General features: G+C 31.6%; 6 protein-coding genes and 2 long non-coding RNA genes across 14 annotated transcripts in view; 1 reads left to right on the top strand and 7 right to left on the bottom strand.

Moving 5' to 3' along the window:
- Positions 1–12008: 12008 nt before the first annotated feature.
- LOC145330687 (uncharacterized) lies at positions 12009–20158 on the bottom strand. Its single transcript, XM_080175345.1, has 16 exons — positions 20109–20158; positions 19680–19731; positions 19519–19568; positions 19050–19090; positions 18421–18516; positions 17802–17910; positions 17207–17313; positions 16465–16538; positions 15522–15614; positions 14918–15001; positions 14360–14487; positions 13568–13644; positions 13020–13076; positions 12671–12782; positions 12410–12438; positions 12009–12116 (listed from the first exon to the last, which is right to left on the bottom strand). The coding sequence occupies exons 3-16, from the start codon at positions 19552–19554 to the stop codon at positions 12023–12025; spliced, it is 1137 nt and encodes a 378-aa protein (XP_080031471.1). The 5' UTR covers positions 19555–19568; positions 19680–19731; positions 20109–20158; the 3' UTR covers positions 12009–12022.
- Positions 20159–20336: 178 nt separating this feature from the next.
- On the bottom strand, positions 20337–24860 carry wfs1 (wolframin ER transmembrane glycoprotein wfs1). The gene is made up of 8 exons (XM_080175423.1): positions 24673–24860; positions 24049–24207; positions 23339–23517; positions 22868–22915; positions 22584–22625; positions 22063–22111; positions 21555–21652; positions 20337–20498 (listed from the first exon to the last, which is right to left on the bottom strand). The coding sequence occupies exons 1-8, from the start codon at positions 24782–24784 to the stop codon at positions 20337–20339; spliced, it is 849 nt and encodes a 282-aa protein (XP_080031549.1). The 5' UTR covers positions 24785–24860.
- A 2139-nt stretch (positions 24861–26999) lies between these two features.
- LOC145329622 (uncharacterized) lies at positions 27000–29823 on the bottom strand. Its single transcript, XR_013882991.1, has 4 exons — positions 29736–29823; positions 29409–29438; positions 27997–28102; positions 27000–27072 (listed from the first exon to the last, which is right to left on the bottom strand). It is a non-coding gene; the product is annotated as an uncharacterized LOC145329622 (long non-coding RNA).
- Positions 29824–38024: 8201 nt separating this feature from the next.
- Positions 38025–38835, bottom strand: LOC145329844 (uncharacterized). The gene is made up of 2 exons (XR_013883141.1): positions 38387–38835; positions 38025–38156 (listed from the first exon to the last, which is right to left on the bottom strand). It is a non-coding gene; the product is annotated as an uncharacterized LOC145329844 (long non-coding RNA).
- A 3712-nt stretch (positions 38836–42547) lies between these two features.
- Positions 42548–181795, bottom strand: unk (RING finger protein unk). 2 transcript variants are annotated; one of them, XM_080174271.1, is made up of 20 exons: positions 181625–181795; positions 148214–148312; positions 135892–135954; positions 135503–135649; positions 88071–88166; positions 78060–78140; positions 68259–68426; positions 67539–67610; positions 60678–60770; positions 57129–57238; positions 52111–52217; positions 50770–50838; positions 50059–50194; positions 46898–47013; positions 46223–46293; positions 45880–46021; positions 44014–44211; positions 43743–43817; positions 43427–43527; positions 42548–42760 (listed from the first exon to the last, which is right to left on the bottom strand). In XM_080174271.1, exons 1-20 carry the CDS (start codon positions 181651–181653, stop codon positions 42682–42684), a joined length of 2052 nt encoding a protein of 683 aa, XP_080030397.1. In that variant the 5' UTR covers positions 181654–181795; the 3' UTR covers positions 42548–42681. The 2 variants fall into 2 exon arrangements, with proteins under 2 accessions (XP_080030397.1, XP_080030398.1); XM_080174272.1 differs by lacking the exon at positions 148214–148312 and having other exon boundaries at positions 181625–181793.
- A 20636-nt stretch (positions 181796–202431) lies between these two features.
- LOC145329842 (uncharacterized) lies at positions 202432–204117 on the bottom strand. Its single transcript, XM_080174270.1, has 2 exons — positions 203577–204117; positions 202432–203528 (listed from the first exon to the last, which is right to left on the bottom strand). The coding sequence occupies exons 1-2, from the start codon at positions 203923–203925 to the stop codon at positions 202483–202485; spliced, it is 1395 nt and encodes a 464-aa protein (XP_080030396.1). The 5' UTR covers positions 203926–204117; the 3' UTR covers positions 202432–202482.
- Positions 204118–209580: 5463 nt separating this feature from the next.
- On the top strand, positions 209581–211919 carry LOC145329841 (uncharacterized). Its single transcript, XM_080174269.1, has 4 exons — positions 209581–209622; positions 210060–210100; positions 210492–210629; positions 211056–211919. The coding sequence occupies exons 1-4, from the start codon at positions 209595–209597 to the stop codon at positions 211080–211082; spliced, it is 234 nt and encodes a 77-aa protein (XP_080030395.1). The 5' UTR covers positions 209581–209594; the 3' UTR covers positions 211083–211919.
- An 18720-nt stretch (positions 211920–230639) lies between these two features.
- The window catches only part of LOC145329839 (serine/threonine-protein kinase/endoribonuclease IRE1-like), a 60428-nt gene continuing 43829 nt past the window's right edge, over positions 230640–247238 (bottom strand). For 4 of the 6 annotated variants that reach the window (XM_080174263.1, XM_080174266.1, XM_080174262.1 and 1 more), the window contains exons 34-35: positions 232047–232716; positions 230640–231250 (exon numbers count right to left, since the gene is read on the bottom strand). In XM_080174263.1, coding sequence (XP_080030389.1) covers positions 231036–231250; positions 232047–232716 — 885 coding nt within the window. In that variant the 3' untranslated portion in view covers positions 230640–231035. The remainder of the gene's footprint in view (positions 231251–232046; positions 232717–247238) is intronic. The other 2 variants (XM_080174264.1, XM_080174265.1) reach the window with 2 other exon arrangements.

Raw genomic sequence — 247238 nt, 5'->3', positions numbered from 1 at the left:
TCCATGCAACTACTCTTAGGATTATCTATGAAATACTAAGTTTTTTTTGTCTCTAGCTTAATTTTCCTACAACTACCAAACCGATTGAATTTCTTATTTCAAGAAAGTTTAACATTGGACCTGGGATGGATTTAGGCTAGTTTATTTTATACAGTATGTTTTTTGTTATGAGAACATTTTAGAAAGCATTTGTAACCCTCTTATAGTTATCAGAATTTAATGAATAATAGCTTATTTTCTTCGTTTTTTTATGACAGTTAATAGAACAGCAAAACATATTTCAGTTTGTATTTAAAAAGTACAGTAAAATGAAAAACTGAAAACCTAGCTGTCAATGTCAATGGTTTTAGTGCATTTTTCTTATGCTCAAATCTTCTACCCGTTGCAAGAATGGCTGTAAAACGCTTCAAAGTTGAGATATAGAGCTAAACATTGATACAGATAATATTGGGGACATGTAAGAGGACATTTAAAGTTTAAAGGCATTATCTCCACCAGGGAGGGAGTAGTGGCCCCCCAAAGACGAGTACCATTTTAGCAAAACCTCGAAAATGGCTATTTTTTCAAATTTCTTGCTGATCTTATTCTTAGAAAACGCAGGTTGGGGTAGGTAACGTTTGTGTTTGTCACAACATAATTAAAAGATTTGGGTATAGTCCCTTTTGTAACATCACACCTTATGGGGCGATTCTTCGTATTTTTCACAGTAGCTTTTCTCCTATTTCTAGCCCCTGCGGGGGGCTCTAACCCAGCGGGGCCAATTACCTAACCCCGTGGGGCAATAACCTAACCCAATATAACCAGCGTGGCCACATTTTTTTAGTATACTGAAAATGTTCAGTATTGTTCAGTATTTGGAAATTTGGGATTGAGTATTTTCAGTAAATACTGAACGTTCAGTATTTTGAAATTTTGTTCAGTTTTTGGAAATTTGCATGATTCAGTATATTCAGTATTTCTTAAATTTTGCATAAATAAGATGTTTTTTCAAGTAGTAGTTGATGTCAGAGTTTTTTCAGCGCTTCGCGCCTTACTTTACTTTCCTTTATGTTATACAGTATTTTTTTCAGATATTTTGTCTTTGGAGTGAGAGGTTAGGTTATTTCATTAAAAAGTTTCCTTTTGGGATGTAGCTTTCAAAATTTGATTTAACAAAAGTTACTACTTTATGGATGGTATGAACTGCTCAGCCGTTTAGCCATTTTTTGGCATTTTTCAAGGTAAATCATCACGAAACCAATCTCCACATAATACTTGTTGCTGCTCCAAAACGTTTTCAAACGGTTCTAGCCGGTAGTTGCTGGACCTGGTACTAGAAATCTAAAAAAAAAAATTTGTATCTTTTCACGTGATTTTAAGCAAAACTATGTTTCAAAAGTTGATTCCTATGTAATTTATGACAGATTTGCTGAGCTGTTAGCCATTACTTTTTCAACTTTTTGTTCGATTTAGGGAAAATAGACCTAGCAAGAAATACTCATGCAAAATTTCAGATAAAAATTCGAATTCTAAATGCCATTTATACATTGATTACAAGTTTGTTTAAATTGTCATGAAAAATTTCTCTTTATTAACAAAGGAGTAGTTTTTTTCAATAAATATAGTTCTAAGGAAAATATTTTCAATTTTACTTGTCCAGAAATAACCTAGAGGCCTGCAGTACCAGAATGTGGAGCATGATTTCATAATTTTCTTAAAATTAGGTACCTAATGCTAGCTAAAAAGTAGCAACTTTAGTTAAATAAGTTGAATGACCAACGCCTACAAGAAATTTTTCCCCACCCTTCCATGGTTGCTTACCGACAGCCAAGATCTGCTAGCTTCAAGAAGGTAAAAAAGTTGTTAGCTCAAATAACAAGAAAATTTACATCAACCTACAAGAGAGTGTTACCTGTGAAAGTAAAAATGTGGTTTACTGCATTTCCTGTGACAAAGCTGCATGTAATTTTGTTCAATACATCGGTGAAACACAAGCTAAACTAAAAGTTAGGTTTGGCCAACACCTTGGTTATGTCAGAAGCACAGATCATGACAAATACCCAACAGGAAAACATTTTAATCTACCTGGACACAGCATGACCAACATGAAGCTTTCAGTCTTAGAAAAATGCAAACTGGACTCATCAGACTACAGAAAAATTCGGGAAGCTGAATACATCAATAAATTTGACACACTAAGAAATGGATTAAATAAAAAATTGTAATTTTACTTGTTTTTTTATCTAAATATAAATTTACATTTGTTGCTTTGTTGTTAATCATTACTAAAAAATCTTTTAATACTTTATTGTTTGATTTATGACATTTTTTCATACACTTTCATGTAAAATTAAAATCTTTTCAACACATTCACGTATTTCTGTTTTGCTAATTACAATATTTTTTTAAAAAAACAAAAGTTATACAGTACAAAACTTTCATTCTTTTGAACTTTGATTATTTTAAACCCCCATCCCTTCTACCCCTTCCCTTTACACCAAAACCAGCGGTTAAATTGCTCAGTTTCAACAAACCTTTGTACAGTAAAGAATAATAGAAGGGATAACCATATTCATCATAATACATTCAACTTTTTCTTTGTATTTTCGAGCACTTTTTCATTATTTTGTTGTTTCTTTACTTTAAAATAACCTAATTTTTTTCAAAATATATATCTGATTTTACTATAAATATACGAAATATGGTTAATTTTGTGCAGGTTGACAAGGTTTAGATGTGATTTAATCGAAATATATTCCTACAAATTGAGCTGTGTGTTTTTCCTTGGATAGTCTCTTTTCAACATTGCTGCCGTGTATTATTCCATAAATAAGTTTTGTTCTAACTTAAATAGTAAAAATTTTCAGTTTTACCTGTCCAGGATCCACCTGGAGACCTGCAGTATCTGGACCTGGAGCCTGATTTAAAAATTTTCTTCAAATTAGTTCATACCATCCATAAAGTAGCAACTTTTGTTAAATAAGTTTTGTTATAACTTGAATTTTTTTGCCTGTCCAGAATCCACCTGGTGGTCTGCAGCACCTTAACCTGGAGGCCAAATCCAATTTTTTTTTAAAACAGGAAAACTACATCCCAAAAGGAAACAAAGAACCTATCATCTCACTCCAAAGACAAAGCCTATAATCATTGTTTATGCAAAAGTGTCAGAACTTACCCCCCCCCCCCCTTTAAGGTGAGTAAAAACTTATCAGTCATTTTCTGCTTAATTGGCACAAGAAAATCTAAGAGTCAAAACTAAAAGATCTTTAAAATATCCCCCTAGTTATAAAGCTATGATAGATTTAGAATTTTGAAATGAGGAATCATATTTAAACAAGGATGACAACATCCATTAAAGCGAAGCTCTGAAATGGAAGGACAAACGGACATTACCACTTGTATAATGTCAGAACTGAATAATCAGAATGCAAATGTATAAGAGTCAAAGCAAAATTGTAAGTAAATTTGTTGAAAAACTGCTTGATACAGGATAATGATTATGGACATACTTACATTTTTAGGACTTAATTATAGAGTTGCTTCGCTTATAATATTGTACTTTGTTGTCCTAGGAATCAGTAGTATACCAAAAATCAGACCAATCGGATAATTAGGTCACATACAAATTTGTTGTTAAAAATGTAAAAAAATCAACATGTTTAAAATGGACGTATGGACATTTTGGTAATGATTATAGAGTTTCTACGCTTTCTAACTCGTACCTAACTATTACAGGAATCACCATGCAAAATTTGAAATCGATAGGACAATTCTAACATGCCTAAATTAACGAAAAAAGCTATTTTAAAAAGTAAAAAAATCAACATGTTTAAAATGGACGTACGGACATTTTGGTAATGATTAAAGAGTTGCTACGCTTTCTAAATCGTACCTAACTATTACAGGAATCACCATGCAAAATTTTAAATCGATAGGACAATTCTAACATGCCTAAATTAACGAAAAAAGCTATTTAAAAAAGTAAAAAAATCAACATGTTTAAAATGGACGTACGGACATTTTGGTAATGATTATAGAGTTGCTACGCTTTCTAAATCGTACCTAACTACTAAAGGAATCACCATGCAAAATTTGAAATCGATAGGACAATTCTAACATGTCTAAATTAACGAAAAAAGCTATCCGTTACGGACGGACGGACGGACCGACCCTAATTATAGAAAAGCTTCGCTTTTAATAATTATAGAAAAGCTTCGCTTTTAAAAATATTTAGTATTTGTATTTTTTTGTTCAGTATTTCAGTATTTTTTCTTATTTTAGGATTCAGTATTTTCAGTATTTCATGTTTTTTGTTCAGTATCAGTATTTTTTTGGTTGTGGCCACGTTGCTATAACCTAACCTTACCTAAAATAACCTATAAAAGCCATTTTAAAAATACGACGAATCGCCCCTTATGGGGCGATGTTACGAAAGGGACTATTCCCAAAGATTTTTAAATTTTTTCTTTGGGAATTTAAAACTGTCTTGAATAACGAAGAAAATAAGCTATTAATCATTAAGTTCTGATAACTATAAGTGGGGTAAAATTGCTTTTTAAAAAGTTCTCACAAAAAAAAACATACTGTATTAAGTCTTGTGTGTGTGTGTGTGTAGCCATAGTTTCTTAGTGTTTGGACCTAAGTAGTCATGGAGTAGGACGAGACACTTTTGTATGCTAGCACCAGGGCCAGCTCAAGGTCCACGCTCAAGTACAAGTACTTGACCCGCTGTCTCAAGGGACCTACTCATTATTACCTCACCCTCGCCGAGTATGGCAGGTGTCCCAAATTAAGTCACCGTAATGAATGACGCTCTCCGCAGAGGAGCTTGAGATAAGGGTAGTACTGATATTATGTACTTGACTATTAAGTATCCAAACTTACTCAATAATCCCCTTCTTACACAACCAGGGGAAGTTGCGTGAATGTATTCAACTGAGAAATTCGAGTTGCCACATGGGGACTAGAACTCGAACTCTCATCACCGTAACTCAGTGCGTTACCACTGAGCTACGACGCCCCTTTTGTATTAAGTCTTAAAATGGTTTTATGCTATTTTCCTTCCCTCCCTACCCCTTCGTACACAAAGCTTGAGGCTAGGTGCGCAGTCACTAGTTATCTATGATTGAAAACTGACTTATATTTTAAGGCAGACCAGTGATTCTGTAGGCAGATAATGTGATGGGGGCAATTACTGATACTGTTTAGAATAAGTCTTAGCTCCACACCACATGGACAGGGTAATACTCTCTGTTCAATATTTGATTAATGGTGCTTTCCCTAGATGTGCCTATAAACACAGAACCCGCTTCCTTATTCATTTGTTTTATAAGTTAAAATTGAAGGGAGGTTAATTTTTTCACTATGCCTAATTCCTGTGTGGGCCTAAGCCAAGTGGGGATATCCCTTACACAAAATAACCTAACCTAACCTGACCTTCAGTAATGAACAAAGAAATTTAAAACTTAATTTAATTGTTTTCATTAAACAACCTTATTATAAACCTATTGAGTTTAATTAATTTTTTTTAAGGATTATTTTGAATGCCTGGTAAAGTTCAACTTTGAACTGAAGAAAAAGAGTTTAATTCAACCACAATACCTACAATGAAGTATGAGAAGGTAGATCTAATAACTATAGTTACACTAGGGACAGATTCTTATATAGATTAATAGTTTGCTTGATGTGTCGGCTCTTAATCCTTCAATTTTTTCAATCAAGTACTTTTTAAAATTTTGTAAAGCCGCCACTAACTCCTCACCCAACACTGATGTTCAGTGGGGGTGGGTTGTAGAACTTGTCGGTAAGACCGTTTTTGATGCCATCATTTAAAAGTAGACTACCGCTCCTCCCCTATATTTAGGTTAACTGCTTTATCCTTACGGGATATTACCCATGCAGGGCCCGTTTAACTTAACCTAAAGTAAGACATATTTGTTTTGCGAAAATATTCGTTTTTGGTCTATTTTGGTTGGGAAGGAAAACTACCCCCCCCCCCCTCAGAATTTTTTGATATATCTAAACATAAAGCCGAATTTCTATGCAATTCCTTGGGAGTGGTAGCTTTTAGCGTAATTTCCAAAATATTTTAAATATTAAGCATAAGGAAAAAGGATAAGAGGATGAATACTCACCCCTTTTTCATGGTAAAATACTACTTCCCCATCCCTAAATTTAGAAGCAGACGAAAATCAAAAACCGCCCAGGGCTTTTGGTAAGTCAATCATAAATAATAATGTGAATAAAAAGAAAAGCGATATTTAGCAAACAGCCGTGGGCGGTCAGAATCAGCTGAATGTTCATTATGAAAAAAATTTCCCCCTTTTTAGAAATAGAAGGATTCATCTTTCATGAACAAATTTTTTAAAATAAAAATAAAATTCTATGTAATTTTTAATTAAAACATTGAAACGAAAATATCTAATCTTATATTCTTGCCCTAAATATGGAAATAGTAAAAAGTAAAAAAATATTTTTTAAAATAATTTTTAATCCTCCCATTTGAAAAGTAGTGGAATAGCAATAAATTTTAGCCCACTGCCTATTTTCGTCTTCTAGTTGCTTCGATTCCTCTCTTTTATTTTTTTCTCTATGATATTAAGTATCTATTAAAACATCTAAAGATACTGGCAACAAAAAGTCGTCAAATTAAAAGTATTGTGTGACACAACTTCCTATCCTGTAAAGATAGGTATTTTGAAAAGTATTTTTGTTTGTCCATTAAGAATTCGCTAACCACTTAACTGATTGTATTCTCTATTTTAGGGAAAGCTTAACAAAAGAACCGGGATGTTGAAAGGCTATTTTATTGTCTAGTCTGGTTCGGTTTTACTGTGTGAAACCGCTAGTTTCTTTAATACTAAAAAGATTTTCCATATCATACTGTTAATATTGGAATTCTTTGATAAAAAAGTAAAGAGCTTTAAGTATTTCTGATATCATGTTTTCAAATTATCTTTTGATTGTCCTTTTATCCTAATAAATAATAATGTATTACATGTAGCATATATTATACATACATATATGTCTAAAGCTTTGATTATTTTTTTACAAACGTATTTTAATTTCAGGTGGATAGTGGTGTTTTATTCGAGATTATTCTGGATTATTCTGTATTTCTCGTTGGACACTAGGCATACTTGAAAAGTCTAGATGCAAGAAAATACCTAATGGATAAAGAATGCGTGGATGGATATAGTGACAGGGAAATTTTTGTCGTCAATTTAGGTTACCAATATAGCTCTCTGTCGGAGTTCAATAAAAGGGGGGAGGGGCTCAGTTTAGCTTATGAGCCCTGAATAAAACTGTAGATATCTGGAAAACTTTGTTATTCCTATGTTTTGACATAAAAATGTTTTTTTCATTAAAATATTAATTACGTAGGTAATTGTTTTTACCCCTCTATTAAAAAAATTATATTGTATTATTTAACTTACAAATAATGTGTTCTTTATAACATTTACCATACTTAAATTATGAAATTAATGTTTTAAAGTGTTAAAAAACATATTTTTTAATTAGTTATATATAAAGCAAGGACAGTTATATCCATAAGTTGCGCAGCATGTGAAGTAAACTGATTTTTGGCGGAAGATAAGAAGTTGAAAGTTAAGGTTATAAATTTTAGGAGTCGTCAAGTAATGTATTAAAGAAAAAATATTATTGATGTGTATCAACAATATATAATATTTCTTCTGCTGAAACCCAACTTGTGACTTGTCTTTTGCGGAGTGATGGACGGACAGTTGGACATATTGACATGCCCTAAATAGAGAGTAGCTGAACTTAAAAAATATAAATAAAATTAAGAGATAAAATTTTTTTTTAATTTTGCATACAGTAATCGTCAGACTTTGTTGTGCAAAAATGTCAAAACAATTGGCCATTTTGTGTTTGATAAGGGGGGGGTTTTTAATGCAACCATCTCGTAATCAGTGATTAAATGGCACTTAGAATTCGAATTTCTATCTAAAATTTTTCATGAGTAATCCTTCGTAGGTCTATTTTCCCTAAATCGAACAAAAAGTTGGAAAAGTAATGGCTGGCGGCTAAGCCGTTTAGCCGTTTTTTGCCTATTTTCAGGGCAAATTCATCATTAATTACGTAGGAATCAACTTTTTAAAACATATTTTTGGTTTAATTCATGTTAAATGATAGCAATAACTAATTTTTAAATTTCTATTACCAACAGCTACCGGCTAGAACCGTTTGATAAGGTTTTTGAGTGAGAAAAGTATTATGTGAAGATAGGTTTCGTGACTTTTTTGCTCTTAAGATGGTAATAAAATGGCAAAACAGCTGAGCCGCCAGCCGTTAGCCGTTACTTTTCCAACTTTTTGTTCGATTTAGGGAAAATAGACCTACCAAGGATTATTCATGCAAAATTACTGATCGAAATTCGAATCCTAAGTGCCATTTAATCACTGATTACGAGATGGTTGCATTAAAAATCCCGCCCTTAATGCTGGGTTAACAGGAGTGAAAGGAAAATGTGAGACAGAAGTTGAGGAGGCCACATGGGCATTTGTACCTGGCAGAGATTCTTCTCACTTTGGAATTCTTACTGTAGAAGAATGTTTTTCAATTTGTTCCTCTCACTCCGAGTGTCTTGGCTACACCTGGAGGTTTGATGATGTGGTTGGCTGGTGCTTTGAATATGCTCTTTTAGAGGATCTTCATGCTTGTGCTGGATGCTTTAGTGGAACAGTTCCATCTCCAGTTGAGGGAGCCTGTGCTCCAAGTCCTGAAAATGTTATTGGTGTCATTTCTACCGACTCTTCTAATGCTTGTAGCAGTGCCTGTGCAGACACTGATGGCTGTTTGGTATATACCTGGTATGATTCATCATCTGCGTTTCTTAATTTCTGTTTCCAGTACAGTGATTGCTCTCAAGTTACTCCTTGTGAAGGCTGTTCCAGTGGAATATTAAATTGCTTTGCCCCAGAATCTTCAACCACCATTTCACCAACGACTATTTCTTCAGCAGTGCCAACAACATTAACAACGTCACAAACCACATCAACTACAACAACGGCTTCAGCACCACCTCCTCCAGAATGTACTAACTATCGTGTCATCGATGAAAGTGACCGCAATGAAAAATTTTGCATCGGAGAGTTAGTATGTGATCAAGACATTCACAATCACAGATCTCCCAACTGGGAGGGTGACGGCTATTACAGAATGAGTGAACCAGCTGGAGTGAGGATACCTACACAATCACCTGGAGAAGACCACTGTGGATTGAACCTGGGCCACTGGATGGATCAGGGACAATGGAGGAGCTATTGATAACATGCAAGTTGGGGATAAAGTAAATGTGGAGGCATGCTTTCATGGAGATTCTAATCCTTGTGATTTTAAGAATGACATAACAGTGACCAAGTGCCCTGGGGATTATTTTGTTTATTATCTTGTGGAAACACCTTATTGTAGGGCAAGATATTGTGCCACTATGGATCCGTAATTTTTAAGTTGTACAACTACAGTTACAGCCCTGTATTACAGTCAACTGTCTTGTTTCAATCAAAAGCAATATCAAAAACTGTTGATGTTGCTTTATTTTCATTCTTGTTGATTTTTGGAAATAGTTTTGTTAAATTTTGCATCCTTGAATGTAACTTTTAATCGTATTTTTTAACCATGCTATTATTTTATAAATATACCCATAATTTCATACTATTAAGTTTTCTTATTTATTTGTTTAGTTTATTAGCAAATATTGTTCGTAGGGAAAACAGTTAAGATAATGTTTATTTGTACAATTATTTTTAGAAGCTAACCTTTTCTATAATTCTATGAGGTCGGTCCGTCTGAAATGGTTAGCTCTTTTTGTTAATTTAGGCAGGTTAGAATTGTCCTATTGATTCCAATCCTCACATGATGATTCCTATAACAGTTAGGTATGAATTAGAAGGCGTAGCAACTCTATAATCAATAACTGAAAGTCTAAACGTTCATTTAAAACATTCTTATTTTATCTTTTTTGACAACATTTTATTGTACCTATTATTTAATTATTACAATAGACATGTTAGAATTATGTTATCTATTTCAATCTTTGAATGATGATTCCTTTGGCATTTAGGTACAAATTATAAATTGTACCAACTCTGTAATCGTTACCAGAAAGTCCGTACGTCCATGTAAAACATGCTGATTTATTAAAATTTTTATAACATTTTTTGTATGATATAATTATTTTTTTATTCTTTTCATCTGAATTTTAGAAAGATTCTTAGGACAACAAGGCAGAAAATTATAAGTGAGGCAACAATACAATCAATAAATCATTTCCTAAAAATAAAAGAATGTCCTTTTACTATTTCCTATATTTACGCAATTTTGCAAACAAACTTATTTACCATTTCGGTTAGACTTAAAAATCAATGTTCTGACACTCTACAAAAAAATTTTTCGTGTGTCCTTCTGATTTTAGAGGTTCGCTTTTATGGATGTAGGCATCCTTCGTTAAAACAAGGATAAAATTTATTTATTTGACTACAGACACATTTCCACATGATGATTGAGGAGTTTTAAGTAATGTAATCCAACAGAAATAAATCAGATTCTGAGCAGGGACCTAAAGGGATAACACAATGGCCGATAAATTTATGTTAATCCCCAATGATTATACACAGAATTATCTCTTCTGTAGAATAAATTTAGTGGTTGAAACGTTTTAGCACTTAACCATTTAAAATTCACTTAAGTCCCCAAAGTTGATAAGCCAACGAATAATAAAACGTTATTACAAAACTTTGGGGACTAGTGTAATTAAAAGCACATTGTCTCCTCTCTTTCTAGATTCTTGAAATCTAATTTCTTGAATTAAAAGCATAGCTGCGCAGCTTAAACCACCATCGAAATTAATTCGGAAAAAAAACCAAGACATCAATACGTGATTTTTAGCTGTCGATGAGGGGCAACACTTGACAACCTCTTTATTCGCCCCCCCCCCCCCCCAAATATTATTTAAGATTTATCTATCTTGGTGTATATACCTTATTCATGTAGCTGCCAGCCACTCGTTTTGTGTTATATAGATACATTGTTGAACTTTACTTCTAAGGATGTTGTTTTCTCCAAAATATGGATAAAAAAGTACGCATAAAAATATTAGTTGTTTATTGACTACAAAATAATAAAATTATCAATTTGAACACAATGTTTGTTTTTAGTTTCATAACTTAATTTATCATCACAATAAGTTGTCAAAATTCCGTTAAAATTAATTTTATTTCCAGGTTCTAGTTTTCTAACCATCTTTTCATGATTTTCTGATAAAATTCCCTGCAAAAAAAACATGATTTAAAAATTAAAATAGTATAATTATTTAAAGAAATAGTGTTAAATACAGCTGAGTGCACAGTGATTCACTAGGGCGGGTGGAGGAAAAGGGGATGATTGTACGTTTATCCTCCTTATAATTTAATTGAGGGGGTTGACTTCTGCCTTCATAATAGTCTTACAAATTCAATAATTCCAGGGTTATAAGCATTTGTAATACAAAAAAATATCTCACTTCTCGTATGTAAAAATACACTCACCAATATATCTGTGTAAAGATGCATTTTACTAAAAATTAAAATATACCTTGATGGAACGCGAACTTTTGAAGAAGTTTTCTTCCATCTTAAGTTCAATTATGAATTCATGTCTAAATAAATAATGATAATTTGTAAAAAAAAAATTTTGTCCTAATATTATTAAACTTTAATTTTCCTGTAGTAGGCAATTTTTGGTATGCTATTTCTCTAGGGAGGGTGGTATCATAAAACCCCAAAATAGCTATAAACATTCCCAAGACCCGTTAGAAGCTACTCCATAAAGGAGAGTCATATCTGTTCAGCGGGTAGCAAGATCCTTTAGTGCACACAGACAAACATCCTGTTACTTTATCATAAGGATTGAAAAAAAATATAAAATTACGCGAAATGAGTACTGGCCTATAGCTAAATATATATATAGTATATGCAAGAAATGTTAATCGGGATATAGGATGAAATTTGCATATCCTTTCACTCTCTTTCAGTATATTCTTTCATGTCATTTTAACAATAATAATTTTATGATGGATTAATGCAGAATAAAATAACCTGTTACAGTTATATCCTTGTAGAAGTTCTTCACCAAAGCTGAAAAATTGTTGTTTAGCTTTAAATCAAATTTGGATTGTAAGGGAGACAATAAAAATAGAGGTATATACTAAAAATTAATTCAAATGAAGAGTTTTGAAAGTGTTTAGTATCAGCAATAAGGTATAAGCAACATGCGTAATAAATTGGAAAGATCGTCAATTCTACTATATACTGCCCCCCAATGACATCTGAAAACACGTAAAGTTTTATTTTTTTCCGAATTAATTTCTTTGTTGGTAAAAGCCTTTCTATCTATGAATTCTTCAAATATCTATTTAGTTAAAAATTACCTAAATTTTCTAATTCTTGAAAAAGCTTTCTGAAATACAAAAGCAATTAATACTAAAACAAAGATTTCTAAACGGGAAAAACAAGAGTAAGTGCTTTTAAGAACCCTCCTGGCGTGATGTCAACCTTCATAAGTTGAATAAATTATGTTTCTGGATACAAATTATTTGTTTCATGATTAAAGAATATTTTTTTTTTAAATGAGGAAATGCCTTTCCAATATTGCCGTTTAGTAGATAATAATGATCATCAATAATATTTACCTGGCAAATATAGGTCCCGATGCCAGCTGGAAGCAGCTGTACATGGACAGACTGTACAACTCCTGACCACTCCACAGAATAGCCAATTTTATCCAGGCATTCTAGTTCTGCACTAAAAATAAAATAAAAATTTGCGTAAGAATTTCTATTTTTTGAACAGTGGGCAAGCCTCCCAAGAAAAATCGCATTTTTCGAAAGGTCAAAAAGTTTAAGCCTTTTTTCTTTTACACACAGAAAATAAGATAGAAAAAAATGGAGGGGAGACATTGAACACTTCCCCCCTCCAACCGTTAAGAGTTAATTGGTTTATTCTTTCTATATTTATTCTTTAAAAGTTATTAAAACTTACTCGATTGAATTGTCTTCTATTTTACATATGTCATCGTATTCCTTCCATGTCAGTGATCTAAAAAGTTAAAGAAGCGGTTAATTGTAACACTTTCAAGTGATATGGGATACGAACCTGTAACCATTAACACATACAAATATAGTTTTAATCTCAAGGGCTAAAACATCGTTCAATAGGCAATACAAAACTACACCTTCTGTAGGCAGAATAAAACTATTAGCTGAAAATAAGACTGCTAGCTTGAATCAATGAATATATAATAAAAGTTCCCAAAGTTTTTGATTCATCTAAAAAGGAAATGTATACTTTTAGTATCAGTATAATTTTAAGTCCAATGTACGCTTCCTCCCTGGTTAAATCATAAGATTATGTTATGTACCCTATTCAAATCTAAAGAGAACTAATGATTCTATTCTCCTTTTCAGCCTTTGAAGCATTCACAACTTTAAACCCTTGACAACAATTTTAAAGCTGCCAACAGCTTTAATTAAGCAGTTTGATTCCAGCTGCCGAGAAATGTTTTTTTTTTTGGTTAAATTCCTGCTTACCTCTGCTTTTCAGGTAGGCAATAGATAAGTATTAAAATGCGGGTGATCAGTAATACCAAAAGGAATATTCTTCTTTCCTGAATAAACAGTAGCTTTTTAGAAGCTGCGCCATAACAAATAAAATTCTTTGTCAAGATTTCCCTATTACATATGTATATGTAGTATTTTAGCGAATTTTTTTGTCTGAAGTTTAACATAGTAATAACTAATGAGCCTATTGAGTTCTCTGTTTTAGAAAGCTTCTCAAATATCCTAAGATGGTTAAAGGCTATTTTATTTATCAGGTTTTTGGTCATAAAATGATTTTCACTGATAAACCTAACTTAGTTTAACATATTAATAACCACTGAGCCAATTGCGTTTTCCGTTTTAGAAAGCTTTTCAAATATCCTAAGATGGTTAAAGGCTATATGGTTATTTTTCTGCTCATTCCTTCGAATGGATAGCCCCGAAAGTTAATTAGCGATTCAAATATAGATGACATAAAATGATTTACAATGATAAACTTAACTTAGTGCAAATTTCTTTATCAGCACCTTTTGTAGCAGAAAAAAAATTAAAAAGCAAATGAAAGACATCAATCTTGATCAAGAAATGACACTTTATATAAGAATTAAAAAGCGAAAAATATGGCCCTCTGTACCTTGTCTTATGTTCTGTGTCGATCATATTTTGAGGAATATTAATTAATACTATAGAGAACCGAAAAGAAAGCAGCATTACAAACATAAGTACTGAAAGTAAGACAGACAGACATGAATATTTTTTAAAAAGCTTCTTTGCTAATAGTACCTTTATTACAAAGCTTTGTTGTATCAATTTGATAGAAGTCAATATGATCATGGTGTAGAATAGTTTTTCATCAAAATTCAGAACTGGTGATATGTCAGCAGAGCTTAGAAGAAGCAATCCCAGCATCCCTAAAAAGCATAAATCAGCTAAATTCTTTTGTTCGCTCGCATATCCAAATATTTCTAATTGTTCTAGTTCTATGATTGTGTTTGCACCCTCATCAAGATTGAAATTTGTTAGACCTCCCTCTTTTTTACATCCCTTACTATAAACAACCCCCTGTTAAAACCCTGTGCACGCCTCTTAGTTTATTTACTCTGGGACCTAAAGGGATAAAACAAATAAATAGGGATAAATTAATGCATATCCACATTTATGATACACAAAATTACCCCTTCTGTAGATTACAGTTAGTGGTTGAAAGTTTGTGACACTCAAATAAAACTAAACAACCAATCACAACTCAATCAAAGTCCCTAAAGTAGCTAAGCCAAAGAATAAGAAAACTTTGGGGACTAGTGAAATAAGTCCAATGTCCTCTCCCTCCATGTTAATTACCTAAGTTTGAAGAAATTTTGAGAACTATTGAGGTCACTATAATTATTGCAGCTAATTTCAAATATTCTTCTTCGCCAAAATAATCTAAATGAGTACAATCTGTCGTATATATAACAATGATGACCAAACCCATAAAGGAAAGCTCTGAAAATCATACGAACAGACATAAAAACATTAACTAATATATAATGTAGTAGAGTAAAACTGCAATTAAAATTGAACATTATTAGAAGTCTAAACAAAAATTTTCATGTAAATCAATCCCAAACTTATAAATATATAGGATGCTTACTATGGATACACGGCATTTTAAGATGCTTTTCTTATAACATTAAGCCTTAAGGAATCCATTTTTCAAAAATTCAGTGTATAGAAGGACAAGTTATTATTTAAGATGGACTTTTTGGTGATCATTATAGAGTTGCTACGCGTTCTGAAATCATCATGAAAATTTTGAAATCGATGGGACAATTCTATTATGCCTAAATCAACACTATGAGATCTATCCGGTATGAATGGACCGAGCCTAAATGTAGAAAAGCTTTACTTTAATATTTATCAATTAAAATTGATTAAATTTTAACCCCCAAAAAGTATATTTTACCTTGTAACAATATAAAGAGTTGTTCTTTATAAAATAGGAATGGAATGTAGAGCAAAAATGCCATGGAATTTATTTCTATTTCATCCCAAAGTCCTAAAACATAACAAAATATAAGAATTAAGTTAAAATTGTATATAAAAATGTATAAAGGGATTAATCCAGTGGCGGTCACAGCCACTTCGTAATAACTATAGACGTTTAAAATTGTTCCTACTTTTGCTATGTTAGGTGCATGATATTAATGGTTAAAGCAGTCTGGATGCCTTGGCCAAAACAGGCACAACTAGTAACCATTCAAATTTTTAACTTCAATATAAAGGTCGTGCAATCAAAGAGTTGGTTGAAATGGAGAGATTTGGCTCCACTTAGTTATCCTTGGTTGTTAGCCTAGACGTTAGTGTCATGGGCAGCAGCCTCGCCCGTATGAGATAATTGGTGCGTGGGGTAGATCTAAGCATACATCTTGAAACAATAGGCCAAATCCTATGAAATTTTCTAGGCTAGTCTAGAAGTTTCTTTAGCCTTACATACAGCTTATACCAACAATGAAATTAATTCAGAAAAAAATCAAGAAACCTATATGTGTTTTTTAGCTGTCGTTGGGGGGCAACACATTGTAAAATTGACGACCTCTCCATTTGCCCCCCAAATATTATTTTATATTTATTTCGCTTGATTGTTATACCTTATACCTGCCTTACATTGGTATACAGGAATATGGAAGGCTTAGGATCTCTAACTCTTCAGCTAACAACAGTAACAAATTTCATATGATTTGATTTAAAAGTATTGTTGAGTATGGCAAAGATCCAATCCCGCATGGCTTATTTTTGGGTTAATTCAAAAATCTTAAGGGATAAGACAATGGACGATAAATTGACCAAAAAAAGTAAACAATTTTAAGCTAATACATGCAAGATCGTGAGCAAAAATATAATATTACCCAAAAATAAAGCATAGCCAAGCGCCACATATTTCAACCACAAAATCGGCCCATCCAAAGAATTTGACTGAAAGCTATTAAATAAGGTTAGTTATTTTTATATTTATACAGATCACTGTTGCGTGGCCAGATGAAAAAAGTTAATTTTAGTGTTAGGCAAAAATGTCTTTGCAACAGGATGTAGGTCTAATAACACCCTTTGCTAATTTTAAAATCCTTGCTTTTATAAAGTTCTTCATAAAACCACTCATGAAGGGAGTTAATCAATGGCCATTTTTATCAGTTGCTTTGCTAAGGTCACTGAAATTCAGCTTTAAATAAATCTTATATAGAGTGGTTTTATGAAAGACTTCATAAAAGCAAAGTTGTAAAAAATTGAAAAGTATGAATATTTGCTTTTCTTGTCATGATTGTTCGGTAACTCCTAAGGGATGAAAATTTAACTTAAAATTTTCAAATCTAATTTTCTCAAAAATTAGATTTAGTTGGATTTTAAAATTAGCAAAGGGTGTTATTAGACCTACTTACTGATACAATTGCAAAGTCATTTTTGCCCAACACTAAAATAAACTTTTTTCATCTGGCCACGCAACAGTGAGATATATTAATACATATAAATTTTGAAGATGAGGAGAAAAAAAGCAATTATAGTTTTAATCTTCCCAAAAATATTTCATTAAGACCCGGGTTTAACAAAACTGGTTTTTATTACAATATTCGTGGAAAACTGTGTGTAAATTACCTGAAGACGAACAGAAACCAACTTATTGGAAGTAATGTTTGTTTTATAGATAAATGGTAGAGTCCTTTTCCAATTAATTCTCCAAAAGGAACGTTGGAAGTAAATTTCTATAAAAAAAAACAACGATTTCCATATACAAGAATACAAAATTTCATTATATTTGTATTACAAATTATAGGGTAAGATTAATTTACCTTCCATTTGCTTGGATAAAGTTTTTTAAAAAACATTTTTAGGCTAAACAAAAAATATGAAATGTAGATATTTCTATGTTTAAATTCACAACCATAGGCGCGCAGAAGGGAGGTGTAGAGGGTGTATCTATTAGATTAAGGGAGTTTGATAGAGGTTCCCTCCCCTCCCCAAATCTAAACCCTTCCTTTGACGGGGGTCTACACCCATTGATACATCCCCAAAATGCAGCAAAGATGGGTGTCAATTTAAAATGTCACACCCTCTTGAAATTAAGGATGGTTAATAAAACAAATTTGCTTGCTTCGCATGCCTATTTACCAACACATTTTCAAAAGCAAAACCCTCTGCCGCTTCAGTTTACCACTATACTAACTTCTTTCTAACTATAAATAAAACCTACTTGAAGAAAATTATTCCATAGAAGAAATGTCTGCCAACCTCCAAAATAACTTCCATTTGTCCAAATTAAGGCAATGATAATCAAAATTTGCTGTACACTTGTCCAATTTCTAAAATCAAGGAAAACAATTTTAAATGTAAGAAGAAACGATGTTTACAGATTAGCCCAGTAGGGTTAGGGCACCGCAAGTACAGGCCCCTCAGTGGTTGTAAGGTTTGTGTGCTCGCAAGGCACTTAAAGAGAACGCAAATATGACATATCAATTGCTGAATTACTTTGACTGACCATAGCAAAGCATTTGATAAAAAAAAATTGAAACCTCATATAAGACGTTTTCTTTCTAAAATATGAAATTAAAAACTGTATCTAGTCCGCAAAAAATATTATTATTTGTTAAATCGAAGCAGTCAATGACAGTTATTACAGCATGATTTAATCACTATGAGTTTCAAACATTTTATATTTGGATAACTCGAGCACAACCATAGACGTGTATTTCCTATGTAGGTCTGAAAAGGATCTTGAAGTAATGGGGCAGGGCATTTTGTAAATATTAATATTGGAAGATTCTGTGTTGTAAAAGTTATCGCAAATATAGGTATTAATTAAAATTACTTACAAAGTGAATAGAGAATGGCAAACAGCTGTGCCTATAGCGCCCAGGAAAAGGACAGCTAACATTGTCAACAACACAGGTACAACTTGGCTCAAACTCCTGAAAATTCATAACAATTGAGCTACGCCTTGGCCATGTATTATAATTTAGACAGTATTAAGGTTTTTCAGGTCGCCTCGCGATTTCAGCAAATTTTTACATAATTTTTCCAGTTGTAAAATAGAAGAATTGTAAATTTTATCTGTCTGCAGCTAAATCATTATGAAGTTATAATAATTACTTGAATTTTTCAAAAAAAAAAAGCTTCTCCAGAAATTCATATAGATGTTGGTTGTCCTGTATTTTTAGGTTAGAACCTTTGGTCTTTTTTATGCCTTAGTCATTATATTCAGAAATTACTTGAAAATTCTGTGTATAGTTAATGTTTATCCTTTAAGATCTTGCTAACAGCTTAGCCTTTTTTATGGTTTCAAGTTTCAGGCTATTTCTGCCCTATCATGCACTCTTCAAATAAAGAACCCCTAGATGTAAGGGATTTTACAGCTTGTAATTATAGAAAACAATTAAGTCTTCAATAAAAAAATACGCATAGCCGTTTTATAGATCACATTGAGCATAAAATTGATAAATACCTGAATTCTTTTAATTTTTGCTCACATCTTGGAATATTACCCTGAAGTAATTGAAATAAAATATTAATTTACCATTAAAAAAAAGGGTAACATAAAAGCAAAGTAGGACAAACGAACATTAACACGTATAGAGTTTTATAACTAAATATGAAAAATAGAAAATTATTAAATTTGTTGCAAAATTTCTTTTATCAAGAATACTGCTCCAATAGAAAACGTGTATTTTTACGGATGGACGAAAAAGCAACTCATAATAAAGCTTCTAAAAAAATTATTTTAAAAAAATCAAATGCTAACAAAAAACGTAGCGGGACAAAATGTCTCAGAAATCAGCCATATGACGTCATAAAAATGGTGGAGAGGAGAAGTGGGGAAAGAAAACCCTTTAAAAAAGATATGGATAATCCCTCATTTTTATGATGTCACATGTCTGATTTTGGAGACACTTTGTCCCGCTACATAAAAAAACCTGTAAAAATTGATTAATTTCTTCCGCTAACTCCATCTCATTTATTTCACCTAAATTTATAATGATAAATAATATAATTTTGTTTTTATAATATGATTATTTATATTTTTTTTTGTATTTTCAACTAATTTTAGTCCTATTTTAACCAAGAAAAATATTACCTTGTGGACCAAAATAGTTTGGCCTTTTCTTACTGTTAAATTTTACATCTGGCTACAAATAATGAAAAATGATAAAAAAATTTATATAATTGAAATTTTGTAGTATAACAGTATGGTTTCCTATGTCATTGTTGAATAGGCTTTGTAATCATGGTGATTAACTGACACTGATGATTATAGACATAATTGTCCTTGTTTCAAATAAATGATGAGTCATGGAAAGAAAACGACGTTGCGGGTTTCATTGTATTTTCACATTAGCTTTTGAAAGGTTATTTTAGGTTAGGTTATGTTAATGTTAATGATTAGAAAATATGCCTCGCAGGGCTAGAGCTGGAAATAGGAGAAAAGCTATTGTGAAATTACGACGAAATCCGCAACTTCGTTTTCTTTCCATGATCCTAAATGATTCTAATTTAAATATTTTACCTGAAATGCAGTAGCTAACCGCCCAAAGGTAACTGAAGTTTTTCCTAAACATTTATGATTTTACTTAATTTCATCACATTCGATTTCAATATGAGAGAGTAAATTTATAAATAAATGGTATTCCTAACTAAAATAAGTTGAAGATAAATGGAGGGGGGGTGTCTTGTATTTGTTTTTATTTTATCAGGTTAGGTTAGGTTGCGTAAGGAACAGGATAACCCCACCGGATTAGGGCCTCCGCAGGGATAAGGCATTGAGGTTTTCTGTGCTCGTTAGTGACTGCGACGGAAAGCACCAAACAGACTTCCCATTTAAAGTAGAGTAATAAAAATTAATTATACCTTGAAAATTCTTAAACACATCCCTTGCTATTCTCTTACTTAAATATTCCTTAAATATTATAAATAAAAATAAATATAATCCAAAGGATTAGACATGTAGTGTCCAGACACGAATCTAGGCTAGCTACGCTTGCTGTAGCTGCATCATTCTTGTTAAAAGTTTTTTTTTGTATAAATGTTTACTTATTTTATGTGTAATTTAAATGCGAGATAGGATTCTTTTCTTAAATACAAAGCGAAATAAATCCGCCAAAAATAGCCTGCTTAACCCATCCTATTCTGTAATTAGTGGGTTAAGCAGGACCGTAGAACCCCCCTCAACCATGGCTGGGGGCGGAGCTACTCACGTATCTAGAATATTTTTAACTGCATATTAGACTATATAAGTTTGAAGGAATTTTAATTAATATAATAGATTTGAAATCTGCATAAATTTTAAGGGTTTTTTATTAAATTCGTTTTTTATTTAATTCTTTATTTAACGGCGCAAATACGATTTAAGTTAATTTATTTTGACCAATAGGAAAGCTAGATTGAAACCTACCCGCGCTCTAATTGGTTGAATGATGTACGACACTTAAGCTTCTCCAATCAGAGCGCAGATAGTTTTCAATCCACCAATCACAGATGTCAAAATTAATTAACTTAAATCGTATTTGCGCCTTTAAATAAAGAATTATATAAAAAACGAATTTTATAAAAAAAACTTAAAATTTTATGCAGATTTCAAATCTATTATATTAATTAAAATTCCTTCAAACTTATATAGTCTACTGCATATTGTTATATTTTTTCAATTTTTTGTGTTGCTTTTGATTAAGAAACTTGTGCATAAACATTAAACTTAGTCTGCTTTGGTCTTTAGGAGCATAGCAGCTATATAAGCTGCTATCTGTAATTACACTCGTTTTGCCGCAGGATTAACACCCGCTACGCTACAGAGTGGCCATCCACTTTTAATTTAAAAGAAAAGTTAAAATATTCACTAGCTATTTCTCCCCAAAAATAGTTATAAACCTTCCCTTGACGTATCTAGGAAACTTCACTGTAAATGTTCAGCGGTTATCGAGATCTTTCGCTACACACAGACATAAAAAAGAATTACCTTTTTATCCATGTTAGTTATCTGCAATACAGTAGTATAATTATCAATAGTTATGCCTTCTCCTTCTTCTAACATATTTTCTAAAATCTCTCTGCATTCTAAAAACAGGTATAGGCTAATAAAAGATATTTAGATTAATACTTCTTCTTTTCAAAATTGGGTGGAAATATATATTTAGACAAGTCGAGCAATTGGTTTATCAGATATTTATCGCATCGCATTATAGACAGCTCTTCGCGGATAGTGAAATGAAAATTAATTCCATTCGAAGACTCAGGCCTTCGTCCCCTTTGAATAACAAAACTGGTATTAAATTTATGATTTTTTCTTTATTATTCGTAGAAAATTGTCCGTAATACGATAAGATACATGATTTTCCAGTGTGATTGGAAATCAAATTTTATGTCTAGCTTCTAGATAAAAAAAAATCAGCAACCCCCAGAAGACTTCATAAGGACAGGCAGACATAAACACTCATAGAGTAGCTTCGCTACTACAAACACATTACCTAAATGTCCATTTTGAAATGCCTTGATACACCAAAACACCGCTCTTTCCTTTAGTAAAACAAGGATAATCATGTACCATTACATTACAAGCTAACAACAATTTTGATGAAAAATAATGAAGTATCATACATTATACAGAAGTATAAAGAGAAAATGTATAGATATTTAGCAGACATCCTCAATAAATATTACAATTTCCTAATGACAACTTACAGAACGACACAGGGAGGTACAGATATACAATAGTTACAGAGTAAAAGATTAAAACAGTTAAAAACAGCGAGAGAATGGAAATTGTACTACAAATTATGCTATTACCCAAAGCCTTTGAATATTATTCTCCCACTCGTTAGTTTAAAAACTTTGGAAACTTTCAGCAAACCTTGATTGGTAGGTTCAAACTAGGTTCAATTTATCGTTATTTTGGATGTAAATCAATTTATCATTAATTGTCTTATCTTTTAAGATTCCTGGTAATTACCTAACATTTTTGATGTTTAGAATTATAAAGTAAACTTACTTTTAGGTCTTTCTTTATTTCAGGATCATTAGTTTTAGATGCCTAAAATAAAATTTCTAATAAAAAAAAACTAAAAATTGTTAGGCTTTAAAATGAAATCATATTTAAGATCAAAATTGAATGTCGACAAAGGGGTTCCATTATTTATATAAAAAAGGAAACAAAATAAAGAAAATGCAGGGCTACGAACCTCGAATTTTCGTTCAAACATATTCACCAATCGGATCATAAACGTCAAATATTTATATGTTAAAGTATTAGTAAAACAATTATGAAAGTTTTACCTTAAAAATTAGCTCATTTGCAAGTGCTATCTGGTTTTCACAACAACCCTAAATTAAAACAGACAATTTTATGGTATTAAAACATAAAATTTGACAAGGATGACAACATACTAAAGTAGCAAAGCACAGAAAAACATGGACTAATGTCCATTAGTCAGCAGTATGATCACAAAAAATGGCGTGTATCTTAGATAACAGCTGAGTAAATTGAATATTTCCCTAAAAAAATGAGAGTTCATAATTGCAATACCAACAGATCTACGGCCAAGTAAGAAAAGATGCTCATTTGTCAGAGGAATCTTCACTAAAAAAATCAGGCGTCTATCCTAAATAGGAGCCAAGACAATCACATTTTAGACGGACATTTGGAGAGTAGCTTTGCTTTCAAAAAAAGGATTAAACCGTATAATTGCGTAATATAAACATTAAATATATAATTTAGTGTGTGATTGCGTTTTATAAATTTTTAACCTGTTCAGCTAAAAGGGTTCTAAGAGCAGGTACTGGTAATTCTTCTGAATTAAATATATCATTATTGATACTAGGTATTTGTAACTCTTCTGTATTGAAAGTATCATCATCAACACGAGGTACTGGTAACTCATCTGTATTGATAGTATCATTGTTTGAACAAAATACTAAGTCATCTTCTAAATTTTCATACAGATAAAAAGTTAACAAGGATAACAACATCCAAAATTAGCATAGAAATTTTTTTTTAGAAATGATAATCGATGCATATCTAAAAAAAAAAATGCCGTCTTTTATCCGAGATTGCCTGGGAGGAAGGGAACATTGAGCTGTTTATTACACTAATCCCCAATGTTTTAAAGCAACGTTTTCTTATTCGTTGGCTTAAAATCTTTAAAGACTTCAAGTGAATTTTGTTTGGTTGGTTCATTAAGTTAAGTGTCCAATCGTTTCAGCCACTAATTGTTATCTATAGAAGGGGTATTCAGTGTGTCATGATTGGGGATGTACATTACTTTATCGGTCATTGTCTTATATTCCTTTAAAACCATGGAAATTGCAGCCTTGAAAACCAAGTTTTAACACATAGCCCTCTAGCTTCTATTTAATTTTTAAAGGCCACCCAACTAATTTTAAGTTCCAGAACGGGTCAAGAGGAGGCCGGGAGGGTTTAGAGGTTGCTAAAGCTGTTTTTTTACTGTAGGAAAAACCTTCAAAACTACTTTTCATTTTTTCACAATTTTCTTGAATTTCTTTTTCTATTTTATTTTTGTGATTGTTATTCGTTTCTTCTTCTAAATTATTTTCTTGTTTGTTTGTACTTCGGCTTTCCAGCTTATGGATGGTTTGTGCTGTATTAATTCTTGATTCTAAAATATATCTATCTATAATAATACAAAGTAGAACGATGTCTATCTGTCTGTTTGTATGTAGCGAAGGATCTCGCTAATCGCTGAACCGATCGGGTTCTCCTTTACAGGAGGATATACGCACTGGTCCTGTGTTGTTTTTTTATGAAGGGGAGGGGTTGACACCTCACTCCCGGAAAGAACCCCCACCACCCTCCAATTTGACCTACTGTTAGATGCACATTAGAATAGTTACTTATACAATGTATTATAAACAGTTTTCAGCGGATAATAAAATATTGTATTATAGGATTCATTTTTGCTTTGTTGACCCCCAGAGAGGCTGCCTACCATGCTTGGGCCAACAAAAACTGTCGGAAATTATCTATATTAATATGCGATACATACGTTTTCAGTATGGCTCAGATCTAGTTCGAATCCACCAGAAAATAATCGAATTCGGAGCTATACTAGAATAACTATTACCTTTATTATAATTCATATCACCAGATCTAGTCAATGGTTTTATTGGCGTCATTTTCTTTGTTTCAGCTCCGCTCCTTTGATTTGATTCTGTCCGTTTTCTTTCTCCGTTCATACGTTTAATTGTGTGCGATATTTCTCTGTACAAATTATAGCAGATCAAAATTTATTTTTAGCAGCGCAGCTACTTAATTACTATGGTATATCCGTCTGTATGTTAGTTTCTAAATTATTTAACTTTAACCCTTAACGGTCGGGGGGGGGGGGCGTTGAACTTTTAAACATAAGCTTTTCTTACATGTCTACATAACGTATTAAAATTTCATGAAGATCCGCCGCCGTTTTCCCGCCGACCGCCGACTGCGGCGGCTGGCAGCTGCCAAGTACATCTGCGGCCGCTGAAATTTATATTTTGATATTTCTAATGTAAAATTTACATAAAGATAAACATTTTCTGGAAAAAAAAATTTTCTTCTAGCTTCAAAAATAAGAAAATTACAGCCGTTTGAGATTTTTAAGTAAAAAAAACCTAAAAACAAAGGTTGTTAAATAAAAGGGTGAAGGAAGCGAAAATTGACTTAGACTTATAAAAGGTCGGAAATTCATTATCAAACAGGGGACTTGCACAAACTTCGCGCCCCCCCCCCCCCCCCGACCGATTAAGGTGCGGCAAGGGGCCCAACTGTAAAGGGTTAAATACCTTTTTTTTCTACAGAAACTATGCAGCAAGTTTAAACATTATATGCTGAACTTAACAATTTCAAAATGGAAAAAAAATTCTAAGAGGATAAAAGTGCCCAAAAGTAGATGTGCTGAAAATGGATTGCCTATTTCTTTACTAATTTCCAAAGTTGTACAGCAGATAACCCAATTATTGCAAACGCTATTTTCAGCTACTCCGGTAAAAGGGAAAAGCGATATAATGTATAAACAATTTATACATTATATATTCAAAATTTTAATTTTTTTAAATTTTGATTTTTTTTTGGAAGCTTTTTTTTAGCTAGTAGCAAATATTGAGATAGGACGCGGAAGCTAGGTACACTTTTGGAAACTAAATTTCAGTACATCCAAAATTATGTATATGAATTACTGACAGACAAACTAACACATTATACTTGGCGGTTAAAAAAATTTAACTGCTATCCTGTTTTGCGCCATGGATATCCTTGTTTTACTGATGTTTGGTGAAATATTTGTGGATTGTACGGTGTCTCCATTGTATTGTATAATTACAGGCCTGACGTACATGGGCTTCTTATAGTGTTGCTTCGCTCCAAGCTTAACAAATATTTATCTTTTGTTTGGGTTATGAGAATATAATATACTAGCGTCTGCGACCCTAGTATCTAGGGATATTCGAAAGGATAAGAAAGGGCAGAAAAATAGCTTAAAACTATACAAGGACTTTTTTAATATAAATGAAATAGCCTAAAACCGTCACATGACCTACAAGAAGCTTCAATCTAACGGGGAACCTGATCGCTCAGTGGTTAGCGAGATCGTTCGCTACAGACAAAAAAGCTTGCTACTTTATAAAATAGGATATATTAGTGGCTGCACCTCTGTGTTTAATGAGAACAAAATCCAAGACCATCCTGCGACTTAAATTTTACAGTAAAATGGCCTTAAACCACCCTGGCACCTATTTAAAGCTAAGAAAATTTGGAAACTTAATCAGTTCGGTGGTTAGAGATATCTTAACGGATAAATAAAAATACCTACATTCTACAGGAAATAGTGGATGCGCTCCTATCATCCAGGGACTCTGTATTCAAGTTTAATCTATTTCTACTTCATTTTTTTGTGTGGATTCGTTTGAACACCTTTTATTAAACGTATTGCTTCAAGTAAAATTATATTATTAAATGTAAATAAAACTTGTAGGATAAAATTACAATCAAAGAATTTTAAATTAATCTGATAATTCAGTGAATAATAAATAATATTAGGGGGAGGGGGGAGGGGGAGTGCAACTTTAAGAAAATTCGAAGGAGTAAGGAGGGGAAGAAAATGGCCTAAAATTTGTCAGTCGAGTGGAAATAGAGATCTTAACGGACAGAAAAAAAAAACTTTTATTTTGAAGTTTAACTAGCAGATGCGCTCCTAGCATCTTGGAGAAAAAGGACAGTAATATGGCCTAAAACCATCCTAAGATTTATATTTCTTAAATAGCCTATAAATATATAAAGCTTCCCTTAAATTGAAAGCATTATATATTTTCATAAATTTTGAGATCTTAACGAATAAACAAACAAAAACCTTAATACTTAAAATAAAAGGATTTGTGTTTTTTAAAACTTTTATAGATGTTATCATCCTTGTTTACTCTTTATTATTATTAAAAGCCTTCCTATTGATGACAGAATAATATCTTCCACCAGTATCTTCCTCTTCTCTCTTCTACATTCAACAATTTATTCAACCCCCCCCCCCCCCCAGTCATCCTTCAAATTCATTAAAAAAAAGAAACAGAAACAGCGTATAGTGTCCTATAAAAATGACGTCATACTATACAAATGACCAATTATATGCCAGTATTCACTTTACCATTGGTAAATTACAATGTATATTGGCCTATCATTGGTCATTTGTATTGTATGACGTCATTTCTTATTGGACACTATACGCAATTTCAAAGAAACCTCATGCTGTATAAATTTAATCTAAAACTATATGTGTTATGCCATTCGTTGTGAGGAAGGTGATAGGTTTGAGTATTACTTTGCACAGTCAAGACATCCAGAAAGAGGTCGTGAAATCAAAGGGTTGCATTGTCTTTTGGGTTATGATTGAGTTACACTGGAGTATTTTTTAGATGACGTGGAGAGGACCAGTTCCCGAAGCATCACCTCAACCTCGAAGGTAATTTTTAAAAGCGAAGCTTTTCTATAATTAGGATCGGTCCGCGTAGCAACTCTATAATCATTAACAGAATGTCCGTACGTCCATTTTAAACATGTTGATTTTTTACATTTTTAACAACTAATTTTTATGTGATCTAATTATCCGATTGTTCTGATTTTTGGTATACTGATTCCTAGGACAACAAAGTACAATATTATAAGCAAATCAACTCTATAATCAACTCCTAAAAATGTAAGTATGTCCATAAACATTGTCCTGTATCCAGAAGTTTTTCAACAAATTTACTCACAATTTTGCTTTGACTCTTATTCATTTACATTCTGATTATTCAGTTCTGACACTATACAAGTGTTAATGTCCGTTTGTCCTACCGTTTCAGAGCTTCGCTTTTATGGATGTTGTCATCTTTGTTTAAGATAATACTTAATGCTTTGGGGAAGAGAAGCTTGAATAAAATGCCTTGTTATTTGTAATATCACTGAACCTCAATCCCTCGCTGTTAGTAAACACTTTATTTTCGTTTCTCAGGCTGGGTGACCGCTCAAATTTAGTAAAGGTCAAACTCCTAAAAATGCAAGAATGACAAAATATATAAGCAGCGAAGCACAAAAAATAATATATGGTCGAACGAACAAAGTGAATTAATTAGCAGATGTTCATTTATCTATTATGTGTTTTTCTGGCTCTATCAAAGGATCTAGCTAAAGGCTACACCGATATGGTTCTCCTTTACAGTTAAGCTTTTTATAGGCCAAAGGAAAGGTTGATAATTTTACAACCCCCCAAAAAAATTTCCCTTAATAAAAAATGACCCCCAAACAAATTTTTTTTCTTTTTCTTTATAAAACTTAAATTAACAAGGATGACAACATCCATAAGTAGCGAAGCATAAACAATTAAATAAGAATTTAGATATTAGTTGACAAAAGCATGTATATTAGGAAAAAATCACGAAACCTTTTCAACATTTGTTTTTATATTCCAGTACTATGACTAACAGACTGACGGTCAAAGTAAATTACATACTGGATGCTCAGAACAACGGGAAATTTAATTTTGATATTTTTAACTACAAAAATTAAAAAAAAACGGACCATAAACACCAAAGATATGGAGAAAAATGTGAAAAATACAAAAATAGCCTAAAACCTGCTAAAATTGATGTTTTATAGTTAATTGTGCTCCTTGATAATGGGAATGTTGTCAAAAAATTTCAGCCTTTTAACTTTTATAGGAGCCGAGAAAATCACGTTTCCCCCAAACTAAGACGGACATACGGACAGACGGAATTTTCAAATTATAGAGTAGCTTCGCTACTAAAAATAGGGTGTATTGACTTCCCCCAACCACCCACTTAAGAAACCCTAGAGGCTTCTAGGGGCGTAGCCACTAGTACAATATATAAAGAAGTAGAAACTCAAAAAATCAAGTTCTAATCTAAGCCGTCTATCTTGAATAGTAGCAAAAAATATTATTTTACCCCGTGATTTTCTAACGGAAAGAAATACAAGCGGACAGATGGGACATTTCGAATTATGGAGTAGCTGTGAAACTATCATGGGACCCAACATAGGCAAAAGGATAGTCTTGGAAAAATTTAGAATTTGGCCTATAAAAATTATTGACAAAAATGGATGCCAACATCAATGAAGAGGGAAGCAAAAAAAAACATGGATTTAAAATGAGAATCTCTTTGAAGCATGACCGAAAGACTGACGGACCAAGTAAATTGTATACTGGATGCTCAATATCATACAGAATCATCACCAAAAATTTCAGCTGTGTATTTTCAAACGGACTGAAAAAGTAAGTTGTAGAATAGCTTCACTACAAAAAAATATAAGAATACCATTCACAAATTTTGATGTTACCTTTCATTTGAAAAACTATTCCATTGGCGCCTAAAAACGAGAAAAAAAACAATAAAAATAAAAATTTAAAATAAGGACAATTACGTCTATTGGTTGCGCAGCATTGCAAGTTAATATGGCTTTAAAAGAGGTAAGTTCCAAAAAATATGAGAATAAAGTAAAATTAAATAAATTGATATAAAAATATCTAAAAAATACGAAAATGTGTAGGTTCCATTACTTTTACATTCAAACGTAAAGGATTAATATTTTATTCATACAACAAAGCTAGGAATAGAGGCCTCTAGGGACGTAGCCGCTAGTAGTATATAATTCAAGTTCTTTTACCTTTTAGGTTTAGCAGTATCGTCTAAATTGTCCATAGCGCGTTTTAATACTTTGGTTCAGATAATTTCAAACATTGTAATCTTAAATTTGTTTGTTTTAAAAAGCATTGCTTCAAAAATCAAAAGATAAAAATTTAATGACCTCTTTTACATTTAAGGAAAACATTTGACAACTTTGGCATTACTAGCTCCATATTTGGATATCGCAAATGCTAAAAATATTTTTGTAGCAAAGCATCTCTACTGGTTTTAGTGTTGGTTGGTAAATAGAAAGAGAAAGAGAGAGAGAGAGAGAGAGAGAGAGAGAGAGAGAAAGAGAGAGAGAGAAGAAAGAAAGAGAGAGACAGAGAGAGAGAGAGAGAGACAGAGAGAGAGAGAGAGAGACAGAGAGAGAGAAAGAGAGACAGAGAGAGAGAGAGACAGAGAGAGAGAGAGAGAGAAAGAGAGAGAGAAAGAGAGAGAGAGAGACAGAGAGAGAGACAGAGAGAGAGACAGAGAGAGAGAGAGACAGAGAGAGAGAGAGAAGACAGAGTGAGAGAGAGAGAACTTGATGATATTAGAAAGAAAATCAGGAATCTTTTGTGAATGCCCGACAGACTAACGGACCATATAAATAAATTATATACTGGATGCTTATTTTAATATGAAATGCTCACAAAAGCTACCCCGAAGTAAGTTATTACCAGGAATAAGGTATAACCAACAAGCAAAATAAATCTAAAATAATATTTGGGGGGCAAATGGAGAGGTCGTCAATTTTACGATATGTTGCCCCCCAACGACAGCTTTAAAACACGTATAGGTTTCGTGATTTTCTTCCAAATTAATTTTGTTATTGGTATGAGCTGAGTTATTACAAGTAGATGTTTATAATTCAGAGAAACTTAGCCACCCATCTATCTTTATTAGCACCTCTGATAATAATATTTCCAATTAGGACGGACAGAAGGGTGTTTTATTTCAATATTTAGAATGTTGTTAGTAATTTTAATGGATATTGTATTCCTTGTTATTTCATTTATTTACTTGATAGCTATGCAATAATTAATTCATGTTTTTAGTATTATTATTATTGTTTTTATGTGTATTTATAATATATATTTAAACTAATATCTTAGAAAATCATTCATTAATATGTTAATATATTTATAAATTCTAACATAACATTGTGTAACACAACTTCTAAAAGTCACAACTGAACTAAAATTTATAAAAAGATGTTCACCGCCCCATACCTGACTAACACTACATAGCCCAATATGGACAGTGCAACTACAATCACGCTTACTTTAGTTTTGACTTCAGAATATATATAATTAAATGGAAAGAACAACTACATTTCTGCTAACATAATTTTTAATTATGTTTAATATGTACCCAAATCTGACTAACACTTCATAGCCCAATAGGGACAGAGCAACTACAACCATGCCTATTCTAGTTTTGACTACAGTATATATATATTTAAATGGAAAGAGCATCTACATTGTTGCTAACATAATTAATGAGCGATTATGTTTCATATGTTCCCATATCTAACTAACACTTCACTAAAAGTCTGCTCTCATAATTTTTGTACAAATATGTTATCTTCCCTCTATAAGACTATCAGTTTAAAGACCAATATGGTAACCAAAAATCATGCTTAATTTATATTAATAAACATGATTATAAAGTAGAGTAACTATGTTTCTACTAACATAATTTATGAACAAATGTGATTAATATGTACCCGTCCCATATCTGACTAACATTTCCTAGCCCAATATGGAAGAGCAACAACAATTTGTATTATTATTTATTTCTTTTTCCTTTTCAAACAATAGTTTTGCCTTTAAAGTTTCACTTATCTTTTTATATAAAGTTAAATTAATATGATTTATGTCATTTAGACTGAAGAGGGTGCCATGTTCACCGAAATAGAATTTAAAAAAATTAACTAAGAAGAAACAGACTTTTACAATTAATTAACAATATGTATTTGGTATGCAATTTTATGGATCTATCTAAAAAACATAAGCTGCTTCTTTAGTCTTAGGTCACATTTAAGTTCCATTTAGCGCCATTCTTGATCTAATTACTACCTCTATCAATACTGTGGTTTGTATGGTGTATAGAAGAAATTTGTTTAAGTGTCATTTATAAATTTGCTTGCCTATAGTTGCTCTTAATACCTGCAACTCTACGTAGAACCGGTGTTTGTATATGCTGTGTGTGTAAGGGGTAAAAGCGTAAAGTTTACATACACTCTCTAGCAACACAACAGAGAGAGAGAGAGCGTGCACGCAAACATATGTTTCTTCATTTTAGTATAATTTAATGTAGTTAAATAGAGAACCAATTCATGTATAGTAAATACATTTCTATTTACAATATATGATAACAAGCGGCTTCGCCCCCTGTGGGAGTTAATTCCCAAAACCCATTTAGATTTTTTTTTTATTTTTCGAGTGGGTGGGGGAAATTATGTTCTCTTTATTTATCTTGGGAGGGTGGTTGTACCCTCCCCTTAAACATTTAAAAACCTTCAAGGGACATATAAGAAGGAACCCTGTTAAGGAGAACCCGATCGGTTCAGCGGTTAGCGAGCATTTGGCGCAAACAAACATTCAAACAAACAAAAAGACAGAGAGACAGACAGACATCGCTCTACTTTGTACTACAAATAACGAAACTTAGCTGTTCTATAATTGGGAAATTCCATATGCTCGCCGACTGTCTTAGTTTTTCTACGCGGATTCTCGTAAATTACGCCAAGTAATACTTTACAGGCCAGTGCAAATACACAAACGCTTACTGTAGAGCTAATTTAAATATTAATTTTGTATTAGAGTTGATTGCTTTACAGTCAACCGACTTTTAATTGTACGACCTTTATCCCATTATCTAACTATTAAAGTCGCGCATCTGACATTGCAGCAGCATATGACTCTTCTTTAACGATTTAACGACTTAACATTGGGCAGAGTTTCAAACCCACCGACATACAGCAAGCGGACCAACAGACAGGGTTAGTTAAAGAGTAGCCTTTCTTCAAAACTAGCGGTCCAATTATTCCATCTTGGCTACTCACTTTTTGATTGGTTTTGCAAAGTTTGAGATAAAATATAACCACCTGTTTTATCATAAAAGCACAACATTTTTAATCATCATTTTAATTTTTAAAAGATTTTATTCTATAAGATATTTTTTGTTTGATGCAAAAGATCTTGCAAATATTCTGGTCCGAATTGGTTGTAAAATTATATTTCATAGAAGCTTCATAAATGTCCTAAGATGGTTTTAGGCTATTTTCCTGACCTCTATCGCCCTGCAATATGGGCTAGGGGCGAAGCAACTAGTTAATTGAAAAGAAGTACAATCAAAGCACAACGCTTCCACTATTCTAATTTTCTTTAATTCTAAATAGAAAAAAAATATTCCATGTGGCAGTGATTTTGTTCTATTGGGGGAGGGGGGGGGGGTGGTAAATTGAGGGACCTCTCGTAGGGGGATATCAAATATCTTTTCACCCTCCAAATAGCCTAAAACTTCCCTGAAAATTTGGAACGATCAGAACAGCCGTTTTCGCGATCTCAGCGTACATACATACGGACACACATTCATCCAGTTACTATAGTATATAGGATGGTTTAATTTAGATGGTTTAAAAATGTTGTGCTTGAAATATGCGTGGGTGTAATTTTGAGCTACGGCTGTATAAAGGACAGTAACATATATTAGGACATTTTATTTTTAAAAATCATGTTATTTATACACGTCTTTTTAGGGGTGTTTACTGTTTATCTCAGTTGGTATGCACGCACAGGGTCAGTAGGGGGTAAAAAAATCTGCCTGCCAAATTTAGCAGCGTTCTAACTTTACCACCAATAGTTTTAAGCTACAGAATTGGGGTCATTTTATGTGGATTTATTGTTTATCTAAGAGGGATAGGACATTGGGCTATTTGTCACACTAGTCCCCAAAGTTTATAATAACGTTTTCTTATTCGCTGGCTTAACAATTTTGAGGACTTTCATTAAATTTTGATTGATTGGTTCATTGAGTTGAGTGTCCAGATGTTTCAACCACTAATTGTAATCTACAGAAGAGATAATTTTGTATATCATCATTTGGGTTGTACATCAATTTATCTATCATTTTCCTATCGTTCCAGATTGTAATTAATCTATTGTAAAATGACTTAAAATTATTGAATACTTGTGCTACATCCCTGCCTGTAATTGGGAGTAGTTAGACTTATCTGACATGTCACCGTTCATGCAAAGTAAACAAAATATTGGAAAGCAAAATCATAATCCTATCATATAAAACAGTAAGCTGTGGCGAAAGATATCGCTAACTGCTGAACCGATATGGTTCTTCTTTACAGTAAGGCTTCTTAAAGATCCCGGGATGGTTTTAGTCTATTCCATTTTCATAAAGTCTGGGTTTGGTTTTGGGCTATTTTTCTGCCCTTCCATATTTCTTCCCTAGAAGCTTAACCTTCGACGCCATTTACACAGCTCCCAGCCGCGGCCAACCAACTTAACCCTCTATATCCTCCATCACCACACACGGACATCCTGCTATCTATCTATTCTATGTATATTTGTTGTATTATTTTTGTATATAAATGCTCATTAGAATGTATTAGAGTCAGTAATAAAATGTTAACCACCACCCAAACAAAACACCGACTCTGTCATTGATAGGCCGCCAAAATCTGTTTTTTGATCTACCGCCGCGGCAACGCCATCGCCGAACTCAGCGCCAGTATGCAGTTCCTCCGTTTTATAGCTGCATACTTTATCAATACTGAAAATAAATGGACTTGCAGACCTTAAAACTATTATTTATTTTAGAGAAGTTTTGCTTCAATTATTACTAACAAGTATCATATATATATAGAGTTCAAAAGTTGTCATATTAGAAAGAATTTTATTTTGGGGTAAGAAACATTGGATTGGAAATTATACTGGTCCCCATCGTTTAATAAAAAAAACAATATCTAATTCCTTAGCTCAGTAACTGTTGTGGGTAAAGCTTACTGTAAGAAGATAGAGATCTTTTGAGACAAGACAATTGACGATTAGTTTATATGTATTAACTTAAACTATTGGTTGAAAAGTTTGGACATTGCCACTTATAACCAACCAATCAAGGAACCAAATGTTTCGAGTAAGAAAAAGAGGGCATGTTTATAATAAAACCAGTATAATTGAGTTATGTTCCCTTCCTCCATGGATTTTCTGCAATCATTTATTTAATAGAAGGACTGACAGTTAACTAAATATTTCCAAAATGTACTAAAACCGGACCAAAATGAACCCAAGCGTCCCTGTTTTCCATCCGTCTACGAGATTACAGCTTATACGGCTCAATACCAGCTGAGTATCCACAAATTCCCCAATAGTAGCTGAGTATCCACGCATATTTCCCAAGAGTAGTTGAATATCCACACTTTTCCCCTATGGTAGTTGAATATCCACAATAGTTTCCTATTGGTATTTTCATTATATCTTTTCATACTGCTGATTCCCATGACAATAAAGCACATTAATGCAAGCAATTCACAACTATCATTTAACTTTAATACAGATTAAGAAACTAAATATTGAAAATCCTTAAAAGCAAAGCTCTGAATGAAAGGACAAACTAACATTAACAGGATAATAATGCATAAGTCTGTATAAAATTATTGTAACTATAGTAAATTTGTTGCAAAACTGCTTAAGTATATGCTACTGTTTAAGGACATACTGACATTTTTAGGACTTGATTTTTGAGATGCTTCGCTTATAATATTGTACCTTATCGTAATAAGCATCAGTATTCCATAAAATAGATATCCTCAAACTCATAAATAATATATACCATTTAGATAAAGATCATTCCACGTATGTTCTTGTCTTAAATTTAAGTTGTTCAAAGAAGCTGAAAAATCTCCACTCACTTAAAGCACCTTGCACTTTAAAACAAGGATGAAAAAATCATTAAAAGCGTAGTTGGGCATACAATAATCAATTTGATTTGTTGGTAATTACGTTCTTTATAATGTGCTTCACAAGAATCATAACGCCAATTTTGAAATTGACGGACGGACAGAAGCATAGTTCTTATTATAAAAAAAATTCGCTTTTTAAAATGAATAATCTACATGGCTAATAATCCAATAGTTTTTTAAAGCCACGATATTATTATATAATAGTTGCTACGCTTCCCAAATTAAAATCGATAGGGCTATTCTAACATGCATAAATCAACAAAAAAGTAAACAAAAAAAACTTTTTTCCCCCAATGGTAGTTTAATATCCACACATTTTCCCAATGGTAGCTGAGTAACCAAAAATGACCCCAATAGTAGCTGAATATCCACATGGATACTCAGCTGGTATTGAGCCGCTTATACCAATAACGAAATTAATTCGAAAAAATTCGCAAAACCTATACTTGGTTTTCAGCTACACATAGTAAAATGGACGACCATTCCATTTGCCCCCCAAATATTATTTTAGATTTAATTTACTTGTTGGTTATACCTTATACCTGACGAGATCATCCTATAATATAAAGAAGCAAGGCTTTTTTGTCTGACGCTAAAGATCTAGAAAATTGCTGGTCCGAATAAGTTGTACTTTTTGTGGATGCTTTTAAAAAGTCTTTGTGTGGTTTTAAGCTATTTAAGCTGACACCCCCCGCCTTTCCCTAGAGGCTAGGGGCAAATCAACTAGTACTTTATATACTAGTAACAAACAGTAAATCTACTAAAGTATTTGTCGAGGTTTCGTGGTTTTACCTTTTTTTTTACAGGTTTGTCTTAAGATAATATAGTTACCTGATGTTCGACATTTTATTACAAACTCAAATATTTTTTTTTCTAATATTAGTCTTTAGTTAAAGTCATGTTAGAATTGTCCTATTGATTCCAAACTCTACATGATGATTTCTATAACAGCGTAGAAACTCTCTCATTGTTAACAGAAAGCCTATTTAAAGTTCATTTAAAACATAACCATTTTTTACTTTTCCTATTTATTTGATTTTTTAAATAACGATTTTTTGGACAAGAAGGTACGAGCGAGGCATCTCTATAATCAAATCCAAAAGTGAAATTAAGTCTTTTTACTGCATCTACGCGATTTTGCGGCTAATGTGTGTACAATTTTGGGGTATAGTCCTTTCCACGACATCCCTCCATAAGGAGCGATTCTTCGTATTTTTTAAATGGCTTTTTATAGGTTATTTTAGGTTAGGTTAGGTTATATTGTGTTAGGTGATTGCCCCACGGGGTTAGGTAATTGGCCCCGCAGGGTTAGAGCCCCCCGCAGGGGCTAGAAATAGGAGAAAAGCTACTGTGAAAAATACGAAGAATCGCTCCTTATGGAGGGATGTCGTGGAAAGGACTATACCCCAATTTTGTTTAGAATTATGTTTTAATTTTCAGTTTTCTTGTTCGTTTGTCCAACCGTTTAAGAGCTTCGCTTTTATGGATTAGGGTGGGTTCATATCGGAATTAGACAAAAGAGGGGATGTGCAACAGATGAAACTAACTTAAATAAAATTTCTGAGCGAAAATGACTTTTAAAAAATTGAGATTTAGAATGCGACCACTTAAACATGTATTTGATTGATAAAAAATATGCAAAGACGACATTCAAGTCCTTTCCACTTTTATCTCAGTTGCTATTAGTGCTAGATGGCTAAAATTTTTTGTGCATTTTCCCAGTTTAATAATGTATTTCCGACTATAAGTCAGTCAAAGTCATATTTCGCTTCCTTACCCTTTATTTACCAACGACCAGACATACAATTGTACAGCTAAAGAGTAAAAAATTTATTGAATCAGAACTATGGCTTCATGGTGCTCCCGGGAAAGTCCTTGAGTAGTATAATCAGGAACTTTTGTCCGTTTCAAAATATCTCGTTCCTAGCCTTAGAAATGACTAAAAAAACATAATTTTTTAAGGTTTATTGAGAATTGTCCAATTTGTAGAGGTTTTTTTGAGGTTTTCTAAGGCTAGGAAAGAGATTTTTTGAAACGGTCAAAAGTTCCTGATTCTACTCCTTAATGCCTTTCCTGGGAGCACCAAAAAGACTTAGGATAAATTTTTAATCATCCAGAGGTGTATTATACTCATAAAAATCATTTGCAGTTCCCCTCTTTGGTCTCAGAAAAAGATTTCCAAATCGACCCACCCTATTATGGATGTGTAATCCTTGTTTTCATTTGGTAATACCTATTCTTAGGTATTATCTTTTCCTTGTACATAGAAACTCCATCAAAACAACAAAGAAAAATAAAAACATGTCAATTTCTGAAAATTTATTTCGGAAAAAGTTACTGTAATAATAATTATAATAATGTGGTGACTAATAATAATGATAATAATAATGTAATTAATAATTTTTTAAACCTTTTTTATTATGTTTCTTTAAACACCTAGATTTTAAATATTATATTTATTATCTTAATGATTTTAAAACGTGAATTTGTAGCTAAATTTTCCCAAAATCATTAAGTATTAATTTTTTTCTAAATAATTTTAATTTATTCTAAAAATCACCGGAAAAATGGAATAAAAATGTCTTGATATTGGGGAAAAAAAACACTTAATTGGATGGAAAAGTTTTAAAATCATTAAGATAATAGTTAAGCAAAATATGTACTACTTTAATATAATTTTGTTTTAAACACCAGAGTAAATATATTTCTTATAGGACATGAAACTTTATATATTTGAGACATTTATAATAATAATAATGAAAGAAACACATTTTTAAAGCCAATTTTTGTTGTCCAAATGATATTTTTTAAATGTTAAACAAAAATACTGAGAATTTTACATGATTTCAAAAACTAAATAAAAACAAGTGAAAGAAAAAAACCTAAACAAAAAATACAATGTACATATAAAAAAAGACTTTGAATTTGAAAATCTATTGATTGTTATAAAAGGAAAGATACCTACAACATTATTGTACCACCAATAAAAACATGTATTTTAACCATAAAAATTCAAAGCCAATAATTAAAAAAAAATATTATATGTAAGAAAAAAAAACAAGAACATGATTAATAATTATAATAATAACCAGAGTAACAATTATTTAAATTTTTTTAATTGAAAATTTTGAGGTAGTGTAATTCTATTGGGTCGGTTTGCAGATTATTATCTTCTTTTTTTTTGAGGAAATTAAAAACAAAAATAATTTTTATTTGTCTTGTTTTAATTTTAGTAAGAATGGGGTTCTATTCTAGTATAGCAAAGTTTAAATACATTTTTATTAATAATTCTATTTATATTAAACATTAAGGAACCCTAAATTTTAAAGAAGCTATTTTTAAAAGCGAAGCTTTTCTATAATTAGGGTCGGTCCGTCCGTCCGTCCGTCCGTCCGTCCGTACGTCCGTCCGTCCGTCCGAGATAGTTAGCTTTTATTCAGTAATTTAAGCATGTTAGAATTGTCCTATCGATTTCAAACTTTGCATGGTGATTTCTGTAGTAGTTAGGTACGATTTAGAAAGCGTAGCAACTCTATAATCATTACCAAAATGTCCGTACGTCCATTTTAAACATGTTGATTTTTTTACTTTTTTAAATAGCTTTTTTCGTTAATTTAGGCATGTTAGAATTGTCCTATCGATTTCAAATTTTGCATGGTAATTCCTGTAATAGTTAGGTACGATTTAGAAAGCGTAGCAACTCTATAATCATTTCCAGAATGTCCGTACGTCCATTTTAAACATGTTGATTTTTCTACTTTTTTAACAACAAATTTTTATATGATTTAATTATCCGTTTGATCTGATATTTGGTATATTGATTCCTGGGACAACAAAGAACAATATTTTAAGCGAAGCAACTCTATAATCAAGCCCTAAAGATGTAAGTATGTCCATAAACATTATCCTGTATCAAGCAGTTTTTCAACAAATTTACTTACAATTTTGCTTCAAATCTTATACTTTTATATTCTGATTATTCAGTTCAGACACTATACAAGTATTAATGTCCGTTTGTCCTACCGTTTCAGTGCTTCGCTTTTATGGATGTTGTCATCCTTGTTATATTATTATATAAAAAGCAAGGTTGTGCTTTACAGAAGAAAAATCTCTATTTAAGCTTGGCTAAGATTTAATTTTTTTTAATGAAAGAGGAGAGATAATTGTTTAGATCTCGTAATCCAAGTATCTACTATATTAAATATTTATAAAATTATAATCCATTTGTGACCATCAAAAGTGTAAGAGGATTTTATTTTTAAGAAGAAAAAGCTTTAAAAGTGCAATAGGTTCTTGAACTATGATCCCACACTGAAAAATCTCCACCCACTTCATCAACTATAAAGCATTTAACATGAAAAAAAAATGGAAACAACCTTGTCAAATTTCTACTCTACATCTTGAGAACATGTATGTATATTTTAATATTATTAAGTATATAATAAATTCATTTCAACTACCTAATGAAAAAGCAAAGGAGATAGGGATACAAATACTTAAATTATATTTAAGGTGGAATTAAAAAAGGAATATTTAAGTTTAATTTAGGGGGAAAGGCGGGGGAAGCTCATATTGATAAAACAGTTTGAACTATTTTAAGAAATTTAGAAGAAAAAAAAACTATTCTTTCAAACGATCATAATATTGCTCTTTAAGCCAGCTTTAATTGATTTGTTTAAGCAGCTAAAAAAATTCCATTTCTAATGAATTTTATCACTTGTTGACTATTTTTAAGACTATGCAATTAAAAATTAATTTCTTATTAAAGCTGACTTCATTTAAAAACTGACTCACTCTTAGATTGAAAAAAAAACGCTTGCTTTACATTCAAATACTATGAAGCATGTCTTTCATTTTAAAAACTATGAAAATTAAGCTACAATTTTAAGGTTTTAACAAGTAATATTACAGTAGAGACATTGATAGTTATTTTGCAAGATACTTAATAAAACCTTAAACTGTAGTCTATCTATCAAAACATTTAACAGAAAAAGGCCAAATACTGAAAAATGTTATCAGTCATAACAAATGGCCAAAAATATATTAATATCAATACTTTAAACACTATTTAAATTGAACAGGGCAGAATATAAATGACCTCACTTTTACACAAACACACAAATTACCAAAAATATAGATTATAAGCAACTTTTTTAGAAAAAAATTATAATTGCCAAATATTTTCTAGCTCTATATTATTTTTTATTTACAGTACACATTTATATAACTTAATATAATGAAAGATTATTGTATGTGTGTGCTAGAGAGAAAAATTAATGAGAAACAGAGAGTACATAATGTACATTCAGTACACAGTGTACATTAAGGTGTACTACTTTTGAAAGACTTGATAACTCAGTTAATAAGAATTCAAGATGAAGGATCCATATTCTAAAAGAACACAAGGTTTAGAATAAATACCCTGAATCTCAATTAAAATAATAAACAGTATTATTTTAAAATAAAAGAATTAAAGATTTTATTGATTTAAATTGTCATGGATAATAAAGAAATCTAAAGTATTATCAGTAAAAATAAAATCTTTAATTTTAATTATTAACAAAAAAAAATAGTTTCCCTTTTTCTCTCACTATTTAATGTATATTTTAATAATTGGTAAATTCAATAAATCAAAGAGAGCTATAATAACTAAAAAAAAACTTATCATTAAATCTACACTAAAATAATATTTTATGTATAATGGCGTGAACAAAGCGTCTTACAGTAATTTAATAACATGTGTTAAGTGTTATTTTTAATATTATAATGATGAAAGTAAGATTATAATTGTAAGCTGGTGTGTGTGTGTGTGTGTATTTTAAAAACTAAGCAGAACTACTCGCTAATATATGCAAAAAAAATCTAAAAAAACTAATAAAAAATATTTGATTTTAACAAGAACAACATTTTTGTTGTCTGTAACCACAAAAGTCACTGTTGCACGTTCAAACAATGCAAGTTTTATTTTTGGCGCGAAAACTAAAGTTTTGCGCAAAATTTGTTGCGCGGCAAACCCGCTCATTTCACTTTTGGCGCGAAAAAGTTGTTGGTTACACATATTGTGATGTTAATGAATATTACAGAGTACATACACAAGAACAAAGCACAATACAATTGTTTACATATAGTTTGTGTATGTACTGCCCATACACAGGCACTGTCAGTTGAAAGAGTACACATTGTGTACTATTTAAGTATATAATAATATACTATTAAAAATATTTTTTAAGGGAGACATGGTAATTAAGAGATCTTTGACTTGTACATTTGAAAAACAAGTATTTTTATAATGCTAGCTTTAATTAAACATTGAGAATTTAGTGTCTCCCTGAATAATTGAATAAAAAAACTTTTTTTTGGCATTTTCAGCATTAAATGTTAAATTATTTCTCCACATTAATATTTATACTAAACATTATGAAATATTAAAAAAGCAAGGTTTCTTTGAAATATCTAATTTTCTAAATATTGATGAAACTTTTCTAATTTCTATGTAAAGATACAATAATAATAATAATTGTAATTAAGCTTGATTATTACTTGTGGTAGTGTGGCGTACTTTATCATTAATATAATTCTACACATTTATTAATAAAATGTTCAAAATTGCAACTAACTAGGTATAATTATTAATATTTGAAAAATCTAGAGTAAAGGAGGAGTCAAGGGTGAAGGACAAAGGCTGGCTTGGGGTGCGGTCATGAGGAGCAGGGGAAAATATAAATTCAAGTAAAATTGCTGGGTTTTTTTTTCTTGCAAACAAAATTTTGATTATTTGCTCGCAGAAAACCATTCATGTTGAAAAAATTTCCGTCTTCTTTTCAGTGTTTTCTTAGCTGCATTCTAAATAAATACATGTCCTTTTCACCTCTGCAATAATTTGAAGTGGCTAACTGATGATAAAATGCCTTTTCTCCTCCATGTTGATTATAGTTGAAATTTAGTCCAACAGATGGTGGTTTTACTGTTGTCCCATTGTTGTATAGAGAGGCTGCAGGTTCAGTCCCATGCTCCAGTCAGGCATTACATTCTCCATTACCCTGAAAAGAAGAGTGATATTACTTATTATATTCATTGCAAATGTTTAATAATCAACCCTTTATCTTCTTAACCCTTAATGTGTTTCATTTAACAGAACTTGAAAATCTAGCTGCAATGAAAGATAACCAAAAGTAATAGCAATAAAAAATAACTGCATTTATGGGCTATCAGCAATAAGATAATCACAAACTTACCCTAAAAAATATAACTTTTAAGTGTTCTTGACTTGCAAATCATACCTATATCAATTTCTTTAACGTCTTTACTCTTTACCCATGTCATTAGAAACAACGACTTTTTAAGATTTAAGGTAACTTTTATATCAAACTTTTGTTTTATGGGTGCGGGGGTCAATACAAAAAATTCATATTTAAGCCATCTAATCTAAAAACTGATGTATTTGTCAATCAAAAGATAGAATAATAAACTTTTTATTGCCCCAATGATTGCGTTTTTATACAACAGAAAGTAAATCTTATTCTTATGAATGTATGTATTTTTTACTACGCAGTGTTTATTACAATATTATTTTATTTTCAATTCCAATATCTTTTCTTTTTTGTGTATATTTTTTTGATTGGCCTTTATCTCTTTCTATCTATCTAGCTTACTACCTTTCTCTCCATGGCTTGTATTTATTATACTATCCAGGTACATATTATTACCTGTTATTAGCCATCCATATTTGTTGGTCCTGCTGTTGCCTGGCGACCCTTTCCACTTCTCCAATGTCCTTACGCAGCTGCCATTCCAGAGTCTTTAGGACCTAAACAAGAAGTTTATTTAAAAAAGACTATTAAGTTTCCTTTGAATTATAATGGTTAAAACAACAAATAGCTTTTTTTTCAAGACATGATATGACATATTTTTTAAGTGTTTTTAAATTAATAGCTGTTTATATTGATTCCCTTAGCGCCAATAAAAACGCTCCAAAACCCAACACCAGCACTAACTGATACAATGTTTTATGAATATTATTACCTGTGGGGGTAGGCTAGGTAGGTCAGAAACCCGTCTAATTCCATGTAACAACGGCCCTCCGCTCAGCTGCTCATTCTGAAATGCAGGTCCTTGTTAGACTTTCTTTAAAGATGGAAGGGATTTGTCTAATAAAAATGTTAAGGCCTATAAAGGCCAAGTTCCATCGGTCTCAAAGGTTTAAGACAACTTTGCCCCCTCCCCCCCCCCCCCTTTAGGGTGGATAAAAAAGAAATTAGCTTTTACAACGAATTTTATTCAAAATAACAAATACCTCTTTCTGCAGTGCATTAAGTTTGGTGAGTGCCGCATCTTTCTCCTTGATAGCCATATCCGCCTTCTGCTTGGCCATAGCCGCCTCCTTTTTCCAGGCCTCGCAGGCCTGCCTCGCCTGGATCATGCTCTCCTCCCAGCTTGACAACTTCGCCCTCGCCGCGCCGAGCTCCTCGCGGAGACGAGAAATTTCAGCGTCCTAAAAACAGTTAAGATCAAAATCATATTGTATTAAAGGATAAACAATAAACATGGCCCATAATATTGTTGTTAGGTTCTCTGTAAAATCTTCCCAGCATTGGCTGTTTTTTTACGCATTAATACTACTTAACTAGTCATACAAAATGATCAATACATCTTGAGAAATCGGTTCTCATATATGAATTGTCAAGATATCATAAAAGCCAGTTTGTGGATGAAAAACAATGCAATTAAAAAGACTTTTAAAGACTTTTGAAGGTGTAATTATCCCATTAATAAGTTTTTATGTCTGCTTTTAATAAAATAATTTATTTTCTTTTAGGAAAAATCAAACTGTATGTGGGATATAAACTTGTTAAAACAGCTGCCAATTTCAAAGAATGGATTATAGAATAAGTGGATAAAAAAATATCCACTAATATGGACAAAATTTATTGGTCAATTCGTTCTTCCAGTTAAGATGGGAGGGGATGGAGTAAAGGGGTGGATTGGGGGAATCGTTATTTTAGTCATTTGCGAGTATCAATTTAATAAAGAACAACATCCAGGTAATAATATATCGATTTTCAAAGAGAAATCAAGCTAAAAGATAGACATAGCAACCCTTTTCTTATCTTATTTACATTTAAAATCTAAAAATGTTTAGGATAAATGGAAAAATAAGTGGACTATTTTTATGATTCCAAGGAAAAGGGACCAGCATTCTGTCCAAGTCTGATTTCTTTATTTTTTCCCATTTCCCATTAATTTCATCCCAAAAACTGTCAAACACTATTTTAATAAAGTCTCTTATTTATTGAAAAATTCAATTTCCGCCCTTTGAGTTTCTTCTTTCCGTTTAAAATGACAATTTATAGAAAGATATGAATCTTTTTATAAGAGTGCGATTTCTTTTACTTATATAGCACACTTACTTCTCCCTAAATCTATGAAGAAAAGGGAATTTAACCCATTAACCCCATTAAACTCAATGTACAAGTCTCATAAATTAGTTAAACTAAAATTGGCCAAGAATTGATAAAAATCAGAAAGTTAAATTTGAGATTTAAAACGCACAAATTACGTATATTTTACATTTTGATTTTTAATTTTCTACTTATTTTTAACAAAATAAAACTATTTTAATGACCAAAGAAAATTTTCAAGCAAAAAGTATAAAAGATGTTTTTCTCCCTATTTGCTGAAAAAATTGCTAGCGAATTTTCCTTAGAGGCATAAAATATTTTTTTTGGACTACTATTTTAGTAAACGGTTTAAACAATTTGCTAAAAATACAATAAAAATTACAGTTCTAAATCTAAACGGCTTAAGTAAATTATCTTAATTTTGTAAGGCAACGTCTTAAAATTTTTAACCTAATTTTTAGATTTTAAACAATTCCATTCCAAAATATTTGATTTTAGTTTAGATTATCTTATTTTTGTTTAGTCTTCAACAAAGGATAAATATGAACTCTTTTCAAAACATCTTCAGTTTTCTTGGAAATTGTAAAACTACATTTAATTTAAATTCTATACATACATTATTTTTATGTTAGTTCAATAATGTATCGAAAACAGCTGGACCGACGTATTTCTGCTGGTTTTAGGCCATATTTATTACAACCTAAAAAAAATCTAAATACTTTTAAATGGCCAAAATGAAGATTGCCTAAAAAATAATTTACCTTTATAGAATTTTGTTGAGGTCCAAAGTCGAAGAGACCTCCCTGGAATCCAAGAGTGTTGTTAAGGCCGGACAGGTAGCCGCCAGCCGCAGCGGAATCCCCAAGATCGGACGTCCGGCCGCCAAGGAGTAGACTTTCATTCCTAGAATGATAAATATTTGCAAAAGTTGAAAGATGTAGCAAAAAATAATATTTTACTGCACGCTAAAAGTTGTAAAAGCCCATTAACAACCAAAATTTATATTTTTTTAATCAGCCTTCTAGCATTATAAAATATTAACTTTTAAATTTTTGTTTTGTTTCTTAAGATTCCTGGGAAAATTAAGCGTTTAATTGGCTATACCTGTCGATAAAAGAATCTTGTCCAGGAATATTCACGGGGTTAGAACTCAGTATACCAGAACTCATCAGTCCCTAAAAATTAAACATTCTCCAATATTTTTAAATCAAGGCATATTTCATAAAAATCGGTTTGTCAAAATATTGGAGGATTAATCTGAATTTTCACGGATTTCAGATTTAAATTTTATAATGTATTCATTATTCATATCTCTAAAAACTTTAGTAATAAGTTTTTTTAAAAAGATTTTAAAGATTAAGTTATAAAAAAAGAAAATAAACATTACTAATGAGCTTATTCTACTGATTTTGCGTCAGCAAAGAATATATTTAGAGAAAAAAAATACTTTTCAAAAATAAGAATTGAAATAAATTAGGATAAAAAAGTTTTATGAGAGGACTTTTAGAGTCGTGTGCTTTCCAGTTTAAACGCTGAATCCACATATTTTAATAAGAGCGAAGCTTTTCTACATTCAAGGTCCAAACGGTATTACGCAGGGAGGAGGTGGACATTACACTGGTACTCAATGTTTTATAACTACGTTTTCTTATATGTTGACACATAAACTTTTGGTACTAATATTGAATTGTGAATTTTTGTTTCCAAATTAGTAGTGTTCTAACTTTTCAACCAATAATTTTAACTAATGACGGGGTTATTTTGTTTATCATCATTTACCTGAGATATTGAGTTGCCAGAGCAATTTCTGGACTTTTCACCGTCAGAGAAACCACTCGACTTCCTGGATTTACTCTCATACAAGTCATTAATAGACAGGTCATCCATAGTATTTCCTAAAAAAAGATAGAATTTATAAGTACATATTAGGGGTTTTGACACTAGCCTCTAAGGGCCTTGCTCCAAGAGATGATAAATTTTTTTAATTGGCGAAATACGTAAAAGGACCAAGGAAATCTTCTACAAAAAAATGGGGGGGGGGGATTTTTTGTTTTTGGGGGTGTCCCACCCCCCCAAGAAAATAGCCTATAACCACCACAGGACCAGTAGGTATATTCCCTGAAGAGTAGAATCCGATTGGTTCAGTGGTTACCGAGATCATAACGGACGGACGGACGGACGGACAGACATCGTTCTACTTTGTATTATAGATAATAGTGGTTTCGACACTTGCATATAAGGGCTTTGTATTCGACGGCAAAGAGAGAACAATCCCAAGACCATAATTTAGAAATAAAATAAAATAGTATTAAACCATATCAAGACTTAAGTGGAGCTTCTCTAAAATGGAGAACTCAATTGGTTCAGTGGTTATCGGGATCTTAACGTAACTTCTAAGATGTAAAATATATTGTTTCATTCAACTTAATGATCTTTGGAAATCTATCGTATAAAGTAGTAATTTTTTTATGTTTGTCCGCTCGGAACTAACAATCCAATAACACGATTGAATTCTCTATTTGGAAAAAAGGTACTTGAGCCTGTATTTTTTTTATTTTGGTTGAAATGAACAAACACCCAGCTATCCATTTAAGATCGGATTCGGCTGTAAAGCAGTCCCATAAAATATCGACAAATACGGCGCAAAATTACGACATGTTTCAATCCCAATACCCATTAACGAACGAAGGGTGTTCCGTCGAAATCGCCAAAATAAAGCTATCAAGCACGTAGACGTATTTTTTTAGGAACAAAAGGGTGATTGTTTGCTAGATAAATTAATTAAATCTAAACTTTATATAATATGTTACTATTTATAGGAACAAGCAAATCCGCCTCTATAATATAGGGGGCTCTGTTTTAAAGGGGCAGAAATCAGCTAGAAAAAATAGCTTAAATCCATCCTATGAATATAGCCTAAAACCATCAAGGGACCTATATGATGTTATGCTTTCTTAAAATAGAGAACCCAGTAATTATTATTACTTTGTATTATTTACATCATTTTGCTAACATGAAAACTTTGCAGTTAAGGAGAAACATTAAAACTAAAATAGAGAGTCCAATAATTCTTTCAATATTTTGATGTTTTTATTAGGTAAAAGTTGAAAATTTTAAGGCAATGATTTTAGAAAATCTATAAAAGACAAATCTTTTTGGTAGGGTATATTTTTTGCAGCTTCGCCATTTCTGTGATTAAGGGGGTTTTGGGGGAATACAGTTTAGATCTCGTATGAAGACTTTAATGAAAGATTACGCAAGAATATTGAACTTTTAGAATAATTCATCTTGCATGGTTGCATCCCTGTTGTAATACTGGTTGTAACATAATAAGGTATAATATTTACAACTATTGTAAACCATGTTTATGTCAGTACAAGCAGGGACAACAGTTCAACATAAATAATCAAATATTTAATTATATTTTCCACTAAAAATTAACAACATTTTATTGTTTTAATAAAATCAAAATTTAGAGGCTAATAGTTGTGAAAATTATTATCAATTTCATTTTAAGGAATAATCCTTAATAATCAAAATAGTCCTAAGTCCAGCGGTTACTGAGATCTTAAGCTTAATAAGAAGGGAGAGACATAATTCCATTTAATTCATAAATTTTAATACACTCCCCATGATTTTTAATGCACCTAACTTAAGTTTCTTTACTCTTTAAAAATGTTTTTTTTTCTAAATACAATTTAAGGATAATTTGTTAAAATACATTTGCCAAAAAAATTGTGTAACTTCAATCAAGACTAAAAATAGTATTTCGTAAAAATAAAAATTGCAAAAATAATGTCTCTTTTATATTTTTTTCTAATAAATCTAATGTTTGTAATCGAGAAGTTCTCAAAAATCAAAAGACAGACAAGTCAATAAAAAAAATATTTGCACTAATCCTGTAAGGTTTTGGGCTATTTTCTGCGTAGAATTTCATGAAATTTAATTGTTATACATCGTATCATTTCATACAAAAAAGTGTTAAAAATGGACTCGCTAGGTATCATTTAAAAATTATCGATATTGTGAAAACACTAGAAACAAAGGAAGGGAAACAATTTTTACCCCAAACATTTGGTGGTGTAAAAAAATTACAACATTTTAACGAGTTTAGTTTGTTAGTATTAGCACCAGGAATAAAGGGAAAATTCTTTTTGAGTCCTAATTTTCATTTTTTTTTTGGGGGGGGGGGGTATCAACAAGTTTGAAGTTTGTAAGACAAAATATCTTCCAAATGAATAATGATTTATCTTCTATTGTAAAACCCTATCCCTATAACCCTGACTAACAGGAAGAAGTTCTAAAAGTATGTTGAAATATATTTATGCTTCTACAAATCACAAAAATTGTTAGATAAAAATTCCCCAATATAGCAAAAACCTGCGACCATTCCTATAAATGTTTTAATACAAATTAGCAAAATAACTAAGATATTATCCCTTAATTAATACAGCTTAAAACCTAATGCAAACTAAGAAAAGAACAAATAATTGAACCTTTTAATCGTGGAGGTTCGTAGAAGCACACTAAGAATGATTAATGAAAGATATAAGAAATTAATTTTAATCTGAGATTATAATTTATTATCCGTGGAAAGCGAAAACTAAAACATGTAGCTCCTAAAGGAACTTAATAGATGGAAGAAGAGACAGACAGACAGACAGACATCTACAATCCTAATATATAAAGTAGTAAGCGTTTTTTGTCTGTCCCGAAGGATCTCGCTAACCGCTGAACCGATATTGTTCTCTTTTACAGTGAAGCTTTTTATAGGTCCTGGGAAGGTTTTAAACTATTTTTGGGGAGGGTGTCTTCACCCCCCCCCCATTTTTTACTCATTTGATACTCAAATTTAAAATGGGATGAGGTCGACTTTTCCCCCTCCTACCTTAATTGCCCCTAGAGGCTTCTAGTAACAACAGATTAAAACAAGACCCTACCTATGGCCATAAGTTTATTTTTCAATGGTATGCTGTCACCAGATGGGGTTCTCAGTTTGTAAGTGGGGGAGGCGGGGATTGAAGAACAACCAGTGATGGAATTCTTCAAGGGGGTTGTGTTCAAAGGTTCCATACCCTGCAAAAAAATAATTTTTAAATTGAAAGTTTTGGCGGTAGATCCCGTGAGCCTACCCCTCACAGTATCAAAAGGATAAGATTTAAATTCTCTCTAGGCCTCACTAGTAGATTCTTCTAATAAGAATTTATGGATTATAGAAAGAAAGAGAAGAAGTAGGTTTCGTCGTATTTTTATAGTAGCTTTTCTTCTTTTTCTAGCCTATGCGGGGCGAATTCCCTAACCCTGCGGGGAAATCACTTATTTATCAAAAGCTACTATGAAAATACGACGGAACCCACTACTTCGATTTCTTTCCATGATCCGAATATATTTATATTTATGTATGACACCTGCCGTTCACAAGCATAGGTCAGGTAATAAAGAACAAGCTTCAGTAAGAAATGCGAGCCTCAGGGAGGGACAGGTTATTAGACTGTAAATTACACTGGTACCGAAAGTTTTATAACCACGGTATCTTATTCGTTTGGCTGAATACTAAGGTAAGTAGGATTGAATTTTGATTAATTGGTTCAAAAATAGCAGTGCCTAAACTTTTCAACCACTAAATTAAATCTACAAAGAATATAACTCACGTTAGTTTGATTATTCTTAAGTTGTGACCCCGGGGCTTTAGATTTCTCAGGCCAGCCTAAGTCTATCATCTGAAATAAAAAAAATAGTTATGTTTATTTCAATAATAAGGGATACTTTCATTAGATAGTTTTTAATAATTTTCAGGTTTATTTCTATCCAAAGAGGTATTTACCATGTAGATCATTTGATAATATGCTAGTATATTCTAAATTCTTTAGGTTCATTTTCATCAAAAGTGGTAATTCCATGTAAATGATTTGTTAGTGTAACCAATATTCTTCAAGTTTATTGTTATCAAAAGCGGTATTTCAATGCAATTCTCTCATGTCCATTATAATATTAATTCTAATTAAAATCTTACTCCACAATTCTTAAATGGAAACTTCTTAAATTAAAATACAATGTATTCTTTATTTTGAAACTTAAGCCTTAATTTCTACAGGGCTAAATATTTTTTTATTAAATATCTTTCATAAACTTGTCCCTTTCTCCTAATAAAAATAAGATAATTTTTCATATTAGGTAAAAACTATTTTTGTATAATAGATGTATTTTATAATATTGTCAGAAACCTAACAAGTTATTATCACAAGGACAAATATGAAAATAATCTATGAAATTTTTTTTTGAAAATTAATAAGATCCTTCGATTATTTCCTTAAGAATAAGCATACGAAATGGCAATCAACAATTTCATTACTCTACCCTAGTCCTAAGGTACCTTACGGGCATTATTTTTTGTTGAACGCCTGTTTAGGCACCAAGACATTCCTTATGCCCTCTCACACATATGGTATAAGTAGGTATTATTAAGAAAGTCATAAATATGACGACGCTTATGAAAAATCGGACCAGAACTTCCCTGACCGCTAGCGAAAGACTTGTACAACAAGGGAGAATGAAAATTAAAGAACAGCTTCGCATCTGATAAAAAACTTAATCTTTATCTTTAGAAGGAAACCTAATTCCGACTTTGTATAATATAAGAGAAGAAAATTATACAATATTTTAGCCTATCTAAAGTTATTAAATTATAGTAGACAAAGAATTATTAAAAAGTCACGAAACCTTTTATTACATAAACACTGCATTAAAATGTAAAAATCCTCTTTTATAATCAGGAAAAATGAGAAGCTTCCCTGAAAATTAAAAAAATCATACGGTCCAGTGGTTTCTGAGATATTACTGAACACATTCTCATTCATTCAATCAAAGCTACTTTTGAAATAAGTAAACAAAATATGATAATAGGTTGAATGAAAAGGTAACGTTTGGAATTACGGACGTACAACCATTCTCCTTATATTAGGTAGCTTCGCTACTGAAAAACTCAAATTTACCTCTCCACTGTTGGAACTCCTGTCTGACTGAGAATCAGATTGTGAATCTGTGTGCGGATTCATCATGTCTCCAATACCTAGGTCACCTCCGTTTTCCAAGCCGTCTTCTGAAAATAAAAATAAAAGGTTATACTAGGTCAGTTTTGAGTCCCGCAAGGGTTGGGGAATTGAAAAACTTTACCTGGAATCGCATTATTTATTTTTGCATTTTTCGCGGATTTAGGTCTCCCAAAGGTGGACTTCATATTTTTTTTGCAATTTATAATTGCAATAATTTAGGTTTTTTATGTTTAGCACATTAAACTATATTAAAATGTCCCAATAAAAAAAATCCTAGGTCCCAATTTTTATATTTTTTAACAAAAATTAAAATATTTTCATTCTAAGAGCATGCTTAATAAAGTTATTTAAAAAAACATGTTAGTCGGGCAAATTTTAGATGTGTTTTGACTACGATGGAAAAAACTGAGATATTTATGTTTCAGTGTTTCTGTAAAATAGGTAACATGATTTTTCAGATATTTCAGCTTTTAGTAAAAAATTCTTGGTAGAAAATTAAAAACTAATAATATCCCAAAGATTATTCATTATTATCTTATTATTGCTGTTTTTCAAATTATATTATATTTTATTGTAAATTTTGTAAAAACGTATTGTTTTCATATTGTTTTGATTAGAATCAAAACATTTTAATATGTTTAAGTATACTTATAACATCGTAGATTTGCAAATAAAAATCTCACAAACGGCTAGACGACTAGGTTCTTCTTGCCTTGCTATATCTAGGGTCTATAGGGGAAGGCCAAGTTAACTTGTAGAAAACATAGCTTAAAACCATCCCGATATAAATAGAAAGCTTTCTTAAAATGGAGAACTAAATCAGTTCAGTGGTTTACAAGATATAAATGGACAGACAAAAAATAATAAGATATAAACCCAATAAAGAACCAAAGCGAACTCTATAAAATTCTGAGATAAAGAAAAAAGTCATTATCTGCTTCAGATTTAAAGAACGAATGAAAACAAGTACAATTTCATCTATAAGTTTAGGACAAGTAAATTTCCAAAATGTATAGGCATTTCTAGCATAGTTTTACCCAGGGTGTCGGAGCCGTATGATTTTGATGCGGCTCCGGCTCCGGCTCCAGCTCCGGCTCCTACCTTAAAATTAATATATCTATTTTTTTTCATTATTGAATTTGATAAAATAAAATAAATAATATAAAATATTTTTCTTTTATTTGATTAAAGCTATATAAAAGTAGAAGGATGTGTGTATTTGTTAAGTAACAATAGTTTTTCAGTTTATTATATGGAAATAGATCGTTGCCAAATTATAATATTACTTTAAAAAATCATTTTTAGCTAGTCCGGAGACGGAGCCGTTTTTAACGAAAAATACGGCTCCGGATCCGGCTCCACCAAAAATGTTGCTGCTCCCGGCCCCGGAACCCTGGTTTTACCGTTTGTATAAAAATGAAATAATATAAAATTGGTTTTAATTTTTCAAAAAAGTTTGAGCACAAACTGATTACCTATGTTGTTATTAAACTATGCAATTGCTCCAAAATAAAATGTGAAACAGATTAAAAAGTTTCTCAGGAGCTGTGCTCCAAGAAGGGTAAAAAGAGTGACCTTTTAATTCAAGACCTATAGAGTTTCTCAGTAGTTTAATCAACTGTTACATAGAGTGATCAACAACCCCTTACAAACCTTCTAAATAACTTATGGAAGAATCAACTGAGCAAGTTAAAACCTTGATGATTCCTGTAACAATAAGGATTATTTTAAAAGGGAACAATATATCATAAAGTTGGAACATCCATTGATACATTGGTAAATATAGACCCTTTAAACCATATATAAGCATTCTATCTTATTATCATCTATTATGTAATCTTAAATTTAAACTTTTTGTAAAAATCTTTTTCTTCACAAAAACTACAATTACTGTTTTTTAAACTTTGAATTTAAGTATTTCATTTACTACATCTGAACAGATTTTTGGTGAAGATTCTCCTAAAGATGATGATTTTTCAATCATTTTATGGTTAGGTTGCATTTTGTGGCTATTTTGACTGTTTTTACTCTATGGCGCTTTAATACTATTTCTAAGCTCTAATGTCGTATTTTCGTTATTTTTTTTAATAGTAGCCCATAAAATATATCAATTATTACGATCATTTATTCATATTATTAACCTTTTTATTTCTCAGAATATATATATAAGTTAAGTGTACTTTTAAAAGATAATTAAAATCGGTTTTTACTAGTATTTAATTTTATGCTATGTATTAGATCATTTGTTTTAAAAAACTGGATAAAACCATACTTCATTTTATAAAAATAATGTTTTTTTTACAAATAAAAGGTTAGACTCTTATAGCGTAGCTACTTTTAAACATACTTTTAGGAAGAAGTAAGACTTAAAGACTGTACAAAAATGCTTAAAAAATGTACTTTGGCCCTAAGGTTTTATTTTACACGAAGAAAAATTTGAGTAATGTAATACGAGCCACCCTAATAGTGTAATACAAAACGGTACAACTGTGAAAATAGCCATAGATTTATAACAAAAAGTTTTTAGAATGGGACAAATAAATGTATATCTAATAGAAAGGAAAGGAAGAAATCAATATGCCTTTAACAAAGGCTTCTAAACAAAGGCTCAAGAAGATTCAAAACAATTTTGCTCTTTACTAATTAATGAATATTCGTTATTTTACAAGGACATATAAAAACACAGACGAATTTTGACCTTTATAGCTTCTATGCTTTTGAATTTTTATTTGTTTTCAACAATAAAAAAGGGTAAGGTACGCAGGAAGGAAGAGGACAATGGACTAAAAAAAGATACTTACCCCAAAGTTAGAAACCCGGTGTTTTATTCGTTAGCTTAATAATATTGGGGTGAATCTTTAGCTTTTCATCCATAATTTCTATATTTACTTCGTTAGTCATAAATGATGGGAATAAAGGGTGGGGGGGAAGGGTCATTTACTTATTATCTCTTTATTCCTGATTTTACGGGATTTATAACCTGAAATGTTAGAAATAACTACTCGTCTTCGCCATTAAGGCTCAAAAAAATATTCAAAGAACAAAAACATAATTTAAGCATTAAGTCGTATAAGTTGATCATTCCAAATAAGATTAGGCATACTATTAAACGCTTAGCAGCTCTATGCTCATTACTTAACTTTATAGTCCAGAGGTGAATTCTTAATAAAGATTTGCCTCAATAAAATCAGTTTGCCCCACTAAAATCAGTGGGCTAGCTAAAAATTTAGAGGGTATAATTTTGCCTCACTTAAATTTTAGTAAGGCAAAATTTTTTAAAAAAGAATTAACCTCTGATAGTTGTTAATTCTTTTTATTTATGTTCGTTTGTTATTTTGTCCTATTTGTAGCTTTGTTTTAATGTCTGTTGTAATCAATGGGTAAATTTTAATTAAGAATAAATAAATATTTAATACTTAATTCAATATATTCAATGTTTATGTATCTAGGATATATAAATGTAAAAAAAATTTAAAAGTACAAAATAAAGTTTTTATTAAAAAGTAGGCTCCATTAATCATTATTGCGACAAAATGTTTTGGGTATCAAGTCATGTTATTTTGAATTGTAGAAAAAATGGATGTAATTTAACTTTCAGTGATGTATCACTTCCACAGAAACTTAATATTAGCTTTTCCCATGTCATATTTATTTGATTTAAATTAATATTAAATTCTCACGATTTATAAAAAGTAACAGGTTGTCTCTGTCTGTCTGCTGCTTAAAATCTCGCTAACCGGTCGACCAACATGGTACTTCTTTACTGATAAGCATCTTTAAGGTCAATTTTTACTGTTTTACTCCACCATCCCACTATAAAGGATCAGAGGGATTATTAAACAAAAATACTAATTAGAACACAAGCCAGTAACATTTTCATCGCCCAAATCTTAATACTTTCGGTGCCATATATTTTATGGGCATTATATACCCCCCCCCCCCCCTTGTACAAATCCTATCTTGTACCAATACTTAAGATCCCCTGAAAATCTCGGTCGTTAGCGAGATCGTAATGAATATAAAAATGTATCTTAATTATATATTTGTTTAATGTTTAATTTAATCAAGTAAATTGCCTGAATATTTCTCGTTAATTGAGGTATGATACCTTAAAACTAAAATACACTTATTCCGCACTTTTGAACACGTTGAGGTTCTTTTTGTGCTGTCCACGAAAATACCGCCAAAAAAGCTTATAAAGACACTTTTTATCTTTGTTTACCTTCGTAATTTTTCATAATAATTGATGTTCAAATTATTAACAGATAATTAAACATAAAGTAAACAAACACGACAAAATATAAATGGAGTTATTAGAATAGAGGCTTAATAGAGCAACAGTGAAGCAAAATGTAAGAATACTGCTTTAAAATTCTTATGTATTCATAAATATCTATTTTAAAATCAATCAATAAGTCAGGAACATTTAAAGATAAAATTAACTATCTTATTGGTAAGACCGTCAAGAACTAACTGATTCTACAAATTTTTTACCACTTCGCGCCGAATCAAATATATGTCATTTAAATCTCTATTTCTAATATTCCATTGTCTGAAGAGCGCAAAAATGTCATATCATGTCGTTTTGTTTGTCATTTTATAAACGTTTTTTTTTGTGGTCATTTGATTATTGTTTAAAACGAATATATGAATGCCATTAGACAAATTACTGTTAATATTTCAAGTTTCAATTTTATCTTTATATTATATCAAACGCGTGATAATGAGAAAAAAGGGAATTTTTTGGCCATTAGGAAGGTAGAATCCTATTATAAAGAGGGTGGTTTTAGGCTATTATATTCCTAAATTTAACTCTCAGATTCTAATCTGGTTTAGCTTCATCCCTCCTTCGAATACAATGTCCCTTCGTCTAACATACTTTGAACAAGAACGGATTAACGTACGGACACAAAAACTTAAAATAGCGTAGCTGCTCTAATAAAATAAATAGTACTTACGTTCTATATGTGCGAAGGCGCAGAATGCTCCGCGAGGACAATAACTTGTGTTCTGTATGTCATTGCATTTCGTTGACTTGTAGATTTCTGGATGAAACTGCTGTTCTGTCCTGCAAGGGAAAAATAAAGGTTAATAGATATTGAAAAATATTAAAATCTAGTAAACTATTTGATTTTCTTTGTGCCAGGGATTTAAATGGATAAGACAATTGAAGCTTTAATATGATAAACAAAATACCCCTTCTCTACATTAAAATTATTGGTTCAAATATTTGAACAAAACTTTGGGTACCAGTGTAATTTCCCCCCTACTTATACTTATACTTATATGTATGTTTATCCTTATCAATTTCGTAAAACTTTTATAGCTAACCATTTTAAAAATTGATTATATTTCTCCAAATATAAACCCCTTTATCTATCTATAATTATTTTAAGTAAACCTTCTATTAAATAGTTTATTTATAAAAAGAGATTAAATAGTTTTGGGTATTAGAAAGCAAAATGGAGAAAGAAATAAGATTAAAATTCCTTTAAGTTGATATGTAGAATGTTATTTTGAGAAGGTAAGAATCATAAATATTTGTTATTAATCAACTAACGGCTGCAACCCTAGCTTGGGCTTGGAATGCAAAGGGGTAGTGAAGTGCAGAAGAATAGCATAAAAGCATCCAAATACTTCAATTAAAAATAGTATAGCCTGAATCCATCCCGGGACCTATATGATGCTTACCTAAAATGGAAAACTCAATCAGTACAGTAATACCGAAATATTAAGATACAGACAAAAAAATCTTACTACTTTATATAATAGAAGAAAATAATCACCATGTACAAAGAGCTTCTAAAATATCTCAATATTTGAGGACCGATTTGATTCTCCTTTACAAATAAGATTCATATTGTTCATGATCAGTTTTTTTTTATCTAGTTTATGGGAGGTATGATAACCTCCCCGGCCAAACCCCCGTTTATTTCACTTTATTTTGTGGGGATCAAATGTAAATATGTAAATATTCCCTCCTTATTTAGGATGTCCTTAAATCTAGGGGCACAGCTGCAACTTATTGTTGAAGAAAGAAAATTAGATTAAAGCATACATGTATGTTTAAAGCCAAGAGAAAATGTTTGTGTGTTCCTTTTTATTTTAATACTTCGAGGCATTCTTACAAAACAGAAAATATCATTATTTTTTTCCAATGATCTGTGCTAGTTGAAATCTGAGTAATCATCCAACTTTACCTCCTATTGTATCATTCTTTTTTTTCTGTTTAAATTGAAACATATTTAAGTTATAGAATCGGTTTACTTCCGGTTTAAAAGAGAAGCAAAGGAAAATCAGATGTATCGTACAAACACCAGGCTTAACTTTAGGGCCTATTATTCTAAATTGCTGCAGACACGAAATCTTAAAATAAGGAAACACAGAACAAAAGATTGGGACATTCACACTTTGGTAATATAAACAAGGATGACAACATCCATAAGAGAAGTACAAAAAAATAAATGGATGGGAAAAATCAGCCGTCTATCTTGAATAGAAGCTGAGAAAATTATTGCAAATAAAAAAAGGAATAAATACACACAAAAATCTTGCAATCTATTTCTGATAGCATCTAAGTAGAAAAAATTTTCCATTAAGAGCGTATTAAGATATAGAGTAGCAGAATTTGTATTCTAAAACTATTCCTGGATAACTTTCGATTGTAATAAACTGCATTTTTAAAATGGTACATTTCATTCTATTCTTTCTGTGTTAATATTACAAAAAGGAAAAGAAATAGATTAAAGAATTGTACCCAAAGAAAGAAGGGAGATGACAATGGCATGTAAAATAATTCTACATCCAAATCTTATAGCTATCAAATACAGAATTAAAGATATAATCACTGGAAAACTATTTTCCATCGTCTTTATCCCCATATCCCTATCATATGTCTGTATTTATGTTATTACTCTTTGTAAAATTGTGTTCGAAATAGCCTAAAACCTAACCAGGACCATTACAAAGCTTCTGTGAAAATTGTAGATTTAGATTTTTTTGTGGGGGGGGGATTATTGGGATGTTAACTCTTTTAAAAAATCCTCCAAAAGCAAAAATGCTCAAAAAATGAATGAGTATACAAACAAATGTAAAAAATAATTTAAAATGACATAAAAAGATAGTTTCAGAAACGGCAGTGGGCTTTTATTTTAGGGATGTTCAACAAAACTGTTAAGAAAAAAAGACAGAAATTTTCGCTAACAAAGTGGCTTTTTTTATTTCAGTATTAATGCAAACAAAACAATACTAAAATTGTCAGCCCAATTCTGCTAATCGTATATTTATTACTTTTTGCCTTTTTTTTATTTTGATTTCATTGTATGATCATTTTATTTCATCTTTTAGTATCATGATTCATGAAGAAAGAGAAAGAAAGGAATAAGACAGAAAGAGAGAGATATGAGCAGACAAAATTCTTCCTTTTGTAGATTAAAACCATTTTCCCCCAAACAAATATAAGCAAATAAAGGTAGAAACAAGTAATATTTTGGGGGAAAGAATTATTTATCTTCATTTGTCCTTTCGCTCCCTGATAAAGGGGCTTTTTTAGATGCTCTTTCATACAATAACAAAAAAACAGCTCCACTTAGGAACATAAAATAATCAGTTACCAAGTTTAATAATTTTGGGTTGGCTATAAGTGACTCCCGCCCGCATGGGTTAGTTTATGCAGGGATAAGACACCATTGCTACAGTATTTCTATGGGGGGGTTTGTATTAACTCATTGTTAGAATTATGTTGGTTTTACTACTTCACGGTGGCTGAACTACAGCCAGGGCTTGAGGGAATAAGTAATATTACAATGAAAATTATTAAAACTATATACAAATTATATTTTGCTCTAAACTAACAAAAATTTAAAGGATTAACACTAGGTATACTAGGCTTACTTCGAAGAGCCCTGCATTTATTTTACTTTTGCCTTTATCTACAATTTACTTAAATATTCCTTTATCCCTGGGTAGATTTAATATAAGCAAACATCATTCAATATGACACAAGAATGTTCCAAGAAAATAGGCACATTTACAATTTAATATATTGTATTTTGTCTGTCTGTATGCCTTGTATGGCAGTATTGACAATTATCTCAACTATTACATCTGACAGTATCTGTCTATATATCTGTCTGTCTGTCTGTATACCTTGTATGGCAGTATTGACAATTATCTCCACTATCACAGCTGACAGTATCTGTCTATATATCTGTCTGTCTGTCCAACTATCTGTCTTTATACCTTGTATGGCAGTATTGACAATTATCTCCACTATCACAGCTGACAGTATCTGTCAATATATCTGTCTGTCTAACTATCTGTTGTATACCTTGTATGGCAGTATTGACAATTATCTCCACTATCACAGCTGACAGTATCTGTCTATATATCTGTCTAACTATCTGTCTGTATACCTTGTATGGCAGTATTGACAATTATCTCCACTATCACAGCTGACAGTATCTGTCTATATATCTGTCTGTCTGTCTAACTATCTGTCTGTATACCTTGTATGACAGTATTGACAATTATCTCCACTATCACAGCTGACAGGATCTCCCCACTCATCTGCTGTCTTAACATTGGGGCAAGGTGTTGACCTAAAGAAAGAAATATTAATAATCACAATGGGGCTTTACATTAAAAAAGTACAGAAATTAATTATACAGTATTGCAAGGTATTGATAATTCTATCGATGTTAAAGTATAAAACTTCATAATTCATGTACAAAAATAAATTATAAATTATTAAATGTCTACATAGTTTAAAATTAACTTTTGTAAATAATCTTAATTGTAAAAGTTTCATAAATTACAAAATTGATTCATTTGATTGATATTGTTTTAATTTTAATTAGAACACAATATTAATTTAAATGTTTTTAAACATTAATGTTATTGTACACTTTTTTGTAGAAAAATAAATATACCTAGCAGCTTTAATTAAGTCAAGAAATATAAAAAATTTAGAACATAAGTTAGTGAAAGAAAAGCTTGGCAAATCCAAAAAAAATTTCGCAATCCATTTCTTGAAACTGGTTGCCCATTGTTCCAACTAAAGGCGTTACTGGCCGAGGGAAAAAAAGTTGGCCCGCACAATTTTTTAGAATATAACCTTAGCTCTGCCCTCTGTCTTTGAGAGTTCTAATAGTATTGATAAAATATTATAATAGCAAATTTTATAATCAAACAAAAAAAGTAGAATTTGGCAGTCATTATACATGTAAATAATTGGAACAAATGGGGCGAGGTGGTTACAAAAAAAAACAATCAACCCCTTAAAAAATTTCAACTACAATTTCTTGGAAAAACTTTTAAAAAAACCTGTTTATACTATACTCATAATTAGATAACATTTAAATTGCTACCTTTTTGTGCTATTTTTCATGGGTATTTATATATGAGTGTGTGTATGTGTGTGTGTGTGTGTGTAAGTATATGGTAACAAGATGGCCCAATTGCCATATGTTAATTCTTAAAAGCGAAGCTTTCCTATAATTAGGGTCTGTATGTCAAAATGGCTCTTTTAGTTAATTTACGCGTGTTAGAAATGTCCTATCAATTTCAAACTTTGCCTAATGGTTTTCTCTAAAGATAGGCAAGATATAGAAAGCGTTTAATCTAAACAAGAAAGTCCATACGTCCATTTAAAACCAACTGATGTTTAACTTTTTTTGACAACAAATAAATACCAATCTAATGCTTAAGCTTCGATTCTATGGATAGTATCATCTTTGTTTTTAAAAAGCACATACATTATTAAATATACAATTAAGGAAAAATATTATCCAAAGAAGCTGAATACTAGTTAATTTATCTGACAACCCCCTTATTCCTGAAAATTATAATTTTTGAAGAGTAAAAACATAGAAAATTGGACAATAAATTTTCTTTATTTCCTTACTTTTATAAATGAAACGTTAGCAGGAGCCAAAAATGAAAGAATTAAGTAATTCTAGCTTGAAATGATTGTTTATATGACAATAACTTCAATCCATAATAATGATAAAATAACAATTATAAATGTATAACAATAAAGTATCATACAGCAAATTGATATTTTGATTAAATAAAATTAAATGTGATCTATTTTCAAAGTTTCAGAAGTCCATAAGATAGAAAAATTTAAATATAATTAAATTATTTTTATTGCATTATCATGATTTAAGCATTTAAATCATGTCAAGCAAGTTTATTCAAAAAAGATAATTTTTAGTACATTATTACCGAAAAAAAATATAGTAATATACTACATACCTTTAGGGATAAGATAATGGACTATATACAAACTAAATACAAGTAAAAAACAATGAACACATTAAAAAAAAATTTTGGGTGCCAGTAAAATTTACAGTCTAAGGCTAAGACTGGTACAATCAATTTTCTCCTAATATTTACTTTTCTGAATACACCGTAAGCCTATCAAATCACTTATTAGAATTTAATCTATTTGTCTATATAAACTGTATTAAAATATTTACTGAATCTAATGCACATAAGTGTAGTTTGAATTTAATTATTTTCTGTATATTAAGTTTAATTATGTAATTTAAGTGCTTGTCTAGAAATAAACATTTAAATTTTTACAGCATAGCTATTCTTTAAATATAAATACTTCAGTACGTTTGTCTGTACGTAAAAGTCGAAATAGTACTGCTAGCTCAATACTACCTACAATGGATTTACACAAAATTTGTTCTCTTATGTCTAAAATTTTGAGTAACTGCGTTTTTTAAAGCGAAGCTTTTCTATAATTAGGGTAGGTCCGTCCGTCCGAGATAGATAGCTTTTATTGGTTAATTTAGGCATGTTAGAAATGTCCTATCGATTTCAAACTTTGCATGATGATTCCTGCAGTAGTTAGGTACGATTTAGAAAGCGTAGCAGCTCTATAATCATTACCAGAATGTCCGTATGTCCATTTTAAACATGTTGGATTTTTCTACTTTTTTAACAACAAATTTTTATGTGATCTAATTATCCGTTTGATCTAAATTTTTGGTATATTGATTCCTGGGACAACAAAGAACAATATTATAAGCGTAGCAACTCTATAATCAAGTTCTAAAAATGTAAGTATGTCCATAAACATTATCCTGTATCAAGCAGTTTTTCAACAAATTTACTTACAATTTTGCTTTAACTCTTACACTTTTATATTCTGATTATTCAGTTCTGACACTATACAAATGTTAATGTCTGTTTGTCCTACCGTTTCAGTGCTTCGCTTTTATGGATGTTGTCATCCTTGTTTAAATAGAAATTCAAAATTTGATTTTTTAAATTTCAGCTCAAATTTTGAGACAATAAACTTTTTTTTCTCCAGAAAATGGCTGGATTTATATTTGCATAAAAGGCAAAAATTAACATATTTAAAAGAGTGCAAATTTTAGTAATGAATTTTTATGTGCTTAAATCTTAAACCTTTAGATGAGAAAGTACTGTATGACACAATTTTTTAAAGGCTTTTTTTGTCAAGGAATAATTCAATAAATAAGAAAATAACAGACAGAATTAATGAGTACATTTCAGACAAGCTGCGTTACTAAAGCAAAATATTTTTTGGCTGTTTTTTTTCAGCTATTTTTGGCTGTTTTTCTTCTGCAATTTTTTTGTATCACCTTTGCCAGACAAACAGCACAAGAAGTACAAATATATAAAATATACATTTATATTTTTTTATACACAAAAGGAGAGAAACAAGGACGTTGTTCTCCATAAGTAGCGCAGAAATAACAAGTAGATAACATTCTTATTAGAAAGTTAGAAAGTACAGAAGAAATGATATAGATAGAAAAAATTTTAGCACGTGTTCTTTTTAAAACTTTACTAATGCAATTTTTAAAAGCGAAGCTTTTCTATAATTAGGATCGGTCCGTCCGTACGTCCGAGATAGATAGCTTTTATTCGTTAATTTAGGCATGTTAGAATTGTCCTATCGATTTCAAACTTTGCATGATGATTCCTGTTGTATTTAGGTACGATTTAGAAAGCGTAGCAACTCTATAATCATAACCAGAATGTCCGTATGTCCATTTTAAACATGTTGATTTTTTTACTTTTTTAACAACAAATTTTTATGTGATCTAATTATCCGTTTGATCTGATATTTGGTATATTGATTCCTGGGACAACAAAGATCAATATTATAAGCGAAGCAACTCTATAATCAAGCCCTTAAGACGTAAGTATGTCCATAAACATTATCCTGTATCAAGCAGTTTTTCAACAAATTTACTTAAATTTTGCTTATATTTTGACTCTTATACTTTTATATTCTGATGATTCAGTTTAGACACTATACAAGTGTTAATGTCCGCTTGTCCTACTAATTTCAGTGCTTCGCTTTTATGGATGTTGCCATCCTTGTTGTTTTATAGTTTGATTAAGGGATATGTGTTAAAAATTATATCGATATCCGTTATTAAACAAAGTGCAGCATAACCTTTTCAATCTTTTTATGGATCATTCAGCATAAATCCAAGTTTTAAAAAACTATTTTGCTCCCAGTTTTTTTATCTACAAGTTATTAAGAATTATTGGCAAAACATTTAAGTAAAGGAATAGAGAGGACTTAATATCAGCCAATTCCGTAGGAAATATTAAGTCGCTACAAAGGAGTAGAAATAAAGGGGGGAGGCGGATGTGCCACTTTTTGAAACCAAAACTAAAAGTCAAAGGAACTCAACTAAAAAAAAAGAGTTACAGGTCTGACATTTTGCATGGCATTTGCTTTATAGGGGTACAATATGGAACTGTGAAGAAACGGTGGCACAACCGCCGAAAACCGCCGAGAAAAGGCAAAAAAAAAATCGGCGGAAAACGGCGGTTGCGCCGCCGTTTCTTCACAGTTCCATATTGTTCCCCTATAAAGCAACTGTCATGCAAAATCTCAGACCTTTAACTCTTATTTTAGTTGAGTTCCTTTGTTGACTTTTACTTTTGGTTTCAAAAAGTGGCACATCCGCCTCCCCCCTTTGTTGGCAGAAGAAAAAGGTCCTCAGCACTGGAACCAGGTAGCTGTCTTGGTTATACATCTATACCTATACATTTATTGGCAAAACAAAATAAGCTGCATTTGACATATCCCCTAGAATAAGATTGAGTAGACTTATAAAACATTTAGTAAAAACTAAAACTTTTGCACTACTGCTTGGTCTTACCAGTCTGCTTTACTAAAATATAATTTCCGTGGACAATGTATAGAAATCAAACTATGATTATTTCAAATATCAGGACCGGTTTTTTTCCCCACGGAAATTAATCAAAGCCTAGGCCACGAAAAAAATGTTTTTTTAATCGCCAATTTATCAGTTCAGACAAACAAACATTTTGATAAATGACCTTTTTCTGGAAGTCCTAACTGTGCATAAAACACGGACCAATCACCTCTCCACAAGCAAACCTCGGATGGTTTCAGTAAAATCTCAGTATTAAATCCATTTGAACACATTTAGTGGAAAGGAATTCCTTTTTTTCTGACCTTGTAACCGATTATTTATTTCAAGTGCAGCTACTCTATAATTTCACTGTAAAAAAACAAAGATACCCAATGTTTTAAAGAGTTATATTATCTTCTTCGATGGTTTTCTAAAGCAGTAAACTCACACCGTTTATGAGATTAAAGATTTTATAAACATACCATACACCTACTTAACAAGCACACACTCACACACACAGGCTAATACTTAAATCCAAAAAACAGAAGGCATGGCGAAGGATTCCTTATTTAGAAATGACAAATGACATTTTCTCATTGAATTTAAAAAGACCACTTTCAATAAAAAGCGCAGCAATGGCAAATATCTTAAGGAGCAAAGAACAGTAAATGCACCTAACAATTGTTTTTTGGTGGGGGTAGGGCGGGGGGTGCAAATGAAAACACAAACAGAAAGGAAAATTGCTAAAAAATAAGATGATATCAGGATGTACTTTAAATATGTTTTCTAAAAACGACAGATTTTTTTTAAATTTCTATTTTTAAGTTTGTGGCAATAGAAAAAAATTAAGCCAGGACAACATCAAACTATCTCTAAATATGACATACCTAATCTTAATATGAAAGGTTAGAATTTAAAAAAAAAGTGTTTTTTGTTCAAATAAATAATTTTGCTCAATAACAGATACACATTTTCTTTGATCAACCAAAGGTTAAATGAAATTTAGCAAAGATACAAAATAAGTTTTGTTATTATGCTTTTAGTCAATGGGATTTTGAACCTTCTATCTCGAACAAAACCCAAGTAAAGCCTATTATCTATGTAAGAAAGCTTATTAAGTGAATTTCACATACAGATTGAACAGCCTTTCTCAAATAGCAGCCGATTAAATCACCATTTCAATAGTTGCACAAGAGAAGCTACGATAGGAGTTTTTTATTGTAAAACCATGAAAAACAACCATTTTAAGATTATGAAAGGTTAAAAAAATGGTGTATATATGACACCTGTTAGCATCCCTATAAAGGGGTATATATATATCTTGATTTGTGTGTGTGCTAAGTCACGTATCTATGTGACACACAAGGGGGGCTTATTCTCCCCTCAGTTTTTACGGGGCTTGATAATAGCTATTTTTAGTATGTGCGTTTAAATGTTAGGGAATATATTTAGCCCTATTAGGATAACTATCAATCAATAATAGGAGGCGCAAATCTTGTATCTCATGCCGCGTTTCTTTTAACATTATTATAGACAATTTCAATAAAAGACTAAACTTATCATTATAATTCATGAGGAATAAACATGTCTAGCATGTAAAAGAAATATTCAATTCCAATTTTTTGTTTAAAATCAAAGCAACAAAAAAAAGTAACTTAATTTCAAATCAATATTTTTTATTAAGCAAAAGAGTTGCAAGGAAAATAAAGGGAGAAGGGGGGATGAAATTATCTGATTTAACTCTGATGGATTAAAATTAAAACGACAACACATGGTAGGCGACCATTTCAAATTTAGGATTTGGGGTACACAAAAAGTATCATCATTTTTTAAAGCGAATCTTTTCGACACTTAGAGTCGCTCCATCCGTCTGTAATGGATAGCTCTGATTTTTTTCTTAATTTTTAAATCTTTATGATGAAATTTCTTAAATAAACCCTTAAGGTGTTGATATTAAATACATTTAAGCTTTTTAACGCTAGGTTCAAATCAAATATGGAAGGAAGAAAATATTTTGTGTCTTGTGCTCATTTTATGTTTGGCATTGTTTATCTGTCTGATTTGTGAAGCTTCGCTTTCATCAATATTCTTCTACTTAGCCACAAAAGTGCCAAGTTTTAATTTTTAATTTTAGGTTTAAAATACCTATTTTAGAAACTGTCATAGGTAACCATTTAACTAGAAAAAAAATTGTGAATATTTTCTGACCTGTATTTAAATTTCTTTGGACTTCTTCTTCTATCCTTGTTGTTGTGGTATTGTGGACACGCATATCCTTGTCTAGAAATAAACAAGAACAAAATTATTCAAAAATCTCAACGGCCGTCCTTTAAACAAGTCAACACGATCTGTGTCTGTCTGTCTGTACCAAAGAGTCTCACTAACCACTGAAAGGATATTGACAGCTCTACAGTGTAGCATCTCATAGATCCTGAGAAGGTTTAAAACTATTTTGGGGGATGAGGGTACCATCACACTCCCAAGATAAGTCACCCCCTAATAAAATTTACTCCCTTATTAATTACTAGCGGCTACGCCCCTAGAGGCCTCTAGTGGCACTTTAAATGTTTTTGTTTGTTAAAGTCTACGATAATTCTTTATGTTACGGATACCTCTTAATGATATGTTGAAGTCTCCCAGATTTTAAGAATATTTTCAATTTTTTTGTCATTTCTTTTGGGAGGGTGGTAGTACCCTCCCCCAAAATAGTTAAAAACCTTCCCAGGATATATGAGAATCTACCCTGTTAAGGAGAACCCGATCGGTTCAGCGGTTGGCGAGATCCTTCGGTACCGACACACAGACAGACACATAGACAGACAAACATCCTGTTACTTTAGTATAAGGATGTGGATTTTTTGTTTGTTTTCCATCTATTGACCTCATCGACCGTGCCACCTAAACAATGTCAAGACATTCCCGACTTACCTACAAAGTCTGGGGGGTTTCTTGCAGGGCTCTGTTTTGTAATTGGCCAACACATACGGGGTCTTCAACCACTGGGGGTCATCATTCAGCAGCGACCTCTCTTTGTCGAGTGAGTTGGGACCCGTCCTGTTGTCCTCCACCTCTCCGTTCTCTATGGCCTGCATCTCCCTGCAAAAAAAATATGCTAGGTTAAAAAGTATATACATGTAGTATGGCTCTTGCTAGAAGCTCTTAACTTTCAGACTAAGCTATTTTTACAAAACCTCATACACAACAAAACCCCATCCCCCCAAAAATGGTTAGATTAGGATAAGCTGGGGTCAAATATTATCTTGTCAGAAAATTACGAGCCCTAACTTATAGATTACGCGATATTTACAAACCTTTACGCCTCCCCTTTAACTTATAGCAAAGAAATAACGGTTACTAGTTAGGTTAGGTTAAAATAATTTGCAAGATATGGCTCTTTTTTACTTGATTTGGCTTCCTGATTACGCGATATTTACACCCCCCCCCCTCTTTAATTAAAACAATTCACGCTCCATCAAAAAAGGTACTTATAAAGTACATGATATTTAATACTAACATTTTATGGATGCACGACAATTTTTATAAACTCTAACCTTTCAGGGTGTTCAAGGGGTTGTTATTTTTTTTTTATTCTTACTACATAATATTCTAGTTTTTAAAATCATCAATATTGGTGTTACTTGTTATTGCTGAGCTTCTTATAAAAATTATATCATTATTTGTTATAAAATCAAACTATTCCTACGTGTAAAACCCTTTAATCCTGAGTAGGCACTAACCCCCCTGGCCCTTGTCATAGCCTAGACAACCAGACAGACTTGTCATGTATGTAAAAATTTGTCTGTTAGGAAATATCATGCACTGCAGAAAGGGGGAGAGTGAGAAAGAGATAAGGAAAGAGATAGAGAGAGAAAGAAAGAATATGAGAGTAATTAGCAAAAAAAAAGATTGAATAAGTTGCTGCGCTATTTATTTTTAAATTAAGGTAGCAGGATGTCGGTCTATCTGCGTGTTCCGCTGAACCGATAAGGTTCTCAATAACAGTAAATCTTCGCATACGTCCAGGGAAGGTTTTTAACTCTTTTGGGGATAGCACCACCCTCCTAAGCTAAATAGACATACCAAAAAAGGACCCCCCCCAACAAAAAAATATTATATGTTTGATTAAGTTGATTATAATGTTTGAATAAGTTTTACAAGTTGAAGAGACATGGTTCAATGTTTATATTTCGTGCTAGATAATATTATTTGGAGGGTTTTTTACTTTACAGCGATCAAAGTAGAATTATGTCCCTTTTTATCTCCTTTTCTCTCTCTCTCTTTCTCTAATTAAGTCTATAATTTGTATCGAAGATACTCCATAAGTCAATAAGCTATCAATACAAACTAATATGAAGCATTTAAACCCGTACATGGGGGTAACATACGGGATAAGACAATGGACGATGTATTAAAGTAAACTCCCCAAATTATGAGAAACAAAAATACCCCTTGTTATCAAAATTATCGGTGAATAACAAATTTGTACCAATCAATCAAACTTTAAATGCAATAAATAAGAAAAATTAATGTATAAAAGTATAATTTACAGTACTATGTACCCTACTGCTCTGCTACATTGGTTGCGCCTCAGTACAAGTATGAAAATATTCATACTTGTTTTTTTCTAGCCTAATCTTAACTTTGCATGTAATGATTGTTTTCAAGCAAACCAATAGGCTTTAGCAGATCTTTTCTAATTAAAATCATCCTAAAAATTATCATAAATTTTCCTGTTCAATTTAAGCAATAGAAAACAATAATCTTGTCATATTTTTTGGCTGTAAAAGTCTAGTGTTTCTCTGGTTGCAATATCCCCTCCTATAATGATATGCATTGCATGAAACGCGCAGAAATTGTGGACCAAATATGACAAAAATCATGACATAAAATGCTACCGAAGCAAAAATGACTAATTCAACATAAATTGCAATAACTGAAAGTATGATGGAGTTATTTGTTTTGTTTCAACATATTCATTATGTTAATGAAAATGCGTTTTTTTATGTTTCTTCTTCAAATATTAACAAAATTTAAAGTTAGTTCCTTATATTTTTTCCAGTATGACTTCGAAACCGATTAATATTCGCTGGATTAGATCCGGTTCTCAGCCATACTGAAAAATCATATAAAGTGGTATTTTACAGACAATTTTTACACAAATATCGAAATGAAAAGTATTGTGCTAGCCTAAGCATTTGCCCAGCGGGGCTAACAATACTGGTTTTAATCTTGTAATTTTTCATTTTAATATGCGCGGAAATCTGTCAATAGTACTATGCAATAAATAACTATTATTATATTTAAACGTAACAAAATTTTTCTATCTCACAATATTCAAAGAAAAGTCATAGAGATGCTTCAAATCTAAATTTATGACATAAATTGATTAAATCATGTTCTTTATATTTCATTATAAAATCCATTAACTTAACAATGAAAGAAAATGAAATAATTAGTAATGATTAAACATCTATTAACTTGACCAGAAAGACAATTACCATTTAAGGAAATAAAAAATGTCGTTCTTGGAATGAAAAATGTTTTAAATGAAGATATTATATTTTCTTAAAAGTTTAATTAATACCCAAAAGTAAAAAAAGGTGACAAAAGCCCACATTTAAAATTTCTGAACTTTATTTTAATTTAAAACTTTGTACAATTCCATTAATTATTTGTTTGGTATAAACTCTTTTTAACAGCTTAAGAATGAACTGATCTAACTGATAAGAAATGCAGTTGTATAATGTTATGATTGTTAACATTTATGACAGACAATATATTTACACCCTTAAACTCACAATCTTTTATTAAGAGTAAAGCTTCTCAATAATGTACATCAATAAAGGCAATTATGTATACAAATAGGGCAGCGATAACATCATAAATATGTAAAAGCAAAACTTTGAAAAAGTAAAAAAGAAGAAGTTATTAACTTGGGGGAGGGGAAATTATCACCCCCCAAAAATTAATTTTTCATTGTAAACAAAAACAAACAAGGGGGCTTCACCTATAAAGGGTAGGGACGAAGCACCTACTAATAAATAATACTGATAAATTTTTTTATTGGCAGGTTAAGACTATAAATCACTGACTAAATACAGTTGATATTCAACAACAAAATTCCACATGCCATTTACATGGCAGCGTGCTAAAAATGATTGCAGAATTTTAGGCACATAAATATAATGATCAAAAAGATTGTAGGTTCTGATTTTTAAATTTGTTAAAAAATTAAGGTGGAAAGAAAAAACTACCATAATTTTGCCACTGTGGGGTGAAATGCAAAAAATGAAATTGCCAAGCATGAAATTGGGCACAACATTATGCTCAGAGGCGATCAAGTGTGCAGGGGAGAGAGAGAGGGAGAGGGAGGGAGGGAGAGAGAGAGGAGAGAAAGAGATAAAAGATGAATAAAGAGAAGATAGAAGAAATAGAAAAATGGATAAATGGAAAAAGAGACAATTTTTAAAAATTGACATTGAGACAAATTCTAGTAATTAAAACGCCGATTTAAAAAAAAAAACGAGGAAAACTAACTAACTAATGTTTAAATTAACTTTTTTTATAATTAGAATCATATGGCACAAACACAGACCAATAGTTTAAACCAAAGATTGTAATTTCTAAAATTAAGTTTTCATTTAACAAATCATTTTGTCAAGTGTACCATATCTAATGATCATTTTACATCATTTGGTCCAAATATAAAAAGTTCATTATGGATAAACTTTTTATCAAATATTTGTAAATCAATGATGTCACAGACATAATAAGTCATTTGAATTTGACAGTATGTGTGATTTAAATATGCAATTTAAAATATTGTATGGCAATTTTGTTGGCAAAGACCAAAAACAAATTATCATAAAGGCCTTCATTTAAATTGCTGGAAAAAAACAACAACTCTAGATCAACATGTTTATTTTAAAATATTGCATAACTCAAGCATCTCAAAAACAACAAAAATAGCTAAAAAAAAAATATAAAAATGTAAAGAGAAGCAAAAATGCTGCTGCATCCTTTTTTTCATTCTTTTTTTTTCTTGCTCGCCAATCATCCTGGGGCATTGAACTTGGTGCGTGTGCAGATTTTAGGAGTGGTCATACAATTAAGTAAATGTCCTTTATTCACTAATTATGAAAATTTTTCAAAAAAATTTTAATAAGGTCAAACTTATGTCACTTTTTTTTGTAAAAAATGCAAAATTTGCTTATCTTTTAATATAAATATTGGCATAAGATTAGCAGAATCCAGTTTTAACTCTGTTTCTGTCTCATGCCCCATAAAGTTCTCTTCCTATTTCTCCCATTTCCCTTTATTCTCTTTCTATTCATATAAATGCATTTTCCTCCCTTTATATTGTCCCTTCCCAATTATCTTCTACCCCTTTCAGAAAATGCAATTTTGCATCAGCCTCCTCCTCCTGACTCCACAGTTTTCTTTCCATTCTCTCTCTCTGTTTCTCTTTGTGTAATAAATGGTATTGTTACAAATCCAGCAATAAAAAAACTGATAGCAACAGCAGAATTATTTGACAGATAAAAGGTAACTGGGATGGTACTATGAGGCACTAAAAGCCAAATCTTGATTCATTATTTGGATTTGGATTACCCAATTTTTTTAAGAAGTTAAAAAAAATAGACAAATATATTGATTTAATTGGTTGGGTGTTTAGAAAATCATAATTTTGTCTAATTGTGTATGAACACCTGCTATGAAAATGCAATTTCTTGGATCCAGTGGTCATTGAACTGGGATGTGTAATTCGCAAAGTTGGTAAATGCATTAGGATATGAATATAACTTGGCATTAAGAATTTCAGGACATTTTCCTACATTTATAGTCTCATCATTTATTCTATATTTGCTGCATTATGTAGTGCCAAATATCTTTAAACAAAGTATTTCATTTTATCTCATTATGATAGCATTTTTATAAAAATATTTTAATATTAAAAAGATGAGAAGTAACTCATAAAATATTTATTTAAAGCTATTTAAAAAATAAAATTTATTTTATTTTAATTGGTCTAAAACAAGTTATTCTAATGATGTATTGTGCTACTTAAAAATGTATCACAAATAAATTAGTTTGATAATTAGATGGATTTAAAAGTTAATGCATGAAAGTGAGAGATTGGGATGGGGAAAAAGATAAAAAGTAAAGATTGATGTTAATATACAAGACAACTAATTTTCTTTTTTAAAGAGGCCTTTCCAAATTTTTTTAGTGAGTGTACACTCAGGTAAAATAAATTTATGTACATCCCCAATGAAAATTAGTGGTTGAAAAGTTTGAACATTCAAATAAATGAAATAACCATTCAAAATTCACTGAAGTCAACGAATAAGAAAACGTAATTATAAAACTTTGGGGACTAGTGTTAAAAACAGTCCATTGTCCTCTCTCTCTCTGGGTAAAAAACTTGATGGAGGGTTGAAGATCTACACTTTTAAGAAACACCAAATTATATTTAGATAATTGCATTGATATGAACTTTCACATCGTCAAATATTTTTTATTCTCTCACATTCTAAACTTTTTTTCTTCTTGTATGTGTTAAACAAATGCATTTTCTTTACACATGTTATACTTCATAATAAAATTTTAATTGTATGCAAATTTAGCAACAAGCAGTAAAATGATCATAGCTTTCCTGTTTATGTTAAAATCATTTTATACATGTCCCACTACTTATAAACCGGCTTATTCAATGTTCTTTAATATTAGTAAATAGCATTGAAAATAATTTTAAGATTACCTTTAAAACTTAAAGTATAATTAGAACAAGGCGCCAAAATGGCTTTGGCCTCTAAACAATCAATCATTTTTGTTAAAAAGATCTTATCTTTAAAAAAATCCCTAGTAATTATTTCATCCTATCGCAAAATAATCTGTATATCTATGATTTAATCTCATAAAATTGAGTTGGGCAAAAAGATTTTATTATGATTTATGCTTTTAATATTTTTTACAATAAAAGAATAAAACTAATTTATCTATAATCTTTTTTTTAATAGACAAAAAGATAGACAAGAGTAATTTAATAGAAGATTAGAAGAAAACTAAATTTTCTCATTTTGTCTATAATATTTCATACATTGAGGAAGATTAGGAACTTTTTCAACATAAAAAAATAAATTTAGACATTTGAATATTAAGAAATTATCAATATTAAACTAAATGATTTTATTTTGTTTAATAGCTTCTTTGTTGGCTATTCAATATTTTTTTTTAATTGTAGCATTTGTAAAACTCCTGTCTAAATGTTCATTCAATTTATTTTCATCTTTTTTTTCTTGATCTTTTCTGTTTATCTTTTTGTCTATAATATAGCAGAGCATAATTACTCTATAAGTTTGTTTTGTTTAAAGATTTTGGTCGCATTAAATACAGTATTTAGATTTTCTAAAGAAAGCAATGAGAAGAATCAGAAAATGTAATAGTTGAAGAAAAAGTACTGTGATTCTTTGATCATACTCATTCTTATTAATTCTGTTGGGTTCAGACATTTCTTTTCTTTCAACTTTTTATATGAATTCATTTATGTGTGTATTATAATAAATGCCTTCATATGATAAAACCAAATTTCATTACTAACATAGCAAACTATCTTTTTTTAAATCTGATGTTCAATTTTATAATATATGTCTTTGATGTAGTTTTATTAAGAGGTAAATCTAGCTGTTGATATTATTTGTATGTAGTATAGAAGAAATACTTTTATGAAACATAGGTCTGTTTTGAACGGCTTCATTCACAAGGATATTTAAAATCAGTGGGTTAATTACCTAACCTGTTTGATTGTTTTTTAAACAAACATATTTTCCTTTTAATAATCCGCCTAAAAATAGGAATTTAGTTATTTTATTTAATGTTGCATAATACTTGAATAACATACATAAGTATATTCATTAGCATGACTTTATTATCATCTTATTTTGTAACCCTGGGTATACTCTCCCTGACTTATCCAGACGTAATAAATACACATTAGTAGAGAAAAAGTGGACACAGATAATCTACAAGCAAACAGTTACATTTTATTTATTAACATAAGGTAGAAACCACAAAATATAAAGAAACCAAAAAAATCAAAATTAGTTGAGATGATTTTTAAGGGTCCATTAGGAGCATAAAACAAATTTTAAATTGATAAGACAATTTTATCATCTTTTAATCCAAGTAATTAGTCCTGAGTTTAACAAAATAAGCATTTTTGGAAAATATACCTTAAAAAAATCCTTTTTCTAAAGTTTGGCTTAAAATAAACACACCCTATCATAGAATTCAGACATAGGATTAAATAATATAATAGATACTATAATTAATAATTATATAAATATATACAAAAGTTACAGATGTTTTTTTTTACATTAATTAAGTAGCTTTTGAATATTACAATTGCTTTTTATAATTAATCATTATATGACCTTAAGTTTTTAGAAGTATAAAATAATCAACACCTTTCATGAAAAAAAAGGAAAAGCTAAAATTATTTTTTTGGGGAATAAATATGTACAGAAACAAGGATGACAACATCCATAAAAGCGAAGCTCTGAAACGGTAGGACAAACAGAAATTAACACTTGTATAATGTCAGAACTGAATAATCAGAATGCGAATGTTTAAGAGTCATAGCAAAATTGTAAGTAAATTTGTTAAAAAACTGCTTGATACAGGATAATGATTATGGATATACTTACATTTTTAGGACTTGATTATAGAGTTGCTTCGCTTATAATATTGTACTTTGTTGTCTCAGGAATCAGTATACCAAAAATCAGACCAATCGGATAATTAGGTCACATACAAATTTGTTGTTAAAAATGTAAAAAAAATCAACATGTTTAAAATGGACGTACGGACATTCTGGTAATGATTATAATACCTAGTTAGGTATTATAATAGTACCTAACTACTAAAGGAATCACCATGCAAAATTTGAAATCGATAGGACAATTCTAACATGCCTAAATTAACGAAAAAAAACTATTTAAAAAAGTGAAAAAAATCAACATATTTAAAATGGACGTACGGACATTTTGGTAATGATTATAGAGTTGCTATGCTTTCTAAATCGTACCTAACTACTAAAGGAATCACCATGCAAAATTTGAAATCGATAGGACAATTCTAACATGTCTAAATTAACGAAAAAAGCTATCCGTTACGGACGGACGGACGTACGTACGGACGGACCGACCCTAATTATAGAAAAGGTTCGCTTTTAAAATTTTTTTAAAAATCAACATGTTTAAAATGGACGTACGGACATTTTGGTAATGATTATAGAGTTGCTACGATTTCTAAATCGTACCTAACTACTAAAGGAATCACCATGCAAAATTTGAAATCGATAGGACAATTCTAACATGTCTAAATTAACGAAAAAAGCTATCCGTTACGGACGGACGGACGTACGTACGGACGGACCGACCCTAATTATAGAAAAGCTTCGCTTTTAAAAAGGCCTCTTTAAATTATTTTTGTTCTTTTAGCAGAACATTCATTGGCATTTGAGTGAGAAAAAGGAGTGGTTTTGAACCACATTATTATGGACAAAAGGGATAGGTAGGCATATAAAAGAAAATTTTGGTATTTTTAAATTTTGTAAAATATCTTCTTTAGTTTAAAGTATTATCATACAGAAATAAGTTTTATTAAGTTAGGTAATTATCAGAAACAGATCTTTTAAGACATAATCTACCTATTACTTTCCTCCTAGACCTAACACAGTGGTCTAGACTGAGTAATAAAGTGCATTAATTGCTTTTTAGCATACACAGAGGTCATGGTATGTGACCCTAGCAAATTTTAATCTAAAATAAAGGTTGCAAAATACGAATAAAAATTGCCTCATACATTTTTCTCGCATATCCTACATTATATTTCTTCATATTTACTTCATTTTTTTCTTATTGACACTTTTTTCTTATCTGTTAATATACTAGTATTAATACCAACATAAAGTAAATATTTAAATAAGATAAGATATTAAAAGCGTAAGGATATTATTAGAAATCACGTTGTAGACAAAATGATGTTGTTATCGAGTAATGAAAAACTGGACATTTGAATGAAGGAAAGGTTAAGTGAAAAGCTGTTGAAGCAGTTGAAATGTATTGGAAGGGACAGAAGGGCTAGAAAAGTAGCTTAAAACCATCCCAAGACTTTTAGAAAAAAGTGATAATAGCCTAAAACTAACACGAACCATGTAAAGTTGGCTTAAGATATAAATACCTAATCGGTTCAGTAGTAATTGAGATCGTAAATTGTAGACGAAAAACTCTTACAATAGGAAAACAAAACTAGGAAAAAACTTTGAATGGCAGTTGCTATATTCTGGTAAAGGATGGCAAAAAAGTACTACAGGCAATTGCTACATAAGGTGGTTCGCCTGCTGTAATCTTTATGTTTGTGGGACTTCCCCCTCAAAAGGGAGGGGACATTGGGCTGTTTGTTTATTACAATAGTTCCCAAAGTTTTATAATAAAGTTTTCTTATTCGTTGGAATAACAACTTTGTGGACTTTTATTGAATTTTAATTGGTTGGTTCATTAAGTTGAATGTCCAAATGTTTCAACAATTAATTGTAATTACAGAAAGGGTAATTTTGTTTATTGTCATTTGGGATGTGCCTTAATTTATCGGCCATTGTCTAATCCCTTTAGATCCCAGGAATAAAAGCTAGTAGAATAGGGAAGGTAAAGATTTACTAAAACTTACTTGATATCATAAACTGGTGGTCTGAGATCAGTTGTGCCGTGGGCGAAGGCACAGTGTGGCCCGTTCTTTACACAATAGCCCCTGAAAAAAATATAAAACAATTATAAAGTTGCTCCGCTACTTGGTCTATTTTAACAAGGATGACAACATTTATGATAGCGCCTCTACATTGAAAAAGTGAAAAAATACAATTATTAAAGTTTGGTTATTTTTTAATTAATGTTGTAATAATAAACATACAATTAAACATCGTTTTAAAAATTAAACTTGTATTTTAAAATCTGGATAAAATAAATCGTTTTAACACTGATGTTATTTCTTTAATTCAGACAACAACAAAAAAAACCTCCGTTTCTATTTAATGATTAAGTATCTTAGAATAAAAAATATATCTGTATACATCTCTAAACTGAAAATTAATGATAAATCAAAAAGAAGTTTTTAAAGATAAAATCTTTTTTAGTCAAAAAAAATGCATTAAGACGATGAAATTTCGAGATTTATTCATGAGTTTTTTAATATTATTTTTTTCATTGCATCGTATTACAGAATACTGACATCTTTCCGCGGATAATAAAGTTGAAATTATAAGATTAATTCCACGAAGGCCCGGGCTAACAAAACTGTTGCTTAGTTTATGCTTTTTATTTTACTACTTTAAACCGGTTCTAATTCATCGGATATTAATCAGCTTTGAAGCCATAACGAAAAATAATTTTCCATCCAAAACTAGTAAAGCTACATTTAAAATATAAATCTCAATTAAATACCTACTAGGTTTTTTGTTTCTTCCTATTTTTTAACTAAAATACATTTTGGCCCAGATTACAACTTATAGATTGAAAATTTCAAAAATCCTTGTCTTAAAGAACTTTTTTTTATTTTTTTTTTCATCGCTGTTGGAGAAAAAATACTTAATCTTCGCTTTCTCTCAGAAAAACTCATTAAAATTCAATGAAAACATTTTTTGTACATATATGCGTAGCCGCTCTATAAGTGTATTTTAATTTTTAGACAGAATGAAAAATAACATAATTTTGCAGGTAGGTAGGCAGTTTATTACAATAGTTTTAAAATAATATTTTCTTATTCGTTGGCTTAGTTACTTTAGAAACTACATTGAATTTTGATAGGCTGGTTCATTTAGTTGAGTTTCCAACCATTTCAACCAATAATTGTAATACACAGAAGGGCAATATTGTATATCTTCATTGGGGTTGTGAATAAATCTGTCTGTCATTGTCTTAACTTTTTAGATCCCTGGTTTTATGAGATATTTATTTATATAAAAATTGATTATTTGTCTGTGTTTAACAATGCAACCATAAATAAAATTCGTTTATATCTTTATCCAAATATTTCATTTTGACTTTTTGTTAACGTTTTACCCCTTGTATATTTTTGATCAACCAAAAAAATTATTAGTTTTGTAGTAGGTAATCAATAACTGTATTTAGGCTACGCTAAAATGGAATTTTTATCCTGTTATCTTAGGTAAAATGGGAATTAATGAGATGGAGAAAAAAGGGCGTTTTGGATGGGGAGGGGGGGGAAAACCGATGACTTTGGCTTTTTTTATAACAAAAGTTAGTGTTAAATTCAAAGACTATAAAATTTCTTTTGAAATTAGAAATTTAAAAGACTAGGGGGTTTATATTTATCAAGGCCCGTGTAACTAAAGTTACTAAATTAGCGTTAGAAACCTAGAACTAATAATCTAAATCTCACAAAATTGTTTTATAATGGCTTTAATTTTACGCGCAAAGCCCTAAATATTCTACCTTTTATATATACCCCTGATAAAATAGTTAACCCAGTAGGCTATTTTGGTAAACATTAATTCTACTTTTATTTTAGATACCTAATGATTTTTTAAAACAAATTTTTCTAGAAGTAAATCTAAGAGCTGAAATTTTTTTGTTTTTGAGTTCTAGAATAACGTAGTTTGCACAGATAGGACAATGTAGACCATTTTTGAAAGAGAAGCATTATATGTTTATTTGATATAAGTCTAAACCTTGGGGATGTATTTTTATAACCAATGCCATTGGGACAACCCACTAGTTTGAAAATATAGCAATAAAACTTTATCTCTTTTTTTGACACATAATAAAAATATAAATTTTTAACAATAAGAGTTAATAAACTTTTATCTCTCTATCCTAGATGTTTTTTTTTATCTACTATAATTGTACACTTTGAAAATAAATGAAGAAGTTGAAAATGGCTTAAAACCAACCAAAGACGCATTAAAAGCTTCCCAAAAAGTATTACTTTATGAAATTTGTACAATTATTAAAATTAACAGTACAAATTTAACAGGAATAAGCTAAAGCCAACAAGCAAAATAAATTTTAAATAATATTTGAGGGGCAGATAAAAATGTCGTCAAATCTACTATGTATTGCCCCCTAACGACAGCTGAAAATCTCGTATAAGTTTCGTAACAGTACGAATAGTGTAGCATACATTTGTCAATATGAGTTAGGATCCTTTATAAATATTGACTCTTATATATTTGGGTTAACCTACAATAACACAAAAATACATTTCAGCTTTAAATTACTGTTACTATCGGGTTGAAATGTATCATTTTCATAGTCTTAGACAACTAACACTTTGATCGCACAACCTTAGTCTTGAAGTCCTTAAAGGTAATTCTTCTGTTTAATCGCCAAGGCACCTCCCCTCCTACCTAATTGTTATAAATAAAGCTAGCAAATTTATATTTTTGCTAATATGTTGTATTATCTGTTTCAAAGAAACGTCTCCTCTCGACATTATTTGTTTTAGGTAAAAAGCTTACTTATATATGTATGTACATAACTTATACAGGGAAAAAAACATATTTAAAAAGATTAGCGTAGACATAAATTGCAGTTGGTTTTAGGCTATTTTTCCTAACTGTACCCAATTTAATTTGCTTAACAATTTTGGGTACTTCTATTAAATTTTGATTTATGAGTCCATTAAGTTGAGTGTCCAAATATTTCAACCAATAGTTGTAATCTACAGAAGTGGTAATTTTGTGTATAATCATTGGGGATGTACATCAATTTATCGGCCATTGTCTTATCCTTTTAGATCCCTGAATTATATTAGTACTCTAATTTAAACATGTGAGACATTTATTTTACACAATTTTTCGATTAATTTACTTATTCCTTGTCCTCAATTAAGCAGAACTTGATTTTAGGCGGGAATCAAAAAGATAAACATTTTTTACAAACTTTAATATGTCAATCATTGTGTAATTACAAGTTTTTAAAAATGTCTCGATTCTAATCTATTTTAAAATTAATTGTTTTTTTTCATTGCATTTAAAAAAAAATTCTACTCTAGCTTGTAGAAGCAAACCTTCATGTCTATATCTTAAACCAAAATTAAGCTAAGACTGTTTGTTCGAAATCAGAATTTATTCTTCAGCAATATATAAGGATAATAATAGAATTGTACTTTTATTTTTAAACCTCAAAGGTAAAAGGAATAGTTAACTGTACAATTAATTAAGATCTTGTCAACGATCTTCAGTACACGGTTTTATGCAGGTTTTAGGCTATTTAGATGAAGAAAGTCATTTCCCCTAAAAGATTTAGCCCAAGGAAAAATATACCACCTCCCATATTAATTTACCTGCTATTGACATATCCATATGTCCCTGAAAAGCCCAATAAAACGTGCACAGACAAAATTCCATTAAAACATTAATTGCCCAGACGAAAGGTGAAGGTAATCACAAGTTGAAAAATTGACGGATTTATAATAATGCCTGCATTTTAAATTACATATTGGGATTTAATTTTAATGTGGAAAGAGCAGATTTTATCTATTTAGCTATACTTGTAGATTATTACAATATTTAAAATTTTTTTAACCGATTTTTATACAGTTCTGCATATGATCATAAAAGTAAAAAATATATCAAAATAAAGTACAAATTTTTTATAGACTAGAAGCTAATTCATCCATAACACTAGAAAAAGAGAGGAAGGGGGGAAAGAGGATTATAATTAATGGTTGAAAAGTATTAACATTGCCTCTTTCAACCAACTAAATTTTTAAGCCAACGTATGAGCGAGCTTGCTTTTATAATTTTATTTAACAATATAATTTTCAGTCCAATGTCCCCTCCCTCCCTCCGTGACTGTAGGTAGACAATATAAAGAAGAAAGAATAGGAAAAGTGTCATCAAAACGATCAAAATGAAGTTTTTTATTGGGTCTATAAAAACAGGAAAACTGAAAATGTATTGACGACAATTTTTCTGTCTTTTCTTCTCTTGCATGTAGTTGGGATTACTTATGAGGAAAAAATGGCTTTAAACCATCCATTTGGGCTATGTAACCCTTCCCTGCAATGTAAATAGATTTAGTTCTTTAGAACAATTTTTTCAGTTTGACGGTAAAGATCACTAAAAACCAAGTAACCAATTGTATTTTAGTTAAATGTAATAAAAAAAACATTAAGAAGGGAAATACTTTTTACAGTGTAGGGAAGTGTGTCATTTCACCTTAATTATTTCAAATTCGTGTTTTACAAATTAAACCATACATTTAACTTTATTTAGTATTATTTTACAAACATTCTCATTTGGTTTTTAGAAATTAGACTTTATTAACGGAAGTAAATTTGTTCAGAGTACAGGCTCTTTGATGGCACAAACTTTGTCTGGAAATCTGGTAATGATTAGCCCTTGTTTATAAGCAAAGACCTTTCTCTTAATTTAAGTATAGAGTAACATTTTTATCAAAAATATAAAAAGTATATTTAACAAAATACTTTAGTGAAAAACTATACTTCTATTAATTTTCTCTCTGAGAGTGGAGCTCAGGAAGGGAGGAGACATTGGACTGTTCATTACACTAGTCCCTAAAGTTTTATAATATCGTTTTCTTATTTATTGGTTTAACAACTTAGGAGACTTTCTGTTAAATTTTAATTGGTTGGGTTATTCAGGTGAGTGTCCAAACATTTCAACCACTATTTGTAATCTACCAAAGGGATAATTTTGTGCATCATCATTGGGGATCATCAATTTATCGATCATCCCTTATCCCTTTAGATCCCTGGTAAAACTAATGTAGTAGAAAATAACATTTATAGTATAATATTAATAACCAATTCTTTTTATCAGAATTGAGCTACTAGAGGGCCGTTCCCACAAAATATAAGTCTAGATTTCTAATACCTAAAATATACCTAAAATAAAGACCTTGAAATGTAAGTTATTATAGAATTTACTAGCGGCTTCGCTTTGCCCCAAGAGGTTTGATCAAATCAATTTTTCGTATTTTAGATTTAAAAGAAAATTTTTTTTTTAATTTTCTTTGGGGGGGGGGATTTTTTTTTTGACCCCACTATTTTAATTTAAGTTAAAAATTTTTTTTTTTTTTTGGGGGGGGGATGTCCCACCCCCCAGGAAACTAGTTATCAACCTTCCCGGGATCTATGAGAAGCTACCCTGTAAAGGAGAACCCGATCGGTTCAGCGGTTAGCGAGATCCTTCTCTATAAACAAACAGACAGATTGACAGACAAACATCGTTCTACTTTGTATTATAGATATACAATGAAAAAAATGAAACGTTGATCTAGTATATTTTGAAAGATATATAAAATGAGTCAGGGCCTTATTCTTGGCTTTAATGGTCTTTACTTTTCATAGATTAATATTTTTTACAGATTGGAAGCTACTTCAAAATTTTCATGCATTAAACTATTATCCTGATGTAAAAGAAACAGGATCGGTGTCTGTATAGTGTACCGAAGGATCTCGCTATCCGCTGAACCGATATGGTCCTCCTTTACAGTGAAGATACTCATAGATCATACGAAGGTTTTCAACTTTTTTAGGGAGGGCAACTTAACTCCCCCCTCCCCTCTTTAAGTGAATTCACCCCTGGAAAAATATATAGATCTATTTTTAAAATTTTTTTTTCTTAATACCAAATTGCAAAGTGGAGGTTCGCCTTCAACCTCGTCCATCAAGTGCCTCTAGGGACGCAGTCGTTAGTGAGGTATTTAAATAGCATAATTTTTATTGAATATAGAACATTGAAGTGTTATTGAGTAAATATAACAAAAAAAAACTATTTTTCAATCGCCAATCTAAATATAAATTGATCCATGTCAGCAACAGGTTTTAGTGTAAAAGGGTTTAGATTTTTTAAAAGATAAAAACATTTCAGGCCTTTATATGGATAGACAGATAGATGGGCTGTTTAATCATCTTTTCCGCATAAATTTCAACAAAATAATGGAAAATAAAAACAATTCTGAAAAGTATATCATTAGATCATTAAATCGACAATTAAATACCAAAGTATTAATTTGTGAATTACACTGGTACCCAAAGTTTTACACACAAATTCTCTCATTCCCTGGCAAATTGGGGGACTATTAAATATATTTTATGGGTTGATATAAACTAAATATATAAATAAGTGTTTCAATTTTTCCATCAATAATTATAATCTATGCGAATAATAATTTTGCTATTCATATTTGGAGGTGTAAATCAATGTAAAGTGAAGGTTGGCGATTCTGAAAAATAGCATTCTAGATTTTGTGGGAAAGGGATGGGACACCAGTTGGGGTATTCAACCAAAAATAATGACCATTTTCAAATCTCATTTTTGGTAACCAAAAAGACAAGTATTTTGAAAAACAAGCGCAACACCATCCATAGCTTCATTTCGACTGTTTGTGAACCGGTTCTGAACCGTGAAGAATAATAATTTATTTCATATCGACAAATAGATATATTTTTAGAAAATATAAAATAAAAAATAAAAAATTACCAATCATCAAAAGTAATTTTTTAATTTAATTTATTATGCTTTTTCAAAATAGTGCCGATAAGCTAAATTGTATTTTTCGTTACTACTAAACGAATAAAAAATGGGTTGATTAATTTACAAGAAAAATATGTTTATAAGTAGCGCAGAAATATTAAGATTACTATCCTTTTAATGAGAAAAGAATGTAGTTAAAGGCTAAGATATTGTCAGATTAAATGAATAAATATTTTCATGTAATTGGCTTTTTATATACTTTTCGTGATATAGATTATTTATATTAAGTAATTTCTGAATAATTTTTTTAAATCCGCCAATAAAATAATAATTAAGTTTATTTGTTTTACAAATTGTTTATGATGGAATAACGGAGACGTACAGACTTACCTCACTCCCAAATATAGAGAAGCTGCGCTACCAAAAAGGATAGAATAAAGTCCTAATTAAAGGTGTTTTATATATGGCCGTAAGTGCTTAATTAAAATTAAATCCTTAAATGTTTTTTATTGCTCCTACCAAACAATGTTTTTTTAATGATTATTTTATTTTTATAACACTTTCTACCGTTTTATTTTACATTGTTTTTTTAGAATGGGGGCTGCTACTCTACATATATGAAAAGTATGTTCGCCCGACTGTCTGCATACTCATCTGTTATGCAGGGATCCTAAGGGATAAGACAATAGATGATATCCCCAATTATGAAAACAAAATACTCCTCCAATTGAAAAAATTGAACGCTAGTTCGAAACTAACCAATCAAAATTCAATAAAAGGTTTAAAACTTTAGGTACCAGTGTAATTTACAGTCTAATGACCCCTCTTTTCCTATAATATGTTATGTAAAGCGCGTGATATTATGGGGGAGGGAGGGGAGATAAGTGATAGAAGTTTGGCATTTAATATAAAAAAATTGGTAATCAAACTCTGCATGTTTAATATTAAAATTCGGAGATCTTCATACAAATATTTCAAAAGCTTTTAGAAAATATCATGGCCTAAAAGTAGGCTTAGACGTCTCAATAAATACAAAAAGAAGTCATTAAAACTTTCTTTAAATTTTGGGGGGCGCGAAGCGTTCACAAAATACTGCAGACTAAAAGTCTAAGTGTCTGAAATTAAACCAACTCATTATAAATGCATATGTATTATGTATGTTAGGTTGGGTTTCATAAGGGTCATAAGAGTCCCGCGGAGATATAACTCATCAGGGTCACATCTTACAACTTGCTTTATTCTAATAATAAAAACTATTGGTTTAATTTTTTGCTGCTTAATATTAACACTTAACTAAGGGTGAAACACAGTTAAGCTTAAATAAAAACTTAAATGGTCAAAAAAAACGAGGGACATTTTTTTAGATTTTTAAATAAGGACTAATAGAGCCATTTTAAGGAATAATGCCCATTTTTTGTTCTTATAGAAATTACCGTAAAAGGTATTTTAGAAGATAGATTGTTCTTTTTTCAACCTTTAGAAGATTTTGGGGACATGACTAAAATTAGCCTTAAATGGGCAAAAATGTGAACTCTTCATTTTGAGGAAAATTCTTATTCCTTGGTTACTGGGAAAGTCATAGACATATAAATGAATGCATGGTGTTCAAACAAGACTGCATAAAAAACCTGTATTATAAAATAACATAAAACGACACCAAAATTATTAGGAATTTAATCTTATTATGTTATCAATATTAACATAGCTACTACTTAACTTATCTTTGACTGTCATAAAAACATAATTATAATTATTTGGTGATAAAACTACACTGTGATACTTGCATAAGCATATATTTGCTATTCTGAAAACTTTGTGCAAATGATGGAACACCCTGAATGTCACTATGATACATTTATTTTCTTTCTCTGTGTCTAAAAGAGAATAGGTAACTAATAGATTTATTACAATAGATAGTCAATCAAACACAATTATCCGTCCAACTCATTTCTGGCCATCATAGATTAATGGTACAATCCCATAATATAAGATATCAAAAGACATTTAACTTTTCATAGAATGCATAAAATGAAAAAAAACTGTCCTCTGTGATAAACTGTGTATCTATTGCTCCAATATATTGGATATCTAGACGTTCTATATGTATTAAGTAAATAATATTCAGGGCTGCTCAATAAATATAAAAAGACAATTCTGTCCACAAGAAGAGGGATCTTAAGGGATAAGACAATGGACATGAAAATTGATGATTAACAAAATTACCCCTTTTGTTAGACAACCGTAGATAAAGAGTAGCCGCGCTTCAAAAAAAGAATCAACCCTGCAGTCTAGAAGGTAGATAGCCAGAAAACATCAATTTATAATAAAAAAGTATACATTTGATTGATATTTTTTCTGCGTCTGGAATAAAGGGTTGGGTTATTAGATGTTTACAGTTTTAATTATCATTATTGGGACAAAATGTAATATTTATCTGCAAAATTACTATTAAAATATTCATCTTATATTGAAATAAATATTAGGCTACCTGTCTTTGTATCTATAGTAATAATAATAAAATATTTATGAAGATTAATTTTGAAAGCAATCATGTTATCTGATTTTACTTTATTATCAAAGATAATCTGATATCATACAAGTTTTCTGTCAGTTTAAAAGATAACATTCACATTTAGGAGTTAAGCTTTTATATATTTTTAAGTAATACTTTTCTGTATAGGGTCTGTCCATAAAAAACTGATCTTTCACTTGGGCATGTTAAAATTGTCCTATTGATTTGATACTTTGTATGATATGATGAGTCTTTATGTTCGTTATTTTGTCCTAATAAGATTGAAACCTGTGTTGTTAAAAGGCCCAGTCTAACAAAAATGTTATTGATTTTATGACTATCTTTTAATATTCGCGGAAAATTGTCTATAATACAATGTTATACATGATTTTATACTATGACTGAGAACTGGTTCTAATCAAGCGGATATTTATCGGTTTCTCAGCCGTACTATAATAGTTATTTCTTTCATAGTATTATAAACGGCTTTCCGCGGACATAGAATGTACAAGTATAAGATTAAAACCAATTTTTTAGCCACGAGGTGCCGAAGGCACGGGCTAAAAAACTGGTTTTAATCTTATGATTGTACATTTTTATATTCGTAGAAAGCTGGATATAATACGATGCTAGACATAGTATTTTCGTATGGATGAGAACCGGTTCCTATCCACCGGATTCGAATGAATACGAGAAATAATCTTACCTATTATCCGTATCATGAACACACATTCCTGTCTTATAATATCTCAAGTGGTATCTCCTCTCTGTGTCTCCAGCTGTACGATGCAATAAACTACACCTGAAAAACAAGAAAACTATATTAAATAACATCCAAGAAATACAATTTAAAACAGTACATTACATTAAACAATTGCAGAGATAGTTTTTTAAGTTTTTAAAACAAGGGCAATAAAAAGAAAACTACATCAAATAACGCCCAAGAAATTGCGTTTTTGTACTTTAAAACAAGGACAATTTAATCATTGGCAATTAACTAAACTTTAAAACGGTAAATTACTTCAAATACCATCCAAGATATAGTTAAGAGAAAAATACGATTCGCATTAAGTTAAACTGACACTTACAGAATGCTACGCAACCTAATATTTGAAATTGAACCCATTACGTATAAGGAAAAAATAAGTATTATTTTGTAAAATACAGTGCAGTTTAAATAACAAAATTGTACCGTACCAAATTTTTAACATTTGAAAATAAAAGTAATATATGTCCGATTTTTTAAGTATGTACAAATATATATTCCATTTAATTTCTTTATTTGCTAGCTGCTCAATCGATTCAGTGGTTAGCAAGATCTTAGACAAAAAATTTTACTACTTTAAATCAGAGAATATTAGGTAGAAAAATGATTTATGTTTTATTTACCTACCCCTACTTTTTACCAGCCCAATATGGGTGACTGATAGATTAAAAGTTAAGATTGGTTGGGTCATTAAAATGATAGAGAAAGAAATAATTAAAGCAGACTAGATCCAATTATGTATATATAAAACTTGTGTCAAGGACTTAAGGACAAAGGTTCAGGAAATAAAGGCATACATTCACGTTCAATTGTTCGCTGGCCTAAAATCTTTGTTGGCTTTGATAAAATCCTTATTGGATTATACAATGTCCAAATTTTTACACCAATGATTTTAAACTAAAGAAAGGAAAATTTTGTTTAATTTGGGGTCTAGGCCTTTTTCTGTCTGTAGCAAAGTAACTCGCTAACCGCTGAACCACTATTGTTCTCCTTTACAATGAAGCTCTTTATAGGGCCTGAGATGGTTTTAGGCTATTTATTTTTTTATAAATGCCAGGATATGGTTTTTGGCTTTTTTCTGCCCTTCAATATCACAACGAATATAGAGCCAATAGATGGTAGGGGCGCAGTCGCTAGAAAAATATAATTTTCTAACTTTTAGAAAATAAATATTGAAACTAATTAAATGACAAATAGATAAGAAAACTAATAAATTTCTTTTCACCCTTTTTTAGAAAACAAACTTTTTTAATTATCTTTAATTTTTAAGTATATTAAAATTTAATTTTTTAAATGGCGTAAATAATGTATAAATAATCCCGTAAGTCTGTCAATCACATTCTTAAAAGTGAGTTTAGTAAAAATACCTTTTTCATTCATAGATTTTAAATATAAGTTTAGCTTTTTTGGTTTGATAATTAATGAAGACACAATCATACTTTGCTTTTCTTCCCTCAAATGGTAAATATTCTGTCCATGACTAAAGAATCCTTTACAGTTAGGAACCCCATCGATCCAGTGGTTAACGAGATCTTTTGAGACAGATGGGCATACATAGACATCCTGTCTCTTTTATATTATAATCAAACTTGTTAAATTAAAGTTTAAAAGTTTTTAATACAAATTATCTAGTTAACAATCTAATAACGCCCTTTACCAAAACTTATTTTTATTAATTTCTACCTTTTAAGTTAATGGATAAGTATTTAGAAAAACAAATAATTATCGCCTCTAAACCACTTAATAATCGGTGGATTAGAAACGGTTCTCAGCCAAACTGAAAAATTATGTCTTGCATTGAATTCTACGAATATAAAAATGTACAATTTTAAGAATATAACCAGTTTTAATCTTATAATTGTAAATTTTATATCCACGAAAAGCTGTTTTTGATCCGATGCGAGAAATAACTATTCTATAATTATGGTGTGAATGATCGTACGTCTTGCACTCCATCAAAGATAAAGCTAAGTCTCGGCATCCGCAAGGCCAGTGAGTAAGGCTTGAATTCAGCTGCTGATCGCAGCTGAAAAATTTAGACATTTATTAACAAGCAGCCTTCAAAATATGCATTTTTTTATCATTTTAAGTCTCTGGTTCTATTTATAACTAACTAGCGGCTTCGCCCCTAGCCTCTAGGGGCTTTGCCCCAAGAGGTGATAAAAAAAAATTATGGCGAAAATCGTAAAGGACCATGGAAAGCTCCTTCAAAAAAAAAAAAAAAATGTGGGGGGGGGATTATTTGGTTTTTGGGGGGGTTGGGGGTGTCCCACCCCCCAAGAAAATAGGTTAAAACCACCACAGGACCAATAGGTAGATACCCTGAAGAGTAGAATCCGATCGGTTCAGTGGTTACCGAGATCTTAAGGGACAGACAGACAGACGGACAGACAGACATCGTTCTACTTTGTATTATAGATAACAAAAGCAATCTAGACAATGGCTAGACAATTTAAAATTAAAATGCTTTGTTTCAAAAATAATCATATTACTTAAACTCTGTCTACAAACTTAATTTCATAAAATATTATCAAAAATGGCAACAAATAAATTACTATTTACTTCAACCCGCGACTGTATCGTAATTGTTCAACTTTGGGGGGAGGGGGGGGGTAATGGGTTCGAATCCCGACAAACACATTGTCGAAATTATACCTACTACTGCTATGTCAGAGGCGTGAAAACAATAGGTATAGGATTAGATAATGGAGAATGCCTTGGATCCATATATAAATATTGTAAATCATTAGAACATAAAGACTAAGGTCGTGTGATGAAAAAACGTTGTTATTTACTAAGCTACTTGTGGCCATAATTGTCCCTGGTTTTTTATTCCTGAGAATAATCTTCACTGAGAAAAAAAACTTAGGTCAATTAAAAGTTTTGTATTAAGTTTGTGGTGTGCACTAGATTCCGCATGTATGAGTTAATTAATGCGTCGTATTATAGATAGCTTTCTGTGGATATTAAAATGAAAAAAAAAACAATTTGTAAGCTCTGAGGGACTGAAGGCCCCATGCAAATAAAACTGACATTAAATCTATACTACTATGACTGAAAACCGGTTCTAATCCAGCAGGAGATATTAATCGGCTTCAAAGCCATACTGTAAAACATATTTACTTTGGGCTTTCATATTTTCAACACAACAAACTATTTTCCTATACTAAACATGAGAGAGATGTTTTTATTTTATGACTGAGGTTAAGCACAAAGTGAAGACATTTTGTGCTGTTGTGCGATTCTGAGTATTAAATATTTTTGCGGGATTGATTGCCCCCAAAGTTTGTACAAACACAAAACTTTACCAAAATCTTGCCAACTAAATGTTTTAGCATTACAAACAAACTCGAATCTCCAGGGATCTAAAGGGATAAGACGATAGCCGATAAATTTATGTAATCTCTAATGATGGTATACAAAATTACCCCTTCAGCAGATTAAAGTTATTGGGTGAACACTCAATGATCCTTCCAATCAAAAATCACAAGAGTCTTTAAAGTTTTTAAGCCAACGAAAAAGAAAACGTTATCATAACACTTTAGGGACTTGTGTAATAAACAGTCCATTGTCTCTTCTCTGTAAATATCATACATTCTTGCTAAATTAGGATGTTGTTTCTTTGTATGTACAGGTTACTTAAAAGATCAGAAAAAATTTGAAAGCAGCCTTTCCTTATTACTCTGTTTAAATAGAAGGGATAAGGCACTTAAAATTAATACACCATTAGCCACCCGAAAATTAAATGCTACACCATTCTGTTAGACTTAGAGGGGAAGGAAAAATTAACTTCCATTTTCCAATCCTTGACCAAAATTAGAATTAATGATGAAAACAAATTAAAACTCTTCAGTCTCAACATGTAGCAATGAACATTATAATCTATAGGAGGATAAACAATCATCTATCCTTGTGTTTGTTTGTCTGTCTGTTTGTCAATCTGTTTGTTTGTTTATCAGTCTATCTATAAAATCTATAGATTAAAAGTATTTTAAAAGAGTTTAAAGAATGGAAAAATAGTTTCCAACCGATTGATTTTAAAATGGGTAAAGATCCGACAAAACAATTTAAAAATCCTATGTTTTAGAAATCTTAATAATTTTACATATTTTTTAAACGTTGTGTCTCTATCCTTTGAGGGCTTTTCAATTTTAACAAATTTCTAAGATTGATACACCCTCCAGAAAATAGCCTAAAACCACCAGAATGCCATTAAGTTAAACATGAAGAGCAGCGCCAGGTCAGTCCTGCATTTTCCAAGATCTTAAACATCAGACAGTATACAGACAGACACTTTTTTGTAATTTAGATGAAAAAAAGTGAGAGATTCCTTTTTATGCCAAAAATCCTTATAAAGTATGGGTGGGGGTGGGGAGGGGGGATTCTGGAATCAAACGGCCATTACACTTTTCTTTGTTTCAAGAAAATGAATATATATCCTAGTACAAAATTTGGATGGGAGTACTGTACAATATATATACACACAAATATAGGCCCATAGAGCCCCATACACACACACACACACACACACACACACACACACACACACATACACACACACACACATACACACACACACACAGACACACACACATAGACTTAGAGGATATCAACCCCTATGCCTAGGGAAATGTGAAGATAAAGAACTACCCCGTATGCTCAAATAGATAGATAGAAGGATAGATAGCAAATAGATAGATAGATAGCAAATAGATAGGACAGATAGCCAATAGATATCCATTTGACATTTGAAAGATTGGCTTGTAGGAAAAAAACATATTTTTATTTCTAACATCAAAAAATACTTTAAATCTAGAATGTGTAGGTATAAATATTAAAAGAGAAAATACAGACCCCAAGTTAAATTTCAAATAAGATTATTTAAAGGGCGGCAAAGATAGAGAGTGGGAAGGGGGGAGAGAAAAGGCTGCTGGGCCGAAATTTCAGACAGACCGTCTGAAATTGTGTGTGCGTATGTGTGAAATTTTGTGTGTTTGAGTCTGTGTGTGTGCTTGAAGGGAGGCCCATATTACATGTGTGTATGTGTGTGTGTAAATGCCCAGCGGAAAGTAAACACTCACCTCCCTACTCCCATACACTAGACCTCAACCTAGAAATATCCTCCATTACCAACACCCCTCCCCCCCCCCCCCCAATTCTCACTAAATTAATCCCCCAAAATGATCACCCCTCTTTGGTGAAAAAGCAACGTTTCCCCCCCTTTCCTTGACAACAAGCCTCTATTTGAGAGTCCCTACCTCTCTAATTCCGTTCCTACAGTAATATATTCCACTATCCTTTGCTAGTCCCTACAACTGAAGCTGCTGGCCCAACCCCGTAAGGTTGTGAGCAGGTCTATTATTTGTATTACACGGATTATGTTCTGTCTCGCACCCCATTAGGAATGCAACCCCCATAACCCCACCGCTACCCCTCTTCCTAAAACCACCCACCCCTAAAATTTCACCCTCAAGAGCAAGATGCACTTTTTGATACCTTCCCCCATTTTACAGACACTAAGGCTGAAAATATATCCCTTGGAAACTGTAAAGTGCATCTGGGATGAATAACCTCAACCCCCCCCCCCCTACTCGCCTCTTGCCCCCTCCAAAACAAAACTCACCCTAGGGAGTAATAAAAGGGAGGGGGTGTAGACAGACATTAACCCCTATAAGAATTTTTAAAAGCCTCCCCGGTATAATTCATCCCCCTTCCCAGAAATCAGACATATTGATCTGAAGCTGTCTGGGTTTTAAAAACACGCACCCCTCAACCCCCCCCCCCCCCTAACAACAAAATATGCACGCACACGCAACTATGTGTGTGTGTGAAATTAAATTAAGTAGGTACAATAATAAGAGGGGAAATAAAAAAAAATATTTTGGTCTTTTTTTGAGGGTGCTAAAAATGTAGGTACTTTTAGATGCTAAAAACTAGAAAGTATTTCTTATTCTAAAGCTGTAAATTGCTATATTACAAAGCAGTAAGGTTTTTTTTTGTCTGAATCTAAAGATCTCAGAAAAAGATGATCCTACTTGGCTATACTTTTTACGGAAGCTTTGTAGATAACTTGACGTGGTTTTAGGCTTTTTTCTAAACTCTAAAGACTAGAAGAAAAATAACTAGTATTAAATAAAGATTTAAAGAATACAGAGACAATGAACGATAAAAATCTTCTTTCAAATTAACAGAAGCAAATTTTTAATTTACAAAGAAAAAATAATAGAAGGAAAAAATGTGAGATCGGAATTTAATTTCTATTTTATAAACCATTTAAATTTTCTTGAAACTTATCATACTGCAATTAAACTGTAGCTGCGCTACTTAAAGAGATTTTACTAGACAATAGTTGGTTAGTAACAATTGAAGCTGATTTAAATTATTTTATGGTTTGATCCAGCATTAAATTACCACCCCTTGTATTAAGTCAGAGGAAATTTTAATCATGTTATGTTTGTGTGCTCATAAATGTACAAATATAAAGTGTGGCAAACTCGTACTTAGTAATATTATGATAGACGGTCGTTCCGTTCATAGTTGTTTTCGAGTACACAAGACGGTATCTTTTTATCGAAGTTGTCAAATAGAAAAAAAAATTAATATAATTTTAGTGAAACCAATGGATTTTAAGGGATCAGACAATAGACGATCACATGCACATCTTCAGTACAGATAATAATAACCCCTTCTTTAGATTGAAACTGCTATTTAACCAAAAAAGGAGAAAACTTCAAAACTTTGGGTACCAGAAAATTCCTCCTAGTCCCATGTTCCTCTCCCTCCTTGATGAAACTTGATTTTCTTGTGTAAAATATAAATCAATTTGACAAGACTTTTTAGTTGAACAAAAAAGGGTTGGGATTAAATCAGATTAGCCATAAAATTGCAACCCGCTTGACGCCGAGAAAAAAGGGCTTTAGATAATATTAACATTGAATAAAAAAAGCTATTGTCGTCTTAGGAATCGCCATGTAAATAGGAAAATGAAAGTAATGTCATTCTTTAAATAAAATGTTTAAGACGTACGTCAGTTTAATTAAAATGATTATAGTTTTGCTACACTTTAGAAATTAGACCTTATAGTTGCAGGAGTATCCCGGCTGGTTTTGAAACTACTAATACATTTTTGACAATTCAAGAATATGACTTTTTATAAAATTGTTAGGATGTTTATAGAATTGTGCCTCTAGTCTGAAAAGTTATCATGAATAGACCGGCTATCCATCAAAAAAGCAGCCAAATTCAGTCATCAAAAGATATATAAAATAGTAAAAAAAACATTTAGATTAAAAATGTAATCGGAATAGGTAGTTAGTTATTGCATCGTATTAAAAAAAGCTTTCCGCGAATATAAAATCTGGTTTTAATCATTTTGGTTTTATACATTTTTATATTCGTAGAAAACTGTATATAATACTATGATATACATAATTTTTCAGTATGGCTAAAAGGCGGTTGCAATCCACCCAGTATTAATCTGTTTCGAAGAGAAACTGGAAAATAAATTTCTTTAATCTAATGGAGGTTAACGAGAACTTAAGCTTCAGATAGACAGACACATTTTTTAAAAAATTGGCGTTGGAATAAATAGCCTAAAACATGCCCAATGCTAGTAATAGCTACACTGAAAAGTACGACAATGTAGCCGGTTTCAAGATCTTAAATTTAATGGATACAAACATGACTGAAATATTCTTTAATAATAAAACAGTATTTTCAAAATATTTAGCATATTGACCTATCCATTAAATGCCTGTTAAAACCACAGAAAGTTAAAAAGTAACTATTTTTGCAATTAGCAAAACTAAATACTTAAATGGGTCTGTTAAATAAGTCTGTTTCAAACTTAGAAATCGGTCTAGGAAAAAGAAGAGATTTTCGCCAATTCAAATTATGTAATGTTTTGATGTATTGCAGGTTTTCTCCCATTTATTTTTTTCCCTAATAACCTTTATCACATAATTTATCAAACAATACACGATTTAAATTAATCAAAACATCAGAATATTAATCCTTATTTATGAAACTTTGTCTGTTTTTTGGGTAACCTTGATTAAGTTAAAAAGGTACTTTTGTTTCTAGGCTGATATTTATTCGTAACAATGATAGATTTATCCATAAATAGCGTGGCAAGAATAAATAATTTAAATAAGAATTTTACGTATAGTCATAATTTAAAATATCTTTTTGCGTCTCTTACGAAGTTCAAAAAAAAATCAATAAGAGGTTAACATGGTTCGAGTAAGTGAGCAAAAGAATAGTTAATTATCGCATCATATTATAGATAGCTTTCTGCGGATAATAAGATGTAAAAAATGACTAATACGATGCTATACATGATTTTTTCAGTATGGTTGAGAACCGGTTCTAATCCAACGGATATTAATCGGTTCTCAGCTATTCTAATAAACTATGTATAGCATCATATTATATACAGTTTTCTACGAAAAAAAAACAATGTAAAATCACAAGATTAAAATCTAATTGTACATTTTTTGCTGTTTATAATAGGATGCGATAAATAACAATTATTGTAACTTATCAAAATAATAATCCACCACCCAACTGTAGAATGTGTAAGATGTTGATTCTATCATTAACCTAAATTGGAAATTCAACAGAAAAACGTTCGCTCAAAAATACTAAAATAAAGAGAAAAAAATAAGGATACTTTTTATTAGAAAGCAAGCCGCTATTTTTTAATTTCTTTGACATTATGAGCAGCAATAATTTAATTTTAAGTTATTTTGCTAAAATCAATTATTGGTTGTTTTGTATTGAATTTCTTTATAAAATGTAAATGCTGATGAAACGGCCTTAAATTTCATATTAGCAACCAAGTAAAATGGGTGGGGGGGAGGGGGCGCAGGCAATGACAACATAGAATTAAATTTTGTTGTTGTATTAATAAATTAAGATTTTTTTCTAGCAACTTAGTATTTGAAGGGTGAAAAATAGCCTAAAACCACCCCTGGACCTATGTCAAGCTTCCATATAATGGAGAACCAAATCAGTTCAGTAGTTTTTAAAATCTTAAGCTTAAAAAAACTCTCTATAGAAGCTTATTGAAGATCTTATTTTCCTTGGTTAATTTTTTTTAGAATTCCTTAAAACCTCAAATTTAAAAAAAATTCTGTGGTGTACTTTTGCGTGTGGTTAATGTGTATCAAAAAGGCATTAAAATATTTTATTTAGGATTTGAGATGTTTTTGCCACCCAGAAAGCATTTTTGCCCCACCCTCCCCAATTTTTCCTCCCTTTTTAAAAAAAAATACCCAAATCACCCTCAAAATGATCTAAATTTTTCCTGGGTCCCCTTGTTAATAATATGTACTTAAAATATTAGACGCAATAGTTTAGACAAATCAAGACTAATAAATATGGTGCATGTCGCGCAAAACTAAAATGAAAGTAACAATACTGTATTATCCAGTGAATTAAAAGTTTGACACAAGATCTATTAAACTATTTTTTTCAGTAGCTTATGATTATGAGTAAAAAACGAATGTTGCTTACTCTAAGAAACCTTCCTTCTTCCAAAATTTCCTTTTTTTAGGGATTGAGGGAAATATTAATGGAAGTTATGTTATGTCCCATTTCATACTATTTTAAGGCAATGCTGAGCAGTATTCATTCTTTTTTTCTCGGAGAGAATAGTTTATCTTCCATAGATCATTCCCTGGATCCCTGGCTATAATTTGATGATGAGATAAATAAAAGATTTCAATATTTTAGGAATTTTTAAAAATTTCTCAAAATTTTGTCACAAAAGACGAAGATTAGGGGGCACTTAATAGTTCATAGTTTTTAAATTAAAGTTATTTTTATGGTTAGGCAAGCATTGTAGATATCTCGTTGACCGGAGTAAGAAAGACTTTAATCTGGTTTAATACTAGTCCTCTGACCATGATATTATCGCTTAAATAGTTTTAAATAATGTAAAAGCTTCCTTTAAAATTGAGGAAAAGACTCTTCTTAAGATTATTGGTTCAAAAATTTGGAACCAACTCAAGATTTAATAAAAAAAATTTGACTCAACGAATAAAAGAATATGTTATTACGATAATTTGCAATAAAATGTAAGTCCCCTCTCTCAAAGGAGAAAAACACAAAAATCTTTCATCAAAAAATTGTATTTCATGCTTTAATTTTATAAATATCTCTTAATAACATCTTTTACTATAAAACAATTTTCCCAAACAATAATGTCATTTAACGTAAATGAAGCTATTTGAAACATGTTAAGTTTGTTATAAATTAATCTTTGATACATTTGATGTATTTTTATCAATGATGTTAAATAAAAGCGTTTTGGTCAAATAACAAAACACACAAACATTCTATCATTAAAATTCTAAACAATTTTTCCAATACCTACTCTTAATACCTAATCAAAAGCTATTGTCAGCAAAAATCTAAATTATAAAAATTGTAGACAAAATTTGGGATCAAAGCTTCTCTAAAGAATGCTTTACTGTTCTTTTAAAAAATTTTATCTGCGTAATATTGCTCAGTTACATAAGGTCATATTTGTCCTTGGTAGTATAAAAAAATCGCTTGCTGCTTTGTCAGGCTTGTGATTAAAATAGTTTTCAAGAATATTTATCTATACTCTTATCAAGGGCAGGAATTAAACTTTTTAAGAAAAACTGTTTTCCCTCGTAATTCATATCTTACTATATTCATTACAATTTTAAACACGTTGTTATAAAAAAATCCTAGACCAAACATTCATCCAAATAATGGCCACCTAAAAATGGACTTTATAAGCAATAATTCATTTTCAGGATCTAATTCCCTACCCAAGGTTTTTAGGCCTATTTTTATTTTTATACCACTTTCACGATTTTAAAATAAACAAATATTAAAAGTCACAAGATCAATGGATTATATTCAAAAGGTTGGAAAATAAAAAAGTATGAATGGTTCCCCAAAAATTTTTCTGATTGTTTATATTTAATTGATATATCCTTCATCATCACTTAAAAAAATCTTCTAAAAAATTTTTAAAAAAAACTAACCAATATTTTGAACCGTTGAGTAAAAAATCGACGAAAAAAAGATTATCTCATACGGTAACAACAAGTTGAAATTTTCCAACATAGCACAACTTAAAATTATTTGATACATAAATGCCTATTTCAGGCAATGGAAAGTCATTATAACCAATTGATTGCAGGACATTTGTGTTGAAGTCCTAACACGCATGGTAATAAGTCTTAAGTTGTGAGATTCAAACCTATCACCCCGCCGACAAATAGCGTATTTAATGGCATGTAGGCAAAGAATTTATTGTTGAGATGCAACGCATTTCAAAAAGCTCATCTCATATTTTCCGATGTAAACTGGGAGTGTGCATTAACATCCGTATTACATCACATCATATAAAAAAAATCCTTTACTTACAGATCTCAATAACCAATAAACCGATATGGTTCTCCTTTACAGAAATGTTAAGATGTTAAATATCGAAAAAAAGACCAGTTATCGCTACTGTTATAAGATGCAATTTTAAATATTTAATAATGTGACACATGAGCGGATGTTAAGGCACAGTACAACCAGTCATGAGGTGGGGTGAACTAGGGTTGGACGGGTTAAACTTTTCTTTAACCCTGCATTGAAGCCATTTTTAAGCAATATATTGTTTATTGATTTTAGCCTGCAAAAGAGAATTATTTGAGAATATTAACCCCGTCCCGAAAGGGTTTTAAAAAAGGTTAATAAAATTGATATATGTTACATGAAATAGATTTTCGTCTATTCTCTTTAAACAATGCGCGTTTAAAAAGACTTTAGTAGCGTATCTACCTAAAAATTAAGACTGTACATCCGTCTATACTTCATTAATTTGGTTTGAGACATTCCCATTTTCATCAATATGTTTAATTATAGATTTTTAGGTTATTTTGATTTTAATTTATCATTGTTTGTTTATGGAATGTGTATAAAGAAGATTTATTGAATAGATCCACTACTAATAAGAATGAAAAAATCCACAAATAACGAAATATGTGCAAGAAAAATCTTCTAACAGTAATAAAACACTTACCTAAAAATCAAACAAATCATTAATATAAATTAAATACTATAAAATAATTGGATGTAAACGTTGATGCCTGCTTTCTGATATTAATTAATTTTCCATTGTCTTTTCCCTGAATTTTAAAGCTTCGTTATTAACAATATTTTGAAAATTAGTTCACAATGACCATAACTTTTACAGGAATTTTATAAAAGCCATAGGGGATGGGTTTATATAAAATGATTCTCCAAAAATACAAATATTCTTATTTAGCACGCAAAAATAATCTACAAAGCTCCACTTTCATCGCTCTGTAATTTACTAAAATGTATGTAAGTAAAGACGTTTTCTAATATATTAATTAATAAAATATTTTAATAAATATAGTTCGATTTGATTTTCAGAATTTTTAATGATGCTTTAAAAAAAATTTCTCGATGATAACGCTCTAATGACCGTTTTCCCGTATTTTGATTTCACATATAGCTAATAATATGTAACATTTTCTGTAATGCGAAAACATATAATGTCAATTAGCAAAATCAGAAATTTAGGAATCCTTAAAGGATATGTATAAACCCATATTTACAATTACTGCCAAAAATTCTTTAAGCTTTCAACATTTATAATTTACACGTTCTCTCATTCATAGGCTCACACGAATAAGTTTAATCTACAAAAGTTTTTTTTTGGTTTATCATAATTGTAGGTGTACATCAAATAATTGTCTTATCCCTTAAGATCCCTAAACTTTTAGTTTAGCTAATCTGCCCCTTCCTATAGCTGTGAAAATAGTTAAGGGACATTATAAGACTCGGTGTAAGATTAATTAAGCCAGGATTACAACAATTGCTTCCTGTTTATGAAGGTTGCTTAATTATTTATCAATACACACACACACAATCACACACACACACACACATACACACACACACACACACATACATACACACACACATACACACACACAATCACATTAAACATTACACCGAAGAAATCTTAACTATACACAAAAATAGAAAATTGAATGTAAAAGAATTTCAAGCTTCCCAAGAAATCAAAGCAAAATATTTAACAAGGATAATTGTTTTAGATAAGCACAGCCATTTTTGATGAATAATTTTAAAAAAAATGTTATTAAATCCAGTTATATAAAGTAGTGAGGTTTTTTATGGGAGAAGTTAAAGATTTCTACAACTCCTGAACCAATAGAGTTCTCCGTTATAGGAAAGCTTTAGATAGGTCCCAGGATGGTTTTAGGCTATTTAATTGTTTAGATTCAAGTCTTTGGAGGGTTTTCTGCTATTTTTCTGCCGATCCCTTCAACTTCGAATATTAAGCTTCTAGTAATCTTAGAAATAACTTCAGTAAATGTAAAGTTATAACCAGCAATTCATCATTAATTACTGCAGAAGTGAGCATACGACTTGTAGACTTACATACATACTTATATACCCTAGCTATCGAGTAGCTTTGCTACTTAATATACATATAGAGAGAGAAAAGTTTTAAAAGTCTTAATTTTGTTGAAAGGTTGGGATAAAGACTTATTTGGAGTTGAGGTGTGAATGTAAAACAAGAAAATAAATGAATTCAAAATAGCAATGTAGGCATACAATTTATTTGTTTACGAACGGATTTTAACAATCGGTATGTATTATATGCTTGGGATTAAACAGGTCTTTTGCTTGTACTTCATTAAAATGAACACCCTGTACACAAAAACCCTTCTATTTCACAATCTTCGTCTAAAAGTACTAACTTTTTGGTTATTATATCTAAAAATCTAGTACTTAAAGTAAGCATACTGTCTGACCTTTGATTCAGATTGAAAGGCCTTTTTCCAAATATTTTATTAATTAAACCATTTGTGGAGTCAAGACATTCTCCACTCTAAAACAATGATTCTCAAGTGGTGCCTAGCCACTGATAAGCAGGTGCAAGATTAGAAAATTTTGCCATTGTCATATACATTCTAGAAAGTAAAAACACTTTTAGTTGTTTAAGATAGAGAATAAGGTAAGAAAGTCTGCCTATATCTTTACACCCAATCTTAATTGTCTTTCAATTTTTCACTATGACTTAAAAATGGACATAATTTCAAATGTCTTAAAGTATTTCTATTATATTTCCCATTTCTTAATCCCTAATAAACATACCCCACCCCCTCATGATCAAAAAAGGGGTTAGTTATTTTCCCCCACCCTTACTTTTGTTCTCGATATTATCACAATTGAGACAAAACGTCCTGTTTTATCCCATTGTGTAAGGACAGAGTTGCAGGTGGCTGAATATCCAAAAATTCAGTTGACAATAAAGTTCTTTTCTTACTTAGGGCGCTAGCCAATTTTAAGTAGCGCAGCTACTCCATAATTAATATGTGTACGTAAGTTCAAACAAACCATCTGATAATATATTAAACCAAAATATGCTACAATTTTCTAATACTTGACTGCTTTCATCTTTAAATTATTTTTACTAAACATATAACAAACTTGAATATCTACGTGTAATAGTTAACATTACACCCCTAGAGGTCTCTAGGAGCCCTTTCAATTACAGTTTTAAGAAGAAAGAAATGAGAAAAACTTTTTTTATTACAGGGGGGGAGGGGTGGCATTTATTTCTAGAATCTATGAGAAGCTACACTGTAAAGGAGAATCATATCAGTTACAGAGATTCTTCGATAGAGACACACAGATCCTGTTACTTTTAATTAAATCATCAGCTGGCTGTTGCTTTTGAACACAAGTGTCCTTGTTTTACTGTGTATTAACTTATTCTTTTCTTATATTTTTAGCTTAGGGACATTAGTTTTAGGGTCTTAGAGAATTAATACATGGACAAGTAAGTCCATATGAAGCGCAGCATCAGGTTAGATAGTCCATTCAATTTTAAACCTTGTATGACGATTCCTGGTAGAATAAGGAATAATTTAAAAGCTTCATAAATCTATAAATATTAAGAAATTCTGGATGTATTTCTTTTTCTTATTGTGCTTCGCTTTTATGGATGTTGCCATCCGTGTTTAACATATAGATAATCATAATTCTTAATCTAATATTAATCACCATTTGTTTAGGTAAGTTTTTTTCCAGAAAATCTGAAGTGTAATTAGGGATGTATTTAACTTTAGTAGTAATTATAAATGATAATTATATCCATAAGAGCGCAGCAATAAAAAGCTATCAACACTTAAGGCTGAAAAACGGTTAGCAAATTTTTTTACTATATAATATTTTTGTCAATTATTGTAAATAAATCACAGAGTATGACTTTAGTTGTACCTGTATTCGTAAAAATCACTGCAACAGGGTAATTATAGAGAAGCTGTGTATTAAAAAATTAAAAATTAGTTGAAAGTTATAAAATTCCTTTCGTAAGTTCATATCAAGTTTATCAAAAAAAAAGGATAGGTAAGCAAAAGTTTCTTTCAAATTACATAATTAACTATCATTTATGTCGACTAGGTAACTTTAAATAAGTGGCAGTGGCTGACTATTATCGACATTATGGTGTAAATAACAATGAATTTATGTACACTCCCAATACTGACCAAAAATTCAACAAAAGTGTCAAAAGTTTATGATCAAACGAGTTTATATAACATTGGATACGATTCCAGGACAAACGCAGGAGTCCCAAACGTCGGAGTGGACAAACGCAGGAGTGTTGAAATATTAATTTAAGTAAATATTTTTATAGAGGTTGGGCTAGGTTAAGATATGAATATACAATAAGCCCCCCGCAGGGGTTAGGCATTTAAAAAAACCTAAAATATGTTTTAAAATAGGTTAGGTGTCCACTCCGACGTTTGTGACTCCTGCGTTTGTCCTAGGACCTTGGATACTAATATCTCCTACCCTGTATTTTCTTCAATATTGACCTATCCCTTTATCCATGGCATGTTTCACCAATTTGTGACGGTAATTGTCCTTGTTATTGAACAATTAAAACGTCACCCGCCATTTGTCAAATTATTTTAGTAATCAACCTATTTCTCATTTCAGGAGAGCGAAGCTTCTACATAATCTTAACTAGTACGTCGATAATGTGAGGAAGGGGAACCTTTTAGAAATTACAGGTCTATATATGTAATATCCTTTAAAAATTTTCTAGATAGGTATACCTACTATGTTTAAGAAATTTAATTTCCAAATTATTTACTTCAAAACTTTTAATAAGACAATTTCATAATTTTAAGATTATCTTCGAAATGTTAATTTATATTTTTGAATAATTTCTCCCTTTCCCCTCTTTTTTTATCAGTGGGAAAAAGACTTAAGATTTGCTTCGTTGCTTAATTTAACTATTCTAAGTACTATACAAAATAGCAAACAAATACAGTTTGGTTTATTTTATCTCTAAACTTCTAGTCAAGTAGGTATAATAACAATGTTTAAGGAAGCAGTATAATGCTTCTAGAAAGGTTTTATGCTATTTTATGAGAGAAAAAAATGTGGACAACAATCCAATCATTAAAAAAAATTCTGTCAGATTATTCTTACAATAAAAATCGAACGGTAAAATAACTTAACACCATTCTATCAATTTTAAAAGTTTTATAATATTAATTATATTTGCGGAAATGTTGTACAACCCATGTCTTTATATCCGGCTAATTGTAAAGAATTATTAATAATCTTCTTAGGACAATTTTAATGACATAGTGTTTTATTGAATTAACAAAAAAATGCTTTTGGGATACTTCTAGTTTTAAAAGTGCAGCTTTTCTATATTTAAGGTATGTCCGTACGTCTATCCAACTATCTCAACACTACTTCCTGTTATCTGTTCAAAAAGCTTATGTAGTTTTCTTATTTAATTTTTCTATTATGTAATATTTTCTGTAATGTATAAACATTTCTTATTGTTAGTTGTTGTTTTTTTATGAGAAAGACAGTTTTAAGAAAAAAGTGTACTTAAAGGATTAAGATATATAATTCTATTCAATTATTAATTACCAAAAAGACGTACCAACGTTCTGCTGCTACGAGCATACTTTTTAAAATCTTGTAAACAAAAAAAAGAGACAAAAATGGAAAATTGTTCTTAAATTTAAGTATTAATTGATATATGGCAGTGCATCAATATATAAACTAACATACCAAGTTTCATTGCTATCATACGATTCTTTTACCCAAAAAACTACAAACAACTCTGCTTCAAAATTATAGTAAGTCGTCTATAAAGGGTTAAAATTAACAAAAGAAAAGGGTTAAATTGTATTAAATCGAAGAGGCATAAAATTTCCCACTATTTTCACGACCCGCTGCACTCTACAAGTGTTGGAGGGGAAATAATGAATTTACATTTTCCAAGAAATTATCTAATTGGGAGAAGAAAGAGTGGGGTGGGATGCGAGGGGTTAAAAATTTTTTTTAATGTTGTTTTAATTGTTATATTTCTGTGTATTTTTATGTATCAGGATGAAATACAAACAAAATTGTGTATCTTATAAAGAGATATATTTATATCAGTGCATTTGAATCATTACATGAGAGTCAATTATCATTATTATGTATGGATAGAGATATTAGTTAGGTTGTTGATTAAATGATAGCCAGTTTTTTTGTGTTTGGATCTAAGTCGTCTTGAAGTAGGTTGAGACACTTTTGTCTAGCCAGCTTAAGCTCACGATAATTGGTTGGTTTTTTATGTATAGGGAAGGGAAAGAACTATATTGTTTGTCATATTAAATTATACTGTTATATCCAACATGTAAAGGAATGATATACACCTATAATAGTAAAAGGTTGAGATATAATCAGACAATGCAGATTAAATTACATGTAAAATGCATCCCAACAAGATTGGCTCAAGTAAATATCCAATGTAAAGATATCATCTAGTGGCATTGTCCCATAAACGTAAAGTGGACCACTACTCCCCCCCCCCTTCCGCTTTTTACATTTTAATCAAACAACACAATCAAATTATAGAACAATATAGTGCATATTTGGGCATGTTAATAGGATAATTATATAATTTACAAATTGAAGTTAGAATAGCTAAAAATCAAATAATATTTAAAGGACTTTCAGTTAATGATTTTCTTGTAAAATTATATCAAATTAGGAGGAATGGGGTACGATATGGTCCACTAGAACATAAAAGGGAAAATAACCGATCTCTCCTTAATGCAAAATTTAATCAACAGCTTATCAAATTGAATCCTTAACTCGAAATTCCCACCAATTCCAAGAAACACAGGGAAACACAAATTGAGGAGAAAAACACTTCAACGAATTTATGATACTTATTAGAAAATTGTAGGTTTGTTTTAAATTTTATAATTATTAGCTAGTTAAGAAGACAATAAACAGAAATATGAACATTTGGCAGTTTACGAATAGTAAAATTTAAGAAAGATGTCTTAGAATAAATTACAAGAATACATTATTTTTCTGCTATTGAACTATCCCTTACATCCTTTGACATATGCATAACACCTTCTGTAAAATATATCTAAAAGACAACTATTTCATTTTAATCTATTTGTATTTTAAAGGGCAAAAATCTTTTATAATTTTAGATTTGTAAATATTACGCTATTTAGTATATTGTCATCCTAGGTTTTCAAATAAAATTTGAATCTACATTCAATAAAATTTTCCAAAGTCACACTTGGAATTTTAGGAATTTTTCAAAGGTTAAAATTAACTTTTCTTTTATCTTTTTAAAAGGTAGTCTTTAAAATGACAAAAAAATTAGCTACCAGGTCCATCACACAAAAAAGAAATTTGAAAGAACCAATATTTTGACTTTCCCTTTAGGCCTTTAAAAAACAATTGCAGCCTAATATGCTAAAAAAATTACCTAAGATTTTTTTCTTCAAGAACCACAAATTAAGTTCAAATGATGCCTTTCCCATATTTTAGGAAGATAAATTATGAATTAAAAAAAAGATTAACATTCCAAAATTCTGAATATTTTTAGGGATTTAATAATAAAATATTAACCTTATATGGATTAGGATAGAAAGAGTTAAGTCATTTCTTTTAAAAAAAAATAAAAATATACATTAGTAGCGCAGCTACTCTGTTATTATGAATTCTAAACGTCCTTCTTTGACTTATTTTCTATTGAAAGGTAATATCTATATATTGCTTTACATTCAATTTTTTTTTAACAATGTATCTTTAAAAATATGAATTTTAGTTAGGCTTCGAATCCTGTACATTTCCGCTGTGTTTAAAACAGATCATTAACAAAATGAAATAAATCATAAATGGTAAAAATTAAAAATGATATATATGGTTTCCATACACCTAGACACCAGTTTAATCAGAGAAAAAGGGATAGTGGAAAGTGTTTAAATTTTTATTTAAAATTAACAAAAGTTTAACATTTGAATTAAGTTTTTGTTTGTTTTTTTGAGTGTGGGCATTGGAGTTTTAATTTTAGAGAAAAAAAAAGATTTAAGGCAAAAAAATATATTTAAGTTATTCATGATATTTACTTCACAATACAAATACAAAAAGTACAAAAAAAATATGTTAAAGAGTATATGTACATATTAAAATAATAATAATAGGATTATATTAATCTAATATATTTTTTATAACTAACGGCTTCACCCCTTACATTTAGCTGCAACAACATTATTTCTTATACAAAAAGAATATCTAAGTATTATACAGTAAAAGAATGAAGCACTTACCTAAAAAACAAATAAAATTTAGGATATTTAACAACATTTTTTATTTCTGTTATAGAAGAAACCTTAATGAAAATTAATAAAAAATATTGTTAAAACCGTCGTATTTTAAGTTTAATAAAACTAATGGAACAGTTGCATATTTGTTTACAGTCAAACAGTCCGATATAGTCTAATTATAGAATAGAGACGCTGCTTAATAACAGATAAAACAAACTACTGATTCTATTAAATTCTGCATTTCAGGAAATTCACCTAGTGGTCATAAAATGGTTTAAAGCTAATATTCTAAGAAAAATCAACCCCCCAAAAAATACATGTGCAAGAGAAAATTACTCAAGACCCATCTTTTATGTCTTGAATTCATATTGTACACACTTTCAGATACACACACATACAAATACACACACACACACACACACACATAAAGTAAGACACCTGAGTTAAATAATAATTCCCCAAACACACCACACACACAAATCCACTTGCTACCCTATTTAAATGCACTGTATGTATATATATAATATATATAAGTAAAATCCACCCCTCCCCCGTCTGAAAGTTGTATGTCTGGAAATAATTCTGTCTAAGCTGGTTTTATAAACGACTTATTAATTATAATCACAATAGCTTTCCAACTTTGTCAAGTCTGTAACTTAGCTGTAATTTAAGATCTAAAGAACCGACGTCTGTCTCAATATTTTCACCCTCTCTTGCTTATTCTTGTTGTTAAGTGTTCATAAAATAACACAAAAACAAGTAAAGCTTCATACAGATCCAGGAATGTTTTAGGCTATTTTTCTGCCCCCTTACTCTCCCTTAAACCATAGAACCCCTAGATGCTAGAAGCTTAGCCAAATATGGTAATAATAGACTACAAAATGTCTCTTAGTTTTGATAATAATTGAGAAAAAAAAAACTACTTTTTTCATAAATTTTTTAAGGACACCCAACAGCCCTCTCTCCAGAGGTTTTCCTGGATGCCAGCAGCAGCAGAGCCAAAGCAAGTGTAAAACCAGAAATAAAGAAACTCAAAAAAAATATTGATTTTTAAATTTTGAAACAAGTTGTAGATCTTGAAAACTTTTTAAGGGCTCTAAGTGCAGCAAATCTAAAATTCATGAAAGATGAAGAAACTCTTGTGACATTAAGTAGTGAATATCTACTGCGAGTGTATGTGCCTGTGTATTAAATTTAATCGTAGTAAACAGACAGTTGAACAAACGGACAGACATGCAATGTTTATAATGTAGTTGCTCTACTAAAAGTAATAAATAAATTTTTAGTCTTTTTTTTCTTATCCCTTTATTTTATGAAAAATCCAGACACATTTTCCCTTTCATTCAAGTGCTACAAAACTCTCCCTATCTTTCATCCCTTTAATCTACTCAGTCCAGGGATCTTAAGGGTAAAGACAATAGACGATAAATTGATGCATTATATGTGGATAAAAATCATTGGTTGAAAAGTTTCGACACAGCTAGATAAACAAGTAAATAATAAAAAATTCCCAAAATTTTGAGCCAACAAACGTGAAAACATGTTTCTAAAACTGTAGGTTTAAGTTACCAGTATAGTTTACAGTCTAATGTCCCCTCTCCCTGAAAGGGTTCGGCATGGTTTTACTTCAAAGAATTAAAACTATAGATAGCGCAGCAACATCAGGCTAATTCATAAAAAAAGCAAGCAACTTTAATACCATAAAAATGTAGAAAAGGCTTGAGATGTGTGTACAGTAATGTTCAATAGATCAAAAATTGAACCCATCAAAGAAAAAAAACATCTACTAGAAGAATATCACACAAAATACATTGAGGGGAATGATTATTTACCTCCATTGTCCTATCTATCCCTCAATACATGCACTTTTCTGTCTCTATAAAGAAATTATAATAACATAAAAATAAGGTAAAGCAGTGTCTCATGTATGAAAAGCTCATTAAGTCCGTCCATATGTTTTTATATGTTTTCTTCCACAGGGATAAGACAATGAAAAAGTTAATATACACCCCATATATAAACAAACTCTTCTGCAGATTGTTTGAAAAGTATGGTCACTGCTAGTTTATACCAATCAATCATGATTTGTTAAAATTCATTTCTAACTCAATGAATGAACGAATGTGTTATAAAACTTTGGGTATCAATACAAATTGAAGTAAATTGTCCCTTCCCTCCCTGTCATAATCCAGACTCTTTTTCTACGTCTAGAAACTTGCATACAAGGTGTAACTGACAAAAAAACTACCCCATTTTTTTCCTGTCGTTTTTTGGGGGGAGGGAAGGGAGGTTGATTCAATTAACCCCCCATATAGGTACAATATACATCTTTACTTTCTCTCTTTCCAAAAAAGTATATATGAATTGTAAGTAAATATTCTTTTTTTTAAACTAAAAATTAAATAGTGCTTCTTTTGGGTTATTTTGAAATAAATTATGTTTTAGATTGTACATATATGGTCATTTAAAAGGACCTACTCTCATTTTTAACTTAATTCATGAATGTACATCTATGAACATTTTTTAATTCAACCCCCCCAACAAACAACCTTCCAAAAAAACCTCTTGTCCTTCTGTCAATTTAAAAATCTACCTCTTATTTTATTTTTGTTTACATTCAAAATACTTAATGATATAGTTTTGTCATACAAAATAAAATTTCCTCAGTTGCTATTCAAGATGGGCGTCTATTTATTTGTATTCTTTTGACATAACATAATTCAGCATATAACAACATAGACATTCAGATTATTTTGCTAACGGTTGAACCCCAAGCATCTAGGCGGGAAAAAATGCAGTAAAATATCCCTAAACCATCCCAGGACTAATCTAAAACTATAAAAGCCTATGTGAAGCTTGTCAAAACTATAAAAGCCTGTGTGAAGCTTGTCAAAAATGGATAACTCAATCGAAGTTAAACAAGAGCTTAAATAAAACTTGACAAAAACAAAACTTGCTACTTTAATGGATACTGCGTATGGACATCAGTGTCCTTGCGTCTATTTAAATCCTTTAAAGGAGAATTAAGTTAAGGTGGAATGGAAGATAACAGAAAAGTTAAACAACAAAAACAGGAATAAAGCAAAAAAACAAAAACTGGCGATTACTAAAAAAGAAATAAGACCAATTATGCCCTTAATTAAGTAACACAGAAATATCAAGCTAGAACAATATTGTGTTTTCATTCCCTTTATCCCTGAAGATCAAGCGAGAAAGAGGGGAGAGAAATTGTTTTTCCTTTCATTAGCAATAACTTTCAATTGTTTACAGAGTATTTAGATCAATATTACTAAGAGGGGAGAATAAAGGTCTTACAGCCGCAGATTTTCAAGAAAGCTTAAGGCAGCTGTTGAAAAAAGTTTATAAATGCATTTGCAGCTGATAATACGTTTTGATTAGCCAAAAAAATTGCTGCGAATATCTAAAACTTTAAGAAGCAGATTTTAAAGATTTGGACAGCGGATAATGGGACGGCTGCCAAGCCCTTGAAAAAAGCACTTAGGAATTTTCTAAATTCATTACCAAATACTTACTTTTGTGCATTATAAAAGTCTTTCTGTCTGTTATTTAAAATCTTTTTTTAAAAGTTAATTTAGCTTTTTACATAGGTACCTATCGAACAATTTCAGAAAAAGAATTTCCCCCCTTAATTTAAAAATTCTTTACTGGTTAACTCTGGAGAATTATTCATTGAATATGGTTCTACAAGAAAATATTTCAAAGAGATCTCTTATAAGGCCAAAAAGTAATGTTTTTTTTTACATTCAAACAAAGACTTTTTCTCTATGTAACTAAAAAACTTTAAAATATGTATGTAGTCTAAAATTTGAAATGACCCTTTTCTCAAAACTAGATTACCCGTGAAGTCTAACTTTACAACTTAAATATTTTAAGGTTGAAAAATTGTCAGGTTTAGAGATACTACCTGCTAAAAGTTAGCTTTGTGCCTAGCCCTGTATGGATCATATTAACTCCAATTAACCTAACCTAACCTAACCAAACTAAGGGATCTACTGCGGTTCACGGTCAAATATTGCTGGTAACGAATATTGCCAAAAATCTATGAATTTTAAAGGCTGCTAGCTGCCAAACGGCTGAACGTACAGATTATGCCCGCACACTGTTATGCATTATTGATTTATGGCTATTCCAGATTATTTGTAGGCCTTCTTATACCGCTTAAAATGGTGTGCGGGTATGATCTGCCGTTTGGCAGCTAGCAGCCTTCAAAATTCATAGATTTTTGGCAATATTCGTTACCAGCAATATTTTACCGTGAACTGCAGTAGATCCAAACTAAGAAAGTATGTTTATTTAATCTATTTTGATTCCTAAATTCATAACCTTTTATTATATATCCCAAATTTAAAAGTTTACAAGCAATTCATCTTTGAACAAACAAAATACTTAAAATTAACGATAGGAAAAAGACATTACAACAGAACAGACAGATATTTAAATAATAAAGATGAAAAGGTATAAAATTAGAGCGTTATATAATCAACATCCCTTACTTTCTCCGAAACAATTATAATTAAAATTTAGAACATACAGCAAGATTATTTTTGCGTCTATTATCATATCCCTCCCCATACTAAAATTATCTCATTGGCAGGTTTTAATCTATAATACAAAGTAGAACGATGTCTGTCTGTCTGTTTGTTTGTAGCGAAGGATCTCGCTAACCGCTGAACCGATCGGTTTCTCCTTTACAGGGTAGCTTCTCATAGGTCCCGGGAAGGTTTATAACTATTTTCTTGGGGGGTTAACACCCCCAACCCCCTCCAAAAAATGAAAAATATCCCCCCCCCCAAAAAAATACGAAAAATTGGTTTGATTAAACCTCTTGGGGCAAAGCCCCTAGAGGCTAGGGACGAAGCCGCTAGTATAGAAATATAACAGTAAAATATAAAACGTTTTTTAAGAGCAGCATATGCAAAGCTTAACCTGAAGAATTTGATTTTTGATTTGGGCTTTTATACACGGGAAATGGATTAAGGGGTGTGTGAATTAATATTATATCCAGAAACAAATGCCATGTCAATCAATCAATCAACAGAGTAATCCAGGGATCCTAAGGCATAAGACAATGGGCGACAAATTCATGTATATCCCCAATAATGATTAACAAAATTACCCCGCCTTTGGAGGAATACCGATGAACAATACAAAGTTGAACCAGCCAACAAGAAAGTATTATTAAAACTTTGGGTACCGTGTAGTTTACAGTTTAATATACCTTCCTTCCCTGGGGCAACCCCAACAGGTTAAGGGTCACAATTTTAGTACAAGTAAATAAATTTCCAAATGTTACCTATGGTATGGTGTTATTAAAAATGTTGTCAACGGATACGTAGATATAAAAAACATATTTTGTTTGTTCGTATGGGCAATGATTTCAATTTTTACAAAGTCCATGAATTGAGGTAAATTAGACTAGACGATTACCCTTAAACGAGTAAAATCCTGCATTAGGTAACTTAGAAGTAAGAAGAAAGAAAATTTGTAAGTTATTCGACCCTTTTTTTAGACAGACTGCGACATCTAAATATTACTAGGTATATTTTTTTATTCTTACTCTAAATCTAAAAGTCTATATTACCTAGTAAGATTCACAAATATTATTTGGAATGCTATAAAAAAGTTTGGAGGGTAAAAAATCATAATTATAGCGTCAGGAATAAAGGGAACAGAATGTTGGCTAATTCTGAACCGTCTAGCCTTGAAATCCTACATAATAAATATAAAAGTGATATCATTAATTTAGCAATATAATAATGGGATGGAGGACATTTTTCAACTTTTCCCCAAAAATACGAAAAAAAATCTTTTAGTTATGGCAAAATCTTATTTCCTAACATATTTGAAAATAATCTATTCCTATATTCCTGATAATTATGGCTACGAGGCTTTGGTAATGATTAAGCCTAAAAACAAAAAGTAGGAATGGATTTTCAGAAAACAATTTGAAATAAGACTCATTATACAAAGTTTGAAATCGATAGGAAAGACTGACCCTAATTATAGAAAAGCTTCATGAAAATCTAATAATTAAACCCTGTTATATTAGCCAAGTACTTTGAAGCAAACAATACAGAAAATGATCCTAAAATTTTTCATTTAACTGTCTATAATACGATGCGATAAATAAATATTCTTAATAGCCATCCCTGGCAAAGCCTACCTCGTAAGGTTAGGGTTAGGCATAAACCTGGAGTTATGATTTCAATAATGAATTATTTCCGTTTGTGTTTCTTCCTTTCCTTTCTGTTCATAATATTTCGCACATTTTTGAGTACTTTTACAGTGAAATAGTTGGATGATTTTTTGGAAGGTTAATTTTTTTCAAGAAAGTACCTAATACTATTGCTGTATTTGGGTTTATAATGAGTTTTGACATGAAAAAGTAAGTTATAACAGAAGTTGAAAACTAAGTGGTAGAATAGTTATTTCTCGCATCGTATTATAAACAGCTTTCCGCGGATACAGAAAGTACAATTATAAGAATAGAACCAGTTTTTTAGCCCCGAGGTGCCGAAGGCACGGGCTAAAAAAACTGGTTTTAATCTTATGATTGTACACCGGATTCGAATGAATACGAGAAATAATTACATGAACATTTCATTGAGGAAGCACTTGGGTATAACTAAATTATTATAATCTAATGGGTTAAGAATTTACTTAATTGCTTCATTTGAAATATAGGCTACGCTGTTTAAACATTTTATTTTCCTTGTTTTCAACATATAGAGTAATTTTAGACATTAACGTTGTAAAATCCATTACCTCAACTAAATATCTCTCCAAAAATGAAAATGGAAAAATTAGAATAAACCCTGTAATCGACAAGTGGAGCTACCCCCCCCCCCCCTCCACATTTTTTAAAAATAATCTGCGATAAACCTAACCAAACTTTACGAGTTTCTGTAAAATATCAAAACAATGAGTAAAAGGGGGTTTATTAGTGTTCAGTCGTGATTTGAGGAATATTGCCAGAAGAAAAAAATTTTAGAATCCAAGATTAAGATGGAAAATGCACTTCAGCAAAATTCAGGCAAAAGAGGAATTAATCACGAAAAAAAATTCTTTTATTTTCAAACATACTAATTAAAAATACTCATTTAGGTTAGGTTAGGATCATTAAGAACCCCACAAACGAATATTTAAAAAAAAAATTTTTTGTTGAATTTGTCATACCTTAAAATCTGCACAAAAAGAGTAAAAATAATTTTTTTGAACCAAAGTTCAGTAAAGATATATTGCTAACCAAAAAAGGAAACTTTGGGGTGGGATTTTCGTGCGTCAGATTGGGGGGAGGGGAGGGGGTAAGTGCATTAGGCCCATCCCTCTTATTTCGTGTGTATCTATTAGAGGGGTGTATTGATAGAAACAACCATTCAACTTCAAACTTGTCATATTGTATGCTTTTCATAGTATTTTTTTTGTAAGAAAATGAGCACCATTTTTATCCTATTATATGTAAAAAGATGTAAGCTATTTTTGAAGCTAAAGATTTCAATAACTACAGTACTCATTGAGTTCTCCCTTTTAAGAGAGCTTTGCATAGGTGTGTAATCGTTTAAAGCTAATTATAAGTTTAAAATTAAGTTTATAATGATTTAACTCTTTTTTTTCTGTCCTACTCTTACCCCTTTGAAGACATTATTGAGAAAACTCTAATGGCAAATGAGTGTACTACATACATAAAACCCATATTTGGAGAGGATTGCACCACCAAATTATTCTTAAAACTTTTTCAAAGCGAACCTTTTCAGGTATCTACGTCAGAATTGTGTATGACATGTAATAAAAACAATATCACACATAAACAAAAAATATTTTCAACAATAGAGATCTTTTAAGCTATGGCGTTCTTCCAACTTTAATTCACAAAAATATCCAACTAATTAACATAAAGAATATTTCTCTAACTCTTGATACTGCATTAAACTATTTTCAATTACTGATAAAAAACTTACCTAAAAGTATTAAAAAAAAATTAATAATCATCAAAATAAATGAACATTTAATTGAAACTATGAAAGAAAGTAAAAATATAAGATTGGGAGAGCGAGATTCATAAGGATAAGACAATTGTAATACTCAATGCTGATAAACAAAATAACCTTGTAAAGATTAAGATTATTTTTTTGAAAAGTGTAAACCAACCAATCATAATTTGATAATGGTGTTTAAAAGAAAACAAATAAGAAAACTTTTGGTACCAGCATAATTTGCACGTAAGTTTCCCCTCACTACCTGTTCGACTTGGAATCAACCTTGCAGATATTATTTCTTAATCTATCAACAACAGATGTATTACCATAGATGATCAACCAGACAATAAAGAAAAAAAATCTAGCAATCAAAATTTTTTACAAACTCCCCCCGCTCCCCCCCCCCCCGCAGACAAATAGAGAATTAAAAAATAAGAATGATAATTGGATGAATGCGAATAGTCAAAGAAGACTACATGAAAGAAACCGAAATTATTTTTATGTAGTAATTTTAAATAATTTTCTATTTTATATTTAAGTAATATTTTGTGATTTTTTGTTTATAAACTGATTAAAAACCAATAAAATATGCAATAATAAAACTTTATGGATGTTGTCATCTTTAATTTAATTTTTGTTTCAATTTAGTCATATATCGCATATGAGACTTTATTTCCCTAAACTGAAGTTTATACTAAGAAATTCAAAGTAGCTGACCAATCATTTTTAATTAAAATATGTACATTTACAATCAAATTATGTGGTCGGGTTGTTCCTTTACCTGTGTTACCATTGATCAAATAAAAGAAGTGATCATCTAGGTTTTAATATCTAATGTTTCAACCAACAGGAAACTATTATACCTTATCTTTATTAGCGTGGCTACTCTATAACTAGAAAATATCCGTCCGTACTTCAGGCACTACGTCCAAATAAGCTTTTTTTTATAGATTTCAACTAGATTCATATTTATCTATATGCCATAAAGATTAAGTTTTATTCACTTTAAAATATAGAATGTAAACTTCTTATTGCTACGCTTCATACGGACGTAATTATCTTTGTTTTTAACTTATCATAGATAGATAGACAGACAGACAGACAAACACACATAAAAAACTTAGGCCCATTAACTTTGGGGCGTAAAAAGGTTCATTTAAACTCTCATTTAAAAGATTTATTTGTTTTTGCTATTCAAAGATAAAAAAATATATTTTTCCTTAAGCTTATAAGGACTTTAATAAAGAAGCTAAAAAAGATTTAAACCTGTCCAGGATAATTTAATAAGATTCAATAAAAAGCACAGGCTGAACGATAGAGGCATTCTGGAGATTTTAAGTAAATAAACTTCAAATAAGCTTCAACTCTTAAAATAGTAAATTAATTTACTTTATTTTGTGTTAAATTGTTAATTAAAACCTTAAACCATACTTAACAATGGTATTTAGCACTAGATTTAAAATTTAATGTTTTAAATAAATGAAGGGCTAGGTAAATAGACAAAATAGGGATAATTCAAAAAAAATTTTATTAGTCCTTTAATTTTGTTTTATCTTTAAAAAATAAATCTATAATACAAAGTAGAACGATGTCTGTCTGTTTGTCTGTCTGTTTGTTTGTTTGTAGCAAAGGATCTCGATAACCACTGAACCGATCGGGTTCTGCTTTACAGAGTAGCTTCTCATAAGTCCCAGGAAGGTTTATAACTATTTTCTTTGGGGGTGGGACACCCCCAACCCCCCAAAAAATGAAAAATACCCCCCCCCCGAAATTTTTTTTTAAATCTAAGAAAAAACCAAAAAATTGGTTTGATCAAACCTCTTGGGGCAAAGCCCCTAGAGGCTAGGGGCGAAGCCGCTAGTAGGATATAATACAACATATTAGATTAACACATAAACATCCTATTACAAAATGCTTAGACAAACCCTTTAATAAATATCTTATTTTTCATATAAACAATTTATTTAGAGTATTTACTTGTTTCTTAATTATGAAAAAAAAATAAGAAAAAAAGACAATTAAAATGGTTATGATTTAATCTTAAGTAAGACTCTTTGTTTAGTTTAGCCTTGTTAATACCAAGGGTAAAAACGGGGTGCTGCCACTTTTACCACTAGCAAAAGTACAACCACTGTGTTTTTGACAAATATTGGGTGTGTTTTTGTCAATTTCGTTTTTAGCTGTATTTTTGGCAATATTTTTTTACCCACTGTCAAAATTACACCTTTCTGCTGTCATAAACACAGTTTTACTGTCAAGTTCACACCCATGAAATTCAAGTATGCTGTCAAATTCACAGTTTTGATGACAAAAATACACCTACTTTTAAATTAATATTAATTATGAATATTTTGACCAAGTTGTTAAAACTTATAACTATTAATATTAGTTAAATCAATCTACTAATTGTTTAGAACAAAGCCATGTTTAAATGAAAGATTAAATAGGGGAACAACAGGATCTACAGGGTGTCCCTCGTAAACTGTTTTTTTTTTAAACGCTTATTACTCCCTTAATATTTGAGCTATCTTAGTCAAATAAAAAGTATTTGGCAGCCTACTACTGACCATTTTATGGGGTAATGATGAAAAATCCACAAAATAAACAAAAATAGAACAGGCTTGACATGGCATACCAGAAATTTGCAATATTCAAGAATCTGAAGTGTAATACAGTGTGTATTTTTTATGAGAACTTTTTGAAAGCAATTTTACCCCACATATAATTATCAGAATGTAATGATTAATGGCTTATTTTCTTTGTTTTTTAAGGCAATTAATAGAACAACAAAAAAATATTTCAGTTTTTATTTGAAAGGTACAGTAAAATCTAAATTTCAAAACTTAGGTGTTAACATATAAAAATGGTTTTAGCGCATTTTTCTTAAAAGAATGGATTTTCTGTAGTCGACTTTGGGGGGCCAGTATTCCCTCCCTGGTTGAGATATGACCTTCAAACTTTGATATGTTCTAGTACATGTCCCTAATAGTATCTGTATACATTGTTAGCTCTATATCTCAACTTTGAAGTGTTTAGCAGCCATTCTTGCAAAAGGTTGATTATTTGAGCATAAGAAAAACGCACTAAAACCATTTTTAGATGTTGACACCTAAGTTTTGAATTTTAGATTTTACTGTACTTTTTTAATAAAAACTGAAATTCTGATAACTATAAGTGGGGTAAAATTGATTTCAAAAAAGTTCTCATAAACAAAAACACACTGTATAAGTGAACAATATGTATAAATAGGCATAATATTGATCTTCTTTGTTAATTTTTCATGAAAGCTCGCTTCAAATGCACACAAGAACTTGAAATATACTTGATTTTTTAATTATACTACAATGGCAGTTCTTACAATGTCTGGAGTAAGTCTTTGTGATCCACAGTTTGACCACCAGCTGCTTTTAAAGTTTACTAAGGCATATTTTTCTTGTGGATTAGTCTTATATTCACTAAAATCAGCCTGTTATTTATTACCTTGTAGATTTTTTTCTGTTATCTTTGCGGATTTTTCATCACTATATCATTAAATGGTCAGTACTAGGCTGCCAAATACTTTTTATTTTACTAAGCTAGCTCAAATATTAAGGGAGTAATGAGTGTTTAAAAAAAAAAACAGTTTACAAGGGACACCCTGTATAATACTTGGCATAATTTCTTTTAAAAGTTTAGTAGAAATATTGTCAGGTCCACAACTTAGTTTAGGTTTTAGTTTATTGAGAGTAGAAAAAATTATTTGAGGGGTGATTTTTTGAAAGACAAAATTTTCATTGAATGGAACCCCAAGGTAGTCATTAAAATCATTTTCACAAAATGGAATTTCATCTGCTAGACTGGGACCAACATTAATAAAAAAAATTGTTAAAACCTTCACAAATATCTTGAAAGTTTTCATAAGATCTGTTTTCATCAGTATAAAGATTTGGGATAGAATGCATTTGTTTATTCTTGTTAATAAATTGATTAATTGTAGACCAAGTTTTTTTCATGTTAGAGAATGATCTTTAAATTTAGATTCTATTTAATTCTTTTTCACATATTTTGGCTTTGTATCAGATTTAACACCAACATGTTTAGGCAGTTGGCTGTCGATATCACTTATGGTGTAAGTAAACGAATTTTCACTTTTAGGATAATAAGTTAACCACACAGGTTTTTCACCTTCCTTAACGGTCATGTTAATGTCACCATTTTTCTATATGTAATAGATGTATTAAATATTATGGATAAATAAGTAGGTATAAATTTAATAAGATGTATATTTGTCAATATGTAGGTGTATAATTGACAAATTATAAATTTGATAGATGTATTTTTGTCAATATGTAGGTGTATAATTGACAGCAAAACTGTGAATATGCCAGTGCAATAACTGTATTTTTGACATACCCCCTAAAAACGCAGGTGTGAATTTGACAGTAAAACTGTGTTTATGACAGCAAATCACTGTGTTTATGACAGTAATATCACTGTATTTTTGCTAGTGGTAAATCTGCCATGGATGTAGGGATTTATAATTTAATTTTAATCCAAATTTACTATCTTTACTATAATTCTGGTTCATATTATATTTTCCAGTATAGCTTCGATACCGAACAAGTTCTCGTCCATACTGTAAAATCATCAATAGCACAGTATTACAGTCTATTTTCCACGAATATTAAAGTAGCCAAAAATTGTCTATAACACGATGCGATAAAAAACTATTATGAATTTCCCAAATTACAATATCCAGTCATAATTATGCCTTTTAAAGAATTTTTCACAAGCTTTGCAATTGTATGCAAGATGTCATCCTTGTTTAATTAGCACTTCATTATTTTTTCACTTAACCCCCAGACGTAATAATACAACGATAAAGATCACCACCAGTCTACAGAGGGGGGGGGGGGAAGGGGGGAGGGTACATTGTACTGTAAATTATACTGGTACCTTAAGTTTTTTAAGCAAGCATCCTTTTGTTGACTTTAAAACTTTGGGTATTTGATTTGTTGGTTTTAAGCTACAGAAACAAAAACAGGGATAGTATAATGACATTTTCTCGTATATATTCGAATCCGGTGGATAGGAACCGGTTCTCATCCATACGAAAAAACTATGTCTAGCATCGTATTATATACAGCTTTCTACGAATATAAAAATGTACAATCATAAGATTAAAACCGGTCTTTTTAGCCCGTGCCTTCGGCACCTCGGGGCTAAAAAACTGGTTTTAATCTTATAATTGTACATTCTATATCCGCGGAAAGCCGTTTATAATACGATGCGAGAAATAACTATTAAGCAGTATCATTTTTTGAATAGGTAGTGTTGCAACTCCCCGACCCCCCCCCCCGCCCCCACTCTTTCCACCAAAAAAATATAAATGATTCTCTCAAAAGACTTTATGCTCCAGCGGTTAGTGAGACCTTAAAATTTAATCCAAAGGACGAACGGACGGACGGACGAACATTTATACATTATTCTACTTTGAACTATAGATTACTTAATCTAATTTCATATTTTAGTAGGTAAAATGTTGTTTTTTTTATTTTAAAAGACTGGCAAACAGAAATAGAGTAGCTGCACTACTACAAATAACAAAAATTTTCTCTATGAATAAAAACTTTGGAGATTATAGTTTGATGTGTCATAATCGTTTCTTTCTCTCTCCCATCTCTCTTTTCTCTTGCATTATGTTAACACAAAACCAACAAAAATATACAAAACGCCAAATTGAATTAGGTACCTATCATTTATGCAAAATGTGTTTAATAATTAAAATATTTAATCAATTATTTAAAATGAAAACTTACACCTTCTAAAAAATGTAATATATCCCTTCATCTACATATTAAAAATATATATACCCCGAGATATGACATCAAAACTTTAAATCTGCACAAAACTTTTGACTTTTCTAAAAAAATTGTATTTTTGACTGAAACCCGTCTATAAGGCCTAACAACTTAGAAAGAAGTCCGGATTTCAAAGTAGTTCCACAAAAATATATTTTTTTTAGCATACGTTCTTCTACAAGTGTTAATTTGAATCTCAATTTTTAAGCAAATTTTTTAAAATTTTCATGAAAGCATAACAACTCTACAATTATCACCATCTCGGCCATACCTACATTTTCATGTTCATTATTACAGGACAGTAACTATCCCGGGAGGAAGGCATCATTTGGTGGTTTATTAAACTAGTCCCCAAAGTTTTATAATAATGTTTTCTTATTCGTTGGCCTAACAACTTTCAGAACTACTATTGAATTTTGATCAGTTGGCTCATTAAGTTCAGTGTCTAAATTTTTCAACTACTAGTTGTAATCTATAAAAAGGGGTAACTTTGCGTATCATTGGGGATGTACATCAATTTATAGGTCATTGTCTTATTACTTTATATTTCTAGAAACTACCCCTTTGCTTTATTTTTTACTGAGGATTTCTGCGTCAAATAGGCATAATATTACACGCGTAGAATTAGAATGTCTAAAAATATCAAAAAGGCAACATTTTAAGTAATTTTAAAACATAAGCACATTTTTATTTTAACTTTTTGCGGATTTTTTGTGTAAAAAAGTTTGCGGATTTTGTAGGCCGTCCTGAGTCATGCAGTTGGCAACATCAAATCACGCTGAGACAGTAAAAAAGAGGGGCGGGAGGATATAAAAGAGAAAGAGGAATAGGCTCAGGAGCATTTATTTTTTCATTACTTTCTTTTTAATATATATCATAATTTTAAAAAAAAACTAATACATATTAGGATTATAATATAAGATTTTTAAGGAATAAATATTTTTTTAAATTTCAGTCTAGGCCTTAAATTTTGTGCCCCTTTTTGCCAATCCCGTGTCTAGGCCGTGCAAACTAGATATTCAGAGGGGGGAAGGGGGGGGTAGGCCTAGCAGTAAGGAAGTTAAGAGAAGGGAAAGGTTGATAGGCCTATATAAGAGGGAGGGGGGGGGGGGGTATTTGGAGACATAGGCCTACCATAGAGTGGGAGGGGGAGAAAAACTAAAGGGGGTTAGGCCTACCTCGGCTGTGTAATTTTGTTAAAATTCTGCACGAAAATAGCATATCATTACACCGATAGATACAATTTTTTATACATTAGATTTATTTAATAAATATAAACTTTCTTAAATTTAAGCAAAAAGGGTTAAGCATTTAAATAAATAAGCAATCTAAAGAAATAATTTTAAGACAATAACTGTTAAGAAGTTATATTTTTACATTTTACATTTCCATGTTTATTTACAATTAAAAATCTATTATTAGCAAAATGAAAATATTACCGTTGGAATTTTTGTCAATTAATAAATAATAGATAATCTTATGTTTATATATTAAGGAAAGAAAATATTAAATAGAGTTTTAAAATAGATTTTGTTTAAAGAGATTTTAGTAATAACCTTTTTTCACAAAGTAATGCCTTGGCAGCCCAAAAGTTACAACAACTATACATGACACACCAAGACAAGTTTTATGCAATAAAAGAGTCTTTTTTGATGGGTCGATGGAGCCTCATAAAGTAAATCAATACTCTATTTTTCCATCTCTATATAAATATTATGTTATTTTAATCTTGTATAGATCTTAGATAAACAATAACAGATTTGAATAATATATTAATTAAATCTCTATTCTATCTCAAATTACAGTTTTATTATACATCAATTGCTTTTCAAGGAAGATTCTATACATGGCAACGAAAATAATTTAAATAAATTTTAGTATCCAGAGAGTTTTGCCTAATATAGTATAATATCCTTTCTGTTAAAAAAAGTCGCAAGGTTCCTTTTCTAGAAAAACTTCAGCCTTGGAATGGTTTTAGTCTAGATATGTTAGAGACACAGCCGCTAGTATTTTACCGAGATGCTTGGCTCATCTTCAGGTCATAAATTGTCTAAAATGTTGAATTTGCAAGGCAAATCAGACGGCAAAAAAGTGCACACATTCTAACAATATTTTGCTAGATTTAATTTTGTTGTTTTTTAACATTTTTAAAAGCGAAGCTTTTCTAAAATTAGGGTCGGTCCGTCCGTACGTCCGTCCGAGATAGATAGCTTTTATTCGTTAATTTAGGCATGTTAGAATTGTCCTATCGATTTCAAACTTTGCATTATGATTCCTGTAGTAGTTGGGTACGATTTAGAAAGCGTAGCAACTCTATAATCATTACCAGAATGTCCGTAGGTCCATTTTAAAAATGGTGATTTTTCTACTTTTTTAACAACAAATTTTCAAGTGTTTTAATTATCCATTTGATCTGATTTATGGTATTTTGATTCCTGGGACAACAAAGAACAATATTATAAGCGAAGCAGTTCTATAATCAAGTCCAAAAATGTAAGTATATCCATAAACATTATCCTGTTTTTAAGCAGTTTTTCAACAAATTTACCTACAATTTTGATTCGACATTTATACATTTATGTTCCGATTTTTCAGTTCAGATACTATACAAGTGTTAATGTCCGTTTGTCCTACCGTTTCAGTGCTTCGCTTTTATCTTTATGGATGTTGTCATCCTTGTTTTATAAAGTTAGAGGGGGGTTAGAGCTTTAGTTATAACAACGTCATAACCAAAGACATTACAATTAATCATTAATTTGCATGCACTTAAGACTTCGTGACAAAGGTTTCGCAAAATAGTAAAAAGCCAAAAATTTGTCAGGAAAAAATTTGCCAGCCATTCTAGATATTTTAAGTAGCCTATTCTGAAAAAGGGATAAAGGTCTATTTTGTTTCGTCACTACTGTATAAACAATTTTAAAAATCTTGAATTCAAAAAATCTGATTTTTGGAATACTGATTCCTAGGACAACAAAGTACATTGTGATTAGCGAAGTATCTCTATAATCAAGACTTAAAAATGTATGTATATTCTGTATTTAAGCAGTTTTCAACAGATCTACTTACAATTTTGTTCCGTACGACTTTAATACATTTATATTTTGATTATTCAGTTTTGACACTCTACAAGTGTTAATATTCATTTGTCCTATCGTTTCAGAGCTTCGCTTTTATGGATGCTGTCATCCTTGTTTTTCAGTAAACTAGCTAACAAAGTGTCAATCTATTTGTTTATATATCAGGTTGTCTATCTTATGTCTTTTTATTCTTGTATATCTATATTTTCATATTCTCTCTGTACACTAATCTTTCTGTTTATTTATTAATTCCAATTTCAAAGTATTGTGTTAACTTACCTAAAAAAAAAAAATTTTTATTTTAAACAAAAAATTCTTTTTTATCTTTAAAATTTTTTATATTGAAAGTAACGCCAAGAATATTTTTTCTCGTATTCATTCGAATCCGGTGGATAGGAACCGGTTCTCATCCATACGAAAAAACTATGTCTAGCATCGTATTATATCCAGTTTTCTACGAATATAGAAATGTACAATCACAAAATTAAAACTAGTTTTTTTTAGCCGGTGCCTTCGGCACCACGGGGCTAAAAAAACTAGTTTTAATCTTATAATTGTACATTCTATATCCGCGGAAAGCCGTTTATAATACGATACGAGAAATAACTATTACAATATTTGGTCAATAATAATGGGAATGGTGACAAGATAAATCAGAGTTACGGTCGGACGGAAAAACCAAAGTGTATTATAGTGTAGCTTCGCTCCTAAACAAAAAATAATTTTATAGCCATATTTTTTTTTATAATATATCTTCCTAAGTAACAAAGAACACCCCCCCCCTCCCTTTTTTTACACCCACCCCTACCCACGTCCCTGTTAAGGTAAAGGAGAAATTCGCGTCATGACGCTGCGTCGCTTTCCCTTTCTCCCTACGCCCCTCCAACTGATTAGGGAGGGAATGAAGAAAAGGGGAAAGGGAGTAAATAATGCAGCTTAACGATAACAAAGAAAAAACTTAACTAAATGCGTCACACACACACACACACATACACACAAACATATATAAACAGATTTTTTTCCCAAAAAATACACTTTACTAAGTAAAATAAGGGAGGACAGAAAAAAGAGGGGAGGGGTAACTTGTTGTAAAAGATACATATTTTCTAAAAGCGAAGTTTTCTACAATTATCTTATTTAGCTCTGATAATACATTTCAGCCTGTTAAAATTGTTCTACTGATTTAAAATTTTACTAGGTAGAGAGAAATCTATCATTTTGAAATCATTTTATTGTCAACATCACCAGTTCTTTTTACATCTGATATTTTGTAGCATTTAAAATGATTGTTTTTAAATGTCAATTCTTAGGAGTGACTAATAAACGTAGCATACTTTTTAATAAAGTGCTAAATGGTTTCAGAGACGTCCAAGCTTTTTTATTTGAGGTGGGTAAAATGAAAGGTTTTAGAAGAGTAATTTTATGAAATCTTTTTAATTTGGACCTCTATAAATTGTTATTAAGTTCATTTTAAGCATTTGAACAAAAAATGAGCTTAATAGTTTTATAAAAATTAAAAGGGATGATAATCTAAATAATTTATGTTTGATTATTACAATTTAAATTTTTAGCCTAGTTTTTTTTTAATGTTGTTATCCTTGTTAATATATTTTTAAAAAAATATATCTAATATATGTAGGTATATGTATTTACAACACATAAAAGAACAAAGAAATGACCTTATATCATGGAGAAAATAATTGACAATATATTTTTAAACCATCAAATCATTAATGGCCTAAAAACCATAAAAATCAAATTTTAAAAGTTTTATTTCATATTTCTCCTTATCTACATATAATTTTGTTTTGTTATGTTATGTTAAAATTCACTAACAAAATAACAATTTATATTATATAACAAGATATTTACAATTACAATTCTATACTGAATTTATTTATTTTTATTTTTCCATTTATCCATGTAAATATACAGATGATTTAATAAAAAGTTGAAAAAATATACATAAACCAGCATGTTTTGATACTTTTTTTTCTAAAACGCAATATTTGTTTGTCCCTAGACAATGTTTTTGAACAGAATATTTAAATACAAGCTAGGTGCTAAAAACATTTTGTCAAAATATTCAAAATAAAATGTCCAAACGGAAACCGAACATAAAATCTTTTAGAAAAAAATCTTTTTGAAAAATTGCTTTATTTGAATCTAAAATATGGTGTTCGTATGAAGATACCAATTGTAATTAGAATGTTAGCGACTGTTATATTAAGTACTTTGTAATACCTCACAAAAATATAAAGAAATAAATGTTCTCTATTCTTACTATATATCATTGGGTGTTATCTTATTATTGCTGCGCTACTTAAGGAAATTATATTCCTTGTTCGTTTTGTATGGCAAAATCTCAATAATTTTGGCCCATTCAAAAATAAAAATCAGAAATTTTCAGGAATATAGTTAAAAATTCAAAAAGAAAAAAAAATTTCGGTCAATTGAGATATTAAATAATATCATTTATAGTAAAATATTTAAATTTTTTAAGTTTCATTTTAAAAATTAAAGATTAAAATAAAAATATTTTTACGGATCTTTTTATCCTGTAAATTTTTGACCCAGTAAAAAAATTTATCAAATAGTTCTTTTCAGCAATAGCCACCTTTATTTAACAATTTTGAATGTAAAGCAATAAACAGTTTTTTTGCTTTATTTTATAAAAGTGGTGATTCGATACCCATAGAAAAACCCAAATCACCAATTTTCAATTAAAACTTTTGATTATTTAGCTTTATTATAATTTTACAGATTGAAAGTAATTCCAATTGAAAAAAATTTATCTCATGAAAATAACTTAGTAAAATAGATTATTTAGTCATTTCGTACAAAGATGTTTGCACTATTTAACATTTCTGGACTTTTTATAAAAGCTTGCTTTTACACAAAAAAAAGGTTTGAGGATTGCTTGTGCTAGTGTTATAATTGTAAAAAAAGGCACAAAGCATTTTTTTTAGTTCTCAAAACATTTTCAACTTGTAAATGAATTTCTTTTGAAAAGATCCAAACTATAAAGGCCAGTGGCAGGAATAAAGTAATAAGTAATCAAATATTTATATTTTTAGATATGCAGCTACTCAATAAGTATGTGATGTGTTTGTCCATCACTTACCTACTCCTAATAACAAAACCATCATAAAATTTATCTTTATGAATGCACATATTCGCCAGAGAGGAGTATCTTTAAAACTTTGGATTCAAGATTGGTTGGTTAAACTAATCAGTGTCCTAACTTTCAAATCAACATTTTTTTCGTTCATTGTCCAATCCCCTAGGATAACTGCATACAGGCAAATAAGCTTGCAGTAGAGATGCGCCACAAATATACTATTCTATGTATTACTGTATATAAGTTTGCTGTTCGTATTTTTTCACTGTCTATTTATCCCTAAATTTATGGTGCAGTCAAAAATGAACAAAAAATGAAATTAAATGCGAAAGATTAATAAATCTGATATATCCAGGGAGGCAAAGAACAATGGCATATAAAACTATTCTACAGCCCCTTTTTCCCTCCATTCTTTATATATATTCTTTATAGCTATTAAAATGAAGTATTTAAAACATAAATAATCTATCCTATCCCCTGAGATCCCTGGATAGATCTAAATGGGAGGTAAAATGGTAAGTAGGGGAAATAATTACTTTTAATTTGATTTAAAGCATGAAAACCACCCGCAATTAATTTTTTTACTATGGTTAAAATTTAACTGTCCCTCTTAACCACATAAGTTAATTTTGATTCACAATATCTCGAAAACGGTCAGATAAAATATCTATATTATTTCTAGCATTACTTCAGGGCAGGTTTTTAACTATTTTGCGAAGAAAATGGGAGGGGGGAGAACAACATAAGAGATATAATCTAACTATGACCTATACTGAAAACAATGCTTAATAATAAGAGTAGTTTGTCCAAATTAAAAGGAATAGTTATTTCTCGCATCGTATTATAAACGGCTTTCCGCATATATAGAATGTACAATTATGAGATTAAAACCAGTTTTTAGCCCCTAGGTGCCGTAGGCACGGGCTATAAAAACTGGTTTTAATCTTATGATGGTACATTTTTATATTCGTAGAAAGCTGGATATAATACGATGCTAGACATAGTTTTTTCGTATGGATGAGAACCGGTTCCTATCCACCGGATTCGAATGAATACGAGAACATATTATCTGTAACATGTATCTTTCTTTATCTTGTCACTGTATCTTGACACAAATAAAGGAACAGTAAACTATTATGAAGATAATTAAAAAAATAAGCATTTCATGGAGGGAATAGTACATTTAACTACAAATTATACTAGTCCCCAACCTCTATTACAAGCCCCCTTATTGATTTAGCTTTTAAAATTTGGGTCCCTTTATTTATTCTTTATGTGGTAGTTGAATCTTGCAGTATCGAAATATTCCACTAATAATAATTTTTATCTTTGGCATGGGTCATTTTATTCATCATCAAATTATCTTCAATTGTCTTAACCATTAATATCCCTAAAAAATGTCACAAATACTTTATTAAGCAAGCTTAGTTGCCCGTCTCTTTATTCTAAAATGTAGATCATTTTTGGAAGAAAATTTCTGTTACATTTCTTAGATTATTATCGAATATATGTTTATTGTACGTGTTTGTGTTGTTACAAAACAAATTAGAAAATAGATACTTGATAGATACAAAGCTAATCTATTACTCTAGTGTCTGTCCGTAATTTCATCCGAGTTCGAAACATTTCATTTCTGATTTATTGAGCTATCTGATGTCATATTCAGTGATTTATTTACAATACCTATCAAGACCAAATCGACATGATATTGTATGGTTTTTTTTATTCCATCTAAACTTGTTGTTTATGTTTTATTTTCTATTTCTTTAACTTTCTTTTTTAATGACCGTAAGACCGTAACCTTGTTATTAAGAAGCTATGCTACCATACAGAGGCTTCAAATTATAGGAGGAATATTGAAATTTAGTTCATTATTGGACAATAGTAATAAAACTAGAATTACATTTCTATTGATGTATATTAGACTCAAACAGCAGGGAGTTAGTTTCTAAAAATCTTCAATAAATTTGGAATTTAGAAACACTTTGTTATTTCATTAAATTCATTTACTTCTGTATTTTTTTACTGTTAATTTTTGCTGAAAATAAGTTTTTTATAAGTGTTTTGCTGCTACTGCCCTGTCCCTGAATAACGCATAGATACTAGATATGCAAAAATGATTACAAACTCAGAAATACGATGGAATAGTCATATAGATTTAAAACCTTTTCTTTATACTATTTAATGAATATTTATTGTGAGTATGGGTTTATTGATATCTCTAAGATTTAATTTTGAGAAAGTATTTTTTTTGCCTCCCCCCCCCCCCCCCTTATCTCTGATTATTTGTCAGTACATGGCAGTTAATAGACAACAAATGCCAGGGAATAGAGAATAAATTCATAAACTCTATTTTGTACTTTTGTTAAATGGAGAGAAAGAATGGCCCCGAAGGCTAAGGTAGACAGGTCCAGCTTGGAAGTGCCTTTAGATTGGAAGGACTGATCGAGAGAGATCAATTTATCTTCTATTTATCTATCAGAAGGTTCTATTAATTGAGAAAAAGTTAAGTGTATGTCCTGTAAGATCTCGTAAATGGCTCCACAATTTTCAGAATAGCTTAGTTATGGTCCTTGTCAGCTTTTTTTTGTTGGGTAGGTTAACTATTACCGCCTCCCCCCCCCCCAAAAAAAAAAAAATCCAAATTAATAATGAAAAACATCAAAATATAACAAAAATGGATCAAAAAATCAAATTTTAGCTATTTATATAGGTATCTATAAAAATCCGTCAATATTAAAGTAAACAATCTTCTTATATGTTTAAATACTTTTTAATTGCAGAGGATTAAGAAATTAAAAAGTTGTAAAAGTACATTTCTACTTGTAGACTTACCCATGCAGAACTTAGTCAATTTTGTGTGTGTGTGTGTGTAAAAATTTCTCTGTTAAAAACATATTTATGTCTTTTTTCCTTATATTTGATTATAATATAAAAAAGAATTAAGGATTTTTTTGTCTGTAGCTAAAGATTTAGAAAACTTTTCTTTTTTAGAGAAGCATCCAAATGTCAAGGGGTGGTTTTGGGTTATTTTATTTATAAATTTAAATTTTCAGACGGTTTTGGGCTATTTATCTGCTCTTCCCAACCCTTTAACGATACAATACCTAAAAACTAGGGGCGCAACAGCTAGTTTGTTTATAATAATTGTCATAAGAAGCGAAACTAAAAATTTCTTATATAATATATCATGGGATTGCCACCCCTCCCCTCCCCCCTTAAAGCTTTTGTAAACTAGGTAGTAGCTACGCAACTGAACAAAACTTACAATTTCAGACAAATAAATTCACACAATTTATCAAAATTCATTTTCATTTGAGCTTTTTTCTCCCAAAACATAGATTAAGAATCTTATAATCATTGATATAAAACAGGCGCGTATACAAAGATTTGTCAGGGGGGGTATTAGACCTATTTCACGCCCCGGCCCAAGGATCAAAATATTTCTATAAAGGACAACAAAATATATAATTCAATAAGACAAAGGTACTTTTACTCAGTATTCAAAATAAAAAGTTTTTCTGTAATTGAATACAGAATTAACTGTAATATAAAATGTTTTCAGCATTTTTCAGGGTTTAAGGTATAAAGTAATGGATAGAAAAAATGGCAAAACAAAAAAAGTAATGTTAGTGTTTAAGTGGACGTTAAGTTGTAAATTATTTATTTGCTGTATAAGGTGAAGATTAAAAATTCTTTTATTAAAGATGATCCCACTTATTCCTGACATTTTTAACCGGATCAAATGAAAAAAAAGATGTCTATCAAAAGACTGGACAAGTATTCAATTTCTTTCTGTTTTTTTTTAGTAACACAGATACTCTTTAACTTTGTGTTGCTCGTCAGACAGTTCAAATTAATCCTTATGGATCATCCCATTGTATAAAGAAAGGTTTTGTTTGTTTTAAGACCTTCCTGGAAACCGATTGAGTTCTCCATTTGAAGAAAGCTTCGCAAAGGCTATAGTGTTTACCAACTATTTTAAAATTCAAGACTTGCGACATTTTAAAACTTATATACTGTTCTTCCTCCCCTAGATGCTAGCGGCATAGCCACAAATCCAATTATAAAGTATTTTTTGTTTGTCTGTTCAGAAATTATTACTAGAACTCGCCGAATTAGAAAAATTACATCATATTTGTATAGATTTATTCATTCTTGTTTAGTTATTTCATAATGCTAAAACTTAAAAAGTACTTAAACTTTGTGAAATAGAAAAGAAAATAGAGAAAAAATTTTTACATATTCAATAAGAACAAAAGGCTCTCATTAGTTGACAAAAAGAGAAAATACCAAAAAATCCAAAATCCCAATTTTTTTCTTTTTTCAATTTACATGGAAGGGATATAACATCTAAAGGGAAAATATTTTCAAATTTTGCCTTCAACTTTCCCGCTAGTCTAAGAAAGCATAACGGAAACAATATTTAAAAGTTAACTTTCATATGCGAATAATTTGTTACTTCGTTTTTTTCAAATCTTTTTATTAGATATTGAAGAGTAAATAAATCAATTTTAATCAAGAAAAAATGGTTAAAATAGGAGGGGTGTTATGTAACGATATCCTAACTCAAGGTATAATTTCATACCTACTTATCTTTCTAGAAAGTTTCAGCTTTTTGACTCAGGAAAGCATAGAAACTGTGAAAAATATAATACCAGTAAATTAAGATTTTGAAAAAAATGTTTAGAATTAGTTACAGACAATCCTTATAATAAAGTAACAGGATCATGTTTGTCTGTACCAAAGGGTCTCACTAACCACTAAATCGGTATGGTTTTCCTTTACAGGGTAGCTTCTCATAGACCCTGGGTAGGTTTATAACTATTTTTTTTTGGGGGGGGGGGGGGGGCGGCGGTAACGCCACCTTCTCAAGAGAAATCGCCCTTTTTCTTTTTTAAAAGTATCCTTAGGTTTCTCTAGAGCATAGCCGCTAGTTATATATAAAGCAGAAAATATTTTTTTAGCTTTCTAGATTGTTTACGAGTTTTCTTTATATATTGATTACGGAATTTCTATTACATTCACCCCTCCCCTTGTATTTTTAGGTGTTTTTAAATGTTTTCTATAAATCTTTGTGTCAGGCGCAATCAATAAATGATATTATCGTGAAAACATTATCAATTTTAAAAAGTTCTCTATATATCTTACTATTTTACAATCATAGGTTTTATACTTGATATTATTTTTTTATTTTCACAAAAAATAAAACATTTTTTTGTCTTAATATGCAAGTAAAAAAATTGTATGTGTGTGTGTGTGTGTCTGTGTGTGCATTAAGAAACCAGTTTAAAATTGAGGGGCAGAAAGATGGAATGTCGTTTGCACAAAACAACACAGTCCTAATAACATAAATAGCTAAAAATGAAAACATATTTCTGTAGTTAAGAAAGTTCAATAAGATCTTGTAAACATTGGTTTCAAAATATTAAGAACGTTGTTCCGAAACCCGATCTTCCCCCCAAAAAATTATGAGAAAAGTTTCCTCTTTTATATGAACACTTTTTTTGTGGAGAAATGATCACTTTTTTGACATCTTGACATTTACCCACAATGATCTAGAAACATGAAAAATTTGGGCATTTTATTGTGTATTTTCTGCCCGTTTTCACAATGTACAGTAGTAGTTTCTCAAAGGAGGTGGACAATGTTCAGGGAAGGTTCATATTGGTCAAGATATGGTTATTTATGGGCTAACTTAAGCTGAGGTGTTAAATGTATAAATATAGATGTTTAACCCAGAAAACTTTCTGGTTCCTGTGGTGGGGGCCCTTTTCGTCTTTTGGCAAGTTGCTTTCTGCTTTTTAGTAACGTCTTGGCTGTGTTAATATTCCCTACGCAATTGGCTAATATTAAAATAAACAATTGAAAGTCGGCACAGGCCCCCACCCCCTGAATATACATTTATTTAACCCCTCTATTCTTTTACTTGAATGGTGAGATAGGTCTCCCCTCCTCCTCCCGCCCTACTTAAAAAGTACCCAAATAAAATATGTAAATGAAGCAACTTTGAATAATAAATGAAAAGTACAAGAATGAATACGGAACAAGCGGCGGCGGTATCTTTATATTTTCTTAGCTTTTGACATCCATTCCCTACTAAGAGAAAAGGATAGGTAATAAATTGCATCATATAACAATAATTTTCTGTACTTGCTTTACTGTTACCATAGCATTTTTTAAAAGTACAATTTTTTAAAAGTACAGCTTTTCTATGATTATGGCGTTAATAACTCCCTTGTTTGTTAGGGGATTTTAAATATTACTATATATTTTGCATAAAATTGAAAGACTTTAATGTTGTAATCAGTTTTTTATTGACAAAACTAGTAACATATTGTTCATTTTTGTCGATTTAAATTCAGGAATCTAAAGGCATAAGACAATTGCCGATAAATTGATGAACATCCCCAATAATGATACACACATTTACCCCCTCTGCATAATACAATTGATAGTTGGACCAATCATTAAAAGGCCCTTAAGTTGTTAAACCAATAAATATGACCAGGGTATTATAAAACTTTAGGGAATACAGTAATCCACAACTCATTGTCACCTCCCTCCCTTCTTTAAATAAAATTTTCTACGGCTTTTTCCCTATCCATTTGTGCATGTTTCCATCATCCCACCACCACCCAACAAATCTGATGTCAACCATTCCAAAATTTTACAATTTTGATTGAGGTCCGTACAAATTAGATACTATATTTTAGTAGGTAGCACAGCTACTCTTCAGCCGTTTGTCCGTCGGTCGGACGGCCAATAAAAATCGTCCAATTTTTAACATCTAAAAACATTGAAACGTCGTTTTGCTATCAACAGTCGAATCCCAACGTAGAGCAACAATAACAAGCTGGTTTTTCTTTACTTTGAAACCGAATAATATCCGCTGTATTAGAACAGGTTCTCAGTCATACTGAATAATCATGAATAGCATCATATTCAGACAATTTTCCACAAATATGAATAAAAATGAATTAAATAAGTCCCTTTCAATTTTTCAAATTAAATATCTTCGGAAACCTGTATAAAATGCGATAAGATAAATAACTATGCAAAATCTTTTATGTAAAGAAGGATTAATGCATTTGAAATAATGAAATAATGCGTATTAAATGCTTTTTTTTATTAAAGAAAACATAGGAAAACAAGGAAACGTTTTTAAGTAGATCATAGGTGCTCCGTGTAAAAATGGCAATTTTTTCAAAACATCGAGTATTTACATTTTTGTACATAATAATAAAAACAGACAATTTTAAATTATAGAGTAGCTTCACTAAAAAAAAACTGAAATGTCAGTGTTTACGTCAATTGTTAGAGAGAGAAACATTTAAACAGATTTTTATATATCATGAAAATAACATTGTATATGTAATATTATGTATATATAAAAAATTTGAGATAAAAATCTCTAAAATGAATAAAGAGCAATAATGTCAAAAAGTAGCTTAGCATTATTTACGTTTCTATTGGTATGATATTAAAATCTAAATTATAAAAAAAATAGTTATGGATTCTTGACAATCAAGAAATGTACAATTTTAAATTGGTAGCATTTAACAATTGTTATAACATAACCTAACTTTAAAAGCAATTAAACTTAAAAGAAAATAAACAGATAGATTGATGTAAAGAAAATTGGTACTTACTCATCGCCGTTGGGACAGATACCCGTTGTCTCGTCATATTTTTCACAATAATTATCCGCACTATAGTTGAAGGTTCCGTCCCGCCGACGGACGGGGCGCCGCCGTTTCTGGTTCTGAAAGTGCCAGTGGAAACAGGTGAACGGCCTGAATGAGCGGTCAAGAACGTTAAACTTGAGTTTAAAATGGGTTTTTCTAAAAAGAGTATAAAGGGATAAGACAATGTGCGATAAACTAATTGCATTCAATACCTACTGCATCCTAAACATTTCTCTTTTATTCTAAAAAATTGAATTTTACTTGCTTTCTACAATACTAAATTTTCTCAAAGTAATTGAAGGAAATCACTTGCGCGCTTCACGCCCCACAACTTATATTAAAGTTCTTTCCTGTGCTGTTGGCACTTGTGCTGAAGGAACAGAGGACACTGTTCCACTCGGAACTCTTTCAAGTACCTAAAAAAAAACTTTCGTTAGTATAGGTTTGACACTTAGGATATTTTGAAGATTTAGAACTTTTTCTTCCTTGTATTGTATTATAGACTGCTTTTCCTGAATTAAAATGAAAAATTTTAAGATTAAAACCAGTTTTTAAGCCCCTAGAGGCCGAAGGCCCGCGTTAACAAAACTGATATTAATATTATGATTTCATTCTAATATTCGTGGAAAATTGTCTGTAAAACGATGCTACACAAGATGTTTTAGTAAGACTGGGAACTGGTTCTAATCCAGCGGGTATTAATCGGTTTCGAAGACATAATGAATAACTAAATAAGTTTGATTAGAGTAATAACTCATTTTTATAGATGAAAAAACGGGACAAAATGAAAAAAAGTGTTTTATGGCTCTCTCCAACAACCTGTGCTTTAATTGTTTGTAATTTTTCTGTGAAAATTATTTAATTTTGCTCTAAAACTAATAAAAATTAAACAATTTTATTTATCTATTTAAAAATATCTAATTAACCAAATTTTTAATAAATGAATCCAAAATTATGTCAAAATTTTTTGTAGATCCACTTGTCAAAAAGTTTCTCAAGTACAAACTGTAGACGTCTCAAAATAATTAAAAATCAATGACATAGCCCCTAGCCTCTAAGAATATCCGGTAATATAAACTAGTAAGCCTTTTTTGTCTGTAGCGAAGGTTTTAAACGTTTTTGGGCCAGGATATCTCCACACTTTCAGTATGAAATATCCCCCACCCCAAAAAAAATATGCTTTCTCTTTTTAAAACTCAGATTAAAAATGAGGGAAAGCCAACTTTTTCCATTCCTACATTAAGTGCCCCTAGAGGCTACTAGGGGCGAAGCCGATGGTCTTAAAATAAAGGGGTATTAATTTTCATACATATATTTTAGGTAGAGGGGGAGGAAATATTACATTTAAAAGGTTTATTTAATATTATTTACTTTAAAAGCTATTTAAATATAAATCTAAATAAAATGTAACGAAAAGCAATAGTACATTTTATATTACAGCTTAACTTTACCACGGGTTTATCGGTCTAACAAAAACAAAATAAGATTTCTAATGAAAGTCATTATCAGTAATTTATTGATAGTATATTGTTATATTTTTATCTAGGAAAATGTTCTTGATTTCTATTATGCATACAAATATAAACCAGGCCTATAAATGTTGTACAGACAGACGGACGGACGGACGGACGGACACACAGACTCACAAAAATATAAACCATTAATATCATGTAAAACAACACAACAGTAAATAAATATTTTAGTACAAGAACATTCGATAACAGTAGAGCATTATACAGTAAGATCAGAGAAAATCTAGTTATAAATTAATGAATATACTTTTTTACATAATAATAAGTATACAAAGCATAAAAATGTCTATTTTAGTTTTATTAATTTGCTGTTTTAAATGCATAGACATATAAACCACAAACCCTGATAAAAAGGGCCTAGATAAATAAAACAAAATAGCGAGGAATGGTTAGTGGGGATTCAAAAAGTTATACAAAAATTTATCATAACATCCATATTTTTTTTAGAAATAATAAACGGAAATGTCAATATAAATCATATCTAATCCCTCCTAGCTATCTCTTGTCGGTCAATAAAATGATACATTTACATTTCTGAAACAATAGGACAAACGAACATTAACACTTGTAAAGTGTCAGAACTGAATAGGCAGAATATAAATGTAAAAGTCTAAAAAAAGTTGTTGCAAAACTAAGATACCGTTTCAGGACATACTATACCATATCTAAAATTGATGTGGCAATTCTAACATGCCTAAATTAACTGTAACAGCTATACGTTACGAAAAAACCGATCCTTAGTTTCACTTTTAAAAATGCTGCATTTTTTGTAGCACCATTTTAATGTATTTGTGAAACTATTGGAGTGGGCGCAAGACTAGAAACACAGGGATAAAACAATGGAGAATAAATTAATCTTCCACCCAATTTTTGTGTCAAAATCTAACGAGGGTAGGTGTTGAATATTGTTGGAATGAAAGGGATGTTGATTAATCTTATTATCCCTTTATATCTGGCCTAAGATAGAAGATATAAATATTTGGAGCAACAAAAAAACAGCAAAAACATCTTTTGTAGATTAATTTAGCTACTATTGGTATATATTTGGCATAGATATTAACGTATAAATGTAATAGGAAATCTAAACTGTGTCATAACTAAAGTAGTTCAAAATGAGCCTTACTGCTGCTATGTCATATATACCTAGTAAGAGTTTTAGGATTGTCTTAGCCATCTAACATAAACAGGCGCATCTAAAACCAGCAAAGAAATGAATACAAGAAAAAGATCGCACTATAAAAAGGATTAAAATTGGCTGGTTTTCTATTTCTAAAATTGTCTATTTTGAATTAACATACATCTATAAATATCTAAAGCTATGATACCGCCTTTTGCTTTATGCACGGTGTAGACTCACTTCCGCGGATATATTACACATTATCATATCATTAGAATCGGATATTGTTACAACAGCACAAACTATTTCGGCTCTTTAATTCACATTATTAAGCGATAATTCAAAATACAATATTTTGTGTATTTTTTTGCGCAAAAACACAATGCAGAAATGTATGCACACCATCGATATGCCTTAAATTTGAACTAAGGCTGCTTTTTTCATGGCTTTATTTCTCAATGACAATTCTATAAAATACCAGGATAATTTGTTCTTAAATTGCGCAGCAATAAAAGTTTTGAACAAATTAGAAATGGAACCCGTAGCGTGCTGTAAGAGGGTATCAAAGCCCCCCTTTTTTTACCCCCTTGTGGTTGCAACCCATCCTCGTTATAGAGTAGCTTTGCTACGACTATAAAAATTATTTTAAGCCTCACTAAAATTATATCCGCAGAAATAAAATTATATGATAAATATTACTTTTATTGTTTGACTTAAAAAATTATCATTCCATTATAAAAATACTGCATTATATAAATATTTATGGATATTTTGTAGTAAGAATTTTATAGTAAGCTGATCATTATTTTAAAATCTACTGAAGGATTAATATGTTTACCATGATAATGCATATCAATGTAGCATCCATTGTCTTATCCCTTACTAGCGGCTTTGCCCCTAGCCCCTAGGGGCTTTGTCCCAAGATGTTTTATCAAACTAATTTTTCGTGTTTTAGATTTTAAAGAAAATTTTTTTTTAAATATTTTTTCTGAGGGGAAAAGGGGTATTTTTCATCTTTTGGAGGGGTTAGGGGTGTCCCACCCCCCAAGAAAATAGTTCTAAACCTTCCAGGGACCTATAAGAAGCTTCACTGTAAAGGAGAACAATATCGGTTCAGCGGTTAGCGAGATCCTTCGGGACAGACAAAAAACGCTTACTACTTTATATAATAGGATGATCCCTGTAATTAAAAAAAATATATACTACGGTGCTTTTGATAGAATTGTTCTCGTGAAATAAAAATAATGCTATTAAATTATTAGTTTGAACTTGTATAAAAAGCAGAGACATATGTACATATGAATTTTGACTAATAAATCATAAGAACCAGTGATATTATAGTACTTAAAGTTGTTATCTAGTATATAAGACAATACAATTTTCGAGAAAATTTTTTTTTTTTTTTTATCATATTTAGAATAGCCCTATTGATTTCAAACCTTGTATGAAGATTACTGTAATGATTAGGTATAGTCTTGAAAGCACAGTAACCCAATATGAATTATCAGAAGTTCTATGAAACCAAGTTTAGATTTGATATTTAATTATGAGTAGTACTACAAGTAGAGCCTGCAGTCCCAACAGCTAGGGGCTCTGTATTGGAAAGGGGAGGATGTTAAAACCATCCCAAGATACACATATAAAAATTAAATGGACCTATGTGAAGCTTTTCAATTAGTTTCCTTGCAATGACTAATACCTTCCATTCCATCAACTTATTATCATATAAATCTTAAAAACACGAAGGTAATATGAAAAAGTGTTTTTAAAATATTTTCAACAAATTTTTGTTTTTAAATTAAATGTATTTTTTTGGTAAAAATAAAACTCTTTTCTTCCCGATATAGAATTTTAACCAAAATAATTAGGGACGAGGGCAAATTTAACTATTATTCCTGGACATATTAATGTAATCATTCGCTATTTTGTTTTATTAGCTTAAATTTAAAGACACCAAGAAGGTCTAGCTATTAGAGATGTAATTTATGACAAACTTCTCTTATTAAACGGCAAGGATCGAACAATGGATGAAAAATTAAAACTTCTATCAATATTTTTGTCTGTGTTCAGATGCTTACATTAATAGAATGAACATTTTAATTAGGGATGGGAATCCGTCGAATTTTTGGGCCGGATTCGGATTCCGGATTCTGAAGGAATCCGTCAAAAAAAGTGACGGATTCTTGCGGATTCCGGATTCTTATTTTTGGCGGATTCCGGATTCGGATTCCGGATTCTAGCAGTATTTTAAAAGGCCGTCCGTCACAGAGGGATAGCTTTATTCGTTAATTTATCACTATGTTACTTGGTTGAAGCCTTGATTTGTTTAAAGTGTTGACTTCCAGCGTAACTAAAACATTTACATCACATTAGTAAATTTAAAAATTTAAGTGCTACGTATGTCCTAAAAATGTGCTTGGTATTTTCTAACCTATTTAAATTAAATTTAGCCTACCAATTTAGAATCCGGAATCCGCAATAAAAAACGGATTCCGGATCCGGATTCGGATTCCAAAATAGGCCGAAAATTGGGCGGATTCCGGATTCGGATTCCGGATCCGGATTCCCATCACTAATTTTAATATTGTTTTTTTCATAAAAAAATATTTGTTTAGAATTATTGGAAAAACAGTCCAGTTACAAAACTATACACCTAAGTCGCCAATAATAGATATTATTAGACTACTCATTTGAAACTAAGTGGCTTAATATATTAATGTACTTTTACCAAAATTAGTTAAGTGATATTCATTTCAAAAAATATTTTTTTTGGTTGATTAAACCCAGACAAAATTACTAAATACCCACTTCCCTATGTTTTTTCTCTAATTTAAATCAAAAGTAGGTGCGCTACTTAATATATGTATATGAGGTCGTTGCAAGCTCTGAGTAACTCTATTCCTCTCGCAATGATGAAATTTATGATGCCCACCTTTTTTTGCAAATTAAACGTTAAAACAATCCAGACAACGACTTTTTTGTACAGCAAAATTTAAGTTCTTTCATTAAAAGGCCTTATAAAGGGGCTTATATGTCCAAAAGAAGAGCAACAATAACAAAAAAAAACATGATTTAAAAAGAACAGTTAGGTATTATAGAGAAAAAAACATTTATGATTTTTTTATAAATCAACTAGGGTTTTGAAGTTGCTGCGATTGGAAGAATTCCTGAATAGGCCGAGTTAAACTAGTTTGCGATATTCAAAAATGAAAGTTTTTTTTACGTGTATGTGTATGTTTGAGTGTGTGTGTGTGTGTGTATGTGTGTGTTTGGCTGACCGCTTGATATGAGCGCGGCTAGTACAGGCCTAGACAACATCAACAAAAATATATTTTTTTGCATAGCAATAACGACAAGAGTTTAAGGGGCAGTAAATTAGTTAATTGACTTCCTCCCTACCTTCTACTGAATATTTTATCATAGTTTAGAAAACATTTTAGATATAAGACCATGGGTGATAGATTGACGTACTAAAGTTATTAATGGAAAAGTTTGGACATTACTAATTTTCAAAAACAATCACATTTTTAATTCACCCTGGTTATTTCCTTACTGTAATGGCAATTCTTTATTTCGCGTACTTTTTAAGTTTCATCACCTAACTCTTTTTGTGTGTGTGTGTGTGTGTGTGTGTGTGTGTGTGTGTGTATGTGTGTGTCGGCCTTAAAATACAACATGCATAAATCACTAAATTTCATTCACGCTTTTGATCCAAAATTTTCTCTTGATATCTTTCTATCTCACATTTGCAAAAATTACAATTAAGGAGAAAAAGAATTTTTATAAATAGATTTATAAAAGACAGAAAATATGATTAATGTTTTAATAATCTAATTTTAGCTTTTGTATAACTATAGAACTCAAAACAATATTTTTATAAATAGATTTAAAATAAAAATTGTATCTTCTATGTAACTTTTTGTTTGATAATAAAAACGAAGGATTTTTTATACTAAGAATATAAGGCCTATGATGGTTTTAAGCTATTCAGAACTGTGCTATGTGTATTAAGTTGACTTAAATGGTTGGTAACACTCTAAATTATTAACTCTTTTATATAAAGCACTAAAAATAAAATATATATGAATATATATTGTTATATGTATAGGTCTATTTAAAATAATGACTTACTAGCATGCAAACAACTTTAAAATCAAAATCAGAGTAATAATTAAAACATTATTATTTTTATAACTAAGGCTTCTCTTCAACGAGGTCTGTCCGTAAGTATAAGTATATCTATATTGTTTGCTACCCAAACGTAGTAGAGACCAGCACAACACACAATCAAATGCTTATCTAAATTTATCCATTCTACATCACCTATAGGCATAATTGTTGTTATTATTACGTTCAAGCGATTTTCCCTTAAAATCCTTTTAAACGTACTTTAAATGTAGATAATGCTTCCCTAAAAAGAGCTTAAACCCCCACCCCCCCAAAAATAATTTGTACTTTTAAACAAAATTACCATTTTGTTGATTAAACGGCATAAAAAAATACAAATGATTTTTTGGCTAGCTTCCATCAGTCTTTAACTTTTGACAAAATATTATTTTTATGAAAGATCAAGAGATTTATGCATAGAACAATGGACAATAAATAGCCAACCCTCAAAGTTCTATGTACATATTTTATTTATTTTTTTTTTGGGGGGGGGGGGATGGCTTAGAACTATTGTACTTTTTTGTCCATTTCCCTTTTTCGTATAATATTCTTTTTAAAAATCTCTAAATATGATTTAAGACAAACTTTTTATACTAATTTAAAGGACTTAACAATTGTTTATTGTTATAATAAATAAATAAAAAGTCAACTAGAATTATTTCAAATATTCCTATAGTATTCAATATACACTTTTCAAATAGTTATTCAAATAAGAAGTAAAGTAAGAACAGTATAATATTATACAGTAAAAATAAAGAATTTTTTAGACAACTTTTGTTAAATTATTGAAAAGTCAAATCTTAAACTTCTATACAAAAACCATAAATAGAATTTGTCGTCCAAAAAAAGTATATCACCAAACGACCTTCCTTAAAATATATACAATCTCATTATTTAAAACTCTTTAATGTGACAAAAACATTCATGTGAGAAAACACGAAATACGATTTCTATAGTCTCTGTTGATAACAACATCATTACAAATAGTTTAGGGCTGATAAAGACTGTTATCAAACTGTTATGCTCAGCTTTTAAAGACTTGAAGCCCAACCAGAAATGTGTTTAATACAAAAGAGTTTAATTATAAGAAAATGCTTGGAGGATTAAGCATAAAATAAGATGAATATAGCTAAAGACGTCCAGGAAAGTGGGGGGGGGGGGGGGGGGGTGAAAGGAAGTTTACCCCTTCAAGCGTTGAAACCCCTCAATTTTATTACAAAAATACATAAGATCAACCCCCTCAAATCTTTTGAAATCCCTCATTTTACTCCCACAAAATAAAAAGCTTAGATGTCCCTGTATATTACACTGTGTATCAAAAACTTTAAAGGCGGCTAACTTCCCAACGGCTGGCCGCACAGTCTATCACTAGCAGCTCAAAAACTGCAGAGGGAGCGAGCAGCAATAGTACAATATAATGCGCGTTTTCCCTAGCCGCGAGATTTCTCTGCATTTGCCTATGCTTTATTAAGCCAACTGATTGGTATACCCTTTATTTAAGATTATAGAAGAGGTATTCCTCCTATATTAGACGTGATCCAAATGATATGAAGACATAATGAGGGCCTATTATGTACATATTTAACTTTAAATGTATGGATTTAACAAATAATTAAACGTTTCTTTCAGTTTTAAAATATTTAGATGTGTAATTGGAAAAATAAACATTTAAAAAGAGGGGGTAGATACACATTAGTAACCACCGAAAAGAATCTCAATTTTTTAAAATCCGCGAATTGACAAAAAGGACTTAAAATTTACTGTGAGCTCCACAATGCTCCGCAAATTTTGGACAAAATTGTCCTTCTTGTACTTCAACCTAAATTTTGAAAAATATTATTAAAATGTAAAGAAAATGTAATGAAAAAAATATGTTTGTTATTTATCTAAAGCATTCAATCAGCTAAAGAAAGGATAACTAGAACAATGTTATCAAAAAGTAATTCTTAATCTAGTATCATACTTATACATCTTTTAAACAAAATTTATCATCATAGGCAGGTTTAATACTATGGCATTGGAAAAGTAACCCATGATACCTTTCTTAATTTTTTAAGGGAAGTGTTTTATGATAAATTATATAGTGGCTGCGCTACCTGCAAAACTATTTGTATAAGAACAGCCTGGTTTTCCTTGCCGCGTATTTTATGTACTTTTTAGGATGATTTATTGATTAGGGTCATATTTGGTGAAACTTTTACAACACGCTCGCCTTATGTGTGAGTGTATGTGTGTTTGTGAGTATGTATTTTTTTTTTATAAAATTAACAGGATGTTTGTCTTTGTGTCTGCACAGAAAAATCTCGCTAACTGCTGCAGTTTCTTTACAGTGAAAAAAATTTACACCATTATCCAAATTTTTTTCTTTAAAAAAACTTAAATTATGGGTGTTAAATCAACACCCCTCCGCCCCCAAAGCGTTTTATTTTTGCTATTGTGAAATATTCTGTCTATTACATAAATTGCCTAGCAACAAAATATACATACATATTTATATAGAAAATATACAGTCTATACTTTAATGTAAAGATTGATGGATATATTTTGTATTTTTGTTTCAAAACCATTCAATATTTTATTAAACACATTTTTTTCATTTGTTTTATCCTATTGTATAAGAAATAAGGTTTTTTTTGTCTGAAGCTTTAGATTTCAGTAACTGATTAGGTTCTCTATTTCAAATAAGCTCTACATTGGTCCTGTGGTGGTTTTTGTCCATTCTATTTCCAGATTTAAGCATAGGGGATGGTTTGAATTTATTTTCTAACCCCCTACGAATACAGAGCCCCTAGATTCTAGGGCGTAGCCTCTAGTATCATAAAATTACCCGATGATAAATTATTAAAAAGAATAATACTATGAGTAAATTAATATCTAAGGCATGTGCCCAAACATTTGAGTAAGTTTAGGGGAAGATTAATCTATCATCCATTGGTCTATCCCTGGCTCCTTCCTTTTCTATCCATACATCCAACCAATATTCGTAGAAGAAATCAATTTTTCACAAGAAATCAGGCGTAAACGAATGAGTTTTTTTTAATATAGTTTCATTTGCATTTGCTGTTATATAAAGTAGTAATGTTTTTATTGTCTGAAGCTTAAGATGTCGATAACTTTTGGTGGATCAATTTAGTTCTCTATTTTAGGGAAGCTTCAAATAGGTCCTGAAATGGTTTCAGGCTAAAGTGTACTTTAAAAATGAAGACTTGAAATGGTTTTATGCCATTTTCCTTCAAATTCAGAACCCCCTGACGCTAGAGGGGGCAGCAACTAGTAAATTTAAAAGAGATAATATTACATTGTAGCTTAAATTGTGTTTATCTATCTTTAACTTTAAAAACTATGTGGTAAAAGATAATTTTTGATTTAGTAATCTGTATTATTTCATTACAGAACCTTTCTTATATTAATAATCGTGATAAAAACAAATGTCTAGAAATAGAAATTGTCCACGGAAACATTAATAAGTTACTCTGAATCTTGTTGACTAGGGTCCTAAACCTAGTGGGGCCAACAACAAAAAAGGAATATATATTTCTATACATATTTCCATAATTTTATATTGTCTATAAAACTATACAATAAATATATAAATATTATATTCTTTTTATCTCTGGCAGAAACCAATATTACGGGCCGATGCGGCCGGCTTCAGGCGATTTTATTCATAAATACTCGTGCAAAACAACCAAATTACTAAATCTAAGCAAAATTGGCCATAAATTGGTATAATTGTATGTTTAACCATCAAAGATAAGTGGCATAAACAGAACATTTTTCTATCAGATTGCTAAAGAGACCTTTTTTGAATCCAGTAAAAATAGGTTGTAAGACAAAGCTAATGAATATTTGCTATTTGGAAGATTTTGATTCAATTTATACAAACGTTCTTTTTCGAGTCTAGCATAAAAATTGGGGATGTTCATATATGTAAACTAATTTTTTGTACAAAATATCTTTATATTTCTTTTTAATCACGGCATTATCATTTACTATAAATTTCTTGTTAATTAAATTGCTTTATATCAAAAGTACTAACTAACAAAAAAGAAAAACATAATTTAATATAAAACATACATTCTAAAAGTGCCCAACAATGAGCATCAAATTAGGGATGCGAATTTTAACATAATTACATGGCATAAAATCTTAATTATCTGTTAGGCCTTGTAGGGTGGGTATATACCTCACTACCCCCCCCCCCCCCATCCTTTCTTACAACATAAGATCGTGCTTATTTGTTTCTTAGGCATTTTTGGAGGTTAAAACTGAGACAAATATGAATCACAAAAGAAAAAATATTTCTAAGATACACCAAAAGCATTAGAAACTTTTAACAATAATTCTTCTAATAATTAAACTCCATACAAACTCAAAAATTAAAAACCTGCCTTGCAATTAAACTAACTTTGATATCAAATATTATCAGGCTTAGAAACTTATTTCATCGAGGTTAAGGTTTTTTTTAAATTTTAGGCTAATATTTGTGAATTGAGCTATATGGTTCCAAATTCTAAAATCGAGGAAGATCTTCTTTTCTTTCCTCCCCCAAATTATCACAAAGGCTGAGCTTTAAAGAATAAAAGAAGACAAATTTTAATTTATCATCCATTATTCAATCCCTGCTGAAACCAGAAGAGACCCAAATATTTTAAATGGGCGTTGTTAGCAGATTATGCATGGGGTTATTTTGTTGGGTTAACTTCATACAAATAGGAGAAATCATGGTTGTCATTATAATCATAGGCGTGCATATCATTTTAATTGCTATTTTTATAAAATATCAAGAGTCATAAGGTCTAAGAGTTGTTCCAAGAGAGATATGTAAAATTGTTTAGACTTTTCAATCATTTCAAGCAAAAACATTGGAAATCTTACCTTAAAATTTTCTTCAAATACTTATTTATAAATAAAGGGGGGGGGGGGGGGTTGAGTTGTGCCAAAATTTCGTAGAGGTGTGAGTTTTAAGGCTTAAAAACAGTAGTATAACGATAATATTCACTAAATACAAAAAAATTAATTTTTTTTGTCTATGGTTCTATTCAGTAAGGAATACACGTATTTAGTGAATATTATCGTTCTAGTACTGTTCAAAAGCTTAACACTCACACCTTTACGGAATTTTAGCACAACCTACCTCCCCCTTTGTAAAAGTTAATTAATGACTTTTGAATTTTAAATCTTCTTAGTATAAAACTTTTATATTTAATCAAGAAATTACATATTATATTTTAAATACCTTTGTTACTAAAAACATGCTAAATATACCCCTACCCCCTTACTTCTAATATTTCTTTTAAAATCGTTTGAAAAATACGTTTTTTTTATAGTGAAAACGAAAAAATATTTCCACTTATTAGAAAAAAAATTGATTTTTATTCATTTAATTTCAAAACCTATGTAAAATTTTTTTATGAATACTAGCAAATAGTTTTAAAAAGGTTGTCTAGATAGTTGTTAGAGCAAAATAAACTAATTCTTTAAAAATCACGAAATTTGTACCAAATATCACATAATTTTTTGTGATTTACCAATCTAAGACTAAAGTCTTGAGCATTATATAGAAAAATTAATAAATACAAAATGTCACTAAAAAATCATCACAACTGAAAAGCACAGGCTGTTAGAGGGCCTCAAATTGTGTTTTACACTTTTTTTTTCATTTTTTCACACGTGCCTATCTCTGTGCTCTATTCCAAAAAAGAGCTACAGAGAGAGAGAGAGAGAGCACTAATATAACGTAAACAAAGACAGAACCCGGAAAGCGGCGGTTCCGGCGGGTGACAACCGCCGCAACGGGTGCCAGCTGTCGCGGGACACCGACCCAGGCGGTTGTCAACCGCCGCGGCGCGGCCTTACTTGTAATGCATGACTTGTTCGGGCTGCGGCTGCGGCCCACCGTTGAGCGGGTGTGTAGCACTGCTGCTTAATGTGGACGCCGGCATGTTTCTACCAGCACTGAATATTATACAGATACACAAAGTGTGTGTGTGTGTGTGTGTGTGCGTCTGGGAGTCTGTGTAAAAGTGTGTGTGTGTGTGCGTCTGGTAGTCTGTGTAATTGTGTGTGTGTGTGTGTGTGATTCAACAAATGCTGGGTGAGAGAAAGAAATGGAAAGGGGGAGCTAGAAACTAAAGAGAAGTGAAAATCAAAATGGGAGCACTTCAAAAGAGAAGGCAGGAAACCATGGTTGCTAAAGTTTAAAATATTTATCCCCTAAAATCGTTTTTCTTTATAGAGAAAAATATTCTAGAAATATTGCAAAATCTTTTGATCTATATAGAAATATTAAAATGGAATGTCATTAATGTAATAAAATTAATCAAAGAGTTCTAATCTAAGGCGTACTCACGATTTTATAATCGAGAAAGAAGGATGGGGGGGGGGGCAGTTTTTGTATATTTTCTTTTTATTGGTCAATTTTAAGGTAAGAGTATAAAAAGTATTTAACAAAAAAAAATATATAATAAGCAATACATTTGATAGTAAGCTTTTTTAATTTATTTGTAAATAACTATTTTATTTTTGGAGTCCATGTTATTGGAGAAGAAAGGCTAAATGAGTGCTTGAAAGAGAAGGAACAAACCCCACAGACTATAGCAGATTCTTTCAACTTAAATTACAATAGAAAATGGTCTAAAGCAAAGCTATAAATGCGCTGTGTTTCTATATAATATCAAAAGCTTTGAACTCAACTTTTATTTTAATTTTAAAAGAGTGGGAAGGGGGAAGGAAGAGCAGACACTTAACTGTCCCTTTTTCAAGCCAATGCATAAAGTTTTTACGCCCCCCTTTTCATTTTCATCCTCTTATTTGTTCCTTCTAAAATGGGGAAACACCAAAATATTACCCTCCCTATTCTAGCAAGCCTCTCTTTATTTCCCCCTTCATCCCCTCGTTAAAGTCTCAACAAAGTCTGCCCCCTTCCCTCGCAATTCTTCCCCCCATAAGTTACGCTAATTCCCTCTTCTAAAAATAGGGTTCTCAACTCGTTGTTATGATAAATTTCAAATAAATTTTCTAAAATCATTAGAAAAATATGAGAAAATACTAAATCTTACATTTTTATTTCAGAAGTGGAAAAATAATTTCTAAATTTTGGCAACCTTATTTCAAGTTACGCTTTCTGTCTGCCATCTCTCCCTCTAAGCCTTCTCTCTCCCTCTTCTTTCTTTGTGTACGCTTTCCCCCATGCCCCCTTCTCCTTCCTCACTCCCCCGCTTCCAGACATTTTGGACGCACTAAGCAAAACCGGAATTTTTTCGTTTTCAATGTGCAAAATATTTCAAGAAAATTTTTTTTCTCTAATAAATTGCAAACAAAAAGTGTTTCAAGATTAGGTATTTTTTCTTTTATGTTTAAGATTTAAAATATTTAAATTTTATTAGCATGTAAATATTGGTGTTAAAAATGCACAAAATGACACAAAATTAATTTATCAGGGAGTTGCTTTCTTTGATTGTAAAGGTGGTTGACATATGATATTAATATGCGGTAGTCCTGATATACTATGTGTTCAGAATTACATACAAATTGCAAAGAATACTATGGACAAGCGAGAATGAGTTGGGTTAAGTTTAGCAGCTTTCAGCAGTAATTTTTAGCCTAAATAATTAGTTTCTGTCATATATAGATATATAAAAGGGGAGGAAATCAAATGTTTTGTTTAGATCAAGACCCCAAAATACCAAGACATTTGTCTAGCAAGTTCTTAGCTATTTTGGTCCAACGAGAAAATTCTCTCATTCCATACTTTGACTTAAACAACATCAAGCCATTGCCATTTAGTTTTATGTTTACACCAAGTGTGATGGAGAGATTGTTCTGTTTGCTTTTCATGCAACCTCATTAGAGAGATGTTATAAGTGATTCTAGAATGAAGTTTTATACAGTTTAGAGTAAATTCTTCCAACTAGTGAGCTAGGTGTCTCAGACAAAAGTACTTCAGGTGCGTTTAGACCCATTCAGAATTAATTTGTGTAGCAAATAAAGCCAAATTGAGTAACTTTTTATTGAGGGCAAATAATAAAGAAATGTTGATTCTAATCAAACTCCCGTATATTAAACCATTCATATACTAAATATTTGTGTAAAACATAACTATTTTATGTGTATTTTATACAATTTTACCAAAGTTAAATCCAAAGCAAAGTTTGGAGCTTTCAATATTCTTTAGTTTTTAAACCACAGCCAAGTTGCTTCCTTAAAAATAATAATTCATGCATTAAAATATTTTGCTTATGTTTAGCTTTAAATATATCTGATTCTTAAGATCTCATTGAAAAGTCATGGATCTGCTGTGACAACATTGTTAAATGTCATTAAATTCACATTTACTATAAGGATTATGTAACAACATGTTGGATTTATTTATCAAAATAATTAAGATTGACATCACATCTTCTCAGTGCTAAGATTGTATTACAGAAATCATTTAATGTATATCAAACATATTGTTTAACAAAACACACTTCATATTTTTTTAGTACCTTTGTTGGTTTTATAGTGGAGTTAAATTATTAATAAGCAAAAAATATTAGGTATCCTGTTGGCTAAGACAATAAACTATATTGATGTAGACCCTATATAAGTAATATTAAATAACATATCCAGTGCAATAGATAATACTCCTTACTCAAAGCTTATTTAAACCAAAAGTTTTGGTCTAATATGAGATTCTTAAAAATTAGGTACCTCATGGTAAATAGGCATATTACAGATATTGATATAGACAGTTTTTTATAGTTTTTATAGCAAATTGGCAAGGATTCAGTTAGAATCCGAGTTAAGGTGTCTTTTAATATATGTATAAATTACAATCCCTCATAGGTTTGCCAAAAAAGGATAGGATTGAATTAAACATCAGTTTCCAAACTTGATGAGCAATTACTTTAGTCTACAGAAGGGGTAATTTTGTTAGCTGTACTTTGGGTTGTAGTATAAACCAATTCATCCTCCTTAGTCTTTTCCTTTAAAACCTCAAATTTCAAAAATATTCTTAAAGACAAAAATCTCCAAGTATTCCAATAATTTTTCTAAAAGTTGCTAAATAATACGAGAAAATTAACAATTCTGAAACTAACAAACCACTAAAATTGAACGTTTGGAGTTGTGCAAAAACGTGACTGCAGCTCTAAGCAAAAATTCCCAGGCCAGACAGAGGGAATTTGTTTCTAAGGGGCCGGATATACTAGCTCCGGATTGGTGGGAACATTAAAGTTTTACTCGCCTTCTCATTGGTCAGAATTCAAGTCACCCCACCAAGGTCAGAAAGGGACACAAAGGAGGGAAAATTTGGATTTCCCTTAGTTTTACCAAATTAAAGATTATTACCTAAATACACATATCTAATCATAAGACAAAGAAATCTATAAAAATATTCCACCATCCCCAATAAAAAATTAATTTCTTTGTTGTAGAACAAAAAGGAATTTTTGCAAATAAAAATATTGGTTATAATCAAGGAACACCGGGAAAATTGTGTAGTTATAAAGAGTACAAAATTTTGAGCAATATTAGCACAATTTTCTACTAAGCAATTTTTTTCAATACTTGGTGTATATTAGTATTTGAGTGTGTCTGTGTATTAATCTATAATGCAAAGTAGAAAAATGTCTGTCCGTCCGTCCCTTAAGATCTCGGTAACCACTAAACCGATTAGATTCTACTCTTCAGGGAATATGCCTACTGGTCCTGTGGGGGTTTTAGGCTATTTTCTTGGAGGTGGGACACCCCCAACCCGCCAAAACTAAAAATCCCCCCCCTCAATTTTTTTTAAAAAGAATTTTTACAAATTTTGCGAATTCGCCATCTATTCGCGAAAATTTGCGACCAATTTGCAATTTTTTTCGCTGGGTAGGTTATAAAAGATGTAATGATTTCGATACTCACATCTTTTTTGGGGGGGGGCAAGTACCTAATGTTTTTATGTACCTACTGGTGCAAAGCCCCTAGAGGCTAGGGGCGATATAGTAAAAAACTATTTTTAAGGGAGGGGAGGTTATAGTCACTCTATTCTATTATTTGGTTTATCCGTCCATGAAACATAACAAAATAATTCTTTCATTTATTTTTTTTGTGTAGATTCCTCCAACGTTGAGACTTGGATATCTGTGCTTAGCTTTTTTTGATGTTGTCATAATTGTTAAGAACTGCTTCCAAGCTTTCTGAGAAGTTTTTTCTACTTACCTAAAAAAAATTAGGTTACAGTTAATGTTGCTAAAATCAGAAAAAAAATATTAAAATATAGCGAAACAATAAAGCATAACAAATATCTCAGGTAAAAAAAGAACATAAAATATCAAAAAAACTCTTAAAGAAATGCACTTAATATATGTAAATGCAAGAAACTTAAATGGATAGTTTTACATATCAATTTCAGAGAAGCTTTGTCTAGGCCTAGTATATAAAGTAGTAAGCTTTTTTTGTCAGTAGTGAAGGATCTCAGTAACCGCTCAACCAATTTGGTTCTTTTTACAGTGCGGCTTCTTAAAAGTCGTTAAATGGTTTAATGCTATTTAAATTTTATGAGTAAGTCTGGGTCTGGTTTTAGGCTATTTTTCTGCTATTACATATCCCTTCAAATACAGAGCCCCTAGATGCCAAGGGCGCAGCTGCTAGTTTAGTTAAGATAGATATGGAAACGGTTTACCAGTGAAATAAACTGACAGCCAATTAAAAACACAAGAATCTTAAGAAAAAATTAAGCATTCTATTTTCCTGAAATGTACCATAAGGTAGTTCTGGCTCTTTATTTCGCTATCTTTTAATTTTTTAGTCCTTGATAACCTATTTTTTTTTAATTAACCACCGGATGTTTTTACACGTTGCTATAGAAGGTTGGTGATTTCAAGGAAGGATTAATCTTACTATATAGCCTAAAACCTTAAACCTTGAGCGACAGTCTCTAGCCGATTAAGAGATGTTGCTAAACATAAACACAAAAGCAGATGAAACTTTGTAAAATAAACCTATAATTAAACTGTAAGGATTTAGATTTGTGAATTGAGTTTTTTTTTCTAATCCTTATTAACACCAAATGATATTAAACAAGGATGATTACTACATAAAGCGTAGCGTGGATACCCACAAAAAAATGAAAATATAGCACAGAGAAAAACAACCTGGACCGATAAGTTTCTCCTATACAGTAAGCTACTTATAGGTCCAGAGAAGGTTTGTTACTTTAATTTAATCCCCCCTTCCCTCAAGTGTCCCAATAAGCCTCTAGGGGCATGGTCAATTAAACAAAAAAATATCTGCCTAAAAAAAATCAACGAGAATTCTAACTGTTAATGTTTTTTTTAATGCTTAACTAAACAAAAAATCAGACGGCTATCTTGAATAACAGGTGATTAAATACAACTTTAGTAGTCATACTAGTTCGAATGGACGGACGCACGGACGCACGTACGTATCATAGTTATAGAGAAGCTACTTTTTGAAAAAGGATGATTCATACAAAATGTATGAAAAGTATATTTATGATTAGAATTATTTGAAAGGAGCATGTTATTAGGGGCACCTGCGTAAACCTTTAACATTTCCAGGGATGGAGGGAGGGGGCAGTGGACTTTAATTATACTGGTAACAAGTTCTCTCATTTTTTGACTCAATAACTGAGGGGGTTTTTATCACATCTTAATTGGTTGGTTCCAACTTAAAGTATCCAAACTTTAAATAATTTAGAACTACACAAAGGGCAATTTTGTTTATAATCATTTATGATTCACATATTACCGACCAGTCTCTTTTCCCTTTAGATCCCTGATAATCCTTTAGTGTTAGAAGTTATTCCATATTTTGTGTATGCCCGTCCATCATGTATACATGTACATTGCAGGATCTTTATACAAAAAAGTTCCATTTTCCATAAAAAAAACTCCACTATCAATTTTATTTTTAGTAAGTTTTTGTCTATAGTAGTATAGTATGAGAAGTGTTGGGATTATTATGAACTATCACACACATACACACACACACACTTACACGGACAGACCTTTTAAAGGGGGGGGGGGGGGGAAATATATTTAATTAATAATAAAAACACACATTTGCGGTATAATTAAAATAATAATATATTTGAAAATTGTCATAATCACACTTTGTGCTCTTGTGAAATGAAGAATATTGGAAAAGAGAAAGAGGGAGAAAGAAAAAAAGAAAAAGAAAATGTAAAATTAAGGAAATGAGGGAATTTTTAAAATATCAGGATCAGGTTTGTTCACGGTAAAATGTTCATGGAATCTATTATCTCCAAAAATCTATGAACTTTAAAGGCTGCTAACGGCCAAACAGCGGAGCGCACACATTATATTCGCAAAAAAAACAACATAAGAAGTCCTACAAATTCTCTGGCATGGTCTTTAATCAACCATGCACCAATAAAGGTTACCTAAAGAGGGTATTTTGAAAATACCCTAAAAACTTAAAATGTGCGTTGTGCTTATAAAACAAAAACCAAGTATGACCCTAGTAACTCAAGCGCACTTCCCTTAAAAGGTCAGGTGTAGGGTAACAAGGGAATTTTTGTCCATAAGTGGCGTAGCATCAGCAATGAAGGGGAGGATACACTTAAATAAAGATCCAGATTTTTTACTGATTTTTATGGGGAATATTTTTGCAGCGATTTTTAATATTTTTGTGGTTATTATATATAATCATAATTAGATGTTCCGTCCTTCTAAGAAAATTTTGTATTCAAAGATAAAAGGACACGTAGCTTATTTTTTTAAAAATAGTTTTAGTTTCTCTGTTGTTATTGAATATAGATTGCTGATTTTTTTGTGACAAAACAATTTTCCAAAGAGTATCCAGCATACAATTTATGTAATTTCTTCTTTATATCTCTCTTTTTTTATGAACACTGAACATTAACTTGATTCACTTTCTCCATTAGTAAATCCAAATTTTTTTTGTGCCTTTTTACTTATCATCCTTGTTTTTATGAAACCTGTTAAAAGTCTGAAGCTATTTATTTTTTTTACGGCAAATTAAATCATTTTACATTAACAATATAAACCAAAATGATGTAAAATTGTCTGAATTTTTAAGTTTTTTTTTCAGACGAAAAAAGGTACTAAAATGTGTATATAATATTGTAAAATAATATTAATACAGGGTTAAACGTTGAAAATGACCTCACAAGTAAAATAAAATACATTTTATAATGAAATGAATTACATAGACAAGGCTTTTTCTCCTTTCCGCAGGCAAGAAAGTTTTTTTCCCAGTATAACTTCGAAACGGATTATTATCCGCTGAATTAAAAACGGTTTTCAGCCATACTGAAAAATAATGTATAGCATCGTATTACAGACAATTTTCCACGAATATAAAAAAAATAATAAAATTAATACCAGTTTTATTAACTGGGACCTTCGACCCATCGGGGCTAACAAAACTGGTTTAATCTTAATTTGTATATTAATATCCGCGGAAAGCTGAAGTTTGTTTGAATTCAGAAGATATATCTCTTCAACTTTCATATTTAAAAAGAAGTAATTTAATTTGGGTGCGGCTAAATTCACTCTTAGAACACCCTGTAAAATATAAAAGTATGCTTTCATGCAAAATTTAAACCCCAAGGTTTTCTTAAAGCGGGTTTTCTTGTTAATGTTGATTATATTTTGTAATCCCCCAAAACCGACGCCGCGTCTACTGTCTCAAGGTGATAATATGATCTAATGCTTTAAGTCAGAAAGGTCCAAATTTCTACCCGATCCTCGTCATAACTAAAGATGTTAAAAATAAAACCTACAACTGCTATGGCAGTTAGTTCTATGATACATTTGCGAAAACAGTCGACATCGATAAAAATGTTTTGCAATCAAAGGGTTGGTTGTCTGAATTTGAAGGGGTGGGGGGCGGCGGGGGTTTAAACACTCCTCTTACAAGGAAAAATGGTAAAATGGCCAGTAAAAAGTTTAGCACTGATCATAAAAATATTCCATACCCCCAATATCTTATTACCATGTAAAACTTATTTACACGAGATGCTATCAAAGTTACACACGACGAAAATTACATTTGTAGACTTTTGTCAGTTATAAAACAGTAGGCGATTAAAAGTTTTTTTTATAAATATTATTTTTATTATTAAATTATTTCTTTTTTTATGCTAAATTATAATGTTATAATTTACTAAATATTTACTCAAGCATTAAGCTTATTTTATCGCAAGCAAAATATATAAAATGAATGGCAGTTTTTATAGGATTTTATTTTCCGGGGAAGTTTTCAAACCCCATATAGGAGCAAAACTAGAAAAATAACTTCATAACATCAATTTTGGCATATTCCCGACAGTTGTAAATTTGGTGGTTGTCCTCATAGCAAAATTTTATGCACCTTTAAATGGCTAATGCATGCATTATAGTATCTTTTTTGACATATTTCCAACAATTATAAATTTGTTGGTTGTCCACATGGCATAACTCATATTTACAGCACCTCATAATGGTTTATAATGAACTGCATGCACATATGTATGTAGACAGCAATAGTATTCTGAAAAACTAATTAACACCATAGTTAAGTATTTGTATATTTTAATTATGTCTGCCCGTAATGAAATATTGAAAAAAATCAGAAAGTAAGCAATTACATAAAAAAAATGTACCTAATAATTTTATTATTCTTTCAAATTATATACCTACCCAAATTAAAAAATTTCTAGCTTAGGAAAAGATTAGAGCGATTAGTTACGGACAGAACAATCCTAGTTGTAAATAAGATTTTTTGAATATTTCCATCTGTTAAAAAAAAATATTTTATTAGGAGAAAAGTAAAATGGGTGTAGCCAAAAATCCTTATTTTTACAAGACTTTTTTCTGAGGAAACAAAAAATTAATATCCCCCACCCCCCTCCTCCCCACTTCAAATTTCTGTACTTTCAGCAGCAAAACTACTCCAAAATCATACTTCATTTCATTTGTAAGTTTAAACTTCAGATATAAATATCTACCTTATAAAAATAAAGAAATCTTCATTAAAAAATCCATCCCGTTTTCAAAATTTAAAAAAACATATATTTTTATTACAACGCGTATTGGCTTTAATACATAACTGTATTAAGCTTTATATTCCAACGTTAAAGGTACCTAAAACAGACTAAGAAAAAATAAAATGCTTCCCAAATTCTTTTTATAAAAGAGAAAAAAAAACTTTGGATGACATCTTTCTTGTTTTACGGTGAGTAAAAAAATTAGGGACCCTTAAAAAATCTAGTTTAACTTTTAAGACACAAAAATTGTAAAAAAATTCTGATGAATACACATGGATCCTAAAGGATAAGACAAGGAGCGATAAGCAGAATTAAAATTATTAGTAAAAACACTATTAGTTAGTAGTAAATCCTTATACTAAAGTAACAGGATGTCTATTTGTATGTTTGTGTGTCTGTGTGTTTGTACTGAAGGATCTCGCTAACCGCTAAACCGATCGGGTTCTCCTTAACAGGGTAGCTTCTCATAGATCCCGGGAAGGTTTAAAATTATTTTGGGGGAGGGTACTACCGCCCTCCCAAGAGAAATCGCCTCTAGAAAAAATTCCCCCCCCCCAAAAAAAAAAAAATTGGGTTATCAAATTCGACTCTCCCCTATTCAAGTGCCCCTAGAGGCTTCTCGGGGGCGTAGCCGCTAGTAAGCTATATTTAAGTAGCCAAAGTTTTTGGGTCAACGAATAAAGAAAACGTGTTTATGAAACTTTGGGGACCAATATGATTTTCAGTCCAGTGTTACCTCCCTCCCAGTGAAATACAGGATTAGGTCATAGGAAAATAAAAATTCGTCCCTCTCTCTACAAAATTAATAAATTTCAAAGCTTTCAAGTCGAAATTAAAAGATGAAAGATAAAATATGATGGCTATCAGATCCTCAAATTACATTATACTTACCGACGAAGTAAATTGTTAAGAAACCACGCTCATTCAACTAAAAAAAAGGGGCTAAAACATTATATATTGCCTTCAAGTCCAATCTCAGATGGCAACAAATTCATTTTACTAAAAATAAATTAGTATGGTTGAAAGACATTGGACATTTCATTCGAAAACGATATTGACTCAGATAGGACAATAGGCGCTAAACTAGTATTCCCTTTCAATTAGAAATATATATTTCTGACTATACTAGCTCAAAAATAGGTGCACGAGTTCAAGTTCCTCTGTTAGAACAAATCACGTGTATTTTGAACATTTTATACACCACTTTCAACCTCTCATGAAAAAAAAATGAACGTCTTTTAATAAAAGAGTATGAAAAAGTAAATTGTTGTATGTGATGCCCCCCAATGAAAAAGCCTCTATTATTTCCATTTCTACACAAGAGTGACAACCGAACACAAAATGTTAGAAGACAGCACATTTTTGGTTAACATTTAAAACAGCCAAAATAAATTTCATCATATTCTATCAGATGCTTTTCAAATGTCCAAAAATTTCACATATAATTTTAGTCTACAGAAAGGATATTATAATTAGGGGGGATGCAGGGGAGTCGATCAATTAATAGTCCCTTGCCTTATCACTTCTGTAAACCTTACTAAAAATTAACCAGAATTATTTTACCAAACCTTTTTTAAAAGCGAAGCTTTTCTATAATTAGGGTCGGTCCGTCCGTCCGTCCGAGATAGATAGCTTTTATTCGTTAATTTAGGCATGTTAGAATTGTCCTATCGATTTCAAACTTTGCATGATGTTTCCTGTAGTAGTTGGGTACGATTTAGAAAGCGTAGCAACTCTATAATCATTACCAGAATGTCCGTACGTCCATTTTAAACATGTTGATTTTTCTACTTTTTTAAAAACAAATTTTCAAGTGTTTTAATTATCCGTTTGATCTTATTTTTGGTATATTGATTCCTTGGACAACAAAGAACAATATTATAAGCGAAGCAACTCTATAATCAAGTCCAAAAAACGTAAGTATGTCCATAAACATTATCCTGTTTTTAAGCAGTTTTTCAACAAATTTACCTACAATTTTGATTCGACATTTTACATTTATGTTCCGATTTTTCAGTTCAGATACTATACAAGTGTTAATATCCGTTTGTCCTACCGTTTCAGTGCTTCGCTTTTATGGATGTTGTCATCCTTGTTTTATTAATTGCAACTTTATTTTTTTTGTTTCCTTGGGAAAAAATATTATTTCAAATATATCTTTAAAAAGTTGAAGAAAATATATTTGTGCTATTCAAAATATTTTGCTGCAAACGGAAAAATCATCCAAAAATGAAAAAAGAGAGCGACTTAAAAAGGAGGGGAGGGATGGAGGGGTAAAATTATACAATTTTTCAGTTTCGGAAAAAAGACCTTTTCCAAATATAAGAAGTGTTTGTACAAAAAAAACTAAAAACCTAATAATAGAGCAACTAGAAAAATTTAACTTTCACACTACTATTAATTGTCCCATAACAAAAACTTTGATTAAAGAACCTTTATCTTAAGATTTTATCTACGAACTAGTGACTGTGTCTCTACCGTCTAGAGGCTTTGTGTTTTAATTTTAATAGCCCAAAATTATCCTCCAGACCTATGTGAAGCTGCAATCCTAGTCTCTTTAGGGGGGGGGGGCGGGGGCTGTATTCGAAGGGATAGGGACCAGAAAATAGCCTTAAACCAACCCGGGATCTATGGTAGGATAACTACCGTGGTTAACATAAGAACCTGCAGCGCTAATAATCCTGACACATAATTTTGCTGAATCGTTTTCACTCCTAGTATAAAAATATTCTCAAAATAAAAGCTTTTCCAACTTTGGTGGGTGAAATTGTACTTCGACGGGAAGCCAAAAGGTCAGGTGAAAAACGTTGGCCTAGACAAAGCAGGAAAAATAATGTTTGCTCATGAAATCTTTAGCTTAAGATCTCAGAAAAGAAAGAATTAGGCACTGCTACTCTATAACTAAGACTTGTTCTGAAGTTCATCGGTGCTTTCACTTAAAAAATATCTATAGACCATCTAAAACCCCTCTTTCTTTAAAATTTTTTGTCATTGAGGTCCCTTTTCCCTAGAGAGCTCTAGCGTTAATTTTACCTGGCCTAACCTAAAATAAGCATTAATATACATTCTATCAAAAATTTTGCTTGTTGTCCATATGCCATATCAGAGGGAAACCGCCCGATAGTTCATTAGATAACTGAAGCTGTAGTGAAAACTTACCTAAAATTACAATTATAAGTTAGCCAAAGCTTTTTCGTTAAAGCTAAGCAGTTTTTTTGGAATAGTGAAGCTTTTCTATAATTAGGGTCTTTACGTTCATCCGTCACGATTCTATTTAAAACATGCGGATTTTTGTTATTTTTTTCAACAAGTTGCTATAAAACATTTATAATTATCCTATTAATCTGATTTTTGCACAATAATTCCTAGGATAAAAAGGTATAAAATTTTTAGCGAAGCATCCCTATAATCAAGTCGTAAATATGTAAGTATGTCCTAAAAGAGAATCCTGTATTTACGCAATTTTGCAACAAGTTTATACTTTCACAGCTTCGCCTTCATAGATGTTGTTATCCTTGTTACTTCATGTATCGCTCGTAATTTTACATCTTCAGAAAAGCTATGCTATTAAACCAGCTACAGAAAAGCTACGCTTCCATCAAATCGGTTAAATTAAAACAGACATACTGTTTAAAAAATTAAGCTATTGAGAATTTAGAAAGAAATTGAAAACATAAAATACATTTGCTGAACAAAAAGGATGAAAATATTAATATGAAATTTTGCCTAATTTTAAAACAATCAATTTTGCTATTTTAAATATTTTACAATTTTAGTAATATCTATTTTTAAAATCGGACGCCATGACTTTAAAACGCTTTAATTTTAAAGAGGGGTATAGTTTTAGGTCTCAAAGAGCATCAATTTTTACTTCTGTTGCTATGTTACCCCTTTTTTACTCATATTTTTTTTTTTTCGGGGGGGGGGAAGGGTTTTTTAAAAAAAAAAGATAAATATTTAAGTTTAGCAAAATATTCTAATTATGTTACAAAAGAAATATTTATTCGTATAAACTTTTACATATTGCCAACCTATTAAGTCAGCTTTATATTGGTCTTGTAGTAAAAGTTTAGTGAATATTAGCTCATACGCCAAAAAAATTACCAAATCTGACAGTCTATAGTAGCTTAATAAACAACTTCCGATTGTCAAGTAAAATCCCTAAAACGGCTTCAAAGTTTAAAATTTACTGCTTTATAGCAACAATTTTTGTTGCACGCCTAATAAAGAGAAGCGACCCAAGACAGGGAACTATGGATAGCACATAGGAATTACAATGGATATTACAAACAATTTTCCACGAATATAAAAATATAAAGTTAGCGCCAACTTTGTTAGCCCGGGCCTTCGGCCGCTCGAAGCTTACAAAATGGCTTAAATCTGATAACTTTTCATTTTAATATCCGCCGAAAAGTGGTCTATTGTACGATGCGAAAAATAACTATCAAATCCTAAATATCAAGAAATAAATTCGTCTATAAATAGCTTAATTCTGTAAGTGACAGGTTCGAATCACAGCCCAAACTACATCTTAACCAAAGACATTAAAAATTCAGCCTATTGATAAAACATAGCTTACAGATTTAGATATGAAAAGGCACTGATTCAGTTTTAACCCACAACAAAAGGTCGAGCAATCAAAAGGTTGGTTGTCTGCAAAAGTTTGGATGTTAATGCCTTGGGATCTACTACATAGGACCGGCTCTTCAATGATATCCAATAAAAACAGACAGGGATATAAAGGGATAAAACAATGGCCGATAAATGATGATACACAAAATACTCCTTCTGTAGATTACAATTAGTGAATGAAACGTTTGGACACACAACTGAATGAACAAACTAATTAAAATACAATACAATCCAAAGTTTTTAAGCCAACGAATAAGAAAACGTTGTTATAAAACTTTACAGACTAGTGTAATAAACAGCCCAATGTCCCCTCTTTCTCTGAATAACAGAGGTAATTAAATATACATATATCTATCCCAGCATTCCTGAGTCCAAGTATATACCTCTCAAGATTAAAAGGCAGATAAAAAAAAGGGTTAGGATCAGAAAAAATGGAAAAAGTAAAATAAGTCAAAAGTTTAATTTTTCAAGATTTCAAATAACATTTTAAGTCCCGTGTAAAAATAAGTAATTTTCCTCCTTCTAAATATTTATTGAAAAATTAAAGTTTTTTAAATAAATTACATTTAAAAAAACTGTTATAAAATACCCAAAATTAGGACCTAACGAATAAGTTCAGATATTTTTTGTCTCAAATTACTAAATTTTCTTGCTTATCAAATTTAATAATTAACAGGTGAAAATTAGTTTCATAATTTTCTTTTTCAAATACAGAACCAACAGACAAAGGTTGATTAAAGTGGGGATGGAGGTGTAAGCCTCTTAATAACCAATGAACCGAGTTCTTTCATTTAAAGGAAGCTTCACATAGGTTATCAAAGATGGCTTTCTTATACTTCAACATTATTTTTTTCTTCAAAATAATTGTTTGATAATTTTAGGGTTGTTTTATTTTCAAATGAGTTTGTGGGCGGTGTATTTAAAGTTTCCCGAACTTTCTCCAAACCATTATGAAATACATGCATTTACCATGTGCTTTTAAACACACACACACACAAACATATAGACACACCTATACACACACAAAATTACACAGAAAGATACCACATGGATAAAGGTATACCTATTCTTCTAAAAAATATATATATCTTTTGGGATAAGACTATAGACGATAAATTGAAGTTCATCCCAAATTATGAAAAAAAGTAAAATATCCCTTCTGTAGATTTAAAATTATTGGTGGAAAAGTTTAAACACATTGCTTGTCTAAACCAATAAATTATATTTGTATAAATTGCAGCCAACAAAAATATGATAAATAAAAATACTTTAGTTACGAGTATAATCCCTACTCCAATGTTCCCGACCCTTCCTTGTATAATCAAACCTCCCTCTGAAGGCTTTCTTTTCTTAGGGGTGTTAATCTCGTAATAAAGACTTTATTTAGCATGAATTAATTTTCTAATCTAAAAATCCTTTTTATGAAACACCCAATTGTAACGTGCAGTAAATTACTGACCGACCTACCGACCAATAAAAAAACTTTTGTCTTAACATTTCCCTTAATGCCTGCAGCCACAAACAGACACATACACACACTTTTTTTTAAGAAACTGGTTTTGTTATTCAACCATGCAGTCTGGTAGGTGAAAGCAGGCGGTGCTACAAGAAAAACAACATTTTTAATTCAACTTTCAGCAAATTGTCTTTCCCCTATATATCAAAGTAAATGAATATATATATATACATTTGTCTTCATTAAGTCTTGTAAAAGTTGCAATGATTCCATGGTTTTACGGAAAATCTTACATTTGATTCTAAGCAGGGTTTGAGCTATTTCAAAGGCAAGGGTAAAATATAACCCCTCTAACATATATCTTTGTACAAGAATGCCTTTTTTTAACAACAGTTTGTCTATCTTTTTCAGTGCAACTTAACTTGATGTGCAAATTTGCTCTATTTTAATGTAGATTTGTCATTTTTAGGAGAAAAAAAATAATTTTGTAGAACCTCTTTAATTTTAAAAAGCCCCATGCTCTTTACCACGAGGTGTAGATAGGCCATTAGAAATATTTTAGAGATCTCATAAGAGGGTTACAAATTGGCATTAAACAGTAGATACAAAAATATGATATTAAAATTAATAGGTATACATCCTCCATTATTTATTACCTATAGAAAATTAATGCTTCTGAGGATTATAATTTACAATTATTGTTGGAAATGTTTGGACACTGTCAGTTTGTGTCAACCAATCAAGCGACAAGTTGTCAGGCCGACGAATAAGAAATGAATTTATAAAAACTTTAAGTCCTTATATAACTTACAGTCAAAAAACCTCTCCCCCCATTAGTAAACATACAATATAATTAGCCTTTCAGATAAATTATGTGTTGAAATCTGATTTTAATTTTATTGTTTTATGAACAATCTAGTAGTCATGAATCTACTATAGTTGTATCTTCACCATTTACGCTTTAATTTTAAACAAGGAATATAATGTTTGTAGCAGCGCAGTAATAACAAGCTAACAACTTTCTAGTTAGAAGCATTGTCAACAAATCATTAAAAGACAACTTTCATTGTCAAAAAGGAATTTGTTCCTTACCAATTTTTAATCCGTCAAGGAACAAACAATAATCTTAATGATCCTTTCATGACTGTGAAACGTACGTACATACCCTAATTTTGGTTGGCTTCGCTACTACCAACACACAATATGTTACAAAACTAATCAAGGCAAAAATTACTTGAAAAATAAATTCGAATAGAACTATTTTTTAAATTTCTAAATACAAAAAAAAGCCTTCCTAAACAATTTCTAATATTTTAAAGAACAATATGCTGCTAGTAACTACCATACATAGTTAAGACGTCAAGACAAAAGTCGTACAATTAAAAAGTTGGTTGTCTGTCAATAATCTTCTAACTTGGTTAAAAGATTGTGGTGTCTATAATCCTAGACTTTTTGGGATAATAAAAAGTTATTATCCATATATAAAAGTAACACAGGGGTCTATATTCTGCACAAGATTTATTTTTTATTTTTTTCCCCTCTAGATTTTTCTTAAAAAGTAGGGGGGAATTTAAATAGAAAAATATTTAAAGAACTCGATATTTTATTTATTTTATCCCTCCTACCACACATTTTTTTAGTTTTTAACCAAGGAGGGGGGCGAAATGGAAAAAATGTTTTCAGTTTTCTTAATTTTTACATTTTTTTTCCCTCCAACCACTTATTTTTTATTCCCCCCCCCCCTGAGCCGGGGATCCCAACAGAATATACACTACTGAAGTAACAGGATCTCTGTCTGTCTGTTTGTACAAAAGGATTACGCCAACCGCTGAACTGATATGTTTACCTTCTAGAGGCCTCTAGGGATGTAGCTGCTGGTATGAGGATAATTTAATATCCCGGATACAGCCCCTGCAGGGGCTAGGTAGATATATAAAAATTGTAGCAAATAAAATGCAGCAATATGTTATAAAAAACCTGAGAAACTGCCAATAATGTGTGCTGCAACCAACCAAGTTGTGATGCATTGTTTGGAATTTACAGTAAAAAATTTAAATTAGCATTGGTTATATTTTTTCGCTATTCTAAATAATACTTTCAGATATACACAATTTAAATGGTTTACTATTTAGAATTAATGACACCCAATGAAGTTTCGACAGATCTTATTTGCTTGAAATTAGCATTTTATGAATTTTACAAATGATATTATAACTATAATTTATTTTTAGTATTTAGTCTCTCTAAATGCCTATCTGATTTGTAATATGAATTTTTGGGCTCAAAATATCCAACAAACTTTTAAAACTATAGCAAAGCATCTTTTTTAGCTACCCCACAAAAACGATCAACAACCGAAAAATTCGACACCGAAGCCAACTATAATAGCAGTGGGGGGATGGCATTCGTAGTCAAAGAATAGGGGGTTAAAAATGATGGTGGTGGAAGAATAAGAAAAAAAAGGGTCGAAAGCATTTTTTCTCGCAACAACCATTCAGAAGAATTTTACTCTCTATTGCCAACGGCGCGGCAAGCTTTTTAAATTCTGTGTTAATTCAAAACAGATATTTTATCAAAAATAGCAAAAAATGCAGTTTATGTTTAGGAAAATTGTTAAAAAATTATGAAAGACTAAATCTTGGCAGGCATTTCTAATAAATAACAGAACATGTAATTCTATTTGTTTACCTAAACTTAAAAATTGGCAAAAAAAAACATTGTTGGGTTCCTAAAACCATTTTTGTTGCTATTTATTTTTTAGTAAACATGAATAAACAATGGCTTTACAACAACCCCCTTCCCCCCTCCTTGTTACCAAGACAACCCTTTTTCGTGGTAAAAATTTGAAATATTTTAACATCTTCTAGGCAACTCTAGACGCATTTCAGACAGAGAATCATTTATTTTTGGCTTTATATTTTGTTTCATTTTTAAAAGCGAGGCTTTTTGCTTTTTAATAATTCGAGTCGGTCTGTCCGTGAAAGTCAGCACTTTAGCAATTTTAACAGGTTAGAATCGATTTTATACTTTGTATGATGATTCCTATAACCATAAGGCATGATGTTTTAATTATCCGGTTTATCTGATTTTTTAAATACTGATTCCTATTAAAGCAAGGTACAATGGTATAAGCGAAGCATCTCTATAATCAAGTCCCAATTATGTAATTAACATAATAAGTTACGTTTGTCCTAACGTTTCAGAGCTTCGATTTTATGTATGTTGTCATCCTTGTTAGTAGAGCAGCTATTGTTTAAATATGCTGAATTGTACAGCAATATGAATATTTAATTGATTTTTCTCATGTTTTCAATAATATTAACAGATTACATCAATATTTTTTTAATCTTCTAAAACAAGAATAGTGTAACACAAAACTTATATAAGATACTTAAAAATCTAAACATAATGACAAAAATACACCTTACACCATACACAGACAAATACATGAACAATAATATTTGAAATAGTATTTGAAACTACTTCATAATAATATTAAAACTACATCAAAGGGAAACTAGGAATTAGTTTCTATTACTACATTGAGACCTTTGTTTTAGAGACCCTTTGGGACATACAAATGAAGGGAAAGGCAAAAAAACAAGATAGTCGAATTAAACCCTCAAACAGATTTTAGGAGTTCAATATCTAGGCTGTAGTGACAAAATAATGGATAATCTAGCTTTAGGTAAGTTTTAGGCTATTTTCTAATAATGTTCCCTAAACCCCAACTCTTTTTCCTTCAACCTATACAAAACAGAATTGTTTAATTTCAAATAGTTGGAAATTTTTTATCTTCTAATGATCTATTCCTGTAAATTCTTTATTGAAAATTCCTATGAAACGAGTAAAATATTAATTTCACCATTTCCTCCCTGCATTTTTCAAAAACCTTTCTCTTCCCTACCCCTGCCCTCCCCCCTATAAAAACTACGCACATCACGCCCTTGCTACACGTAGGAAGCATGCACATTTATGGTCACACAAAACAAAAATTAAAAATATTAATAATAGCCAAAAGATGATGCAATAAAGAGGATATGAGTGAAGTATCCTAAAGTGGAAGAAATCCTTTCGACCTATTGGCTTTTTCTTTTCTAAATTAGACCTTAGCATACCTAACCTATACACAAGAATGGCAAAGGGGTAGTTTCACGAAGTGCACTTGAACTTAATTTAGTGAACCGCATATTTTTTCCTAGTTAATGGGTTAAACTACATTTATATAGCATATATTTGAAATAAATTCAATTTTCTACCACGTAGTTTTTAAAATATCAAGACTTGAAAATCGTCTTTTTGTGATATATGCAATTTAAAAAGACGATTTTCAAGTCTTGATATTTTCAAAACTACATGGTAGAAAATTGAAATTCTTTCAAATATATGCCATATAAATATAGTTTAACCCACTAACTACCAAAAAATATGCGGTTCAATAAATTAAGTTCAAATACATTTCGTAAAACTACCCCTTTATATTGACTATTAACCACAAAAAAAAGGTCTATTTATTTAAACTCTAAACAAGAATTCTACAATATAATCACAATTAATCCAAATCAATCAAAACCCATATGAAGGAGTTTAGACGATTTCTGCATAATTTTTCCCGCGTTTTTATAGAAACACGTCCACATGCACGTTTGCTTTCATTTCTAGAAGAGAGTGAGTGGGGCCCTTCTAGGGTGAAAATTATTGTTGTTCTTACAATCCATGGATTAGGGATGGATAATAACACCTCCTCCCTCCCTCAATAAAAATGTAATACAGTGAAGAAATTCTTCAAAGATATTAATATTATACATAAATTCAAGTTTACAAGAATATTGCAATTTATGCATGCCCCAAATTTTGAATTAATTTTTTTTATCTATCCCTATACTCTGATTACAAGCAAATTTGGGAATTCAAGGGAAGTATGACTTTAACCCCTCCCCCCACCCCAGCAGATCCCTTATTTTCAACCCTTGTCATTAAGTTTTATACACCTTTTACTTTCCCCTACTTTATATGACAGGCTAATACAGTGTCCGATTTTGTACAGTATACATATTTTCTTTGCTTTTCTTTAGCCTTAAAATATTCTAAAAGTCCAAGACAATAAGATTCTTTAAACCAAATGTCTATTTAACTTTTAGAAACAATATCAGAGTGTTGATTTGCCTTTGTACTTTTTAAAATAACATATCGGACTACTGGGTATCTGTCACTCTAATTTCACCCTAAACTCTCCCTCTCTCTATCTAACTAAAATTTTTTATAATCTAGAAATTACCGGACATAATTCTAGAGAAGCCGTGCTACAAATAACAAAATAATAGGATGCTTGTCTGTCTGTATTCGGTTTCCCCCATATTTAATCTGGACCACAAACGAATTTTTGTAAATAAAAATGTATTTTTTTTAGGTTATGTTAGATTAAGTGAAGGATAAAAGGGATAATACCCCGTAAGGATAGGATTTCGCAGGGTCAGAGGCTACTGCAGGGTCTAGTAATACAAAAATTTTAAAATGAGGGGTGGGGGGGGGGGGGTCAATTAATAGATTTGATTATAAGAAATAAATAATCTAAAATGAATTCTTTAAAAACATTTGCCTCACTAAAATCAGTGAGGCTCACTGAAAATTTAGAGGGGATAATTTTGCCTCACTAAGTTTTAGTGAGGCAAACTTGACTTTAATGAGGAAAAAGTTTTTTTATGAATTCAATCAGCCCGGAAAAAGTTTAAGAAGGACGATTTGGTTCAAAAGACACGTAGCAACAACAATCTACATGATAACTTTAAGAGATCTAAAGGAATAAGACAATGACAAGGATAAATTAATGTATATCCCCAATGAAGACACACAAATTTACCCGTTCTGTAGATTACAATTAGAGGTTGAAACGTTTAGATAATTTAAATATGAATCGTCCAATCAAAATTCAATAAAAGGCTCAAAATTTGTTAAGCAAAGAATAAGAAAACGTTGTCATGAAACTTTTGGGAATAGTGTAATAAACAGCCTAATATACCATCACTCCTTGGATAATTTTGATAATTTGCAGCACCCCTTAGAAGGCCAACCCTTTACCACATAAACAAAACACCTTTACCAAGGGGCCGCTATTCTATACAAAGGTATTTCCATAAAACGGTAAAACAATCAACTCCCCCCCCCCCCCCCATCTATTCCAATGACATTTATAACGCCATGACTGAGGGAGTCACTAAAAATCCCCCCAAAAGATTTTCTTAATATTTTGACAGAAATGTTTCACATGTGTAAATATATATCCGATATAAAGTAACTAAATACTAAATAGTATCATACTTTTATGTTTTCAAGTAAGAGTATTAGTCCGGGGCATGTTTTAGGCTATTATATGCGTCTTCCCATAAGAAATAAGTATAATGCTTAATAAGTCAAAACAGGACATTAAAATTAATGATTTGATATATTTTTTAAAAATTAATACCTAATACTTATATATCAAAATCAAAAAGAAAAGTTAAAGATCTCTAAAATGACTGGACTGATTAGGTTGTGCTTTTCTGGTAACCTACAAATATGCCCTGGGTTGGTTCAAAGCTAGTATTCTTTTAAGCTCCCAATCAAGACTACAAGACAACTATTTAATCTTGTGGATATAATTATCCTTGTCTTATTAAAATTATCTCCCAAAAAATCTTTTCTCTTTTAATCAGAGATTTTAAGGGATAAGACAATAGATGATTAGTTAAGGCATATCATCAATGGTAATAAAAAATACTCCTTTTTTATATACTAGCGGCTTCGCCCCTAGCCTCTAGAGGCTTTGCCCCAAAGGTTTCATCAACCTATTTTTGTGTTATTTAGATTTAAAAAGAAAAGAAAAAAAACATTTTTTTAAGTGGGGTATTTTTCATTTTTTTGGGGGGTTGGGGGTGTCCCACCCCCAATCAAATAGCTTAAAACCATCCCAGGACCAGTAGGTATATTCCCTGAAGAGTAGAGCCCAATCGGTTCAGTGGTTACTGAGATCTTAAACTTCAGACGGACAGACAGACATCGTTCTACTTTGTATTATAGATTAATTTAAAAGTATAATAATCATTTATAGTTTAAAGCAGCCAGTCAAGGTTTAACAAAAGTACCCAAAGATTTCAAGCCAACAAATGAGAGAATCTGTTCACAAAACTTTGGATACCAGAGTCGTCATATAAAGCCCAATGTCCCCCTCTCCCTCCTCCTTGCTTTTAATACTCGTAAAATATCATTCACTCGTTGGAAGAATTTAAACTAACAAATATTGATTTTGTTTGTGTTTAATTCTAGGGATAAATAGATAGGTGGGGTGGGTGATTGTAAATAAAAGTATCAAAAGATGATTTGCTATATGTGCCCAATTTTGTACAGTACATATTTTCTAATAGGGGCGTACCCCGAATTTTTTAAAGGACGCCTGCAAGAAATAACACGCTTTAACTGCTGAAAGACTGCCACAAGAAGACCCAATACCCCAAATTTAAAGCCTTCAGCTTCAATAACAAAAAAGTTCTAGGCATTTCAAAATAGCATTTTATGTACAATGGAATTTTTGAAAGATTTCCAATGCTCATAAAAGAAAAAACAATAAAAAACAGACATAAAATTATAACCTTATCTTTGTCAGAAACTTAGATTGCCTTTAACTGATTACATTTTTACAATAAAAACACCACATTATATACTCAAAATCTATGAAAAAAATTCGATTTAAATTGCATTTTAAACGAAAATCATAGCGGAAATAAAGGGGTAAACTAATACAAGCTTAGCTGTGATTGGTTGTTAAGCTGATTCAGCCTTCTGATTGGCTATAGTACATTCGGTACAACGCAAGTAAAACTTAATTTTTTTTAATGATTTTGACTATAAAAATGGGTATTTTTATTGTAAAAATATAATTAGTTACTGAAAACCTAAATTTATGACAAAAATAATCTTATAATTTTGTTTCTAGGCCACGTAGTTTAATTTCAAAGTTTTTAACATGAGCATTACAATTCTTTCAAAATTTCCATTGTACATAAAATGTCTAGAACTTTTTTGTTATAGAAGCTGAAGGCTTCAAATTTGGGGTATTTGGTATACTTGTGGCAGTCTTTCAGCAGTTAAAGCGTGGTATTTCTTGCAGGCTTCCTTTAAGGTTTATTTAATTGAATATAAGGTGGGGGTGGGGGAATCCATTGTATCTCTGTAATCTTTAAAACATATAGAAATCTAAAACTTTAGAAACAGGATTTATATGCACAATGAAAAACATAAAAAAAATAAACTCATTTTTATCCAAAACTTTGAAATATATATAGTTTATTAATAAAAATGGTTTTATAATCAAGGATTACAATATGCATAAGAAAAGCTGGCTCACATGAAGGAGACTAGCACCGAAATCGAAGAATGAAGAAAGCTAGCACCAAATGTCTTAAAGTGAAGAAAGCTAGCACCTAATGTTTTGACCCTTCTTAATTGTATTATGTGTTAATCCTATTATATAAAGTAGTAAGCGTTTTTTGTCTGTTCCGAAGGATCTCGCTAACCGCTGAACCGATATTGTTCTCCTTTACAGAGAAGCTTCTTATAGGTCCTGGGAAGGTTTTAAACTATTTTTCGAGAGGGTGTCTTAACCCCCCTCTCCCCCCAAAAATAATATTTATAACTCTTTGGAAACTCAAATTTAAAATAGGATGAGGTCAACTTTTCCTTCTCCCACCAGTGCAGTGCCCCTAGAGGCTTCTAGGGGCGTAGCCGCTAGTAATACATAAATTGCTCCTCCCTTTTTCTCACACAAAATATGTCACGGCCCTTTTACACCTAAAATCCCTCCCACTATTAGAAATCTTGTAAATATTAAGGATGAAGAATCCTAGCACCAAATGGTGTAGAATGAAGGAAACTAGCACCGGTGCTAGTCTCCTTCATGTGAGCCGAAAAGCTTATTTATTGCATGGCACAGTCGTAATAATTATGTAGTAGCTGCGCTACTTAAATATAACGTTTATCTTTCCCTTTACCCCTAGCTTTAACCCTTAAAAGGGGGCACTAAAGGGCTATATGTACATCTGTCTTATGTTAGACTTAATATTGCTTGCACTATTTGCAAAAAAAAAAGGGGGTGGGAGGAGTAGTGTTTAGATTAATAGGAAACTCCTAGAATGCAGTGATCTTAAGTTATAAGGCAATGGGCGACAAATTGATATCCATCGCAAATGAGGATAAAAAAAATTACCCCTTCTGTGGAGAAAGAAAATTAGCTGGAAATTTCCGACACTAGTTTAGAACAAACCAATCAGAACTTAAAAGTAGCTAAAGTTTTGAGATAAAGGAAAAAAGGGTTTAAAAAATCTACCTATTTCTTTTTATAGTAGCCTAGAATTTGAAAGTTGGAAAGATCTTTATTCTTTTATGATTGATTTCAATTTGTCCTTAAATTCTAAACTTTTTTGAAAATAAATTGAAAGTATGGACTATCTTTTTAAGGGTATTCATTGGGAGGGGTTGTATAAGGGCATTTCCACTGAAATATCACGTTTCCTTTCATTTCATTGTAGTAATAAAGTTTTTACGGAAATTAACCAAAAATAAATGGTAGCCAAAGCTTTACTGAAAGAACATTTCAAATGAAATAATCAATGTAGATATATAAATAAAATGTTTTAAAGAGTAGGTACTCTATAATTGGGGTAATTCATTTTCATATGTACGACTTATAAATGTATTAAAATTCAGATCGAGTTCATAGATTGTTGAAGCAGCAATAATATTAATTTTTGTTTAACATACCCTTAAACCTTTTCAGGAAAAATACAAAGCTTTAAAGACCCCAAGAATCTTACAGACTGACAGACAGACACATGAACAAACATCCAACTACTTTGGTAAGTGTATAAAATATTCGAGAGGGGACAAGGAGCTGTTTATTACACAAGTCCCCAAAGTTTTATAATAACGTTTTTTTACTCGTTGGCAGAAGGGATAATTTTGTATATTGACATTGGGGATGTACATCCATTAGTCGGCCATTGTCTTATCCCTTTTGATGTCTGGAAATCAGTGTTTCGGAGCCGTTTGATTTTGGTGCGGCTCCAGCTCCGGCTCCGGCTCCAACCTAAAATCAAGAAAAACTCGACATATATTTTCCCCCATAAAAAAAATATTTTTTATTTTTGACTTTTGAAGGTTGTAAAAGTTCAATTTTTGATAAAAAAGGACTTGAAAAACTTAAAAAGGGCATTTGCACATGACAAAACAGAGTTACCAAATTAAAATTTATAAAAAATCTCGTTATTTATCTAGTCCAGAGCCGGAGCCGTTTTTTAACGAAAATAACGGCTCCGGATCCAGCAAAATATAGCGGCTCCACGGCTCCCGGCTGCGAAACACTGCTAGAAATATCAACATAGTAGAAACACTTTAATAAATAAAGACCCCCCCCCCCTCCTTAGTCACCCCCCCCCCCATACTTTTGCTTTCAATTATCTCCCTTTATATCTGCCAATAAAATATTATTACTATAGGACATCTAATAAGTATCATCAGAGTTGTTCTAGATTTGTCAAAAACGGGTTTTTCAACCAGATTAGTTTCCATGAAAACGAATGGCTTTTTTGAAATGAAAAAGCTAACTCCATTAACCGGAATTCAAGCACACAAAATAGAAACTCCCTCTTAAGGCAAGTTATATTAATTGCATGCTGATTTCTGTATCAATGTGGCATAATTTTGTAACCTTGTATCCAAGATTAAGGCAATTTTAAGACGGTTTATGTAGAATATTTTTATCTTTTACTCAAAATTAGTTATTCTCAATAATTTCTTAGCCTTGTTAACTTCGCAATTTTACATTTTGTCTTCCTTGTTAGTAGCGAGGTTAATCTATATTCTATAATTCAGTTTGTCTGTCTGTCCATCAGGAGGTAAAACGATGATAAAAAAGTGATATTCTCGATTGTCACACTAAAGATAGTCTTCTGACATTTTCCTGTATACAACTCACTTTGTCAGTTGGTCTGTCAATCTTGCTAACAAAGATTTTATAAAGGTTTCGTGATTTTCTACTCTATATCATATTCATTCAACTCTATTTCTTTCAATTTTTAATGATCACTGAATTTTTTTTCCGTGCCTCACTTTGTCCATCCATGTGATTTTGTGCTTCGCTATTTAAGGATGTTGTCATCCTTGTTAATTCAATGCTTCGTTAATTATTGTGATCTGGGTTTGGTTTCTTCCAATTACAATTCTCTTATATCATATAAGGACAATCATATCTTTTACTTATATAAAATAGTAATTTTTTTGCCTGCATCTGAAGATCTCGGAAAATGTTAGTTCAAATTGGTTCTACTTCTTCTTGATAAAGCTTAAGATCTAGCTAACCGATCAATCAATACTTTTAAGAAATATCACTTACGGTCATATCAAGGAGAGAGGCCAACAGTCCTTCTATAATACAAGTCAAGTAGCTTGATGTCTGTCTGTCCGTCCGTCCGTCTGAAGCTTAAGATCTCGGTAACCACTGAACCGATTGGATTCTACTCAAAAATGAAAACTTCCCCCCCCCCATTTTTTTTTGCAGAAGATTTCCTTGGTCCTTTTATTTTTTTTGCAGAAGATTTCCTTGGCCTTTTTTTTGCAGAAGATTTCCTTGGTCCTTTTTTTTCTTCTGAAGATTTCCTTGGTCCTTTTACGAATTTCACCTTAATTTTTTTTAACACCTCTTGGGGCAAAGCCCCTAGAGGCTAGGGGCGAAGCCGCTAGTATAAAATAAAGTAACAGGACGTTTATCTTTTTGTTTGTTTGTACCGAAGGATCTTGCTAACCTCTGAACCGATATGGTTCTCCTTTGGAATGTAGCTTCTCACTGGCCTGGGAAGGTTTAAAACTATTTTGGGGAAGGTTACCACCACCCTCCCAAGATAAATCTTAAAAGTTCAAGTGACATACGCTAATTTCTAATCTTTAAATATAAACTGGAAAACATGAATACCCAATATTCTAGGCTGGTTGGTTTAGGTCCACATACAGGGTGCGCCACATAAATCCGGACTTTTTTTAAACGGCCATAGCGCCAAAACTACTTGACCAATCAGGACGTTTGACCCCACTATAAAAAGCTTAGGTAATGACCTTTTTGCCCATGAAAATCTTTGGACGATGGAGGACGTGTACGCCGAGCTGGCCGCGCATATATTCAACAAGGCAGATTCGAATTGCGCAGATAAATTACCGTGGATTTATGACTTGGGCCTACTAAATCTGACCTCAGCCCATCTGTAGGTGAGATGGACTAATGTAACTTGCTGGAGATACTAACAGATACCTAGTGAAAACACTAGAAAAGACTAGAGCTCTCTATCCCAGCTGACTTGGATGTAGTGCTCCGACAAAGTGGATCGTGGTAGATTTTAAGATGTCAAAAACGTCAAAAATCTTGAAAATTTCTCGGTTCTTGACTTTAGGGGCCCATATGGAACCTTGAAACTTGTTTTAGACTATGTATTGCGCTGATAACCCTATCTTAATCTTCATGCCATTTTTAAAAAGATATAAAACGTTGTTCTAGCTTAACTGTGGCCCAAATGAGAGCCGCCGTGTCAAAGAGTAGCTTAAAAGATGGGTTAATTTGGATCCTGCTGTTACTCACTCCTTAAGGATATGTGGCCTCCCAGCAGCCCCGATCTTAATCCAATGGACTTTTGAGCCTGGAGCGCCATTAAAGCATGAACCAATAGACGCGCCCATACCAAGAAGACCTCTCTCACTGCTCCTATCATGGAGAACTTCGCCTGCTTGAACAGGGATATGGTGACCAGGGTCGGCGGGCGGTTCAGGGGGCAGGTAGAGGCGATGATTGAGGCTGGCGGCGATTTTATTGAATATTCTAATAGTCTTATACCTAGTTTGCTTTCCAGTTTTTAAAATTCCATAAAATCTTTAAAATTGACGATTTTATGTTCATTTGTTTAAAAATAAGAAAAAGTCCGGATTTATGTGGCGCACCCTGTACATACATTATTCAACACTTTATATCAAGTCACAAAATTTAGGAAAGTTTGAGAATATCCTGCGCTATAGGTGTATTACAAAAATTCTAAGCCAGACTGAAATAAAGGGGGATGCTGCATGCTAACTTTAATTTTAAGCTTTGGGTCTGTGGGGGGAAGGGGCTTATTCAGAATAAGTGGAGGGTTATTAGAAGCAAACTTCAAACTCAAGCTTTAATAGTTAAAAAGTACTGATGGTCGCCCTTGGCCTTTATATCGCTCTTACAAAATAAAAGATTAATATTAGCTTCCTAAAAAAGCATCTAGCATAAAAAAGCTAATAATGTTTTAGACTGAAACAATAACACTTTTATATCAAATATATGAAAGTGACAGGATGTGTGTGAGTCTATCTGTCTAAACATGGAAGGATCTTAGTATCCCTTGGACGGTTATTGTTCTCCTTTACAGTAAAGCTTTTCATAGGTCATGGAAAGCTTAAAATTATTTTGAGGGAGTGTACCTACACACCCTTCCCAAAAAAAATCGTCCCTCGAAAAAAGTAATTCCCAAAAAATTTTATTATTTAATTTTTAATTTAACCCCTTATTCTTTTCTCAAGGATTTGATTATTTAGTTTATATCAAACTCAAATAACCTGAACTGTCCATAAGTATCTGAAAAGAACTAGTTTTGCTTGGCTCAAATTCGCAGGAATAGCCAAGAATATCAATGTTCTCTTTTCAAATCAAATCCAATAATATTCCCACAATGATGTAAAAAAAAATGAATTATTAGCCATAAAAAGTATTTTAGGATTTAATTTTTTAAAACTTTTGAATCCTATGTTTAGTATGTAGTATTCCTATTATATTAACTAGCGGCTACGCCCCTAGAGGCGATTTCTCTTAGGAGGGTAGTGGTAATCTCTTCTAAAATAGTTATAAACCTTCCATCGCCTATAAGAAGCTATTTTGTAAAGCAGAACCAAATTGATTCAGCGGTTAGCGAGATCCTTCGGTACAAGCAAACAGACATCCTGTCACTTTAAAATAAGGATTTGGTTTCAATTTTAGAGTGTTCCAGGATGGTTTTCGGCCATTTTTCTTCCCTACCCTCTCCGTTCAAAAACAGAGCCCCTAGATTCCCACAACCGCAAAAGTATGCAAATGAATTCTAACTTAATGTATTGTTGACTAAAAACAGGTGTTTGACATCTTGGCAGGGGATAGTTCCAATATCATTAACAAACCTCGTCGTTCTAGAGACATTAAAACCAGTGCCTACTGCTTCTATTAAAGTGTAAGAAGATTGCCTTTTCCAAAATAAGGATAAAGTCTTGAACTCAACATTTCTATAATCTATTTTGTGCAGGGATTTTAAGAGATAAGACAATAAATTAATGTAGAATCTAAATATTGATAAACAATATTAACCCTTCTGTATATTAAAATCATTGGTTGAAAGGTTTAAACACTGAAAGTTTAAACAAACCAATCAAAATAGAGTACCCAAAGTTATTATTACAGCAAATGAAGGAAAGTGTGTTAATACGCTATAAAACAAATCATAATTTTTGTATGAAGCCTAATCAATAATTTCCGTCCAAATTTCTTCAGAGAAATTCCAAGTTTGAATTATTTCATCAGACAAATAATTTCTTTTTTTTAGATTTAAGCAAGGATAACAAAATCCATAATAGTGAAACTCAACAAATCAGATATAAGGACAAATGAATATTCATATATGTATAGACTGTAAATATTGAAGAAACAGAATATATTTTCAAGTATGGCTTCGAAACCGATTAATATCCGATGGATTAAAAACGGTACTAAGCCATACTAAAAAAAATATGTATCGTATCGTTATATGTCTAGTTTTCTGCGGCATCTCGGGGCTAACAAAACTAGTTTTAATCTAATAATTATATTTTTATATCCACGGAAAGTTGTTTATAATACGATGCGATAAATACCTTAATAAAAATAAGGATATAGACGTTTAGAATGTACAAAGCTCTGATTATCTGAAGTAAGGATTCAGATGCACACGGAAATATGAATGTACCCAGAGATTCCTTGATATGATTTTGAAATATTACCTTAATATCCTAAGACTCCCCATTTAAAAAAAGGTAATAGTACAAATACTTCTTTTAAAAAGCTAATATCATAATGGGTAGAAAATCATTGTTTACAATGAAAATCACCTAATAATCATAATTAAACATAATTTCTATGTTCCGCCATTATATAAATTGTACTATAGCTAAATTTGGCTTAGAATTACAAATATCTAAACTTGAACATTTTTGTTTTTGCAAAATTTTCATGAGTAAAAGGAATGTTAAAGTAAGTGTGGAAAAGTAAGGGGATAATGACCTTAAGTATTATTTGGTATGTATGCCAGTTATTATGAATTTTTAACTTCTTATACCTGCCTAATATTTTTACTTTTCAGAAAGAAAGAAATTAAGAAAATCATAAATTTTTAGATAATAGGTGAAAAACAGCTCAATTAAACACTTCCCTGGACCAAAGTAAGCTATATTTTAAAGGAGAACCATCCCTTAGGCATACAAACAGACAGACATCATATTAATTTTACACAAAAATACTACCAAACTTATTTCTTGCAAATGACCATGACTCTGCATCCCTGCTAAATATTACGCAAATTGAACAAGTCTGCAAATGTCTGCAAATTTCTTGGGGATGTGCTCACAAAATAACCCAAAAGTTTTAACATTTAATAAGCAAAATTCATAATATGATAAAAAGATTTTAATTTGAAATTTGAAAAATAGAAATATTTAAACAAATATGCAATATCTATGTAATCAAGAAACTGTAAAATAGTTGATATTTTTTATCTGTAAAACAAGACACTTTACGTCCAGTGCTAACGAATCATTCTACCCTTTAAACAATTAAGTTGTTCTTTTAGCCCTTTCAAAATACAACATTGAACTCAAGATCTATGGACACTAAGCCAACAGGGCTCCATTCCTGTGAGATCCTTACCCTACCAACGCACTACCCAGTAGTTTAATAAAACATACCAACCCTAAAAGTTTCCCAAATATGTATTCCCCCCCCCCCAAAAAAAAAAAAAAAACTTGGCCACGCTACAACTGTGCGCAAACATTTTTGTTTTCTGTGCAATATTGTATGAAAAAGTTTTAAACTTGAGCGAGGCAAGTATTAGATTTCTTATTAAAATTAATTCTCATTTTGAAAGATTTTTAGTTGAATAGCTAATCTATAATTATAATCTTCCCTTCCATTTTCTTTATTGTTTTGAGGAAGGCAATTCAATATCTCATTAACATTCTACTGGACAATTTTTTGGTACGCTACTTGTTGATGTTTTCTTCCTTGCTACCATTTTACACGAATTTTATTGTACAATACATACAACTAAGCATGAATGTAAGAGAACAAAAGTACTTTCAAATAGTTACATCACCTTACATTACCATGTAACCAACTTACAAAAAAAAATTATGGGTAATTGGCAAGGATGAAAACTTGCAAAGCTATAACAACAACTTCAATAAAAAAAATATATTGTGACAAAATATTGTCTCCCTTTGCTATATTTAATATTTCATATCCGTTAGTCGGTCAGACAGGAGATTTATTCTTGTTATAAGGTAGATGGAGGCAAAACTCTATCTTGAAATAAGGTTCTTTGACTGACTGTAAAACTAAAAACAAATAGTTTAAACTGGCAATAAATGAATGTTGTCATCTTTTTTATTTCCAGCATATTATTTTATTATACTAGCGGCTGCCCCCCTAGTATCCAGAGGCTGCCTCTCTAGCATCTAGCGGCACTGTGCCTATGGTGTATAAAAGCATAAAAATAAAGTCAAACCATCTCAAGTCTATAATCTAAAAAATAATACAGCCTAATTCCATTCCAGGGCCTAAGTGAAGCTTCCATAAAATGAAGAACTCAATCCTTACTACTATAACAAGAATTTGTGACATAATATCAATTAAAATGAAGGACATGCCATAACATTTTAAATTGAATACAAAAAATACATTTAGAAGAAAAAAATTAAATAGTGTGTGAAAAACAAGAGGGGGCCCGGGGGGGGGGGGAAGTTTTAACACATTTGCGAAAACAGTGAGTATAGGCTTTATCTTTGCACTGAGAGGATAGGCTATTAGGGATAAAATCATTCATATACGATAAATTTTCCCAAGTTTTAAGATTTTTTGGATAGGCCTCCAGGTGGTCTCTGGAAAGGTAAAAATCAAAATAAATTTTTTGTTGTTGAAAAGTTAGAGGTCATTTTATATAACAAAATATGCATATTTTTAAATGTTATTTACATATTTGAAGTAAAAAGATGCATGTTTTGTTAATAAGTTGACCTCTATCTCTTTTTAAAAAAATAATTTCCCTTTTACCTGTCCAGAGACCTACTGGAGGCATGCAGCTCTTGTACCTTGAGGCCTGCAGTTCCTGAACCTGGAGGCCTATCCAAAAAAGCTCAAAACTTGGGAAAATTCATCATATATGAATGATTTTATCTATAATAACATATCCTCTCAGTCTAAAGATAAAGCCTATACTCACTGTTTACGCAAATGTATCAAAACTTCCCCCCACTCTTGCTCCAGAGAAAATTTGTTACACTATTTAGAACATTAAGAAATCTAGGTATCATTTTAAACGATTTAATTCTTAACTTAGGTAATTCATAACGATATTGTCAAAATAAAAATTAAGAAAAAAAGATTAACGTAAAAGTAGCATTGTTACCAAAATATAATTCTCAAAAGCAATTAAATTCAAAATTGTCGATAATTTACCTACCTCTAACAGAAGGAAAATGGACAAAATTTAAGTTTTTAATTGAGTTAATTACTTTGGCTGTCTCAATTTAAAAATGCTCTAAAATTTCAAATTGGACTATAAATGCTCTTTTTTTATTAGATGCATTAAATTTATTTTAGAGGATTTTGTCTAGAGAATCATTTCAAACTTGTTAATGGGAAAAATTTGAAAATTAAATGAGATGTAGAAACATAATAAGATTTTAAAAAAACAAATTTTATTGTCACAAAAACTTTTCCCTACCGCCCCTATTTTAATCTTTTAAGGAGGGCGCTAGGGAAGGGAAGGGGCTAGAGCAATGGGTGCTTAATAATTTATAATCTTACTTTTGCATAACTTCTTGGGCTGAATCCATTTTGCTAAATCTTGGTTTATTTTTCTCTCTTTAATATTGAACTTTATATTAATATATTTTCACATCAATAGTCTTTCTCACTAATTAAATCACTAAATAATACGCAGAGTTTTTATGCTAACTTTGATAGTTCAAAAATTCTAATTCACATATATCCAATAATCCTTCAAATTATAATATTTTAATAAGCAGAAGCGATAATTTTAACTAACAATCACATATCATCACACATACAATCTGAAAAATATAATGATCGTCATCAAATATAAATAATAACATTAATATCAAATTTTGTTCCAAATTAAGCAGATATTATTTATAAATCAATGCGTGAAAAACAAAACAGAAAAAGAATGGAAAAGGAATTCAAAGTTATTAATATTCACTAAAAACGGAATGGCAAACATACTGATGGAGGTAAGCTTATGTGCGCTCCATCTTACTTATCAGATATTAATATTTTATTTAGTTTTCGGATTAGAATTAAATAACACATTTTATGAGGACGCCGCGTATGAAGGCATGAGTCACAGACTGCATGAATAACTTCAAGCAGAAGATCCATGCAATAGCTACTTGATTCTTCGAGAGGATCGATTGGTCAACTTAGCCTAAAACCTATGATAGGGCCTAGCTATATATGAAGCTGCAAATCCAAGACACATAAACTCTTTTAATGGTACGACAATTAGACATGTAAAATAAATAAAAATTATCTTAATTAAAATCTACTAAATAAACTCATTGAAATACAAAACTAAGCAATTAATTAATTTAAATTAAACTAGGTAGTTCTAAATAAAATTCACGACTATTTAACTTATAAGACCAAGTTTCCTTCATCTAATAAAGCTAGATGTTGTATTTGTGGTAGAATGACTTTAACTAAGTAACATATTATACTTATAGTGTAGTTACATAATCAAAATCTGACAAAACAAAAATACAATATATACGTATATATAAAAGAATAGTACATGAAATCGTCACGTTTTTTGACACAAAATATAAATTTATCACTAAAATCAAAACAAATTTTACTTCTAAGTTGTTTTAAAATACAAATAATCACGAAATTATCAGCTGACAACTGCTGGGTGCAATGGTTCGAGCCTTGGAAAATTGTGGACTAGGAGGAAAACGAATGTGTTTTTGGATCCCATACCAAAACAGAGTGCACACAAAGTTATTTTATCATATTTCTATTTCTTGACAGATATTTCATCTAATTTCTTTGATATAATTAAATCGTTTTGTTATTTCTAATTTTACTTTCATTCATTTTACTACAATTATTTTTAGTTTTAAAGTTATCTTATTAACAAAATATTTCTATACAATAAAAGTTGTATGCTCTGTGGGGCCCAAATATTTTGGTATACGTTGCCTGATTGCCTTCAAAAATAAAATTAAAACTTATGAATATATTTAAACTCTAATCAAAGTTTTAACCATAAAACCTATTTTTTGTCTCTAAATATTTTATGAATAAAAAAACGATAAAGTTTAGACTTTAGTAAAGATGAATAATAAATTATTTTTGGCTATTATGACTAAAATAAATCTGGCAACATAATTGACGCAATGACGGAGTTGAACTTCACGACGTTATTTCTGCTGCAACAAATGCGGGAAGAGTTTATTTATCACGTGACTAAATGAGACATTGTGATTGGTGGATATTTGTAGCAGACAACATCTGGCCATTGCAATACTTGTCTGCATGCAAGAGGGTAAAATCAAAATAGAATTGCGTATTTAGAAATTAGGTATATCTGTTTGAATGTAGCGGAGGGAAATAATTAATGGACTTCCTGAGAAAGTTGTAAATAACGAATATTAATCCTCTTATTTAATCGATGTAAAGCTGCCAGTAGTAAGTAATTCTAAAATGGTGTGTGGATGGATAAAATATTATTTAGTGTTCTTGTATACCTATTATATGAATGAAGAAAACAGACACTATTCACACCTTCATCGGCATTGAAATGTTTGGTTATTGTCGGTTTCGTGACATGGCCTCTTAAGGCGCCGTATTTTCACAGAAGCCTTTCACTGTGGTCGGGCTCTAACCCTTTGGGTCAAATTGCCCAACTCTGCTTTGCTTGGAAATAATTAACCTAACCTAAAACACCTATCTAAAGCTACTTTGAAAATACAACGAAATTCCCATAAGAGGCGATGTCACGAAACTGACAATACCCGAATATTTTTCTTAATAAAACTAAAATTTAGGTTAAATATTTGAGGGTACCAGAACCTCTTGAACCCCACAATCTTAGAGGCACCAACCCGATCTAAACGAGTCTAACTGGCTATCGGCGCATCTATAATTGTATCTAAATAAGAATAACATCACTCAAAGGCAGCGAACTCTTCAATTAAAAAATAGAAAAGCCATGTAAATGGAAGGAAAAAGTGTTCATAACATACAGACAGAATGAAAAATTTCTCTTAAAATTGGAGCATTTCTATTTGACTGATGAACAGAGAGTTTTATAAAGTAGTTGTGTTTGCAATTTTTCACAAAATGTTACACTTTTATCCTAATTAGGTATCAAAAGAGAAAAAGTCATTCCCCTACAGATATTTTATATCCTCCAGGGCATTAATAACAGACTGAATAGATCAAGAGTAGATGCTTGCTGGCCAAGAGAATCTTCATAAAAAAATAGTTGTCTATCCTTAAAAGCAGTTGAGTAATTGAATCATTTACTACAGGAAAGATGGACGTCAAAATATTATTAACGGATTATTTTATATTGAAATTCTGTTGCAAATATTCACAAAAAATCAGCCTTCTATCTTGAAAATCCTCTGAGAAAACAATATTTTTACTATAGCGTCGTGGATTAACATACATTTTAGGTATTTGCTACAAAAGATATTATTTTTCTTAAAAAGGTTTTGTGATTTAAATAGTTTATTTTTTCAAATTTCTATTGAAAGCATTATTAAAAGAAAATAACACCCTAAAACTGCAATAAATACTCCTCTTAATATTAAATATTTAATTCCACTTTCTTAAATTAGGCGAAGGGGACGCCCCATTCAAGAAATCTAATTTTGAAGGGACTGTTTCACGTACAAACCTCCGTGTGGCATGGTGCGAAGCCGCTATTGTATCTATCTAATTGAGTTGAGTAGGTACTTTTCTTTATTTTCTTTGTCACAAAATATTCTTTGTGTCCTTTTATATTCAACCCCCTAACTTCCAACCCCTCTTCTACTCAATATAATTCTTTTTTGATCCATAATGTTTTCTCAAAATAATTTTAAAATGTTTTTTTTTTCATAGCAAAATAATTATAACTGCCCGTCTGAAATGTGTTGTGGGAAAAGTGATTTTTTGGCTATTATATAAGATAGACATTTGATTTGTTTGTTAAGATAACCGTGACTAATAAGCATAATTTCTATATTTTTTTTGTCTGACAATAGTTTATACAGGACATTCTTAAGCAAGAAATGTCATATACTTGGCTGCTATTTGAAATAGACTGCAAATCTTTTTCGGTTAAATATTATATTAGCTTATGAAATTCTTGAAGATAGTTGTATACAAGGGCGTGTACAACACCCCTTCTAATAACAAAATGTGTCATACTTCCTATTCTTTTTTCACGACATCAAGGCTCAACTTCCCTAACAAATATTTATGGCCATCCTTGTTTAAGAAATATGGAAACTTGTTAGTATTGTTTGCTAAATATCAAATTCTTTCCTATTATTCCTAAGACAAACTTGTTCAATTAAAACCTTTTAGGGATTTTTTTGGTTGCAATGAAGAAATATACTTCTAAACTTTTTATGTCTTCAAAATTTCGTTGATATTTTGGGAAATAGACAATAAAATTATCTGTGGAACTTATTAAAAATATTACAGCTGAGATCTTTTTGTTTATATCTATCAAAGATATTTTTAAGAAACTGTACAGATTTATGGTAGCCACGGCTGCCGAGCAATAGCACATAGAAGAACTGGAAAATCTGCATCTTATTTTTTTGCTTTGCTTTTAAGAATATGATCTTCTGAGATCCCTGTATGACCCTACTTTAGTTTTCAAAGTAGTCGACCTTCTATTAGGAGGGGATGGGATAAAGGGAGTGGAAGAGGGGAATTGTTAGTTAAGCACGCTGCGTGATTCACCGTATTAGGGAAGATGAAAATGTGGTGTAAGATCCAAGTAATAATATATCCTATTCTGTGAATGAAAGTAAAATGATTAGTAATATACATATATTTATAAATAGAAGTGTGCCTTCCCGCTCACACAGAAGTATTACATTATCAAATCATCAGAATTGTAAAATATTTTCTAGTATGACATCGAAACCGATTAATGTCCGCTGAATTAGAACAGGTTCTCGGCCATACTGAAAAATCATATGTAGCATCGTATTGCAGAAAATTTTCCACGAATATTAAAATAAAAATTATAAAACTAATAAAAGTTTTGTTAGCCCAGAGGTGGATACTTAAAACATTGTCGACGTCTTGAAGTCTTGTAGTCTTCAAGTATTTTGGCAAAAAGTAATTCTTAAAAACTTTTTCTTGAAGAGCTACTCTTTGAAGACAAGTCTTCAAGTAGGTAGTTGAAGACGTCTTCGAAGTGTTCTCAATTTACATCGAACAGTGTGTGTATGTTAGTCTGTAAAATAGGCACTTTCCTTCAGTAGGAGGTCAAAGGGGGACAAACAAGTATTTTTACAATTTTTTTATTTAAATATTTATTTAATATTTCCACGGATAGTAAAATTAAATATCATAAGTTTATTATCAATTGCTATTTTCCGAGGGACCGAAGCTTTATTTTATTATTCATTGAAAATTGTTTGTTATACAATACAATATCCAATTATAAATGGTTTTATGCTATTTTCTACCCTTCAAATATAGAGTTCCTAAATGCTAGGTGCGAAATCGCTTGTGATTTTCATTTTGAAAAAATGTGAAAAAAACTTAAGAAAAAAAGTTGTTAACTCTTATTAATGACAGGATAAAAGGTGGGAAAGCAGTAGGATTTTTTAACGGAAAATTACGCGAAACTACACAAAACTTGACGTGTCTTCAAACGTGTCTTGAAGTGTTTTTAAGAAGAGGTAAAAATCTAACCTCGAGTCGTGGAAGACTGAGTCGTCGAACGTGTCTTCAAGTGTTTTTGATGTTTTTAAGTATCCACCTCAGGCCATCGGACCCGAACAAAACTTATAATTTTAAATCTTATTATCTGCGGAAAGCTGTTTATAGTACGATGCGATAAATAACCAAATACAAATAAATACATACTTCCCATGTAATAAAAAATATTTTCTATTGTGTTTTTGCTGTGAATATGAAGCAATATTCGGATTTGATAATAGGCGGAAGTGAAAGTACACTGGAAATAACAAAGAAACGCGAAGACAAAGTATATTTTAAACCCAAACCACTTTTCTCACATATGTAAATGTATTTATGTTATTTTTCATTTATTCTTTACTAGCGGCTCCGCCCCTTGAGTCTTTTAGGGGCAATTTAGGAAAGGGGAAGTCGACCCTGCACTTTCAAATTAAAAATGAAAAAGTAAGTTTTTAGGTTTAGCATTTATTTCTAGTAGTGAATTCTCTTGCGAGGGTAGTGGTACACTCCCCTAAAATAGTTCTGAACTGTTCCTGGACCTGCTAAAAGAATTACTTTAAGGAAAACCATATTGGTCCAGCGGTTATCAATACCTTAAGCTGTGCAGGCAGACATATATCCTGTTCCTTTATTCTTTACTAGCGGCTACGACCCTGTTAACCCAATTTTTATTTTAGATTTAAAAAAAAAAAAATATTTTTGGGGGGGAGGAGAATTTTTTTTTTTTTGGGGGGGGGGGCGGTTCCCCATTTTTAATTTTATTTTTTAAAAAATTGAAATTATAAATTTTTTTGGGGTGGGGTGTAATTTTTTTTCTATGGGCAATTTCTCTTTGGAGGGTGGTGGTACCCTCTCCCAAAATAGCTATAAACTTTCCCAGGACCTATGAGAAGCTACCCTATTAAGATGAAACCTATCGGTTCAGCGGTTTGAGAGATCCTTCGGTACAGACAAACAGACACACATTTTTTATTAAAAAACATTTGCTTCCAAAATTTTCCTTTCTATGTGGTTTATTATCCCTTCCAACCATTTCCTTTATAACACATATTTAATTTTTTTCCTAGGAAGAATAAAGAACAAGGGCACCTGTCTTCTACCCCCACTCACACAAACCACCCCTACAATCTTTTTACACCCCTAAGTAAATGTACCAATGAAAAACGCATTTTCTGCGTATTTACTTTGTGCATATAGCGTGCAATACGGTAGGTTTTTTTTAAAGAAGCGTATTTGCTGTATGATAAGGATTTGTATATGTGTCAAAAACCCGCAAGGTAAAATACTACTGAAGGCCTGTTGCCGAGCCTGGATGATGGGTTCAAATCTCGGCCCAACACCTTAAATCTTAACCTTAAAAGTTTTGCCTACTGCTGTTATGTCAGGAGCTCAACTTAAAAAAAGTTGCACCTCAATACCGCACATAGTAAGGACTTTTAACAATTGTCGTGTAACCAAAGAGTTGTTATTAGGTGGTTTTGCCACGTAGTCATGCACTTCATTAGCAAGATTTGGTTAAGAGAAACCATTTTTTATCCTTTCTTCAAGATATTTAATATGTTTGTCTGTCCTTCCGTCATAACGTCATAGATTTATCTTTCTAATATTGAGTGATCTAATTTTGTTATTCTATAATAATTTGTTTATAGAAATAGATGAAATATTACTTTGATCTTAAACCATATTTCCATTTTCTCTAGTAAAGTGAAACATGCAGCTGGCTAAAATAACTAGTTACCGTTTCCTCCTTTACCCCATCCCCTTTTCTCCTACTGGATAACTGAACTGACTAATAAACAAGTTCCATATTAGCAAGCTAAATTGACGACATTTTTTCCCCTGTCATAATATAAACGTATAATTATATATCCATTTCTGTAGGAATGTTTTCAGCTTTGCACTTCTCTCTGACATTATTATCTTTGTTGGTAAAAACAAGGATGACAACATCCATAAAAGCGAAGCTCTGAAACGATATGACAGACGAACATTAGCTTTTGTTGAGTGTCAGAACTGAATATACAAAATATGAAAATATAAGGTTTGACAAAATTATACCAACGTAAATTTGTTGCAAAACTTCTTAAATACAGAATTCTGTTTAAGGGCATACTGACATCAGATCAATCGGATGTTTTTATCACATAAAAAATTCTTATTAAAAAAGTAAAAAAATCAACATGTTTAAATGGACGTACGGACATTCTGGTAATGAGTATAGTGTTGCTACGCTTTCTAAATCGTACCTAACTACTACAGGAATCACCTTGCAAAGTTTGAAATCGATAGGACAATTCTAACATGCATAAATTAACGAATAAAAGCTATCTATCTCGGACGGACGTACGGACGGACCGACCCTAATTATAGAAAAGCTTCGCTTTTAAAAAACATATATTCTACTTAACAAAAACATTTTAGTTATAAAGTAGCGGAGCATGAATTTAAAAAAAAATAATGATTAAACCTTATAAAACTATCTTTATATGAACTGGAATCTTAAGGGGTAAGACAAAAACAAAAAAATTATATAATTTCAAATGAAAATAAACAAAACCACCCGTTCTAATAAACCTACTGGTTAAAAAACAAGCAAATAAAAATTGCAAAAGATGGAAACATTGTATTGACATGGGTTTATATCGACTATTATGACATTAGATAAAGGTGGCCATAGCTGACATTATTTACACACAGTGTATAATATGGAAAAAGGGCGTTAAAATATATATAAAATGAGTTATAGAGTAGGGTTGCTTCTAAAAAAAAGCGTATTCTAGTTAACAAAGGGAAATTGGTTTTATATTTGGTTAAGGAAGGTTGGGAAGGTGATATTTCCTAGTATTAATTAGGGTTGGGCCGGATACTTTTTTGGCCGGATACAGGTATCTGGTTGATTTCTAATGCCGGATATCCGGTTCCGACCGTATATCTGGCCAACGTTCGTTATCCGGCACTTTACCGGATATCCGGCCAGATAACCGGATATCCGGCGTCAAAAATCAGCAGGATATCATGTAACCGGATAGTTTTAGTATCCGGTATCCGGCCGGATATTAAAAATGGCTGGATAACCGGCCAGACCGGATATCCGGCCCAACCCTAGTATAAATGCTTTGTTTAGCAGTATTTTTTATTAGGGAAGCTACTCTATAAGTCATGTAAGCATGACCGTCGCAGGTTCTTAAAGTTTTTCTTTTTTTTACGTTGCCTCCTTATTGTTCTCTTTTTTATCTATTTATCAAATTTACATTATGTCTTTTTACCAATTTTTCAATATTTGATTTTTTTCAATCCCAATAAGATGATATAACGTTTTAATTTAATCCCAAATTGAGGGGAGTGTTTTTATACATCCATTAATATTTCAGGAGAGTGTGAATCTTGAAAAGACACCCACCCCCCTTCTGCACCCCTCTGGATGTAACCATCCTTGTTAATAACATATGAAGAAAAAGAAGTCTGTTTAATATTTTAATTTCAAAGAAAAATTGAAGTGTGTGAAAAGCCTTTATATAGAAATTAAGCTTTTGATTAGATATTTTCCGCACTAGAGGCTTCGGTTTTAGCCTGTAGGCAATTCAATGTATGTAGAGTTTTTTTTGGATTAAATAATCCATTACTGACTCAAGAAGTAAACTAAGCTGCATTGGTTTTTGGTTTTAAAAATACCCTATTTAAAATTGTGTTATTTATTTCGATGATTACCGAGCCGATTGAGTTCTTCCTTTTAGGAAAGCTTTACATTGGTCTTGGAAAGATTTTAGGCTATTTCAATTTAAGATTTAAGTCTTAGGATTTTATGTCCTTCCTTTATTTACGAATATAAATGCTATGAGCGCAGCCGCAAATAAATCTTTAAAGCGGCGGCACCCTTCGAATGCAGACCTAAAAATAGACTTAAACTATACCTGGACCTTTACAAAGTTTCTCTAAAATGGAGAAATCAATCGGATTAGGAGTCAGCGAGATCATAAGGGAAAAACAAATTATATTACGACTTTATATAATAGTATAGAATATTGAAAGCCATTAAAAGATCCTGCTATATATTAAAGTTAGGACAACTGCAGGATGCTCCAGAAAACACAGAATTTTTTTATAAAATTTTATTTATTCGGCTGCTAAAAGAGATAACAGGCTGAAATTTAATCTTCTATATAACTTGACCTTCGGTTATTATAACATATTCTTATTCATTGTCATATAATCGACAAAAACTATTGAAATTACAGAATGCTATCAAATTCTATAGAAACTAGCGGCTACGCCCCCTAGAGGCCTCTAGGGGCACTTGAGGAGGAGAGAGTCAAATTTAATAACCCAATTTCTTATTTAAGATTTAATTTTTTTTTTTTGGGGGGGGGGTGTTGGTGGTGTCCCACTCCCAAGAAAATAGTATTAAACCTTCCTCGAAGCTACCCTGTTAAGGAGAACCCAATTGGTTCATCGGTTAGCGAGATCCTTCAGTACAGACACACAGACATCCTTTTTTTGTGGGGGAGGTGGTTGGGGGTGTCCCACCCCCAAGAAAATAGTATTAAACCTTCCCGGGACCTATGAGATGCTACCCTGTTAAGAAGAACCCGATCGGTTCAGCGGTTAGCGAGATCCTTCGGTACAGACACACAAACACACAGACATCCTGTTACTTTAGTATAAGGATATCGATAAGTCCATCTATCTTATACTAAAGACCGTCATTGCCCACACTCTGTATTAGGTTTCATATTTTTATGTGTTTTTACAGAATATAAAATGATAGTAAAAGTCAGATTCTTCGTACGTACAGATATCTTAAGGGATAAGACATTGAACGATAATTTGATGTACATCCTTAAAGATGATAAGAGTTATTTCTCGCATCGTATTATAAACAGCTTTCCGCGAAGGCACGGGCTAAAAAAACTGGTTTTAATCTTATGATTTTACATTTTTATATTCGTAGAAAGCTGGATATAATACGATGCTAGACATAGCTTTTTTCGTATGGATGAGAACCGGTTCCTATCCACCGGATTCGAATGAATACGAGAAACAAAATTACTCCTTCTGTAGTTTCAAATAAGTAGTTGAAAAGTTTAGACACCGCTAATTTGAATCAACCCCTATTAAGAATGAATAATATTACCTTTCTAGACAACGAATGAGAAAACATGTTTATAAAACTTTGGGCACTCTTATAAGTTAAACTTCAATGTCCCCTTCCTACCTGAATTCTTGGAGGGTAAAGAAAGGGAAAATACGGACAGAATTCAAGGTTTTAAAACAGGTAGACTTTAAAAATACTACATAACATGTTACTTATAAATAGCTTTGCAACCTGCAAATTCTGTGGAGGGTAGAGGTGCCGACTTGTATACTTTACCTTGGTGCCACGTGGTTACGACGCTGTTACTAGCGGCTGTGGGGGATATTTTTATGGAAGGTCATTTTGGACATAACATTTAGAAACTCCCCTTCATCCCTCCCATAAATATGTTATATTTTAGTAGGAAACCAACTCTATATTTAGTATTTGTGAATCCGACGTAGTATTTAGTGGCCCTGTATTAGAAACAAGGATGACAACATCCATATGTAGCGAAGCTCAAAAATTATGAATAGACATCTGGGGAAAATGATCTATAGAGTATGTTATAAAAATCTTCAATAAAAAAAATCACGAAACCTTTTAAAATTCCACCCGTTTATCTTTAACAGGAGTTAAGAAAATCACAAAAACTTTAAAAACTAGGAATCGATCTAGCACCCCAACTAATAAGGGTACCGTAATAAAAATTGATGGAAATATGTAGAGTTTAAACTTATTCAATCCCTAAAATTTTCAGCTGTCTATATTGTATAGGGATCGAAAAAATCAAGAAAACCTAAAAATCTAGGAATTGATCTAGCACCCCAACCAATAAAGGCATTTTAATACAAGTTAATGGAAAATGTAGAATTTAAATTTATTTAATCCCTGAAAATTCCAGCCATTCATCTTGAACAGGAATTGAGAAAATTGCAAAAAAGTAAAAATCTAGGAATCGATCTAGCACCCCAATTATTAGACAGATGGACAAAACAATGTATAGATTAGATGCGCACATGTCATAGTAATCTTCACTAAAAATTTCAGCTGTCAATCTCTAATAGGCGCCGAGAAAATCACGTTTCCCCTATAGCGTTACTGACTGACTGACTGACTGACGGACAGACAAAGTTAATTATAGAGTAGCTTCGCTACTAATAAAGGGCTGCGGTAGGGGGGGCAGCAATAAAGCTTAAACTTACTCTGATACTTAAAATGTAAAAATCCACCATTTACAAATTTACATGCAGAGCATCTCTATAATCATGTAAGTATGTTTATATTAAGGACCCTGTTTTTGATTCTTTTAATTTTTTTCAGATTTTAAAGGAGTACTAGAATTATAAGGCTTTGACTCTCTGTAATAATCAATTTGTCGTTTGTTCTTATTTCTGATTTGTTAAGCTTTTATGGATGTTGTAATCCTTGTTATGTAAGGAAGGGGAAAGTAATAAAGCTGCTGAAGTAAAAATATACTTTATTTATTACAAGGAATGCGTAATATGATACAATCCCCCTTTTAATTTTTCCAAGGTATAGATGGATTGGATAATGGAAAAAAATTTTCTCGTTATAACCCTCTATAATTATATATTTCATTTTGGGAACTGTCAAATTTGTTACTTTGGCGTATGTCTTTTTACATAAGGACTCCAAAATAGGGTTGGGCCGGATACTTTTTTGGCCGGATACCGGATACCGGATATCCGGCTGATTTCAAATGCCGGATATCCGGTAACCGACCGGATATCCGGCCAACGCCGGATATCCGGCAAATATCCGGTTATCCGGCCAAATTACCGGATATCCGGCCGGATAACCGGCCAAATTACCAGATATTAAAGTAGTAAAAAAAAATTTCTTCAAAAATCTTATACAAATTTACATAAAGTTAAACTTATTCAGAAAAAAATGTTCTTCTAGCTTCAATAATAAGAAAATTATAGCCATTTAAGATTTTTAAAAGCAGAGATTTTTGGTGTAAAGTATAAAAAATTATAGAGCCGGATATCCGGCCGGATAGTTTCAATATCCGGTATCCGGCCGGATATTGAAAATGGCCGGATATCCGGCCGGATATCCGGCCACACCGGATATCCGGCCCAACCCTACTCCAAAACAAGGTTGGCAACATCCATAAAACCGAAGCTTTGAAACGGAAGGACAAACGAACATTAACACCAGGGGCGTGCAAGCTTTTTTTTTGGGGGGGGGTAAAAAATTTTAGGGGGGGGGGTAATTCGTGTTTGGGGGGGTAAAATGGCGCGCGAAGAGCGCCGAAATTTTTTTTTACCCCCCCCCCAAAATTTTTACCCCGGGGGTAAAATTTGATTGGGGGGGGTAATTACCCCCCCTAAAGTCTGTTGGGGGGGGGGGTAAATACTCCCCCCAAATCTGTTGGGGGGGGGGGGTAATTACCCCCCCAAACTAATTTACCCCGGGGGTAAGATTTTTTGGGGGGGTAATTTAATTATGTAAAAAAAGCACCTACCTAATCTATTAAGTTGATAAGTACTATCCTATCCTATAACATAAAGTAGTAAGTAAGGTTTATTTGACTATAGCTTCAGATTTCATTACTTTTAATACTGAGTTCTCCTTTTTAGGAAAGCTTCACATAGATCCCATGATGGTTCCACACTATTATAGGTCAATCCTTTGAGTGGTTTTAGGCTATTTTTCTCCTCCCTTTTTACCCTTTAGAAAACACGAGTTCTTAGATGCTAAGGGCGCCACTACTATTCAAATATATAGTAGTATCTCATTCTTTAGAAAATAAAAATACAATAATTAACTCACTAACCAATGAACCAATATGATTATACTTTAAAGTGAAGCGTCTTATAGGTCCTGGTAAGTTTTATAACTAGTTTTGAGACACCCTGACATCCTCCCAAAAGAAATCGCCTATAGAAATTCTTTTTCATTATTTAATGAAATATTTAATTTAGTTAGGTATCTATTTTATGGAATCTTCAGTGCTTTACAATTACATCATAGATCCCCGGGATGGTTTTAGCCCTTATAAAGGCCCAAGCAAATAAAACATGATCAAACTATTAAATTTTTTGTTATCATGGTTAAGAACTGTTTTAACTGGTTGGACTATATTGGGGTATAGTCCCTTTTGTGGCAACGCTCTTTAAGGGGTGTTTCTTCGTTTTTTTCACACAAGCTTCTCTCCTATTTCTAGCCCCTGCGGGGGGCCAATTGCCTAACCATGTGGGGCAATCACCTAAACCAATATAACCTATCCTAAAATAAACTATCAGTAAAATTTTATTTTAAAGAACATTCAATTTGGGGGGGGGTAAAACCCCCCCCAAAAAATTTTTTTTTTTAAAGAACATTTATTTTGGGGGGGGGGTAATTACCCCCCCTAAAATGGTTTGGGGGGGGGTAAATACCCCCCCCAAAATCGTTGGGGGTGCCTACGGCACCCCCAAGGTAGGGGTAATTTTTTTTTGGGGGGGGTATTGTTCAAAAAATTTTGGGGGTGCCAAATGGCCTATTACCCCCCCCCCTTGGACGCCTATGATTAACACTTCATAATGACTCTGAATATAAATATTTCAAAAGTGGAGCTTTTTTACCTGGTATAGAATTAGAAGGAATATTTAGCTAAATAATGTTGAATTTTAAATGTTAAATCCCCTGTTTTTTAATATTTTTATATTAAATCGGTCATTTTGTAATTTTTGCGGAAGCATTTATGGCAATGTGGGGATAGCAATATTTTTGCACATTTCCTGTTTTGTATATATAGAACAAACTCCCTCCCCCCCCCCTCCCTATATCTAAATCTAGCTCATTTTTTACAATTTCCTAAGTTTGTAACAATAGAATGGCCCCCCTCCCTATATCTAAATCTAGCTCATTTTTTTACAATTTCCTAAGTTTGTAACAATAGAATGGCCCCGCTTCTCTCTTCCTTTACATAAATGAATACATCTTTAAGGGGTTGGTCATTTAGGTCATTTTTAAAATCCTGTTAACGGATTCCAAGAAAATAATTACTGAAATCAAACATTTCCAAAAGAAGCAGCTTATGGTGCCTAATAAAAAATGACATCATACAATGCAAATGACCAATGATAGGCCAGTTTCATACATTTTTATTCACCAATGGAAAAATGTATACTGGCCTATTAATGGTTATTGGTATTGTATGACTTCATTTCTTATTAGGCACTATAAGCTGCTTCTTTCCAAAATACTAAGAATTTTAATGCATCTTCTAAACTTCTGTACGTACATGTTATTTTCTACAGACGAACACATCCATACATCCATTTTGTACAGAAGTTTCACTTGAGAAAAAAAAGCTTTGGAAATTTAAAAGGGTTTTTAGGAATACAATTAAACAGTTTTTAACAAATGCTGAACAAGAATAAAAAAGTCCATAGAGCATCAAACTAAATATTTTTATTAGAAATACCTAATATACTTTATACAAGTTTAAAACATCCATTTCGATCGGACTGCTTTTAGGCAGGTTTTTAGCTTATTTTATATTTTTAAAATATTTCCCCATAATTTTGGTGTTTTTGGTTCTATTTTTAAAGGTTTTGTGGAAAAAAGTATCAAAATTATATTTGTTCTGAGCATCCAGAATGTAATTTTCTTTAACCGTCAGTCTGTCAGTTATCATTCAAGATATAAATATTTAAAAATAAAAAATCTTGATTTTAACAAATACTCTTCAAATCTGCTTGTCCATATTCTTATCAAAGATTTTTTTGTGCTTTACTAATTATGAAAGTTATCATCTTTGTTTTCCTAGCATTCATAGTTATAGAGTAGCTCAGAGGTTTTAAAATACCTACAGTAAAAAATGTTTTTACCATAGCGTCACATATTTTCTACCCTAATTATGCTATTTTTACTACAAATACAGGAACAATGGATGGGCAATGAAAAAACAAGGACGATTACGTACACTTGTAGCGAAGCTAAACACATTAAAAGAGAGAGGAAGAGAGAAACGGGGAGAAGGAGACACAGAGAGATAGAGAGAGTTGAGAGAAAGAAGTTTATTTTTAAAGGTAAAATAATCGAAAAGACAGAGAGATAGACAAACAACCAATTACCATAGTTTTTTTAGATTAATCCCAAATCCCTGAAACAACCACCCTATATTTGCTTTAACCTAACCCCTACTTAGAGAGAACCCCTTCTACTATACTGCGTAATAGGCAAGTGTATTTACTTTACAGCAGATATTTAGCAATTACCTCCATAATATGCTGTCCATCACACTCAAATGCCATGGTCCAACAACCCAAGGGGAGCCTAATATCTCCTTTTCTGTCCAAACACCCGGGGTATTAGGTCAAGTGATACCAATCAGACAACCAACACTTTGATTACAGGATTTTTGTCTGAGAAGTCCTAACTGTGCATGGTAATGCGTTGAACCTGTTTTGGGCCAAGGCATTCCCCCTTCTCTAACTATTAATGTCGGGCACCTGACATAGTAGAAGTAGGAACGATTTTTAACGTCTTTAGTTATGACGCAAAACTAGAATAAATTTGTTTGTAAGTATCACAGTAAAAAAAGTTAGAAAATTTGATGCAAAAAAAACATTAAAGTGTTATTCCTCATACTTACTAAAGTAAAGATATTTTTTTTGTCTCGCTAAAAGCTTTTCTTTTTCTTTAAAGGACTAAAGATTGAAGCTAACCCACACCATAGAGCGAAGGACCTAGAGGCTAGGGGCGTATATAAACACTAGTGGTAATAATAGATTTAATTCTTTTTTCAATAAATCAGTGAGTATGATGTAGAATCTATCCTCATAATAAAGTAACAGGATCTTTGTATATCTATCTGTCTGTCTGTCTGTATCGAAGGATTTCGCTAACTGCTGAACCGATATGGTTCTCCTTTACGGGCTCTCATAGTTCCTGAGAAGGTTTATAACTATTTGGGGGAGGTTACCAACACCTAACCAAAAAAATTACCACTAGAAAGGAATTAATCCCCCCCCCCCAAAAAAAAAATCAAAAAAAAATTCAATTCCCTCCTTCTCAAGTGCCCTTAAAGGCCTCTAGGGGTGTAGCCGCTGGAATAAGTTATAGAATAGCAGTGCTTCTAAATCTATATGGGGTATTTTTTGCTGTTTTGATGGATAAAGTTTAGTAAAACTAAAAATATTCCAATCAATATTCATTGGAAAAAAACACGGAAGACAACATCCAAAGTTTAATATGGACATACTCAAACTCTAATTCTTGTCATATTGTACCTAATCGTCCCAAAATTTGGCATACTAAAATCAATGTTCAAAATGTTTTCTAGTATTAAAATAAAGTTATAACGTTTTCTAAACTGTTACAAGTTATAAATCTATAGGACGAAAATAACAAAGTCAAACTTTAATATCTGTTATGAACAAGCTAACAGACAGACATACAAGTGTGTAAAGGCTTTGATTTCTAAAATTCCCTTTCACTTATTTTTTCCTCCTTTTGGAAGTACTTTTTACCAGAAATAAATCGACAATTTTAGGCGGAAAAACTTCTATGAAAGTCTTGTGCTAAAGGTTTGTTAGTCTGTAATGCCTTCTGCAAGAGTTGTCTTGGAGTTATCGGAAAGAGTGAGAGGTTGAGGGGAAAACATATAAAAAATACAGACATAAAGAAAATAATAGAGAAAAAAAGAGATGGAAAGAAAAAGAGGTAAAAAGTGAACGGATCATGGAAAGAAAACGAAGTAGGTGATTTCACGTTATTTTCACAGTAGCTTTTCTTCTATTTCTAGCCCCTGCGAGGTTCTCTAACTCTTAAACATTTACTTCACCTAAGCGAAATAACCTATCAATAGCTACTATAAAAAACGACAAAACTCGCTACTTCGTTTTCTTCCCATAATCCAAGTGACCAACACGTGGTAATTGTAAGCTAGCACACATACCCTCTCCTTTATTCAGGTACTCATATGAAAACGAAAGCGCAATAACAGTAAAAGTTATTCCCTTTTCTCTCTATTTTTCTTTCTCTCTCTCTCTCTCTCTCTCTATATATATATATATATATATATATATATATCTTTATCTATCTATATATGTATTCTCTTATTTTGAAAGTTACATTATCTAAATTAATAAAGGTATTGCTTATAGAGCACTTAGGTTCCAGGAACCCAGATGGCTGGTTGCGGTTATTGTGGCTTAGGCTGCCGAGCCCTGGGTCTGTTTATCTATAATACAAAGTAGAACGATGTCTGTCTGTCCGTCTGTCCGTCCGTCCATCCGTCTGTTCTTTAAGATCTCTCTCTCTCTCTCTATATATATATATATATATCTTTATCTATCTATATATGTATTCTCTTATTTTGAAAGTTACATTATCTAAATTAATAAAGGTATTGCTTATAGAGCACTTAGGTTCCAGGAACCCAGATGGCTGGTTGCGGTTATTGTGGCTTAGGCTGCCGAGCCCTGGGTCTGTTTATCTATAATACAAAGTAGAACGATGTCTGTCTGTCCGTCTGTCCGTCCGTCCATCCGTCTGTTCTTTAAGATCTCTCTCTCTCTCTCTATATATATATATATATATCTTTATCTATCTATATATGTATTCTCTTATTTTGAAAGTTACATTATCTAAATTAATAAAGGTATTGCTTATAGAGCACTTAGGTTCCAGGAACCCAGATGGCTGGTTGCGGTTATTGTGGCTTAGGCTGCCGAGCCCTGGGTCTGTTTATCTATAATACAAAGTAGAGCGATGTCTGTCTGTCCGTCTGTCCGTCCGTCCATCCGTCTGTTCTTTAAGATCTCTCTCTCTCTCTCTATATATATATATATATATCTTTATCTATCTATATATGTATTCTCTTATTTTGAAAGTTACATTATCTAAATTAATAAAGGTATTGCTTATAGAGCACTTAGGTTCCAGGAACCCAGATGGCTGGTTGCGGTTATTGTGGCTTAGGCTGCCGAGCCCTGGGTCTGTTTATCTATAATACAAAGTAGAACGATGTCTGTCTGTCCGTCTGTCCGTCCGTCCATCCGTCTGTTCTTTAAGATCTCTCTCTCTCTCTCTATATATATATATATATATCTTTATCTATCTATATATGTATTCTCTTATTTTGAAAGTTACATTATCTAAATTAATAAAGGTATTGCTTATAGAGCACTTAGGTTCCAGGAACCCAGATGGCTGGTTGCGGTTATTGTGGCTTAGGCTGCCGAGCCCTGGGTCTGTTTATCTATAATACAAAGTAGAACGATGTCTGTCTGTCCGTCTGTCCGTCCGTCCATCCGTCTGTTCTTTAAGATCTCTCTCTCTCTCTCTATATATATATATATATATCTTTATCTATCTATATATGTATTCTCTTATTTTGAAAGTTACATTATCTAAATTAATAAAGGTATTGCTTATAGAGCACTTAGGTTCCAGGAACCCAGATGGCTGGTTGCGGTTATTGTGGCTTAGGCTGCCGAGCCCTGGGTCTGTTTATCTATAATACAAAGTAGAACGATGTCCGTCTGTCCGTCTGTCTGTCTGTCCGTCTGTCTGTCTGTCTGTCTGTCCGTCTGTCTGTCCGTCTGTCTGTCTGTCCCTTAAGATCTCGGTAACCACTGAACCGATCGGATTCTACTCTTCAGGGTATCTACCTATTGGTCCTGTGGTGGTTTTAAGCTATTTTCTTGGGGGGTGGGACACCCCAACCCCCCCCCCAAAAAAAAAACAAAAAATCCCCCCCCCCCATTTTTTTTTTTTTTTTTTGAAGGAGATTTCCATGATCCTTTACGATTTTCGCCATAATTTTTTTTTCTCACCTCTTTGGGCAAAGCCCCTAGAGGCTAGGGGCGAAGCTGCTAGTGGAAAGAATATAATGACTCATTTAACTAATACAAGTTTCTTCATCCGTAGCCTCTAGGGAAGGACCGGGAGGGTCTGGAAAATAGCCAAAAACCATTTCAACATTCCCCTAAAACGTTCAACCAATTCGGACCAGCATTTTTCGAAATTTATCTTCATACTAAAGTAATTTACTTCTTTATATAATAGGACATAAAAATAAATTTTTATTAATAAAATAGATTTAAAAATTATGATGTAACTAGTGATATTTATCCATGAATGTTTAAGTCTAAATATTAAAATTTTTATTTATGCATGCATGTATGCTTCTTTAAAAATAAAAGACTTTAACGTAAAAATCTGAAATATTGGTACACTTTATTCTAACTGGTTTTATTGATTTAAAGAGTTAACAATGCACATTTTACCTCTATTCTAATGGATCTATTTTAACATACATTACTTTTTCTGCTTAGTAACTCAACCCCACAAAAATACTTTTTATGTTAGAAGGAGGGTTGTTGTCCCCACCCCCCCCCCTCTTCCCTCTTCCTTAAGATATAGAGCCAATAAAACAAGCCCTCACTGATTTTCCCCCCTTTTAAATTTATCGAGCGAAAGAAGGTTAATTTTATTTGAAAACAAAGAGAATTATTGTCTACTAGCAGCTGCGCCCCTAGCATATAAGAGCCCCGTATATAAATGGGGAAAAAGGGACAGGAAAATAGTCTAAAACCACCCAAAGGCTGTAATCTTAGAATAAATCTTCCCTAGAAAGGAGAACTTAATCTTTAGCTTCAGAAAAAAAATCTTTCTAAAAGGTTCAAAATGCAAAGATATACTTTTTAATTCTTATTTTAATCTCTTAATTGGAACTGGTGATCTATTAATTAGTAAACAATTGTATTTCAAGAATATATAAGAAAAAATAAGTTGTGTTTCTATTTATAATATACTTTCTATAAATAGGATAATATTTTACACAAAAGAAAGAAAGGAAAAGGGTCTTTTTGAAACTAATTATGTAATAACGCAAAAAGCTTTCTATAAAAACATTGTTTCCCTAACTCTGTGTAAATGTATGATTGTAAGTACCACATATAATACAAAAAAAACTAACGTTATATAGTTTGACTTTAGTATAAGGTCAAAATTTGTTAACTCCGAGGGGCCGTATTGATTTTATGATTTTATTTTATTGTTTGTGGAAGATTGTCTGTTATACGATGTGTGAAATAGACAGACTTACATAAGTTAATGATAGAGTAGACTTAATATTCAATTCAAAATGCAAACAGATTTTTAAGTATTTATTATATTGGATTAAATGCAGTTTTTGAGTAAATAAGATTATATATTGATACTATATTTAGAAATGATTAAATATGTTAATAAGTCAAAACTACTGATTATTCAAAGCTGGAAAGTTCTGAAGTAGCAGGATGTCTGTCTGTATATCAGGACACCAAGCAACAGGATGACTGTCTGTTTAATTAATACAAGGTATTAATTAACTATGCACTTTGAAGGGGTAGAATATCTGCCTATGCAAACTATCTAAAGTAGTAGGATGTCTGTGAATAGCTGTATTGGTCTTAATAAAGACTCGAACCCAAACCAGATAATGTTCTGTGTTAGGACTCTCAATATCAACTGACTTAAATATATATTTCTCTTTATTCTTTCTGAGAGCAATTAAAGAGTAATTAAGAGTAACAACTAAAATATGTCTGCAAACTTAAATATATGACGTCACAACATAAATATATGACATTTACCCCCTTCTGAAACCATCCAGCTAAGCATGGTTTCACCATCCATCAGGCTGATCCAATAAACTGGGATCAATGTCTTCACTGGGTGAACCTACATCGAAATTAACCCCGGCCTCAAGTCCTTCCTCTCCTTCACCCACTGGAGGAGGAGTGTTCAGCGCCCCTCCACCAACCTCAGCCGAGACACCCACTGTTGCCGCCATGACAGCATTACTCGCTGCAGCAGTTACGGGCCCTCCTACAGCAACCATCACAGCATCATTTACCGCTGAGGCGGTATCATTCGCAACAGCCACCTCTGCAGCCACCGCTGGCCCATCTGCCGGCATTGCCACCTCCATCTCAACACCACCAGTGACCTGAACACCTCCCGAAACCATCATCACCCCGTTGTTAGCCTCAGCACCGCCAGAAGTCCCAGCCTGTTGCAACTGCCAATATGCCGCCGCCGGTAAGTCATTGTTTATTCTGCGCCGGATCTCGGACAGCTCGCTAAAAATATTAGACAGGTGCCTTTGCACTTCAGCCTCTTTTTGCGCCATCTCAGAAATAGCCTCTTGAACCTTAGTTCCCTGCCCTGCCAAAACACTTTCCACCTGTTGGCCCACCTGCTGTCCCAACTTGGTTGAACTACTTTCCCAATTATCAGTCATTGCTGTCTGTACCCGCTGTACCAGATAAGAAGCCTTTTGCTGTGCAGTAGTAGCCACCATTTGCTGCACCTCCGTATCTACCTTCCTTATACATTCCATTAGATCCTTCTTATGCGTGGCCAACATATCTTTAATCCGTTTATGACCGTCAGTCTGCCAAAGTTTCTGTGCAGTGTTCAAACTTTTGACTGATTCTTTTACAGCCTCACGAATTTTTTCCTCAACCATAGGCTTTAGAGTCACAGCAACAGAATTACTGATTCTACCTATATCTTCATCACTGAGCGGCGCCAAACCACGTCTGTCATTCTTACGCTCAGCCTTATTTCTCTCGACCTCAGCACGTAAATCTGGTAACTCCCTCTTCTGTTTAGGCCCAAGAGAATCTGCCCCAGCAGGCCGCTTGACCACGCCCCTTCTGGAAGTACCTTCCCCAGCATCATCATAAGCCTTGCTGGCTCCCCTTCTGGAAGTACCTTCCCCAGCATCATCATAAGCCTTGCTGGCTCCCTTAGTCCTGACCGACCCAGCAGCCTGATTTGGCACAAACTTACCAAACCTGCGCCGTCCCTCACCAGAACTAGTATCTGCCACCTTTTGTTCAGGCTTGTCCGTTGGAGGCTCAGCCCAACTGTCTAGCTCCGAACCACTCTGTTCACTAGGCAGACGATCCCTGGAATCAAGCTCAACCTCAAGGCTCACGTTGCCAACATCGTCTTCATCATCATACCCAGGCTCATACCTGGGCGATTCTACATCATACTGCCTCCTATCATCTCTTCTATACACAACATGCCGCCGATTAGCTCTACCAGCATCCAGCATCTCAACAGACGGTTCACGCTCCTCCCGCCGACCAGACGCCCGCTGATACCGCCTCTCGTTTCCATCTCCATTTCCTGATAATAATCAATAATTAAATATTAACATTTTAATATTTTAATATTTTAACATTTTTCATATATAAGACTACATTCAAAACGAAATACTTTACACAAATTATTTTTATCAGGGATGCCAAATTTTAATTACTGTCTTCCCGAAGGATAACGCGAAAATTTAACGCAGTTACACAGTTTGCCCAAACAACCAACACACAGCAATCCAACAACCACCCCCGCAGCACCCATCACAGCCATAACAAAATGCTGCCAACTATTAGTCAACCAATCAATCGAGGTATTATACAAATGTACAAACCAATCTTCTGTAACCTCTACAACAAAAGCATGTGAATTAGCAGCCAATTCCGAAAGTTTAGCCTCTTCCACAGACTCCAACACCTGTCCTTTCTCTCCCTTATCCAACAGATGCTCAAAATTCAACGGTACCTTCAACCAACTATCCTCCAGCCGTTTAGTCTGAACCAGCTGCATTCCTGCCCCCTTGTTGCCTAGATATAATCCAGGTTTAACTCTCACAAATACTGGATTTTTCCTGCACTCGACAACCATCAACAAGGAAACATTTTTAACTAATCTTGTGAACGGTTCTACAGCAACAATTCTACCGTCCATGACCAAAGAAAAATGACCAAGATAACACGGCAAATTCGCTCCTAAAGTCACATTCAACCATCTTTTTTTACACACAGACACAAGTTCCATCTCCCCTAGATGTTGTACCAACAAATTTCCGACTTGTTTGATGTTGGAATGAAACAAATTATTCTCCCAACACCCCTGTTCTGCCTGCAAAATCCTTTCCACCTGATGGTATGAAGAAGTTAGCTGTAGTAATAAAGCACCATCCTCCTCCTTTCTTCGCATCCAAGGAAAAAAATTCTTTTTAGCTGTTGTAATCCACAAAAATACATCCGGAACGTTGGTATGAAAATAATGCAAATCAGTCAGAAAATCAGAAAACTCCACTTTTTTCCCCAGTTTCAATCCCAACGAAAACTGTGGAGAAATCGCCAACCAACTTTGGCCACCCTGATTATTAGCATCATCCGCCATATTAGAAAATGTAAACAAAGTTAAATTTACAATTTCAACAGTCCGAAAATAACTAAAATGACGTCTATCTTCCTGTGATTTATTGTGAACTATCACTCGATCAAGCCCAAGCCGCAGATCAGACTCCAGACAATGTGCACCAATGAACTGATCCTCAAGAAAACAACTGTTATCAGGTAACATTGAAATTTGTATATTTTTCAAATAACTTGTAATTTGAACTTCTTGAAAAGTATTAGGCACAAAGGTATTATTTAAATAAATACCATCCCCTCTGCACTGAGGGTCAATTCCATACGTCATCATATCCTCATACAGAATTGTACCATTTATGAAATAAGTCATTGACCGGTCATAAAACGCTACAGGCAACCGTCGTCCATCTATGTCTAACACTCTCTGTTCCTCCATCCTTTTACAATCTTCACTAGAAATTAACTCATCACTACTAACCACAGCTGGTGCCCCTAAATGTAAGTGGCTATATTTGCCACAATACCAGGTGTGAACCGTTCTGTCGACGTGACATTGTACCGCGGGCAAAAATCTCACTCCTACTTTTTTTAACAGATGACCACTGATTGTTCCATTAAACTCATGCTGTCCAAACACTGTACATTCTGAAGCCCTCAATTCAGGACCGTCGCCAACACACTCCTTTACTAGCACAGGTATCACATCAGCCCCACAGGATATTAAACACAATCCCCAAATTAAAAAATATTTACCTGATTTGAATTTATTATTATGACCAGACATTATTAGCTGATAACTGTTCACCAATTCACCCGCAAATATCAACTGATTTAGCCTTTCATTGTAGAACAACTCTCCACCTACTAGCTTTGTCAGCACATATTTGTTATTAAAATAATCAAATAACAATTCATGAACTCTTATTATAATATATTTTTATAATATTTATATATATTTATATATATTTTCTTTTCAACAATAATTATTATCAGCTCTCCTTTCCCTACTTTCTCCGTCCTTGAGTTCCTATCTGAACATGTACCACAGGACCCCCTACCTGAGATCTTAACCTCCTCCCAGTGTCCCATAAATATTTCGCCACCCGTGATCCACTTTTCTTAATTGTTACTAATCTTTCAGGCGAAGATTGCAGCGGCGCTGAGTCAAAAACGACTGTTCCGATGGAAGCTCAACCTCGTCAAAATTACCCTCAACTACAGGAGCAGGCACCACAGATTCATCTGTCACTCCCACCTCTACTCCTTCCCCTACAGGTATAATTTCTCTATTAATGTTCCACTCATTTCCATCCCCTGAAACTCTGTCATTATCAACCTCAACCTCACTCTCCTTCTCCTGGATCTCGTCACTCTGTCTTTCCTCTGCCAATTCAAAACCATCATTTTCAGATGACAAATACACAACATCTTCACTCTCTCTCTCCTCTACAGTTTCCCTCTCTACAGGCATATTATCAACCTCCAAAAATATCTCATCGGACGGACAAATTTCAGGTAAAGGAAAAACGTTAAAATTAACCTCCTCTCCTAAAACTTCCGTTCGAGCATGAATTTTTCGAATTTTATCTCTAGCCACAACCTGATTTTTCTTGATGGGATTATTCCCAAAAGGTGCCAACTCATACAATGCATCCGAAAATTTCTTAACTACAATAAAAGGCCCTCCATAAAAAGACTGTAATTTCTTGGACACGTCAGTCTTCACAATATTAAAGAAAGCATAACAAACATCTGTCACCCTCAATGCTTCCTTCTGTACTCTGTGTTTATTTTGAACCTCTAAATATAACTTGGATTTTGTAGAAATTCTCTTAATTACATCCTCCATATTTTTCAGAAATTCCAAATACGACCGCGAGGATGAAGATTCAACAGACGGGACTGGTGATAGAAAATCGAGGGGAATACGTGGCTGCCGACCGAAAACCAGAAAAAATGGAGAATAGCCAGTTCTAGAACTCTTGGAGCAGTTAATCACTAACGTAGCCAAAGGTAATTTTTTAGCCCAGTCCTTTGTTCCATGATTTTCATCTACTTTCAAAGCAGCATACAAACTCTGATTTTGCCTCTCTACAGGATTCGAATTTGGATTCCTGGGGGGAATTAGGACAGTATCCACCCCCAATCCTTTCATCACACCTTTAAACACACTGCTTGTAAAATTTGTACCTCTATCCGATCTCAAAGCCCTAAATAAACCATAGGTAGGTACAAAATTTTCCAATATAGCCTTTACAGTTGTTTCAGTTTTAGCATCAACCAACGGACATGTAAAAACATATCTAGAAAATAAGCAAACCATGATTAAGACAAATTTAACCGTCTGTCCCTGATGATAACATGGAGTCCAAGGACCAACTAGATCCACTGACATATTAGCAAAAACTTCACTACTTTGAACAGAATGAGTTATAGGTGAAACATGTTTAGGATTACTTCCAGCCTTTTTCAAACATGTAATACAACTTCGCATTCTCGATTCCACAAACTTGTTCACGCCAGGCATAAAAAATCTCTCATTTATTTTATGTATTGTCTCCTGCACACCTCTATGTCCAGAACCATATCCACCATGAGCTGAATCAAATATATCATTGTATAAAGAAAGAGGCACTACAGGCCTCTCGACAAAACCCCCTTCGGCCAAAGGCTGTCTGAAAATTACAACCCCCTCTAGCACATACATATGGCCAATAAGATTGTACAATAGTTCTTTTCTGCCCGATAACTCCGCCCTCTCATAAGACGACAACTGTCTCCTTTCCAATATCCATAACCTTATTTCATTTAGGATCTCGTCCTGCTGAAGACTACTTTGCCAGACAAACTCAACATCCACCTCATCCTCTGCAGAATGTACCTGCATAATGGAATAGATTTGATCCAGAAATGGTGAATCATCCAGGTAAGGATCCAAAATTTTATTATCTGTCTCTCTACACTCCTGACAATCCTTCAGTCGATGTTCTTTACAATCTAACTCAGTTCTCGACAAATAATCTACATTCACATGCTTAGTCCCCTGTCGATGGATAACTGTAAAGTCAAAACTTTGCAAGAAAGTTATCCATCGATAAGTGACACCGTTTATTGATCCTTTAGCCCAACGTTTATAATGCACTAGTGAAATACTGTCTGTCCGAACTACAAATTCACGAAACCTACAAAAGTGTAAAAAATTCTTTAATGCATATACTAATGCACCTAATTCTCCTTTATAGGAAGGATAATTTTGTTCCGCAGCATTACACTTTTTACTACAGACACCAAACACTCTCTCTACACCATCCTGTTCTTGTGAAATAATCCCTGCAAAATACTGAGAACTATAATCTACATCCACGATAAAAAGATTAGGATTATCCCATTGAGGATAGCCTTTACACATCTCAGTCTTGAACATTTCCATAAATTCAGTCCATACTCTATTCAATTCTTCTGTCCACTTTATTATAGTGTCATTCCTGTGACTATCCAACATGCACGACCTCTTAGCATAATCAGCAAAATATCCTCTGTAATAATTGGTAAATCCCAAAAACTTCTGTAACTCCTTCCCTGTTCTAGGCTTGCCCCAATCCTTAATCCGTTCCAAATATGCAGGATTCATTTTCAATCCATCGGCACTAATAATATGCCCCAAATAATGGCATTCTCTAGTCAATAAATCACACTTATCTAAATTCAATTTCAGGTTGACCTGCCTAAGAACTTGAAACAGTGCCTGCAGATGCTCTACATGTTCCTCTGGACTTGATGAAAACACGATCAGATCGTCCAAGTAACTGATACAGAATCCATACATACCTGGCAGGATAGACAGCACCTTATCCATCAGAGCACAGAACAGGCTGGGTGCATTACACAACCCAAATGGCAACCTGTTAAACAAATACATCCTGTTTGCTGCACTAAAAGATGTCAACGGTTTAGAGTCCTCATCCATAGTCATCGAATGGTAGGCAGCTGTCAAATCAAGAGTACTGAACACCTTGCCAGAACCCAGCTTCGTCAGATTATCAGAAATCAGTGGCAGCGGCCACGCCACCCGCTTAGTCACGTTGTTCAAATTGCGGAAATCGATGACAAACCTCAACTTAGCCTCTGCTCCAGGTGCAGCCTTCTTTTTCACAGCAAAAATAGGACTAGACCAATCCGAGAAACCCTCTTCAATAATGCCGGCGTCCAGCCATTTGGTTAACTGTTCTTTCAACTTAGCATCGTACTCTGGATTCAATGGAATATTTCTGGCCTTCACAGGTTTAGCTCCAGGTAACAATTCTATGTTATATGTCATTAATCGACAATCACCAATATCTGAATCATTCATTGAAAAGATATCAAAATTTTCCAAACAAATTTTAATAATCCTAGGTTTCAATTCTGGATTTTCCTTAATCATCTGGTTTTCATCTAACTTCAATTTTTGAATAATAAACTGTACCCGTTCATGCATTTTTTGCCCCGACAATTTTTCTGGCTTATCCAACTCATTAATTGTTTTATTACAGGTGACACCTTGATTATCCATGACGAAACAATGCCCCATCTTCACATTTCTCAGCAAGGTAATAGGTTTTATTGACGCATTAACTACATTAACCACGCAGGACCCATCTTTCCGTGGCTGATACACTCCCTCAATAATCATAATCCCATTGCCACTTGTCATCTTAGAAGAATTAGGGGACACGTACCAAAGCCCATCATTCTTTAATCCAGCCACATGCACAACAGCTGTAGATCCTCCAGGATAAAAAATAGTTTTGTCCAGCAACTTTACATTATACTTCGTTGAATATAACTCTCCAAACCCACCCCCCTCTTTTATCCCTGGCAAGGTAGGTTTAGATGGAATTTCAGAATTCATTCGTCCGGACAAAATAGGAATTTTCTGTACCTCCGCCACCACCTGTTTCTGTAAACAGGAATTAATAGGAACAGATTCCCCACAAAATTCAAACTTATCCTCATCCAAACAAATGTTAATTTTATTCTTTTTCAGGAAATCAGATCCAAGATTCACCAACCTACTCGTCACCTCAGGTACATAAAATATCTCCGTAAATACAGCTTGAGTTCCAGCAAATCTAAATTTCAACTCGACATATCCAATAATATTAACTTTCTTTAAATCTACTGAATACGCTGATAATTTAGCAGGACAAAACTCAATTCCATGTTTATCAAGAATTTCTCTAGATATTAAAGAATTAAAATTATTCCCTGTATCAATAATTCCTAACTCCTTCACCGTAATATCAGCCCCTGGCACAAAGAAATCTAAATCCGCACAAATAGGCATTTTAGTTATCTTCAAAAACTTCACAATCTCTTGAAAACACTAGTCATTTCTATCCATATATCTTCGAATTAAAGTCTCCATGCAGGATTACAAATAATTAATATATCCATGTCAATTAATTTCAAATTTTAGATATACATCATTCCACTACACAGCAGTCAGCCCTCCATCCGTTACCAGCCGCCAACATACAGTTCGATTTATGAAATCCTGTACACCTTCCAGACTACCAGCAACACACAGCTACACACCAAGCCTTTTGCCATACAAGTAAGTACCTCTCAAAGTTTTTAACATTTACTTCAACTTTGCATAGGTACCTATCAAAATATAATATATAGAATATATATATATATATATATAAATATATATAGATATATTGTTTTCATTAACACGATCACACCTTGACTGAAGAATAAGCAAGACAGTAATACTTTATAAAGTTGAGAGCAATTATCTGAATACAAAACAGCAAAATTAACTAATTACACATAGCAAACGCAGAAAAAATCAATTACAGTACTATAGCCTATATAATGAATACGAATAAAAGAACGATCTATAAATTTCATTCATTTCAAATGAAATTTATATATCGAATCAATCATATCCATTACATAGGATATTGCTGAAAATTGTTCCTAGCTATGTCAGCAATCATAGCCTCATACTGTTTCTCATCTCTGCTCTTTTCAGAATCCACAACAGGCCCCACCTGATTGACCGTCTTCTTCAGAAACTGCTCAGGTATTACCCTATTATTAGGCACTCCAGAACCTTCTTTCTTTTCGCTACCCGCTGAGAAAAACCTAGCTTTGGTCTTTCCTATGCGAGAATCAGGAGCTGGCGGCTTACCGTCTCTCTTCTGCCAGCAACTAGCCACTACATGACCTTTTTTCCCACAATACCAACAAATCATAGTTTTAGCCTTCGAATTCAGAGCCCCAATCACGTTCTCAACCTGATCCCAAGGAATATCATCATCCCCTTCAATCCACGCATTATTATCGCCAATCTCAGTCCTGCCCTCCATATCAGATACATGCACTTCACTGATTACAGGCCTAGCTTTTACCTCCCTAGAATCCTCTAGCTTCAACCCTTCCATAGCCTGAGAATAACAGGATGTTACATTTTCAGGTGAAACGTGTCCAGAACGGGCCCAGCTTATGTAATGCTGACCTCTGCGAATCAAATAAGTCAAGAAAGCACTATAATCTTCCAGGTAATGCATAGATTCAATGAAATTAGCCATATCTCTAGCTAAATCAGAAAACAGCAAATTCTTAGCCACATTATTGTAGAAATCACGCCAAGATTGTCTAGAAATTTGACCAGGATGCATAAGCCTAAACAGCCGTAACTTAGCATTGAAAAACACATCCACATTCTGACCACTCTTTTGTTTCAGGGCGTAGAAGAATTCAGTAGCTGACTCTGTATCCGCAAAGGGTATCACCAACCTTCTTATCAACAGGTAATAACCTAAAGCACTTAGGGAAGCATTAGCCTCCTGCGTAATAAGCCTCCCCATCTTCTTCCCTTTGCACTCAAAAATCCTATTGTACAGGACGTCCTTGAAAAGCATAGGATCCTCCAACTTTGCGAACCGAGCAACCCTCCATAAGGATAAGAAATAATCCTCAAAATCAATGTTTCCATCCCAAAATGGAGCATCCCGCACAAAATCACTATCCCACTTGACTCCTCTTACAAGACAAAACTCCTTAAACTGCTCCTCTACAGTCTGTTGGCTTACACTACCGCCGGCCACCTTTTTATAGGCCTTAAGCACTTCAGCCCTTTCCTCAATTAAAGGAAATATATCCAATAATTGATTCTCATATTCGGTCAGACAACTCTCACGAACATTCATCCAATTTCCATTCCCAACCAGACCCAAAAACTCAATCTGCGAAAACTTCAAATGTCCAGGAGCACTTTTCACCCTTTTAGCCTCAAAATTTGTAGAATCCAATTTAGCCTCCACACTCAAACGATTAATGAAAGATGTATTAAACGAATCATCTCCCATCGATTTGGCTGCAGATACACTAGCCCCCATACTTGTCTCATACAGAAAACCGCTAATATCCCCATCCGCTGGCAATTGCGCCACCTTTTTCTTAATAGTAACCAAATCAACATCATAACCTAACTTCTTATGCTCATCAGAATTCTTGAACTCCTTCACCTTATTCTCCAGCCGTTTATTCGCCGCCGTTAGCTTATCCACCTGACCTTTAACAGTCGTATGCTCCTTTAACATTGCCCTAACATATTTTTTTATGCTTTCAGGCACAACGTCATTCTCCACCTCACCCAACGCCGACTCTACATTCGCATTGGCACCTGCACCAACATCCTCATCCACAGCATCATCCTCCTCCCAATTTTCGGGAGTTCCATCATCATCCTGACTGTCAGTCTCCCGAGGACGCTTAGGCGGCCGTCCACGCTTGCCCTCATTTTTACCCCGCTCTCCTTTTTCTCCATCAGCCATATCCGAGCACTAGAACTAGATTCGCCGTGAAATTTAGATCAGAAGAGTTAAAAAGTGAAATTCCACAGAAACCTAAAATATAAATCAAGTTAGAAATATAAAAAATAAAACAAAACTGTGAAAAATCCGAGATAAAAAAATCTCAAAAAGTGATTGAATTCAAATTAAACACCACTTCCCCCACCCTTAACTCAGTAGCAGGTCTAAATAACACGTAGCACAATAAGACTGCGCCAAATGTGAAATAGACAGACTTACATAAGTTAATGATAGAGTAGACTTAATATTCAATTCAAAATGCAAACAGATTTTTAAGTATTTATTATATTGGATTAAATGCAGTTTTTGAGTAAATAAGATTATATATTGATACTATATTTAGAAATGATTAAATATGTTAATAAGTCAAAACTACTGATTATTCAAAGCTGGAAAGTTCTGAAGTAGCAGGATGTCTGTCTGTATATCAGGACACCAAGCAACAGGATGACTGTCTGTTTAATTAATACAAGGTATTAATTAACTATGCACTTTGAAGGGGTAGAATATCTGCCTATGCAAACTATCTAAAGTAGTAGGATGTCTGTGAATAGCTGTATTGGTCTTAATAAAGACTCGAACCCAAACCAGATAATGTTCTGTGTTAGGACTCTCAATATCAACTGACTTAAATATATATTTCTCTTTATTCTTTCTGAGAGCAATTAAAGAGTAATTAAGAGTAACAACTAAAATATGTCTGCAAACTTAAATATATGACGTCACAACATAAATATATGACAGATGCAATGCATGATTTCCAGTATGGCTGAGAACCGGTTCTAATTCAGCCTTGCTTTTGAAACTGAACTTGATCCTTTTATTGTGATAAGAAGTATTTTTTCCATCCTTTGCAGAATACGCTTAACTTATCTACCTGTAGTAAATATAACCTTTTTTCATTCCCTAACAACAAAAATGGGGGAATTTTGGATTAAAAATATATTTAGGGGTAGTAGGGAGGTGGTGGGGTGGATTGAGGGTTAATGTTTAAATTTACAAAGACCCCATTTTTAGTAGGGGTGTTTAGTCAAAACAACAAGGAAATTTAAGCAAAAGATTTTTGGTTGGTCAGCTGAATTCTAGTTTCCGATTGTGAACATAGCACCCTCGTCCTATCTCAATATTTACTACTGGCCAAAAAAGCTTCAAATTCCAAAAAAAAATAATTTGAAAATTTAATGAATGTAATGTATAAATCGTTTATAAATTATATGGCTTTTCCCTTTGACCAAAGTAGCTGAAAATAGCTTTTGCAATATTTGGGTTATCTGCTGTACAACTTCGCAAATTAGGGAAGAAATAGGCAATCCTTTTTCAGTTGATCATTTGGGAGTTGGGTTTTTATTTACAGATAAAATGTCCAACTGAAAATATTAATATAAAAATGTGTACTTGCAAATACTTTTTGTGGTTGTCATTTTTTATTGGGTGGGTGGAGATACCCTCCCTTAAAATAGTATAAAACCTAGTCTGGACCTATAAGAAGATTTACTGTAAAGGAGAACCTTATCGGTTACGCGATTAGCGAGATCCTTCGCTACAAAAAAAAGCATAATACTTTATTTGGATAGGATTTTCAATAAATAACAAAATATTATTTCTCAATAGATTAAGTAACCAGTCCCGAAACAAACAGACGGAATATCTATAAAGAAGATTGGCAAAATAAAAAACTAGATTTTTTTAAGGGAATACCACTTTCTTTCTTTCTTCTAGGGCGCCACGTGATTTTTTTAGGGAATTTAATAAAAACTTTACTTTTTTATTTTAGATTATTTAAGTTTTTAATAACATAAAGATTAGCTTTTTATCACGCTGTATGTAATTTTGATATTTTTCTAATAACTGTTGTCCATTAAAGCATTTTAATTTTCAATTTTGTATCTTGATGTTTAAGGTTCTAAACCTAGCAAAAGTAACAAAGAGACTAAAAAATGGTACAGAGTAGGAGATGAAAATCTTTTAGAACAGTTTTTGCTAAAAATGAAATATATAGGTACATAATACCAAAGTTCGCCTATATTAACCTTTTGTTATTATTTAAAACCCAATGAGGCGGCTAAGCCGCTATACAAAAGTACACAAAGAAAATGTACCAATTTTTTTTAGCTGTTATTATTCAGATGAAATAGGGAAAATTTCTATAGTACAACAATAATGTTTTTTTTTACAGGTTCAACATTAAATATTTGCTGCCTTCCCCCTTGTAACTCATTGTTTTTTATTATGATTTCTTTCATATAATTTTCATTCTTCAATTGACATTTCCCAAAAATATTTCATGTAAATCATCATCATCATTGTTTTCATTAGAACGTAGGCCACGCACAATGGTTCTCCAATCTTCCTTGGCAACACTGAAACATGAGATTTTGATTTTCTTGTCATTCAGTTCACAATTTCATATAAATAATGAACTGAATTTGGTTTACTTATAGACAAGCCTACTAACCACCAGCAGTACATATAAATGTAGAGTAGCTAAGCTATCAGTAATGCGTAGGGAGGGGTTATTATTATGACGCTATAGATGCGTCATAATGAAAATAAGATTAATAGAGGGGTGGAGGATGGCTTTCTCTTTATAGAGTAAGTGTTGCTCATACAAAGCAAAATTTTTATCACAATATTTTTTAATCACAGCTATTTTATAGTTATGGTCACTTAGTCTGAGCAAAAAAGGGAAATTGACCATATTTTCCTTATTTTCTAACTGGATTTTAAAAATCATTCATTTAATTTTTAATAACTTTACTTGATAAAAAAATTTGATATCTTTTTATTTTTACACTAGCGGCAAAGCCCCTAGTGGCCCTAATTTGGTGGGGTTGAATCCGATATCCCATTTTTATTTCAGTTTCAAAATACTCATTCTCCTATCTAAAAAAAGTTATATGCCTTCCCAGGACCTATGAGAAGCTACATTGTAAATTAGCGGTTGGCGAGATCCTTCGGTTAATAATACTGTGAACCAAAGTTTTAAAATCATGTTATCTCATTCGTTAGGATTAAAATTTTAGATTCTTCTATTAAATCTTAATTGGATGGTTCAAACTAGTATGAGATACCACCATCATATCTATCTATCTATCTATCTATATTGCTATCTATCTATCTTTGTGTGTACTTCCTGTTGAAGTTTAAATTATCTTCTCCCTTGGGAGCAGCTATGATTAGATAGAGGGTGTGGGCTGGCCTTGGGGACACACACCCACACACACACACACACACACATACACACACGTGTTTGTAGTAAAAGTAAAACACAAAGAACAAAAGTACGCAAAGCTCCCCACCCCCCATCTTCTCTCCCCCCCCCCCACCTCCGAATATATTTAAAAAGAAGAAATAATCCCCCCCCCCTTTCACTTATTTTATTCGCAAATAAAGTTTAAAGTTTATTGTAGACCAGGGAGGGGGAATTGGTGAAACATAATTTGTATAAGCGCAGCAACTCTATAATTATGTTATGTCAGTCTGATGCCAGGTAACCACCTTTAGTTTGATAACCTTCCAGGACCTATGAGAAGCTACATTGAAAAGTACGACCATATCGTTTCAGTGGTAAGCAAGATCCTTTGTTACACACAGACAGACAGACATCCTGTTACTTTTATATAAGGATACACCCCTAGAAGCAGCATCCATAGTTTAGTTTAGTTCAAAGAAGAAAAAGTTAAAACTAATTTTTTTGGAAAGGTGAAGATGCCCTCCCCAAAATAGTTAAAGATCTTCCCTGGGTTTATGCTTCACTGTAAGGAAGAACCATATCGGTTCATCTGTTAGCGAGATTCTTCGCAACAGACAAAAAAAAGCTTATCTACTACTTTATATAATAGGATATGAATTTAAATTTTATTTTGTATATAACAAACACGTATTTAACATCCATATAAGCAAAGCTCTGAAATGGTAGGACAAACAAACATTAACAATTGTAGAGTGTCAGAACTAAATAAGCATAAAATAAATGTATGATTCTAAACAAAATTGTAGGTAAAATTGTTGCAAAACTACTTAAATACTGGATGCTGTTTATGGGACATATTTACAGTTTTTAGGACTTGATTATAGAGAATCTTCAGAAGCTTATAACATTGTACCATGATGTCCTAGGAGTTAGTATTGAAAAAATTAGATGAATAGAATAATTATATCACATGATAAATTGTTAATGAAAAATTTAAAAATAAACATGTTTTGTATAGACGTACAGACATTCTAGTAACACTTATAGAATTGTTATGCTTACTAAATCGTAACTATTTCGGACGTATTTACGATCGGACGTACGGACCTACCCTAAAATTTATTGATCAAAACCTTAGGTTTTGCCTCCCTTAACCCTGAGGTAAAACATTGAACGAGGGAAAGTTGTATTTTAAACTGGGATAATAACGTCAACAGTCACCTGACATTAGAAATTCAAAGAATTAACCGGATGTTTATATGTGTGTCTGTCTGTATCGAAGGATCTAGCTAAACTCTAGACCGATATGATTCTCCTTTACAGTGAAGCTTCTTAAAAGTTCTGGGAAGGTTCTTTGACTATTTTAGGGGAGGGTACCTCCACCCTTCCAAAAGAAAACAAGTAAAGACTGACTTGATTTAAGTATTCGCTTTTTTTTGCATTTCATATTCTATTATTCATAGTTAAACTTGATATAATACTAGTGGCTGCGCCCCTAGCATCTAGGAGGGGGCCGGGTAGGGCAAGTAAATAGCCTAAAACCACAACAAGATATTGATAAAGCTTCTCTGTAAAGTACAACCAATTAAAGACCAGTATTTTCCGTGATCTTATGCTTCAGACAAAGAAAAACCTTCCTACTTTTTATAATAAGATTAAACTTTTTAATTTTTATAAAAATTTGTCCCTTACATAAGTATAGATAATTGACAATGCATTAACATAGATTAGGGAAACTTTAACTTTAAATTAACAAATTTTTCAGTTCATTAATTTTTACTACCGTCTTAAATTGGAGAAAATTTCAAGCAGCTTTTAATTTCTAATCAATATACCTAGTTAAATTAATTTCATTGAAATTTTAGGTTAGGTTTGTGATTTCTGTTAATTTTTTCTCTTAATATGACTGTAACTATGTATTGATAATTTCTCTGAAGTTTTTTTTTGGTGAAATTTAAGCAATTTTATATATATCTTCCTAACCCCCTCCCCCCTAAGTTCTGTTAAATGAAGTTTTTCTATGATAAGGGTCGGTCCATAACGGTTAGCTCTTTTCGTCAATTTAACATGTTAGAATTGTCATATAGATTTCAAACCTTGCATGATGATTCCTATAACAGTTAGGTACGGTTTACAAGGCGTAGCAACTCTTTATTAATTACAAGAATATCTTTTTAACCGCTTTAACAACAATTTTTTCTGTGATAATTATCCTATTGATAAGATTTTTGAATTTTGATTCCTCTTCCAACAAGGTGCAATGTTTTACCAGAATCAACTCTATATTAAAGTCCTAAAAATGAAAGTTTGTTTTTAAACAGTATCCTCTATTTAAGCAGTTTGGCATCAAATTTATATTCTGCTTATTCAGTTTTGACGCTCTACTAGTTTTAATGTTCGTTTGTCCTACCATTTCGGAGCTTAGCTTGTATTAGATGTTGTCATCCTTGTTAAAATAATTTTCTAATTGTATCATTTTACTAATTTAATGTGATAGAACAAGAACTAAAAAAATAGTTTATGCCTTTCAGTTTATATTCACGATGGGAGGGAGGGGACATTGGACTGTTAATTACACTAGTACCCAAAATTTTAGTATAACGTTTTTTTATTCGCTGGCCCAAAAACAATTGGGACTTTTGTTGTATTTGTTTCGTTGGTTCAATTAGTTGAGTATTAGTAATAAGGTTCTAACCATTAATTGTAATGTTGGGATAATTTTGTTTATCATCATTGGAGATGTACATCAATTTTTCGGCCATTGTCTTATATCTTCAGTTCCCTGTATTTACGAATTAGCTCTCTGACCTTTTAGTCATTTCATAGGGCAGCTACTTTATAAATGAGGTCAATGCAACTATCCGTCTATCTGATTATGTTTTATCATTTCAATACATTTATTAGTAGCGAAGCTACTCTATAACTCGAAATGTCCGTCCGTCCGTCTGTCCGTCCGTGTGAGACAGAAAAGGGGAAACGTGATTTTCTCGGCTCCTGTTTAAGATAGAAGGCTGAAATTTCTTGTCAACATTCTCATTAACATGGAGCATAATTAAGTATAAAACATGAATGCCAGTCTGACCCCCTTTTAGCAGGTTTTAGGCTATTTTTAGATTTTTCAAATTTTTCTCCATATCTTTGGTGTTTATGGTTCGATTTTCAAATTTTTTTCAGTTATAGAAGCAAAATTAAATTTCCCGTCGATTAAAGAAAACAACCATGATGGTCCGACTGCCTTTTTGCAGGTTTTAGGCTATTTTTATTTTTCACATTTTTCTCCATATCTTTGGTGTTTATGGTCCGATTTTCAAAATTTTTTCAGTTATAGATATCAAAATTAAATTTCCTGTCGTTTTAAGAAAACAAACAAGGCAGTCAGACTGTCTTTTAGCAGGTTTTGGGCTATTTTTATATGTTTTACATATTTCTCCATATCTTTGTTGTTTTTGGTCCAATTTTCAAACTTTTTTGGGATATCAGTATCAAAATAATTTTTCCCATTGTTATGAGCATCTTTTATGTCGTCATCATACAAAATAAAAAAAGGTTTTCTCCGATAAATCTATTCTTGATTTTTAGAAATACACTTTAAATCTACTTGTACACATTCCCATCCACGATTTTTGTGCTTCGCTACTTATGGATGTTGTCATCCTTGTTAAATTTTAAATTTTATCATAAATGCTTAATATTGATTTATCTTACACGTGAGATTATACTTTAGTCCGTCTGTATGTGACGGTTAGCTCTTATCGATTATTTAACCATGTTACAAAGTCCAATTAAAACATGCTGATTTTAAACTTTCTTGACTTATTATAAGCGTAGCATCTCCATAATCATAAAAATGTAAGCCTGTCCTTAAACAGTATACTGTTTTTCAGCATTTTTCCATTTATTGGAACACAATTCGTTTGTCCTCCCTTCTGATTTTAGAGCTTCGCCTTTTTGAATATTGACATCCTTGTTATAACAAGATTAGGTTATTTAATTACTTTAAGCAAAAAATTGAAATGATATAATCTTATTTACTCAAATAGCATGATGTATGTATGTCAGTTAGTCTGTATAAATGCCCAATAAGATATTATAAATGATTCTTTCACATTTTACGGGAGTTTCATACTAGTCCAGAAAGGGTTTTTTATTTGATAGATAAGGCACAGAGAAAAACTATTTCATTTTTAATTAAAGAATGTAGGGTGTATTTTATCCCCTTCTTGGGGCGAATTCTCTGTAATGGTAAGAATTATAAAACTAGTACAATAAATAATTTCCAATTAAAAGCGTATTGAAATAACTTAGCTTTTAATCCAACGAATGGCAGAACGTAGCATAAATTGAAATAATTTATTGTTTGAAATTTACAGACCAATGTTTAATTTATTTTTGTGCAAGAAAAAATAGTTGTTATACCTTTCATATTATTTTCTGGATTAATATTGTGTGCTATAAATCTAAAGTTAAAAAAAGATTATAGCCCAGTGAATATTGTGAATTATGTGCGGACGAACTTAAGTTTCAGAGTAGTTTTGCTACTAAAATAAAAAATATTTAAAAAAAAACAGTTGAAATATAAAACACATGTGGCTACCAGGGAAAAGGATAAGGTATTTGACATTACCCTTCAACTAAAAATGGACCACGAACAATAGAAAAAATAACACATTATTGTTACAATTTATATATGGGTTAGGTTAAATTAGGACTTTTATCTTCAGAGGGTTAGGGCCTTTTTTGGTAATTTTTGATGACATTGGAGAAAAACAAGGGAAAGTAAAAATTGATAAGAAGGGGAGCATCTGCCACCCTTTTTATTGTTATTTGTGTACCCTGTTCAAATATTTACTTTTTAGAATACTTTTCCCTGTCCCCAGTTGGAATGGCGGTCTTTTGGCAGTACAACATTTTTCTGGGGGGTGCTTTTTCATACTTTTTAGTCGCATACTTTTGTTGGGTGCATGTGTGTGTATCTTTGTGCTAAGGCTTGTATGTGTGTGTGTGTTTTAAAAAGAAGAATTCCCCTCCCCTCTATAAATATTCATTATTAGAACTCTTTTAGAGTACTTTCAATAGGCATACAATAAAAATTAAGTTTAACATGAAGTTTTTACTGATTTTTTAATTAAAATTTTAAAATCCAAATCTTTTTATGATTGTTCATTTAAATAATTTTCTTTCAAATTAAAATAGATATTATATAAAGGTTTCAATTAATGCTTAAAGAAAACAGTTTAGGAGCAAGTTAGATCCTTTGAAGGTTGAGTCTAGTAGATGGTTAGTCAATTGTACCTTGCCCTTATTCATAATACATTTGATAGTAGTATGTGTGTGTGTGTGTGTGTGTGTGTGTATTAATGCGTATGTATGTACTCTTAAAATACACGTGTGTGTGACGCATTTTCTGCTCCAAACACAAAGAAATTTTTTCCCGCCATTTTGGACGCAAAATTTGGCGTCAAATTTTTTTTCTCGAATAAAATAAAATAATATAAAATTAAAAATTCTAATAATAAATCACATATATGACGAAAACACTGTTTGCATAATAATAACGTTTATTTTTTATCTCAATTTACTTGTAAACTCCTTCATAATGCTGGCTTGAATAACAATATAATATATGATTTTATTTATTTCATATCAAACTAAGCCTAACATACACATTGTTTCTTTTATTCGTTCTATGTGGATTGATTTATGTCTTAATTTTATCTATTTAATATTATTATTTTTTAACTATGTTTGTATATTATTTCGTATTGGAATAAATATTTAAATGTAAATTTTTGTTTCAAGTGTTTCACCGCAAACCTAAAAATTTTGAAAACTTATTTGTGTTTTTTTTGTTTCCTTTTTTTATATTTTTTTTATTTTTACTAGATTGAAATTTAATCTTTTAAATTTGTATGATATTGATAAGTTTTGTGATTTTAAACCTTATGGAAACTTTTTTGTATAATGTAATTATCCTATTCATATGATATTTGGAACAATTATTCCTAAGACAACATGGTATAATATTATAAGCGAAGCAACTCTATAATAAAATCTTAAAAATGAAATATTGTCCTTTAATGTATCCTTTATTTATACAATTTTGCAACAAATTTATGTACAATTTCGTTTAGACCTTTAAATTAATATTCTGCTCTTTAAGTTCTGAGATTCAGTTATTGGTTGTTCTCCCTTCCTTTTGACTTTAGAGCTTGATCACTTTTATGGATGTTTTCATATTTTATATTTAACCCCAACGGAAGACTCAAAAGACAAAGCTACAAAATGGAAGGGTTTATTTATCATTTTAAATAACCTAACCTATCCTAAAAGTGCAGATGTTACAGGAAGGGGGGAAGGTTATAATTAAAAGAGATTATAACATTGCATTACCCGAGACCATTTTTGTGCGAAACTTCCTGGGAGGGGGAAGGTTTTTTAAAGTTAGAACCAATGGAGTTCTCCTTTTCATGGAAGCGTCACATAAGTCCAGGGATGTTTTAATTATAATCATGTTAGAATTGTCCTATCGATTTCAAACTTTGCATGGTCATTCCTGTAGTAGTTTGGTACGATTTAGAAAGCGTAGCAACTCTATAATCATTACCAGAATGTCCGTACATCCATTTTAAAAATGTTGATTTTTTGGTATATAGATTCCTGGGACAACAAAGTAAAATATTATAAGCGAAGCAACTCTATAATCAATTCCTAAAAATGTCCATAAACATTATCCTGTATCAAGCAGATTTTCAACAAATCTACTTACAATTTTTCTTCGACTCTTATACTTTTATATTCTGATTAGGTACTCAGTTCTGAAACTATACAAGTTTTAATGTCCGTTTGTCCTATCGTTTCAGTGCTTCGCTTTTATGGATGTTGTCATCCTTGTTTATAATACCATTAAGTAAAAAAATATCCTTTGTTTGCTGACAGAATACCTCAGATTTTAAAAAGGGTTAGATTATATGATTTTATCTAATTTGTGACCCAGGCTATTGTTTTTGTCCCCCTAACCTACATTGAAATAGTGTTCCATCTCTTGCGCTAAAATTTTAAATTCAAATGTAGAAAATAAACATAAAAATTTTAGCTGTTAATCTTCAATGGGAGATTTATTCACATTTCTAAATTATATTATTCATGAACAGACGGACAATTTGAATTATAGAGTAGCTTTGCTACTACTGTAGATTACAATTAGTGGTTGAAACGTTTGGACACTTAACTTATTTAAATAACCAATCAAAATGCAATAATAGTACTCAAAGTTTTTGAGTCAACGAAAATACAAAGAAGATAAAGTATAGAATAGAATCCAGGTAGAAGATTCTGCCTAGCTAGCCTGAAGTAAAATTGGAACATTTGAAAGACCAAAACGGCTATAAGGCTGTTAGTAAATAACATGATTTCAGTAATTATTCAGAAAAAATATTCAAAATAAATTCCTTTTGCAATAATTTACTAAAAGCCATGTAGCCAAGCTTCCACCTTTCTCTTCCCTATTCACAATGGATTAAAAATGAATTTGATGTGCATTTTAAGCCTTAAAAAATTTAATTATGTAAAATATTTACAAAAAATATTGGTCTCAGTATTTATATTACAAAACTAGGTTGCGCTCTTATGTATGTTTTTAAACAGCTGATGTTAATTTTGTCCAACTAGTCATTGTGATTTGTACTTTAGCATTATTGTCATTACTGCGCAAGTCAAAGATTCCTTCTAATTTCCCAGAAATTTTTAGGGTTTTCACTTCTATTCCTCCTTATTCTATGCGAAAATAAATCGATATTTTAAAACTTTGGGGACATTAAACAGCCCATTGTCCCCCTCCTCCTTGAAAAATTGCGGTTCTAACAGCTTTGATAATAAAATACTTTGTGTGGAGGGGATATCACACCAGTAAACCTTGGTGTATAATTAAATACTAAAATATAAAAGCGTCTCTTATTGGTTTACACATATTCAGCAACAAAGGAAAAAGTGTGTATGCTAAATGTTATTGGAGGTTGCATCATATTTAAAGTGATGCTCTCAGCTGGCTAATATAACGGTTATACTGGATGAACAAACTGACCCATAAATGAGGTAAATATTAGCAACCTGTCCTACACGTTGGTGACACATTTTCTTTTATCGAAATACATCCACGTATTCTATATCCATTTGATATATCTGTTAAATCCGTTATGAGTTATGTTTTGTTTCTTAAAAAACGTCATTTGGTAGATTAGCTATATTTTTTAAATTATGAATTGGGATGTTTTTAACTGTTTATGACTGAGATTGTTTGCATTTTATGATTAAGTAATAATTTAAGCCATATAAAAGATCAAAGCAATGTACAGAGTATAGAGTTGCCTCTCTAATATAAGATTTACCTCTCCATTAATCCATGAATTTACACCGAAATAAAAAGCAAATTACACGGGTTTCCTGGTTTATACTAAATGCCAATGATAAAAAGTTTACGATTAATTTCCCAAAAAACGCTTTTGCGAAACAAGAAGGGGACCTAGTTTTAACCCTTTTCAAGAAATATTTATTTTTCTATTCAACCACATTTAAAATTGATAGAATTTGTACCAAACGCCGTTAATAAAATATTGAACGTGAAGTCATTAAATTTTTTTTACAAGGATGGCAAACAGACGTACTAAGTCAATTATAGGATTGATTCCTCTTTCTTCAAAAGTTTAGCTATTTATCTTGTATGACAGCCGAGAAAATAACGATTTCCCATAAACGTCACTGACTGACGAATATTTCGAATTATAGAGTAGATTCACTACAAACAATCCAAGTTAATGTACATTTCCAATGATGATCAACAAAATTATTCCCCAATATAGATCAATGTTATTGCTTCAAAGTTTGTTGTTAATATTAAAGCCAATAAAGTTTTTGAGTCAACGAAGCAGAGAACATTTTTATGAAACTTTGGGTACCAGTATAATTTACAGTCCAATGTTCTTTCCTTTCTGGAGATGATTAATAGGGAAGGATTATTGCACTAGTCCCCAAAGTTTTATAATAATGTTTTCCCTGCATAATTGTACATTTTTCAACGTTGAAAAGGGTTAAATTTAAAAGGCGTATAAAATTGACGAGATGATCGCAAAAACTTTGTCTTTGTTCCCAAGGATACCAAAAATAAATGAATTCCAATTATTCCTAACAATTAAGTAATAAAACTTAATGTAAAAACATATTTAAAAAGCGTGTATCTACTTATAGCCACTTTTTGTACGTTTGACATAAAAAAGTATAAGTCTGTAATAAAAATTATACTAGAATAATATTATAATAATGTTTCAATATGACCATTTGTATCTTACGCTCTATAGTCGACATAAAGATTGCATTTGAATGACAGCAATGTCCGTCTGTCCATTTGGATTAAGCTAAAGATCTTGCTAACCGCTGGACATATTGAACACTCCTCCCCCAAAGAAGAAAAGATAAGGGGAACGGGTAGTCAAAAATCAAATACACCCAAAAACTCAGAATCATGAGTATTTTTTTAATGTACTGCGCTACTTATGAAAAAAATAGTCCTTGCTTGCTAATAACATTTAATTGTAATAAGACAAAATATACCTAAACTACGAAACCAATGAAATTAAGGCATAGTAAAATTAGTTAAAAAGGAAATAAAAAAATCCAATAACCAAATATCACAGGGATCTTAAGGGATAAGACAATAGACGCTAAATGATTGGTACCTTTAAGAAAAAATCTACCAACTAAAAACATTGAACTTTGTACAATATTACCCAAAGTTTTTAAATAAACTTATATTAGAGCGTGTTTAAAATTCCAGTATAATTAACAGTCTAATGTCCCCTCCCTCCCTGGGTTTGACAGGGTTGCACTCCCATATCTTATTTGACTAAATTAATTTTCCCTCTATTCCTGACTTTCTATACATAGATTAGGGGGACGTGAGGAGTAAAATTTTACATGGAGAAACGGATAGGACAATTGGCGAAAAATTAACAATTAAAGATTTCTACTTTAGTAGCTTGTAAAAATAGTTGTTTGTTGCTCTCCGCGGATATTAAAATGAAATATTATAGGGTTTTGTTGCCCCCGTGGGCTTAAAAAATGGTATTAAATTTTTGATTTTTTAATAATATTTGGGGGAAATTGTCTTTATATATTACATATTTTTTTCTGTATGGATGAGAACCGGTTCTAATCCAACAGATACTAATCGGTTTCAAGACCATACTGGATAAGTATTTAGATTATTTCTTATAACTGAAATTCTATATTTAGAACTAGCGGCTTCGCCCCTAGCCTCTAGGGGCTTCAAGAGGTTTGATCAACCTAGTTTTGTCTTCTTTAAATTTGAAAAGAAAAATAAAAAATTTTGGGGGGGGATTTTTAATTTTTTTGGTGGGTTGGGGGTGTCCCACCCCCAAGAAAATAGCTTAAAACCATCACAGGACCAGTAGGTATATTCCCTGAAGAGTAGAGCCAAATCGGTTCAGTGCAGTGGTTACTGAGATCTTAAGCTTCAGACAGATAGACGGACAGACAGACAGACAGACATCGTACTACTTTGTATTATAGATATGGATAACATTCAGGGAGGGAAGGGATAATGGAATGTTAATATCAAAGCAACCAAATAGTCAAAAACATGCTCTTAAATTTGTTAAAATTAAAACTTTGTGACTGTGTAGTTTTATTAATTTGTTTAGAAGTATCAAAACTGTTCTAATATAATCTAAAAGAGGAGTATTTTTGTTTAATGCCCCTTGTCTTATCCCTGACTAAGATTAGAAGTATAAAGGGTTGTAGATTAATGTAACCAATTCTCTTCTCCCTGATATTTTTGAGACAGGGCTGTTAAAAAGGGTTGTAAACCATCTTGTTAATGGCGTAGCAAATCTATAATTTAATTGGACTGTCCTCAAGTTTTTTATTTGCGAATTTTCTATGTAGGAAATAACTAAACACAACCATTAATGGGAAGGCAACATCCGTAAAAGCGAAGATCTAAATTCAGAAGACCAAAACGAACAATAATACTTGTAGAGTGTCAGAACTTTAAAAGAACATTAATTTGTAGGCCTTGACAAAATTATGCATAAATTTATTGCAAAATTGCATAAATGCAGAATTCTGTATTGTATAAGGACATACTTTCATATGTATAACTTTGTTATAGAGATGCTTCGCTTATAATACTTATACAGCGGACGTTAATAGGTTTAGAAGCCATACTAACATAAAAAGGCTAGGGTTGGCAATCCGTACAATTTTTGGACCGGATTCGGATTCTTACAAATATCCGCCCAAAAATGAAACGGATAAAAGGCCTTTTTAAAAATAAATTAAGGGATCAAATTTTATCGGACGTACTGTGAGAATCTAAAACTGCGTTTTTTTTCATATTTTCACATTAGCTTTTCTCCTATTTCTAGACCCTACAGCGGCCATTTTCTAACCCTTACTCAACCTAACCTACCCTTTTTAAAAATATATTTTGACCAAAAAAAACTCAAGACGCTGATTTTAGCCTGACAATAAACAATCCGAATCCGCTATTAAAATAACGGATTAAAAAATTAAACGGATTCCGGATTGCCAACCCTAATAAAAACACAGTGTAGGATATTTTATTTACTTCTTGAATTGCGCTACTAATATCGAGTGCCATTCTTGTTCCATATAAAAAGGGGACCTACATATGTTTTTATATGAATTTTCGATTAAATAAATTGGCATAAAATGACGGTAGCGAAATCCAATTTTTTTTAATAATAAGAATGTTCATTTATATTATGTAGTTTTTTTTGTTTTAATAATTATTAATTATCGAGGGGAAAATTAAACAAGGAATATTTGGGAATAGTCCCTTTCGTGGCAACGTCCCTTAAGGGGCGATTCGTCGTATTTTTGAAATGGCTTTTTATATTTTATTGTAGGTTAGGTGATTGCCCCGCAGGGTTAGAGCCCCCCGCAGGGGCTAGACATTGGAGAAAAGCTACTGTAAAAAAATACGAAGAATCGCCCCTTAAGGTGCGTTGCCACGAAAGGGACTTTAACCGAATATTTTTAATGGTGGTTGTTGCTTTTAAGGAAAGGGTACACCTCCATAAGAAAACAAATTTTGTTTTTGAGGGGGGAGGGGAGAAATTAAAATGGATGGTCATTGGACATTAGATGTCGTCATAAATGTTAACAAAAAATTTCCTTGTAAGCACAAAAGCTACCGAAACTGATTAAAAAATATATATCGATAATCAGAGTCAACATTTCCTTTGTATTATTAATAGCGACTGCGTCCCTAACATCTAGGAACTATATATTCAAAGGGTCTAAAAATAGCTAAAAACCATACCAAGACTTGAATCTGAAAAAGCCTTAAAAACATCACGGGACCTATAGTAATCTTACCTCAAATAAAATAACCAAATCACTTCAGTAGTTATTGAGATCTTCAACTTCAGACAAAAAAGCCAAACTACTTAATATAACAGAACTAACGGTTTCGCCCCTAGCCTCTAGTTGCTATGCCCAAAGAGGTAATCGATGCAACCACTACTTTTAAATTAAATGCCTAAAAAAATGGGGAAGGACTTTTTGTTTTTGGAGGGGTTGGGGGTGTCCCACCCCCCAAGAAAATAGCAGCCGGACCAGTAGATATATTCCCTGAAGAGTAGAATACAATCAATTCAGTGGTTACCGAGATTTTAAGGAACGGACGGACAGTCGGATAAACATCAAGCTACTTTGTATTATAGATAGAATTAGGTTATCAAATTTTATATCTTATTTTATTTCTATTACACTAGATAATTATACAAAACACAAAACAATAAAAAATCACATATTTGTGAAATAAGTACAAAAAACTTAATGCTATAAATTGAAGGTACAGAAAATAATTATTTATATAACACAGTGGTTTATTATAAATAATTATTTATATAACACAGTGGTTTATTACAAATAATTATTTAAATAACACAGTGGTTTATTATAAATAATTATTTAAATAACACAGTGGTTTATTATAAATAATTATTTATATAACACAGTGGTTTATTATAAATAATTATTTATATAACACAGTGGTTTATTACAAATAATTATTTAAATAACACAGTGGTTTATTATAAATAATTATTTATATAACACAGTGGTTTATTACAAATAATTATTTAAATAACACAGTGGTTTATTATAAATAATTATTTATATAACACAGTGGTTTATTACAAATCACAACATTTTTACACACAATTAACATAAAGTTAGCTTTGCTGGAACTAGCGTTATAAACTATTAAAAAGCCCAGGTATTTTAATGGATAAGACAATGGACAATAAATTTAAACACAACCATCAATGATGATAAACAAAATTCCCCCCTACCCATTTAAAACATAAAATTATTGGACATTCAGCTCAATCATACTTGAATATCCACGTGGATATTCAAATACTATTGAGAATTCAAGTCAACTAGCTTAAAGTTTCTTCTTTTAATTAATTGTGTCTGGGGACTTTAATTTAATACTAGGACACATATTTTTCTGGCATCGAATATTGCCAATTCTTAAACTGAAATAATACGTATGTAAAAAATACAATAAGTAGGTTAAAATGGCTTTAAATATTATACAATATTTTCATATCTTATAAAAATGCCTTGAAAAGTGTAAAAAAAATGCTACATTAACTTTAGAATGATAATACACTTCGATTTTTTTGGAGCCAAAAAAAACTTAATAAAAGATATTTACAATTAATTAAAAAAGGTATTACCTATCTATTAAACTATGTATTTAGAATAAAAAAGGTCAATATTTTTTGCTATGTAAATTTTCGCGTAGAAAATTGAGATTCTTATATCCTAAATCATTATACAGTGTTTTTTTTTATGAGAACTTTTTTGAAAGCAAACTTACCCCACCTATAGTTATCAGAATTAAATGATTAGTGGCTTATTTTCTTCATTTTTTAATGCAATTAATAGAACATTAAAAAAATATTTCAGTTTTTAATTAAAAAGTACAGTAAAATCTAAAATTCAAAACTTAGGTGACAACATCAAAATGGTTTTAGCGCATTTTTCTTATGCTCAAATCTTCTACCCTTTGCAAGAAAAAAATCGGGTTTTTCAGTAGTCGACTTTGGGGGGCCAGTACTCCCTCCCTGATTGAGATATGACCTGCAAACTTTGATATATTCTAGTACATGTCCCCAATAGTATCTGTATCAACTTTGAAGCGTTTTGCAGCCATTCTTGCAAAAGGTAGAAGATTTGAACATAAGAAAAATGCGCTAAAACCATTTTTAGATGTTGACACCTAAGTTTTAAATTTTACATTTTACTGTACTTTTAAAACAAAAACTGTAATATTTTTTTAATGTTCTATTAATTGCATTTAAAAACGAAGAAAATAAGTTATTAATCATTAAATTCTGATAACTATAAGAAGGTTAAAATTGCTTTCAAAAAAGTTCTCATAAAAAAAACATACTGTATATAATATAATTACTAATTCCCAAAATCAAGATAATTTCCATTCGTAAGTTTAACAAAAGTGCATCTTTTATTGTAGCACAAATACTCTAGGTATAACTTTAATAGTTGCGTCTATGTGACAGTCTAAGACTAAAACTTAAAAAAATATATAAAAAAATTAATTGTTGTTATATTATATTGACACTACCTAGCGTATGCGCCCGTAGCATCTAGGGGCTCTGAACCCAACTCGGGACGAATGTAAATCTTTCCTAAAAGAACTCATTTTGTTCAGTTGTTACTTAAATCTTAGACAAAAAAAAATTTACTACCTACTTAATAATAGGGTTGTTAGCTTATTGTTGCTGCGCTAGTTATGAACTGAGGTGTCCTTGTTTATTCATGATCTTTTAACCATTTAGGTTTTGAAAAATTTGGGTAGCATTTATGTTCATTCAACAAAAACTTCTTCCACCCCGATAAATCTGGGAACGTGGGGCTTTTTCTGGTGCTTGCGCCGTTTCCTCACTCGTTTCCCCTTCTTGTCTTCCCCGCTCCCGTCCTCATCATCATTGTCATCGTCCTTGTTAGTATCACAGATTTCAGTAGGAATTGTATTTTCGGATGGGTCGTTGTCAGCTAACTCTTCTTCTTTTATAGCGTCACCTAAAAACAAGATTAGCTTTTACAAAACGTACAATGTACAACGTACATGCCCTAAAATTGAAAAAAACTGTGTACATTAGGATATATAGGTTGGAAGGAATTTTAATGTTATGGGGAGATTTGAAAACTGTATCAAATTTTAAGGATTTTTTTTTTTATAAAATTCGTTTTTTGTATAATTCTTTATCTAAAAGCGGAAATAGAATTTAGGTTAATTAAATTAATTTTGACATCTGTGATTGGTGGATTGAAAACTATCTGCGCTCTGATTGGAGAAGCTTAAGTGGCGCACATCATTCACCCAATTAGAGCGCAGGTAGTTTCTAATCCACCTATCCTATTGGTCAAAATTAATTAACTTAAATTGTATTTTCGCTTTTAGATATAGAATTATACAAAAACTAATTTTATAATAAAATCCTTAAAATTTGATGCAGATTTCAAATCTCCTCCTAACATTAAAATTCCTTCCAACTTATATATCCTAGTGTACATAGATGCCTGAAACCCAGATACCAACAACGAAATTAAATTTAGAAGGAGAAAAAAACATACTTAGCTTACGCAAGTATCTAAACCTTATAGAACGAATAGTTATAATTCTAAAAATAAATTAAGTATAACAGTTAAAGTAAAAACAGAACACCTTTTTAAAAAAGCCATAAAGAAGGGATGGTTTGAGATAAATAAGAAAAATAGAATAATAAATGAATAACATTGAGACTAAAAAGACTAAATTTTATTTCAAGCATATGCCTTAATATTCATTACGAACTGGGTAGTAAAATATATTTACCTTTCTCTGTCTCAGAATCATTATCAGCAAGTATTTCCTTGTTTTCGTTGTCACAAATTTCATCAGTATCATTACAAGTCTGTTTTATATTTACACTTTTAGGTTTATCATCACCCTCACAGGTAACATTAATTGTCCGAAAGTCGTCATCAAAATAGTCGATTGTATTTTCACGTGGCAATTCACTGTCATTGTCTGTTTTGTAAGTTTTCAAGGCAGGTTCACTCTGAATTCTGTTGGTTAGTGTCTCCTCACTTGGAATATGTCGTAAAACTGGTTCTGTACTGCTTTTGTGTACATTATGAACCGGTTCTGAACTGTTATTTGTCACACTATGAACTGTATCTGTCATATTGTCAAGAACCGGTTCTGTATTGCTTTTGTGTACACTTAAAACCGGTTCTCTGCCTCCAAGTACAGTTAGAACTGGTTCTGAATTATGTACATTTAAAACCGGTTCTGATGTTTTATTTTGGACAACAGCTGCATTTCTCCATTGACCTTTGGTTGGACTATTCTGTTGACGGAAGGCGGGCGCCCTGTAGGGCGAGGATGGTGCTCCCACTGGGGCTGTTCCAGTCACAACCCCACGGGACTTACCCGGAGAAGGTGGGGGATTTTTGACAGCTTTGGCGAAGTTCAGTGGCTCCAGGGGCGATGATGATTCGACCTATAATATGATAGTAAAGAATATAGGAACAATTTCTCTATAACTAGTCTGTCCATACGTCCAACATTGTCACATACCAGACAAATATCTAATTGCTATTTTTGTTAAGTTTTGTGTTCTTAATTTAAAATATAAAAATAATCTTAAAAGTATAAAAGGCTTACAGTTAGGGAGTTGAATCCATTTTTATAGAAGCAGAAACATAATCTATGATTATGGTTTGGACCCTCTAAAACTATAATCTACCCTTCCACTTTCCCCTTTCTTGGTGAAGATATCTTCAACGCTGATACGATTTTTGAAATGTAAGATTCCACTTTTCCCTCTCTTGGTGAAGATATCTTCAACACTGATACGATTTTTGAAATGTAAGATTCCACTTTTAATAGAGGCGAAACTGGAATCATGGTTTATATTTTTAATATCTATGTTTCTGTAATCTTCCATTACTTTTTTAACATCGACATAATAGAAATGTACCATACTATTTTAAAATTATGTCAATTGTGAAAAAAAGCATAGATTTTATATATGATTTAAACATTGTTGTATATTCTTAACTAAATAAATAAAACACACAAAGAGCGTATATAAAAGATATTTTGTTTATTTAAAAAAAAAATACTTTAAAAAGGGTATCAAATGAGTATTCAAAATTATTTTAAGAAAGTCGTTTATTAATTAATTCAATTGTATATATTTGTAATTTCTTTGTTTAATTTATTTCATCTTAATATTTCCCTAGTAATCTCTCACCGTGTAAGTAAGCACTAAGAGGTTAATTGCTTATTTAATTGTGAATTTTTGTGGTAAATTACTGATCAATTACTGAACAATTTGGTCTGATTTGTGAGTTAAAAATGGGTGGAGTAAATAAATTTTTAGACATTTATAGTAAAAGTTGCTTGTATCAGTTAAAGTAAAGAAAAAGAAGGAGGAGTAATAATTAATCCCTTCCTTCCTGTAAGCAGTTTATGACGAAAATTGAAGATTTAGCTGATATAATCCAAATAAGCAAAAATTATTATCGATTGCTTATAGAAAATTTAACATAAAAAGCAGGGAGTAAGGGAAAGGAAAATGGATCAAGTATTCAATTTTTAAGGAGTCTCAGACTTTGGGGACTGGCTTAAAGGGAATGTGCACGAATACAGCAGATTCTTACTGATTTTGGGGACTTGCGCATCAATGCCCCGCTAACTAGCTGAGCTAGTTTTGAATATGCAGACAGAAAAGTTTGTTATTTATCGCTGGTTTTGACAAATATTTTTTCCCAAGAAAATGTCTTTTCATGTATAGAAACTCTACTGTGATATTTATGTATTAAATAATCTAAGAACCGCTTGAAATTAGGGTCAGTTATAAATATATCAGAAGGGTTGAGGTAGTTCTAAACAAGATTTTTCTAGTGATTAATAACAGAATGTTTACTACATTGTGATGTGTTGATAATTTAATTTTCAAGTAAATGATTTTTTTCTTAGAACTAATTTTGTTCTAAATTAGGTTACCATGTCCCTTTACAATTTTGGTAAAATTTTCTTGATAAATCTGGTTTTCATTGCTTTTCAGCAAAAACTCTTAAATTGAATTAATTGCCCATTGTCCCCTCCCTTACTCCCTGCATAAAAAGGCATGATTTGGTATATAAGCCAAATAAGCAATAATTTTCATTGAATGCTTATAAGTAATTTTAAAAAAAAAAAGGTATGATTTTGTATATATATAAGTCAAATAATTTTCATTGATTACTTAGTAGGGGTGTCATGCTTAGTGGTAGCACACTGAGCTACAGTGGTGAGAGTTCAAGTTCAATTATCCATATGTTGGCTCTAATTTCTCATTCGCAACATTAATCATGCATCATCCCCTGGTTGTGTAAGAAGGGGATTATTGAGTAAGTTTGGATACCCAATAGTCACTTTCTTAAAATCAGTTCTACCCTTAACCCAAGCTCCTCTTTGGAGAGGGTCATTCATTACGGTGACTTAATTTGGGACATCTGCCATACTCGGCAAGGTTAGGGTAATAATGAGTAGATCTCATGAGATAGCAAGTCAAGTCATAATGTGCTTGAACATGGAGCTTGATAGTCCTATTTCTATGGAAAAGTGTCTCAGCCTACTCCAGGTCAAAACCATACAAAACTATGGCTAATCAATCAATCAATCAAATTGATTACTTATAAGTATTTTATCATAATATAGCATGATTTGGTATATGAGCCAAATAAGCAATAATTTTTATTGATTGATTATGAGTATTTATTTGTAAAATTACCATGATTTGGATAATAGCAAAAATTTTGGTTGATTTCTTGAAAGTAATTTATCAACAAATGGCATGATTTGATATATAAGCCTAATAAACAAAAACTTTCATTAATTTCTTATAAACAATTAATCAAAAATTTATATTTAATTATTTTTGTACAAAATGAAAGAGCTAAATTTTTTTGCATTAGGGTGAGGGCAGGCTAAACCGGTAATTTTTTCAGTTTTTTGAAGAAAAAAAAAGGGAAAATATTTATATTTTCTAATAAAACCAAGACCATTTGAAAGCTTACAGAAAAGACTATCAGGTTATCCTAGGACTTTAAGAAGTTTGATATAATAGGACTCAAAGTCGTTACCGATTAATACCCCACATGGGGGGCCAAACCAATAACGTTTTTTTCAACCTAAAAAAATCAATGAAAAAATCATTTTTTTTAAAGACATGAAATTTAATTTTTTTTGCAAAAATTTTCTTTAAAAAATTTAAATTTTTTCAGAAAAAAAAACACTGTCCTACTCACTTTTTGGCCTAATTCTTAAAAAACCCATATTGAATTTTGGAAAACCTGAAAATTGACCTTAAAAATCAAATTTTAATTTTTTTTCAAAATTACCTGAAAATGCCCCATCACCAACTCTGGTCATTTTTGAAAAAAATATTAACTCTATTTTAAAGCTCTCAACCAATTTGTAAAGTACAGACAATTCATAGTTAAAAAGGTTTTTAAGGATTAGTTCTAGGTCTTACCAATTTTTGTGTAGGTCAATCTTTAACACCTACTGAAAAATTAAAAAAAAAAAAAATTTTGTCCAACTTTTTCTTTTATTAATTTAATAACAAACAAATTTGCTTCTATGTTTTTTTCTGTCATTGAAAAGGAACATGGAGATAAAGGTCATTTTATGAAAGTAGGTCAATAATTACTGGATTAACTCCTTATTGGTCTATGCCCCCCCTCACCCTACTTAATGCAAATGGATCTTTTTTGGATACTTTGTACTGTACTGGTTTCTCTGTTCTAATTTAGGGAGAGGGGTTTAGAAGAGTTATAGATATTGCTCTGTTCTACAACAATTCACTGTAAATCAAAAAACCTTGATATGGATCAAATGTAGATAATGAATAAGAGAAAGGGGGAGGATGGGAGACAAAGATTTGAGGGTATCATTCACAATCCTTTTATGATAAATTGCCACTAGAAAAAATATTATTATACTTTTTTGGTTATTGGTTAGTAAGATCCCTCAGAGCACACACACTGACATTCATGCCACACAAGTGGACACCCTGTTACTTATAAATAATTATAAAACTCATCATGTAATTTTAACTTGCTTTTCCTAAATATTTTGCTTTAAATTAAAATCCTTCGCTACCTTATATTGTAGACTATAGTGGTTGCGCCCCTAGCATCATGAAGCTCTGTTTTTAAATGGGTAGGGGGCTCTTTTCTCCAAACAGTTTTTCCAAACTTTTTCCTTAACTAATTTTGAAATCTCATATCTTTTTATATTTTTACCATTTTGCTTTTTGTCAAACTTTTTATCAACTTTTTTACTAGACTTTTACAACATTTCTACACAATCCTTTCTTTCCTTTAATATACATTAACAGCCTTGTGAGTTATTTTTGTAGTTCAAATGGTGGGCCTGGGTTGGGTAGTTACATGCCTATGATAGAGTCAAATGCACATTTGTTTGCATTAATCATTTCGGATCTGTCTACTATTCTACTTGGTTAGCAAGAAGTCGGTCAACTCGTTGGTCAACAAACGTTCATATCCTGCCTTACTCATTTAACCCATTAGTGACGAACCGGGTATTAAAACCCGGTTCCACCCGGTTCCAGAAAATGTTAAAAAAAATGGTTTCCAGTCTTCAAATTGCATCATTCTCAGTATGAATCCCCCCTCTACTACCCTAGTTTTCATTTCCCCCTGGAGTAGGCAGTTTTGCTTACTTCTGTTTGCCTGTATAGCTCAACAAAATTTGAAAACCACGAAAATTTTGGTGAATTCAAAATACCCCTTCTAACTTTTTTGTTTTTATTGTAAAGTCGCTGATTTTTTTTTGTGAAATCTAATGTTTATTGACAAGTACATCTATTTGTGAATTTGTTTTATTCAAATTATTATTTTTTATTGTTTTCTTACACCCTATTATGACCCGGTTCAGCACGGCCATAAATTTGGTTTTATTACCCGGTTTTAACTTTTCAACCATTAAATATTTTTTTATGATTTATTATTCTTGAGCCACCCTAATCAGTATACCCTAGTAATCTCTATATGTGTCCTCCAATATTTTTATGCTCGTTTTCTGATATGTATTACCCAATTTTTATATGTTCTTTTTTTGTAGTGTGTGTGTTTTAAAACTTTAAGAAGCGAGTTTTTTTAACCATAAACGGCGGCACCTATAACTGAAACACTAAATTGGATATAAATCGCTTTGTATATTACTTGTAGCTCTATAGATTACATGAGGTTGTGTAGTTTTCAATTACGGATCGTATCCAAGGTCTAAAAAGTGTTCATCTCACTTTGGGTGTTCAAAACCGGGTTTTAATGCCCGGGGAAACCGCCCAAAACGGGTCAAAATGCCCGTTATGCATTTATGGCCATGCCGAACCCGTTTTTTTTGCAACTTTCCTGTGCATGCCACTAGAGCAAAACAAAAAAATATGTTTTCCGTTTTTACCATTATAAAGTTTCTCTGAGATTTTCAGCTCGATCGGCCCATAAAAGTGGCGCTCGGCACTAATGGGTTAAACTATAAAAAAATTTAACATCATAACGGACAATGCAGTGTTCAAATAGGACCAAGAGACATTTAGAATCTATTGAGAATAAAATCCTAGCTGCTCCTACTTGGCAGATATTTAATTTCAAAGATTTGAGGTGAAAACACCAAATTCAACGAATATAGAAGGCAATTCTACTTTGAATACAGAAAGATAAGATGTGTTTCTGTAAATTGTGCTCAGTATACTTTTAGATACTTTTGTAACGCAAATAAAATCTTATTAATGTAAAATCAATGCAGCAGTTGTGATTTGACTTGAATTTGGTTAACTTGTCTTTGTGTTTTATTTGTTTTCTTTTTGATCTTACCCATTGAGGTATAGGATTCTTTACTTATAAGAATAGAGAAAATTTAGAGACACCATCTCTAAATCAGCCAATAGAATAACTGCAGAAGAACAATCTTGCTAAGTTATTGGTAGAAATATATAAAAATTTTTACAGGAAAGAGATAAAATTTGCATTTCTTAAGACAAAGATAGCTTTTTAGAAATCATATGGTTGAAAAAGTGTTTATCTTCTAGAATTTCTCTTTTGAGTTGATGGATTATAGGACCAGTTTGACCAAATCGATATCCTTTTTCAATTGTGCTAATATATGACTCTACAGGTTATCTGATTCTTGATTGTAGGATAAATATTTCTATAATTTTCTATATTTCTAATAAACTGCTAAGTAACAAAATTGTAATTAATCTGTTTCTATTAAAATTTTTGAATTAAATTCATTAATAAATGGAATATTAAAGGAACCCTGCAAGAAATACCTCTCTTTAACTGCTGAAAGCCTGCCATAAGTAGACCCAATAAAAAAAATTTGAAGCCTCCAGCTTCAAAAACAAAATTAATAGCTTATCTTTGTCAAAAACTTAGACTGCCAGAAACTGATAACATTTTTACAATAAAAACACCCTCTTTTATAGTCAAAAAATTCAGTTTAAATTGCGTTTAAAAGCATAAAATCATAGCAGGAAAAAATGAAACTAATGTAAGTAACACAGATGCTTAGCTTTGATTGGTTGTTTAGCGTACTTAGCATGGACTCAGACTTCTGATTGGCTAGAAATCCTAAAGGCTAGCATTCTCAGGCTACATTACTCTCAATACAATGCAAATTAAACTGAATTTTTTTTTAATGATTTTGACTATAAAGAAAGGTGTTTTTATTGTAAAAATGTTATCAGTTACTGGCATCCTAAGTTTCTGCCAAAAATAAGCTTATAATTTTCTGGGCGACGTATTTTAATAATGAAAATTTTATTATTAGCAATGAAAAACTTTCAAAATTTTCATTGTACCAAAAATATGATTTTGAAATGTCTATAACTTTTTTGTTTTTAAAGCTGGAGGCTTCAATTTTTTTGTATTGGGTCTACTTGTGGTAGTCTTTCAGCAGTTAAAGCGGTTTATTTCTTGCACGGTTTCTTAAAGGGTATTAATTTGCCTTTGATACAAGTAACTTTTTCTTATTTAAAAATCTCTTCTATATTAAACTACTGTAAAGCTTTCCACTTAAAAACAAAAACAGTGTGGGAATATGAATCTTAACCCTTACAGATCAGGGGGGGGGGGGGGCTCCAAGAGCCCCCCCCTCTAGTTTTTTCAATCTCATTTTTTTTGTAGGTAAGATGGAGTGCTGTGACTTCATGACTTTTTAAGTTTAGTAATTATATGTCGGCAAGAGTTAATTTTATTAGGATATCTGGTCTGTGTCCGTCGTGGTGTCCGGTCAAAGTCTGTTGGGTAGCACCAAAATTAGAAAAAAATTCTAAAAAAATCTTAATTTCTACATTATGACTTTTGTGTATAAGGAGAAACCTAAAATTTTTTTGGTGAATACTTAGATATCAATGACCTTCTGAGAAAAAATGTTTTACCGCCGTAACCGCCGAAAATGGCGGTTTCTGTTATTTGCCGTTTTTTGGCGATGATCAGAAAAAGTAATTTTTTTGTTATGAAAAATAAAAGTTCGTCCTAAAATTTGGTCATTCTAGCTGCAAAATTGGCCGCTCTGCAGCTGTTTTAAAATTTAGCGGCTGGCCGCTAAAAAGCGGCTAAGGAGCTGCCTGACTGCTATGACTAGAAAAAGTAATTTTCTCTAAAAAGACACATGAACCACCAAAAAAAAATTTTACGTCTTTATCTGTAACAGGAGCCGAGATAGAGGGGGGGCTCTTGGAGCCCCCCCCCCCCCCGATCTATTAAGGTGGGAATTGGGGCCCGAGCTGTAAGGGTTAATATATGTAGGTATAGATTCTTCTAAATTCATTAAAGATCTCAATCATGTAAACATTGCCACAGCACAGCAAAAGCAAGTCTTGTAGTTAAAGACCCCTATTTTAACATAGTTTTTTTTTCAAAAGGTTTTCATGGTACAACTTTAAAGTTAAAGCTTTCTTTAATAAACATGAATTTCTAGGAGATACAGAAATTCATTCAGTATTAAAGCTGAGGTTTAAGTCAATTTGGACAGCAATTTTTCTTTATTGCTGGTAACTTGGATAATGTATGTATGTAATCATGCAATTTTACTAAAAGCTATATGAACTTTTGGGTCTGTCAAAAGTTCCAATTTTTTTCAAGCTAGCTACGCAAAATCTTCTACATGGATTCTATCCTATACTTTTTCTTCTTTGAAGCAAACAATGAAAATTATTGCTTATTTGACTTGCTATATACCAAATCATGCTAATTTTTGATAACTTATGTATAAGCATTCAATCAAGATTACTGCTTATTTAGCTAATCAACAAAATCATGCTTTTTTTTGGATAAATTACTTATAAAAGTAGAACGATGTCTATCTGTCCATCCATCTTAGATCTTAAGATCTAGGTAACCACTGAACCGATTGGATTCCACTCTTCAGGGTATATACCTATTGGTCCTGTGGTGGTTTTAAGCTATTTTCTTGGGGGGTGGGACACCCCCAACCCCCCAAAAAATGAAAATTCCCCCCCCCCAAAAAAAATAATAATTTCTTGGGAACACATTAGACAATGAGCAGCACCAGTAGTACTTTATTTTTTTTATTATCTCTTAGGGCAAAGCCTCTAGAGGCCAGGGGCGAAGCCACTATTTAATATAAGCAATCAATGAAAATTATTATTTATTTGGCTTATATAACAAATTATGCTATTTTTGATAAATTACTTACAGGTAATCAATGAAAAACTTTGCTTATTTGGCTTATATCAGTCAAATCTTCATTTTTTTCAAAACTGCTTACAGGAAGGAAGGGATTAATTATTACTCCTCCTCCTTTTTCTTCATTTCAACTTGTATAAGCCACTTTTACTATAAATGACTTAGTATTTAAAGTGTGCTTCCTTTTTATATGTTTCATTATTATTTTGCCACAACTTGGTCAAAAATGCTCACAAATCAGACCTTTTTCGACCAAAGATGCTCAAATGGTTCCTTTACAAGCCCAATCAATCAGTTTTAAGATATCTTTATATTTCAAGGAAAATACCGAATAAAGGCAAATTTGGGTGTTTCCTTGGTAATTTCCTCTTAGGATTTTTTTATCAAAATATTATTATGTTGAACATGAAGGAAGGGCGGGGTGGGAGGGAGGGTAAGTGGAGACATAAGCCTCATTAGTCTAGCATGGCAACCGGTGAACAGAATCACAGTTCTGCACCACAAGCCATGGGCTTATTTATATAAAACTCCAAATAATGAGAGTCACACTCTCATTGGTTGAAGTGAATGGAGCGCGTGGAAGGAGTGTGAGAGGGCAGAGACAAGGGATGAGAAAGGCAGAGATTAGGGCACATATAGCACATATAAATATTAATGTAGCACAGTTACGCTGTAAAGTTTACTAACACTTTCGCCGAGAAGTTTACCAACACATTTGCCGTGAAGCCTGGTCCATGCTTCCAACAGTATGAATCAAGTCCTATTTAGGACATAAAAATATTTTCAAAATTGAGAAGTTCCCCTGACAATGAACATCTCTGGCCATAGCGCTTGGCTCCCTAGCCTATAACCTAACCTAACCTAACCTAAAATAGTTTTTTAGCATTTTGAAAATTTGAGTACCCCCGACAACAAACATCTCTTGCCGCAGCGCTTGGCTCCCTGGCCTATAACCTAACCTAACCTAAAATAGTTTTTTGAAATTTTGAAAATTTGAGTACCCCCAACAACGAACATCTCTGGCCGCAATGCTCGGCTTCCTAGCCTATAACCTAACCTAACCTAAAATAGTTTTTTGAAATTTTTTTAATTTGAGTACCCACCCGACAACGAACATCTCTGGCCACAGCACTCAAAATTTAAACTTTTTCCGCCTCCCCTTTTTCTTCCCCTTCACACTCAATCCCCCCTACTATTACCCTTGCCTCTGTATGTCTGGATAGGGCAAGGAAGGAAAGGTTAAAGGAAAGTGGTGAAGGAAGTTGGCGATCATAACTATTTTAGGATATCTTAAAACTTGAATTACCCTCTCTCTTTTTTCCTTTCCCTATTTTGTGCATCATTATTGTTTCTACAGGTGTTTATACAAATGTCCCAATTTAAATTTTTTCTTTCTTTTTGAATGACATCTGTTTAATTTTCCTTTGCAATTAAGCTTTTTTTTAGGTACAGGGAAGGTTTTTAGCCATTTTGGGAGAGCGTATCTCCACCCTCCCAATTTAAAATCCCCCCCCCAAATTTTTTCTCTCTCAATATTTCTTATTAAAACTCAAATTAAAAAGTAGATGGGCGGTTGACTTATCCCCCTCCCACCTTAAGAACACCACAAATTTGAATTAAGTCCCCAATAAACTTTTTTTGGGGGATTTAAAAATTAATTTTTAGTGTTGCTGTAATCATATTGACCGGAGCAAAAGCTCTTTTTACTTCGGGTAATATTGTGGCTTACAGAACATTTTTATATAATTCACTTTATATTGATACAATAAAAAAACATTACTCTGTTCATTGGAAATAATTTTTTTTTCCAAAACAATTAATTTCATTGAAAAATCTAACATTATACAATAAAACAAATAATTCTGAAATCTAACCAATAAGAAGTTTTGTTTTATTTCAATTCCTAACAATTCAAAAAAAATTCAATGTAGTTAAATAATTTTTATTTAATTAAAATGAAAAGAATGAAAACCATACACATAAAAGATACATTCTTTTTAAAATTATTTTAAAAAATAAGTTTGAATAATCTTATTTTATAACGCATTTGTATATGTGACAAAAATAAATTTGTTGTATTGCATAAACATTTGTTGTCATTTAACCAGTGTACCGGAGCCGTATAATTTTGATGCGGCTCCGGCTCCGGCTCCGCGGAGCCGTATTTGGAAATACGGCTCCCGGCTCCGGCTCCGGCTCCAGCTCCGGCTCCGGCTCCTACCTTAAAATTAATATATCAATTTTTTTTCATTATTGAATTTGATAAAATAAAATAAATAATATAAAATATTTTGCTTTTATTTGATTAAAGCTATATAAAAGTAGAAGGATGTGTGTTTATTTGTTAAGTAACAATAGTTTTTCAGTTTATTATATGCAAATAGACCGTTGCCAAATTATAATATTACTTTAAAAAATCATTTTTAGCTAGTCCGGAGCCGGAGCCGTTTTTAACGAAAAATACGGCTCCGGATCCGGCTCCGGCTCCACCAAAAATGTTGCTGCTCCCGGCTCCCGGCTCCGGCTCCGGCTCCAGAACACTGCATTTAACCCTTTACAGCCGTTTTTTATGTTTTTAAAATAAGTGAGAGAACACAAACATGTTAATGTTAATTCGTTGATATATTATAAAGAATTAACTTTTTAGTGAATTTTTATAGTAAAATCATAAGGCCTAATTTTTCTCAATACCAGAATACAATATTTATGAAGCAAAACACTCTAAAAGCTACGAATTTTACCTAAGTAAAGAAAAACCTTTTGTTTCGGTCAAAATGATCAAGGTAACAGTAAAAATTAATATTTAAATCCCCAAAAAAAAGTTTATTCGGGATTTTATTCAAATTTAGGCTCTGCAGTCTGATTCTACTGGTGTCATAGTATATTTTTTATATCGTTTTAAAAATAGGTTAAAAACAGTTTAAAATAAAAGCTATGTCTTGCATTTTTTTCAATTAGGTGTTTGATCACGAATTTCATATGATAAAAATATTTTTCTTATTTAATTGTTATAAAAGTTGTGCTTGAAAATTGTTTTAATGGCTATTATTATATGTTGCATTTTTAGGTAAACATAAGAATTGTGATCAAAATTTGCGTATCATTTGTACTTATTTGCGTCATTTCTATTTTCAGATATCTATTACCCTTCATCAGGAAAGTCTAGTTCACCAAGACTTTGCCTTAGATTGAATTCAGACTCTGTCTGGAGGGGGGGGGGGGCCAAATTTTCAAAATTGATAAAAAAAATTCCTAAGAGGTTAATGCCGTTTCCTTTTATATGCACTGATACCAAAAAATCAACAAAAAAATACTTATTTTTACTTTTCTCTCAGAAATAATAACTAGCCCAAAAAGTAAAATAAAATCACGCATGGTATATTTATCTTTTCTTAGGCAAAGATTATTTTAAATGTGCATTTATTTCAAACCAATGAAAATTCAAACTGAAGTACAAAATAGAATCCAGAAATTTTGGCTATCTATTTTGGCTTTCATTGAAGGTGGATTGAATTTATGTAAAGGTAATTCTTATCTCAGGATTCTTTAAAACTGTAAAAATAGATTTGAATATATTTCATATACATTAGATTCAAAGGCCTTATAGATTTAATTAACTTTGGGATAATGGTAAAGGACAATGGAATATAAATTATCCTTGCCAAACCCTTTCATTTTTATGTAAAAAGGTACGATAACCAATCTGCCATTGTCCTATCACTCTCAGATATAGTTTAACTTTGGCCTATGTTATATGTTATAACACATACTTAAGACTTAAAACTTAATGTAATGAAAAGCTTTCACTTAAGCAAAGCTAACAAATAAAATTATGAAACATATCAGGGATCTAAAGAGATAAGATAATGGCCGATAAATTAATGCACATCCATAATGATGACGCACTAAATAACCCCTTATGTAGATTAAAATTAGTGGTTCAAACGTTTATAAACACAATGTAATCAACCAATCAAAGCCAACGAATAAGAAAACGTTATTGTAAAACTTTGTGTACTATTGTAATAAGAAGTCAATTATCTCCTCGCTCTCTGGAGTAAGAAAGAATAAAATGCGATGGTACTCTACAATTCACTTTTCTGCCTGTCCGTCCTTCTGTCCATGATTTTTTATGATTTTCCAGTATGGCTACGAAACTAATTATTATCTGCTGGATCAGACCCGTCTAATCCATACCTGAAACCATGTATTGTATTGTATTATAGACATTTTTCTACAAATAGTAAAGTAAAAAGTTGTAATATGAACACCAGTTTTGTTAGACTAGGCCTTCGCTTCTTCGGGACTAACAAAACTGGAAAAACAGATGCAATAAACAACTAATCTTGGCTGTTTAGTTTTGACAATGCCAGTTTTCATCAACCAATTAAGATTAAATAAAAGTAAACAAATTTATAAATCCAACAAATGTTTATAAAACTTCGGGTACTACTAGTTGAAATTTAAACCCTCCCTTGTTTTGCTGAGAGTGAACATATTAAAAAGACATAGTTATAGAAACCTGCAAACCATAAGATTGATTTTTTTAGACATACAGAATTCTACCAACCCTTTTTGTAAAAAACGTCGCTTAGAAGCATTAACATTTTGTATGTATCTTATCAATTTATATTGTTTTAACTCTTAATATAAAAAGCGTCGTCAAATGTTTTAAATGGACGTTCAGGACTTTCTGATAACGATTACAGGGTGCTACTGTTCTTCTCATTCTGTCTTCTCATGTTATTATAGACAGAATTTATTTAATTTTTTGTCCATTTTTCCCTCCCTGTAGACAACTTTTATTGTACCCAGGGAGGTAGGGAACATTGGACTGAAATTACCTTCTTAGCTGGTCCAAACCCTCTAGGTACTTTAATTAAAGTTTATCGCCACCAGGGATCTAAAGGGATAAGACAATAGCTGATAAATGGATGTACATTCCCAAAAATACCCCTACTGTAATTTTCCATCAGTGGTTGAAACGTTTCGACACTATACTAAATAAACTAACCAATTAAAATTTAGTAAAAGTCCCCAAAGATGTTAAGCAAACAAAAATGAAAACGTTAATAAAAAACTTTGGGAACTAGCAGAGAGAGAGGTGGACAATGGACTGTTTATTATACTAGTCCCCAAAGTTTTACGATAACGTTTTCTTATTAGCTGGCTTAACAACTTTGGGGACTTTTATTGGATTTTGAATGGTTAGGTTATTAAGTACTAGCGGCTTCGCCCCTAGCCTCTAGGGGCTTGGCTGATGAGGTAATTTTAAAAAAAATTTAAAAAATTAAAATAAACAAAAAAATTCTGGTACTGCGCTCATAATTTATTGGCAACACCAGAAATTTTTTTTTTTGGGGGGGGGGAATTTTCATTTTTGGGGGGTTGGGATTGTCCCATCCCCCAAGAAAATAGCTTAAATCCACAACAGGACCAAAAGGTATATACCCTGAAGAGTAGAATCCAATCGGTTCAGTTGTTACCAAGATCTTAAGGGACAGACGGATGGACGCCGACGGACAGACAGACAGACAGATGTTGTTCTACTTTGTATTATAGATAGTAGTGGTTAAACCAACCAATCAAAATTCAGTAAAAGTTCCTAAAGTTGTTAAGCCAACGAATAAGAAAATTTATATTTTGAGATTTCTAATAAAAAATTTAAACATTTTCTGAAAAAAATTGTTCTAGCTTCAAAAATAAGGAAACTACATCCATTTAACCTTTTAATTAACCTTAAAAAATAAAGTTGTTAAATGAAAGGGTGAAGTAAGCGAAAAATGACTTTGTCTCACTTAAAGTCGGAAATTTATTATTGAACAGGGAACATGCACAATTTTTTTTTGCCATCTAACTCTTATAGGAGCCGAGATGATATGTGGGGGGGGGGGGGGGGGGGGGCATTGAACGACTAAGGTCTGGAAATGGGCCTGATTGTTAAGTGTTAACAACCTTTATTTTTAGGTCCTTTTTTTCTTAAAAACTTCAAACTAATAAAAATAAAAAAAATAAACTATATAATATGTACCATTTCTACTATGTCGATTTAAATATATGATATGTTATCTTAAATGTATCATTCCAGTTTTGTCTCTATTGAAAGTAGAATGATACATTACTATTATGTCGATATAAATAAGGAAATCAATGTTTATGAATACGCTGATATGTAAACATGAATGTATGATTTCAGTTTCGCCTCTATTGAAAGTGGAATCTTACATTTCAAAAATCGTATCGGCGTTGAAGATATCTTCACCAAGAGAGGGGAAAGTGGAAGGGTAGATTACAG

This window comes from Acartia tonsa, chromosome 10 (assembly GCF_053477335.1).
Source record: "Acartia tonsa isolate MP-2025a chromosome 10, ASM5347733v1, whole genome shotgun sequence".
Taxonomy (NCBI): domain Eukaryota; kingdom Metazoa; phylum Arthropoda; class Copepoda; order Calanoida; family Acartiidae; genus Acartia; species Acartia tonsa.
This window is presented reverse-complemented; position numbering and strand designations above follow the sequence as displayed.

What these genes read in the sequence shown, in the direction of transcription:
- unk (XM_080174271.1), bottom strand. Translation starts at nt 181,653, where the DNA reads ATGGATTCAGCCCAAGAAGTTATGCAAAA. An exon ending in TGTCAATACTGTCATACAAG is followed by an intron (nt 57,239 to 60,677) that starts GTATACAGACAG and finishes TTTCCCTTGCAG; the next exon opens with GACAGAACAGCAGTTTCATC. An exon ending in GGAGTTCCAACAGTGGAGAG is followed by an intron (nt 50,839 to 52,110) that starts GTAAATTTGAGT and finishes TTTTTATTTCAG; the next exon opens with ATGATAGACTTAGGCTGGCC.
- wfs1 (XM_080175423.1), bottom strand. Translation starts at nt 24,784, where the DNA reads ATGAACGGAGAAAGAAAACGGACAGAATCAAATCAAAGGAGCGGAGCT. An exon ending in CAAATGAGCTAATTTTTAAG is followed by an intron (nt 22,626 to 22,867) that starts GTAAAACTTTCA and finishes ATTTTATTTTAG; the next exon opens with GCATCTAAAACTAATGATCC. An exon ending in TAACTAACATGGATAAAAAG is followed by an intron (nt 20,499 to 21,554) that starts GTAATTCTTTTT and finishes ATAATATTTAAG; the next exon opens with GAATATTTAAGTAAGAGAAT.
- LOC145329842 (XM_080174270.1), bottom strand. Translation starts at nt 203,925, where the DNA reads ATGCTGGATGCTGGTAGAGCTAATCGGCGGCATGTTGTGTATAGAAGA. An exon ending in TTATGATGATGCTGGGGAAG is followed by an intron (nt 203,529 to 203,576) that starts GTACTTCCAGAA and finishes ATGCTGGGGAAG; the next exon opens with GTACTTCCAGAAGGGGCGTG.
- LOC145330687 (XM_080175345.1), bottom strand. Translation starts at nt 19,554, where the DNA reads ATGGAGTTAGCGGAAGAAATTAATCAATTTTTACAG. An exon ending in CAAAATTTCTTCAAACTTAG is followed by an intron (nt 14,488 to 14,917) that starts GTAATTAACATG and finishes TATGCTTTTTAG; the next exon opens with GGATGCTGGGATTGCTTCTT. An exon ending in ATAGAAGACAATTCAATCGA is followed by an intron (nt 12,783 to 13,019) that starts GTAAGTTTTAAT and finishes TTTTATTTTTAG; the next exon opens with TGCAGAACTAGAATGCCTGG.
- LOC145329841 (XM_080174269.1), top strand. Translation starts at nt 209,595, where the DNA reads ATGCCCCATCTTCACATTTCTCAGCAAG. An exon ending in TCTTCACATTTCTCAGCAAG is followed by an intron (nt 209,623 to 210,059) that starts GTAATAGGTTTT and finishes ATTCTTTTTCAG; the next exon opens with GAAATCAGATCCAAGATTCA. An exon ending in CCAAGCCTTTTGCCATACAA is followed by an intron (nt 210,630 to 211,055) that starts GTAAGTACCTCT and finishes TGCTCTTTTCAG; the next exon opens with AATCCACAACAGGCCCCACC.